General features: G+C 40.4%; 15 protein-coding genes and 1 pseudogene across 29 annotated transcripts; 6 read left to right on the top strand and 10 right to left on the bottom strand.

The window, feature by feature from the left end:
- Positions 1 to 17,805: 17,805 nt before the first annotated feature.
- Positions 17,806 to 19,552, bottom strand: LOC102789495 (beta-1,3-galactosyl-O-glycosyl-glycoprotein beta-1,6-N-acetylglucosaminyltransferase-like). Its single transcript, XM_087848724.1, has 4 exons — positions 19,299 to 19,552; positions 19,099 to 19,192; positions 18,416 to 18,820; positions 17,806 to 18,291 (listed from the first exon to the last, which is right to left on the bottom strand). The coding sequence occupies exons 1-4, from the start codon at positions 19,535 to 19,537 to the stop codon at positions 17,806 to 17,808; spliced, it is 1,224 nt and encodes a 407-aa protein (XP_087704850.1). The 5' UTR covers positions 19,538 to 19,552.
- Positions 19,553 to 34,133: 14,581 nt separating this feature from the next.
- Positions 34,134 to 39,272, bottom strand: LOC102795264 (beta-1,3-galactosyl-O-glycosyl-glycoprotein beta-1,6-N-acetylglucosaminyltransferase-like). Its single transcript, XM_035907371.2, has 4 exons — positions 38,533 to 39,272; positions 38,331 to 38,424; positions 35,888 to 36,292; positions 34,134 to 35,768 (listed from the first exon to the last, which is right to left on the bottom strand). The coding sequence occupies exons 1-4, from the start codon at positions 38,838 to 38,840 to the stop codon at positions 35,283 to 35,285; spliced, it is 1,293 nt and encodes a 430-aa protein (XP_035763264.2). The 5' UTR covers positions 38,841 to 39,272; the 3' UTR covers positions 34,134 to 35,282.
- A 5,886-nt stretch (positions 39,273 to 45,158) lies between these two features.
- LOC102794983 (beta-1,3-galactosyl-O-glycosyl-glycoprotein beta-1,6-N-acetylglucosaminyltransferase-like) lies at positions 45,159 to 66,236 on the bottom strand. Its single transcript, XM_006789717.3, has 4 exons — positions 65,929 to 66,236; positions 65,739 to 65,832; positions 45,763 to 46,167; positions 45,159 to 45,644 (listed from the first exon to the last, which is right to left on the bottom strand). The coding sequence occupies exons 1-4, from the start codon at positions 66,234 to 66,236 to the stop codon at positions 45,159 to 45,161; spliced, it is 1,293 nt and encodes a 430-aa protein (XP_006789780.3).
- A 6,975-nt stretch (positions 66,237 to 73,211) lies between these two features.
- On the top strand, positions 73,212 to 79,849 carry rfk (riboflavin kinase). Of its 2 annotated transcripts, XM_006789716.3 has the most exons (5): positions 73,212 to 73,366; positions 73,664 to 73,754; positions 74,673 to 74,824; positions 77,845 to 77,947; positions 78,120 to 79,849. In XM_006789716.3, exons 2-5 carry the CDS (start codon positions 73,673 to 73,675, stop codon positions 78,293 to 78,295), a joined length of 513 nt encoding a protein of 170 aa, XP_006789779.1. In that variant the 5' UTR covers positions 73,212 to 73,366; positions 73,664 to 73,672; the 3' UTR covers positions 78,296 to 79,849. The 2 variants fall into 2 exon arrangements, with proteins under 2 accessions (XP_006789779.1, XP_035763181.1); XM_035907288.2 differs by having other exon boundaries at positions 73,212 to 73,754.
- A 1,557-nt stretch (positions 79,850 to 81,406) lies between these two features.
- Positions 81,407 to 84,590, bottom strand: LOC148100236 (proprotein convertase subtilisin/kexin type 5-like). The gene is made up of 7 exons (XM_087849162.1): positions 84,299 to 84,590; positions 83,943 to 84,176; positions 83,670 to 83,850; positions 83,346 to 83,563; positions 82,770 to 82,870; positions 82,409 to 82,619; positions 81,407 to 82,131 (listed from the first exon to the last, which is right to left on the bottom strand). Exons 1-7 carry the CDS (start codon positions 84,468 to 84,470, stop codon positions 81,725 to 81,727), a joined length of 1,524 nt encoding a protein of 507 aa, XP_087705288.1. The 5' UTR covers positions 84,471 to 84,590; the 3' UTR covers positions 81,407 to 81,724.
- Positions 84,591 to 86,108: 1,518 nt separating this feature from the next.
- Positions 86,109 to 94,279, bottom strand: LOC148100235 (proprotein convertase subtilisin/kexin type 5-like; the record flags this gene model as incomplete). Its single annotated transcript, XM_087848827.1, has 9 exons — positions 94,155 to 94,279; positions 93,845 to 93,897; positions 93,658 to 93,763; positions 93,246 to 93,382; positions 91,250 to 91,459; positions 90,181 to 90,249; positions 87,049 to 87,109; positions 86,812 to 86,957; positions 86,109 to 86,257 (listed from the first exon to the last, which is right to left on the bottom strand). Coding segments are annotated over exons 1-9 (1,056 nt in total), but the record flags the coding sequence as incomplete, so codon positions are not given.
- A 2,940-nt stretch (positions 94,280 to 97,219) lies between these two features.
- pcsk5b (proprotein convertase subtilisin/kexin type 5b) lies at positions 97,220 to 160,087 on the bottom strand. Of its 2 annotated transcripts, none has more exons than XM_035907285.2 (21): positions 159,443 to 160,087; positions 155,677 to 155,781; positions 145,319 to 145,471; positions 142,502 to 142,645; positions 140,559 to 140,635; positions 135,104 to 135,192; positions 133,505 to 133,677; positions 130,217 to 130,429; positions 128,563 to 128,663; positions 122,235 to 122,338; positions 120,145 to 120,262; positions 116,708 to 116,896; positions 112,763 to 112,899; positions 112,178 to 112,294; positions 111,854 to 111,956; positions 108,835 to 109,028; positions 106,426 to 106,510; positions 103,237 to 103,340; positions 102,977 to 103,115; positions 101,694 to 101,809; positions 97,220 to 99,963 (listed from the first exon to the last, which is right to left on the bottom strand). In XM_035907285.2, the coding sequence occupies exons 1-21, from the start codon at positions 159,620 to 159,622 to the stop codon at positions 99,857 to 99,859; spliced, it is 2,748 nt and encodes a 915-aa protein (XP_035763178.1). In that variant the 5' UTR covers positions 159,623 to 160,087; the 3' UTR covers positions 97,220 to 99,856. The 2 variants fall into 2 exon arrangements, with proteins under 2 accessions (XP_035763178.1, XP_006789778.1); XM_006789715.3 differs by having other exon boundaries at positions 97,221 to 99,972.
- Positions 160,088 to 165,504: 5,417 nt separating this feature from the next.
- Positions 165,505 to 182,160, bottom strand: LOC102793264 (ubiquitin-associated protein 2-like). Of its 6 annotated transcripts, none has more exons than XM_087849158.1 (30): positions 182,080 to 182,160; positions 180,096 to 180,233; positions 179,795 to 179,872; positions 179,556 to 179,666; positions 179,248 to 179,404; positions 179,024 to 179,101; positions 177,916 to 177,979; positions 177,598 to 177,686; positions 177,387 to 177,439; positions 177,147 to 177,211; positions 176,739 to 176,970; positions 176,391 to 176,646; positions 176,098 to 176,235; positions 175,769 to 175,905; positions 174,850 to 175,082; positions 174,153 to 174,390; positions 173,993 to 174,032; positions 173,591 to 173,717; positions 173,322 to 173,394; positions 172,993 to 173,212; positions 172,685 to 172,776; positions 172,306 to 172,356; positions 172,038 to 172,116; positions 171,428 to 171,628; positions 171,160 to 171,330; positions 170,483 to 170,587; positions 170,348 to 170,380; positions 169,929 to 170,002; positions 168,776 to 168,967; positions 165,505 to 166,361 (listed from the first exon to the last, which is right to left on the bottom strand). In XM_087849158.1, the coding sequence occupies exons 2-30, from the start codon at positions 180,189 to 180,191 to the stop codon at positions 166,266 to 166,268; spliced, it is 3,579 nt and encodes a 1,192-aa protein (XP_087705284.1). In that variant the 5' UTR covers positions 180,192 to 180,233; positions 182,080 to 182,160; the 3' UTR covers positions 165,505 to 166,265. The 6 variants fall into 6 exon arrangements, with proteins under 6 accessions (XP_087705284.1, XP_006789773.2, XP_087705286.1 ...); XM_006789710.2 differs by having other exon boundaries at positions 173,337 to 173,394; XM_087849160.1 differs by having other exon boundaries at positions 174,153 to 174,288.
- Positions 182,161 to 183,763: 1,603 nt separating this feature from the next.
- Positions 183,764 to 193,720, bottom strand: LOC102792965 (uncharacterized). 3 transcript variants are annotated; one of them, XM_035907265.2, is made up of 16 exons: positions 193,425 to 193,720; positions 192,041 to 192,126; positions 191,222 to 191,331; positions 190,460 to 191,143; positions 190,092 to 190,260; positions 189,879 to 189,976; positions 189,310 to 189,519; positions 188,975 to 189,062; positions 187,690 to 187,811; positions 187,438 to 187,543; positions 187,273 to 187,347; positions 187,064 to 187,173; positions 184,856 to 186,876; positions 184,326 to 184,746; positions 184,068 to 184,161; positions 183,764 to 184,000 (listed from the first exon to the last, which is right to left on the bottom strand). In XM_035907265.2, exons 3-16 carry the CDS (start codon positions 191,278 to 191,280, stop codon positions 183,851 to 183,853), a joined length of 4,407 nt encoding a protein of 1,468 aa, XP_035763158.2. In that variant the 5' UTR covers positions 191,281 to 191,331; positions 192,041 to 192,126; positions 193,425 to 193,720; the 3' UTR covers positions 183,764 to 183,850. The 3 variants fall into 3 exon arrangements, with proteins under 3 accessions (XP_035763158.2, XP_006789772.2, XP_087705281.1); XM_006789709.3 differs by having other exon boundaries at positions 187,276 to 187,347; XM_087849155.1 differs by lacking the exons at positions 191,222 to 191,331; positions 192,041 to 192,126; positions 193,425 to 193,720 and having other exon boundaries at positions 190,092 to 190,258; positions 190,460 to 190,532.
- A 1,445-nt stretch (positions 193,721 to 195,165) lies between these two features.
- LOC148100234 (Rieske domain-containing protein) lies at positions 195,166 to 201,015 on the top strand. 2 transcript variants are annotated; one of them, XM_087849157.1, is made up of 5 exons: positions 195,166 to 195,278; positions 196,799 to 196,923; positions 198,444 to 198,665; positions 200,024 to 200,058; positions 200,209 to 201,015. In XM_087849157.1, exons 3-5 carry the CDS (start codon positions 198,470 to 198,472, stop codon positions 200,497 to 200,499), a joined length of 522 nt encoding a protein of 173 aa, XP_087705283.1. In that variant the 5' UTR covers positions 195,166 to 195,278; positions 196,799 to 196,923; positions 198,444 to 198,469; the 3' UTR covers positions 200,500 to 201,015. The 2 variants fall into 2 exon arrangements, with proteins under 2 accessions (XP_087705283.1, XP_087705282.1); XM_087849156.1 differs by lacking the exon at positions 195,166 to 195,278 and having other exon boundaries at positions 196,737 to 196,923.
- Positions 201,016 to 201,503: 488 nt separating this feature from the next.
- Positions 201,504 to 208,098, top strand: gtf2h3 (general transcription factor IIH, polypeptide 3). Of its 2 annotated transcripts, none has more exons than XM_006789708.3 (13): positions 201,504 to 201,739; positions 201,831 to 201,910; positions 202,009 to 202,115; positions 202,478 to 202,620; positions 202,711 to 202,773; positions 203,225 to 203,254; positions 203,358 to 203,386; positions 203,480 to 203,554; positions 204,223 to 204,276; positions 204,463 to 204,531; positions 204,625 to 204,760; positions 204,844 to 204,880; positions 207,758 to 208,098. In XM_006789708.3, the coding sequence occupies exons 1-13, from the start codon at positions 201,730 to 201,732 to the stop codon at positions 207,825 to 207,827; spliced, it is 903 nt and encodes a 300-aa protein (XP_006789771.1). In that variant the 5' UTR covers positions 201,504 to 201,729; the 3' UTR covers positions 207,828 to 208,098. The 2 variants fall into 2 exon arrangements, with proteins under 2 accessions (XP_006789771.1, XP_035763257.1); XM_035907364.2 differs by having other exon boundaries at positions 201,512 to 201,566; positions 201,793 to 201,910.
- Positions 208,099 to 208,195: 97 nt separating this feature from the next.
- On the bottom strand, positions 208,196 to 211,488 carry psmd9 (proteasome 26S subunit, non-ATPase 9). The gene is made up of 6 exons (XM_006789707.3): positions 211,330 to 211,488; positions 211,138 to 211,237; positions 209,715 to 209,908; positions 209,497 to 209,598; positions 209,184 to 209,272; positions 208,196 to 208,555 (listed from the first exon to the last, which is right to left on the bottom strand). The coding sequence occupies exons 1-6, from the start codon at positions 211,453 to 211,455 to the stop codon at positions 208,528 to 208,530; spliced, it is 639 nt and encodes a 212-aa protein (XP_006789770.1). The 5' UTR covers positions 211,456 to 211,488; the 3' UTR covers positions 208,196 to 208,527.
- Positions 211,489 to 212,790: 1,302 nt separating this feature from the next.
- LOC102791877 (rab5 GDP/GTP exchange factor-like) lies at positions 212,791 to 217,901 on the bottom strand. 2 transcript variants are annotated; one of them, XM_006789706.3, is made up of 9 exons: positions 217,633 to 217,901; positions 216,240 to 216,416; positions 215,913 to 216,040; positions 215,071 to 215,222; positions 214,920 to 214,989; positions 214,702 to 214,837; positions 214,476 to 214,570; positions 213,940 to 214,196; positions 212,791 to 213,844 (listed from the first exon to the last, which is right to left on the bottom strand). In XM_006789706.3, the coding sequence occupies exons 2-9, from the start codon at positions 216,395 to 216,397 to the stop codon at positions 213,458 to 213,460; spliced, it is 1,383 nt and encodes a 460-aa protein (XP_006789769.2). In that variant the 5' UTR covers positions 216,398 to 216,416; positions 217,633 to 217,901; the 3' UTR covers positions 212,791 to 213,457. The 2 variants fall into 2 exon arrangements, with proteins under 2 accessions (XP_006789769.2, XP_006789768.2); XM_006789705.3 differs by having other exon boundaries at positions 216,240 to 216,413.
- An 863-nt stretch (positions 217,902 to 218,764) lies between these two features.
- On the top strand, positions 218,765 to 230,707 carry cfap251 (cilia and flagella associated protein 251). Its single transcript, XM_006789704.2, has 20 exons — positions 218,765 to 219,153; positions 219,259 to 219,399; positions 219,573 to 219,682; positions 219,770 to 219,878; positions 221,826 to 221,906; positions 222,000 to 222,077; positions 222,165 to 222,206; positions 222,307 to 222,527; positions 222,622 to 222,795; positions 223,625 to 223,875; positions 223,974 to 224,125; positions 224,257 to 224,433; positions 224,552 to 224,736; positions 224,824 to 224,938; positions 225,121 to 225,284; positions 225,387 to 225,477; positions 229,534 to 229,677; positions 229,751 to 229,979; positions 230,099 to 230,203; positions 230,297 to 230,707. The coding sequence occupies exons 1-20, from the start codon at positions 218,959 to 218,961 to the stop codon at positions 230,449 to 230,451; spliced, it is 2,919 nt and encodes a 972-aa protein (XP_006789767.2). The 5' UTR covers positions 218,765 to 218,958; the 3' UTR covers positions 230,452 to 230,707.
- Positions 230,708 to 231,120: 413 nt separating this feature from the next.
- On the top strand, positions 231,121 to 265,804 carry mlxip (MLX interacting protein). 3 transcript variants are annotated; one of them, XM_006789703.3, is made up of 17 exons: positions 231,121 to 231,693; positions 233,390 to 233,496; positions 236,270 to 236,352; positions 236,552 to 236,641; positions 236,767 to 236,808; positions 241,806 to 241,980; positions 242,091 to 242,180; positions 242,358 to 242,452; positions 244,145 to 244,718; positions 246,480 to 246,586; positions 248,081 to 248,189; positions 248,276 to 248,409; positions 248,632 to 248,739; positions 248,845 to 248,972; positions 260,952 to 261,075; positions 262,871 to 263,000; positions 264,953 to 265,804. In XM_006789703.3, the coding sequence occupies exons 1-17, from the start codon at positions 231,371 to 231,373 to the stop codon at positions 265,057 to 265,059; spliced, it is 2,526 nt and encodes an 841-aa protein (XP_006789766.2). In that variant the 5' UTR covers positions 231,121 to 231,370; the 3' UTR covers positions 265,060 to 265,804. The 3 variants fall into 3 exon arrangements, with proteins under 3 accessions (XP_006789766.2, XP_035763205.2, XP_006789765.2); XM_035907312.2 differs by having other exon boundaries at positions 241,737 to 241,980; positions 244,292 to 244,718; XM_006789702.3 differs by having other exon boundaries at positions 241,737 to 241,980.
- A 7,217-nt stretch (positions 265,805 to 273,021) lies between these two features.
- Positions 273,022 to 273,703, top strand: LOC148100233 (uncharacterized; annotated as a pseudogene).
- The last annotated feature ends 1,305 nt before the right edge of the window (positions 273,704 to 275,008 follow it).

Raw genomic sequence — 275,008 nt, 5'->3', positions numbered from 1 at the left:
TTGTGAAAATGAAGCAAAGGTTCTTTTTTTTAAAGTAAAAATATTCTATGAGGTAACTGAACTACACTACAAACAGGTATAAATCATGAAATGATGTTTGAACTTACCTGGGGTTTTGGCACAATAAATATATTTTTCTATTGGTCAGTTTCTTTCCTTGTGTGCTTTGGCATTCCTTTAAGCTTTCTGACAAATGTAACCTGCAGGGCATGTTTTCATCAGTTTAGTAGGTGAGGGCATTAACAAACTGAAAACATCCTGTCAGTATTTTTCAGAGTAAAAACATCTTTTCAACTGACACATTTATTTCACACTTGATGATTTGTAGCCCTTACAAGAGTTTGTTAAATAAATATATACCAAACAGATCTTGGTAAGAGGAAATAGAAATATATTTAGGATAGAACAGGCAAGTATAGTGTTATTTCCCTGTAGACCTGACCTTGGGAGTGAAACCCATCTAGCCAGCAGGATAATACTTCTAATAGAAATGAAATGCTTTTATTCTGAAAGATAAGTTGATCTTCCAGATAGTTCTCCTCTCCGCACATAATGCCACTGTTTCCACAGAGCAAACGGACCTGAAAACAGTGTAAAAGAATCACATGCCAGCCAGAAAGACATGTATACAAACAAACAGTACCCAGGACACAGAACAGAAACATACACAATTTATTTTCTTACATGTTTACATTAAGGACAATGGTTACTCTAAACAGAGTACTGTACCATTATTAAATTAAATTAAATTAACTACAGATAAGAGGCAAATCCAGGTTGTAGTGCGAATTACACTTGATTAAATTAATTTGAAAAAAATAAAAGCAAATCTGTTAGTCAGCTGGAACATCCTTAAGTTGAAGTTTAGAGAAGTTTTTCAGAAAGAGACCCCAAATTTTATCAAATGTGCCCTGTGGACTACTTTGAATTGTAATAGGTAATGACGGGCGCAGAGTGATGCAGAATCTACAAGAGAAAGAACTGAGTCCCAGACGTCATCTGACATAGATATACCCAACTCGTTCTCCCATGTGGACTTGAGGCCTAAAACGGGAGCTGGGGTTACACTGCAGTTTATTATAGATGCGAGATATTACACCTTTTCCTGATAGTTGCAAATTAAGGAGCTCGTCCAGTAAGTTAGCAGCTGGAGCTTCTGGAAAATTGGAGAGGTGGGATTGTAATAAAAATGTTGTAAATTTGCAAATATCTAAAAAAGTGAGTTTTGGGAAGACTGTATTATTCTGACAGCTGATTAAATGATGCTAGTTTGTGTATGAAGAGATATTTAAAGTAAATAATACCTATGCTGTCCTCGCCCCGCCACCAACTAGACAGCAAGATAACGATGCTCCAATAACCAGACTTATTTTCCCTTTTGCGCTGATTTATTGAAGAATGGCCTCTGACCATTGCCTTCTCTTTGACCATCGTAAAACTGAAAGTACAAAATACTGTATTAGCTAACTAACATTGTAAACTAGCTTGTTACACTCTTACTGCAAGCTAACAAGATAAAACTTTTAAATGTACAAATTATCGTACCATTTTTACACAAAACAAAAAAAAAATTATTATTTTATCGTCACTCATACTTACAGACATATCTTGTCCAAGGCAACAACATTTTAAGGTCCGTATTAGCTTAGAACGATAACATTTCGGCATCACTTCTCGCCATCTTAGATTTCTTCTTCACGTCCTCATTTTTTCCCTTCCCAAAGTGACCAAACCCATATTACAAAGCAGCCACTAGAGGGAGCTCTAGGACCGTTTACAACTATAATATCCAGTTTAAGTTATAAAAGGCAGAACAATACCTGCTCTAAACCAGACATGGAACAAGTTGTCCAAAGTTAGGGGGAGGAATAGGTGGTTTGAAATGATGGGGCTTTGAAGTGAAAATTTATTAAGATTGAAATGAACCTGAACTGCGCCCACACCCTGAGGGAGTGCTGAATTATTGGATTAGATGTAAAGTTGTCAACGGATAAAGGAAGAGAAGAACCCAGAAAGGAGGCAAGAGAAATACCCTGAATTGAGTCTAATTCCATTGCCAGCCACCTGGTGGGGCCCACACCCTCCCCAGACTTTAACCCATAGGTCAGGGACCGAATATTGGCAGCCCAATAGTAAAAGCAGAAGTTGGGGAGTGCCAGACCACCTTCAATCTTAGGTTTCTGTAAATGTGCCTTAGCTACTCGAGGTCGCTTACCCTTCCAAATATAAGAGGAGATTTTAGAATATAGAGTTGTAAAGAAAGACTTGGGGATGAAGACTGGTAAAGATTGAAATAAGTGTAAAAAATTTAGGAAGGATATTTATTTTAATTGAATTAATTCATCAGACCAAAGTTGTGTTCAGGGGTGACCACTGTAGAAGGCTTTCTTTTACATTCTTCAATCGTGTAAAAAAAATTGGCTTTGAGAGTTGTTTATACTTTCTTGTAATTGTAATACATTAGGTGAAGGTGAACTGCTCTTTGACCACTTTAAAGGGGAAACGTGACAAATCTATTTGAAATGCTTTGTTGTGGAATCAATCAATGTAGAGCAGTGACACAAACCATGGAGGCCCAGAAGAGTGCAGTCAAACGATGAGTTTATTAACGCACAGGAGAGAAAACATCACCATATGTCTTCTGCCCAAAAATACACAGAGAATGGTTTATATATCATCAGGGTTTGACGCCCCCTCTTGCGTTCTATAACATATTTTTGTATTTCTAAGAACATCATTTGCATTTTGCACAGACAATGAGACAATTTTAGAGCTAGAGTCAGACACAGAAGTTCCTCTTTCTAACATCTTTCCCAAATAAGGCAATGATTTCAGGCCATGGAGGTACCCGTGGACTTGTCCTCCTGTTGACCCATCTTCTGTCACCTGTTACTAAGTAAACTCAAATGCCACAGGTTGCAACAAGAAGCTGAATACATTCAGGCCTTCGCTCAAGCCTGTTCCTAGATTATATGTACTATATGTATTATAAGCGTGTAGTGGCTTTCTATGTTCTAAGTCTTTCACACAATAGATTGTGAAGTCATAGCACTTCACAAAGCTTGAAACCTTCAATAAACTGAGACTGAACATCAACTATGAATGAGCACAATCATGCAATGTGTATGAAATACTTCTGGCTGTACCTGTGATAAAAGGTTAACATGGTGGAATTAGCTTTGATAAACATCTTTAATACAATATCAAATGCTATAAGAAATATATGATAAAACTGCAGATTATATGTTAGCAATAAAATTTCTGTACTTCCACAGCTTCTTCATTTAAAGTTCGCTCTTGGACAGATTTAATTTATAACCAGAGACTTGACCGAATCGTGTGAGTTGTGACAATATAGATGTGGCCCGGTCATGGAGAGTGAGACAGGACACAGGAAATACTCTTTCGTGGGCTTTTTTATTCTCCGACTGTACTCAGAGGAGCAAAGTTTTAATTCTATAGTTCTGAGTGAAAACGGTAAAATGTAACTATTCCACTGGCTCAGCCTAAAACTGTCTTTCAGGGTCTGAGACAACAGTAACTATCATATGTACACATTAAATTCAAACAGTATAGACCACAGTAGTGACCTGTCAAGAAACTGTTGCGTTTGTTCAGAATCTGAGAGAGCAATCAGACAAAGAGTCCGTTTTGCAGATTTTATTTCAGTACGCGTGGGAAGCACTCTGTACCAAATACAGCAGTCAACTTCAACAAAATACAGTCGGTGCACAGTTTATGTAGTCAGGGCTATCGCCCCTTCTTGCATAAAGGCAGTTTATTCAACATGCACTTACTGGAAAAATATCAGATAATTTCTCAGAACTTATATTCACATTCCACCACGTACGTTACTTGATGTTCTTTTCGGCCTTCCAGGCGCTATCTGTCTCAAGGTCTAACCGCTCCCTATGTACCCGAGCATGTTTCTCACGCTGTGCGTGTGAGTGTCATTCCTCTCTTAGTTTCTTTGTTATTGTGCAGGCTCTTTTGCAGTTGTCAGCAAACTCTATTCTAACTCAACTTCTACTTCTAGTTTATCTTATCTTATTCTGTGTCTAAAGAAAATGTGTAGAAAACTTGTATGTGTCAGCGTGTAGTCAATCTCTTATTCTGTCCCTTTTCTCCAATCGATCACCTGGACAGTCGCGCCAGCTGAAGCTTGTGACTTTCCCACCCTGGACTAGAATACATTCTTTAATTTGCAGCCTTATGTGTACAATAAATCAGAGTAAAAACCTGTGAAGGAAATCATGTATTATGTGTACAATAAAACAAGAGTAAAAACCTGTGAAGGAAATCATGTTATTCTTCCACAAAACAAATACAAAAAAAGAGAATACAAAACAAATAAACACATTGTTTACATCCCACAATTTCACAGTTCAACTAGCAATAAACTCTCTTTTGTGAACTGATACATTTTTAGGGGAAAACATCATGAACTCACTTTGGTTTCTCTACACAGCCACTGAAACATACAAAGTTATGCAAAGTGAATAACAGTATAAACTTTGAAATCTGTTAGGACACTGTCATTACTCACGCCAACCCTCTCTTCAGTCCTCACAGCACGTGACCATTAAACATACACCGGTCACACGATCAGAACTCTACAGAAATGGTCACAAACATGGAGTCATCGCTAAAGAAACTTAGCTTCCTAAGCTAATTACAGTCTCCTACAACTTGGGCGACAATATTTTGCAGTATACACTTTTTTAGCACATTTACCTCATGTGTAGCTAGCCACAGAAACTTTTGCAGCCTCTAACGCTCCAGTGCTCCCGCTCACAGCGCTGACACAAACTTAAGTGCATGCATGCTCTGGCTTACGGGGCTCTTAAAGGGACAGTACACCCCCAAAACGCCAGGTCTAATCATCACCATGACAACCCTACAACAGACCTCTGGTACACAGGCAACCAGTCAAAAACACAATCCCCTCTTTTTAAACCCTTTCCAGGGTTAGTATTAGTTCACTTGGCTAAACAGACGGTAGGGAAGTATGTGGATTTGAAATAAAAAGCAATAAATCATCAGCATAGAGAGAGACTTTGTGTTCAGTTTGACCTCTTTGTATACCCTGAACAAGTTTGATTTTGAAAAAGGGGTAGCGTCCATTAACAAAGCCAGACTGATCTTCAGATATGACTGCTGATAGGAGCCTTTCCAACCTATGGGCCAGCGCTTTAGCTAGGATCTTAAAGTTAACATTCAAAAGCGAAATTAGCCTGTATGATGCACATTCAGTTGGATCTTTCCCCATTTTCACAATTAAAGGTATGGAAACATCATACCAGGAAGTTGGCAGTTTGCCCTGTGTGAATGATTCAGATAGAACCAAGTAGAGTAGAGGTACGAGCTTTGGGGCAAATGGTTTGAAAAATTAAACCAAAAAACCGTCTGGGCCAAGGAACTTCCCTGACTGTAAGGAGAAAATTGCAGTGGTATCCCTTCTTTGAAAAATGGTGCATCCAACATCTCTCTGTGGGTGTCTGCCAGCCCAGGAAAATCCAAGCTTTTAAGAAAATTTGTGATAAGTGAGTGGTCAGTGTGTGATTCAGAGGAATAAAGCTTCAGATAATATTCCCTGAACGCATCATTGGTTTTGGCATGATCAGTAACGAGCCCGTCATCTGAGTTAATGGCGGTTATACACTGACGTGGATTTAGACCCCTTATTTGGTTAGCTAGGAGTTTGGCCGATTTCCCCCCATGCACAAAAAATGTACTCCTACTCTTTAAGAGTTGCCTCTCCATAGCATGAGTTGAAGGAAGTTCAAATTTGGTTTGGAGTTCAAAACATTTCTTGTAAACCTCAGAGTCCTTATTGTGTGCATAGTGATGGTCCAAGTCTTTTATTTTATTGGCTAATTCTTGCCTTTCTTTTAAGGTTACCCTCTTCATATTAGCTGTATATGAAATGATCTGTCCTCAGAGATAGGCCTTCATTGAGTCCCAAACTAAAAGGCTAGAAATATTTGGGGAAAGGTTGGTGTCAAAAAAAAGTTTAATTTGGTTATTTATAAATTCCAGAAAGGTATTATCAGATAGTAGTGTGGGGTTAAAACGCCAACTCCTGTCTGTTCTAGGTAAGTCGGGCATAGACAAAGTCACCATTAAAGGGGGAATGGTCTGATATAACTATGGCACGGTATTCACAGTATATCATTGCAAAAGATTTCACATAGGGCAGCGCCAAAAAAGTCAGTTGGGCGGACGCTTTTTGTGGATTCTGCTAAGCCAAGTATTCGTAAATTTTTCCAACGGCTGCTGCCTTCTAGGTCGATGACTTTGGTGGCCAGTTTGGAGTTAGACCCTGGAAGGTTACCATATGCTTCTTCGAGCTCTTTGATCCGCTGACCCGCATCTTCCGTTGCCAGCTTGAGCGAAGACAAACGCTGGCCATGTTCATCCACAGCTAGGCAAACTTGATCGAACTTTGCCTCCAGCCAGGTGAAGGAAGACTTAAATTCAACCTTGAGTTCTGCTGCTAGCTCCTCTTTTTGTTGGAATAACAGCCCAGCAATGGCGTCCACCATTAGGTCAGGAGATGAGTCGTCTGTTTTACCTGCCTTATTCTTTGAAGTCGATTTTGAAGCCATAAGAGTAGGGGGATACAGGTATGTGCCTAACTGGTGGTTTAAGAAAGGTTAGGAAAGTAAAGTTTAAAAAAGGAATTGAGCGGAGCCAAGCAACTATGTCACATGCATAGTTATACAAAGATAAGATAAGACAAGATAAGATAAGATAACCTTTATTAGTCCCACACGTGGGAAATTTGTTGTTAAGGCTGCCAACCTTTGCCAGCGCCATCTTACCCTTCCGACCATACATACATTACACAAACATCACATGGGGAAGACAGGTCAGAGGTGTATAACAATGGAAAATGCACAACATGAGGAAAGACAAGGAGAAAAAATAACTCCCCCAGACTGAGCTCCAACAGGGAGATCAGTTTGAGAACAGAAAAAAAACAGCACATGAATCAGCACATCTCACAACATAGAAGATATAAGCGTCGAAGGCGTTTGGAGGGGATGGGGGGGTGAGTGTAGGTCTGTGTCAGTGTACATGCATATGTGTGCGTGTGAGTGTGTGTGTGTTCCGTGTTCCACCGAGAGAAAGTGTCCCTTCACCCAATTAGGCAAAAGTCAACAGTCTTTGGTCGACGCGGGTGGCCTTGAATGAGGAGAGAGAAAGTCACAACACAGTCAGTCACAGTCTTAAGGGAGAATTGTTATTCCCGTCAGCTTTTGCCTTGAGCATCCAGCTGGCACCAGGGGGGCCACAAGAAATGAAGATGGTAGCTGTTTTGGTTAGTGCGAACAAACTGCTTCCAATTTTACAGTTGTCTAATGTCCATCACTGGTCACAAGTCTCTCATTGGAGAGCTGTGAGCCTCTCCACGATGTTATCCATCCATGCCAAGATGTTATCCAGTTTGCTCATAGGGCATGAGTGTTCATGACAGCCGTGAGCCTCTCTGAGATGTTTTCAGATGTTGTCAATTGGTCACAGTACTCACAGCAGCCGCAAGCTTCTCCAAGATGTCATCTGTACTGCACCTGATGAGCCCATTCTGAGAAGTCACAGCTCACTCCATCTTTCCAATCAACATAGCGGGAGGCCTTGTGAGGATTTGAACACCCGTTTCCGCTTTCTTTATCCTTTGATAAGCCAGGGCCAAGCCAGCGCCGATCAGCAAGAACCCTGTTATCATGGTTCCGAAAAGGTGCTCCCAAACCAAGGCTTCTCGTCGAGAGGAGGGTGTCAATAGCATTCAGGGACCAATTGATCAAATCCATAATTCTTTAGGTTTTTAGAGAACAAGTCTGGGAGACTCTCTTAGGGTTAGAGAATAAGCGAGACTATACAAAAGACATGAGAAGCCAAGCAGGAAAGATAAGGGAGAGGGAGAAGGAGAAAGGGCGACTGCCTCCGTCAAGAGCCAAGAAAGAAAAAGTACAACATGCAGTGAAATGTGTGCCGATACGCTCCTCGACTGTACAAAAATGACTGTTGGGACTGTTGGGATGATCTCCTCCACCAGCATGCTAACAAAACTTACTGCTATATCCGTAAACTCGTTGATGTCGACTCTCCTGTAGTGTTCCTGTAGTAATCTTCTGATTGGGCAGACCAGTGTTTCACCTCCCTCTTGGTTAATTCATCCCTCTGTATGTTTTGTTTAACTTAAATACAACTGGGCTTGTCAGGCACTCTTTTTGGCTGCTGTGGTTATTATTATATTTGAATGCTTTCATCCCTCATTTCTAGTCGGTGACAACTCGTACTTTTCTACTCTCTTTTTTCTAACTCCCTCACGCTCACAGTCACATAACGGGTATAGCAGTCCATTCTCTCTGCAGCACGGACTACGCTGCCCACAAGGCTACATTCTTTAGGGCTATGCCTGTAACGCTTTGCCTATTGCCCTCATATTAAATAATTATTTGAATAATAATTTTTAAAGATATTTCTTCCTGTCATTATGCACAAGTAGGGGTGACATGGGCTGCGAGATTGAGACCCAGGCATTATTTAGGCTTTTTTTTTTTTTAAGTAACTGTATTCAGAATATCACCTTTTTAAACTGTAACTGTAACGAAATACAGTTACTCATATTTTAAATACGTAATGCCGGTACATGTATTTCCAAACACTGTTGTGTTTTGAATAAGGCAAGGCGGGAACACAGGTTGTTAATTCATTCCACGGCTGCAGCTCTCTGCTGGCAGCCGCACATGAATCACACCACAATCATCCACCAGCCCCTGAGTCCCCGTGTTTTAACAGGCAGGCGTGATTGCGGATGCCGTGCAGTCATCGGGGACCTCCGTCTCCCCACACGGTTTCTCCACCGCTCCAGGCTGGAGCAGACAGTTGTACACCTCCTCCATCTCCGACTGGAGCGGCTTCTCCACCTCCAGCGGGCACGGACCCTCTGGCACCTTGTCCACCACTAGCTGGAGCGGCTCCTCCAATGCTCTATACTGGAGCAGCCCTTCGCGCAGCGGCCCCTCTTCCTCCAGCCGGCGCAGACCCTCGCGTGCCTCATCCGGCACCTCCGGTTGGAGAGGCTCCCCCACTGCTCCCGGCAGGAGCAGCCCTTCATCCGGCTGTTCCCCCTCCTCCGACAGGTGCGGACCACCACGCGCCTCGTCCATCACCTCTAGCTGCCGAGGTGCCCCCCACCGCCAGGATACACCGGCATGGGTGGTGGCAATAATGCTGACCAGGCTTGGAGCAGCATTGCCAGGAACGCCATTCTCTCCAGGTGAGTTCATTTTTAGAGGGAAATCCTGACCACAGAGGTTGATAAAGTATTTCCATGTTGTACTGGTGTTATAGAGATCAGCCATGCAGTTAAGATCAGCCTGAACAGTGTCCATCCAGTGTAGACAACATTCACAACCTTGCTGACAATGAACACATTTGGGAAACAGGAAGTAATGGCATTGATTGCAATAAAGACTTTTTGAATTTTTTGTCTACATGGACACAATAAATATTTTGAGGTGGGTTGACAGTTCGCAGTAGTCCTTCAAAGTTCTGCACCTATGGATACAAACAATCTAATTTGCTTCCTAAATGTCTTGATGCATGCTCAGTCATCCAGGTAAGTAAATCTCCAAAAGTGGATTCTGGGCATAGCGTTTTGTGGGAGAAACGTTTCGTCACTCATCCAAGTGACTTCTTCAGTCTCAGCTGACTGCAGGTTTCCCCAACCTTATAAACAGTACATTTGCATAATGACTGAAACCAGCCCACTGAAGGAACAATGGGCTGGGAGGACAGTTCCTTACTCTTAATAATGCAAATTCTCATGACCATCATTATGCAAATGTATTGTTTATAAGACTGGGGAAACCTGCAGTCAGCTGAGATCGAAGAAGTCACTTAGATGAGTGATGAAACGTTTCTCCCACAAAACGTTACATCCAGATGAACAGAATCAACTTTTGGAGACTGCTTCCTAAATGTTTTTGCTGAAATTGTTTAAATGAACACTTTCATGGTTATTTAACAAATGATCAAAACTAAAGTACCAATGTGAGATATAGATCATTCTTATAACACCAATTTTCTGGTAATTTTTTTTTTTCGAAATATTTAGCTCACACCATGCTCCCTGTATGATACATTATAAATTTAATCAATTTGAACTTTACGTATTTAGATCTACGGCTAAGCGTTGCAGTAAATTATAGGATATACATACTGCTGAAGACAGTGTTGCTGTTAAAGTATGTTTGGAGGCATTGCACCCCGGAACCTTAAGAGGTTTTTCAGGGTTTTCCCTGTCAGAATGTTATGTGAGAAACAATTTCCTGTATGTGTTGCGACTAGCTGCACTGTACATTTAATCAATTAGAACTTTACATATTTAGACCTACTGATAAACGTTGCAGTAAATTATATAACATGCATAACTTGTGATGTACATAGAGTAAGCCAGAGGAAACTCCTCTTCTTCCTTGCTTAATGGGAATGTTATGCATTTCCTGGTTATTTTGAATTTCCTGTAAATTTGCAGTTTTGAAGACGCAATGTTGGTTTTAAAGTCCATATCTGTAAATCGTGATTAAGAGTTGAGTAATTACTAAAACCTGTGATTTAAAACTAAAAACCTGCAGTCTTGGGTCGCATTGATATAATACTCATCAGGGATCTGAATACTCTTCTGGAAGTATATGCTGATGATCAGTAATTTGGCTTTCTGCAATTCTTCCTTCTCTCCCTGCAGGATTGCTGAGCATTTGCAAACTTTCTCTGGGCTCTCATCATCATCTGTATACTCTAGCCATTGATACCTGAGGACGTAGGCAGCACTTCTGCCTGTTTTCAGTTGACTAAATTGTGAAAGCATCCATAGCAGTCCCAGTACAGCAATGAACTGCAATAACCATAGCTGCCAGCCTTGTTTTGGAAACTGCATTTTTACAGTAATGGGAGAATCTCAAGTACAATAATATTAAAGTGTGTGAGAGCTCCTAAAAAGTTCTATATTTAATCTGTTACTCCACCATTAACCAAGAGATGATATGAGAATAGCAGGGAAACACGCATACATATGTATGGAATATTTAAAAAAGAAATTTAAGTATAGGCCTGTGAAACTTCTTAAACCTATTTTTTAAAGTACTTTCACATGTAAATATGTGTACTAATCTGTGAAGAAAAAGAACCATCATAAAACTTTAAATTCAATAGTTTTAGGCAACATACAAAATAGGACCACAGCAATTCATGTTACCTAAAAATAAAACAAACACCTGTTTTTAAATGAAACATTCTATTAGGTTAAAATAATCTAATTTAGTTATTCTACAGGCATAAATTGCGTAATGACTGCTTTACCACTGTGTTTTGTAGTATATATGATAATAAGCTTCTTGATGTGCACATGCATAAAACTAAGTGAGAAAGTGATATTACTATTACTATTTACATGGGTAAAATATGTGATTAATACATGAGAAAAGAAATCTGCCACCACAGAAAGTACCTAAAGGTCATCGAAATGGAAAGATCTGGGAAATCAACATCAGATAACCTGCTAGAATAATAGACCACTGACATCAAGACAAGGAAGCTCCTAACCATGCAAATCCAGCACCCTGAGGAACAAGCTCTTAGTACAAGATCCATAGAGGCAGGGGTCTGCCACACCAGGCAATACCCTAGGTGCAAGCTGTGTAAAGATGCCCCTGAGATAATCAGTGATGGGAGTAACAGCGTTACTTGTAACGGCGTTACTTTTTTCAGTAATGAGTAATCTAACTAATTACTATTCCTATCGTTACAACACCGTTACAGTTACTAACAAGAAAACGCGGTCCGTTACTATTTTTCAACAAACAGATGGTTGGAGCTGTGTTCAGCTTACCGCATCTTATGTCAGTTGCACGGAAGCATAGCTGGACTGGCCATTTGCCCGGTGGGCCGATGGTGATTTTTCGTTTTTATGGGCCGATGGGGTTTTTTTTTTTCGTTTTTTTCCGTAACGGTATAAACACTGAAAGGTGGTGGATTGGCCAGATGCTGGGAGATGTGTAAAAATAACTCAATTGTTTGGTGGTGGCTATAGAGATTGACAGACCACGTGACTTTCGCGCATTGCATGCCGGTAACTCGTGGCAAAACAATCCAAGTACCGCATCAAACGCAAGCATGTGCAGCACCGCAAAACGTTCATTCTCCGGTTCCAATACCTTCTTGTTTTTTCTTTGCCCCCCAAAAAAGTTATGTACAAAACGAAGGAGAATAATGCCGGACCGTACAAAGACAGACTTGATGAAAAGTCAAAGAAAAGATACGAGGAAAAAATCAAAGGAGTGAAAGGGTTAGACCCTTACGAGCACACAGAGTGGACAAAATACGTTAGCGTGCTGCCCAACTTCTACCACGCTCATATTTATAATTATACGCTTCTTGGAGTGAGTGCATACACTCATGAAGTTTAGTAACTTCAGGTCACTGCAACAAGCCCAGGTACAGTTTACCGACGGATGGGTACAGGACCATGACATGCACAGTGTAGAACGAAAGACCATCGTACATATTATAAGTTTACCAGTCTCACAAATCGTCTTCATAAATACACATTCGTTAACCGTTTATTAATAGGACCTTTGAGCTCAACGGTAATTAATTAGTAGTGGAAATAATTTCTGGTTGGCATTACAGAAATGTAGCAGTGACAATAATATTGTATGCTGTAATCATACTGGGCAATTAGTGATACAAAAAAACTGTTTTACCCTGTGAATAAAAGTATACGTTTTTGTCAATGTACCATGGTAATAAATGAAGCGAAACGCAATATTGTGTCAGGACAATTCACTATTTATGCACAATAAACAAAGGAGCATAGCGCGACCATTTCTGTTCAGACTTGCTTGTAACCTATATCACCAATTATGTTATATAAAATGACGTATTAACTACTACAAAACACTGACCTTTGTGGAAATGCTTGGAGCAGACTAACATGAGAGCTGGAGTGTTCTGGGACGTTATATTTGGTCTTTGAATGGCTGCAATTCAGGCCATCCGTCGGCTCTTTGTTACTTCGGAAACATGGCTCGAACAATTTCTCTTCAACGACGTAATCTGACAAAAAAACGATTTCTTTACCCGTCGGCTTCCCGTGCCTGTCATGCGACCGGCTATTGCAGTTAATAATACAACCGCTTCTTGACAGTTTTTTGTGTTTCTTTTTATCGCTGTGTAACTGATTTCAGTTGAAAGCCTGCGTGCGCTAGTTCCTCTTGCCACGAGTTCCCAGAATTCTTTGCGGTTTTACCCTTGAATGACGTCACATTTTCAATCTCTATTGCGGAGCTTCCACAGATTCAGTAACATTAGCAAGTGGTGGAGGCCAGCAGATGCAACACGCTGGCAGGTGGATGACGGAAAGGCAGGAGGAGCAGAGACCCAAGGTGGTGAACTGAACTTCAGGTAAGAAGTTATAACCTGCAGTCCATCTGGGTCAGATATAAACCAAGTTTAGGTGGAGTTTATTTTTGTTATGCTGACTTTTTACAGTCAGTTACAATAATTGGTACTGTGTGCTAGCTAGCATGACAGAGTTTATATACCGCTGGGCGGGTGCTATGATGTTACTGATGTTGAACTTGTTTTATCTTATTTTATTTATAAGGTTAGTTATTAGAGTTTCCAACCCTCCCGTAAAAAACAGAATCATCTCGTATTCAGAGAAAACATTACGCGTTTCGTATTGAGGTGAAAAGGAACACAGTTTGTCCCGGACTTCAGCTACAATGGAAAAGACACAAAGCTGGAGTTATTCTGTGTCTTTGCTGCACAGCTGCCTCTTCTTCTCTCATTCTCTCCCCCTCCCTCTCCCGTTTCTACTTCAATCATGAAACTGATCAATGATCAGCTGATCGGCTTTTCTCTCTTGTTTATTTATCGCCCACTTTGCGCCAGAAAGAGAAAACCAGCGGATGTCGCGCTAAACAACAGCAGCACGTTTAAGCTTGATCAGCTGTTGTTAGAATTTATTTAATATTAATTTCTAGTATCAGCTGATTTTTGCTGGAGCCACAGCTGTAAAGCTGCTGGTCATGATATCGGTTTGGATATGTGGTGAGAGGGAAACATGAAGATGAAACCAGGAGATGTCCTTACTGAATCATCAGAGCTGAACAGGTGATGGAGAAACAGGTTTACCTTTTAGGTGACATGAATCAGTTGAAGGGAAGTTATGAACTGTTTCTGAGAGACAAATAACACCAGGATCCTTTTTTATGTAGCTGACAGCTGGTAACTGTGCAGGGGCGGGTCTAGCAAAGTTTTGCCAGGGGGGCAGGTAGGGCATTAACAGGGAAAGGGGGGCACAAAGAAATACTTTTCTTTCTTTTTCTCATTTAAAATGTCTCGCTTTTAACAAATAATTATCTGAATCTTACAACAAAGTAAATTTCTATACATTTTCTATGTAAAATGTATAGAAATCCATTATTGTACATAGTAATTTTAGGGTCCCATCATAATTTCTTCAGAAGTAGCTAAGTACTGTATATGATGCCATTATTTTCCCACATTTTCTAGATACTGTACCAGTACTGTGTGTAAAATGCCATCAAAAAGTCAATTAAGTTTTATTCTTTCTCACCTGTCTTTTGATGTCCTTTCACTCTTTAAAGGTTAGAAAAAATATTTTTCCCTGCCATGCTGTTTATTGATGTGGAAAATGAATGGTTTATGAAAATATATCTAAATCTGTCATCAGTAATCAGTAATGATCATGTCTCACCTCTAGTCTTCTCTGTCTTAATTTCAGGTTTTCACCATGTGTTCTAGATAGTTCAGGAGGTTAACTCGACCAAGCAGTCTACTTTCAGGTACTGTTTAGAATACCAGAATAGGGAGGATGGTGTAGGTTTAAGTTTATTAGACTGATGCATATATACCAACAAGACAGTGTACATCACTGTGACAACAGCATTTGTTTTCATTCAAAGGCTTTATGGTTTTTCCTATAATACCTGGTGAGCCGGTCTCTAGTCAAAATGCCCGGGATGATTTTTTTGTCCCAGTCCAGCCCTGCACGGAAGTAGCTGACTACGTAAGTAATCTGGACGCTACAGCTTTAAGCAGCTGCTCGCGCTCCCGCGGACGGTAATCACGATCACTGTCTAGCAAAACACCTGGAGCTAAGGGGGGCAAAACAATGGCATGAGCTGCTGTTTGACTGAGGAAGAATAAAGTAGTCGTGGTAAGCCAATCACATGACCACTTAAAGACAAAGCAACAAGGTGACATATACCAGTTTTTAAATTGTGTTGATAGGCCACGTAAAACCAGAGTCATGATAAACAATAAATGCGCTGCGTTTTTTCCCTCAATAGTTTCGTCACGTTTACTGTCTAAGGACAGCGCAGCAAGCAGTCTCTGCTTATGAGCAAAAAAAAGCAGGGGGAGTTTTAGGAGTGACAGAGAGAGAGAGCAGAAAAAGAGAGAGAGAGAGTTTTGAGATGAGAGAGATTTGTGACGTTTGGAGTGTGTAGTTAATGTGTTGTCTTGTGTAGTTAGTGTGTAGTGTTGTGGATAGTTTTCTGTTGTGTGTCAGAACAATGAGGCGACTGCTGTCTCCAGGTAGAAAAAGGAGTGATACACCTGCTGCTGTCAGACCTGAGTGGCACAAATAATTTGTGTGGCATCTTATTGAATGCAGAACAGCTGATTGTTCTGTAAATAGTTTGAAATGGTTATTTAAAAAATCAAGGTAAAAGGTAAATGTATGCAAATAAATCTGTTGTTTGTAAAACTTGTGCATAGGATTTTAAAATTGACAATTTATATTTACATTTAAAGTTATGAAATATGATTCATTAAACATGTTTGTGCTTGTTACAGTAAAAAATATAACTTCTACTCTGATTTTATGTTTTCTGTCTGATATTAGGTCAATTGTGTTAATACAGAATGTCAAAATGAAAACATAACTGTAAATTCAGAGACGTGAGGTTGTGCTGAAAAGAATGATACCAAACAAGGCAAATAAACTGTTTTTAAAGGTGAAATGTGGAGGGAAAATCAAAAGTAGTTATGTAATAGTATGTTCCCTCTAAGCTGCGCGCGTGTGCAATTGCGCACTGCTGGCACAGTCTCTGCGCAGAAAAAAATCTGCGTTGCGCAGACAAAAAAAATTCTAACCTGAATTGAAATGAAAGTAAATACGTTAACAATTCTGTTTTCCAGTGTTAGTCAGTAAGTGACTGGCTGCTCCTGTATGGGATTAGAACGATGCCCCTTTATCCCATAGTCCAGCCAATCACGCGATTCACATTCGTATATACGCAGCTAATCAAAGTCGTTGACAGGCTATGACAGCGCTCTTATGTGCCGCCACCGGTGTTTTAGCTAGCAAAGCGGCGTGGCTAATGTGGAGTGAAGCCACGTTAATGACAACGTGTACAACCATTAGAGATGTGAGTAGGACAGACGGAACAATTGACGGAAAAAGTGTGGACTTTATACCAGTTTTTAAATTGTGTTGACAGGCCACGTAAAACCAGAATTGTAATTTAAAAAAATGCAATATTTTAGGTACCGAGATGAGCTCCTCAGACCCCTTATGAGACCATATGCTGGTGCAGTTGGCCCTGGGTTCCTCCTAATGCAAGACAGTGCTAGACCTCATGTGGTTGGAGTGTGTCAGCAGTTCCTGCAAGACGAAGGCATTGATGCTATGGATTGGCCCGCCCGTTCCCCAGACCTGAGTCCAATTCAGCACAACTGGGACTTCATGTCTTGCTCCATCCACCAACACCACATTGCATGACAGACTGTCCAGGAGTTGGTGGATGTTTTAGCCCAGGTTTGGGAGGAGATCCCTCAGGAGACCATCCGCCACCTCATCAAGAGCATGCCCAGGTGTTGTAGGGTGATCATATAGGCACGTGGAGGCCACACACACTACTGAGCCTGATTTTGACTTGTTTTAAGGACATTACATCAAAGTTGGATCAGCCTGTAGTGTGTTTTTCCACCTTAATTTTGAGTGTGACTCCAAATCCAGACCTACATGGGTTGTTCGGGGCCATTTTGTTGGACATTGAATCATTCTCCCAGACTGTTGTTTCCACAATCAATTTACCTGTAGGTTCTCTATCTATTTTCTATAGTACACAGCCAAACACTAAAGTTTTACATTTTCTACCCTTGGGTTATGAAATTATCACATGCCATGCTAGATTAGCAATGATAGTCTATGTAAATATTAATGTACTTAATGTAATTTTAAACAGCCATTTAATTACAAGCTTAAATTGCCAAAAAAACTGATAGAATAAAATAGAATGAAAAAGAAGAAGAACTTTAAAAAAGAATAACCCCTACAGGCTTGGTGTGACCCATCTCCTAGATGTTATTTTACACTGTTTGACACAACTGCAATTTGATAAACGCTTAAGAAATACAAATGATAACATGTGACATAATAATAATCATCATCATCATTGTCACAAATGAAACTGAAAAAAAGCTAACTAAATTTTTAATCTGGGATCACATAATGTCCATGGTTTCCCAGTTACAGGTGGGAGTTCAATTGACTAAGCAAAGCACTATCACAAAACTTAAATCAAAAGGCGTGACAACACTGCTACATTTAGTAACTGTCGTACAAATTCAGACTCTCCGCAACTTTTATAACACATCTAGGTCCACATGACAGTTATGATTCAACACTATCCAAGAATGTGTTTATACTTTTGGTTATCTATTTGAATTGTCTTTCATAGTGGATGATTAACTCTCCAACTAATCCAACTCAGTCAGTGCCTTGTGTCTCAGATATTTCTCCAAGCAGTAGACAGCAATGGGATCTCTGTCTGCATCAAACTTATTGGCAAAAAGGTGATGCTGTTCAATCAACCACTGCAGGTCTCCTGCACCATACACACATATTGATCTGACATGGTGGCCTTTACATTCTGGGTATACTGCTTGCAGAGAACCCTCTGACCCCTCATGCCCCTGCCACTTCACCATCCGTGCAATTGCATTCATGTCTGTCATGTCAAATTTACGGTTGGGCCATGTTGAGCCTGGAACACCAGGTATTCGTTGTATTGTTGCCCACAGAAACTCATCAGGACTGTAGGTGTCCTTGGCCCACTCAATGAGGGCCTGTATTCGCTTGTCTTCCAACACACTGTGAATGTAACCTCGGTTGACCACAATGTAGGCATTTCCTGATAGTATGGGCAGATTAAAGGGAGCTGGATCCTTTGTTTTTCCTGTTTGCTGGGACAATTAAAAAGTTAGTATGATCGTAAGTAAGTCTGAAGTAATGTTTTTTTATAATACCAAAGTAAATTGATCAATGGCAACATGATACATTATTAAAAAAAATATCCAAAAGAAGTACCTGCATTTTTCCATCAATTACTTGGTAAACATTCATCACCCTCTTCTTCTTTCCTTGAGGCATTTCTTCCGACTCCAAACTGTTACCTCCTTTTAGTGAACGCAAAGCTTGCACAATTTCCAAGTTAGTTTTTAGAGGGAAATCCTGACCACAGAGGTTGATAAAGTATTTCCATGTTGTACTGGTGTTATAGAGGTCAGCCATACAGTTAAGATCAGCCTGTACACGTGTCCATCCAGCGTAGACCACATTCACAGGCTTGCTGACCATAAACACATTTTGGAAACAGGAAGTAATGGCATTGATGGCAATAAAGACTGAGGCCGGTGCTTTTTTGTCCACATGGACGCAATAAATATTTTGAGGTGTGTAGATAGCTCGCAGTAGTCGCTCAAAGTTTTGCACCTAAAGATAAGAACAATTTAATTGGCTCCCTAAATGTTTTTGGTAAAAATGTTCAAATGAGCACCTTCATGGTTATTTAACAAACGGTCAAAACTAAAGTACCAATGTGAGATATCCATCATACCTATAACAGTAATTTTGTGATAAGAAATTTCAAAAGATCAAGCTCACACCATGCTCCCTGTACTGTACACCATGCACTGTACATTTAATCAATTAGAACTTTACATATTTAGACCTACTGATAAACGTTGCAGTAAATTATATAACATGCTTACCTTGTGATGTACAACCATAGAGTAAGCCAGAGGAAACTCCTCTTCTTCCTTGCTTAATGGGAATGTTATGTATTTCCTGGTTATTTTGAATTTCCTGTAAATTCAGTTTTGAAGACGCAATGTTGGTTTTAAAGTCCATATCTGTAAATCGTGATTAAGAGTTGAGTAATTACTAAAACCTGTGATTTCAAACTACAAACCTGCAGTCTTGGGTTGCATTGATATAATACTCATCAGGGATCTGAATAATCTTCTGGAAGTCTTTGGTGATGGTCAGTAATTTGGCTTTCTGAAATTCTTCCTTCTCTCCCTGCAGGATTGCTGAGCATTTGCAAACTTTCTCTGGGCTCTCATCATCATTGGCATACTGTAGCCATTGATACCTGAGTATGTAGACAGCACTTTTGCCTGTTTTCAGTTGACTAAGTTGTGAAAGCATCCATAGTAATCCCAGTACAGCAATGAAATGCAATAACCATAGCTGCCAGCCTCGTTTTGGAAACATTTTTTTACAGTAATGGGAGAATCTCAAGTACAATAATATTAAAGTGTGTGAGAGCTGCTAAAAATGTTCTATATTCATTTTATGGTAACCTCTGGCACTATAAAATAGTAATGATTAATGTTTTATGATATGTAGACAATTTCCTTTCATGGAGTTATGCTGATCAGTACATCTGTTACTGAACCTGGAACCAAGAGATGACATGAGGATAGTAGTGAAAAAACATGATATATGGAATATTTCAAAAAGAAATTTAAGTATAGGCCTGTGAAACTTCTTAAGTCTGAAGTTCAGAACAATAACCAACATAAAACTTTAAATTGAATAGTTTTAGGCAAAATAAAGCAAAAGCCGTTGTTTTTAAATGAAACATTCTGTTAGGTAAAAATCATGTAACTTCATTATACTACAGGCATACATTGCGTAATAACTGCTTTGCACAACCACTGTGTTTTGTAGTTTGTTTTGTACCTTTCCTAACTTAATCAAGAGAAAAAGAGATTATTTCCTACCTGGGATCTTTCATTGGCAGAGCAAATCCTTTTTTCTATTCTCGTAGTTATCTATGGCATTCCTTTTAAGGTTTCTGATACATCAAATCTTCAGGGCACGTTTTATTCCTTGAGCTAAACTGGTTACGGAAGACAGCCTCCAAATACCTGCAGAGGGTGAGGCAAGTTTCTAGTCAGCTAGATGGAAAGAAGAAGAATCAGGAAATCAACATCAGATAACCCATTAGATAACAGATCATTGACATCAAGATAAGGAATCTCCTGACCATGCAAATCCAGCACCCTGAAACTGTATGCTAAGCGAAAAGGAAGGAGGCCAAGGATTAGTGAGAGTCAGAATCACTGTCCAGGATGAGACAACGAACATCCATGAGTGCATCAGGAAGTTGGACACAATCGACCACGTGCTTAGTGAATACATCTGGGAAAGCACTGAGGATTTATTGTTATTTTCCATTTCACTGTAAATAATCGCACTGTTGGTATTCAGAGCTCCCCACCTGGGTCCTCCTTCCTCACATCCCCATGGTTGGCTGTCAACTGTGACAGAATGATTCAGCCAAACATGGGCCCAGCAGACTCTGAGGAGAGGCTCAGGAGGGAGGTAATGAACAAAGTTTACAGACTATGTGATTTGTGGTGGGAGAAGCCCGGGGAAGTGTTGCATCCCGTCTCGCCGTGGAGAGGCAGCTGCAGGAGACGTTTTTTTTTTAATTTCTCTGGCTGGTTGACTGTCTCAACCCATGGTTGGGACTTCATGGACTTCCTGCTCTCAACCCTCCACTCTCCGAATTAGACTGCTCACCGGCCCAGACAGCCGGTAGAATCACAGCCTGACACGCCGGCCCAGTCGTCTACATGGAAACGACGTTCACGCCGCCAGCGCCTCTCACCGCAGTCGGATCCCTGGACAGCTCTACTGCCGGCTGTGGTGAGTAATCGGGACACTTTTTCATTTCTCACACCATCTGTTTCTTTGTTTACAGTGGACGGTGATGCCGCAGACGCTTCTGTAAACCAGCCATTAGTGCAGCTGGCATCGCCTTAGTCAGGAGGAGCTCAGCAAGCCGGAGGAGCTCGCGCTGCCCGAGCAGGACCTCAGCGAGCCGGAGGAGCCCGCCCCGCCCTTAGGCAAACTTGTGGCCCACCTTTAAGCACCTGTAGTACAGTTTGTTGTCCTTCACAAATGTTCATTTGTGGTCTAGTGACTTTTCTGAGAAGCTTGGGAGCTTTGACAACTTGTGCCTTTCATCTTTGCAGAACATGTAGGCAACCTTTAACCTTGTGTCACCTTGGCTCTCAGAACTGAAGAACCTTCTTGGATGAGAGGTCTTCATAAAACATAAAGAAGTCCAGAAACTTTTCCTTCCAAGCTCTTTAGGTTACCTGTTAAGAGGTGGTCAGACTGAATCCAGAGGCACACACTCAGAGGTTCAGCTCTCTATTTCACTGCAAGGTCCCTTCATTCTTTACATATCCATGTCGAGCAGAGTGTAAATCCTGAGGCTGAATGGTGTTGTGGAAGTTTTCCACTTAAATAAAGCCTGCAGACGAGCGGTGAGCGGTAGCTAACATTCTTTTAATTCATGCACACAAAAGAACAGACAAACAAGCTTGTGGAGCCCTCATGGCCGCGGGACCGACAGTCAGCAGAGTCTCACTGAGCCAAAGTCAACCTCTCAGTTAAATACCTTCTCCAGGAACAAAAGGCAGTACACAGCTGTTTCACACCTTAAGGTTCACACGCCCTTGCTACTTCCCAGAGTCCTCAAGAGACAAAAGACTGGTCCTCTGGAGTTCCTGTTTTCCCCCCAACATCCTGACTACACCCCCTACCATTTGTCTTAAGTATGAGTGTCAGACATGTTAATACAATAACATAATGCGATTAAATACCTAGGTAAAAGAAATTCCTCTACAATCCCACCCTTTTATTCTAAAATCAAGAATCACATTAAAACCAGAATTTCTTTCCTGACATTCTGTATATCACATCAACATTATTGTACACTTAAAGGAGTTTCACACTGTGTATCCTCACTTCACTGTTCTCCCACCACCCTTTGTTCATCTTTAATCTTCCCCACAATCTAAGCTCTCACATGCAAATGGAAACAACAATGATACAGAGGAAAGGTCTTCTCCAGAGTGTCAAAGTACTTTGCATGGCAAAGTGAAACAGCATTAGGTGGTCATTCTCTGTCACAGTCATGGCTCCTGGTGTCTGTGCCATTTACAGAGTCATAACTCCAACGCTGATCTTCCTTGCGTTGTCACTTTTGGAGCTTGGCACGCTCTCTCCATCCCTCGATTTCTGTTCCAACGCAGCTGGAGATTTAAGGCAGAGCACGTCGTACACCTTAGTTGTCTTCCTCAGCGTCAACGACGAAACTCTTTCATTTTATTTTTAAGATTTTGCTGTTCAAAATCTCCTCATGACAATCCTTTGGAAGCCCAGTGGTGCAGCCCACTGTCGTTTGTCAGTTGTCCTGGAGATGGTCCCTACTTCTCACTGGTCCACTTGAAGCGTTGTCTCCCAGTCATAGTTTGCATCTGCGCCTCAGTCAATCCTTCCATATCCCTCATGTCACGGTTCCTGCAATTTAAAAATGAAAACTTCCCCAGAAAAACCCTCTTTTGCCCTATGTTAGCTTATCACCATTAGACATGCACAATAAAGTTGTGCATTGTCTCTTAAAAATTCTCAGGGCTTCTCCCCTGAAGTAGCTTTACTCCAGGCCCTGTCGTAAGAAAAAAAAAACATTAGCCAGTGGTGTGTCCTGCTGTAAATCATGTGATTAGATCATATGATTAGCCCTCTGCTGTGGAAAAAGTGATGTAGATGTTAGCGCAGCGCGTCTGTATGCACACTTTCTCACAGTGACCTCTGCACTGTAAACAATACAAGGTCATGAATAACACACCCCTGGTAAATTCACAAAGACACAGAAAGTGGCAATTAAAAGGTTAAGTCAGCACGGCTCAAAAGCCCATGCAACCCAGGATGTTGCTGTCACCTTTCTGCTCCTGTAAAAAGAAACATATATACATCCATCCACCCTTTTGTCTCTCTGGGTGGAGGTGCAATCTTGCATATTGGTGTCAAGTCAGTCAGGTTTTTGTCAGTCCAGTCAATCCCCGTGTTTATTGCTGATAGCAGAACCTCTTGTGTCGCAATAAGTTTCTACTGCCAGCAATGACGTCATTTCAAAAAGGAAAAAAAAAGAATTTAGACTGGATTACCTCGCTGAATCCTTTTTGCCAGGGACTTGTTTTCTGATTGTCCCAAATAAGTGGCTTTCTCCTGAGCCCATTTTAATTTTGGAGAAGCTCACTTGCGATTGTTCAACATGTTGTATAGCGCTTTCGATTCCGATCTTGCAGGCCTGCTTGAAAAAGAGGAAATTGCCAAACAAAAATTTCAGTGCACTGTTAAAAATCAAAAAATATGAAGGCCTAGTTTAGAAGTTGTCTAAGCGTACTCCCTTAGAATGATAGATCAAAACAAAACTAATTGGCAGGTTCAAGGTGGTACCAAAAGAAAAAGCATCAGTAAATCTCCAAAACTTTCATCCACCAGTCACACACACCTCACACAACAGCAATATTCTATTAGAAAATGAGTTTTTGTTTTCCCCATGTACCCAGATGTGTGTTATGATAAGACCTCCCTCACACATCAGAAACCAGAAACTCAATAATCTATTAGTCCCCACTCATCTGACCCTCCCGCAGCATTCTGTTCACCGCTGATTCAATCATCCTTCCCCAAAAATAACACTAGTTCACTCGTCTATGTATCACTTCTTAACCTACTAAGCTAACTGGACAAGATGATGGTAACAGAAATGCTTAAAATGCTATTTGGTCTTCATGAGCTTCATTGCATGTGTGTTTGTGTTAGTAGGATTAATGCATTTTTCTGTTTGTGTAATTTTGTGTACCTCTCCTCTTTGCAGTGCTCCAGACACTTTTCAATTCTCCACGCAAGGCAGTCGTTTTTCTTCCCAGTTTCCTAAACCAAATTTCATTCCCACACTACAACAGCCTTCCTCCATGTTGTCCCCTTCTCCTTTGACTGTGGTCTCATCTGCCCCCCTTGCAGCAGTCCAGTGAGAGTCAGTTGTCTTTCAGCTTTGTCCTGTGTCTTTAACACTCTCATTTTGCGCCAAAAGTGGCAAATGTCCAACTCAAGCAGTCTTTTCAAAAGTCCATTCACACACAGTGAAGGTGCAGCTCGTTGGAAATGCACATCCATCCATCCAGTCATGATGATGCCATTTTTCTCCTTGCTGTCGCTGTCTTGCACAGCTGTTGCTGCTGGACCTTTTCTTCACTGATCAGAATGCTGCTGTGAGCTCTCGAGATCCATCTCGTTGTTCTGGAACTGCATTTCTAGTCTTCGGGGAGAGATTTGTAGCTTGTGTTCTCAGGGTGACAAACACATGGAAGTTAAGCTGTAAAACAATTCAGCCAAAACTTGGCTTGAGTGTTTCTAATCATGTTAACCTATAATTTTTCTTCCGACTGCTGCACGTGGAAAATTGATCCAGGTCTGCTCTTCACCTGCAAGTGACACACTGAGACATTTTGATCATTAAACACAAAACCCTTGCCCTAATTTTATTGCTCATTTTCATCAACAATTCTGCTAATTTTGTGTGTCCACCCTAGGGGAGCTGGTGGCCTGCAGTACCACCCTCTCCCTCTAGTTGGAAACAACTGTTACACACATTTCTACACTCCTCTCTTTTTTTTTTTCTTGTTTTTGTTCCCCATTTCAACATTTTGTAACCCAATTTTTACTGTTTTTACACACATCAACGTTTCCCACACAACCATTCTCTGCAACCTTACACACCACACATTTACTCAATTCTTACCATACAGTCATGTATTGAGTTTAGTCTCTGGCCGCCTGGTGGAACGTCTGCCGATCTACTGGATCTAGATCCCATTTTACTACACGGGGCGTCCCCCGTGAGGCCCTTGCCTTCTACGGACCAAGGAACGAACACCGCCACTCCGTGCACCATAGTACACAGAAATGGATTCCGACAGTGTACCCGGACCGCCGTTCCTGTGACGTACTTGGACTGAACACAGGTCTGGGCCGGCTTCTCCCCAACAACGTGCGCGAGCCACTGTCCTTGTGATGAGCCGTACCCAACACAAGCCTGGGGCCTCAAACCACCAGGTTTTCCTCCCGGAGACTCGAACTCCGGGGTCGGCCAGCGTTCCCCCCCTCGGCCAGACAAAAAACTCCCCATGACTGTATACAAAGTTAGCTACAACTCACCCATCTGCAGAAGTCCCCTCAAAATCGATGATCTCGGTGGTGACTGAAACACACGGCTCCGTGACTCCTCCATTTCCTTTGCTTCAACAGCTGGTAGGACAAAGGTACCTTTTCCCTCAGGGGTGATCAGCCCATCCACGGAACCGTTGTTCAGCGACCACACGGACCACCCTGCTCGCAGCGCCATTTTGTTGTGGAAGTTTTCCACTTAAATAAAGCCTGCAGACGAGCGGTGAGCGGTAGCTAACATTCTTTTAATTCATGCACACAAAAGAACAGACAAACAAGCTTGTGGAGCCCTCATGGCCGCGGGACCGACGGTCAGCAGAGTCTCACTGAGCCAAAGTCAACCTCTCAGTTAAATACCTTCTCCAGGAACAAAAGGCAGTACACAGCTGTTTCACACCTTAAGGTTCACACGCCCTTGCTACTTCCCAGAGTCCTCAAGAGACAAAAGACTGGTCCTCTGGAGTTCCTGTTTTCCCCCCAACATCCTGACTACACCCCCTACCATTTGTCTTAAGTATGAGTGTCAGACATGTTAATACAATAACATAATGCGATTAAATACCTAGGTAAAAGAAATTCCTCTACAATGGCCTTTGGGCAAGCACACACACTTCTTAGCAGTGCAAAGCTATGAGCAAAAACAGCAATATATGAAAATCCAGGCAGCCAGCCTTTGTCTGCCCAACCAATCCTTAAATTGCACGGCATGGATAATTTGCATTGCTTTGGGATTTTGGAAATGAGATAGCTAATCCAATAGTTAATGCGTTAGCTATCCCAGTTAATCCAAAAAACGAATCAATTTGTTAATATAATAGCTAATCCGTGAGCTAACAGGAAAGGAGTGGAATTGCCATTTTCACAGCCTCCCCTTTGCTGTGTTGATTTTTTTCTTAAGGAAGTACAGGAGAACGTCTGTTGTTTAAAAGATTTAATTTGCTTCAGCAGTTGAAATTACAAGTTAAAGCGCTGGACCTCGATGTGAAATCAGCAATCTGCTTCGCAAAAAAGATGCCTCTCAGAGTGGGTGATACATACTACGACAAAAACAAGTATTATTATGACTATCTTTCTTCTGAGAAGCGATGTGACGGTCCTGGCATCTCCCTCTAGATCGTCTCCTCCAGGAAAAAACACCTCCCTCACCTAGCCTTGATTATTAATATTATCTAGCAATTCTAAGCCTGTTATTTTCTACTTATATTCCAAGTTCGGGACATTCTGTTTGGACTCCCTTGGCCCAGAAAATATCATCCTGATTTTAACCAGTTATGATATGTTAGCATGTTTACAAAACCTTCTGCACTTCTACATGTCAATCACGATAATTCAATTCAGTCATAGTGCTAAATCAAAGTTTTTAACCCCTATTGCATGGAGCGCCAACTCTTTCATGAGCACATAGCAATGTGTATGCAAAAAATCATTTAAAAAACAGCTTTGTTTAATCATTTTATTCCTAACAATGTCAAAAATAAATCTGTGATTTTTGAATCTATTTACTTATTTCTCTTTTTTTGTATTTTAAAAAAGATTTATAGAATCAGTTTTTTAGTTTGGAATTCAAAAATGTTTGTGAAATTTTTATTGACAGTTTCATTCTTTTTTTTTTCAAATTCAGTTTTAAATTCATTTTTGATTGTTTATTAATGGATTAATAATTCATTTTGAAATATTGATTTTAAAGTAGTGTTTTTATTTAAATTAAATTATCAAATAATAATTTACTTTGAATAAATAAATGAATTCATAAATGAAATTAAATTGCGCATTTTATCTTTCAATTCATTATTTAAGCACACAATTCTGTATTTTGATGCGTGTGACTCTTGTGGTCCTCCATATCCAAGTGCTTGGTGCTATATACAGTAAATACATAAATAACATTTAACTGAGTAGAACAGAATATCTTTAAACTGTACACATTTCCGGTTTTTATTTATGCAAGCCACATGAGCAAAGAGTTCAAACAACATTTGGTCAAGTTAATGCAATAAGGTAGGTTACGCTTTATGTTTGTAGCCATAGAGTTGCTGGAAATTGAATAATTTCCCCTGCCTGCTGTTTCCACAATCAATTTCTCTGTAAAACTAAACTTTTGCATTTTTTACCTTTAGGTTATTAAATAATCACCATGTTAAGCTGGATTAGCAATGGTAGTCTGCTTATATATTAATGTAGTTCATTTAATTTAAAATAACCATTTAAATACAAGCTAAAAAGCAAGAAAACTACTAGTTAACGATCAAATGAAACAAAAGAGAAGAAGAACTTTAAAACAATCTCAAAGGTTTGGTTTGACCTTGGTCCTAGATATTATTTAACATTGTTTGTCATAAGTTGATAAACACTTAATAAATATAAATTATAGCATGAGACATAATAATAATGATCATGATAATATTAATCACCATCATCATCACAAATGAAAGTAAAAAAGGCTAACTAAATTTTTAATTTGGGATCACAAAATGTCAATGGTTTCCCAGTTACAGGTAGGTCAGTCAACTACATCTCACCAAAGAACCAGCATAACACTTAAAAGCAGTTGTGAAAATATTAAAATCTGGAATCTAAAACAGGAACCACCTTTTACTGGCTTTGAAATTGAAAGAAAAAGTGATTATCTCCTGTCTGGGATGTTTTGCGCTCTGGCATTTCTTTTAAGTTATCTGATGCATCAAACCTGCAGGACAACTTTTTAGTCCTTCAGTTAAACTGGTAAGCGATGGCATCTCTTTTAACAGACATATTTGTTTCATACTTTAGGATTTGTAGTCATCACAAGAATGTGTTAAACAAATATATACCACAGAGATCTTATAGCAAACAGAAATGCATTTAACGTACATTTACAGTGTTATTTCCCCACAGCCTTAACACCAAGAGTAAAACTTATCTAGCCGACATAGCAGGAATAAGTACACTGCACCTGACAGAAATAACATGCTCTTACTTTAAAAGATACGTTGCTCAATCACATGGTTCTCTTCTCCATGCCACTTCCTTCACACACACACACACACACGTAATCCACAGACTGGTGCAAGAAACACCAGTAACGATTTCTCGTATGAATGCACAGAAAACCAGTTAACGACGACTCAACAGTGACAGCGATGAAAATTATCCGTGTGTGTGTGTGTGTGTGTGTGTGTGTGTGTGTGTGTGTGTGCAAAGTACATCAAAATGCAATGTAAATATAATGTAACAATAGACTAGTTGGACTAGTTTAGATCTTTTGTGTGAATGCACAGAAAACCAGTTAACAATGATTCAATGGTGACACATAATTTGCTCCAGTTTCTCTAGCTGAACCTTAAAAAAAATCCCAACAATCCCACCATTTCACAGGCATATCTTGGCATGATGAGTCTTTAAAAAAGGTATAAAAATGTCTACAGATGAATAGTATCTGAAAATTGTACACTCATTCTCCTTAGATATTGAAAATACTCTTTGGTTTTGTCTAAATCTCTCTGAAAAGCCTTCATTAATTTTCTTATGCTTTTTAACCTTTCACTGACATTTGACTGTCTTACCATTGACCTTAAAGTAAAGCGATCTCTTTCCTTTCTTCTCAGACAGCGCTATCATAAATCTTTTACCGTCAATTAACATGTGGATCCATCCTTTACATTGCTGCTATGTGGTCGTAGTTGGATGTCGCTGAAAACTGAGCTTATTTGTTTTGAGGGTGTGTCCATCTCCCTTTTAAGCAGCTTTTCTCTGGTGGTTTTCGCATATGCATTGTGGGTAAACCGCAGGTCTGACGGTAGAGTGGAGGACAGTAGAGCTTTGCGATATATGGTCAAAAACTGTCCCATCTTATCACTCCTGAGCACCACTGAACCTGGATTGAATGGGTGTGGAGACATCTGCAAGTGGTAGTAGTCAAGCTTGTGCTGACAAGTTGCAATTGTATTGTAAAACAAAAACAAAAAAAACAACAGGGCTTTAACACCAAGTAAATTAAGGGCAGTATGTACTGATACTTTTAACCTATAATGGATCTTATTTTGGGCAGAGCAATGTGATTTGTGAGCTGAATATAAGAACTATATAAGAATATATAATATATAAGAACCTTCCATTTACCATTTTAAAGTGTTATAGGTTATAATGAATCAACATGACAGTCAACAGAAAAAGGTTCAGAAAATTTTCAATGTGCAATTTTGAGGAGTATTTTTTAAATAAAAATTATAATAAAATGTATTTAATACAGTTCAATTGGATACATACTAGAATTTGAGAACAGAAACAAAGTATCAATACAATTGCGTTAGTGTCAGTTAGATACTGATAATAGTGTTGGTATCGATGCTATCGATATTTGGCCAATATCATGCAAAGAAGATGTAGCTTGAAAAAGTTGTCAATAACTTCTTTAGTTATCAACACGACAAACATTGACTATGATAGAAAGAGGACGTCAGCTGTGAATATGCCCGGTCTAATAAAACAGGCAAGTTGAAGAGGTGCAGGCTCAGGAGCACTTTAGGATTAACATCTAAGAGGATATCTGAACGTAAGAAGTTAAATTAATTGTTTTGCCAAACTCCACATTTGTTCTTGTTTATATTTTTTATAACATGTCACCGTGAGGGACCAAGCAGCCAAGGCATAGAAGGTACAGAAAAAAATATCTTCAAAATTGGTTTTCTTTATTTTAACCCTTAAAAAAGTTCAAAAGGCAAAATTCAAAAACATAATTTGCGGGCCCATAAAAGAGGTCAACTAAATATAACTCTACAAAAAGTAACTTCCAGAAACTTAAACAAACAAAGTGGACACAACTTAACTCACAAACTAAACTAATTACAAAGACACAGGAGGGTAGGTTTATAGTGGTTTGGCCAAACCATTTACACACAAAAGGGGGAAACAAAAACACACACACTAATACTAACTAAGCACAGAACAACATAAGTAAACCTAAAAAAAAAACCCTGTTTCTGATAGAACATGGTCGGTCCTGCTGAGCAGGCGTTTTGTTATCATCCTCAGCCACGCCTTTTGCCCTAGACAGGAAACAGCCACCGCCCCAAACTCAGAGAAAGAGAAACATAATTAATATAACAGAAAACATTTTTAGAAAAACCACACAATGCTATTATGTGTGCGCCTCATAATATCAATGTTAGGTTTAAATAAAATGATTAATGAATTATATTAATGAAATAACTGCAAACCAAACTAATAAAGTGAACAAATGGACTTGATGATTTAGCTGATTTAAAAAAGGTTTCATATATTTTAATGTTCTTTGAAAATCAAGATGTAGGCCTGTGTTTCTGAGCTAATGAACAACAATTTTTCAATAGATATATGGTCCTCACAGGACAGCCACTAAATTTTATGTGCAATTAAATTGAAAATTTTATGTGTGGTGAGGTGTAGTAATATTATTGTAGCATTCTTCATGCAGGAAGGAGTGCAGAAAAGTAAAGACGTCCATGTAGAGTACAGACAGACAGCAAAAATGGCTTGTTTTAAAAATGTTATCTTGTTAAACAGGGAAATGGAGGATGAAGGAGTTTTTGTTAGTGTGCATATTGTCGTCTCTGCTTGCCTTTGCACTGCAGTACCTTGCTTTGATCTTGAATTCTCACCTTGTTTTTCTTTTTGTCAATTAATCCTCATTTTTTTCCACATCTTCTGACAGTATAGTGCCTCACTTACTTTTGCTCTCCGCCTTCCAACGTAAAGCTAAACCAGACTGGACACAGAATTGCAGGAAAGAACACCAAAGTAAGTGATATGTAAGTATTCCACTGCTCCCATTTAATAGAGTAAAGCTGCTCCCATTTCAAACCAGGAAATGTTTGTCCACATTAGAAGAAGAAGAAGAAGAAGAAGAAGGAAAAAGAAAATGTGTTTGTTCCAGTCAAACAGGATGCCAACATGAGAAGTAGTTCATCTGTAATGATGATGATGATGATGATGTAATAGTAGAACCCAAGATAGATGTTAAACAGCTTTACATAACCTTGCCAGACTATACAACATCCAAACACAACAGATTAGCCTTCTGTATTTTGATTAAATGTCATGTTTACTACTGACCTGCTATATAAAACATACTTTTTTCAAAGTTTTGAATTTGATATCTCATTCACCAAATATTTCTTTGACATGGTGAAAATCAGTTTAAGTCAAACAGTCTGTAAATAAGTTACACCCATGCAACAATGTTTTACTGCAATGTGAATAAGTCTCACTCATTTCTTTTCCTTCTTATTTTCCCTCTCACAAGGGGACCTCAGCTGTGTTGTAAGTTATTTGGCTGCTGCCCTTTTTCTTTTCTCCCTGAAGAGAAAAAAATAGAAAAATCCAATTCAGATCTGAGTGTGTTGAATATACAGTAATACTATGGTTGTGGTGCAGAGACTGTGGTGTGCTGAAGGAAAACGCTTTATACTGTAATACAGTACTCTCAGCACTTGATTATGTTCCACGTTTGTTTTCTTTTACTTCATCTTTTATTTCAACCATGCAGCTCAGATTGTCTTGTTTTTTTGCCTGTCCCATTTGGTTCTTTAGCCGTCAGAATTGTTGTCTGAAGACCAACAAGGATACCCAATGGATTTATTTTACCAAATGGATCATCATGGCATTGCCGTATTGGTCCATTTGATCGACCTTTGTTTTTATTATTTATTTTATTTTATTTTCAGTTGTTACAGATGGGACAGACATGAGTGAGGGATAGGAAAGGGAGAAAGAAAGAGGAAGGAAAAGAAAAGCAGAAGGGGAGAGGGACAGTGAGAAAGGGGGAAAAAATATCTCCTGGATCACCTGTTGAGAGAAAAAGAATAGAAAACAAGCAAAAAAAAACAAAGCAACATACTAAATACAACACCATCGCATTAATCTAGCTAAGTGTAAACAGCAGTAAATACTAAATATTGAATGTTGTTGTGCAGCACGCAGGACAGACAGCGCACAATGTGCTTTGAAGTAGCAGCCAAGAAAGGTGTGATTTAAGTCTACGAACAGTGAACACCCATGTGCACACCTGTGTGGATCGGCGCGCTTGTATTCAAATGGTTTCCCCATGTAATGGTCTGCAAGAGGGTGTAGAGAGCCATAGCTCTGTCCCCCAGGGCATGAAGCAGGCATGGAGGAGATCCAGGCCCCAGACATCCAGAGGCCCCAGAGTGCAAGAGCCCAAGGAGGACCACCGGAGGGGCATCCGTGCCACCCTCATGGGAAGGGCTGAGGATCCCCAGACGAGCGGTCACCCAGTAGCCACCGGGCAGAAGCTAGAGGGGGCTGCACCGGCGTGCCCGCCGGCTCTGCTGGCAGCCAGCTGTGCCAGAGTGAACCGAGCCGCAGGCCCAGAGGCAACAGGCGCCAGGCCCCGCCAAGTAGCCACCGGGAGTGAGCTGGTACATACCTGAGTGCCCAGCCCCAGACACCAAGAACCATCAATGCACCGACCCCTGAGGGCATCAGTCACCGGCAGGGAGTGTGGTGAGGGGAGATAGGCCTCCACACTTTGGAGGGCCTGGGAGTTCCCAGAGAGGTGGAGTCTAAGACCCGACCTGACATATAGACACAGACAAACAGGCACACACAGACACAGACATGCATTCCCACCCTCATGCACACATATACAAACACTCAGCACTCACCCAACGTAGGGATAGACATAAATGGACATGTACACACAATCACACTCCCCAAACATACTCTATACCCCGGGTCCAGGTACCCTCGCCCCCAGAGGGGGAAACGGCACCCAGACCCAAGAGATGTTACCCTTCCCTCCGGGGTGGAGGCAAGCAGACCGTCCCATGCTCCGCAGCAGCAGGGAGGCCAATCGGACAGCCAACATCTCCTCCCAGCCCCCCCGCCCCGATGGCTAGTAGAGAACGGGGGGGTGTTAAGACCCCATACCTCCCTCCTCCCGCTCATGTGTAGTGTTGCTGCGTGTTGCTCTAAAGTGCATTTAAAACAAGGGAGAGCATGGTGCTGCTGCCAGAGAGCAGCAGGTGTTAGCACGGCCCCTCCCGAGAACCCTCAATGTCTACATGGATTTAAAATTGAGAGGTGGGCACCGGCGCCAGAGGTAGGTTTGAATACACAGACCGTCTACTGGACGCCGTTAACGTGCCCACCCCCAAGGCCCTATATATATATGTGTGTGTGTGTTATGAGAGTGTAAGTAATGTGGATCTCTAAGTTGTGAGATAAAATTGAGGCACAGGTGGCCAGAAGAGGACGGGGGGGGGGGGTAATGTCTCCTCTGCACCCTGGTGACACACCCGCACCCCAAGGCCCTACCTGTGTGGGTGGGTGTAGTGGAGCGGGAAGAGGGAGGTAGCCGGGGATGGGGAGGAAAAGAAGGGAGGGGAGGATGCCCCTCCCTAGGGCCAGCTCCCCCGCTGACCCCAGTAGGCACCCCCGTCCTCTGGTACCCACCAAGGCAAGGGAGCCCAGGCCCATCCAGACCGGGGCCTACGGCAGCAGCACCGCCAAGCCCCACAGGACCCGGGGCAGCCCACCCTACCCCACCGCAGAGGAAACTGTACCAAACATGTGTTAACAACAAATATGTATTGATAATAGCGCATTTTCAAAAGCCACAGTTACGGTCTTGAGTAATACCACCATCCCATCTAAAAAACAACAAAAATGAGCAGAAGGCACAGTAAGCTTACAGGAGATGTAATTTAGTTTAAAGAAATTTATTGAAGAATTTTTAAATTAAATTATGTCAGCGATCTGCCTGATGCCACTTACTAATTAAAATTCAATATAGATGAAGTATTTGTCTTTATACATGTAATACAGAAATTAAAAAACAAAATAAATTCAGTATGTTATTTGGTGATGTTTTTTGTTATATTAATTCTTGTGTGCTGTCTTACATTTGTGTTTGAACATCCAAATACTTTGACGACACCAGCTGAAATTATGAAGGTGTGGGTCACTCATATACAGCAATGTTTCACATTATGTTGCACTCCCTAAGCCTCAGTCAATGTTTATATTAAGTGTTTACAGTGTTGTCACCCCTTATGTCACTGTGAGAATAAAGTAGCAGAGTTGTATTGTTCTGTAACAGAAGTTGTTTGTAATGCTTTTAGTTTGAAATTACTCTGACACACACACCCAAACTCAGGGAAGTGAACATTTGTGTGTGTGTGTGTGTGTGTGTGTGTGTGTGTGTGTGTGTGTGTGTGTGTGTGTGTGTGTGTATGAATGCAAGACAGTTATTCTTACTGTGTCTATTATTTAGAGAGTTAGGTTAGATCATATCACTTTTATTTATTTGTACATCTTTCTTTATGGCTTGCATGGTATTCATTCTTTATCTCTATCTCTGTCTCCTTCCTTTCACACCCTAACTAGACGTAGCTGTTGGCCACCCCTTCCTAAGGCTGTTTCTTCCTGTTAAAAATGTTGCCATGTGCTCACTCTTAGGCTGTCATCTGATTGTTGGGGTTGTTTCTATAATATTGGCAACCGTTACTGTGATTTAAGGTCATGTAAATAAAATTGAATTTACAGAATATTTCGAAACTAATAATATTTCGTATTTGTATCTATGCAAGCCACAAGGAGTTTTTCCATTGGGTTATGAAACTTTCACACGCCATGCTAGATTAGTAACATTTGTCTGCTGAAATATAAATACAGGTAGTAGTAATTAAATTTTAATAAACATTAAAAGATGTGCTGAGTTTTGAAAAAAACCTACAATGAAATTAATATTTTACGTACATCCTCAACTTTCATAACACATCTATCTCCACATGACAATTATGATCCAATGCTATCCAAGAATGTGTTTATAGTTTTATTATCTAATAGAATTGTCATTTATAATAGATAATTAACTCTCCACCTAAACTAACTCAGTCAGTGCCTTGTGTCTCAGATATTTCTCCAAGCAGTAGATAGCAATGGGATCTCTGTCTGCATCAAACTTATTGGCAAAAAGGTGATGCTGTTCAATCAACCACTGCAGGTCTCCAGCACCATACACACATATTGATCTGACATGGTGGCCTTTACATTCTGGGTATACTGCTTGCAAGGAACCCTCTGACCCCTCGTGCCACTGCCACTTCACGATCCGTGCAATTGCATTAATGTCTGTGATGTCAAATTTACGGTTGGGCCATGTTGAACCAGAAACACCAGGCATTCGTTGTATTGTTGCCCATAGAAACTCATCAGGACTGTAGGTGTCTTTGGCCCACTCAATGAGGGCCTGTATTCGCTCGTCTTCCAACACACTGCGAATGTAACCTCGGTTGACCACAATGTAGGCATTTCCTGATAGTATGGGCAGATTAAAGGGAGCTGGATCCTTTGTTTTTCCTATTGGCTGGGACAATTGTAAAGTTAACATGATGGGGAGTCAGTCTGAGTTGAAGGTTTTTAGAATAGCAAAGAGAATTGATAATAGCTACATCATACATTATAAAAAATATCCAAAAGAAGTACCTGGACTTTTCCATCAACTACTTGGTAAGCATTCATCACCCTCTTCTTCTTTCCTTGAGGCATTTCTTCCGACTCCAAACTGTTACCTCCTTTTAGTGAACGCAAAGCTTGCACAATTTCCAAGTTAGTTTTTAGAGGGAAATCCTGACCACAGAGGTTGATGAAGTATTTCCATGTTGTACTGGTGTTATGGAGATCAGCCATACAGTTAAGATCAGCCTGTACACGTGTCCATCCAGCGTAGACCACATCCACAGTCTTGCTGACCATGAACACATTTGGGAAACAGGAAGTAATGGCCTTGATGGCAGCAAAGACTGAGGCCTGTGCTTTTTTGTCCACGTGGACACAATAAATATTTTGAGGTGCGTAGATAGCTCGCAGTAGTCGCTCAAAGTTCTGCACCTAAAGATAAAACACTTTAGTTCTCTTTGAGAAATGTTTTTGCCTGGTTGGTTTATTGAACACTTTAATAGTTATTTAATGAATGATCAAAACTAAAGCAGAAATGTGACACATCCATTATAATATGAAATTATAAAACACCAAGATCACCAGTGTGACAAATGTAGCAAGTAAACAGTTTAATCCGATTGGGTGAATCTGTTATTCAAGTTGCATATATATACAGTGGGGCAAAAAAGTATTTAGTCAGCCACCGATTGTGCAAGTTCCCCCACTTAAAATGATGACAGAGGTCAGTAATTTGCACCAGAGGTACACTTCAACTGTGAGAGACAGAATGTGAAAAAAAAAATCCATGAATTCACATGGTAGGATTTGTAAAGAATTTATTCGTAAATCAGGGTGGAAAATAAGTATTTGGTCACCTCAAACAAGGAAAATCCCTGGCTCTCACAGACCTGTAACGTCTTCTGTAAGAAGCTTTTCTGTCCCCCACTCGTTACCTGTATGAATGGCACCTGTTTGACCTCATCATCTGTATAAAAGACACCTGTCCACAGCCTCAACCAGTCAGACTCCAAACTCCGCCATGGCCAAGACCAAAGAGCTTTCGAAGGACACCAGGAAAAGAATTGTAGACCTGCACCAGACTGGGAAGAGTGAATCTACAATAGGCAAGCAGCTTGGTGTGAAAAAATCAACTGTGGGAGCAATCATCAGAAAATGGAAGACATACAAGACCACTGATAATCTCCCTCGATCTGGGGCTCCACGCAAGATCTCATCCCGTGGGGTCAAAATGATCATGAGAACGGTGAGCAAAGATCCCAGAACCACACGGGGGGACCTGGTGAATGACCTGCAGAGAGCTGGGACCAAAGTAACAAAGGTCACCATCAGTAACACACTACAACGGCAGGGAATCAAATCCCGCAGTGCCAGACGTGTTCCGCTGCTGAAGCCAGTGCATGTCCAGGCCCGTCTGAAGTTTGCCAGAGAGCACATGGATGATACAGCAGAGGATTGGGAGAATGTCATGTGGTCAGATGAAACCAAAGTAGAACTTTTTGGTATAAACTCAACTCGTCGTGTTTGGAGGAAGAAGAATACTGAGTTGCATCCCAAGAACACCATACCTACTGTGAAGCATGGGGGTGGAAACATCATGCTATGGGGCTGTTTTTCTGCCAAGGGGACAGGACGACTGATCCATGTTAAGGACAGAATGAATGGGGCCAAGTATCGTGAGATTTTGAGCCAAAACCTCCTTCCATCAGTGAGAACTTTGAAGATGAAACGAGGCTGGGTCTTCCAACATGACAATGATCCAAAACACACCGCCCGGGCAACAAAGGAGTGGCTCCGTAAGAAGCATTTGAAAGTCCTGGAGTGGCCTAGCCAGTCTCCAGACCTCAACCCCATAGAAAATCTGTGGCGGGAGTTGAAAGTCTGTGTTGCTTGGCGACAGCCCCAAAACATCACTGCTCTTGAGAAGATCTGCATGGAGGAATGGGCCAAAATACCAGCTACTGTGTGTGCAAACCTGGTAAAGACCTATAGTAAACGTTTGACCTCTGTTATTGCCAACAAAGGTTATGTTACAAAGTATTGAGTTGTATTTTTGTTATTGACCAAATACTTATTTTCCACCCTGATTTACGAATAAATTCTTTACAAATCCTACCATGTGAATTCATGGATTTTTTTTTTCACATTCTGTCTCTCACAGTTGAAGTGTACCTCTGGTGCAAATTACTGACCTCTGTCATCATTTTAAGTGGGGGAACTTGCACAATCGGTGGCTGACTAAATACTTTTTTGCCCCACTGTATGTATGTATGTATATATATATATATATATATATATATATATATGTGTGTGTGTGTGTGTGTATTTATGTACACACACACATATATGTGTGTGTACATATATGTGTGTGTGTATTTATGTATGTATATGTAATCTAATAAAGATGTTAAGCATTATGAATTTTATCAATTCCCAATTTGACCACTGCAAAATTAGAGAAAAAACATACCTTGTGATGTACAACCATTGAGTAAGCCAGCGGAAACTCCTCTTCTTCCTTGCTTAATGGGAATGTTATGTATTTCCTGCTTGTTTGGAATTTCCTGTAAATTCACAGTTTTGAAGAAGTAATGTTGTTTTGGAAGGCCATGTATTTAAATCATGACTAAGAGTTAAAGAGTTACTGAAAGCTCCCATTTAGAGCAACAAACCTGCAGTTTTGGGTTGCATTAATATAATACTCATCAGGGATCTGAATAATCTTCTGGAAGTCTTTGGTGATAGTCAGTAATTTTGCTTTCAGCAATGCCTCCTTCTCTCCCTGCAGGATCGCTGAGCAGTTGCAAACTTTCTCTGGGCTCTCATCAATATTGGTGTACTCTAGCCATTGATACCTGAGGATGTAGGCAGGACGTCTACCTGTTTTCAGTGGAATAAGTAGGGAAAGCATCCATAGTGATCCCAGTACAGCGATGAACTGTAATAATTGTAGCCACCAGCCTCGTTTTAGAAACCACATTATTTACAATAAGAGGAGAATCTGAAATACAACAATATTAAAGCGAGTGAGAGCTGCTAAAAATGTCAGACAGACATCTATGAAATCATAAAATAAATATAATGATTAATGTTTGCTAATATGTTGATAAGTTCCTTTCATGAATTTATGATAAGGGGCAGATCAGTCCATCCATCATGACAACCTGGAACAAAGAGATGAAATTAAGATAGATAGAATCCAAATGAAATACACTTCAACTTACAACAATAAAAAAAAATTATTTTAGCTTTTTAAAAGTTGTTTGTGTTTTGTGTGGGAGCAAAATATGAGCTCTAAGATGTTTTTCCTACAGAAAGTCAGTGAGCAGCTTTCTTTCCTTTTTTCGAGTATTTGTGAAGTATTAAATAGAACTGTATGTTTTATTTTCACCTAACATATCCTTTTTGAATTTCGTAACACAAAATAGCAAAAATGCTAAACTTTGTTGTGCAACTACATTCTCAAGGGCATAGATTTGGCATGGACGGAAGGGACATGTCCCCACCAATATCCAGCGATTATTGAATTGTCCCCACCAATAATTTTTGGTGGGGACAAAAAAAAAAAAAAAAAAAAAAACCGATAGGAAAAAAAAGCGATCTGTCAACGTCTCGTTCACCCAGCGGTGCAGAAAGAGTTAAATTACGTTCTCTACTGGGGTCCTATATCATGTGACAAATATGGCCAATGTGATTGGCTGTGCCTTTCAGGGAGCTCTGTTTAGTTTTAGCAGCGGCAATCCTGCGCTGCGAGGACCTGCAAGGAGGAAGATGGCAGCAAAAATAACCTGGATATAAGAAAGTATTTTTCAAAGAAACCTGTAAGTCACTTAAAGTCAAGTTCACTCATAAAATCTGTCCATCATAATAACGTTACAGGCTATGCAAGGCAATACATTCCCCTCTTGTTACTCTTTCTGGGTTGCAAAATAAACTTTTAAAAAAATTTCAGGCGAGAATGTAGCTGTGCAAACTTCCAATATCTGAACCGGGGAGAACAGCAAACCCCCGGCACATCGTTTTAGGCTTTGGCCCACATCAGTCTAAAATTGTATGTAACCATGAATAACGTGTTACCATGGCCACCAGGAGAGACTGGACAGTATAGATGTAAAACAAATATGCCAGCAGTTTATCTCAGTTAATAAGAGGAGAGGGCATGTGTTTGGCTCCTTCACATAGTGGACATTGAGTTGTTGTGTGGGACACCAGTAGTCCATGTCTGTTGCTGTAACAGTAGTTCATTTTTAGAGTAAAACATCCCAGCTCACTGACTTGATAGGGGCAATAGTGCCTAAAATGTTGCATAATTTTGCTAAGAGATCTGTTACTTTGTGGTAATCTTAGATGAGTAGTTTTATGGACAAAAACCACCAGGTCATTCAGTGTTCCCTTAGTGCTAATGTGTCAGAGATGTTGGTGTAGTATAACTGAAGTAATGTTGTTAAGTCCTTAAAGTCATATTCTTTTGTTGTCATGACTGTATTTGAAGCTATTTTTACTTTTGTATGATATCTGATTTATATGGAATATGGTTGAAGTAAACTAAAGTATAAAATACTTAGTCATTTGTTTAATAGTAACTTAACATTATATAATTCACATATAAAACTATGAATTGTAATTTTAAATGGTTTAAAAGCATGTAGAATAGCATATGTAGGCAAGTATATTTCTCCTTTTTTTATCAAGAAGCAAAGACGAAAAGGAAAAAAAAAGAAACAGGGCAGGGTGGTTGAATCATCCGCCCCCACCAATGCCACAACCAAATCTACGCCCTTGTACATTCTATTCACTATTTTACTAACATTGCTGCACCCAGAAATGACTCCTCCAAAAAGATATGCCACGTAATCTATTTCAGATAAACATTTTGGTTTTTTAAATATTTTCTACTATTTGTAGATAAAAGTGTTCATCATTTCTTCTTTCTTTTCTCTTCTTTCTTCTTCTAGTATAGGCCTGCTTATATGCTTCCCTCGGGGTCCGTTTCTGAAAGGCATAATATCTGCTTTCATTGCTGTGCAGATGACTACTGATATATTTACCTATGCAAACCAACACCTATGCTTCTATTCAGGCACTGGTAAACTTTTTTAGAGATATACAATCATAATTAGAGGTAAACTGGCTAAATCTGAACTAATCAGCCATCAGCAGCAGCTCTCCTCTTGACAGGAAAGAAATGGTGTGATTACATTAGAAAATGTTTTTACTTGTTTTAAAGAGTATCAAAAACTCTGTACTCCTGTCAGAGCACTTAGGTTTGCAAAGCAGAAGATTTAGTTAATGTTATGTATAGTTTATTTTTGTACATCCTGTACAGCACTTCGTTTAACTAAGGCTGTTTAAAGTTGTTTAAAAATTCCTATAAGTTAACCTTGACTTGACTTAAATCTAAATTCTTCTTTTAGTTTATTTTCAAAACTAAATCTGTGAACTGATATTCAACATTTCCATTTTAAAAGTTTGATAAAAGTGTATTTAATTTAATCTGGAGCAATACTGAAAAATATTGGATTTAGAACAACAACAACTAACATTAAACTTTAAATTCAATAGTTTTAGGCAACATACAAAAGGAAAAGGAAAATGGGGAATACTTCCTACCTGGGATTTTTCTTGTCACAGACAATCCTTTTTATGTTATATTTATAGTTTGCTCTAGCACTCCTAAGTTTTCCCATGTGTCAAGCGTGCCTGGCACCTTTTTGTTCTTCAGCCCTAAAAGGAACCTACAGGTGAGACACCTGCCAACTGAAAACTTCCTGTCAGCCTTTTTCAGAGTAAAAATGTTTTAAACAGACAAATCTTTTCCACACTTCAGGATCTGTAGCCATCAAAAAAGTGTGTTAAATAACCACATACTGAGGAGGTCTTATAGCAAGGGTTAGTGTTAGATGTTTGCTTATAGCATACATAAATATTTTTTCTATAGAATGGGCAACTGCAGTATTATTGCCATGCAGACTTGACTCCAAGAGTGAAACTTATCTAGCATGCAGGAATAAGTATACAACTATTAATTGAAATGACATGCTTTTATTCTGAAAAGATACGCTTTAGCGCCAGAGGGTTCCTCTCTCCACCATAAAGAAATGCCACTGTCATCGCACAGTAAATACATCTGAAAACAGGACAAAAAATTGTATGACTCTAACCTGTTTCTATTATAAACTTAAATATTTTATACCTTTATTTTTGATCCATCCACCAATCCATCCACTCCAATTTTAACTGCTTATTCAACTTGGAGTCACAACAGGGCGGGAGCTTATCTGTTATATAGAGAAGGAGGTAGATGAGTCCATCAAAGAGCCTGTTATCTTCCTGTTATTAAAAATAGTATTCATTTGAATTTATGTAATGTACATGTAAAGCAGCGCTATACAGTAGATAAGGGGAATCTCTTAACAATGCAAAACTGGCTGAACTGGTTTTTTGTATCAGTGCATACAAAATCAGTTAACAACAGCCAAACATTGTGTTATGTTACCAAGTTTTCCACTTTATGTCAGCAAAGTTTACAGAGTACTACTAATATTATCATTGCTATTGCTGGGGGGAGGGTTGTGAAATTGTAGATCCTTAATATATGATTTTTCTATGATCGATACATTGTGTGTATTTTGCAATTTGAATGTATTTTCATATTAAAATGTTGAATCTAAATTTTAAAAAAAAATTACTTTGTAATAAATACCAGACATCATACTGTTTACATTTTAAATTGCAGATTACAAAACTGTTCTACAAGGGCCCTGGTTTGTTAAAGGATAGGTCCTGAGTCACCCTCATGTAGTTTGTTTCATTCAGCAAAGGATGGTGACAAAACTCCCAGACCTCTAAAGTGATTGGTTTGAATTAACAACTAAACTTGTTGTTTTTAATATCTATAGTGTATTTTTAATGTGTGTTTTAGATCTGGGGGTAGAATTGCTTATGGACTGTTTATTTAGGAACAGCCAGAACATCTTCTCTTTCTTGCTGGCTCCATGTCTTCCATTATGTTGAACACTGGTTCCCCATAAATTACCATAAATCCCACCTATCATTCACTTCCCTTTAAACCACTGAATCAGCGACATACCGAATGAAGCTTCGGTGGTCACTGATCACGCGACTCTTCAGCTTCAAATGGACCATCATCATCAGTTGGTTTCTGGAGTCAATTTTCTTGCTATGGTTAGTTTATTAGTTTCAGCGTTTGTTTGTTTTTTTTATTATTGTATGAAGGGAACATGTCAGAGGCAAGACTTTAGAAATCAGCACAGGTAATGTTTAGAAGTGGGCAACAAAATGGCCTCAGTACAAGTAATAAATGAGTCCTAATAGTTACCAGTAGAAAACCACCACACTCAGTGAAAGTAGGATACACAGGATTTATTTTTCTTTTGAAGCAGACTGGTGGGCTGAAGTCGTAGTTCTGGCCTGCAATCCAGGGCCCAAGGCCACCACAGTCAGATTTATTAGCCTTGTTACAAACAAGAAAAGGCAGTCACTCAGAAGAACATGCAGTCAATCACATATCAGTCTTGCATCTTCCAAAGAAAGGCTTTGCACCCACCTTGATACACCTTGTGTTATTAGGAAGTGAGTTTTCACTCCAAATCCTGGGAATACAAGTCTCAAGCTCTTCATGTCCAGGTCTTGAGTAATTTCTTCCATGTGGTCATCTCCTAATTACAGAGCAGGCTTTTCCTGCTTAAACTAGTGCACAGGTCCAGCAAACCATCGGTTTCCAGTCCAGTCTTTTGTAACCATAAATCCACATAAATCCTATTTAAATCCTTCCGCTAAAATTGAATTAAATGTCATTTAACTTTAATAACCTTGCTGAGAGGACAGTGGACTTAAACCAGAATATCAGAAGATGCCTGAGAAATAGAGAGAAAGTATGCTGGCAGTGATTTTCAAGAACCAGGATCATCTGAACAGCTGTAGTAAATACAGTGGGATAAAGTTGTTGTGGTGAAGTACATAGAAGGTCGGAAGGAATGGCAATGTCTGTGTTGATCGAAAGAAAGCATATGGTGCCAAGAGAGGAACTGTGGTACTGCAAGAGGAACTCAGGAGTGGCAGAGATATAAATGAGGATGGCAAAGGACACTTTGAGTTGATCCTTCCCAATACAGTATTACACATAATACCCACAAGACAGGTGGGTTTTGTTTTGTTTTTTTCATGTGGTTTTTTTTCATTGCATGGTGAAGTGTTTGTTGTGTGTCAAATAAATGGGTACAACAACACCTGATCCATGGGTATCATTTAAGCATAGGTGCATATGATGACTAGGCTCAAAATGATTAAACTAAAATACATCATTAAGTAATTAGTTAGATGTGACGCGAATTTATTAGAATTGGAAATAAATTTATAAATAAATAATTTAATAAATGTTTCAAATTTATTGAATTTATTATTATTGAACTTGAATTCATTGAATTAAAAGAAGAATTAAAAGTCACCATCAGCCCAGTGTTCATAAGCTGCTGTTCTAAAAGATCAGAAATGTAGGCAGGAGCATCACAATTCAGAGCTTTAAAGGTCAGTACAAAGATTTTAAAATGAATTCTAAAATGTTTCATGCCTTTACTTTGAAATTACTGTGACACACACACGCACAAACAAAAGAATGTGCTAACAGAACACAGAAGATGGCTGGGCCTCCCTGAGCCTGTTTCTATTTCTTCCTGTTAAAAAGGAGTTTTTCCTTCCTGGTGTTGCCAGTGCTTGCTCATAGGGGGTTGTCTTTCTAATATTGCAACTGTTGCGGTAATGCTATGTAAATAAAACTGAATGTAATTGAACAGAATATCTCGATACTGTACATATTTCCTGTTTGTACCTATGTAAGCTACAGAGGCACATACTTCAGAGTATTTTTCGTCACATGTACTGAGGTGAGTTTGGCTTATGTTTAGGGCTGTAGTTTTTCTGGACATTAAATAATTCACCCAGCCTTTTTTTCTACATAGACTGCAATCAAATTTCTTGCAAGTTTTCCTTGTGTTTTTTCCTTAACTATAATCACAGCCAAAACCAAAATAATTTTGAATAGCACTAATAAACTAAATGGATTAAAATATTTTCTCAGGTGGAATGCTTAAATTAGTTTTTTGGGATTTCGGTTATGAACCTCTCACATGCCATGGTAAAATGGCAATGATAGTCTGCTTATATATAAATATACATAATGGCATGTTAATTTAAAATGAACATTGAAAGAATCTGTTTATAGTTAAGTTAGGTTTATAGTTTTTTAATATTAATTTATAATAGATAATAAACACTTCACCTAAACTAACTCAGTCAGTGCCTTGTGTCTCAGATATTTCTCCAAGCAGTAGATAGCAATGGGATCTCTGTCTGCATCAAACTTATTGGCAAAAAGGTGATGCTGTTCAATCAACCACTGCAGGTCTCCAGCACCATACACACACATTGATCTAATGTGGTGGCCTTTACACTCTGGGTATACTGCTTGCAAGGAACCCTCTGACCCCTCGTGCCACTGCCACTTCACGAGCCGTGCAATTGCATGCATGTCAGTAATATCGAATTTACTGTTGGGCCACGATGAGCCAGGAACACCAGGTATTCGTTGTATTGTTGCCCACAGAAACTCATCAGGACTGTAGGTGTCTTTGGCCCACTCAATGAGGGCCTGTATTCGCTCGTCTTCCAACACACTGCGAATGTAACCTCGGTTGACCACAATGTAGGCATTTCCTGATAGTATGGGCAGATTAAAGGGAGCTGGATCCTTTGTTTTTCCTATTGGCTGGGGCAATTGAAAAGTTAATATGATGGTAAGTCAATCTGAATTGAAGATTTTTACAAACGCAAAGAGAATTGATAATAGCTACATGATACATTACAAGAAATATCCAAAGAAGTACCTGGATTTGTCCATTAACTACTTGGTAAGCATTCATCACCCTCTTCTTCTTTCCTTGAGGCATTTCTTCCGACTCCAAACTGTTACCTCCTTTCAGTGAACGCAAAGCTTGCACAATTTCCAAATTAGTTTTTAGAGGGAAATCCTGACCACAGAGGTTGATGAAGTATTTCCATGTTGTACTGGTGTTATAGAGATCAGCCATACAGTTAAGATCAGCCTGTACACGTGTCCATCCAGCGTAGACCACATCCACAGCCTCACTGACCATGAACACATTTGGGAAACAGGAAGTAATGGCATTGATGGCAATAAAGACTGAAGCCTGTGCTTTTTTGTCCACATGAACACAATAAATATTTTGAGGTGCGTAGATAGCTCGCAGTAGTCGCTCAAAGTTCTGCACCTAAAGATAAAAAGGATTTAATTCACTTTGTAAAATGTTTTTGCTGATACTCTTCAAAAGTAGTACTTTAGATAATAACATTATCAAATTAAATGACATATTTAGAACACCCCAATTTTTCCATTTTTTTATTGTAAATTGTGCTCACAAAGGTGTGATACCACAGTATGCTCAACCACTGCTTTTATGCAAACAGAGTGGGGGCAGTTCACCACTAACCTTTTTTCAAGTTATTCATTGGACTTGAATGATTTGAATTTTAATAAATAATTGGAAAAATTGGGGTGCATATGTGTGTGTGTATACATATACATACCTATATATATATATATAGATATATATCTATATATATATATAGGTATATATAGATATATATATATATGTTAGGTCCAAACTCACAGACCTCGCTGTCTCAGAAATCTGTCACTGCGAACAAAGCAGACACTCAAAGCTCTTTCGGTTTACTTGTCGGCAAGGGAAGGGTCGAGGTGAGTAGTGTTGCCACTCACCCATCCAAGCAACAACTTGCCTCTTTTTATTGACAGCTGTTACACACAGTTCAATCAACCACGTGACAGTTTTAAGGCAAGCATGTGTAAGCTTGTCTGTGTGCGTATATGCATGTGTGTGGGTGTGTCTTTTAGACACTACCTGACACCATATGGTGTGACCCTTCAACATCTCAGTTCACTACATTTAGGCAATGATAATATTATCATTATTAATTATATATCTATATATATCTGTATCTATCTATCTATCTATATATATATATATATATATATATATATATATATATATATATATATATATATATTAGGGGTGCAACGATACTATATATATATAATATCAAACCGTGACACCAAAGTATCGAACCGAACCGTGAATTTTGTGTATCGTTATATATCTATTGCTAGTTTACACCTAAACATTTCATACCATGTTCTGACAGAGATTTTTGAAACTAATTAAAACGTACAGCTCTGCTACCACTTCCAACATAAATGAAGACAGAAAACTAAACAGCAGTGCCGTTTGTAGGGTTACTACGGTGGCCCTGAGAGGCCAAACGGACTGCAACTTCAGAAAACACTTGCAAAAAGAAAAATGCTGCAAAAAGAAAAAAGCTGCAAAAGCACACAAAGCACAACGGAAATAGGAAAAAAGACAACGGAAATGTTTTTGGGGAAACAATAACCGGACGGACCAGTTGCACGAACCAAAACATGTATGGCTGTGTCCCAATTCAGGGTATGCACACTTGAAGTACGCATTTCAAGTGCGATCACGTCACCGCCACGCGACGCTGTCCCAATTCGAAGTGTACTCCAAATGCATATTCCGAATGCGCCGTCGATTTCCCCAAATATCAAGCGTGGTCCGGTGCACGCTTCGTGGTCCCATATATCCCACAATTCATAGCGCGGTGGTGGGTGTGGATAATTTTGCCGCAAAATACGGCAGGAGGGAGCGGCCGAAGAGTGAACTGTCAAAAGTAAGTACTAAATATGACGTCACTTATTTATGTGCGAATGTTTAATAACGAAGAACATTAAAACATTGCTGTTGGCCACATGTCGGCAAAGTTATGTGACATTAGCGATGTTTGTACTTTCAGCATTAACTTGGTTTTAAAGCCTTTACTTTAAAATATACGTCGTTCAATAGTTGACCTCAATTCTACAGATAATCTGATGATTTTATGGATAATTAAAGTCAGTCATATATCCACAAACACAACAAGCTGAAAGTCAGTGATGCTGCTTGGTTTGCAGTCCTGAATATCATGGCACAAGCAGGATTCACTGCACTGTTAATGTTAGCTAAGTTATATTGCTGCTTCTGTTCAGTGGTGTCAAACGGACTTTAACGTGCGTTTGAACGAGCTGACGGTTCACTCGTTAAGCTGAAAGAAAGATGCTTTAATCACAGGAGTCACACATGTGTCCACTGTACCATCTGGGAACTCTTCTTGTTTAGCACTCGTAATAACACAAACACTAAATCCTCCTTCTCTTGTGCTGTTTTGTAGCAGTGTATACACCTGAGACTGCCACCTGTCTGTCTGTCCTGCACTCTCTCTCTGTTTCTTTCTCTCTGATTGTGGAATAAAAGTATGAACATGTATTTATAAGTTACACTTGTGTTTGAATCCTGCAGCTTATCACACATTTGATTTCCATGTGTCACAACTGCAAGTGTCCAGAGTGAGGACAGACTGAGGGACCCACTGCTGCACATCATCTTTGAGGCTTTGCACCCCTGATCCACCAGGACAAACTCAGCAGTGTGTGAGGAAGAGGAGGAGGAAGAGCCAGCAGCAGCTGACAGATGGAGAGAATAGACAGACTGTTCCCTGTTTGTGAAGGACTGCTAGGAAAGTTTAAAATCACTAATTGTCTGTCCTGAATCAGTCTTATTAGGTAATGTTCAAATCATTTGATCATTCCAGTGTTGTCAGTGTGGGAGAAAGTACTCAGGGCCTTCAAGTTACACACTATGAAAGGCAGCAACAAGTTTAATGTTCAGAAACCTAAAGTGTGTTTCAGCAGCAGAATGGAGCTAAAAATAAATGTTTGTTTCAGTTCTATGAAGCTTTGAGTATTTTGGATTAGTAGTACTGCTGTGTTTGTTGCATCATATTGCTGTAATTGTTTATATGCTTTATATATTCTGAGGTAAGTTGATCTATAGTGTTACATCATATTCTATAATGATGTTATGTGTTTGGATACTTTCTGCCCAGTTTGACCCATTGAGCAGAAGTCAGCCTGTTTAAGGCTCTGATATCTATTCTGTATGACTTAAAGCAGTTATGACATGGTCTGATTTTCTCACCCAATAAAGGAATATTTAATATATCAGTTGTTACGGATTCAAATATTGGGAATGGATACAAGAGGAAAACCAAAATAACAACACTGGTCCGGCCGGGTCAAGTCAAACGATGATTTAATGAACACACGCGTGGGAGATGGACACCATACACAGACAGCATCAGATCTCAAAATGGTGGAGCCTTGATCAAACTCTTATAGCCTCTAGTGGCCCCCACCTAATCATCAGAGCCTAAACATTCTTTCTCACACAGCGCCTAAGCTACGACCTTGGCTCCCTGTTTATCTGCTCCTGATGAAATGGGGCAGTATGCTCTGTTCTCTTCTAATCAGACAAATGAGACGATGACTTTCTGTGAACAGTATTTCTTATAACTCAGCAGTATAATGCATCATAAAACAATATCATTCATTCACAATAAATCAACAGTCTAATGTAATGCAAATCAGTTTACCAAATGTAATAATTATCACCTTCTTCTAGTTCAGGAGCATAATGCAAACTGAAAACTACATAATAATTCACAATCTTTAATTAGGGGTCTAACATGGCATAAAATAATATCATAATCCCACAATTCCCCCTGATGAGCTCTTTAGACATAAAGAGCTCACTTACACCCTGCAATCCAGTGTTGCCGGGTTCATTTCTCCTTACTCCTGAGGCCTTTTGTCCCCCTGTTGGGTGAACCATATGTGAGATGACCTCTGTGTTTACGCAGTTCAGATGCAAGAAAAACTTTTATTACAACAACAACAGTAGGTACAGATGATACTCCCATCACTCCCCAGTTCTCCCACAGCTTTATTTCAGTGCTACCTTATACCCTCCAAACGTACTCGGACTAGAACCTCTGTCCGAGGAGCTTTTAACCTTTATTTTATTGCTGTAGGCACCAGTGTCTTCCAGTCGGTTATTCTCTGCTCTTGTGTCCTTCAACCTCAGGGGTTAGACAACCCTTCAGTCGTTGCACAGATCAGGGGATTATTCTGCCCCGATTTCAAACAATGATCTGTGTATTCTGGGATCACAGCTGTGTTCCCCAGGAAAAGGAACAGAAAGGTGTTCTCCTTATGACCAACAGCCTCTCGAACGTCGTTGGTGTGGTGTTCCTGGATTTCCGTCAACCCCTTCGTGGTTATCACTGTGTTTATTTGATCCATCCTTTTTAGGTGACTAACTGGAGCCCAAAATGCCATGACACTTGAACCCAGTTGATGTTTCCGCAGTCACCGTAACTGTCTCTGCTGCCAAGGATCCTCGTATATCTGTGACCTCGTCTGGTGTCTGTTCCTTTCTCTGTAAGAGACAGAAAACCAAAACACCTCTCTTCCTAGCTCTAACAATCTAATGTTGCTATCTACTGATCTTTTGGTGATTCAGAATTTGTTTAAAATATTCAGAATGTCTCAAGGACTTATCGTAATTTAGTGTATGTGTGTGTAAGCGTGTTTGCATGTAACCCGCTGCACTCAAGGAATTTCTTACACTTTATCAGTCCGGACTATCGCCGAACGAAGCTTATGACCTTCAAAAGACCGAGTGCCAACTCATTATAAGCACATTTGCAAGATATATATAAAAATGATTAAAACCACTCATTCTAATAAAAGACATAAAAAACAAATTAGCCATTTCTAATTCTAACATGTGTCCATTCAATTAAGCTAGAAAATTAAAAAACAAGGTTAGTGAGCTCATATCTTAGAAAGTATCAGACTTTCTCCTATCCAGTGTCGTTGGTCCAATCTTGTTATTCTGTGTTAGGGAATGAAATCAATTTAATTGTCATGTTAGATCTGTTCAACACCTGGCTCCGCCCAGAGCCTGCGTCTTCACAATCGTCTACAAACAAAACCTGTATTATTATGAACTTCACTTCAACATGAACTTGTTGACTACTTTTGACACCTGTAGATAGAAGATTAACATGGGGTTATAACAATCACTGTAATACAAATGTTAATATGTCAATAGCTTCAATAAATGTTCAATGCAATGCTTGTTATATGATTCTGATGCAGCAATAATGCTGATGCTAAAATAACAGTAAAACACACCCTTTTTATCCCTTACTGACCACAGCAGGGGCCTCTATGTTTTGATTCAGCCATGAAGCTCACCTGATTCATCACTGAGCCCCACCGGCACTGGCATTTGACAGGGTGGCGCTGCATGTTCTTCCTTTAATGTCACTATTTTCAATCTGTTAATTAGAGTGCTTAAACATGAAGTAGACTACATCCACTACAAGTCAATACAACTGTGAATGTGGCCAATTATCAATCTATTACCAATCAATAACAAAAAATAGCTTTTATTTTATGCATGCTTTTAGTCAACCACTCACCCACAGGATCTCCAATCCCAGAAAATTCCTTCTCCTCATTTAATGAGTCTGTCCTCCTTCCATGCCCTGGTAACTGGTCCATCCAGAGCTATATCATTATCAAATATACATACAACAAGCCAAACCACACTTTGGTCACACCAACCCTTTTCCGCCCTGAAGATGTCCAACGCCATCTTAGTCTGGACTGTCAAAGGTGATTTTAACGCTGATTGTTCCGACAATCCATTTATAACATTTCCTGGTCAGATTAGCCAATCCCTGCACACTAGAATAAACATAATCAACATGATCAACATTTTTCCTGCGTGTTTTTTCACCATCTTATTAATTCCAATGCTCCATCCTTATGTGGTTTGTTGCATTATGTTTATCTAGAACTCCACAATTTTTCATGTTTGGGGTCAAGTTTTAAGAATTTGACCATACGTGAAATTAATGGTGTTATTGTAACATGGTAGACTAGTGTGCCCGTGTTAATTCAGCTCCATATTATTGTGTGAAGTTGCACTGGGTTGGGAGTGGTTTTTTGTGCGTGTGTCACATTTTTGGTTAGCCAATGGCTGGAATGGGGTTGGACTAATTAGAGTCACGTGTACTTGATTGCACTGATACACTGGTCTACTTATAGCCCACACTACAAACACTGCTGTGTCATTTTGTCTCTCTGTGCATGTATGTAATGTGATAATCTGATATGTTTGGGATGGATGGGTTTTGTGCTATGAATTTTATACTGAAGGTGTCATTTTGTCTCTCTGTGCAGGCCAGGGCCTATTATATGCCACAGCCTAAAGGCAGCATAGTTGCACAGGTTGGAGTGATCACTGGCTATATGCTTGCAGGGTAGTGGGTCTCCAAGGACAACTTCTACCCCTGTTAAAGGCAACATGTGGAGTGCAACTGGCCGTGTGGCATAGCTGGCTCTGGCCTTGGGACTGTGTGTTTTTATTTGATTCATGAATGGGACACTGGACTGTTTATCTTTTCTCTTGATATTTTTTGTCACTAAATTATCTTTTAGAATTTTATTGACTGTCATCGTTTTGCCCACGACTGAGACGGTTGGTCAGACCTAAAATCTTTCTTTGGGTGTGTTACATTATCACCCCCATCGGGGCTTACCTTTCCCACTTCTGATGATATTCCTCCCTATTCTTTGCAAGTACCCGCTTTTGGTGGCGAGAAACTGTTGGTGTGGTCAAGTGGGTGCTGTAAAAACAAAAGCTCAGGACAGAACAGTTATCAGTCATGTACTTCATACAAACTTAGCATATATTGAATTTCATATTGATCCTCTGAGTGTAATGGTACATTTTAATTTTAATTTATCAAAGCTAAACACAATAATTTTTCTTTATTTTGCTCTTGTGCAGCACCACATACCCCTGTCGGTTCTATCTTACTTTTCTAAATTATTGACTATTTCAATGGAGAACCTAAATGACTTTGACCAACGTTTGTCATTACATATCTCTATTTTGAAAGTGACAGTCTATCATTCCCCTGTTATTCATACACAGCAAATTCAAAAGTGTTAAATGTTTTGGTATTAGTAGTCTTAGAGTTAATTTTACTCTAAGTAGAGTCACATTCTTTTAATGTAACTCTGAGGTGTAAAATGATAGTAGTTAAAATCGAGTGTTAAAAATGAGTGTTTCTATTTCAAATCTGGAGGTGTTACAATGGAAACATTAACGCTTGACCTCTTAACTCTGAACTCCTACAGGGGCTATGACACCAATAGAGTAAATTCACAGACTCCGCCCCCAGCACGGCTCCAATCGAAGCTGAAGTGAAGCCGTTTCAAAACATTTTGCTCTACATATTTGAGTTGTTTGCCATGCTTGGTAAGTCATGTTTTCAAAGATTGTTTCAATTATTGTTATTAGCTTTTACTTCTGTGGCTCTTTGGAGTTGAGACAAAGCTGTGTGAAAGGCATTAGCCATGTTGCTCGGTGATAGCATAATATTCTGTTTTAGCTAGCTGAAAGGTATTGTTTGCGGGCAAATACCACAGCCTTGAAAAAAAAGCTTGCATGTGAATTTTCAGTCAAACCTTTGGTCAAATACTCCTAAAACAATGTCTAGAATGTGAAATGTTGGTATAATGGTGCTACTTGAAGCCTGAAAACGATCTCCCATAAAAAACGAGCAAACAGCAGTAGCAGATGTCCCAAGTCCCGACTGAGTTCTACGTTAGCACTTAGATTCCTCCAGAGTTTTGTGCACACGGTTTTAGGTAAAAATGAAAAAGGTTGAGGTTTTACATTTAGTTCAGTATTACCTGTTGTCTGTGTTCTTGTCTTTTGGGAAAATACTTTACACAAGTAATGTCTCAAAAAGGATTCCTTTTTTTTTTCTTTTTTTTTTTTTTACTGTGCTGCAATTGATTTGTGCCATTAATTAGTGTCAACTAATTTTTATTCAATCTCCACATAGGATATGCTTGTGAAGATGGAATATGGGGGAGAGCAGAAGTGCGTTGCAGTTCCACAAAGTGATGAATGAAGGACATGCATATTGTATTTTGTATTTATTGAAATAAGTAATGAGAATGCTGTTATTTGCATTTACCAGCTCACCTATGTCAGACCTTTTGATAAACGAAATTCTAATGAAAGTGAGAACATGTACACTGTTACATCTTTCAGAAAATGTTTTGAAATTGTGGTGCACAGTTCAGAATAAATGTTTTTCAAAAACCATTGCGTCTTTTTAGTAAATGTTTATTTCCAAAAGAAATTTCTAGAAGTTCAGAACAGTAAAATTCCCGCTTTTTAGAATTAATTAGAAGATAACTCCTACGTAGCTAAACTAAAATACTCTTTGAGAGTTAATATATAAACTCTTAACACCAAGTGCTAAATTATCAACTCCAGAGAGATTTGGTGTCTAACACTAAATCAGAGTTAACGTACCAACTCTCCAAAAAGAGTCAAATTAACACTCTCTGGTGTCCACCCATATAGACACTTTAAAAGTGTTGAAATCAAATCTGACAGTGTTAATTTAGACATGCTGGATTTGCTGTGTAGGTATCAATAGAGTTTTTTCTTGCTTTTTCTATCAAAATTGATTGACTTTTTACAGTGGCCCGCTATGGTTAATAATAACATGTTCAGTCATGAGTGAAATCAAAGCTTCTCTTCACTTTAGCATTTAACATTCCCAACAATATAAAGTGATACATTAATCGAAACACAGCTAATAAAACACAATTTTCTTGATGGAAACATCAGTAGCTCAAAATTAGCAACCAAAGGGTTAAGTCTGCAGTTCACACTCATGTGAAGCTACAGCCTCCCCCCCTAGTCTCTGTCCTCCTACTCCTGCAAAAACAAAACAAAGCGAGACAAAACATCCACCCTTCTTTTACAAGCTGGGTGAATTGTTTGTAGACATGTACTAATCCTAAAGTCGGTATCGTTTTTGTCTCAGTGTCAAGTCAGTTTAAACATTTAGTCGTCAGTCCATCACAGTCCAGTCACATGCATACATTCACACACATTCATACCAGATATTGCTGATAATGGAGTCTCACGCGCAACCTAATCAAGCCTCCATCACCAGCAAGATGACGTCATCATTTTAAAGGAAAACAGTTCCTTGTTTTTTGACTGGATTGACTCGCTGCAATCCTTTTAGGCTCAGGACTTCTCATGTGATCAATGTCCCATATAAGTGAATTTCTCCAGAGCCCATTATAATTATGGAGAAAAATACTTTGCAACTGTTTCTAGTAATCATGTTTTATAGCGCTTTAAAGTTCAATCTCTCAGGCCTGGATTAAAGAGCTGATTTGTTAAATCAGGAACTCACAAAATACCAAAATATCACCACCGGTGGATCACTCCTCTCAGATGTTCTTATTTCAGTGCACTGTAACAAAAGCAAAGACAAACGTAACCAATAAAATACTCATATAATAACAAATACTGGGGCCCGTTAGAAACATGTCCAAGCATAAAACCATCTTTCTCTCTCTTAGAGAAAGAAAACAATCCAAACCTCACTGATAAAATCAACCTAGTGTTAAGCAAAACCCAAAATCAACCAAAACTTCACCAGAAAGTTTTTCTCCGTCCCGGGACAATATTGTGTAAGCATACAGGTACCGTAACTTCTTTTTGCACTGACAAAAACATGTTGGACTTACTTCAGTCAATAGTGAACACTAGTTGCACACAAATGTTTTGCTTTGGTAGAAACTTAAACAACTGAGTTAAATCAACACAACCTTTTCATATTCAGTAAACCTGTGCATTTTGAGTTCATATTACATGATTAAGACATGTTCAGATGGAGTAAGTTAAGCTCCTGGAATATTTTAATCCTTCACAATTCTGTCATTTTTTCAACACTATTCACTAACTTTTATCCAAATTCTACTTGGTCCCTTAAATACTACATGTTGTCTTCATATTGCCTACGGTTCAACAAAGTCTAAATTCTGATTACCATAAAAATTGAATGGGTCTACACCAACTACCATCCTCCTATCTTTATCCTAATTGCACGAGGGCTGGGAAATAACTCTAAAGTGATAGGTTACGAGGCAGGGTGCACCCCGAACCGGTCACCAGTCTATCACCTAGAAACAAACAACCATTTACACTTACATTCACGGATAATTTAGAATCATCAATTAACCTAGCTCTAACAGCTGCATGACTTTTCACTGTGGCAGGAAACCAGAATACCCAGAGAGAGACCACTGCAAACTAGCCAGACTGTGGACTTGCACCCAGGACCTTCTTACTGTGGAGCAACAGCACTCACCAGCATGCCAACAATGTAGGAAATACAGGGAAGCTATGATTTCCTGTTGAATTTTGTACAGATCTTTAAAGCCTGAGGCAATTGTGTTAAATACATGTAGGATGCTTACGTAAATCCGAGGGCTGGCCCCCTTTTCTTCTTTTTCTTTTATTTATTATTATTTTTTTTTCTTCAGTGTGTTCCTCCTTCAATTAAATCTCAATCACAAACATGTAACTCTCCGAAATAAGGCTCACACCGTTAATTCATCATTTTCACTCTGTACCACTGCTCCTTATCAGGCTGTGTGAAGCACAGTAAACAATTCGGTCGAGGCCTTGAGCCATAAACAGACATCACTCACAGACATTGTTTTCATAACCAAACTGCTCTAGACCCTGTCCCCTAAATCTGCACAAATGCCCTCTGGGTGACATGAAATGCATTTAACCAGTTAACAATCAATGGCTTCTTGTTGCTGTAACAAATTCTGTATTTGGACGTTTGTGTGCAGCATTTTGCGTATCAGCATAGCATTTGTTAGTAAAGCATTCTTCATTGCAGCAGCGTGTGTGTATCACTCTTCATTGCACAAACATGTGTATGTGTATGTGTGTATGTGAGTGTGTGTGTGGATCACTTCTCAGTGAATTGAATCAGCATTTTGATTTGTGTGCATGTGTGTGTGTCATTTCTCAGTCAATCAACAAGTGCATATGTGTTCATATGTGTGTTTCTCTTGATTCTGAGTCAGTGTATGTAGAGGTGTGTGTTTGTGTGTGTGTTTGTGTTCATCACTTTCCTGTTCTGGTGTTCTGGGTAAACCATGGCCTGAAGCGTGCTCTGGGGTCCTGCTCTCCTCCTTTTCAGTCCGTTTGGGTCCATTGGTGCTGCTGCCCAAAGTTCTCTCCATACTGGTTCTGGCCCCAATTGAGGCAGTCCTTTTCTCCAGTGTCCTGCATCTTCTCCTTATCCAGCTCCTCCTTAACTTGACCCTTTTTGCTTCTGTAGGTCCTTCAGGGTTTGCTCCTGTGTTGGAGCTTCTTGTCAGGTTTGGCAACCTCCTGCTCCAGCAAGCTCCGGGCTGATTTCAAGTCCTGTATCTGGGACTCTAAGCCTGACTGATGGGTTCGATTAGCAGCCAGCTCCTCCTGAGCCATGCTCAGTTTCTGCTCTGATGTCTTGAGCTCTCACTGAGGGCAGAAACCTCACGAGTCTTTTCCGTACACGTCAGATTGAAGTTTTTGATGTTTTCCTTGCTTTGCTCCACGGCCTTCTGCAGCTCTGCTGTTCGGCTCTTCTCAGAGGTCAGCTCCTGACCGAGCCCCGACACCTGTGCCTTCAGCTTATGTTCTTCTGCTGCTTTTGTCCAATCTGAGGTGCCTCCTGACCTCAGTTACTCCTCGTGTCTCTGGCACGCCCTTTTTGCTGCCCGATCCTCCGTGTTGGTCCATCACTGTCCTGCACAGTTTTAATGCAGTGTTGTTAAGGTCAGCATTCTTTTGCTCGGCCTCACTTTTCATCCGGGCTTAATAGGCGTCTCGTCACAGCTCTGTCAGCTGAAGCTGTCTGGAAATCTCCCCCGTGTAGTGAAACGGGCCTTGGATTTAACGTTCTCCGTCTCCGCTGCATGAGATCTCTTTCCTGCAGCACTGTTGACATTCTCAGGCTGTTGTTGTGAGTCCAGCTGCTGTAGCATTTGGTCAGGGTCACATCAAAGATGGTAGAAGGGAGAGCAAAGATGGTAGAGGGGAGAGCAGGAGTCCAGGTCAGCCTCGGCTTTCCGGGCCGACAAAGCAGCCTGTAATTAAGCATAAAGAGAAAAAACAAAAACAAAACAAAAACAGACGAACAGGAAAATGATGTTGTTTGAAAATGATGTTGTTTTGGCTATGTTATTCAGAGAGGGGCCAGGCCCTGTGTCAGCCTTCTCCCCCCCTTTTTTTTGTTTTTTCTCACTATATAATCAACTCATAACCCACCAAGTTGACAGGACAACACAGGTACACGTTAAAATTCTTAAGATCATGTTTAATAATTCAAAAAAGGAATTTTATTTCATTCAGTAATCTCTTGTATTATTCAATCAGAAAAAAAAAACATGTCACAATTCGACTCTTTTAACCACTAAATTTATTATTTCATCACTGGTTTGTGATTTACCAGTGTCTGTCATTTTGAAGTCAAGTTGTTGTCCTGCAACCCAGAGAGTTTAATTGTTAGTAGTGGATAGACTTTATCATTTAACATCAGGTGTATGTTAAGTTTCGCTGCTTTAAACTTGCTGGAAAATTTTCACGTGTTCATGAATGTAAGCTGTTTCTTCATTGCGTGTATGTGCGTTTGTGGGTGGGTTATTTTAACTTTTTTTTCAACAAGGCATTTCTCTAATTGTGTGTGTTTTTAATTTTGTTTCCCAAATTTTGATCTCCCACCTTAAATAACAGCATTCCATGTCTTCAGCCAGGAATTAGAGCTTGCTTGTGAGATTCAGGGACACATGGTGCCAAAAACAATTCAGTGAAAAACTTGCCTGAAAATTTCCAGTGATGGTAACCGATAACTGGAGGAGAAGATGTCCTTTAAGCTTCTTTTTCGGGTGGGGACAAAGTGAGAGGTCAACCTGTAAAATTTTGAGCCAGAGCTTGGCATGTGTGTCGTCCCAATTTTATTAATCTATCCTTTTGCTGCTGTACTCAGGTCTCCTGGTTGAGAGAAATCCACCTGTATTAAGAGACTAAAACATTCATTTACTATTTTTCTTACAACATCCATTTAATTCATCCACCTAGATTTTACTCTCTCTCGGTGCATAGTTCACACAGTCAGGCAGTTGCCTTTTATGGGCATGCAAGTTTCCGGTCACTTACCCCCAGCAGCTGCGAAGCCGTCTCTCCCATATCAAAACTCAGCCAAACATTAAACATTCACCGTAGTCATTCAAAACTTTATTTGTAATATTATAATCAGCAAAATCAGCGTTTTAATTACAGGCATGTATCATTATTTGCAAATTATACTTATAAAACTCAATAACACGCTAAACAGGAAGTCCTCTGTGGGCTTCACAGCAGCCACCTCATTTGCATGTTCACACACTATCTAAAAAATAGCTCGCAGCGCACTGTCGTCACACACAGCCTCGTTTCACACTCAACTTTCTATTATATTACAAAGACGTCTTATATTTACAATCACTCTCAGGCCTGAAAGTTTTAGCGCCTACACAATTTTGACAAATTTAAGTTAACGGGTCCAACCGAAGAAAGTCCAACTTTTTTGTAATCAATTAACCAGTATCAGACTCTAACTGTATCTGGCCTAATCTCTAAAATCCCTAAGTCAATTTACAGTGCCCAAAAAAGCGCAGATACCGTTCCAAACGGTAAGGAGACTCTAACTCCTAGTTATTCTGGAGTGCCCCAAGCTCCACAGTGACCAACTGACTATCCCTCAAAGAGGACAAGGCCTAGGCGTCCCTGGCCTTGGCAAGCGTTACCTCTGAGCACTGCGCCTCCTAGTGGACTCTAACCACCGTTCTAACAAAATTTATAATACTTTTAAACAACAGACAACACCCAAAGACAAGAGTATGACTGAGGCAGATGCAACGTTATGGACAATGGAGACTCTAACTCGCAACATGACCAACACAGATGCAATCTTTAGACCAATGGAGACTCTAACTCCCAAACTGACCAATTCCCTATCCATCTACCTGAGACTCTAACTCAGTATTATTACCTTTACCTGAGACTCTAACTCAGTATTTTTACCTTTACCTGAGACTCTAACTCAGTATTTTTACCTTTACCTGAGACTCTAACTCAGTATTTTTACCTTTAAGCTTATTTCAAGGTTCAAAACTCATGAGATTTTCATCACAATCAAAACAGACACTCACCGGCAACTTTTACTGAATAGACATTTAATTTCATCGTCCAATTCAGCACACTTCGGATCAAATCAACAGGCCTGTGCCTACCTCTTTTTTAAAGGCGCCTGTCCACTCAGTTCGATTGCCGGATAATGTCTGCCCGTCTGACCACCTCGGACCGTCCAAGCCTCCAAAACTTCCATCCCAATACCACAGGACGAGCCCCCAAAACTGTTACGGATTCAAATATTGGGAATGGATACAAGAGGAAAACCAAAATAACAACACTGGTCCGGCCGGGTCAAGTCAAACGATGATTTAATGAACACACGCGTGGGAGATGGACACCATACACAGACAGCATCAGATCTCAAAATGGTGGAGCCTTGATCAAACTCTTATAGCCTCTAGTGGCCCCCACCTAATCATCAGAGCCTAAACATTCTTTCTCACACAGCGCCTAAGCTACGACCTTGGCTCCCTGTTTATCTGCTCCTGATGAAATGGGGCAGTATGCTCTGTTCTCTTCTAATCAGACAAATGAGACGATGACTTTCTGTGAACAGTATTTCTTATAACTCAGCAGTATAATGCATCATAAAACAATATCATTCATTCACAATAAATCAACAGTCTAATGTAATGCAAATCAGTTTACCAAATGTAATAATTATCACCTTCTTCTAGTTCAGGAGCATAATGCAAACTGAAAACTACATAATAATTCACAATCTTTAATTAGGGGTCTAACATGGCATAAAATAATATCATAATCCCACACAGTCTACTCTTCATTCTATCAGAAACAGTTATCACAGCTCGTACATTTCTTCCACACATATATAAGCATTGAGCCAAATTTAGTAATGCCAACATATTAAAAGAACAATATTTGTCTCTTACATATAATACACTATATATACACTGTCACAGATACTTGTCTTTAAGTGAAGATTTAATGTGATAGGAAATATAAATAAATGCAACTTGAATCTTTACTGAAGCTCAGTGTTTGGCACAGAGTTCATGTTCACTGCTGTAATAACTAATAATGATTAATATAATATTGGCCATATTATATTTACATTAACAAAGTGAAATGACTTTAGTCTCATGAACAACATTAGCTAATTGTTATTTACTAGCTAATCTTAAATGACTGTTCAGTACAGAAATGAAGCCCAACAATCATGTTTTACAGTCCTGTGGTCTCAGCCTCAGATACTTATCAAATCACACAAAGCTCATGTAGAAACAAATGTACAAAATATGTTCTCCTTCATTTATGTCAAACAAAGCTGTATGAAACGTTTCCAGCTGTTAGTATCATGGTTGCTAGGCAACCTGGGCAGCGCTACGGAGGCTAGACCGTCCCATTTCACAAGCCTACAAGCCTCGCACTTCCGGCCTCAGCGGTCTTTGAGTACGCGGCCCTTGAGGACCGTTAAGGCTGCGTACTTTAAGGCTGCAGACCCTGAATTGGGATACAGCCATACATAGGCTGTATCCCAATTCAGGGTCTGCAGCCTTAAAGGCCGCATTTTAAGGCCGATTACGTCACAGCGACGCGACGAAGGCTGACCCAATTCGAAGGCTGCTCGAAATGCGGCCCTCAATGCGTCCTTCATTTCCCTGAATTTTAAGGACGTGGCGGTGTAGACTTCGCGGCCCAACATATCCCAGAATGCATAGCGCGGCGTGGGTGTGGATAATTTTGCCGAAAAAAACGGCGGATGAGGGGCGCAAGAAGAGTAACTTAGTAAACTAAGTACTGAATATTATGTCACTTATTTATGTGCAAATGTTTAATAACGAAGAACATTAAAACATTACTGTTGGCCACATGTCGGCAAAGTTATGTGACATTAGTGACGTTTGTACTAACTTGGTTTTAAAGCCTTTACTTTAAAATATACGCCGTTCAATAGCTGACCTTAATCAGAGAATGATCAAAGCGCATGTAGAAACAAACAAACAAATGAACAAAAGATTTTCTCCTTCATTTCTGTCAAACAAAGCTGTATGAAACGTTTCCAGCTGTTAGTATCATGGTTGCTAGGCAACCCGGGCAGCACAACAGAGGCTAGACCGTCCCATTTCACAAGCCTAGCACTTCTGGCCTTAGCGGTCTTTAAGTACGGCCCTTGAGGATCGTTGAGGCTGCGTACTTTAAGGCTGCAGACCCTGAATTGGGATACAGCCATACATGTTTTGGTTCGTGCAACTGGTCCGTCCGGTTATTGTCTCCCCAGAAACATTTCCGTTGTCTTTTTTCCTATTTCCGTTGTGCTTTGTGTGCTTTTGCAGCGTTTTTCTTTTTGCAGCATTTTTCTTTTTGCAAGTGTTTTTCTTTTTGCAAGTGTTTTCTGAAGTTGCAGTCCGTTTGGCCTCTCAGGGCCACCATAGGTTACTGAAGTTGGACTACCTGGTATATAATGTTGTGCTACGTGATTGCTAGCGACACAGCTATGTTAGCATAACATTAGCACAGTGAAGCTGGAGGATGAACGCCAACTTTTTTTCCACTCGATAAAAGTTAACGTGAGGGATTGTGGTGGTCAGGGACAAATGCAATCGCATAGCAGGATGCTATACACGGGCCAAACTTCAGTCAGGAGAACAACTGAGATTATTCATCCACAATAGGAGGTTAGTTATTAATATACTGCAACAACATGGGAATAGAACAGCTGCGAGAGAATTCAACATTAACGAATCAATGTTACGTAAGTGGAGGAAGCGCAGTTTTTGGCTTTCCCCATATTTCATACTTCATGTCTTTGCTATGACTGTCGCCCGGCATAATTTGCAGATGATAATGGTTTTAGCTGCTGCGATGCTTTCGACCAAAACAGGTGCAGCTTGATGACATCATCAACATGCGCTATCGCGATAGAGCATAGTCAAAATCTCTATCGTTGGCCAAATTTATATCGTTTCTATCCTATATCATTTATATCGCCCACCCCTAGCCGATAGGATCAGCTGTTCGTCAACGCGAACTATCACATGTCCACAATTACCTGCCCAAAACCGGAAGTGAAGTCATTTTCTCGGGAAATGTAGGGGTTTTTTTCACCTTCAGGCCCTTACAAGCCTATCCTGGTGTTTTTAAAAGTCCTGTTTGACTTTATGCTTTTCTGTATCGTTACTGGGATGCTTAGAACTCAAATTACTCTGCTGGAAATAGTTTATTTTGATGCACATGCTGGGTTTTTTTGCAAATTTGCATTATAACATTTATTCATTTTTTGTTTTCCTGCAGTATATACAAATTGGTGTATCTCAAAAATAAAACTATGATGACACTCAAAATAAATTTCCTGTGGGAAACTATTAACTTAACTATAACTTTTATGTATTTACACTTTTGAGGGATAAACCTCTTAAATTTCACAAATTTCAATTTTGTGTAGTTTATTGCACTTTTTTGCAATTTATGCAGTTACTATGGGCTTAATGCATAAATATTATTAATATTTGGGATATAACGGTTGTATTGATGTATAGCAACTTGAAATGCTCCCAAAAATGGCACTACAGCATGTAAAACATAAAGATAAGCTCTGGTGGACTTGGATCTATGGTAGGTCTTAAAAGGATATATAAAAGCATATTTTTATATAAACATATATAAATAAAAACACTTTTTTTACATTAGTAATTCCTTTTGTGCATACTTTTATATTGTTGTTGATAATGGAACTGAAAGACTGCTTCCAAACTACAGACTGGGAGGTGCTATCCAGCCCACATGGGGAGGATATCGACACACTAACCACCTGTATAACAGACTATATCAACTTCTGTATGGATAACACTGTACGGACCAGGAAAGTACGGTGTTACTCCAACAACAAGCCATGGCTGACTCCAGATCTGAGGACCCTGCTGGAGCAGAAAAGGAGGGCTTTCCGATATGGAAACAGAGAGGAAATGAGGAGAGTCCAGAAGGAGCTAAGGAGAGAGATAAGGAGAAGAAAGGACAGCTACAGGAGGAAGCTGGAGGAGCAGCTCCAGCAGAGCAACACCAGAGGTGTATGGAGATGACTGAACACCATCACTGGACGGAGCACTATGAGCAGATGGGGTCCAGAGTCTGGAGGCCAGGTTTGGGCTAACAGATTGAACCAGTTTTTTAACAGGTTTGATTCAGTAGCCCTTCCCTCCCCCATCGACCAGGGCTCTTCAAGCCTCCTTCACACCTCTCTGGGACCCCCCATAACACCGGTGACATCAAATGCACCTCACCTGCCCCCCCTTTACCTTTTCCTTCAACAACTCTGCCTCCTCCCCCCACGCCAGTCATCAAGAGCCACCCACCCACACCCTACACTGCAGCCTCTCCATCACGACTGACCAGGTGCAAAGTCAGCCGAGGAATATGAAAACCAGGAAGGCCACGGGTCGGGATGGAATCCGCTCTAGACTTTTGAGGGACTGTGCAGATCAACTCTGTGAGGTTATCACATACATCTTTAACCTTAGTCTCAGTCTGGAGAGGGTCCCCATTCTATGGAAGACCTCCTGCTTGGTGCCAGTCCCTAAAAGAACGCATCCGTTGCCCTGACTTCACACATGATGACATCTGTGCTGAGTATGGCCTGGAAGTCCCAAGGTCAAAAAGGGAAATGCCCCCTGGGGTGATCGAGAATGACAGAGTGTGTGTGTGTGTATCCTGAGAGACAGTGTCCTTTCACCTGGTTAAGCACAAATCAACAGTCCTCCAACTGACGCAGGTGACCTTAAAGAATAGGAGTACATAGTCAAAACTCATCAAGGAGAATATCAAGGAGAATTGTTGTTCCAGCCAGCCTTTGGTAGCCTTTGGTAGCTGCATGAAGGAGACGGTTGTTTGGGTTCGAATGAACAATTGCATTCCAATTTCGCAGTTGATCTAATGTCTGTTACTGGTCATCAGGTCTCTCAATTCCCATTCCAGAGCCGTGAGCTTCTCCAAGATCTTATCCATATTCCGTTCAATAAACACAGCCTGAGTACTAACGGCTTGCTCATCATCAGTCATGTCGGCCAGCCTTGTGGGGTTTTGAACAGCTTTCTTTGTTCTTCGATAAGCCAGGTCCCAACCAGCTCTGATCAGCCTGAACTCTGTTATCATTGTCATCTCGTTCAATGCCCTCCATCAAGAGTGTGTTGCCAGGCACATGATGCAACCGACCATCGCGTATCCAGCAGCAAATGTCTCTGCAGGACAATCAGGCTCTCCCGAGCCCAGGCTTCTTGTCGAGGATAGGGTACCAATTTTGTTAAGGGAAGAGTTCATCAAATCCATAATTCTTTAGGTTTCAGAGAACAAGACTGAGAGACTATCTGAAGGTTAGAGTTAGACGAGACCAGACAAGGACATAAAAGCCAAGCAGGAAAGATAAGGGAGGAAGAGGGAAAAAGATGCAGCCGCCTCCGCTGAGAGCCCATTCATAATAAACAACTTAATTTAGAAACTGAAGCTGTTTCATTTTGTGTTAACTTGAGTTATTTTTGACCAATATTTAAATTTGTTTGATGATCTGGTCTCTTGCACTATGGTAGCAGAGATTGGCTTCAGCAGGATGAGCAGAAGAGAATGGATGGATGAATCTCAAACATTTAAGTGTGAAAGGAAAGGAAATCTTTTACACACAACTATGTAGAGACAGATTTTTTTTTTAATCAATCTGAAGTTTAAGCATTCTTTAAACCCATTGACATAATTGTCAGTAAATTCTGATAATAGAAAATACATACCTTGTGATGGACAACCATAGAGTAAGCCAGGGAAAAGTCCTCTTCTTCCTTGCTTAACGGGAATGTTATGTATTTCCTGGTTATTTTGAATTTCCTGTAAATTCAGTTTTGAGGAAATAATATTATTTTTAAAAGCCATATATTTAAATCATGTTAGATTCTGTTGAAACCTGCTATTTAAAGTACAAACCTGCAGTCTTGGGTTGCATTAATATAATACTCATCAGGAATCTGAATACTCTTCTGAAATTCTTTGCTGATGGTAAATAATTTGGCTTGCTGCAATGCCTCCTTCTCTCCCTGCAGGATTGCTGAGCAGTTGCAAACTTTCTCTGGGCTCTCATCATCATTGGTATACTCTAGCCATTGATACCTGAGGATGTAGGCAGCACTTCTGCCTATTTTCAGTTGACTAAGTAGGGAAAGCATCCATAGCAATCCCAGTACAGCAATGAACTGCAAAGATCGTAGCTTCCATGCACATTTTAAATATCGCATTATGTACAGTAAGAGGAGAATATGAATTCAATAATATTAAAGAGCTGCTAAAAATGTCTGACACCTCTCACACCATAAAATAAAAATAATGATTAATGCTTGCTGATATGCAGATAACATCTTTTCATGAAGGTATGCAAATCGGTCCATCCATTACTGCACCTGGAACCAAGAGATGATATAAGGGTAGTAGGAAAAAAACATACACAGACCCTTTAAAGTTAAAGTTGCTTGTGTTGTTGATTAGGATCAAAGATGGTTAAGAGTTTCTCTAATATCACATATTAAAACCAACTTTCTTCAATGTCAGATTTTTCTTTTTTGTTTTTGCCAAATTTCACCTGAAAGTGTATTTTTTTTAACTTTAGAAGAAAATAATCACATGCTGGACTGAAATGCCAAGCAACTCTGTATGTTTGGGAATCGCGATAGTTTTGACATCGTAAAAGTGAATGGATTAATTTCAATTCAAGATACAAGATTCAAGATTCTTTATTTTTCACATGCATAGTTATACGAGTACAACCCGCAGTGAACTGGGTATTCATTTTTCTTCTTCCATGTTTTTTTTTCTTTTAGTATAAGCCTGTGAAACCTTTTAAACCAAAGAGTTTCCCCTGCAGCAAAATATAAAAATCTGAAGTTTAGAACAATAACCAACATAAAACTTTGAAATTCAAAAGTTTTAGGCAACAATAACATAACAGGAATTTGCATTACAGGAAAATAAAACAAAAGCCTCTGTTTATAAATAAAACATTCTGTGAGGAAAAAGAATTGTTATACTCCAAACAGGTGTAAATTATGACATGATTGCTCAGCATAACCACTGTGTATTTCACAGTATATATAATCATAAACGTCTTGTTCTTGATCTTGACGATACTCATTTTGAATTTTCCCTCACTTAAGCAAAAGAAAAAGTCAATTCTTCCTACCTGGGATCTTCATCGTCACAGAAAAACCTTATTTTGTTATGATAGTTTGCTCTGGTATTCTTTGTAAGTTTTCTGGTGCATCAAACCTGTACGGAACCTTTTAGTCCTTCAGTTAAACCGGTGAGGCAAATGACATCTGAAAACATCCTCTCAGCATTTTTCAGATTAATACATTTTTAACAAACAACTTTATTTCACACTTTCGGATCTGTAGCCATTAAAAGAGTGTGTTTAAATAAACAGATACCAAAGAGGTCTTATAGCAAACAGAACTATACACTATAGAACTTTAACATAGAATTGGCAAGTGCAGTGTTTTTTTTCTGCAGACTTGACGCCAAGAGTGACACGCTCTTATTTTGAAAGCTTGGTCAGCCATCTGTTTTTCCTCTTGATTCATAACATTGTGTGAAGATCTATTTATCAGTCTCATCAAAACCTACATTTATGTAAAATAAATGCAAAGCAACACTAGACTGGTTGGGCTGGTCGGATGTTTCCAACCAATCCAGAAAACCAGCCAACATGATGCCTTTGCTTTTATTTATCTTACAGCACTTAATTTATTTATTTGTTGTTTGTTTTTTGAAAAGAAACCAAATTAAATTGAAAGTGAATTTATAAGTACCCTGTTTTTGTCATATAGCACTCGCTTACTTCACTGCCATGAGACATTCTCACAAGAAAATCATGGTTTTAGTAACGCAGTAACGCAGCGTGCTTACGGGAAAGTAACGGTAATCTAATTACCGTTTTTGCAATAGTAATCCCTTACTTTACTCGTTACTTGAAAAAAGTAATCGGATTACAGTAATGCGTTACTGCCAATCTCTGCTCATGACCCTTCCAGATGGGAATGGTCATTGACCTCCAGTCAGGGATCTTGTCCTGTGTGAGAAAACTCCTCCCTACTATAGCTGTTAATGGAGATGGTAATAGGGATGTGATCACCTGTGATAAACCTCAAACACTGAATTCAGATCTGTTTGACACCTTAATGCCGTCGTGAAACAAACAAAGAAGAAAAAACAACAAAAAACAAAACCAGGAATTATGTTCATACTCACACAAAGTTTGTCACAACGTTTAACTGGTCATTGAGCCTACAACCTTAGGTGGGTGACAGGTGGGTGATCCATCCTCGTCAGACCCCAAGCAGTCACATCACACAACTGACAAAGTTTGATGATTTATTTACAATGAGTTGATTTGTAGGGTTATTTGACACAAAAGAAGGAGCGGATTATAACTTCGGGGTGGACCTAACAGCAAAACAACAAACAAAAGGGGAGCCTATCTCGAGGATTTAACAAACTTACCTACTTAAAAGAATTAAACCAAATGACAGCAACTTGCCTCTCTAAATAAGAAAAACATGAGAAAATGATAATCAAACAAAAAGGCAGTCACCCCTAAATAATCCTATATAAGGCAAACAGCACTGAACAAGTAAGAAAAGATCTGCTGGTTGGGATGAGCCGAGGATGAATGACTGGCCCTCCATGGCATTGTCATTATATAAGTCTTCTCCAGTTGGTTAGACAATTCGTATAGTCCATCCCCTGGATCCACCAATCACGGAGAGGCACCCGCACACTTAGATTTGCATATGAGACAACATTATGACAGCAGTCATAACAAAGGAAAAAAGGAATGTTCTATATAAAGTCAAATCTAGTTGCACCAAATTACTGATAACACAGAGGCATTTGGCTGTACTAAAACTGTCTTTACTGGTAAAAGGGCAATATTAATGAAGAAAAATATAAGTAAAGGAACAGACAATAAATGATGTCCAATAATATCTCTGCACTGCAATATAAAACTATTACCTGTGGACTTCTGGTGGCACAGTAACACAGTATGGCCGCACAAAAAGTGATCTCACCGACCATGTATTTCCCCGGACTCAAGTTGTATTAGGGTTAAACTGCTATACTAAATAATGAGTGGGGATAAATCTAAGAAAGGAGGATATGGACTACAAAATATCCCTGATTGTGATATGGAGAAAGAAGCCACGGTTAATGACGCAAGCCTCGCATCGTGACAAGATGGCAACCGATGCACAGGCCTGGACTGGCTTCAGGATGCTGTGAGTAGTGTTTTGATGGCTGAAAATGGCTACACTGCGAGCCGAACTGAAAGGTGACTTCAAAGAATTCTGTACAGAATTTCGTGAGGATATTAAGAAGCAACTGGACCAACTCTCTAAAGAAATTAACCAAAGACTACGTGAGGCTGTGGATCAGGTAGAGGAGGTGGCTGGTTGGTTAAAGCAAGTTGAAGACAACATGGCCGACTCAGAACGCTGGGAGATTGGAGTTAAGGGCACACTTATGCAGCTGTTGGAAAATCAACGGGCACTTCAGGAAAAGGTGACAGATATGGAGGGCCGCGCTAAGCGCAAAAACATCCGGATGTACGGTGTACTGGAAAACTCGGAGGGCTGGTCTGTGACTGCTTTCGTTGAAAATCTGATCAAGGACCAGCTGGGCGAAGACTTTGGCCCAGACGGTGCACTCGGCATCGAGCGTGCCCACCGCACACTAGGACCAAAACCACCTCCAAACGCCCCACCATGCTCAATCATAGTTCGCTTCCTCCAGTTCACTGTTAAAGAAGAGATTCTCTGTGTCGCATGAATCAAGGGGGTACACATCCAAAACAAACCGTTGTATTTTGACCATGACTACTCCCTGGAAATACAGAAAAGGAGACGGGACTATATCCCCGTTAAGAAGGCTCTGAAAGACATACGCTTTCAGACACCACTTAACAAGGGTATTTTATGCATCAGGCAGTGTCCTATACAACACCACAACCCAAGCTGCTGAGGATCTAAGAAAGCGGGGAATAGCCGTGGGTAAGATCAAAGCATGGCTTGAGAAAGCCTCCTGTCTCTAAAAAGAACTAAGCAGCACAGCTTAGATTTGAACATTTGAACAGCTGAAAAAGTCATGGCAGACAAAGTGGGTTTGGCCACAAACCCACAAATTCAATTCAAGTTCACGTTTGGTCTAATAGCCACAGGACCTGGGTATCTAACTGAAGAAAAAATTCTCCACCGCGATGGGAGAGACTGATCAAAATCATACATGGGAGACCTTTTTCTCACCTTCACTGTACATGTCTAAAAACCTTAGTACAGGGGTCGGCAACCTGCGGCTCCAGAGCCGCATGCGGCTCTTTAGTCCTCATACTGCGGCTCCGCGTGGTTTGGGAAAATAAATTAGTATTTAGCTGAAGTGTATTTTATTTGTGTTTAGTTCTTTTTTTTAACTTGTAGTTCTAAATTGGAAGATTATTGTGATATTGAAATATAAAAATAAAATTATATTCTATTATTTTTTCATCGCTCAAAATAAGAGTCACACTCGCGGAAGCCGGTGTATCCGCCGAAACGCCGTGCATTTATCGAGACTTTCAACCCCAGGTAGGCCAATTATGGATCTTCGGATCCACATTATGTCAGCAGCTATTCTCCACCATTAACTATGTTAAAGACAAACACCGCTCACGCCTCACAGATGACAGCTTACAGTCCTGCGTAAACTGACTTCGTACAGCCCCGATTAGCAGAAGCTGTGCGCAGAGGTTCGGGACCATAAGTCTTATTGTAAACATATCACGGCAGACCGACGATGTTTGCATGAACACGCTTTTCAGCATCTCTTTATTGACCACTTTTCACACACGGTTGCTGTACGCATACAGCCGGCTATAGCTTTTCACCTCACAGCCCGACATACACCACCAACAACACAACAGCACAGATAGCGCAGACGTAAAGGCAGCGAGGCATGATTGCGGGTGTGGCTCAGGTGCGTCCGCCTCCCCTGCAGCAGCGCTGCAGACCACGCCCCACCGCACGCATTAACCTGGTAAAATACATATTTAGGCAGAATTTTGCAAATATCTATTTTTAATTTTTCAGCAGCATAGTGCTTTTTTACTAATTATTTTTTAAAAGTCAGGTCAAGGCTCCAACTGCCCAAAGGCGATATAAGGGTGGTGGCTGAGAACAGTTTTTGTTTGCTACATGGATCATTTTAGTTCAGGTTGGTGTCTTTCCTTTTGTTATATTTCTTTAAGAGTTCAAAATGTGTTGATTACATAAATAAAATTTAATTTTCTCTGTAGCACTTCATGGATTTCATAAGCAACACACCTTAGTTGTTCACACAAAGCATAAAGGTAAAAAACAATATATACAGTGTTATCTTCATTTTAGATGTCAAAAAGTATTTGCGGCTCCCAGTGTTTTCTTTTGTGTGGAAACGGAGTCCAAATGGCTCTTTGGGTGTAAAAGGTTGCAGACCCCTGCCTTAGTAGGTTACCACAGAAGTTTCCAGTCTGTCATCACCTCATTAATGGCAGAATTACACAGTCTTCCCATTTGCCAGAATCCATTTTAGGATTTCATTGATTACTTTGCAATTATTTCATGGCATGGCTCCGCTCTAAAAACTGTTGGGGTTTTAAATGTTTTATATCATCTTCCCAAAATTTTACTCTTTCCTTATTTGTCGTGTATTTGCATTTGTTTTGCTTAAAGACACACACAGGTCTGTATTGGTTATAGGATCTGTCCATTGCTTAGATTTTGGAATTTAAATGTATTTCATATTGAAATATTTAATCAGATTTTTCAAAATTAATTACCCAATAGCATACTGCTAGATTTTAAATTTCAGATTACAAAAGTGTTAGGTCTACACAGGCCCTAGTTTGGTAAGGGAATGGCCTTGAGCTGCCCTCTTGTGGTCTGTTTCATTCAGCAAAGGATGGTGACAAAACTCAGACCTTAAAGACAATTGGTTTAAAATATAAAAGAACTAACCTAACCCTTTTTATTTTTAGTTCAGTTAAATAAAATGTTTTTCCACACCTATTTCGGGTTTTAGTTTAGTTATATATATATATATATATATATATATATATATATATATATATATATATATATATATATATATATTAACTCTAATAACCTTGGAGAGAAGGTAGCGGACTTTTTATCCAGACTATCAGAAGATGCCTGAGGAGTGGAGAAAATGCTTGCTGGTACAGATTTTTCAAGAACTCAGATCATCTGCAGTGCTGTAATAACTACAGAGGAATAAAGTTCCTAAGCCATACCATCAAGCTGTGGGAAAGAGTTCCTGAAGCTAGGCTAAGACGAGAGGTGATGATCAGTGAGCAACAGTATGGCTTCATGCAGAGAAAGAGCTCTACAGATGTGATATTTGCTTTTAGAGTGTTGATGGAGAAGTGCAGAGAAGGTTAGAAGAAACTGGAACTTTGTCATTGTCGATCGACAGAAAGCATATGGTAGGGTGCCAAGTGAAGAATTGTGATACTGCAGGAGGAAGTCAGGAGTGACAGAAACGTACATGAGGGTGGAGCAGGACATATGGCAACACTTTCAACACTTTGAGCTGATCTTTCCCAATGAAACATTACAAGAAATATGCCTGTAAATAATGAAATATGTCACTTGTATAATATTCACAAATCAGGTGGGAGTTTGTTTTTTTTTTTGTTTTGGATAAGTGTTAATACCTGGGGTCAACCATCCAAAGCAACAGACAGTACACGAGCTTAAGAAGGCAGACTGAAGTGCTTAGAGATAAGTGGCGGGGGCAATGGCTGTATAAAATATAGTATATTTCTAAAGTCACTGGTCAGGAGGGACTTGTGACAGAAAAATAGCAGCAGTGGATATATTCAAGTTTATTTTGATACTAATACTAACAGGAGTATAAAAAATGGATATGGAAAACCATAGTACAGCTTTTATGCATAAACATGTGGTTCCTCGTTACCTGGCATCCCAAACCAGCAAACTCAAATTCATGTCGTTTTGACAAGTGGCATTAGTATAAAAGAAAAGACTGCCAAGTCAACCCTCCTGATTAAAAACTAATCGAGCTGTCCGTACATCTCCTCAACTCCTTTGCCAGAGTATCTGTAATCGCTATATTTCCTACAGCACCTGAAGGCAGCACATGGCTACTCGTCCGTCTTTGGTCACGCGGTCAGTGACATCAGACGAAGCGTTGGTGACGCAGATATGTGATGGTGCAACACATGTAATATAACCGGCTACCTGTGAGGATCTGGACTTCGTTTTCTCAGTCATACGGAGAGTGGATCTGTCTGAAGCGGAGACTTCTGTCTGTCAGATCTGGTGTAAGCAGCACTTTTGGAGAAAACCGCTTTAGGAATTATTCGTTTCCAGTAAGGCTAACAGTTATTAGCGCTGATAGCATAGTAAGTGAACTTTCACGGTTCAACCTTAACCTACTCGAGGAGGACAGCATAATAGCTAAAGACTAATGTGAACTTTGAACTCCACAGGGGCAAAATTTCGGCAAAAAGAGTACGTTAGATAACCGTGTAGTCCTGTCTGTTTAGCTAGCCGGACTTCCGTGTGTCGTTCGAGGTCATTCTGTAGCGCTCATTCAAGAGACACAGCTTCTATCCCAGACTCTAGTCATGAAGAGCCTGCCGTACTTCTGTCGGGGAGAGGTCGTTCGAGGATTTGGAAGGGGAAGCAAAGAACTCGGTATTCCCACAGGTGAGCTGACTATTTTACCATTTGTTTGCAGGGCTTTTAATTAAGCTTACCTAAACACCGATTTACGCAAATAACGTAGTTGGAAACAACCGTAGACAAAGTTAACATTAGTGGTCTGATTTTATATAATACGTGTACGTTATAGCACGTGTGATCAGTTACTCTGTTAGTCCAACTGTTCTTTGTACTGCCCCTTTTCACACGACTGAACTGCTCTGCACCTTTTACGTAAATATCGCTCCGTTTTTTACCGCAATGTCACGATGATTCACAGCTTTTAATTACTTCATTTATCCTCACGTGTACTTTTCGAAACAAGCTCAGTTTTTGTTTTACACCACCTATGAGTTTAGGGTTTAAGATCTTTACACTTAACCAGTATCAGTCTAATAGCTTTGAAAACAACTAAAGAGGACTGCATTTTAAACATCTGTTGACCAGGCAGCGTTCAGCATTTTTTTGCTGTAAGAAATGGCCAAATTAATGAACTGTGGGCTTTACTCTAAGAGATCAGAATGGAGCTCTGGGCAGCATGCAGTCACGGACAAAACCAAAACACATGAGTTTATATGGCCTTGAGCATTTTGCAAGATTTTTGGCTTAAAATCAAACTTGCATAGGATATTGGATGCGGTTTGTTTGTAATAAATGTCTTTCATGTATTTTTTTTGTCCTCCACAGAAGTTTCTCAAGCAGTTTGTCTAGTTTCACAGTACCAGTTTTGAATACACTGAAGTTAACAGATTAATCAAATGCTTTCTGCAAACATTTCTGGCCTTCATTATCATAAAAAGCACTTGAACGCTTCAGTTAAATAAAAAGTCTTCTTCTAGTTTGAAGTAATTTTGAGAAAATCGCTAACTTCTTCCACAGCATCCTTTTTATTCCCATCATCTGATGTTTCTCTCTGACCTACAGCAAACTTCCCAGACTCCGTGGTGGACAATCTTCCAGCAGATATCAGCACAGGGATCTACTACGGCTGGGCTTGTGTGGGTAATGGTGATGTCTACAAAATGGTGATGAGCATCGGCTGGAACCCTTACTACAAAAATACCAAGAAATCCATGGTAAGCACTTAAATGCCATAAAAGATGTCTTTGATAGTAAAGGGCTAAGCTAATTATGATCTAGTTATAAGTGTCCATCAATTGTACAGCTTTGGCAGGAAAATTAGATTTCACACAAACATATTTAAGCTGAATATGTGAACTTCTTTAAAAAGTCATGGGTGAATATAGATTTTTTTTTTTTTTTTACCCGGTCTGTGTATATGTAGCGAGAGAGAGTTTTCCAGCCATCACCATGTGTAATAATCTGGAAATCTCCTTTCCACAAAACACATAATGTTGCGCTCAACACCAAATCTTTGTAAATATGCAATGTGCCTGGTTTTAAAGAACACTGGTCTATTCCATCTAGCGACATACTTATTTTTGCTAATGACCATGTCAACAATTTGAGACACATGTTAGTCAGGGTGGATTTTCACAAATCTCCTCAGCAATTCATTTATTTATTTAATTTTTGTCTAGTTTACCAGATGGGAATTTCCCCTGTCTCAATCGTGCCCATTGTATATCAAAAAAGGATACTTTTTTGCATCCTCACAGTGGGAAGAAGTTTAAATTAAAAAACAGAATCTCCTGTAGAAAAGAAAACTGTATTCTACTTGTTAAAATGGCCATGTGGCTAGCATATTCAGGTAAAACTAAGCAGATTTAAAATAAGGATTTCTGAAGATAACAGGAGCGCAAGAATTGGACATGAGAGCTCCAGTGTTTAGACATTTTAATGCAGCTGTCTGTCTTGTGCGTCCCCTTCCCTTTCAATGTGTAGAAATGTTACCTCCTCTCAAAAGTGCAGATTCAGACCGATTATTGTTACAGAGAGACAGATATAGCTTATGTGCACTACAGACTGAAAGCCCTAAAGGCTTGAGCTGTTAAAATGCTTTTTGTGTTTCGAGTCTAGAAAGTGCCATGCATTCTAGTTTCTTTGTGAACTCGCCTATTAGTTTAAACTGTGTTTTGTTGTTTTTGTTTGTTTGTTTTTCAGATGGCTTGTAGACATTCTTATTACTGTTTGTCCATTTTTTATTTTTTTTCACCAATATTTACTTTTTCTACCAAAGGTCCTTTTCACATTGACACTGTCCACTACTGTTTGTATGTGTTTTACATTGAGTTTTCAGTACTGTGCAAAAGTCTTTTGCCATCATTTGTCACTTGCTTTCAAGGACTCTGACTTTCTTATAATCTTCTAAATGTTCTGTTAAGTTTTCTGCAGGTCTTTCAAACGTTGCCTGCTTTTTCACTCATTGTCAGGCCCTCGCCACTTTCAGAGGAAGGTTTTTGTTTAAAGCACTTACAACTGACTTATGAGTCATCCAAGCATTAAAAACACAACTGAAGAAATCAACCAGCATGATGTGTAAACGCAACACACAGTTTAGCAAAGAATCTGTTTTAAATTGTATCTTCTGACACTTTGTTAATATTTGTTCCCATTTCTTTGTAAAATCTATAAAGTAATTCCAACAAAAACAGATTAACTAACAAAGTAGTATTTTTGTATCTTTGTACAAGTGGAGAACAAACAGAATAGCAGATGGTCAAAGGAGCTTGCAAAGAAAAGCGTCTGGACTTCTTTAAGTTACTTGAAGACGTTTCACCTCTCATCCGAGAGGCTTCTTCAGTTCTAAGGTCAAATGGTGGAGAGTCCCAGATATAACCCTAGTGGGAGTGTCCCCCCACAGAGGGACAAAAGGACCCCCTGATGATCCTCTAATCGCCTGAGCCAAGGTGTGGAACTGGGTGTGGGTCCCAATCAGCCAGAGTTTCGGGTGGGTTCATTGTGAAACCTGGCCCCACCTTATCATGCGAATTCCTGAGGTCAGATGGCCCAGGGTGTGAGTGGGCGTTAAGGCGTCTGGGAAGGGATCTCAAAACTGGATTATAGATGGCAGAGAGTTGGTGTCGTAAACCACCGCCTCTGTTCAAAGATGGTCGCTCACAGTGGACATAGATGGCTTCTTTCACTCCTCTTTCAAACCATCTGTCCTCTCTGTCCAAAATGTGAACATTGGCATCCTCGAAAGAGTGTCCTTTATCCTTAAGATGCAGATGGACAGCTGAATCTTGTCCTGTGGAGGTCGCTCTTCTGTGTTGTGCCATGCGCTTGTGAAGTGGCTGTTTGGTCTCTCCAATGTAGAGGTCTGGGCATTCCTCGCTGCACTGTACGGCATACACCACATTGTTAAGTCTGTGTTTTGGCGTTTTTGGCATCTATAATCCAGTTTTGAGATCCCTTCCCAGACGCCTTAACGCCCACTCACACCCTGGGCCATCTGACCTCAGGAATTCACATGATAAGGTGGGGCCAGGTTTCACAATGAACCCACCCGAAACTCTGGCTGATTGGGACCCACACCCAGTTCCACACCTTGGCTCAGGCGATTAGAGGATCATCAGGGGGTCCTTTTGTCCCTCTGTGGGGGGATACTCCCACTAGGGTTATATCTGGGACTCTCCACCATTTGACCTTAGAACTGAAGAAGCCTCTCGGATGAGAGGTGAAACGTCTTCAAGTAACTTAAAGAAGTCCAGACGCTTTTCTTTGCAAGCTCCTTTGACTACGATGACCTGGATGACTGAGAACCTTCACAGACAGAATAGCAGATGAACCGTATTTAAAATAGGCTGACGCAGAACCTTGAGTTTGGGCCTTTAGCTGATGCATCAACTGTTCACTGAAGCCTCAACAGAAATGGGCTCAGTGGAAGGGTGGCTGGGAAACTGTGAGAGAACCCTGATGTATGCCAAAAAACCCAACATCTGGACTAAAAACTGATTTCTGTCAGCACTAATTTAAAAACTTCAAATTCTTCAAATCATTTTGTCCAACAAAGCAGTCTGGATATGGCGTGTCCTCCACATGCTGGCATTGATTGGCTTTTTATTTTGCAAGTCACTTTTTCCCCCCCAGATGCAGGATAGGCGCGAATGCAACATTGTAACATTTTTCTAATACAAAAAAGCAATTCAGTCAATTATGGTTCTAATCTAACTTTATGCATTCTTGGTTATAGGAGACTCATGTGATACACAAATTCAAAGAAGACTTTTATGGAGAAGTTCTCAGTGTGGTCCTTGTGGGCTACATCCGCCCAGAAAGAAGCTTTAACTCACTCGGTATGCCTTTTAGTTACACTCATCTCAACACAGAAGTGATGTAGTGTGATGCCAGTAATGCCCTTTTAAAGTTTTGCTCAGTATTAATGAATACATTTCCATCATCCCTTTTTTCTCTACTCTCATAACACTTTTCTCACCTTTTTGCACACCTTTGCCTCTGTCCTGACAGAAGCCCTCATTGCGGCAATCAACAGTGATATCGAGGAGGCCAAGATGAAGCTGGAGCTGCCAGAGCATCACAAGCTGAAAGATGACAACTTCTTCACCAGCACGGCCAACTCCTCTTCAGTCCTGCCCGCCGCGCCCAGCCCGTCCACATCACAGACTATTATGAACGGTCACTGACAGCTGGCTAGGACAGCAGGGCTGTGGATACACTCACACAGACCAGAATTAGACAAAGGTTCATGTAAATGCACAGCCTCGCTGTCACAATGCATGCACATGGACCTAATCATAAGCAATCCTTTTTTTTCTTTTTTTTTAATTATGTTTTTCCTTTATGTTGTTGGTGTCTCTTTGTAAAGAGCTGTTAAGCTTCCTGCCTGGTTTTGTCAGACTGATTATGTCTGCCTCTCAGCGGTCCTGCTGTATATTTGGAATCGTTTACTAGAGAAGGCACTAAAAACAGACCTTGGGATTAAGGTAATTGCAACCACTGCAGAGGCAGTTGTAAAATATTGTGTGTAAAAGGTACAAATAGACTATTAAGTGTCTGATCACTATTTATTTTGGTTGGAAATACATGACTTATCTTTTTTTCTGATTCAGCATCGGGTAAAGAGAAGGTCTGGGCATTATTATCTGCAACAAAAACACACATTGTGCAATCTGAGGCTTTTTGAAAGTCTTCAGTTTTCTTGTTTTCTCCTTACATGTCCCTCTTCAGAAAAGGAGAAAGTAAAAGGACACTGCCCTAAAACTTATACACTTGGCCAGAAATTCAGTTTTGTTTTGACGCAGGAAGAAAATGGTTAAGATGGTTATTTATTGAAAGATATGTTTTAAGCAAAGGCTTTTATTCATCTTTATTTTTATTTTATCTTGATTTAGGTATCACTTAACTGTCTTGTCAGTGACCGGTCCTTTTAATCAGCAGTGAGTTATAGATTAACACTAAGGCTGAAAAGGGCTTTAAGCACGTTGGGAATTTGTTATTCCCTTTAGCCTTTTCATTTCAGTGTCGATGGCTTTGTTACAGATAGAAAAACACTGGCAGGTGGAGATGCTAAAAGATCTTTTTAGTACAAGTGGAAGTGTATGACACCAATTTATGAGAATTTGAACAGATCAAACTAAAACAAGCACACTATTCTTAGTATCTGCATCGGTCAGCGTTTAATATATTTACATTCAGAAACCGTTGTCAAAGCCCGTGTGTGTGTGTGTGTGTGTGTGTGTGTGTGTGTGTGTGTGTGTGTGTGTGTGTGTGTGTGTGTGTGTGTTTTACAATGAAGTGTTTACTTTCATTCGAAGCTCTGATGATTAGTTGAGGAAATGTGGAAGCCTGCTGATGGGATTTCAGCTCTTATAAACTCTTGTGTTACATGAGACATTAAAATGTTATTTAGAGTTAAAACAAAAGACATTTGTCGTACACTCAGCTGTTTTTGCTGGTGAGATGCCTTTTAGTTGTTCCATTTCTAATGCGTGCAAAGGACTGAACTAATTAATTGTGCTGCTTTATCAAGCCTATCAAAGATATAGTGATATCGATAGATACATTTTTTTTTTTCCCCAGTCTAATTACTGCAGGGCGGTCTGGTGTTTTAGTCTCACATGTTGCAGTTATTTAGTCTAGTTTACACAGGGACCACAGATACTTGATGTAGAGTTCATTAAAGCGTATCCACCTTTATTTTCATCCATGTTTCATTAAATCAAATCATTTTAATTCAATTGTATCAAAGTTTTCTTTTCTTCTTTCCTTTTTAAGGCTTTATATACATTCGACGTATTTTCAAAAATGATGAAAACAAGAAACCCACATTAAACAATATGTAGCTGTCTGACCTGTTAATACTTTTTGCCACATTACATCTTTGGCTGATACAACCTGAATTTTGTTACTGAACTCGTATTAGCTTTTACAAATATGCACAGATATACATGTTTGTTCAGATTAAATCAGTTCTTAAACATATTTTCAGTATTAAAAGGCTTAAAGTGGCTGGTGAGTGTATGCAATCTTGACATCCTTCATTGTGGCCATTCTTTAACCACATGAACCCTGAACTCTCAAATAATTGCAAGGAAACTCAAGTTTTATTTTAATCCAGCTTTATTACTTTTCACTTCACATTCAGTGACTGAACAAGATTTATTATCTCAGCGAGACCAAACAAGCTGCTACGTTAAAGTCACAATAAAGTCAGACTGTAAGAAAAATATTTTAAGGAAAAGTGTGGGAAGATCACTTATGAATCTTTCTGCTCTGTTGTGTGGAGGTCTGAACACCTGCACAGACATGGTAGATTTTAATGTAGCCTAAACAAGGAAACAACAACTGTAAATCGTTCTGAAAAGATCCAAAGTGACCCACACAGGGTCACAAAACACACTAGTCTGCTAAGAATTCCTCTAACTTGATTCACACAATAAAATGGTGATATTTCAGCACTAATTAAAGACTGCTTGAAATCCCATGTTGCCAAAGCAGAGACGCATATTACATGTATGTGCTATTAAATATAGTATTGTGTGTGAAATGCAAAGATGTTTAGTTTTTGATTTTGCTGACAAAGATGAATCCTGCAAACATTAACAATTTAATTATCGTTCTATTTCTGTTTTCCAATTAAAATAATATTAAATTAACACTTAAAATTTAATATAGGTGACTTGTATTAAATAGTACTGACAAGACAACACCAACCTCCCCCAAAGAAATCCAGCTAAATTTGTCTTGCATCACATTTATAGTGACTTAAGAAGCAAACCTAATTTAGATGACCCATGCAGGTTTGCAGAGCATCTTTATTATAGCAGAGCCAACTTATCAGCTATTATTAGCCATTTGCCGATAGCTCAGTGTCGGCATTTATAATGGTTGATAAATTAAAATTTAAAAAATGAAGAAGAGATGGGAGAAACGCCAGTGTTAGTAGTTCAATGCATGGTTTGTACAGGGCACGCTGCAACTCCCCTGTTGGCCAAAGGCATTTTAAATTCAACAACCAGCCGATCTGAGCAGAGTCGGGTAGAGGGTAAAGTAGATTGTTTTTAAACTGTGCATGTTATCTTAGCTAGGGAAGTCTTGTTTTTGTTTCATGTATCTGAAAGGAAAAAAAATATTGGCTGACATGTGATTTTTAAATCACCAAATAAAAGGTGTCTGTCTTAAAAATCCTATACTGATCGGTTTCTAAATGTTTATTATATTTTTTACATGTATGCAACAGGCCATTTCTCAGCATAAAAAGATAAATAACATTTTGTTTCACCACAACATTATCAAACTTGAAAGAACCAAATAATTTTCACCAAAATATTAAACGACTGTGTAGATATGAAAACAGGAAACAATGATGGTTCAAATTTTCAATATGTAGCAAAAAATGTTGATTATACCCATAATTCCATTCCCACACATAGCTTTGCCCCACCAGCTAATTAACTGTTAGAAATTAAATATTTTCTAAAGGAATACAAATTGTTTTTTAAAAAAGGATTAAATTAACATGACTGATCGGTTTCTTTTTTTACAAAAAAAGGCATTGCACAACAAAGTTGCAAAATAAACATCAAACGGAGAACCATCCCTGTCCACTCTCTTCATCTATACGAGTAGCTCTCATCATCATACTCTAGTTCAATCTCATCTTCATCCAAGAGCCCATACTTGAACTTCTTATACACCGTTCCATCTTGTGACATGTACACAATATCATCATCTTCCTCTTCTTCGTCATCGTCACCGTCAATAATTCTGTCGTTGTACTCCCCAAATGAAGAGCTGGCAGGTTGTGGTGCAGTGTTTTCCTTGGTGCTCAGTTTCTGGTACCCTCCAGCTCTGGTTTTGGGTGTCGCGGCACGGGATTTAGACCGAGCATTGAAGATGAGAAAGAGCACTCCGCCCACAGAGAGGATGATGAGAACACAAACGAAGGCAAAGACTTTAGCTCCACTGCTCTGAGCTTCCCCCTGCAGCACCACAAAGTTGACATCCAAGATGCACTCGACTAAGAAAAAGGAGAGAGCAGACCATGAGGTTAAAGTGCACAAATCTAAAGTGTGTGTTTGGTTTAACAACTGAAAACTGTTAAATCAGGAGTGTTAAACCGGCCCGCTGGATGGCTTTGGAAAATAAATAATAATAAATAAATAAAGAGAATAAATTTTGGACGAGAGTATGTGTTCAAAAAGCTAAGAGAGGGATTTTCACTGAAAAGATCACACATGCTGATCGTAGAGGTGTGTTTCCTGGAAGTTTGTGTCTCAGTGTGACTCCTCATTTACATTGTGATGACTTGCAGTTGCAGCACTCCCTGGGGATTTGTTGTTCTTTGTGGCGTATCTCATTTCCACAACAGGTCAAGCAGCGGCCATCATCAGAGAGGAGTTGGCCCGCGTGGCACATGGTGCAGTTCCATATGCCGGGACCTCGGCAGCCCAAACAAGACGGGTGGCACGCTCTGCACTTGAGTTTCTCGCTCTTTGACTTTGAGTCCTGAAGAAGAAAACATAGACTGAATCTGTGGGTTCACACATTTGGTCAGCTCTGGCAATTTGCTGCGTATGATAAGTGTAAGATTAATGAGTGATTTGAACATAAACAAAAACACTTGCTAAATAAAAAAAAACACAAGAGATCTGTCACCTCTGATGCATCGTAGTAGCCTATTGAACACTTGGCGGTACACATGGTAGCCATCAACGTGTAGCCAAAATAACAGGACTTACAGGCTAAAGCGCTGTTGTCTGAGAGGAGAGAGGCGACAGATAAGAGCAGTTACAATAGGCATTCATCTTTGCTACAGTTTAAGATTAGATTTAAAATCCATTTATTCCATGTTCCAGAAAAATTCTTCTCTATTTAATTTAGTATATATATATTTTTTATCTCAGCTACCCCTCAGCCTCCTAATAGAAACACATATGGTTTAAATTTTAAAATCATAGGTCACATCTTTTTCAAGTTCTGGTTTTTATAAGAGTTTCAGAAAACTTGACCTTTGATGTCATCAAGGTCATCAAGATTCTAACTTAAGATTTTTAGCAGATGTAGAATTTTCACCAATTTGAAAATCTTACGTGTAGTTCTCGACTTATCGAGTTCACAAAGTTCGGTGTCCACACGGCTCAATGGGGCTCAATTTCCCATCAGCCTTGAGGGGTAAAAATGAGCTACAATGCAGATAAGAATAAATAAATAGACATAACAGGCTCCCCGTACCGTTGCAGGTCTTGCAGGTAGGGTGACACTTGTGACAGCTCATGGAATGACTGACTTGGTAGTATCCTGGAGGGCAGCTCTGCAGGCACTGCCCCCACTGCTTCATGTAGACATAGCCCTTTCTGCAGCTCAGACAGTTTCCGCTACCACCACCCTGACACTGGCTACAGGACGGGTCACAGCGCTCACACACCATGGTGGCTGTGTTGCCAAAGTGACTGAGAAAGAGAAAGAGGATATCTGCTTACTTCATGGTGTTTTTTTATTAAAGGATGTGAGACTACTCCTGAGATTTGCGAGCACGTCTTTGTTTTTTTGCCTGACCCCTCTGAGCAGGTTTCGACGCAGGTCTCTCCCTGCTTGAAGAATCCAGGTTTACAGGTGACACACTCCACACTGTGGTGGCCAGTACACGTCTTACAGCTGAAGTGGCAGCGCCCACACAAGCGCTCATCCTGGTCCTTAACGTAGTAACCCTCAGGACACTGCGGCACGCATGTGTTGTCTGATTGACACAGGCACAGAGTCAGCATTTCAAAAGGAAAAGGACAAGCATACATTAAATAATATGAGCTACCGTACATCTTTTTTTCCTACCTAGTAAGAAGTGTGGGCTGTTGCAGCTTAAGCAGTGGTCTTTGCCTGGCCCATTACAACCATGGCAGTGTTTATGGCACTGTTGACACTTCCCATTCTGGTCCTTGTATGAGCTCGGGGAGCATTCACTGTACCACACACAATGTCCAGTGGCATCCTTTTGCCTGCCTTCAGCACAGGTGAGGCAGGATGTAGGCTCAGAGCCTGAGCAGGTCAGACATGAACTGGGACAATCTGGGGAAATATGAAGCCATTAGACAAAGCCAACTAGAATCTGAGTATAAATGTCCTGTAACAACTCCACTGATTCATTTTCATTCTCATTGTGTGGTCATGTTAAGTTTCCACCTTCCTACCTTTGCATTCTTTGCTGGTCTCATCATAATACGTTTGGCTGGGACACTCAGAAAGACATTCTCCACTGTAACGTACATTTTTGTCACTTTGACATAGAGTGCAGTCATCTATGTCGGGTCCATCACACAAAGCACAATCATCATGACAACGCACACACTCCTGCTGGCTCATACTGGCAAAGTAGCCATCAGGACAATCACCCACACACTGATCATCATGGAGAAAGTAGTAAGGTGCACAGTCTGGGAAGAAGAAAGAGATGGAAAAATCATTTTTTTGTGATTTCCAAAGTCTAAGTATTTATAACTAAAAGCAAAGGATTCAGCTTTTTGTTGTTATTTCATTTCCTCACTTCCTGACCCTCTGCAGCTATTGAATTTAGGTTTCAGGCCTGAATTATTAGCAGTCAAGGCAGCAGCGACAGAGCTCTCTGCATTTCCTGTCTATCCCTCTTCTGCACCCCTTCCTCATCTCCCTTATCTGTTCAGCTAGTATCGCCTTTCAAAACAGCTCTTTTCCACATCTTCATCTTCCATTCCTCTCCGCTTCACTGTTCCACCGATCATACTTACTCTTGCACAGGCCATACTGATTGCACTCAGTGCAGTGAGCTGGACAGTGATAGCATTCTGTATCATTGGCATAATAACCCTCAGGACATTGGAGCACGCAGGAGTTGTTGAGCAGCAAGTACGGCCTCTCACAGCTCAGACAGTGAAAGATACTTTTCACACAGGATCCACACCCTGTGCTACATGGCAGGCATTTGAGATCTTTAGGAATCCCTCTGAGAAGCAAGCCAGAGAGATAAGAACAAGATGTTACGGACGTTTTACATTTGTGTGAGTTCAGCAGGGAAAGAAGATGAAACTGAATGAGCACCTCTGACACTCCACCACACACTTCCTGTTTTCCATATAAAGTCCACTGTGACACTGCTGGCACAAATTGGCAGTCTGGCACATGACACAGCCTTCTGAGCACTCCTCACACTGGCCAGACTCCACGTTGGCAAACATGCCAGAAGGACAGTGAGCCACGCAAGTGTGTCGAGCAGTCAAAAAATGGTCTAAAAGAAAAACAACACAAACCACATCACTCATTTAAATTTAAATGATATTGTCAGTGATTAACATCTTTTGGCATTTGCTGTATTTGATATTGTTCCATAGGATATATGAAAAACATCATGGTTGATGAAATGATTTATCACCTGTTGATGGAAAAGCATGGGTTCTGATAGAAATCAAGCTAAAGTGTGTTCTAGTTTCACAGGCAGGCGAACACAGCATACACCTGCTTACCTGGGTGGCAGGTGGTGCAGTTCTCCTTCCCTCCACCAAGGCAAGTCTTACAGGAGAAGTGGCACGTCTCACGTTTGTACTGAGCTGTCGAAGAAAAGAAAATGGGAAGTGTTTTTTTGTTTTTTTTTAAAAAAGGAATGACATACAAGTGACAGAAAAAAATAAAAGGCCTTTTAAATATGTAAATGCCCCAAAAAATGAAGGCTCTGCTACTGAGTACAATAGAAACATGACTTTCAGTTTCTCCAGCTTCATTTAAGTTTGATGTTTTAGTATAAGAACACTACAGAAGTAAACTCAGAATTTAGTACAATTAAACAAATATGTGAAACTCCTAATTTTACACAGAACATGTAAAACAATACGAGTCTATCACCAATCCACAGGATGCTAGATGGATCGTGCTGATGGCAGTTAGAACTGAGGTCAAATGATCATTTACTGTACTTTTTTTGAAGTGTTTCTCAAGGGAAGAAGCACGCTGGCTTCCCTCTAAACACTCTCCGTTCCTCAGCATAAACCCGTCCTCGCAGGAGTCACAGCCATTGTATCGTGGCCCTCTGCAGCTACGACAGCTGCGGTGACAAGGCTCGCACTGCCGGCTTTTTTCATTCACAAAGGAACCTTCTTCACAACGATCCACACACTCGCCATCTAAACACACAAAGAAAATGTGTAATGCATATAATGAAAAATGTCACATGTGCAGATGCGTCTAGGTTTTTGATGCTTTTGGTATTTTATTGTTGTTGGGTTTTTTTGCCTGGTATTTGGTACATAAATAAAACTGAAGTAAAAAAAAAATTGAATTGGATTTGTTTTGTGCATTCGTGTGAGTTTTCCTTGTAAATCTTGACTGCTTTGTCATGCTGGCTTGTCAGGAGACAAATGTTTAGTGCCTGCTTTCCTTGTCGGTGCATGAAAATCTCAGTCGAACTTGGTCAGAATTTAGCCATTAAAAATTATGACTCTGTGCCATTAAGAATTAAGGCAGTTCTGAAAGAAAAAGGAGGATCCAACCACTACTAGCATGCTATATCTAATAAAGTGGCCAGTGAGTGTATATTCTTAAAACACAAACATAAAGCACCATTTCTGTTTTTCAGTTCCTCACTTTGTCTACCAAATGTAGTTACATATTATTCCATCGGCAGTTTATTATCTGATATTTTTGCTACACACCAAATAAGAAATGTTTCAAATGTTACCGGAGACATAAAATCCGTCTTCACACCAGTAGCACTGGGACTGGTCACAGATTACACATTGCTTATCTTCACACGGAGCGCACGCCATGGCATCTTCCACACTGTAGGTCCGATAAGGACATGACCGATGGCACTCGCTTCCTAATCTGGCAGACAAAAAGAGTCATTATAAGATGAGGACACACTGTGTGACCGTGGAGGAGGATCTTAATGACTTACTCAACTGAGGAGACTTACTGGTAGTAACCTTCTTCACATTTAAGGCAAACAGTTTCCTGCTCCTGATCTCCCAAATCATCTGTGGTGAAAAGCAGAAATTGAACCACACAAGAAAAAAGGATAAAAAAAAAAAAAAAAAAACTGCCTTAGTATGCATTTCTGAAATTCTTGTTTAAATCTAATTTAAATATGATGATTTTTAAACAAGTGAGGTGAGGAACCAGTGAAGCAGGTAGTAACTGTTCGAATGCAGTTTCTTTAGACAGCAGCAGGAGGCACTCTGACAACACATATGAAATGTGTTCAGCTCAGCAGAGAAATGAATGGCATGCTCAGATCGATCATAAGCCGAGTGTGATCAATTTTAAAGCAAGAAAGAGACCTAATCCACAAAGCAAATGTAAAAGTCAGCGAGTCTCCGTGCTCACTTTGGTTCCAATCTTTAGGATCAGTGCATTTCTCTCATCCCCAATAATTGCAAGTGTGTGATTTTGATTTTCTGTTTGTCAAGCTTGCACTGCAGGTGTACTTCTGCTTAAAACACACACACACACACACACAAAATGCATAATGTGAGTGACGGGTTATGAATTTTTTTTCCCTGTTTTCGTTAGACCAGGAAACATATGGAGGGGATATTAATAAGTAATTCAGGTGAGCGTGTGACTGTTTTTCTACACGCAGCAAAGAAAGAAACTTGTTTTCTTGCAAACTAATTAATTTGTGCTGCCACTCAAAACCATCCAACTGGTAAGTGGGAAAGAGTCACGCTGTCATCCCTTAGTCCAACAATGTCAAAACATCTCAAAGGACAGAGAGAGCATGGGGGCGGGCTTTTAAAACCCTGCATCTGCAGACTTTCCCTTGGGACCTTCATCCTCTCCAGAAAAAGCCTCTGCCGACCCCCTCTACACCCCCTTTCCTCTCCCTGCTTCTCTCCAGCACCCGCAACTTAGCACTGCACTGGTTTGCACTTCAATGCAGTCGACAAGCCACTACCTGTGAAAGCAATTACTCATACAGAGAGAGACTGAGAGAAAGGAAAGGTGGGAGGGACGGAGGTATATAGAAGAGGAGACAGCAAGCGAGGAGCCGGAAATCATGCCTCCAGGCTGTGTCTGTGTGTGAGAGAGGGAGAGAGAGAGAATAGCGCCCGCATAAATATTAACTGTGCACGCCAGGGGAGGGGGGATTTCAACAGAATTTAAAACCTGTACGCACATCCTGAACTATTCACTTGTGGAATGTGGACGCACTCACACATATTACGCAAGCAACAATCACACTTTAAAGCAAAAGATTAGGTCAAAGTTATACATGCTCAGGAGGGGGAATGGCTGAACTCGTTTTTAACGTCAACAAACACAAATCATCAATTCAGCAAGAGAAACTGAGAAAGTGTGTTTATGAAAAACTCCTTGATATTCCTGATACAAAGAGACAAGCATAGAAATGAGATGCACTGCATTAAAAGGGCTGAACTCTGGGGGTGAAACCGAGCTTTGGCATGCAAACAGCCTCTGAGCAAGAGGTTTAACTCTTTATTACTCCTTTTTGTAATGGACGGGAAGAGGTCAACGGTAGCTGCGATTCCTGAAAAATTAGTAAACAAATGGAAATTCATTAATTATTTAAGCCATCCTCACTTGTATCAAATGGAGTGTGACACGAACAGCCATGTAGAGATGTTATGAGGAATGAAAATAAGGATGGGACCCAGACAGACAGAAAAGCCTTTTTTTTTATTTAATGTTGGAAAAAATACTGCAGTACACGCCCTATGTGATAAAATAAGCAAGATGAAGGTCTCGAGTCCCAGGTAAAGGACAAAATACGGCGATTTCATCAGATCACACCCAGGTGCACAAGAAGCACGCATCAGTGCCATTACCCAGAACCAAAAGCTTGACTAATCCAATTGTAAAATATTTTCAAACCTCTCGCCACTGATTACAAATCGTAGTAATCTAAGAGGATTACAGGACATAAAGCTGATGTCGAGTCAAAAAAGACGCGTTGAATTTATAAGATGGTGAAGCTAGGACTGAGAAACAGCTGCTGCACCTTATCACACACTGTCAGGCATGAATTCATTGACTGATCTCATCCAATGTTACAAACCTCGAGCCTACAGTTTCTTAATCTCTCAGGCAAATGAAAACAAAATCCAATGCCAAGCGGTTAGGAATTTGGTTTCTTATAAAACACAATAGTGCATGATTTAATCCCCTCGTATATCTATTCCTAATTATGATTTAAGGCTTAATATCATACACCCAAACCTGACAGCCAAAAGTCCTCCACAAGCAGTATTCAGATTAAGCTGCATTCCCCACGCTGACACACAGAGGATGACCTCTGGCACGAGTATGAGCACACACACACACACACACACGTCAGATGACAGAAAACGACACGGTTTCGTCTTTACTCTGGCCTGTGGCATCACATCACACAGCCAATCATCTCAAATCTCTAATGCACTGACTGACTTGTTTGGCTTGCAGAATTGCGATTGTTACGACTGGGTGGGTGGCAAGAGCGAAACTGAAGAAACGTATTCCACCCAGAGTGCATAATGACATAATAACAGTGAGCCTCCACCTCAGACTAGTTCAGCTCCACAATAACAATTTTCCACGGTATGTTGATAATTACCCCTCAGCCCTTTCGCCTTAACGTGACTTGTACCGAAAGTGCTCCACAAATCTCATCCACACTAAGTCTATATGGTTTTCCCAGTAAGGGAAAGTGCTCAGAGATTTAAGAGCGCCTGACTTTTTCATAAATTGACTCAGTTGTTGGGGGCTCCTCTAAGTAAATTGATGTACCTGCAGTAATGGATAGCCTACAGCAGAGCGTGAGGTGCAACTAAAATCAATGGCAACGTCATTAAATGCAGCGGCGATGCCTCGCAACTATCCTTTCAAACACGTTTAGAGAGTATCCCTCTTTAGTAGGTGTCATGTTTGCGCTTTCACAAATGTATCTCACCGATGAGCAGGTTGGCTCATGATTATTAATTCATGATTTTGTGCAGCGCCCTGTGACTGCCTCTGCCTCTTATTTTCTAGGGCCTGGTTTTGTTTATGCAGGTCGGTTGATGGAGAAGGTTGGATCAGCCAGACGATGGAAAGAAAAAATGCTTACTGTGTTTACACTGTGCGCAGCCGTCATCACAGAGAAGACACTTTTCATCCTCTGCATCCGAGGCTTCACCTGATGAACACAAGGGGACACAAATTAATAAGATTATTAATTATAAGGACAAAAAGGCAGAGATATCACATACAGAACAGCTAACGAACCCCGGCAAGGTCCTCAGCCTGTCTGTGCAGGTCTGTGTTCCACATAAGATCAGCATCTTGCCTTATTCTCCAACTCATAAACTTTATCTCCTCACTTACACACTGCCATCATTCCTCCGTCTCAGATTCACTGTTGTGAAATTTTAAGTACCGAACTCCACCACTCCTCCTTATCTCAAACGCAGTATCTCAAAAAATATAACATCTCACTCAAAAATTTCAGCTCTTACTCAATACTCGATTTGCTGGCATCCGCATTTGATCTCCCACGATGAGATAAAGTGCAACGGGTTCGTCCTTCTCAATATTTTCAACTTTAAGAAAACATTTGGCAAGTGTTTATTGTGCTGAACAGATCGGGAACAGAAAGTAGACGTAAGAACACATCAGCTCACATCAGCTCTGTGCCGATGAACGAAGTTAAGACAAGTCTGATTGTATTACTCTAGGGGGGATCAGTTTTTATAGAGCTTTTTGCTACAAAAATAACTGCTTCACTGAATAAACTGACGGAAGTATTACTATACTTCAGTCGGGACCAACATTTGTTCTAATTTATATTTGGCAGTGCAGCTTTGTTCCAGAGACTAAGGCTCATTTATGAACAGAGAAGGCTTCAATTACAACAGATATGAGACAGATACAGTCAAACACAGCATGAAAAGGAGGAAGGGGGTTGCAAAGCTGCTTGCAAATGTAAAATCCTCGCTTTAAAACCTGCTCAGCTGAGTTGTAGCTTGTTGAAGTTGTCTTTTGGAGACCATTTTCCTTTTTATGTATTCTTTAAAATACGGCTACACGTGTTCTCACAGATTTGTATATATTGTTTTATTACAAATTATATTATTAATGCACTTTTTCTTTATAGAAGGTGACCTACTACCTGCACATTCTGTACCGGCGTATCTCACCTGTGCTGCAATGCAGTGGGATGCAGTGGCCATTTCTGAGCTTGTGTCCTGGGCTGCATTGGAGGCAGCGATCTGTTTCAGTGCAGATGATGCAGTGTGCCGGACACATGTCACAGCGTCTCCCTTCTGAGCCTTCAAACTGGAACAACCCCTCTGGGCAGACATCCAGGCACTGACCCTGAAAGAGGTACCTGGCCACGCCAAATATATCTGAGGAAGAGCAAAAACAGCAAAGGTTTTAGGAAAAGAAATCTGAAGAAGAAGGAGTGCTGAAAACAGCTTTGAGGACATACTCAGACACAGAGTCATACACAGGTTAGGACAAAGCAGTTTTACTGCAGGCGTTTAAAGGAAGGGTACATGGATGTTTTGGTATACCGCAAGGACATTTGGCACAGCCAAATGGGAGCTTCTCCTGTAAAATGTATGGAAGCCAGGAAAGATGATAAAATAACCCAAATTCATAGGCGGCCCAATTATTTATTCACACAGGTTTAGAGACCAGTCAACAACCCCTTTGCAAATCTACATTTTTTGTTGGCATAAATATTTATGTAAACAATAATAATAAGCTTTTTACAACATTTAACACATTTTGTTTGATCCTTAAAAAGTGTTTTAAACCTGCTGGACATTCAAATGAAACAATGTATTAGCTTTAAATCAGGACACGATCTTTTCAAAGTCAAATATTTTTTTAAACTATAAATGCAATGATATTTAAATGTCAACATTAACCCAGTTTTTCACAGTTAGTCAGCTAAACACCCTCAGCCTGCCACTCTGTATTTGCTTTCACTGTAATTACTTTTTTTTTTTTAAAAAATCTGTGTCTGGCTGTAATTTCATACATGTCCGGGCTTGTCCGCGTGCGTGTCAACATTTTTAAACTGACACTTTAGTATTTTGCTTGTTTCATCCATCTGTATCTTCGCTACTCGTAGTAGTGACGAGCAGGGGCGTCGAACATGACTTTCAAAGACCTGTCCTCTCAGTACGGAGCTGTATGCATGTGAGTGTGACTGGCCAAGATAACAGAGGTTGTTTTGAGAGAGGAATGACAAGGGCAGAGGCAGATAGAGGGTCTGTTCAAACTATTATTGTTATGTCTCACTGAGCCTCAGACAGACCGGCAATTAAATGGAACCACATTTGCAAACAGTCTGACAAGCTTGCCGGCTAATTGAGAGTGTATGCACATGTGAAGGTGACAGAGAGTGAGAGTGAGAGTGTGTGTGTGTGTGTGTGAGAGAAAGAGAGAAAGAAAAATCTGGTGTTAATCTTCTTTTGGCTGTCTGGTATCTCAAAGTGAGTGCGTGAGTGGGGGCTAGGTGTGTGAGTAACACAATCTCCCCAGTGTAAATACATTCATTCAAACAGCCATAATACCTCCTGAAATAGTGTGATAAACACAGTTATTACTACCATCCTCAGGTTGATATTTCTTCAGCTGTGGTTGCCTAATGACGTCCGGATTTTATAACTGCTGTTATGAGGGGAGGAAAAAGGCTTTTTGATAGACTGATTGGCTGCACAAGATCAGAAAACATGCAGTTTTAGAGGAAGTAAAAGTAGTCATTAAATACAGACCTTTTTTTTTTTTGACTGATCTGAAAAACTGACCAAAGTGCAGTGACCTCTAAAGCACGCAAATGACTAAGATATGTTTTATCCACATCTATCAGCAGACCTTGGGTGACCTGCTGCATTAATTAGGTTCACTCACTTTTGGAGGATTTATTGATGGAGTCTGGCACAAATGAGTCTTTGTGTGAACCAAAGGATACTATGAAGAGGCCCGATTGGATGGATGGATGGATGGGCCTGATGGATAGATTTGCAGCTAAACCTTTGCAAAAACCTGCGTCAGTTCAAAGAGTCGAGCTTTTATGTGGCAGCGAAGAAATAAAGGACGTTTTTATCTGCACTAACTGGTGCTGCATTTCCCTGAAAGCTAACTCAATGCACTTGTGATTGATGTATATTTTAAATATACCTGTGTCACAGGTGGTGCAGCTATGAGCTCCCTCATCGGTACACTCCTGACAGGTGTGGTGACAAAGGCGGCATTGTCTTCCCACGGCATAACGGCCCTTCTGACAGCGGGTGTCACAGCGTCCTTCATCAAAGAACCTGCAGGTGGAACAAAATTAGGCCCAGCTACTGTATATAATATCCATATTTATAGTGTAACAAGTTGCTGCACTTGCATGACAAGTTGACAAGTTTAAGATGAAGATTTCACAAATTAAAACAGGTTAATCCAAACCCACTGGAACTTTTTTTTTTAGGTTTGTGTAATTATTTTAGCTCCTTCCTTTGGTGGGTTGGCTCAATTGTCTTCTTTTCAGTCAACTGTAAATCTTTTCAGTATACACTACAGATGTTTGTGTGTCAGTGGCTGTCACCGTGTTGCAGGGCAGCTGGTGCAGTCATCTCTCTCTGGACCCTTGCACCGCAGACAGGAAGGATCACACGGGTGGCACTTGTTGTGTTTACTCAAGTACTCTCCTGCTGATAGAGAGCCACAGAAAACAGCATCACCGCACGTTCTGCCTCACTTATCTGCCTCTATTTGACTCGCTTCATACTTACCTTGCTTCCTTGTCGTATCACTTGAGCGATTTGACTTGATGCTTTGATGTATCCTAGTTGCACCAATTAACAGCCAATTGCTTTTGTTTTCATTTCATTACATTTTTCTCTGACTTCTCCTGCACAGAAACAGCTGTATATCTGCTTTTCTTTATCTTGCAAATATATTTCACACATCTTTTTCTGCTAAAAAACTAAGGTGTTAAAATGTCATTTACCAAGTACTGATCTGATCATTTCTCATCTATTTAAAGAGAAGCTGTTGTCTTATGGGAAAGGACAACAGTGGTGCAGTAGTTAGCACTTTCACCTCATAAAGACTCTTGGTTTGAACCTCCTTGAGGCCTTTCTGTGTGGAGCTTGCGTGATCTCCCAGTACACGCGTGGGTTTTCTCTGGGCGCTCCAGTTTCTTTCCACAGTCCAAAGACTTGCATGTTAGGTTCATTAACGATTCTAAATTGGCCGTCGTGTCGATGTGAGCGCTTCAGTGCGTTGAATAAGGGGCTGCCTGAATGTGGATTGTATTGTAAAGCCTCGTGTGTGCTCAGGATGAGTAGAGAAAGAGCAATATAAATGCCACTCAGCTTCCATTTCAGTCGTGACTACAAATTTTAAGCACTTCTAGTTCGCTGCACAGCGTTTCTGCACAAGTTCCCCACTTTGTGTGTTGACTTTGCACGTTTCCTCGCTCACATTTGGGTTTGTTCATTATCCAAAAGAGTCACAGTTTAAGTCAGCAGCCGTACCCAGTGTAGCGTTTGTCTAATTAAAGTAGTCTCTGAGGGGAAACGACGACTTTTCACGCCATGAACAGGAAGAGCCAAGATAATATACAAAGTCTTAAAGGAAGACATCATCTCTAATCACCAGCATCTGTAGCCAGGTAACGGCAATATTTACAACCTCTTGCCATAGAAGTGAGCTTGCTTATTAGAGTGGAAATGCGACAGAGGCATCTGCTATATCATAAGGAAACATCCTTCCCGCAGCCCATTAACCACATCTTCCACTGATGAACGTGTTGAAAATGTGCGTAGGTTCTTGAAGGCCGGAAAGTTTTTCTTACAAAACAGATTACTGACTGGAAATTCAGCTTCAGGCGCCAGAAACCTCAACACCTGGCAAAGCAATCGTTGAGTCACTGGATCCCACTCCAGGTAGTTCTTATTGTAAATGTAAAATTAATAAGTGGTGCTTTTCTTTCTCAGGAATGAATACCTAAGCTTTGCCCACAGATGAAATGTTTGTAAGCGTTTGTGCCCAAGATTAAGAGGAGAACAAAACTTTACCAAAAAAAAATAAAAAAATCAACCTTGAAAACAATATTGTCTCCTCTTCTACTTTTGTATTACACAAAGGTGACAGACACTGGTTCAGGCGTAAAGATGGATGCTGTGTGTGTTTGTGTGTGAGCAGCCTTCAAGGCATCGGTGGGGTTTGTCTGTGCTCTCTGGCTTTCTGTGAAAAGCTCAATTGTTCCTTTCAAAACAAAAGAGCCTCTTTGTGTACAAACACAACAGGCGGTGGCTTCCCATTCAGTAGAGCTCTGCTGAAACGATTCAAGCAGCCCCCGAATACACGCCGTCACTCTTACTCACACACACAAATTGTCTCCCTGTCTTTATGTTTGTCTCCCCTTCACTCACAAACAAACAGAGCCAAGTTCTCAAGGGACAGAAAGCTGCACAACTCCACTCAGCAAAAGCAAACTTTGGACTCCCACCGCCAGACAGGAGAAAAATGGCGGAGAAGAAGAAAGGGAGCCTGTCACTCAGGGGAGTAAAACTTTTCCTCTGTTCTGGACTCGGCTGACCTTGTGAGGACAGTGACACTCTACTTTGTAAGGAGAGACAGAGAGCGTGCGCTCTGTTGGCAGGTGTCACACCGACGTCTAACACACCTGATCGTGAATCCCGATTCCTTTCCCCTCTTTCACCTGCTGGTCCCTGCGCCCACTCACTCTAAGAAGGTTTCAAGATATATTTATTCTTTTCAATCCACCCAAGTGGTTATTGAATACATTAGGTGTTTATTAGCCACAGTGGTTATTTAATATTGTGTACTTATCACCACAAGGTACCCTTCTTAGTGTTTCATACCCCAAGTGACGTATTTGGGATGCTGAACTCACAAAAACCAGAGGAAAAAGAAAAACAATAAAAACAATAACATAATAAAATAATAATGTAAGACATCATTTGAGGGTATATCTCAGACTCCTGAAGACTCTTGTTTATATCAGCTACTATGAAGTTATCATGTTGCTTGGCACCCACCTACTAACAGGCTAAAAAGACCCCTTTTAGCATTTATGCAGATATACCTTTATACCATCATTTCATTTTCACAGTATTTTTCTTTAAATAAATTCTTATTCATTTACATAAACAACACCTATCACTGCTTTTTCTCAATGTGATTATATTTTATTTACCATCACGAGCAGGCCGAACAGTCCTGCATCATGCCTATGTGCTAGTTTATATAAAGGATGCTGACGCTCTTCTTTACTATTATGAAAAAAATGTTTGATTGCTGGAAACTAAAGAGTTTCCCGAACTGTCCTATCAGTCAGACACCTAAAATTATTTTATGCACAGCACGAGCAAAACCAAATCTAGTTGCAGTGGGGTGCAACTAAAAAAAAAACAACCTAATTTTGATAATGAATATACAACAGCCACACAAGTGTCAGAAGACTGCATCCTGGCACTGAAATGTTTCCTGAAAGGCTGATATTAAACAGTGATTAGTATTTAATGGGACATTTAACCTGAAAATATTATTATTTTATTGTTCTGTTTATTTTTATCCTGCCGCTAAACTAATTTCCCCTTGTGGGACAATAAAGAAATTGAATTGAATTGAACATTATTGTAGTACTACATATCCCTGCAGAATGTGTTGAGGTGTCCAGTTTTGTAGATGTAGATACATCTAAACGGCACTCATTTACTACTTTGTGATTAAGTTTCATTTAAAGTCTCTAAAACTCCTCATTTCAAACTGTTCGATGCAAGAACGATGCTAAATAAGGTTTGTAGATTTCTTCATTCTCTGAGTGACAATTACTAGAAAGAGGCACTGTAGCTGCTTTGGTCCTCACAAGCCCACAAACGTCATTTATTCATGTATCCAAACTACTACTTTTTTTCTTCACCACTTATCCACTTGGGGGTTGTGACAGAGCTTGGAGACTATCTTGGTTGTAAACCTTGGACAGGTTTAACACAGAGACAGACATGTATTCATTCGTACTCCTAGATTTAGACTCAACTAACGTGCTAATGGAGAAACCCCACATGTCTGCAGGATCCAGCCGGCCAGTGGATTCAAACCCCAGACCCTCTTACTGTGAGGTATCAGTCCAAACCACCACATATCTGCATCGTCCCATACAGCTTCATATTTTTGCTATTATTGGCTGCTTTGTGACAAACATTCTACATTCATAAATTTAATGTAATACATGTAAAAGTTAAATCCAAAGATGTTAAATGAACCTTGCACCCAAAAACACACACTGTTGACCAGTTTCAGCTTCCACCTAATTGTAATTAAGCGCACATATCTCCCTTTAAGAGCTGCGCCTGTGGCATGTGCAACATTCACTTAATCAATGCGATTGAGTGCCGAAAAACGAAATCAAGGATCTGAATTTCAATGATGTTTTTGCCTTTCATGAATTTGTAAAACATAACTCAATAGAGTGAAAACAGGGAAACTTAATGACTTGGAAAGTGAGCAAACAAAAATGCTAATGAATGAAATAATACTGATTAATACACCCTCAAAATAATTAATGGAACTGAAAGGAAAAAAAAAACATGAACAGATTAAACATTTTAATAAGAACACTTAAGTAAAAAAAAAGAAAAAAAAAAGATTTTCAAAACTAGGACTTTGAGTAACATTAATAATGCATTGTCACAGATATGTCACAGGTACACAATAAAAACAGCTTTTATATGAGGGCTGGGTATGTGTGTGCGTTTTCTACCACACACACGTGCACACGAACACGCACACGTACACATGTGTCATCTTAAACAATGACCAAGATTAAGTTTTTGTTAAACAAAACAGGGGATTCATCAATCTTTATTACAAATCATCAAGAACCATAACCAGATAACGGTACAACAATTTATCTAATACTGTAAATGCTCAAGCTGCGGGTGCGAGAACCCACACAAAATAACAATCTTAAACATTTTTTTTAATATTTTTTACTTTTTATTGTTTCGCTGTTCTTTATTAGAAACCAGCACCTCCAGGACAACCCTTTGAGTTCGATCAGGTAAAGTTCAGGGACAGGAGGAGAAACCGGGCACCTGACGTTTGTCGGCCTTGTCGCACGCGCGATGCAATTTGAATTTCTAACACAATGGATTCTGTCTAAACAGAAAGTAATAATAATAATTTGATTGCATTATGTTTGTTTTAGGCTTTTCCCCCCCTTGGATTAACTGGCCAAAAGTTCTGCTGCCAAAAAATAAAATAAAGACTTTGAACATGAATTTTCAGAGTAAAACCCATCCCAGCACCCCGCCGTTTCGCTCAGCTGTCGCAGAGCTTTACCTGCCGATGAAACGTGATAACAGCATTTTTCTGCTTCAATCGCTGACCCCACCGTGGTCAGAGTTTAGAGCAGTATTTCAGCTTGATATGCTTTGCCATAATAATGGGATGACGAAAAGTTTGGACTTCTAAAACTCTATGTTATTTGATAACAGTAACATGTAGGGGATGCACCGATACACATACCCTTTTGTTTGTGTGGAAAATATAACCAACATGTAGTAGAATTTCAGTTCCCTTTAATGAATAAACTTCAATTACTTTAATCCAGTGACAACAAAAATGACGGAGGCTTAAATCGTTTAATCACAGAGACGGATGGAATCGATACTCGGTTTGGGGGGGAAACAAAAAAAGTTTAGTATCTATAATCATCATTTTGTGTGAAAAATTTGCATCGGTACATCCCTAGTACCACAAAATTACTATAACTCACTGCAGAAGCTCTGGAAGGAATGACTATTGACTCGTCCTGTAGTACCTCTTGATGGATCAATGCTGTCTGGGCTTACATCAAGAATTAATGGCATTCTCCGAGACCCAGTAAAGACAAACGCACACGCTCTTCAATGGGTAACTTTACGTTTTAAGTAAATGAAATGGGGTGATTCTGGTCAGCGACATGCATCCGCCTTGTATACAGTGAATTCAAGTGGTGCACAGATTAAGTGTCTGCATAGTGTGTGTGTGTGTGTGTGTGTGAGGGGGTATGGACGCATTTGTGTGCCGTGTGTGTGTGTGTATATTAAAATGTGTGTAAATTTGTCTTCTCGCACAGCCAAAGTCAGCCCAGACACACATTATTTTCACATTACTGCGTGAGCTTGGTTTTTACTTTTTTCTTTTTGTCGTCCCCCCTCTTTGACGTATATTTACAGGCATAAAACCACGACTTTTCCTACTGTATGTTCGCTTTCCATCTGTTTATCATTAACACTGGAAAGAGAGGAGGAAGAGGAGCCAGAATAAAAATGCACACAGACGTATTTGAAGATTCACAGGCTGAGCGGCTCCTGCATTTTAGCTATAATTCCTATACTGGCAACAAAAAAAACAAAAAAAAGAAGAAAGGAAAAAAAAAGGAGGTTCAATTATTTTGGCATCAATGCTTTGGTCACAAAATACCGACACTTATTCTTTTGTTTGTTTTCGCTTATGTTTTCATTTGCTCATTTGTTCTTGAAGTAAGTCCCAGTCGTATTACGCCCTGACCTCGTGTGTGTCCCAGTACAGAAAAAAAGGTAGGTTTGTTGTAGTCCTGTCATCGCACCTCCGATGCAGTCCCTTTAAAAGAGGCACAGATTCTCTTATAAATTATGTGACTGTGAATGAGTGGGCAGGGGGTCTGAAGAGGAGTGGGGTGCCCCCTGTGCCCCCCTCCCCCCGCATCCCCCCCTGCACTCCCTTTAACACCCAGCAACTACGTCCCATCACCCCTTTTGTGAGCATGTTCTGCAGCACAGTTGTTGCAGCACTTTCCTCTGGCAGAGATTGTTCTTTTTAACGAGCACGCAGAAGCTGCCTTCCGCCCAAGATTCTTCATTTGCTTTCCACAGAGCAGGAAGAGGAGATAAAGAGGTGGGGGGGGGGGGGGGGGGGGGGGGGGGGAGGGTAGTGGGGATGGAGAGGGGAGGAAGGAGACACACACACAGATACACAAGAAGGGCAGAACCATTTGTGATGGTTTAGAGCCGTGTGATTGGTCAGGAGACAGGGTTCAGGTGACAGGAAGAGGTTTTTGTTTGTTTGTTTGTTTGTTTTATCCAATCACAGGTGATGTTCATCGAGGAGGAAAATTATTGCAGTCCGGTGGAGTGATTTCAGTCCATGTCAGGAGAAGGGAATCAGATTCAGGAAGGAAAAAAAGAGAGAAAAGAGAGACAGAGAAAGAGAAAACAAAACAAACGTCACACAATTAGAAAATTGAAGATTTTTGAAATTCACACCGTGGTTTCATTTTGCACAACAACAAAAAAAAGGGGGACAACAAGTGGACCGCCAGTCTGTAAATCCTGTGAGCCAATTCTTTCACAACTCAACAGCAGTTCACATCTGAGCTGCAAATCAAAACATCACCAGTAAGAAGCTGGAGCGGAGGGTGGGGGTTTAGGAAGACAGGAAACAGACTGAGTGTGCACTTAAAGTCCTCATCATTAACAGAAAGGTCACGCTGTAAAGATATTTTATCCTCGGAGCTTTATCTCATCACAAGCCGAGACTTCGTGGCCAAGGGTTCATTTTAAATAGAAGGTCACGGCTAGAGCAGAAAATCACAGGATTTATTCAAAGCCTCATAATCAGACCATCATATCAGAGGGGTTAGTGGGGGGAAAGAAAAAAATAATAACGAAAGAAAGGGAATGTTTGCATTTAGAAGAGCCATCAGCAAAGCATGCTCAATTTGGGAAGGAGAAGCCACAAGCCGTGGAAGACAGAAAATGGAGAACACAACGTAGGGCAGGAGAAGATTGAGCAGAATATTTAAATAAATATAAAAATATATGAATGAAGACTTGGAAGGGATTTAATAATGTTTAGAAACTGAACAGTTATGGTCACAATCCACCCTCTTTGAGTTATGGCATTAAACAATGGTAACGTGGGCCAATATTTTTCATATTTCCACACATTTCCAAATATTTCCACTTCAGCATTTTATCTTGTTGGACAGTTTTCTAAACTTAAGCCATAATAAACACATGATTTCTCGAGTTATTACCAAAATGTATTTGTGAGGTCACAGCAAACTAGTGCAAGACAAGATTTAGATATTGGAGGCCGAAGTGAACATTTGTGCCAAATCTCAGGAAATCTCTCAAACAGGTTTGCGTGTTGCTGAGAATGAATGACCCCAACATGGAGCACAAGAAATACAAAGGAAAACATAAAAGAGGTCGCACATAAGTAGATACTCAACAATCTTTTCTGCCCATGCGGTCTAACAAAGTTCAGGAACCCAGGAAAGCACTGTGTTAATGTCATATGATAGAAAGGTGTGAGCACGTAGTCCCAGAGAGGTTTTATATTAGTGACATGCAGGACATGGATGTAGAGCACAGAAGCCAAAAGCACAGCTTTGTTGGTTAGGAGCTACAACAGTGAGCGGTTTCATTTAACGTGTTAGTTCAGAGTTCAAATTTCTTAAAAATGGCCGCAAGTGAATCATTTTCTTTGTCAAACTACTTCACCTGTGGGCCAAATAAAAACCATTCCAAATAATAAACAACTATCCAGATCATGGTATTGATAAGAAAGCTGACAACTCACCATCTTTGCAGATGGTGCTCACCACGCAGGCTCCTGCCTCCAGATTGTAACCACTGTTGCAGCTGCTGCAGTTTCTTTCCCCGGGCCCCAAGCACTCATAGCAGCTACTGTCACACCTGCCGAAGGGTGCGTGAGGAATTAGATGCTAGTTAAGGCAGCACAAACTTTATTCCTGCACGCCAAAATCTGAAGTAAATCGATCGCTATAAAGGCAATGACGAATGATACCTGTTAGAGCTCACATTTCAACTTTGTCAGTCTACAAACTCCTGAACTATTAAAGGTATGACTATATTAATAGCAGAAAACAACCCTGACAAATATATTATACTGCAGTATTAGACATTTACAAAGAGATGAAGATGAGAAAAGGCTGTAATTTATGTAGACTCTCCTATTTATTCTCTTACTTTTCTTATATGTAATATTATTGGCCTATTCGGTTTCTGCTGGTGAGCGGTGTCTGCAAATGTGCCAGATTTCTGAACACAGAAAATCTGGAGGAGAAGATACCTGAAGCAATCCTTTAGGAGCAAGTGTTAGACACAGTTATCACATTTATCATCCCGCTAGTGTGAAAACATCACTTTCTGAGACAAATCTGAAGCTGAGCATGAAGGAATCCAGTACGGTAAAAGGGTCAAGTGGGCAATAAATAATTCAAGACGGGAAGGGAACATAGCAGGGAGGTAAGGCCATAAGAGGAACAGACAAGATGTCTGACGCTGTGGATGAGTTTCAACTAGCAAAGTAGTCATCAAACCATTGTCAATCATGGGGATATGATTATGTTTACGTGTTCTTTCCGTCCTCATTCAGGTTAACATTAGCGAAGGGTGACTCAACAGAGCCGTCTGTGGGAAAAGCTCACACAGCTTAAAGACAACAAAACAATGACGGCACCAAATGTCAGCGCTGACTGGCTCTGTGACTGCGGTTTACTGGGAAGTCCTTCATTGCAGGCTTTCTGTTCTCATTTACCTTTACTGTCATCAGTGACTGATTGCAATTTTGCTGAATTACCCCATTTGAATTTTTAAATACAGGTGTAGTGCAGCCGAGTTTTGAGAATCATCTTCAGCCTGCTATCTCAGAAACCAGAAATGCACAGAGCAGGGAGAAAATAAGAAAAACAGCGGAAGCTAAAGTTAGGTTTAAGTTGGAAATTTGCACTTGCACTAGCAAAGGAAACTTCCTTGTTTATCTCTACAGACTGGAAAGTCGTCCCCCACACCACCCCTTTTCACCGTGGCGTAGAGGTGTTGGCAGGTGTGCTGACTCACTTCTTACAGGACCTCTGCACCTGCCCGTTGTCTGAGGTCTGCTCTGACAGGTAGTAGCTAGGACTGCATGTTAAAACACACCGCCAATCCTCAAGTAAGTAGCCGTCCGCACACTTTGTGCACGCCTCGACTCCTGTGCCTGCAAGACACAAATGCATTTTTGAGCGTTACACTGGCGAATAGAAAATGTTGATCGTGTCTTTAAAACGCACAGATTTACTGCACATTACAAATGAAATCCTGCAAGCATTGCTTCCTACCTGCGCAGGTGGCACAGGCCCGATGACATGGTTCGCAGGTCCTTCTATGGCCGTTGTAGTAAGTCCCGGGGTCACAGGTCATCTGACACTTGTTTGCCTGAAGGCTGGAAAGTGAAGCGAAACAAGGCACTCGTAACTTTAAAGTAAAACCAGAAAATCCTGCAGTAAAATCACTGGACATTAAAAAACCTCATGTTTTCCTTTGTGTGCATGCAGTGTGCATCAAAACAACATGCTTCTGATTTTTGCATTGATTTTAGAGGTGGCAGATGGTGGAGAAGAGGTCAGATATGCAGCAGGTTTGGAGGTTACAAAGTCGGCTCTGTGGAGTCACAGTGAGGACAGGTTGGTGAGCTTTGCTAAACTGAAAAACAGCTGGTCCGCGTTAGCTTAGGTTTCCCAGAAACAATTTCGTCTGGTCCCGTCTTCCTCTCCGACTCCTAACTGAGCATTAATGGTGGACTAAGTGGAAGAGGAGAGACTGTGTGTGTCTGCGTGTGTGTGTGTGTGTTACTGTGGTCTCTGAGGCGTTCAGAGGAAATTATGGCCTACAAGTGTCCCTCCCCACCTCCACCTCTGGCAACACTATGCACTTAAAAGTTGGGTTCAAGACCACAGTATGTTTAAACACTTCACAAGTGTTTCTTTCCTGACCTAGCTGGAATTCCAGCACTTTAGAAACTATCCTCAGTCAGGTCAAATGCAGCTGGGTCATTTTGAAGAGGCTCCTGTGGAAGTGGCCAAATGATGAACTGAGCCATGTCTCAATGGCTGGCTTAACGGTTCAGATCATAGCCTCTTCAAAGTAAGGATTACAACGCAAAACAGATCCTCTTCCTTTGGGTCTCCACATTACACAAGCATATGTGGGCTTTAATAAGCCACTGACCCCACTGGATAACTATCGGTTTACTCAATATGGATCCCAAGTGGATAAAAGTTGGGAAACCCTCGTTTCACCGGTTCACTGTACAAACCACAAAGTATACAATGTTCTGGAATAAAATGGCAGCACTTCTGCAGCATTACAGTCAATGAACACAAAAGGTTTTTATCCTGGAACCACAACAGTGATATTTGGGGGGAAATCTATGTCAAATTTTATATTCAAGGCTTATCAAAGCACAAAGCCCTTCATAGCGGTCCATGTATAAAGAACCACAACCCACTTGCGGTTCAGGGGTTAAAGCGAGTTGTCCAATAATCACAGCAGTTCAGTGGCTGTTCCTGTTGAAGCATCACTGAGCAAGAGTGTAAGAACGGGTGAAAAAGCTTTAACTGAGCCGTGTGTTTGAGACCAGCTAGTTTGTTCGATTTTCTGACCACATTTAAATGTGAATGTTATATAAACAGATGGTGAAAAAAAACATCCAACTGTTTGCAATGAGGGGCAAAATTTGGAAGTTTTCACACCAATCTTTTCCTGTTGCAGTTCCTTATACATTAAAACCTGGTTAGTCAGATGATAATTTAAAAACACTTAAGACAGAAGTTGAGTCCTGTTTACTTTCTGACCGTCATGCAACTGACCATTTTCTAAAAGAAGTTGATGTTCACATCTAATAAAGGTATATCAAATCAAATCTGATTGTCAGAGATTCTCACAAAATATCACAACACTCTCCTACTGCCCAACATCTTACAGCCAAAACACAACTGTCACGAAAAATGCAAGGCAGGATTTCTTGTAATTTAAGTCGTTTTTAGGAATAGTTCACCTGGTTTCTTGAAGGACATTTAAAGCTCTTCTTTGGATGTTGGCTGGCATTTGTTCTATTCTCTGTCGAGATGATCCCATACTGTTTCATTACTTTGTTTTTCTCTACACAGCTAACCTTTTACTGCACTGGCAGTGTGTTTGGGATCATTGTCATGCTGAAAAATAAATTTGCTGCCAATCAGATGCTTTACACTTCGTATTGCATTGTGAGTCAAAATCTGATGCTAGGTCACTTTAAGAGGGATGGACTTGACCTCCTGACTATGAATGATGTAGATGATAAGGTGCTGACTCTATGAATCCACAATCTCAACAGGGTTGTCCAATAAGAACAGATGGCGTATCCACAAAATCCACTGCCACTCAGGTATCTGTCGTTCACTCATTTATTTAACAAGAATCCAAAGCACACATCCATAATGTGAGTGGGGGGATTTAACAGGCTGTAAAATGCTATATGCCGTGTGGTGAGTGATGGTGTGGTTTAGTCTCATGGACGCACACCGCTAACAGCATTAGAACGAACGAAAATCCACACGGTGAGTAAAACTCTGCTGACTCTTCCCACCTGCAGCTCCGACCGAAGTCTCTGCGTCGACGTGTGCGTAATGATGAGGTAGAATTGTGTCTTCTGATTGGTGAAGAGAATGGGTTGCCTCACCGCTCATTGGCTAAATGGCAGCAGTATGCTGATATCTTACTCAGCAGATGTGGCTCCGTTCGTGAGTTCTGCCGACTGGCTGGCCTTTTGTACACTAGTCCATGTTTGAAATTAAATCAGTTTTGATAAGATCTCCAGCAATGAAAATGCATCAATGTCACCATGTTTTATAGATGGCTGTAGACATTTGTGTCCTACCTCTCTCTAGGCATCCTCCATACATATTGGCAACAATCCGAACCAAAAAGTTAATTGGATTCATCACCCCATAAACCACTGATTTCAAACCCAGTTCTTGTATAATATGTCATACCTGGCTGGTTAAAAAACTTGGCTTCTTGACAGCCACCCTTCCACTCAGACCAATTCCAATGAGGCTACAGTAAACAGTAGACGAATCGACTTGTAACGCCGTTACTTGTAACGCCGTTATTCCCATCACTGCTTATAGGTCAATAATAGGTGGCTTTAAACAACAACAACAACAATCATTCTTCTGAAAATGGTCAAGTACAAGGCCTGGACTGATAATGAGTGAGAAAGCAGCCATTATCCAAAGAAAAACTGAAACACCTTCAGAGAGCCTGGAGAACTGAAAAAAGACAGTAGGACTCCTGTGAAGCAGGACGTAAAGGACTGGTGGGTGGTCTAACACTAACACATTTTGCACAGTGCTACTGTTCATATGCACCTCTTTCAAGTGATGACTAAAAAAGTTCAAGGCTGTGCTGTTTGTGAAGATTATTAATACTTTAAACTATAATCAGTGACTCTAGTCAGGAATTGCTCAATGTGGCACCCATCTTACCTCATCCCAGGTTTACATTCTGTGCAGATATTGGAGGCTGTACACTTCTTACAGTTCTCCTGACATCGCCTAAAAATGTTGGAATCTGGAAGACACACAGTGTGCGAGTCATACACAGCACATAATAGGAACCAGAAGTCTGGTTGCATTAAAAAAAAAACAGCAGGGGAATAGAGGCGAAAGAGTGATGAAGAGTATCAGATGGAGTCGAATGTGTGAGGAAGACCAGCGAGTAAAGTTATGAGAGAAAAAGGAGAAGAAGAGGCAAAAAGGACAAAAAAAAGAGGAGGAAATGGAGATAGCAAGATGAGGGGTGAAAGGTTCTGTGGGGCTGAAAGAAGATTATAGTGTTGAGGAAGGATGGGAGTCTAGATGAATATTTCAAAAGGCAGACTAAAGTCAATGACACGCTTTGACACAAAGCACATGGACTCCTCTGTAGCAATGGTGATTGCCAAAAAGTTATGCTAATAACATGTTTTATCATTCCCTGAAAGGACGAGGAGACTGTAAGTAAGAATGCTGGTTGGATTTTTTGGATTTTTTTTCCTTACAGGATGAAATGAAGGACATGGGCAGGCTACGGACTGGTTTCCAAGTTGGACGATATGTTGTTTTGGCATTTTGGCTCAGAGCTGTAGGAGAACATTAGAGTGTAATTTGGCTCATCAATCAATATAAATTCTTTAGAAATTTTAAGGTTTTTAAAATGGGTATAAAAACAATCTGCTGCTGATTTCTACTCTTCTCCATGTTATATCAGGGTTTCTTGAATATTTTTTGCATTTTAACAAATTCACAAAATGATTAATGATTAGAAAAGATTTCGTGAAACCACAGTAAATAGTACAATCCTGGTCAAACGTTTTGTCATTTAGTATGACGATGATATGCACTAATTTTACCATCAATAGCACAGCGAGCCTAGCTTACATTGGTTTATCCGTGATATGGTAACAAAATCATGTCAACGTTGCTGTCAGAATGTTAAAAAGAATATAAACTCCAGTTTTCTTATTTAAAAAAAAAACAACAACTAAAAAACCCTCGGCTATGCTGCCATTCCAAAAGGGAAAATGTACCCACTACATCTTGGCCTGTTAAAATGTTATGATTAAACTTGCATCAGAATATCTCAGATCTGCTGCCAGAGACTCTCAGAGCTGCCAGGGCTTACACACTATCCTGGCAAATACAAAGACATAATTATAATATATACATAGTGTCAGTCTCTCATTTCTGGTTTGTTTTTATTAAAAAAAAAAAAAAAAAAAAAACACTGGCAAAAATTCTGAACCCGTAAAGCACATACTTTCTGTGAATACTACTGCACTACTGAATACTTTACATGCCAGAATTTAACACAGGAAGAAAAAAAAAGAAAAGAAAAATTATCGTAAACCTAATCCAAGCATAATCTTCCTGCAGATCTGCTTTATTTCATGTTTTATTCCACTTTAATTTGACGTAGCCAAACGGTTCCCTACCACAAACTTTTCAGTTCAGCTTGAATCAGCAAGTGCATTACAATAAACAAGTGGCTAGACATTACCTCAAGGGTACAATGGCATCATTCTGGTGTGGTGAATGAAAGCAGACTGGTGATAGTTACTGCTAAGGGTGGAGGTTTTTAGAAACCTCCTCCACCATTTACAAATGGCAGTGTATTTCTCTACAGTCTTAATCTAAGGAACTTTAGGCACAGATGATTATGCAGTGGACACGGAGAATAACAGTGAGAATTTGGCATTTTAAGAAAACAGGTGCACAACAGAAACACAACTGAAGTCCCAAGAAACTTATAACAAAACTGTGTGACAGCTTGTAAATAAGAAATGCACAGCCACCGTGATGTGACTAATTGGTTTCAAAAAACCTGACGTTTTGAAACCGAGTGAAGCATAGATCTGAGTGAGAAACAGTAATATACTATAACACATTCCCTGCTTCTTGTTTATGTTACTCTAATGTTTATTCAGGGCAATCGTGGCTCAAAGAGTTGGCAGTTTGTCTTGTAACCGGAAGGTTGCCTCGCTTCTGTCAGTCTGCCCCAGGGCAGCTGTGGCTATAACTGTAGCTTGCCTCCACCAGTGTGTGAATGTGAGAGTGAATGAATAGTGGAATTGTAAAGCGCTTTGAGGGCCCCGAAAAGCGCTATATAAATGCAATCCATCATTATTATTATTATTATTATTATTATTATTCTACGAAACAAACATTGCGTTTTCTTAAATAAAACCTAAAACTAGCGACTAAGACCATAAACCCATCGGGATTTTTTTTACTTAGGGAGTCGCCCCCTGTTGGCCGTCAAAAAATATGCAGGATATGGCACTTCTGCAATAGCTTTACTTTTCAGACCCGGAGGTTAGCCATGACAAACCCGGTGTGACCTGCAGGGAAACCTACCGCTATCGAGGTAGAAGCCGTCAGGACAGTTGGCGACGCACGTGTGGGAGCCCTCGATGAGGTTAAAACCACTCCTGCATGTGGTGCACTGGTCACTACGACTACCAACACAGGTCTCACAAGAGGAGGAGCACTTCTTGCAACGTTTCCTATCATCACGGAAAAATCCACTGGGGCACTCCGATACACACATCCTAGAAAGGGAAGTCATTGAAGACAGAAAAAAAGTATTCACATTTAGTGCATTAGGATAACCTCCTTGAGATGTAATTTTGGAGGTTTTGAAGACAAATATAAAGACAACAAAAAAAAGGTGAGGGAAAAAAATAAAAATTACAACCTTATACAAAGCGACTCTAGCAATTCAGATTGATTAGTCAACGCTGCGCAAAATAAGTGAACAGTTAGGCTCGGAAACATGTTTATGCAAGTTTATCACTCAGGTGGAGCTCAAAACATCAAAGCTTTTTTTAAAAAAAACTTAGTATAAAAAAAATGAAGAATGAAAAAAAGTGTCATGAAAGCATGTAAAAAAATCTATAGCACATTTTTCTTAAAGATTTATTGAGGCTGTAGTTTCCTCTGAAGGGCAGCGTTCTTCAACAGCAGACCAGTGAAGACCAAATCAAAACCAAGGACCGAAATGTAAAAAATAAATAAATACATAATCTCTGCAGCAAATATGATCTAAAATGAAATAAAATATCTGGGAACTAATATAAAAATAAATGTGTGCGTGCAGGTTTTACACAACGAACAGGCCAACATCTACTGAATAACTTCACAGCTCCTTAGCACCCCATCATTTTAACCCGAGCTCACACCCTGAAGTAATGACTTCCATAGAGCTAAAGAGCAAAAAAACACACACAAGCGTGCACCTTCTGCCAAAAAAAAACACACTGCACGTGTGTAAGTACAAAAGACATGCTTTTATCCTCCAACTTAAATACATCCCTGGTTTGCTGAAATGGTTATATAAAAAGAAAAAAATATCTTTTGTAACGACAGCATGTACTGTAGTGTAACCTCTAAACCCAGGACACCAATTAAAAATGTTTTTAAAATGTAATCAATTACTATTTACAAGCTGATAGTTTACCCTGAGAATCAAACTCAAAAATACATAAAAAGAAATTCCAAAGACCCCCACATCCTTTGGTGTATGTGAAGCATCAAACACGCATGTAGGGATGTAATTATCTGATGACTAGATGCTGCTGCCACCCCTCCTCCTTCCTCCAATCTTCATTCATCAATTGCTCCCTGTGGTGGCAGAAAAGGGCAGCACACCTCTAAAGTGAGCTAATGATAAGGCAGCACCTAAGCTTGCACATTCTCATGCACCTGCATCGGCCTGTCTTTTATTAGACCAGAGACAGGCCGACACAAAGGCAATTACTACAGACTTTGATCCCGGGGGCAAGCACAAAATGTAGACACATGCACAAATTTACAGTCACACACGGGCTTGTATACACACAATTAAGAAGGGGAAAGGACAAACAGGACACACCGTGACTGACAGCGTTTCTCTTATCAGACTGACGTGGTGTAATTAATCAGGCCACCATCAGGAGAGTTTCCAAGCTCACCATGTAACAGTCTCCTTATATAAAGCACAGTGCGGTGCAAAGCTTCCAAAAACTCAGTAGCCAGTTTCTCAGTTCTTGTTTTTCTCTCTCAGATTTACTTGTCAAAATGTAGAAACATTCTTTTTCTGGATTCACATGAAAAGAAATAAAATAAAATGCACTAAAAATAAACGCAGGTGTTAAATTTCTGTAGGTTTCCTAATGATCAAACCCAATCACACAAAACAGGCTGGCGAACAGATGTTTCTCTGAGGTATGTAAACAACTGAAATGCTGCCTTTGGCTGGTTAAAGCTACAGATCGAGGGATTTGTATGCACCAATGTTCACTTTACCTTTGGAAAACTATCTGATTGAAAGCCCCTCAGCTAATATTGATCCGTCTGCTCATTGGACCTCTTACTCCTAAAAACGATCAAAGGATGAAGCAACTGCTGGGCCAGACATGGGTTTTCCATGTGTTGCCTTTAAATTAACAGAGGAGAGAGAAAAATGGCTCTGTTGGAGTTCATTAAACAAGATTTTTTTTTGGTATTGTGGGTCATAGGGTTTGAGCTGATCTAAGTAGTTCTCACTCCTAATTCTACAACGAAGAACATAAAGGAATAAAAGTTTTGCCAGGACAATCATTCAATCATTTGTTTTTTAGTCTGTGATTTTTTTTTGTTTATTCATGTGTTGAAATCTTTTATCTTCTTTGTTAAAATTCGATACGTCTGATTTAGCACAGATTTTATAGTGGCTGCCCACCCTTGATACTCTCATTTAACTGCGCTTGGGTCTGGCACTGGGAGCATACAAGCCCGTGAAGTCACTGAGGCTGGGTTTTTGTCTCCTCCCGGTCTCCAACCAGGGTTCTTTCATGTTTAAGGAGAATGTATAACCAGACTATAACTAGATGGCAACCACTTGGGTCGAATCCATGAGTGCAAAGAGACACGTGTGGACATGTTGCACTCATCGGTGGAGACTTACTGCAACATGTAGCAAAGTATTTGCAAACCTTCACCAATTTCTCTGAGAGTGACTGCAGTCGAATAAGGCTGACTGTGCAATCATCCATTTTTTTCCAAATTGCAAGGACTCTACTGTCCTAACAGACAGACAACCATTTACACCCAGATTGACACCTCAGCTAATTTAGAAATGTCACGTGATGCATGCGTTTGCACTGTGGGAGAAAGCTGGAGTACCCAGAGAAAACCTACATGTGGAGGGGGAGAGCAAAAGAGTCAACACAAAAACCTTCTTGCTCTGATGAGCCAGTGCTACACAAGGCTAAAGCACACCATGTAAAGCTTTTCTGGCAGAAAGTCAAGTGGCGTAAAACAAAGAGTGATACAATTCGATTCTGAAGGTTTGATTTTGAGTAGATGTATACAATCAAGGAGCAATATAACTTCTGACAATCTAAAGCAGTCTGACCTGGTGTTGTTCTTGAACTTGAGGAAGTAATGAAGGCAGTTAATGCAGTGGTGGGGTCCAGGACCCCAACAGCCATTCTCACTGCATTCAGAGTCACAGGGGCCTGGATTCAAATACAGAAAGAAAAAGGGGTTTCAAGTCTTATGGCCTCTTAAAATGATCTATTTTAATTGATTGCACTTCAAAAGTACCCTTAAATCACAAACTACAATACTAATATTTTAACACAACAGCAGGGAAGTAAAAAAGGCAATGACAAACATGTTACTAAAGGCTGCTATTGTCACCAACCCTTCTGTGGGCGGCAATGGATTTATCACTTACCAGGGTACTCCTCTGGGAATTCCTCATCATCTGGAAACTGAGGCTTATCTATGTGCCCAGTTGAGTACGGGTGCACAGAGGTGCCATACAGCACCAGTGACCACTCCTTTAGCTTGCCTGAAAAGACAAGATGAGACTTATAAAAGTTATCCTAAATAGAGGTATTTCGGTCTCTCCTTGCGGTGGGTAAATGGGGGTGTTCTCATATTTATATTGTAGAGTTACTGGTATAATCAGGTCACACTATAAACCCGACTACACTTTTACGCCCTGCATTTTCAGAAACCACCACGAAACGTTTTAATGATACCCAAGGAAAGCTAGGTAGTTTATATGGCATTACAGTGACTGATGTAACAGCTTTTAAGAACCTACTACTCTTCATCTGAGACAGTAAATTAGTGGGTAATTTCAGTTACAAAATTCACGGCTTCCCGAGCAACATGCATGGCCCTGTTGGCACTTTACCTATTCCAGAGAAAGTTAATGGCTCTTCTGCTTCTTCTGTTGCCATAACATAAAAATCTATGTAAAAAAAATGAATACAACATGATTCAGTTAAAGAAACTATTCACACTGTCATACCAGGCACTTTCTGGCTGCGAAGTTGTGAAGGTGAGTCATAGATCTCTAGGACCCAGTCGCCAGCTGCCTTCTCTCCCCAGCAGTGGGTGGTCATAAACTCCCAGTTCTTAAAACCCTCCATGGAGTGATCAAACAACCTGTGCATCAGAAGTACACACAGTTACAAACACACAGACACTTATCGGATGAGGAAGTGTTTCAAACCCTGCAAATACAAGAGCAAACATTCAGAGCCTTTAATGAGCTATGCGCAGTGTACAGTACTGAGATTTACTAGAGGTTAAGTAAACCTGTGAAAACTCTGAATTCTGATTGGTTGGAAGATGCTGATTCACTTTTTATGAGCAAAAACTGTTGATAAAGTGTTGTAAACATAAACTCAGTGGCCACTTTATTTGTTACACCTTGCTAGTACTGGATTGGACCTTCTTTTGCCATCATGGCACAGATTCAACAAGCTGTTGGAAACATTCCTTAGAGATATTGGTCCATACTGACTTGATAGCATCACACAGATGCTGCTGATTGGTTGACTGATGTGAATCTCTTGTTCTACCACATGCCAAAGGTGTCCTGTTAGATTGAGGACCATTGAGGGCATTTGAGTGCAGTTAATACACTGTCACGTAGAAGAAACTGGTTCAAGATGATTTATGCTTTGTGACATTATTCTGTTGTAAGCTGGATAGATGGTACGCTGTGGTCATAAACCAATAGGCATGTGGTGTTTAAATGATGCTCAGTTGGTACCCAGGGGTCCAAAGTATGCTAAGAACCTGAGGTTGAACCATTATCACAAAGTAGAACGATCCATTTTCATTCCAAATTCTGACCCTACTCTAAGTCAAAGAGAAATTGAGACTCAACAGATCAGGCAACATTTTTCCAAATGTTGCCGACCAATCTACTGTTTTCCTATTTTGATCCAGCTTCAATTTCCCATTTTTATCTGACAATAGTGGCGCACAGTGTGGTCTTCTGCTGCTGCAGCCCATATGCATCAAGGTTCAATATGCTGTACATTCACAGATGCCCTTCTGCATACCATGGTTGTATCCAGCGGGTATTCGAGTAGCTGCTACCTTCCTATGACCTTAGGAAGGCAGTTCTCTCATAGAGCTCCCACTCACTGGATATTTTCTCGTTTTCAGACCATTCACTGTAAGCCCTAGAGATGGTTGCATGGGAAAAATTCCAGATGATCAGATCAGTTTCTGAAATACTCAGACTGCCACAAACAACCATGCTACGGTCAAAGGCAACTTTATTCCCCATTCTGATGTTCAATTTGAACTTCAGCAGGTCATCTTGCTCTTGCATACATGCCTAAATGCACCCAGTTGTCGCCATTTGATTGGCTGATATTCGATATTTGTCTTAACAAGCGGCTGAGCGGATGTTCCTATTGAAGTGATATATTTGCCACTGTTCAACTGTAGGTAAACTGTAGATGGTAAACACCAAGCTTCAGCTTGAGGTCTTAGAGCCAACAATAACAACCAAAGATGGGATCAATCCATGAATATATTACAGTTAAGTGATGAGGACTGTATGATGGGCTGAGGGCTGCTTTGCTTTTTGAAGGGAGAGCAGCTGTTTTTCACATAAACCACATGAATTTTTTTTATTATCTTAACACATTCCCATCTGTTGTCAGTTGATCATATTTTTCCTAAATTAACCAGACAAACTGTGGGGAGTACTCCACAGCAGACCAATGAAAAAGAGGTCTTAGCTGACCTAAAGTCCGGCAATGGTATTAATTTAATAGAAAATAAACAGATGAGAGAATTAATAACTGAAGATCAGAAACAGTGTACTTCAGCCCATAGAAGTTGCAGATACTGCTGTTAGATAAGGAGTTTAATTTGATTTTCATTCATATTCAAATTAATTTTCTTTTTAATAGAAATACTCTGGCACTGGCAGCCCTCTAAATGCATCATCATCACACAAGCTTCAAGCTGTTCCTGTCTGTTGTGGCACTCAACTGCATGCTCTTTGGTTGTAGTAAGTGGACTTTGGACATATTCAGATAAACACGCAATTATATGAAAGGACGTGGCAGGCATGAGTCAGAAAAACTGGTGGATTGAGCAAGTTTTTTTCTGAAGAGTTTAAATTATACAACTGAGTCCTATAAGATCAACGTAGCTTCAAGCTATGTTGATCTTATAGGACTCAGATGTATAAGCTATAGAAGCTAATAGTTTCTATAGCTTACACACAAAATTGTTTACTCTGTGTTTTATGCTAAAGTAAAATGAATAAGTGGAATAAAGCCATTTTGAGCCTGTGCAAAGGAAGCTGTCTTACCTATGCATTCATTCATCGGTTATTTTAAGCTCCCGAACTTGTTCAGAACACTATTTCAGTGCATGATCCGCAAGGTTATATTCCTACTTAGGAGCTGACTGATTGATTCTTGACTGATAGATATCAACTACCTTCTATAAAGGTTTAACAGCTTTTTGGCAGTGGCGGTATTTTTTACAATGTTCTGTGAAATAACACAGCACTGTTCTGCGTTTTCTATAAAACGACAGCACGTAAATTACTCATTTTGATGGAAAGTGGCTATAGAAGCATCCAGCCCAACTTCTGGAGCTCAAATATAAAAAAATAACAATAATTTAAGAGAGTGATGCAATCACACTTAGCTTGTTCTAAACTTCAGAGGGCCTCCTTTCTTGTTTGAAGTTCTTTCTTGAAGTGCTACTAACTTTTCCTTTGAAGAAAAAGTATCTCCACCAGTGTGTCATTTATCTGATTTACTCCACACAGCTAAAGCTAAAGGATATACAGCCAAAGACCCTGGGCACTGCAGTGTCTCGTTTTAGGTTCCTTATGGCTGAAGTTTTGGGGCCTCCTTTGTTGTGATGTCACACAAAGTAAAGAAGGTTTTTAGCCTGTTAAAGATGACGGGGTCACAGTTGGCATTGTTGTAGACTCAGCAACTTACGGCTGCTCCCTTATTCACAAGATATCACCACACAAGGTATCTCCACATGTTCTATTTGGGGGATTTTTATAGAGGATGCCCTTCCTGACATAACCCCTTAAAAAAATTCCCTCCCAAGATTGGACCAGGGATCTTTCGTTAGGCATGTGTGTAAGTTGCTATAGTTTATACTTCTACAATAAATTCATGTAATATCTCAGAGGGCCCGGTGGCGCCAGTGTCCGGCAGCCTCGCCTCTGTCAGTGCGCCCCAGGGTGGCTGTGGCTACAATGTAGCTTACCGCCACCAGTGTGTGAATGTGTGTGTGAATGTGTGGATGACTGGATGTGTAAAGCGCTTTGGGGTCCTTTGGGACTAGTAAAGCGCTATACAAATACAAACCATTTACCATCTAAGTGCCCGATGCCCTTGCCAGGATTTGTATTTGCACATGACGAGCAAGTATAGCCACCAAAACACAAGTTTGTGGTGCAGTTTCTCTCTTTAAGCTGGTTTGAAAAATCACACCAGAAGAAGCAGCAGCAGCTGGAAATGTTTAGGAGGAACCTACAGTACTGAATGGGCCAATCACAGATCCTATGGACTGTGTAATTACATTTCTAAAGAGGTGGACATTACGTTCAGCATATGGTTTCAGAAGGAATTGCAATTATTAGGTACCCATGTAGATTTATCGCTAACATATAAACCCCTGTTAGACTCCTCTGTCATGACAATATGCTTATTATATAAATCTCTAACCCAAATATTAAACAGATTAAGGTCAGCTATTCTTCATTAAATGGAACGGCACAAACCCGCTGGGCTACCAAAAATTATTCTCAAAGGCGTTGGTTTAGCAATGTATAATATACACATGCATGCATTTTAAAAAAAAACTAAATTAAAAAAAATGCATAAAAAGAAAGTGGAAAAAGTGATCTTTTATTTCAAGTTCATGAAGCTGAACCTTTGCAAAAGATCATTCACAGTAGGTTCTGTACCTGTTGGCAAGCAGCTGAGACTTTGTCCCTGAGGGTGAAGTCAGGTTGATTGACAGGTCCCCACGGCGAGGGTGTGTAATCGTTATGCGTACGACCACATGCTCCAGGTAGATCACGTGATGGTTGGGGTTGTCAGTGCATCCTGTCGCCTTGTACACGGACCGAACCACGTGCTCTGGACGGATGGTTCTGGAGGAAAACAGAGTTTAACCACTTTAAGTTTTTCAGAATCAGAAAACTTTGTTATTCCCAGAGGAAATGATGTGGTCACAGATGCTACAAAACAGCAAGGACAGCAGTGAACAAGTACCACTATCACAAAAAAGCTCCAATAAAAAATATACACAATATATAAAAAAATAATATAAACTTGCAGCTGTGGTGTCTCTCTTACCATACTGACAGTTATTTTCTCTGCAAGGGATGTGCAGGATTTATCTGCCCAATATCACTCTACATGAACTGAGGCATTTTAAACCTTAGACTGTGGCCGTCTCCATAGTGATATGGCTCTAATTGCCATGACACAATTAATGTAATTATAAAGTTTCACTTCACTTCTTTTGATTTAACCTCTGAAAACCAAAGGGCATGCAAAAAAAAGAGAGAGAAAAAAGTCCATATTAATATTTCTCATTTCTTGAACCTCACTCTGCCAAAGAAACCAAGAACCTGAACACGATAAGAAAGACAAAGAACATTATTTGTTCAGTCTGCTATGCACGGCTCAGCAGCAGAAAGCTCACCGAGCAGCCAACATAAACATCTAATGGCCCCTTGAATAACATCTGTGCTATGATTTAATAGAGCAGCGATACAGCACCAAAACCTGGACGAGTCCACAAGAGGGGACAATGAAAACCATCTTGCCAGCGCAACACTTTGGAGAAAAGGAGTCACACATGGAGCAGCTGAGCCAACTTAACACATCAGCTCACTGCTGCCAATGGATTACATGCAGCGTTTACTCACTGGAAACTAAAACATTACACTTTCTTCAAAACATTACAAAAATGAGTTACTAAAATAATTTCTTGCAGGCTGGAGGGGGTTGAGAGAACAGCCAATGAGTTCTGTTGTTTGATTATATATTGGAAACTTTTTTGAAAGATTCCGTTTTAAGCGTTGCAATCACGACCACGACATTTTCTAGTTATGAAGCCATGCGGTACAGATGTTCATCTTTGCCTGTAAAATTGCCCCGAGGCAATTACAAACTAGCCCGTGATATCAAAAGCGATTCCAGGAGCGACACTTCCTCGCATTTGGCTCGAGAATTGATTGAGAACAACAGTAACAAAGTGGCTTATTTCATTAATAAAAATATTCAGCTTTGGCTGTTCAGACCATGTAATTAATGCTGGTCTTCTGATTATTAATTACTGCTAAAAAACATCAATTTGTTGTGACTGATGTGTTTGCAAAAGGCCAACACTGGCCACCAAGATGAAAGTAACGATTTCCGCTAAGAAATGCTGCTTAAATTACCCGAGCTGGTACGTTAAATTAATCTGTCTCACATCGGTTAGAGCGGTGAAGAAAGGAACGACGGCGATTTATAATTAAAAGCAGCACATGAGCAGCACACGTTTTCCTGAATGCAGAGAGGAAAATAATCTACGATAATCTTTCCATTTGTCCCTCATCTCTATCTGAGCGTTTCCATAATGGAAGTCTGAGCAGCTAATTGACGCAACTATTTTTACATAAAGTACAAAACAGAAACAACTGTTGGTGGTGAAGCAGATTAGATGGAGCGAATAACAGTGAACACACTGAATGTCCGTTTTGATGTTTGGAAAGCGGTCAGCGGTAACGTCTGGGGAGTCTGGAGCCGACAGAGCAGCTCTGCTCTATGACACCGCACAGATAGCTGAACCGTGCGTGCTGGGACCGAGCAGATGCACGGCTGATTACCACCAGTCTGATTGCACTCGGATTATGCAGTTTTCCTGCTGCATACTCCAAGTGGTGCTGAGATCAGCTGCAGACAGACATTACCAAACGTGGTCAGAGGGGCCAGCCAGAGGGTGTGTGGGAGCACAGCAGTGAGGTGATGACTGCACTTATGTCGCAAGTTGCACTAGAAGCACAGAATACACGCCCAGAGAGATGTGGCAGCGAACTAACTGCACATGTGTGCCTGCTGTCGTCTTTTCTTTATTTTTAAACAAACTCTTTGGTTTATGGAGGAGGTCGTTTCGCTCCTTTTGGGACGAATCCAGATTTGAAAATGTGTCACAGATAAAACTTTTATGATTGTTTTGCCTTCACTTCAGAAGCAAAAAAAAAAAACAATACAACGCCTTTTATTTCTGTTGATTGCTTACTTTCTTCTTATTGTGGCTTAATGGAAGTATTACTTCTGTTCAAAAACAATGCTTTAATCCCATTCACAGCACATATATTTCTCCATTACCCACCAGTAAGGATTGCTTAACACAACAGCCTCCGACAGGAGTTAGACTTTACATAAGCCTCGTATGGGCTGGCTTGTGCACTGGTGCAGAACAGACAGAATGACAGTGATAATGGTGCAGTCGCTGGCCACTGAGCCTTCGACTGAAAGCAAACCAGTTCGGAGCCCAAGTTCAGCCAGCCTGCCTAACACAGAACAGAGCTCAGGCTTCCAGCTGCATCAAGAATAACAAGTTGTGAAGCCCTGGCTCTCTCTATGCAAGTGTGTGCGCATATGCGTGTGTGTGTGCGTGTGTGTGCGTGTGTGTACACACATAGTAAAGGTCTTATGTGAGAACCACCCTGCCAGAACTAATGCTTGGCCCCTATCAAGGTACAGCTTGCACAACTGCACTCTGAAACACATGCCAGTGCAAAACACCAGAGAGAGAAAGAAATAAGAAAGAAAAAAGAAAGACAGTACAACTGAGAGGGGGGAACAGATTGAAACAAAGAGTGGGGGCGGCAGGGGCTCTCACAACAGCTTACAAAATCTGATTTAGCCAGAATGGAAGCATATTTAATGAGACTTGTTGGTATATGAGGACACTAGATGGGATCAGATTCCTTTGTGTCATAGAAACTGTACATATACATATACTCTTTTAACATAAAATTAAAATCACCCTAGCAGTAGACATCCATGATTATTTAATGCAGGAACACCAAGCTTTTAATTTAATTGGCGAAATTTTAAAGCTCTTTTAAAACTGTTGCTACAAAGCTGGAGTGATCCAGCTTTGTAGCAACAGTTGGGAGAGGCTGTTTCCCGTATCCCGTGCTTCCTTTGGGATCATTTTGGAATACCAACTACGAACATCGCTCATCAGCTTACAGCAGAGTTTAAGGATGCTTTTGTGACTGAACGGAGTAAAATTCCTGCAGCCAGGTTCCCAAAGTCTGATCTCAAATCTGCTTCAAGTGTTTTGTCCACATACTTATGACTTATAAGAGATTATGCAACCTGTCTTATGTTTTACCTGATTTGTCGGTCTGCACTCTCCACACAAACATGTTGAGTGGGAACTTGCTTCCATCGCTCCGCCTCCTTCACCATCGCCTCGGCATCCATCAGGCCGAAACCATACAGGTGGCTGACTGCAGGAAACAGCAGAAAGTCACAGTTAGGCTGATTTATTCGATTGTTTTTGGCTACGAACAGTTTGTCAAAAGCGGGTTACATCTTAAAGCTCCTTAAGAAGATTTTGCGTTTTTAAGCAGCCACAGTACAACATCGGCATCAACATCCTTTAACAGAATCTGGCCTCACCGGGTAGCACCAGGTTGGACAAAAGAGGGGTTTATTTGAGTCACTGTTGCCTTCCTATCAGGTCAAAGCAGTCTGACCAGTCCTCTCTGACATCAACAAGGTATTTTTACCCAGACAACTACCACTCCCTGGATATTTTCTCTTTTTTGAAGCACTACACCACATTCAAAGTCACCTAGCTCCTGTTTTTTGTTTTTAAACCATCGGTCAATCTCATAACCAGTCTTCAAATGACCATAATAAAAGGCAAGCGGTTTCAGAAAGAAGAGAAGATGACTTTTGAGGTTATGTCTGATGTGTCACAGTAGCACAAAGCTTTCACCAAGTACGGGTGTCTGAAGACAAACAACAAAAAGAAAAAAGAAAAGAAAAAAAAAGCTCCATCTAAATTTTAAGTGCTTCACATAACCATAGCTCCTCAACAATTTTGGTCTAGAGGGAAAAATCAGATGCTTCCTGACAGATGAGAATTAGTCCAGATGCCCTCTATAGCACTTGGGTGATAAAGGGTTAAATCACCTTGTTCCTCATTGTGATGCTCATTGTGAACTTCAGCAGGTCATCTTAACCACACCTACACCTCAAAACTGAGCATGTGATTGCCTGATTAAATATGTTAATGTGTTCATGAAGAGGTGTGCCTAATATAGCGGCCGATGAGTGTAGTTGTTTTTAAGAGTCCTACAATTGTTGCCCGAGAAGAATCAGAACGTGTCAACCAAAGTGAAACTCTATCACCTACGTTTTAAATGCCCCTCTTAGTCAGAAAAGAGTTAGAAAAAAAATAAGACTGCTTATATGTACAGCTAATCAAATATGAATTCCTTTCATACTTCCTCACCCCTCCTCCTCTCCTCTGTCACTTGGAAAATCTCCAGGCACACTGGGCCTGCAGCCTGGCTGACCCTTAGTTCTCCCTCTCTTGGTTTCTCTCCAACACACACACACACACACACACACACACAATAACACACACACACACACACACACACACACACACACACACACACACACACAGGTACGCACTCAAAGTTACAAAATAGCACCCACCACATGGACCCTGACAGATGGCAGCTGGCAGCGCCGTACTTAAGCAAGCAAGAACAAGACATTTTTGGAAACTTCTCATCAGCCGCCTTCAGAATAATCTAATGAAAATATACATTTTCACAATGCAATAATTGGTTAGTTAAGATAAGATCTGCTGAAAAATAAATTCCTTACATCATCCTCCTGTGTTCAAACTGATCTGATTTTTCTAACACAGAGCTGTTACGTTTCCTTTTTACCTTTACCGTCAGCTCCACCTGTTACTGGCTCTGTTCTGTGTAACGTTTATTTGTTTGTTTGATATTCTGGCGGTATGAAACGAAGAAGCGCAGATTTCTAGCAGTAAATCAAAAGCCTCAAACAAATATCAAACACTTCTAGGGGGGCAAAAAGTCAGCTTTATAAAGACAAATTCCAATTAAGTTAAATCAACTTTATTTCAAAGATGTTTTTTAATGATTATCACCCATCCAGACTTCAAACACCGAACTTCTTGAAAATTAATTAAAATCAGTCACATGGGACTTGTAACCGATTATTTTTATTGTGTAGAGGCACTGATAAGATATTGAAATTCAATGTGGTTCATGGTTGAGAAAACACTGTGGTAGATGGTCTGAATTCATAAGCAGATATATTTTGATGCTCTCTTTTTGAGCAAGAAGTAAACAGGTTTGGATGCAACAGAGATTCAAGAATTTTACTGCTTTCATTTACTGAAGGTTTACGTCTGAGTGAGTGAGTGTTTACCATTGTAACCAGCAGCATTCGTCTTCCAGTCAGGAGCGCTGAGGTGTCCGGCTCTAGAGGTTTTCACAATGATATGCTGAACGTCTCTCCATGATAGCAGAGGACTAGCAGAGGAAAACACAAATAAAAAGAAATCCATCGATTTATTAACGAAAAAAGAAGAAGAAACTTTGCTTAGCTGTCCTACACTACTGCTAAATATTTGAACTGCCTTCACAAAAGCAGGAAGTTATCCAGGAATGATAACGATTAGACATTAAAAAGGCAGAATGGAGATAAACAGACAGATCTTTGTTGTGAGAGTTAACAATCAGACATCATCGTGGCGGGAAGGGGAGGAAGAGGCGGCCGTTTGCTAGATGAAAGGAACGTTGGGAAAAACAAATCCAGTACAAAAGGTGAAGCGGGTTAAAAAAAAAAAACAAAGCAGAAAGACGAAAGGTAGGTAAAGAAAAATGAATATACAGTAGGTGGAAAATTACTGAGAGAGAAAATTACAGAGGGCGTAGATGGAGGGCATAGATGCTTGTTCCGTCTCTAGTTTCTTAGATCTCACGTGAGATCCATTACAGGATGGCAGCCATGTGTCTCAACTCCTTTGATGTCCAAATGTTACATTAAAGGAAAAAAACCAGGAAGAAGTGGGTCACCAAGTTTCCTGGGATTCCCTTCCATCTCATATGCTGGCCAGATGCTCTGTTCTCTCCCCTCATGTCACTCCCTCACCATCTGAGACCTCCAGAATTTGCAATTCTCCAAAGCTTTTGACCTAAAACTATGATTTTAGGCTTTCAACCTCACATTTTAGTGTTAGAGCCTAACAAAATAGACAGATATCTGCCCCAATTTCGGGCAGCTATAGACAGAAACGAGGCTTGTTGAGTTGCTAACATTAGAGGAGCTACCTGCGGTCTGTGAAACCTGCTGTACAGAGTTTTGTTTCACCGCCAACTGGCTATGCCTGTGATATATGCCTCCAACGAGGAAAGCAACACCGATGGCAACCTGTGTTTGTCGCTAATGGCTTACTTATTTGAATGAATGCAAGATAGATTAACTCTTCCTAACGGTTACCTCGTATACTTATTCATCCTGATAGTGCACCAATCAAGTCTGGCAAACAAAACATTGTGTAACAAACCAGCATAGCACCATAGACACTATTTTACGGCCAAGAAGACATGGAAAATTCAAACAAGAAGACTCAAGCACGGCTTACTTTCATAACGACCTTCATTTGAAGTTTTATCTATAGCTGTGCAATAATGCCACATGGCGAAGATGAGAAAGAAAATGCTCCAATGATGATTTACTACCTAAAAAAGGAGCTACTTCAACAGCCTCCAACAAAGCACGGTACTTAGCAAAATGCGCAAGAAAAAAAATTCTTGCTAAATGTGGAAACATTAAATCAGGCAGAAAAATAAATAAATAAATAAATATAGATAAAATTTAAAAAAACAAAAAACAAAAAAACAACCAAGTACAACAAGCCACAGAGGAGGTGCTAGCGGCTGGTGCTGTGCGACTCAAATGTAAACAAATGACCCCACTGTAGCACTTGCTAGCTGTGCTCCACATGACAGAAAGAGCAAACAGTGACTTTACTGACGCTTGCTTGGTAAAGCAGGACTATAAGCAGTTCATTAAAAAGCTCCAACATCCCAGGGTGGGTTTTATTGTGTGACAATTTTGTTAGAAGTTTGAGCTACTTTAGTTATTGGTAATCATAAGCGTCATGCAGCTGTTTTATACTTAAAATTTCCAGGTAAAAACACTACAATAGACTGCTGCAGGCAGCTTGTTTCAATAGATTCACACTTTAAATGTTGAAGTGTGTCAATGGTAGCAGTAGCTCATTGATAAAGAAAGACAGGAAATGTCTTTTAATTACTCACATTTATAAAGTTACGGCCTACAAGCTAAAAGCATTGATAAAACATTCACTACATTTTTAAATATTCATTCAGAAATATTGTTACTGCTAATTTTCTTAAAATGTGATATAATTTGGGGGCCATATTGTCTACCCCCCTACCCCTATTGGAACTCCAAAAAACACAACAACCAGCTGATCCAAGCAGGGCAGAGCATAACCAAGAAAATAAAAAAACTTTAAAAATAAAATACATGTGATGAATGTTTATGTTTCATGTGTCTCATCAGTCTTAAAAATTCCATACTCGTCAGGTTCCAACTTGGACCCAAGCAAACCCTAGAATACTTACTTAAAAATAAATTAATTAAAAAATTCTTTTAAGAGCTTAGGAAAAAAATCTGTCCAGCATTTCTTTCTTTCAAAACACTGATTTAGTATAAAAGATGGACACAGTTTCTGGGTCTGATGAGTAAAACCAATGCAGAAACAAGAAGGAAGTCTGAAGGTACGGCTTAGAAACGCCTCCAGAGACTTAGATGAGAAATAATTTGAAGCATCTTGTTTTTTTATCAATTTCAACAATCGCCAAAAATGTATCTTTGTTTCTCCTCTGATACGTCGACTTCTACCTCCATCTTTGCTGCTGATGAATCCTCCCATAGATTTTAATTTCAGATTCTTTGACTTTGAACGCCCCTCTAATAATGTCTCTAGTAGAAGCGCCTTAAACCTGCATTATTTATGATTGCCAGCAGAGGTTGAACCCCCTGATTGGTTAGTATCTTAGAAAACCTCCTCTCTGCCCCCTGTCATAAGAGCCCAATAAATAATCTCCTGATGGGTTAATGGGTCTTTATCATCATTTTTGTGTCTTATTTAATTCCAGTGTGATGTTTAGTTCGTGAATTATGGCCCAAATTGGAGTGAAGTAGGTGATAAATTATGTTATGGTTTAGGGCAAGGCTCCCTTGTGATTGGCAAGTCTCTACTACATGAGCAGGAAGTGTCAATGAGCATCTCAGTCAGATCCACCCTTTAGAAAGCACGTTAGGCACAAAGCATCAAGATGGTGTTCAAATTCCTCAGCTCGAGGTCTTAAGACAGGACTTCACTAACCTACAGCTGACACCACGGGAAATATAATCAAATTCACTTAGTTATAAGAGTTTATAGTTTAAGCACTTTTTGCTGGACATGAGGACGATTAGACAAAAAAAAGGAGATTTTACAACACATTTTCTCTTTTTTCCCCCTTTTTAAATTTCTAATAAAATCCAGAGAAAAGAAATTCCCACAATGCCAAGAATGCAACAAGACATTTACAAGCTGTTACACATGCCCAAAACTCACTAATGCTCTCGATGAGACCAGACTTGTAATTTTAGAACAGACCTAATGTCTTAAAATAAAGTCAAGTAAGAAATAAATAAGGGATGGCAGCACAAATAAGTCCAATGAAAAGTCAGAATAATTAATGGTCAGATCAATATTAATAGGCTTAGCTGCCAGTGTGTAATTATGGGTCCATAAATGTTTTATGGTCATTAATTAAAAGTGACTTTGGCATCGTTATCTAGGCCATGACTGCCTTCCCATAAACAAGCCAATACTAATTAATGGAACAGCTCACATGCTGGGGGAAACCAGCAGCAAATCAGACATCTAATATAGGTTTCTTGGTGCTTCTCTCAAGCGTAATTATGGATGAAAACACACAATCTGAAGGGAGACAGCTAAGAGCACAGTGACAGAAGAACGAGAGGTGGGTGAAGCAAAACACTAACACTCCATCTATTTTCTACTCTTACTTCAGTCCAGTGATACAGTTTTTCATGGCACTCTTTAATTTTAAATCTGAAAATGCAGGGGGGGAAAAAACTGAAATCCATCTGTCCCTGTTTTGGTTTCTTAAAATCTCCCTGTAGATGAGGTTCATATGTCAGGCAGCTCATTCTCATTTCTTGTTCTTTCGTCAGTGAAGCCTTTCGTCTCCACGTTCACTCTCTCTAACGTTTCTCCATTTTAAGGACACAAAGACGGGTAAACGAATGAACATGTGAAGGGCTTTAAAAAGCTTGCCCTGCTAAATCTAGCACTCACTGAAACATCTTAAACTTGGCAAAATCACAGAGAACATCACATCACATGGGGCAGTTTTCTGAAGTTTCCCATTCCAATCTTTGCTCATACCAACAAAGATTGCCTCAAAACTGAGATTGTAGTGAAGTCTAGCATAATGGCATCTTGATGTGTTTATCACAGAGTTTGCTTGCCCTCATTCACCAGATAAGAGATGATATGATCAGTACGAGACGGACTTTTTCTAAACCTTTTACCCTTTTCGTCTTTCATCCCATCCTCTTTGAATAAATAGGCATGGAGGGGAAAAAAAGATTTTGGAGGAGTAAGAACACAGAGCATTGTGACTATAGTAAAGGCAGAGAAAGTACCACAGAGACGACGTGAATGCCAGCAAAAGAAGAAAGCAGGCAGACAAGAAACAGTGTGTGATAATCTTGTTGAGGAAACAGGCTTATGTGTCCAGCACTGCCTGGAAACGGAGAATATTTTCTACAGGGAGGATTTGGATTGGATTATCCAGGTTAAACGAAGTGACCTCAGCTAACTGAGCCGCTCAACATGTGATGATGGGCCTAATTCAGAGTCTCTGCACCTGCACTGTTTCCAATTCATGAATGTATCACAGACTGAGCCCCTCAACAGGTTTAAAGTGAGAACAGGCCAGCACAGAGCACCCAGGGCTTTGAGAAGACATGAACGCTTAACTGAAACCAACTGGGGGGGGGGGGGGGGGGGGGACGACAAAAAAAAACCCTGTTTGTTCTTAATATCTGTCTCCTATTTTTCTCATCTCGCTTCTTCACATTGGCACTCTAGTCAAATCTAAAAAGTAAATAAAAAGTCCCCGGGAAAAAGACGCCCAAAATGTCCTATCTGCTTGTTACAAATAGCTTAAAAATCCAGTAAACCTTTAGTGTTGACCTTATTCTGCCAAATTAATTTAGCTGGCACAGTTTGGGTCCACTTGACCTGTTATGGCTCGGTCACACTAGTAGAATAAGATTGGATGTAAGTGTGTGGTTGCAATCACTCTCACACAGGTCGACAAAGGTTTACTAATAACTATTGTCCAATTTATTTTTTAACAAAAGAGTGCTAACATGCTAACATGTTGAGTGTGTTGTCTGCTTCTAATTGTGGACTCAATTCAACTGGTTGCCAACTGCTTGTATTCTTTATATACTTGGATATAAAAAGCTGAAGGTTGCTGAGCACCTGTGTCATTATGCAGTTAAACCACCATTCTGCAGCAGCTGCGTCACTATTTGTGGAGGAATTTCTAAATTTTTGCTTCACATCTGTGCGCTTTGAACTGGGCTCTGAATGTAAGTAGTTTATGTGAATGCAGACACAAAGAGATGTTTACCTTATCATGGTTAAATCTCTATATTATTGCAAAAAGAAAAAAAATGCAGATAACGTGACACAAACTGACAGCAGACTGATTGTCCTATTGCCGTTTGGTCACCTTCACTATCACACACCGGCGTAGTCACAGACCTGGTCCCCATCTTCAAAGCAACTGTTTCAAAAGCAGCGAGATCCAAGTTTGCTGCACACTGTTGCAAAAATTTTGGTTGTGCTGCCATCTCACTGTTAATGTAGCATTAGGGAGAGGTCATTACAGGGTCATTACAAATACAAAGTTGTTTACAGTGATAATGCCTCCATCAACAGGGCACGAGGGGGTGACCGAACACACCAGCTCTCCAGATTTAAACCTGAAGGGGAGATTTTAAACCAATGTGTTTGGCAGCACTCTTCTAATGAGGGAATGTGCTCATCCATCCAGCAGAATCAATGCCAAGGTCTACTGGATTTTCTTTTAATTTGTCACATATCTGTGGATGTTCAACGCAAATTTCTGACAGTCAAACAGGCTTTACAGCAGCTAACAAGCATCCTGTATTCATGCATTTTTTTCACCACAACGCACACTCACAAATATGCTGAGCTTAAAGTGCAGCAAAGCAGTGAATGCATCACTGAACGGATGAAAGTTTATTGCACATTCAAAAACAGGCACGCGTTTTTTTCTGGCCCACCGTCCAACAGTAAGTTTACACTTCACTAGATGTGCCGCTTAAACTGAAAACAAGCAGATGATCTGTTATGCAGTATCACCTCATCTTGTAAAAGTCTTTACAGCTTCACAAATGTGGACTGATAAAAAGAAAGACAGCATTTCCGTGTAATTAAATGCATCTGTCCTGCTGACTCTGACAAAAAAGCAGAAAGAAAAAAAGAAGAGAGCAATTTCACGTGGTCCCTTTTACACACCAAAACAGGCCAGAGGACAAGAAGGCATTAGAAGGTGAGCACAGGGCAAAGGGATGAAGTGAAAGGATGAGGTTAAGTGGATCTTACTTTGCCTCCAGGGCCAAAGCAATTATCGCGGCAGCCATGGGAGCCGAGGCTGACGTCCCTGTGTGACTGTCTGTACACCGATGCCTCAGGTCTGTTGTGATCTGTGGAAAGAGAAGTGAAGAGAGTCAGAGGCAACAAAGAGACAGGCGCAGGATGATGAATCAACGTCAAAGATGATAAAAGAGAGGATGAGGAATCAGAAAGCCGTAAGCAAACAATGAAGGAAACCATGAGAAGGGCATTACGGAGGTGGAGGAAAGGAATCAACAATGACAGTACCGGGAAGACCAGAGGGAGAAAAAGATGGGAAGAGATTGAAGTCATGAGGATCAGCAGGATTTAGACACACCTGAAACTCTTTAAACTACCATTCCAGCTTTGATACGCTGCCTTTCTATAGATAATGTGCACACACACACACACACACACACACACACACACACACACACACAACACGCAAGCACACAAAATCACCAGATTCACAGGGAATAAGTTTAGTGTTAAAGAAGAAAGGAAAAACACTGTGTAAGAAGTATAAAGTAGCATAAAAACGTGTTATTAAAAAGCTGCATGTTCCCTTTGATTGTATGGACTTTAAGCAGCGAACTAGTCAGACAGCTTGACAGTCAGTTAGCCAAGGAAAGCCTGGCTAACTTCCAGTCTTAGCCCTCATCAAAGGACCTTTTCTGGACTGAAAAGTTTGGGGGATTATCTGAAGAGACACACACACATATACACGAGAACAGAATGTGGTTCAATAGTATTAAAGTCGACAGTACCCAAGTAGATATGCTGACACTCATATATCAAATATATGAAGTTCTACTGTGAACAAAGAGTACACAGCCAGCAATAAATCATACACAGCATGCGTGTTCAGGGGTGTGTGTGTGTGTGTATAGTAGCATCAGTATGAGGAATGCAACAAGACGCTGCCAGACAAGCCAACAGGCACTGCTCATCCCAGCAGGTCAGCAGGACTGATGTGGTTGATCTGAGTTAAACAAGGCTACAAAACTGGACCTACAAGCACACACGAGGCCAGGTTCATGTTGGTTTTTATCATGCTGCACCATACCTCCATCCATCTATCATTTAACTCTGTTAAAGGGGCAGCATTAAAGGCAGAGAAGCCTAAACCTCTCTTTCCCCATCCACCTCCTTCAGCTCTTTTGGGAGAAACAGACGTGTTCCCAAACTAGCTGAGAGAAATAATATCTGCAGCATGTCCTGGGCCCACCCTGGAGTCTCCTACCAGCAGGTCATGCCTGGAAATACTTCACCTGGGAGGTGCACAGGAGCCATGCTGTATGCTTATTTGAAATTATACTATACTGGGTTTTCCTCCATCTATCCAGCCATCCATCACCACCCATCCATGGCAGCAGACTGAGCAAAAGAAAAGGGGAAGACCAAAGCATTCCCAGGCCAGTCAAGATACATAATCCCTCCAGCGTGTCCTGGGTCTACCCCAGTGCATCCTCTTGGTAGGACATACCCAGAACACATCACCCAGGAGGCATCCTAGGCAGACGCTTAAATCACCTAAACCGGATCATTTGGATGTGGACAAATAAATGTGTGGTGTTTGGTGCTTAACTAAAATTATCAGTCATCACCCATTGGTGCTTATTTTCCTTCACTCAACACTTACAATCTTTCGGTCGTAGTTCTCCCCGCTGCTATAAGTGGTGGTCAGTGTAGACGAGCACTCCTCCAGGTACCAGGGCTTGCGTCCGCTCTCAGCCGTGCTGGAGATGGAGATGGTGTAGATGGAATTGGTGTAGCCGTCGCAGGAGCAGTGGTCTCTGCTGCGCCCGCCGTTTCCTGAAGCCCATACAAAGATGGAGCCGCGGCCCTTTCTCCCCTGACAGGAGAAGAAACGAGAAGGTTTTTATTAAAAGACTTCACATTGTCTTAGTACTTGGAGGCAGTTGCTGCCCGCTAGACCTTTGGCTTTATTTTAAAATGATCTTTTAATGTCTTTTAAAAATGAAAGCAATAGATTCTGGGCTTTATGTGCAGAAATTATTGCTTGAAGAAAAAAGAAAAAAGAAATCTTTACCAGCAACAGCAAAAGAGCAGAAACAGATCAGAGAGAAGCCAGACAGTTAAAGTCCTCAACGATCTTATGGGTGTCTGGCAACAGAACTGATGTTATCTGATCCAAGTTTAGTAATCATAATGTTTTAACTGGCCAAATACTGTGGATGTGTGTGTCTGCCTCCCCCTAAAAAAGGAAAAAAGATGTTGGCAATGCTTGGAGCCATGCTGTGTAAGTGAGGGTTTTTAGGATCTTGGACTGAGCGAGGTTCACTTCTGTCTTGTCACGTCACTGCAGCAGAGCATGCAGCATCGTTTACTGACTGACAGACGTTACTGGAAACTATTACGTTCGTTTTAAATTGCAATAATTGAGCTACAGGAAATTACATTAAAAAGATGCACGCTTTCCTGAACTGTACATTGCATTGTATCACGTCTGAAGTCTGACTACACTTCATTAGTAAAAACTATAAACTTAAATTTGTCAAATACTTTGTATGTTTAAAAGCAATTGCATATCAACAGTAACTCAGGCTCTTCAATTCCCTTAATTCCACATTTTCTACCCTTCAACCCCAATTTTGTTGCTTCTTGTTACTTTTGTACGCACCGTCTTTCCCCTCTACTCAACATTTCCATTTTGTTACATCCTAGAGAAAGATACTGTGTTTTGCTTAGTATTCTGTGGCTTTTCTTTGAAATCGCCATGTAAACATCAAAGCAGTCACATTATAATGTGACTGCTTTGAAAGCACTGAACAAATACAGACAACAGATCACTGGCATTGCTTGGCAGAAAGGAAGTTTTCACGACTTCAAGACGGGAAGTTTTTTACGTGCATGTTTTCCAGATTTTAGGCCCTGGTTACATGGGCGTAGAGAGACCGCCTCAACCATCTGAAAACAACCGGTTATAAGTAAACTGCATTCTTCGACTGACTGGTCAGTGGGTGCTGGAGGTTGCTGCCAGTGGCTGTGAAATCAGCTCCCGAAGCCCGAGCCATGCAAGTCAGAGACCTGTCAGTTCCTCCCTCCCTGCCAACCACTGATCGCTAAAGCAAAGTATGTATCCACTGCAGCACCGTATACCTCTTTGTGACGAATTTTACTCAGCAACTGCTAGCAGCCATTCATCAGCCAGTAAGGAATACTTTTTTTCCCCTATGTGACCAGAGTTTGCCACAGGACATAAACATAACACAAACCGAAAATACAAATCTTGGTGTTCAGAACATTTAAAAAAAAAACAAACAAACAAAAAAAATCCCAATCGTATTCAGAAAATCTTCCTAACGGAGAGCCCATGTTAAGAGTGAGCCTCACACTCACATTAATACAATTTTGCCTCAGTTTTTTCTTTTACCTTTTCAGTTAGAAAGTATACTTCCACATTTGTTCAAACTAATTTTGATCTACACCGCGAACCCAGCGGAGACACGCTGAGGATGTCACAGTCAAAGTTCACCCAGGAGTCAGCAGAAGAGATCTCTGACAAACACACAGGTGCTAAAATTCACAACGTTTGTCAAGACACACTCGCACAATAAGCGCACTCACACACACAGACACACACAGACATAGAGCCGGGAATAAAAGGTAGAATGGAGTTCTTCAAAAGGGGGCTTCTGTCAGGCAGCGATAAGCGAGCGAAGCCCCTCTGTGAAGGGAGGGTATCAGACAGGAGCAAATGCTGACAGATGAGAGGGACGGAGAGCGCTTTGAAGAGAAAGAAAGAAGGGGACAAAGAATAAGAGAGGACGATGAAGGAGAGGAGAGAGGTGATACACGGGATAAACAGCATTCATAAGCAGCTGAGAAAAATAAAAAAGCAATACCTCCACAAATAACCTTGATTAAAAGTTCTATTCATTAAAAAAATAAGTGATCGAGTCAAATTAAAACAGCACTTCAGAAAACTATTGAAAAAAAAAAAATCTGCAAATGTGTTAATGGGGTTTCCCTCTTACAAAATATACACAGGCAGTCTAATTAACACCTAAAACAACAATTCCCATTCAAACAATCGCATTTAAACTGGGACAAGCCAGGGTATCTCCCCACAGCTGTCAGTGTTATTTCTAACACCTTGGCTCTCTGTGATAAACTGCCACTTCAAGATATGCACAAGTACTTGTTACACTCACAAACATGCCATTTCCACTCAGGCTCAAACGGTTGGTGGGCATGCAAGGACACACGTGCCCTACCCATACCAGTGGGACAGATATCCCCCTCCCTTCACCTCATGTTAAAGGCCAGCCTGTCATCAACAGGCTGGCCTGTTCTTCTAACACTCACAGCCTGTTCCATCACTCTTTTCCTTCTCTCGCTTCCTTCCTGTTTTGCGACAGGAGCCTTTCGTTCTCATCTTCTAGAGTCAAGTCTGAAAAAGGTCCATATAACCGCTGACCAGCCCCACCGATTCCCCTCCCTCCCTGGATCACCCCTCAAAAGGTCAACATCTGCTTGCCCAGAATGGAAACAGCCACCTAAAGTAAACTTTTAATGTTAATGAGCACATTTGTGAGACATAACCAGTAAATGACTTCACCCCACTTAACCTCTGATATTGCTTTTTCACTCCACTCAGCCGACATCACAACACCAGCTTGCAGTTATGCAAAGCAGGCTATGAATATGTAAATGAATATATGCTAATAGAGCAGAGCTGCTCTCTAATGTCCGGAGGAGCTTCACAGGTAGAGATAGCCTTGGAGCAGCATGGACTACAATTATATTAGCGTGAAATGCACATCTGCTTTGAGTGTGTCTTTGTGTGTGTGTTTACATCTTTTCTTGCCACATGAATACTAATGCCAAAGTCCTGTTTAAACAATGAATCACATGTTTACTTGTTTCTACATGTATACGAGAGTCCATGTGTACGTGTACCCACCGTGCGGATGCCATTGTCAAAGGCCTGCCTGGCCAGAGTTGCTGGTCCATCCACGGTCTTTCCGTCATCATCGGGTCCCCAGCTGGCACTATAGATGTCGATGTGCTGTGGGTTCAAGCTAAGAGATCTGGCCTCCACCATGTCCGTTACATCTCCATCCAGCATTCGCACACCTGATGCATAAACACAGAAATAAAGCATGCATTTGATAAAGTTAGATCAATATCTCAAGAATCTACAGAATAAGCTATAATAATAATAAGAAGAAGAAGAAAAAATAAAAAGTAAAAAGTTTGTAAAACCTCTATAATTTCAAGCATCTATGGAATTACTGCTCATAACACGTAGCCTGATTCTGTTTCAACAAACAACTGGTGAAAAAACAAAACTAATCACAGAAAAATAGCTGAATCTTCATTCAATACACCGATTACCGTAGTTTTCGGGTCATAAGCCGCTACTGTGAACACTGCGGCTTATACTGACGTGCGGCTAATGCATTTTTTTTTTTCATGCGGCCAAAAACATTTTGCCTGGTAACAGTAGACCAATAAAATTGATAAGTAGTATATATACGGTATATGTTTTTATGGGTTGTTAAGAGACGTTGTAATGTTGTGTGTGCACTGTTCCATAAAAAAACCATAAGCAACGTAATTTGTGTGTTACTGATACGTACGTATACTTAAAGGTAGCCGTGTTACATGCGCTGTTCGAGGAAAAAAAAGCATTTGCAGTATGTATTTTGTATGTTACCATAACGTTTATGTTACCTTACGGATTAAATTAAACGTTAAAAATCCTCACGTATAATATTTCTGTGTAAATATATCATATTACAAGTGAAACGCATACGGCTTAAAATCCAGTGCGACCTGTACAAGTACAAAATTGATTTTCTTTCTAAAATTAGAGCATGCGGCTTTTAATCAGGTGCGCTCTGTCGAGTTATATCCTCTTTCAGCAACATCCGCCATGAAATAATTATTGGGGCTGATTCAGTGTTTTTGTTTTTATTTTTAAGAGCAGCTGACTCGAAATGGCTTATATGGTATTAGCATAGAGGTGTTAAATAAGGCATGTTGAGCACAACGGTTCATGTGTCACTAGTTGGTCATACTGTGTTCATCTATAATTGCAACTTGAAGGAAGATGTTTTTTTTAATGCAACATTAACAAAAATATTTGAAAATGACATTAATAACATTTTTAAAGAATTAGGAGAAACACATATGTACAGCAAGCACATTTGTGCTACGATGTCCTTTGATGTCTAATGACATTTCAGTTGTCGGGTTTATAATGAATATAAACAGAAGCAGGTAACCTGTCGGTGAGATTATGATGTGCATGAGATATTAAAAAAAACCCTAACATTTAGGGTGAGCCAGTAACTGCATAGGTTAATGACATTCACAAAGGCAGTGAAACCAGAAGAGACAAAGTTCAGCAGTGGCAGTTCTCTTCAGCATCCTTTGAAATGCATTAGAGGTTCTTAACTCTTAATCATACTAATAAATCCTTATGACGTAGGTCTCTGCTGAAAGAGATGTCATGTCAAACATTGTTGATAAAGTGCAAATATAACACATCGCTCACCTCCTATTCTGGCATTGTAGGCAATTCCCACAATGCAGTGGGAGTTGTTTGCAGCTGCAGCAACTTCACCCGCACACCGTGTGCCGTGTCTGGGGAAAGAGTGGGAATGAAGAAGCTTATTACAAAAATCTAAACACACATACACACACACACACACACACACACACACACTCTCACACATCATGTAACTGAGCTGGAGAATGTCCCAGATGAGTAAATATATACACAAGCAGGATCACACACGCAAACCACCACATAAACATGCTGCATCTGAAGGGAAATCGACACACATGTAACCGCGCTTTTTCATGGACAAATATGTACATTTCTGCTGAAGTCATCATAAACTATACGCTTGAAGTGTACAAATGTAAGAAACGCTACAAATATTTCTGCAATTCTTGTTTTGTTTTGTTTTTCTGACAGAGGATGAAAGAGTACTTCATCATTTGTAATACTATCAGGACAAATGTTTGGAGTAGTCAATGCTCCCCAAATGCATGCACGCACACACAGGTCCTTTTGTGATATTTTCTGAGCACAGCATGCAAGTAATGTGCTCCCTACGAGCACACAGGAAATAAATGGAAAAAAAAAAATCTAGTATGTTAGACTGCTCACACTTCCTTTTACAGTTAAAAATACACACATGTACACACAAAAAACACACAGAGACACACACCAGGGTAACATTCCACCAGCAACTGCAGTGGTGACAATCGGCCCAGGCCAGGGACCAGCGTAAACAAACATGGCATGTTTGCGTCCGCCGCCTGCTCAAAAACACCACTTTCTGGATCGACACAAACACACTCACACACGCATTCACCTCCTGCAGAGAACATCTGCATCATCCCGCCTCCCCCTTGTCCCGGAAACAGCTCTGACCGTTGCCACGGAAACCCAGCATCTAGCTATCATGAACACCCCCCGACCCCAGGGGAGTCAGAGTAAAGTTTGCTCCACAGTTACATGATAGACTCAAATTATCTGTAATCACTGTCCTCACTTAACTAAGGTGCTGTGTTTCTGCTACTATTAATCTAAATAAATAAAAAAAAGAAATACTTATAAGCAGAAAATCTATATTGCTTCAACATCAAAGATTTCCAAACTTTTGGGGTCACAGTTTTCTCCCCACTGAGGGGCCACTTTCCCAATTTACAACCTCATAAACCTAACACTGGTAGGGCGAATGCCTATTTTCACATTAGAAGCGACTGGAGCCATTTCGATTTTAAATGTTTTCAGACTAAACACTTCAGATGTATGTGCTGTGATGTGTTACAATGATGTCAGAGTTTCTGCTCGTACAAAGACAACATGGGTGAGAGTAAAGAACACATTATGCTGGCTTTGTTGCTGTAAATGGTTCCAATTTGCAGATTTGCACTTGAAAACAGAGCGCAATCCTTTACAGCAAATTAGTTTGGGGACCCCTTTGCCAATAGTCATAGTAATGCTCAAATTTTAAGCATTATGTTTTACATGATAGGCTGTTTATCAAACCATTACCACTTGACAAAGCAACTTTAACATGACCTTTGTGTCATGCATTGGATCTTTTGATTTAGGCTCAATTTAATCCAGCCTAGATATTAAACTCATATGCCATTTGTAAAGGTCTGGTAACCTTCAGATACTGTGTCATGGATACAGAAAAGTTAACACAAATGCAGCTGTGAGGGTTAAAGTATAACACGTCAAATAGCTGCACATCAGTGATAGGCCCCTTTATCAAAGTTAATGAGCCAAGCTGCTGGCTCCTTCTTTCAAAATGCTTCAACAGTCCCAGCCCACTCAGTTCACTTCACTCCAGTAATCCATAAAATCGTCTGTGTGGCCGTCTCTCCAGTCTTTGTTTGCCTGTATTTTCCATTTTTTGCACATCTGTGTCACAGCCACTCGGGGTCTCTTAGTTCACCCAGAACTATGCATTTGTGCAATGAATGACACTAAATGGGGCTGTTTCAAAAGAAGACAGAGTTTTAACTTTTTAACTTTGTAAAAATTTTTAAAAAGGGTAAAGCCATCAGATTTAGTTTTTGTTGCTTTTGGCCCCAGTGCAAAGTATTCTTGTTGGTTCTTTATGAATTAGGCTCGATATAATCTCTAATTTTTTGTTTTTTTATTTTTCTTGGGATTGTTTAACCCCAATCCATCTGAATATTATTACTAAATCTTACATTTTCAAGTCACTTTATCAAACAGAGTCGTACTGTTGTATAAATAGTGGTAACATCAAACCCAGCAAATGTGGATCCTAAAAACCTATGATCCTAATTGTAGGTTAATGAATAGGTTAAACAATAGAAAAATATTGTACTATAAAATTTTACCTCCTTAACCTAATCCACAGTGTGTAAAACCACTCGATGTCAATACACTCATAGACCGTAATCAACTTAGAACTGTTTTCTTACCCCTCCCAATTCCAGTAATCCTACCTATGGTGGGACCACAGTAGGAAAAACAACTCCGGCCACCATCTGTAGCCAGTGTAAGCTGTCAGTCTGCTTTTTACCGCAGCCATCAATATGTGCTCATGTTCAATTACTCAAAAAGCCTGCAAAATTAATTTGTGAAATTAGTCTGAAACAACTCGATAAGTCCATGAATCTCTCTTCCGTCTGATGACAGCAATGCCAAGGTGAGTTGTTGTCGATTTCAAACTTTTTTGTCGGTACATGCAGCTGTTTTTGCTGCCGTTAGCCGCTGTTAGCTGTTAACCCAACATTGCTAGACTCACAGACACTTAGCTGGAGTTACGTTGGCTTATAACCAGCTGTTGTTATTGATTAGTGGCTTTTGTGAGCCATCTTGAGATTGTGAGGGACGCATGTCTAATGTACTGACAACAAATAATTGCAACAATATCTGGAAAAAAATGAGCATTTTTAATGCAGGTTTTTGTGCATCATAGAGCTCCGACTTTAGTACAATAGGTGGGGCTTGAAGATAATGGAGAGGATAAAATTTTATTATTGGATTGTCTCTTTGCGCTTTTGCTTTTTTGGTGAGGTGCACCCTTTCTCAGATGATAAAACATGTGTATGACCCTTTATATCTCGAGTCTGAAGGTCAGACACTAATTAAGTTTTGCCGGGAAGCCCCACGTGCACCTACAGTTCCTCTTCTCCTCCCAATTTGGCATTCTCAGCCACTGTATTCAAGATGAAGGGGCAACATGGTGACTTCCACAAACCGACGCCCATTCCTATGTATTTTTCATGGATTAATTCTAAGTTTATGAGAATGCATCAGTTTGTAATTTCCCACTAACTAATCAAAAAATTACAGACTGTACCTTTAAGAACATCTTGGCTGACGCGATTTTGATATTTTTTCCCCCATTTTTGTCAAATTATATTTCAATAAACTGTGGGTAATATGCATGTTCACTGTTAAATAAATAAATGATCCAAAGACATTACTTCAGAGAGCTGTAAAGGAGACTAATATAGTGATAATGCAGTTGTTTATCCCCTCCTGCTTGCTGCTTATACACATAGACATCATAAATCCACAAGCATTATGTAACTGCTGACAATAATCTGCATTTTGATTCCAGATGTAGTTAAATTTAGCTTATCCCTTTACATAGCTAGCAGATTACGTGCCTCGTGTATTCAGATAAAATTATCTGCAGAAAATCATCATATAGAGAATGATAAACTCAAAAAACAAAAATAAACCAGATTTCTCTTCCACATGCATCACAGTCAAATATAAATTCAAACCGAAACAGAAACCAGCTCGTTAAGCTGCATCGTGGCCCTCGTGTCTCTTTAAGACAACGTATTACCAGCAGGGACTGAGCTATTGCCACGGCACTTGAGCTGCTGTGCCAAATACACACACACACACACACACCCAAAAATCACTCACTGAGCCAAACTGGCACAAGACAAGTGCACAGGCAAGCGAGTTCCAAATTACTTCTTCATTCTCAGCTGACTGCAGGTTTCCCCGACCTTATAGACAGTACATTTGCATAATGACTGAAACTAGCACCACTGAATGAACAATGGGCTCTGAGGCAAGTTTCTGAATCATTAACATGTAAACTGTCATGACCATTGACCAACAACCACTGATCAAAGCTCAATGATCATTGATCAGTGACCATGAGTACCGTTCACAGAGAGTTGGGGAATGGCTGCAATCACAGCATTGTAATAGGGCGAAAGATGTACCCTTAGGCCCCCTCCTCGATTCAGAGATGGTCTTTCCCTCTTCCTTGTAAATGGCCTCTTTGACTCCCCGCTCAAACCACCATTCCTCCCTGTTCAGGATGTGTACATCCTTATCATTGAAAGAGTGTCCACTGGCCTGTAGGTGTTAATAGACTGCCGAGTCCTGGCCTGACGAGTTAGCTATTCTGCGTTGAGCCATCTGCTTCATCAGAGGTTGTTTGGTTTCCACAATACACCACACTACTCTGTTTGTGTCGGGGGACCAGATCCAGATTGATGCGGACAAATTTTTAAAACAGCGTGTTTTGGTGTTTGAAAGCCACAGATATGCGGTGTTTAGAGAAAATGTTTCTCGACAGTCCCGATACTCCTGACACATATGGGATCACCAAGGGTTTTTGTCCTTCTTCTCTCCTGGATCGGCTGGAGAGAAGAAAGAAAGCTTTCTTTAGGTGCCTTCCCAGCTTTGACAAATGTCCAGCTGAGATAACAACATTTACTCAGGGCCTTCTTGATGTGATGTTCTTCTGCTTCGCTGGCCGCTGTATCTGTAGGGCTGGTGTTCGCTCCGTATTGTAGCGTCCTGAAGACACCCAGTTTGTGCTCCAGTGATGAGAGTCGAACCTTAAATACTGATCCATATGCGTAGGTTTACGGTACACAGCAACATTTAAATGTCCCCCATTACTGATGGAAATCTCACAGCTAAGAAGGCTAAACTGTCATAAATCACATCCTCCCTGGTGAACTTAATGCGATCAGTGGTTGTTGATTATCGGTCATGACAACTTGCATATTAATGACGCAGAAACTGACCTCACAGCCCATTGTTCGTCAGTGGTGCTAGTTTTAGTCATTATGCTAATGTACCTTTTATAAGACTAAGAGGAAACTGCAATCAGCTGAGACTGAAGAAGTCACTTGGATGAGTGACGTTTCTCCCACTGAAAAAGCGACGTCCAGATGAACAGAATCAACTTTTCAGGATTTCCTTACCTGACTGATTGAGCATGCATCAAGACAAATATGCTAATATAACTCACTGCACCAAAACAGAGTCAGGACTCAGCAAATACAAACATATTGAAGCACAGAGCTTGTTGTAGAAATCAATGAAGGGAAAAAAATTATCCTGAAGAGCTTTTGGCAAAAACAAAACAGTGAAGCCACATGCTTATTTTCTAAAACCCTGTTACAGTTAAAATTTAATTTCTTGCTCTCTCTGCTATGGGGTAGATTTCCTTATTTATTTTCCTTACTTGTTCTCGTTGGTCGCATCATATCGAGGCATGGGATCCACATCGTTGCTGTTGACATCATAGCTTGCCTGAGGGTCCTGGAGGAGACATGGAGGTCAACACAAGTATAACAAAACATCATAACGATGGCTGTAACACACACACACACACACACACACACACACACACACAAACACACAAACACACACACACACACACACACACACACAAAATGGGGAAATATCAAGCAAACAAGTGAATTCATTAGTAGAGTAGGTCCAACACTCTCTGTGAGTGTGTGTGTATAACTGGCTTGTAGATCGCCAAAAAGCTTCTCTAACCCAATCAAAGAGTTCACATCAACACGACTCACAACAGTTTTGTAAATCGAATGCAATCAGAGCTAACTCAATCTGCGGCACCACTCGCCCTTCGGCATAAACAAATCTAAGCATTAAGAGTAGCTAATAACAGCAGCGCAAAGAGGGTGTGAATCATTTCATCTGTGCAGCTGATTGATGGCTTTACCTGCTGCCTCAAGCCAACAAGTTAGTTCAACTATCAGTTCTCGGTCGTAGGTAGACATACCTCAGCACGCACAAACACTAAAGTATGAGCCCACAGAGAGATAAACATGTACACACAGCATAACTGCACACCTGCAAGTTTAAGGAAGTTTTTCTCTGGAATTTAATTGCAGACACATGATGGGCTGATGATCCAAATGGCAGCAAATATCACTACCTAGTTCATCACATGACTGCTGTCTTCTGGAACACGACTTGGTTACATGGTAAAGAGAAACAGTGTGATTACAAAGCAGAATTTGTATTATTAAAATCACAATTATAATCGTTTTTTTCTTCCTCCACATTTACATTACTAGAAAAAGTTGCATTTCCTGAAAATGCAGTGTGAATGCTGTGTAGTGGAATCTAAAAACAGCAGAAGGAGGAGAACTATCTGCTGAAAACACTGTGTAGAAGCTCAACTCTTTGCTGTCAATAAAGCGTACATGCAAGCGGGGAAGATGTGCGGCAACCGCCACAGGTAGGATTCGAACCTTTGCCACCGGATCACACGGCAGCTGCTCATCCCACTGAGCCAAGCCAGTTCTGGTCACACAGAAAGATATGATGAGAGACAAAATGTGCACTGTGCAGAAGAAGCTGAATTATGCTGAAAAGAGTGGAAAATCTAAACTTTCTGCTGAAAAAAGCTGAAAAGAGGTGAAGAAACTGAAAAGAGGTAAAGAAGCTGTAGTTTCTTCTGAAAACAGCTGAAGAATCTGGAATTTGTGCTGAAAAGAGATGAAAAATCTGAAAGCTCTGCTGAAAAGAGGTGAAGAAGCTGAAATTTGTGTTGAAAAGAGTTAAAAAGGTTGAACTTTTAACTGAAAAATTATTGCCATAAGCGGGATTCGAACCCAGACCTCCCGCTCTGAGAATGGCTGCTCATCTCACTGAGCCAAAACACAGGTGACCCCAGCAAGCAATATCAGAGACCACACTTGTCATGTGGTCCCAGTCATCTCAATGGGACAAAATATGGCATAAAAAGCTTAATATTTCAAAAAGTATAAAAGTTATGAGCACAAAAAGATATAGCAGTCATTAGCAGAAAGAGCAGAACAGGTTAAAATTTGAATGGTGAAAATCGGATGAAAACTGAGGGAGTAGCTAAGCAGAAACGGAGCAACTAGAATAATAAAGGATAAAGAATAAAGAGAAACAGGATCACAATAGTGTGGCACTGCATTGCTATGTATTAATCAGTGCACTGTGTTGTATATGTGACTTGTTAATCCTGAATGAGGCAGACTCATAGCCATTCATGCAAACACATGCAGGGGCACTTACATTTGAACTCATACACTTCCTCACTTGTCACACACCGACTCAAAGCCAATATGCGCACACACTGCCACTCGTAGCCGCCCTACACGCGCATACATACACACTCACGTAGTTCTGATAGAGGTCTGGGTGGTTCCTCTCGATCCCGTCATCTAATATGGTCACCACCACGTCTTTACCCGTGTAGCCCCTCTTCCACGCTCCCATGATGTTCATATCCGACTGGCAATTATGGACGTCATCGTTGCAGTGCTGCAGAGATGGAAGCAGATGGTGAGAAGAGAGCAGGTGGGGATAAACATATGAGGTGGGAGTTTAGGAACTCCATCATGTTCTTGCAGATGTTCAGCTAGGAGTTACAAGTTATGAGCGTACTCATGTCACTTTCTTTCAACTTGGAGCAAGCGGTAGAGTTCTGGTTTTACTTAGAAGGGAACGATTTAACTTCAACAACTCCAATCGAGTTAAAGCCCAGCGTTTTTGAAAAATACCTCACACCGTGTGTTTCAACCATTTGAAACAGACTCAAACTGCAACTACACACTGATCACCAACCAGTCATTACTTGCTGCCATTCAAGACCTGCATGATGTCATTGGGAATAGGGTGCCAAGAATAGGGATGGGAATCCAGAACCAGTTCCAACTGAGAACCTTTTCCAAATTGTCCAAATCACCGGAATCATCTGCCTCCAGGCTTACTAATTCCCTTTGTCAATGCTGGCATGCTCTCTGACAGTGGAAAAGAAAAAAAAACAATGACATCAACCTCATGACAGAGAGGAGCTTCTGCACACCTGAAAGTTGAGTCTTTTTTTGTTCCGTTTCAAAACTGTGTTTGAACTCAAAGATAAACAGTTTTGCTCATGGCGAATACCTGTGTGGGCCTATTTTTTCCCCACCTGGAGAAAACCGGTCAAAGGTAAGACGTTAGTCCTTTTGTTAGCTATGATCTCAACTGCATCCTTGCTCTTTAAGCAAGCCCACTAAGGAGGTAATATCCCAAAACCTGGCATTACTTCTCTGCACAAAACTAGAGCAAAAACATAATTCAAACATTCTCTCTATCAAGAGAGATCTATCTATCTATCTATATTGAGAGAGAGAGATAAAACGTGTCAGTTTTTCCCCACAATAACACAGTTATTGTCCTACATTAAGTCTCTAATTTAACAAAGACACTTTACACTTTAAATCTTGAGGGACTTCGATCGCCAATCCTAAACTATTATCCTGAAACGATGTGTGACTGGCAGATAATTTGGAATTCCAGCAACCAAAGACATCTATCCAGCCAATTTCTTAAACCTTTATCCAGTTTAAGGCTGCAGGCACGACACGGGGCTAAACGGGAGCACAGGTCCCCAGCCCATTATAGGGCTAACACAGAGAGACAGACAATAACTCACATCCACACCTGCAGCCAATTTAAAATCACCAATTAAGCTAACATGCATCATCTGTGGATTGTAGAACGCAATCAGAGCTACACCACCGAAAGCTGCGTGCCGTCTGCAAATAAAGACAACACCACCTAGTTCACAAATATTCACCGATCTCTCCCAAACTGACAGCGGCAGATCGATAACATGAGCAGATGTGCCTCTGCTTTCTCGCACTCTGCTTCCACTGGAGCGCGACAAATCAGGAGGCAGGCGTCAGATATTGTTTCATCTAGCACAGACGGGATTTTTTTTTAGTCCCGTCTCCCGCACCGTCTTCATTGAAAACAGCTACATGGTCACTGTTGCCGAGTGTAACCCTGGCATTTCAATATTGTTCACAGCAAATCTTATTCAGAGGCGTGTGTCACGAGCTATAATTTATTTTCTAAAGGTTAAAGTGACATTTAGATGTGTAATGTTTAACCCCAAATTGCTCCTTCACACACTTTATTCATCGATTAGAAGCACTTTGCTATGCCTCTCACACAGCTCAATAAAATTCTAGTTATTTCAAACAATTAATGGTGTAATATTGCACTGCACTTAGATTAAATACAAACTATACAACTGGACAGAACTATCAGTCTGTGTAAGGTCACTTTGATAGGAATGACCAGAGGAAGCTTGTTTTCCATTCCAGGTTCAAAACACACATGAAGTTCTGAAATATATAGAACCTCGGGTCAAAGTATCGGCAGTTATCTACACTGAGTTAACAATTGACTGAGCTGGGAACACTCGACCGCACACACAAACATATAACTAAGGAGCAATGATCTCAAGGTGTATGCAAACAGGAGTGATAAGCCAGCAAAAAAAAGTATCCCCCCCCCCCACCACCACCACCACAGAGACACGTACACGCCTCTGTGTGGGCATTCCTGTGACAAATGCTTACAAATAAACAAAGAATCTTGACCCTCAATTTCCTTGTTCCAATTAGAGTTCAGATAAAAGCTAAATTTCATCATTAATGCCGGGATTTTCAAGGTACAGGTTGGAATGGTGAAGCAGAAGCAGAATGGTGTACAATGTTTATTTGAGAGCAATCGTTCCCTAATAGTTGTCATCAAAGCCCCATTATATTTTTGCAAAAGCAATCCTTTTTTAAAAAAATTTAAAAAAAAATACCCATTATAACTCTGCTCATTTTTCTGAAACATCTTTGTGGGGATGCATAAGCATTTCTCTATAGGGGAAAAAATCCTATATCAACTCTTCATTCTTATTAGACACAAACAAAGACACACACACACACGCACACACACAAATCCCTCAGCTCAACTGCAGTAATCAGGACAATGCCGTGACCTAACCTGACCTTTGACCCACAAACTGGATAAATGTGGGCAAAGAACAGCATGCAATCCTCCGAACAGACTAGATGTGTGCTGCATACACCGAGTTCATGGGCCCTTGTTATATTCTTCTGTCTGGTGTAAACAGAGAGGAAGCCTGGAATAAGTATACACTGGACTTACAATATACCACATACTGTTCCACTTGGCGTCATTATAGAATATGTTGTTTTGGGCTGGGCTGCTGTGGGCGGGGCTTGACAGCGAAAGGAGCGGGGCCTGTTTGAAATCCCTCTTGATCCTCCTTTTCACCACCTGCTGCTGTATCCACTCCACCTGAAACACACAAACAGAGACAGGCGATAGAAGAAACTGAGGAGGCTTACAATAATAACAGGGGAGCAGAATCACTTCGGAGATGACACAACCAGTATACAGGTGAAGTTTCAATGAACTGAATACTGAAGGTGAGACAACATTTTAGGAGGATTTTAAAAAGAAAAAGTGCAAATACATTGTCTATGTTTGCTCTTATTTGCCTTATGTGATGAACACGCAGAAGGAAAACAAAGAAACCACCTACAGAGACTAAACTACATTATACTGTTGTACGCAACCGAGCAAGACAGAAACGAATCCACTGAGTCTTAAGGGGGTGTTTTTCTTTTGGTGCTCAGCCTTAAAGTTGTTTTTATCCCAATGGACTGCCTATAAATAAGCGTAATAAGGTTTTATGTGCTGTCTCCTCTTTTAAAATTGGTAAAAGGTGAACAAATGAAGACTGCTGAAGTAAAACAAGCCACTACAAGCCCAAAAAAAAAAAAGGGAAAAAAAGCAAACTATAGATGTGGAGGCCTCGCAAAGTCATGATTTATTTTTAAAGAGAGATTTTAACCATGTCAGTGTTACTGTAGGCTCATCAGTTCACTTCTCCTTTACGGAAAATAAAAGAAATGTTAGGACATTTGATGCACACAGATGCACTAAAGGCTGTAAGGCCTCACAGGTAACATCAATCTCTCAAATGTTATGGGCTCGCTTCGAGGCGCAGAGGCATTCCTTGGCAGGAGCCTCGTTCAGACTTTGAGGCGGAATTTTCCAATTTCAAAATCTGTGCTGCCTGGATCCGAACAAGACGGCTGGACCCACTCGCGCCGCCCCGGTCAGCTCCTCTTAAAAACCCGCAAACCTTGTGTTTAGTCTAGAAGACTTCATCTGTCTGAGAAGGCCCGATCAGAAGTTTACGCAGCGATGTTAACACAGAATCTGAAATATTAGCAGGTATGCAACTGGCACAACACAGAGCAGTTCTTTCTGAGACATAAACATTTGTGTGATAAATGATCCAGGGATTCTCCAGCACCGAGTTTGCACCCAAACACGATTGTGGAACAGTTTATGGGGACGGGGGAACGGTGCACATTGGCACGAAATGTCAAGGTAGTTCTTCTTTATACAGCGTTTACAAAAGTGTGTCAGCTTCCATTTCTAGCTGTATAGACGATGTATAGACAGAATAATTTTCACACCGCAAGTGCTTTTGTTTTGCCGCTCAGCCCCGACAGTCCCAGAAATCTGAGGTTTTATTGAGCTATGTCCGACTGTAAAAGACAAAGCATTTCTCCACATCAATAGAGCTCCAGCAGACAGGAGGAGGAGGAAGAGGAGGAGTAGAGAGAGAGAGAAGAAGAGAATAGCTGACATAATGACTGCAGAGTGATTATCTGGTCTCATGCACTGAAACAATCTGCCAGGCTCTCTCCGGAGAGTTTGAGAGCGAGGCAACAAGACAAGATAAGACGAGAGGAGAGGCGATAAAGAGCTGAAGAGAACGAGTCCCGGGAGAGTCAATAATATAAAAAAAGAAAGAAGAGAGAGAGCTGGAAGGGAAGGGAAAACAAATAGCAAGAGAGACCAAAAGACAGCAAGTGAAGGAAGGATAATTGAGTTTATAAATAACTGATTTAATAACTCGAGTATGTACCTCTTTAGAAATTGTGAAGGAGGGAAAGGAATAAAGTGCAAATGATGTAATTCAATAAATGACCTCCCTATAAGGAAGAAAAAAAGATGGGAAAGGAAGAGGAAATGGCAAACCAGCGCAGAGAGAAAGATAAAGTGTAGAAACGAAACTATTTTTTAAAAAACCCAGTGAGATATTTTACTTTAGCATGATGCTTCTCCCGTCTGCCAAGGTCTCAGCTCATTTCACTCCAACTTCTATCAGGACCATCAGCTTCAAAGCAACCGTTTACACAGCCCATTAGCCTCAAAACAACTCTGTCATCAAGAATTGTGCGTGAGTGTGTCTGCGCAAAACCACTGGTGTATCATTACAATTTGCATACATTAGCATACCATCAACCACAATCTTTGATCAGCAGTGTAACTCTTAACTGCTCTTGTTCGCAACTTGGCAAATTGCGAGGATATCTGCCCCGTGTATACCCGTAAATCCTCCTTCACCGCCATCAGGGGCGACGCAAACGCTTCAAGAAACGACAACAAAAAACAAAAACAATAAATTCATTTTTTGCTGAAGTTTGTCTCAGATGTCGCGGGGCAAGAAACACACGTTCAGAGGAATTTAAAAGAGTTTAAAGTGGCTTTAATGAACAAGGTCAACAACCACAGAGCTGGAATTTTAAAATGCTTCTGCATGCCAGCAAGTGTACACCCTACTGAAGCGCCTTTGAGCAAGACACTGAACCTGCCACCTCCTGCGATTTAGTATTGTTTGCTACCTAAAAGCTTAGTGTGGTGAATGAGCACAAACCATACTACTTCTTTGGAGATTGCTCTAGATGAGGCATTTTTGCAGACTGGTGTTTGCTAATTTCACATATTCTATTGACAAAGGGGCTCTTTTTTCCTCTTTATGAAGGCTACGATGATTCAAAAATATTTCTGAAAGCAAAAAATTATTTAAGCCAACTTTGACCAACAACGTCAACACAACTGCAACCTTGTAGATCCCTTGATCATGAGTAGATTGTGAAAAGAGGTAAACTCTGTTATCCCAGTGCATCCCAGTTTTAAAAAGTTACCTGAGGTGAGCTTTAAATATTACAGCTTTCATCAAACAGCACAAACATCATGAGCACATCCTTACACCATCTTCCATTTACACTCTGCTGCTCACGCCAACACAAAAACTTGCCCTTAATTTAAAAACTGGTTACGAAAAAAGCTGCTCAGATGAACCGTGTATTTCACCACAGCTTTGCTAACATAGTAGCGTCCTTGCAGCATTACACTGCAGGGTCTGTAACATAAATCATATGCCTTACTTTCAGTATCTGTGTGTCATATCTATGCCTGCATTATTAACACAATAAGAGCTCAGTGGGTGGCAGCGTGCTGGCTGTGGGGGTGCTATATGTCAACATGAGATCGCAGACATTTGTATACAAATTCTTTACATCCCAAGGAAGAAGGCTCAGCTTAAAGGTCTAGATGTGGAAATGCCAACACTGGCATCATAATTTCAAGACTGATGGCACCCATCCATCCATAGTCATTTATATCATTTACTTCTATTCTTAAGGAGCAACAAAAAAAAAGCCTGGTCTTCAAGAAAAACATGAATCTGTTATGAAAAATTAATCATTTGTTTGTGTACACGGATAAGAACTGACATTTTTTTTGAACAGTCAGTGCAAATTTGTGAGTAATGCATTTCAACAGGGAGTGTATTTTGTGTCTCCGGCACGAATCTAGCCCAGACAAAACGGAGATGCGTCACCATTGCAATTTAAAAGAATAATAATAATAATAAAAGGTGATGGCACTTTAATTCCTAACCAAAATCAAATTGTTCTTAAACAGCTAAACTTAACCAAGTAAATAATATGAAAGTATAGTATATAAGTAAGCATAGACCCTACAATGTTTAAAAATCTGTGAGGTGTTACAGCTTTAACTTGGGTCTTGTGAGCGGTAAAATGACCAAGTGCACCATGAACGCCTCCAGCCGCCTTTTAAAAATGGAAAATATTCATTTCATGTACATGGACACAAAGATTTATGATCTTTCAGATGAAAAATGGGGCTCAGAGACAAAAGATTTGGGTTTTCATGTTTTCCTGTCCAGAAACAAGACTTGACAGAGTAGGTCGAGACCATTTCACAAACTGCACTGTATATTGTGCGTGTTTAACTCTGCCACAACCTATTTTATGAAAATTTTTTAAACTTTCCACTGCTGGTGCTACAGTTGATGTTGGATATCTTTACTGGGATTTGATTTTTTATTTTTTTTATAAAAAATACATGTTTATTCTCTCTTTTCCTGGATTACCAGAGGCAGATAACGGCCTATGTAACACTTTTTCTGAAGCTGGTGAGAATAATGCCATCCTTTATTGTGTCTGCTAAAAATCACTCACTGATAACAGCCTGCAGTTATCCGCATCAATTGTGCCATGAATGCGAGGCCCTATCCAAACAAAGCCAATATCGCCCTGTATTATTGCCTCTAAAACTTCCCCATGTATCACAACCATTGTGTCAGTGCCAACTCACTGGCTGGCTCTGGGGCATAACGACCTCCTCCATTCATTTAACTGCAGTCTGGTGTAGCAGAGGAATGATCTGGTAGCACCTGTACCTCTGTCACCCTGCCTTTACTCCCAGTCTGACTCCCGCTCCTATCTCGCTTCCTTTTTTTTCCCCTTTTTAAATCCCTTTCCTCGTCAGCTCCCCCCCCTCCCCCCCTCCCCCCCCCCTCTCCTTCGCTGCATTTTTCAGTCTTCTTCTCTGCAGGTGCCCATTTCTCTCTCAGATGGCCTGTCTCTGTCTCTCTCTCTCTCTTTCCCACTCCAACCCCCTTCCAACCTCCCTCCCTCCCTCGCTCTCACTCTCATTCACTCTGTATAAGGGTTTGCAGGTGGCTCTAGCTGGCTGGGTCAGTAACCAGGGGAAACTGGGGAAGAGTTCACTTCAATAGAACAAATGGGAACAAATTGATCCACTTTTACTGCTGTTTGTGTGACGATGTTAGAGCTCCAGGCAAAAAAGCTAATGGATAGTGAGCAGAACACCCAGTGAAACCCTTGCAGCAACATGAGAAACCAGTTCTTGTCCTCTCTCTCGGGTATTTCAGAGACTCGGCCCAAACTCGGCCATCACAAACAGCATGGGCCGTTACGGCCAGCTGTGGGGGCTCGTCTCAAAGCTTAGACTATTTAATGGTTCATTTGTTAAACAAATTCAAACTAAAAATTCAGGATTAAAATAAAATCTAAGGGTATGCACATTATCCCTGAGGTCAAGACACTAGCTATGTCGTCTCCGTAATGCAATGAGCGTCCTCGTCTTCTGCATATCTATGAATACAGCAAGGCATCTGTGCGGTGAACAAAAAAATTCTGTGAGCCAAAAGGGAAAAAACACTGAGCATATTTTAATTGTTTAACTGTGTAATAAGTAGATATGAGCTCATTTTGGTAGTTTTACTATGTGGTAAACCGTTGTCCTGATGTGGCAGAGCAATAAAACATTCAAATTTCATTTTGTTGTCACGGCCATTTTGCATTTTAGTCTATCCCAGTGAGGATTCAGCTGCAAACCACACCTGGCTCTCAGTGTTCATGCACATGTCTGAATAGATGACTTCAAGTAAACAAGAGCCTTTCTAAGTGAAACCGGCTGGAAGCACCGTGCTCCTTCAGCTAGAAGGCGTTCGGCAGTTGTTTCTCCCTACTAATCTCTGCGCACACATCAAAAGGACACTACAAAAGGAGAAAAAAAACCACTGCCGTGCTGTAATTGTTGTTTACAGTAAACTTGAAATGTCTGGAAATAGATTTCAGGCAAAGCAGACTAAGTGTACTTGAACAAAAAAAGAGAAAAGACTGCGGCTGTCCAAACTCTCTTGGAACTCCCAGCATGAATGACTCACGAGCATGCGTCAGCAGAACTGAGCAAGGTGCATGCCGAATACGGCTTAATACAAAAAGACAAGTTTGTATAGATAGCCACTTAATTAGGTACACTTGTTAAGCTGCTCATGGCATGGCACCTCAGTGCATTTAGGGATATAGACATGGTCAAGACCACCTGCTGAAGGTCAAACCAAGAAGAAAGGTGGCTTACAGCAGCAGAAGACACTGGGTGCCACTCCTGTCAGGTCAGAACAGCTAAAAAGAGGATATCGGATTCCACAACAGAAGATTTAAAAAATGTTGTCTGATCTGACGAGTCTCCAGTTCTGCTGTGATATTCAGATGTTAAGGGACAGAATTTGGCATAAACAACATGAAAGCATGTATCCATGCTGCTTGGCATCAACAGTTCAAGTTGTTGTTGGTGATGTTGGGATATTTTCTTTTCCAAAGTTTAAGTTATTTTTACTTTTGTTCCCAACTTTGCTCATTTGAATTGAAGTACAGGGATTGGAGAAGAGGCCACTGAGAGGCAAAAGGTAGAGAAGGGTAAATATCTACTCAGAAAGAGGGTGTACTGACCTGTACTAAACTTCAGATGCTCCACAACCAACTGTGGAAGAAAACTTCTGCTGCAGAGAGCCTGTTAAGGACAGGCTTGAAAAATAGATATGTCCACACACGACTAACAGATTCCAGCTGTGCAACTACAACAATTACACTTGTGGCTCGTGTCAACATTTTTTTTCCTAGTTGATATTTAGGGGCATGAAACAGAATAAAGATTATGAACTCTCTATGCGGTAAGACAAAGAACTTACGGCATGCATCGCATCTGCCACCAGCACCAAAACAGCATATGATCAAAAGTTTTCTTTGACCTACTTTGATGTAAAATTACAATGACAGCTTAGAAGGAGCAAAAAAAAAGAAAAGGTTAATAAATAAGCCAAAAGTAACGTTCAAAAACAACAATGCAGTCATGCATATTTTCACAGATACAGCACGGCGCAGGCTCTCCCCTGTGACAGCACTGACAGCCGTCTACGTCATCATGCATGTAAACTGTGTCGCACTCCAGACAGAAATCAGAGGATGCAAAACCTTTAACAAATCATGTTTGATCAAGAAGCTTTTAAAGTGTTTCCAAATGGCTTGTCCTGAAATACTTTCTGCAGGTTTTCCCAGATTTCTACATCCTGGGAGTCCAAAGTGACTACAGCAGCCACAGCCACAACAGCCATGTTTATAGGAAATGTGCCAAGCTGAACTAAACTCAATCTAGGATCCCATCGGCAACCCTCTGATGCTTTAGCCTCTGTAGACAGAGCCAATATTTCAGGGCTTCCTTTGTAGCCAGCAGATATCTGGGACAATACTTCCTCTTAAGTCCACTTGTCATTGTTTACGACTGTCAATCGATTTTAAAAAGCTACGTGGCATCAGGGGCCAACAGCTTCAAGATTGCATTTCAGTGTTCCCTTTTTTTCTTGTTCACCTCCATGCAGTCAAAAGCTGTTCAAATGTGATTCATCAATACTACACGGACTACAAAGGAAAGTCAGCTAGCGGTGCCGCAAATACTTTGTCTGTGTAGAATCTGTTTCATGAACCCCGTTTGTCCTTGTTTAAGGGTCAAGGTGACGCTATGTGCCCTCTCACAGCCTGGAAAAATAAGCGGTCTTTGACCTGAGAGGCAAGTGACACTGCAGTTAGGCGGGTGCCATAAAGTGGTAATCTGTGCTGTGCCTCATCTCCATGGTAACATGCATGCCAGAGTCTACTGTGGATGGTAGGGTGCGCCTTTCACGGCATCGCTACACCCCTCTGACTCACTCACACACAAAACACACACGGCTGTCATTATTACAAAACCTGATTGCAAAACATCATTAGCAGAATGCCAGACATCGCTGCTGCCAAACTGGCTGTCATGTTGATCCCAAAACCTCATAGACAGGTCCGCAAAAAGGACAGCCAGTCAGCAAGTGAAACACCGACAGCTCTATTTCGCTCCACCTTTCATTTATTCTGTGTCTCCGATGCATCTTTTTCCTTCTTCCATGCGTTCTAATAGGAAATCTACTGTTTTCTGTCATTTAACCTCTTCTCTCTAATCTAGTCTTTTTTTTCTTTTTTTTCTTAAATCTCTCAGTCTCCCGGCCAGCTGGCATCCGGACACAGACCTTCCTCCAGCGTGGCACAGTATCAGGCCCAAGAGGGCAAGAGAACCAAAGACAGAGGGAGGGGGACGAGTGCACAGAAAGCAACAGTGAGAAAAGAGGGAAGAGGGAGCTCTTGACAGGTGATGACAGCAGGTGAACAAAAAAAACAAAAAACAGCTGAGTGGCCCAAAAATACAGAGAAAGGAAACTGAAGAGAAACAATGAAACAGGATAACAGATAAGCGGGTAAAGAAGGTGACAGACGGCTCCTTTTCTTTCTTTGCTCCTCTTCCCGTTTCATCCCGTCTTCCAGTAATCACACTGATCCATCACCATCATTCTTCAGCAGTCGCCGTACACTTATGAGTCCGACACAGATTTATTCGCCGTTCAGAATCTGCACGCAATATCACTGCTGCTGTATGTAAACGCTGTAAGAGGGCATCGCTGCCCTGTTTCCTCAGGATCAAGTCTCAGCCTGTTCAAGAAAGTGACTCGCTTCATCAAACAGGCAGACATCAACAACTCTGAGTCAGACAAAAATATGCAAAATGTGAGATAAGGAGGTTTCACATGTCTTGGACGAGTCAAGCGGTCTTTTACTTCAAAGGCTTTTTAAATCTACTGTAAACATAAACAAGACATCAGAGGAGCAGACAATTGTACAATCGTGTGAACAATCAACAGGTTTATTTAGTGATTTGTCCCCCGTGTTTTGATAAAGCTCAGTGTTGTGATGTGGAGGCCTCGTGTGTAATTCGGTCCAGGTTTGTCGACCTGATGAAGTGACGAGAAGAGCACTGACAGACGGTTTAGATCAAACTCTTGTTCAAACAGAAAGTTTTTTTCTCAGCTGACGACAACAACAACAACAACAAAAGCATGTTATTTACTTTACTAAGGCTGTATTTTAGAGTTACAAAAGAAATCCTGCCCACAGTGATGCGAAACCAAAAAACAAACCTCATAATAAAGATCAAATATTCTGATTTATGATTATGTCACATTGTGTTATGGTGATCCACAACCATCATGGAAAAATGTTGTTTCTGATTCTGTAGGAGAGTTGTGCCATCTGATCTGCCACAACCAGGTTCCTCTGGCTGAGATCAAGATAAACTATCGGTTTATCATCAGGAAAACACAGAGCAGCTGTGGCTTCACTGGGATCTCAACGCTTGGACGGAAAAGTTTAGAATTTCTCTGAATTTGGATTTACTAGGGCTCCACTCTGACCCCTGGTCTCTGACAAGTGATAACGTAGGTGTCTATATGTACACACACACTCACTGGACACTTTATTAGATACACCTTAACTCACAACTCACTGCATCCAGACACAGTTTAGGTAACCTGCTGAATATCTTGAGGCATGCTCAATAATCCAGGTTAGGAAATCCCAGAAAGTTGCTTTTATTCATCTGGAAGCCGAGTTTTCAGTGGAAGAAATGTTTCATCGCTTATTCAAGTAACTTCTTCAGCTCACTGCAGGCTTCCCCCAACACGACTGCCTAACAGTGAGATGTGAGCTCAGTTTTATAATCGTTGATATTCAAAGGCTATGAGCACTATTCACAGAGAAGTACAATCACGCCATCGTAAAATGGTGAAAGATGTACTCTTACAGCTCCTTCCTCGGTTCAACTATGGTTGTTCCACATAAGTACTCCACATCCTACCATTCTTGCTCACCATGTCACAAATCTCTGATCATCTCAAACTACTTTCTTGAGTAATCTACCGGATCTCAGTTCAGTAGAGAACCTTTGGGATGTGGGGGAACAGGAGATTCACATCATGGATGTGCAGTAAATCGATCTACACCAACCGTGCTATCATGTTCACATGGACCGGAATCTGTGAAGAATGGTTCCAGCACCTCATTGAAACTGTGCCATGAACAATTAAGGTAATTCTGAAGGAAACGGGGGTCCAGCCCAGTACTGGAGTACGGTGAATCAACCATTGTCAACACTGTTGACAAGTTTATTTCAAGGAAAATGATATTTTTTATCTTCTTTTATCTCCTTTAACCTCATCAAATTCAAACTAAAAGCAGTAGTAGGCAGATTTCATCATTATTCACTTGGCTGTTCGCAGGATGAACCACTGCAGAGTAAGATGACAGCCCTTGTAAGAGGTGTATGAAAAATCTACTGAAAACATGTTCAATTCTGGCAAAAGGTCCTCAGTGTATGCTAAAAGTTAATATTTAACTTATCAGTTAAAACCATCTTAACTCAAGGTCCACTTGCTTTTTCCAGAACTGCAAACAGAACCTCATGATCTTCATCAGCGGATGGAGTTTGTTCAGTTGAGTCACCTGATGATAATCAGTCATCTCCATCACAAGTGAGTGAACTTTGTACAGATTTGAACACCACAAGTTATCCAGGAAAAGGAACTTGAATTAAGATCATATAAAACTACCTACAGTATCATTTCAGCACAAAAGAAACACTGATGCTCAATCTTTCATAAACAGACTTACCTTAGGCTCCATGGAAATGAAACTATGGCGACCACGGCTGGACAAAGTCGACCTCTTAATAGTCCGACTATGGAAGAAGTGATAGTGGTCTCTAAGATCCCCAATCTGCAAAACACACAAACAGACTATTCATCACCACTATGCCTTTCTCTGCTATAGTCTCCTAAAAAGTGAGCTTCATTTTTAATGCTGCTCACAGTTTTCTAAAGTCAAGGCGCAGGTCTCGCCATCTTCTCACTGCTGATTTATTCCCTGCTAAGAGCAAGACTATATTGTCAGAGAACCAGCACACAATGGTTGGTTTGGACGTTAGCAGCGGTGGAAGTAACAGAAGTTGGGAGTTATGTCTACAAGAGGAAAACCAAGTTGGATAGTATCTGCAAGTCATCTGTGAACTTCTTGTCGTAGCTGTTCTTATAGCTACTGACATGAGAGGTTCAAGCTCTGGACCCAGCGCTTTGCGGCACCGCTAACAGTTAGTTTCGTTTTTGTTTGTTTTCTAAAACAAGTGGAACTTGTGGAAAGGATATATACGTGAGCCACTGTCATTATTTCAGGGCTCTTAATCATTATTGTTTAAAATAGATCTTTATAACTCTTTATGGCTGCACGATTGTTGCAGCGCTGCAGAAAGAATATGGGCCTGTCATCAAAAGGCTGAGAACCACCATAGCTTTAAGTATTTCAAAACATTTTTCTAACAAAGGTCATTTTTTTGCATTATAATGACATTTTTCTATCTTAATATTTGTTTTTCCCCAGATATTATACAGAAACCACATTTAGGCTCTTAAATCAATCAGATAAAGGACAAAAGGCTGTGAACTTTAAAAAGAAAAAAGAGGGACAGCGAGGGGCAGACAAGTAAAGCAAAAACAGACAAACACAGAGAGGCCAGACAAATGTACAGATAGACACACACACATAAAAATTTTGCGTGACAGAGGATCCACAGACAGACAATGTTAGACGGAGAGCTGCTGGTCGGTGATTAGTTTTAATAATTGATAAAGACCAAACAGTCCCTCAGATGATCAAACTGTCATGGCTACCAAGGGTCCTGTGGTATGTCACTGATCCTTCCACTGCCACAGAGCCCATCAGATCAGCTTTCGGCTCATGTACCGACACACACTCCAAATTAGAGGTGGATAAAATGAGAGCCAAGAAAGTGCCAATAAATCCATGACTTTCAGTATAACATCTACCCTTCAGCGTGCGTTTTCAATCTTAACTTGAAAAACAGCTAAGCCTACAAATATGGCTTCCCTTGTTGCTCTAGATATGACTGTGTGATCATATGGGCAGGCACATTACGGTAGACTGAAATTTTATTGGAATAATTCAAGAGTGAATCACAACTTCTACTTAACTGTTGGGAATTACACATCTCAGTCCTGCAGAAAAAACACTTCATCAGTGATTCATGATGTCTTACTTCTCCAGACCTTTTTCACTAGAAGCAATAAATCTCCATATCATCTATATTTCATGAACAATAGTACCAAGAAATGCCAAAAGGTGATGCGCGTTTTCCCTTTGGACCTTAATGTTTCATACCTGTAAGACTAATGTCTCATAACAGGACAAAGACTTCAGGACAAAACACACAGGCTGAGACACTGCGGTACTTTGACACCTTCTTGCTTCACGGTGCAAACACTGCAGCTTTATCACGGCCTCTCAAACAAATCGAGGACAATGCTCAATAATCAAATCAATCATTTTTTCAATGGAAAACTGATCGTTTCATGTGTTTGGATTATTAGCGTCGTCAAAGACAAAGGTGTTACTCTAGACACTGCACTTGTTTAGTTACCTCTAGAGTAACAATGCTCATTGGCCTGATGACTCTAGGTGTTAACAAATACTACAAACTGCACAAAATATGTAACATGTTGTTGATACACACACTTCCTGCACATGTGTGTCTCTAGATTACGACCAGTGGCTTTCACGGGCTCTCTCATCTCCTCAAAAAAAACACCAATTTTAACAGAGATCCACGTCTGAGGCCTTGTCAGCTGATTTAGACTCAATTTGGGCCAGTGTCTTAGTCTGGGAAGGGGGCTCCATAGTTAAGAGGATTACCCAGAATTCCCCAACGAGGTGCTCCCTCTCTCCATGCCAACTCTTTTCATCCATCCGTCCATCTATCGTCCCTTCTTTCACTCCCTCCTTCTCCCATCTCCCAGTGTGTGGTTATCTTTGTCTGTGCTCCTCTTTCCAACCCTGTGAAGAAGACCATATTGTCCGCCACACTGTTTTCTATCCATTCATCCCCCCCCCCCTCACAAATTTAAACTCCATCTCATTTAGCGGCTATTCCCAGAATTATTTCATTACTAGCCCCATCAAGTTTTTTTTAGATTTACAAACGCTTGGCAGCTTGAGTTCTTCGTGCACATACATGAGTGCTGCACTGATATCAGGAGGACTGGGGGGGTGTTAGAGTTCACATTAGGCAACCAAAAGTGTGTTGCTATCGCTCCCATGGGAGCGGCTTTCGGCTGACCCCCAAACCAGGAAGTGAAGTAAAAACTTGTCTATGAGGTGTCAAAGTCCAGTGAGCCTTCCTGTATTGAGATGGAAATTAGGGCGAATGGTGGGGGTTGGAAGCAACACTCCACCACTCCACAGGAAAATTCCTATGGGGGTGGTATAGAAAGAGGGGGGTCCACACATTAGTTCCCGTCAAAGAGAGGGGATAAACGAGGCCATTAAGGCCTACTCTCTAGGGTATATAGTGGGTGGGCAGGCTGGATAAGGTGGAGGGGTGGAGGTTCAATAGCTGTTGACTGGACTACCCCACAACAACCTGTCAGAATGCCCCCTCTGTTCCATGCTGTCTTCATGTCGACCGCTGACAAGTGCAGGCTTGAACTGCCCACGTAGTTCAGTCGTATGTGTGAGGTCCACATTTGTGTGCCTTCTCTCTTTTGTTAAAACAAAACAAAACAAGTACTATGCTAAAAAAAAATTTTTTTTAAACATTTCCTAAAACCACATTTGGACAAAGCTAACAGATAAATTCCTCATCTGGTGTTTACCAATAAAATGACAGAACATAAAAAGAAAGAGGCACATCTGAAGCCAGTGTCTGTGCGTGTATGTTCTTCACCAGATGGATCCAGGAGTTAGTTTACACCATGTTAAGCAATGGCACCTGCATTTAGCCTGATGCGGCTGATCTAATCGATACTGGAGGGCCTTGAACAGTGGAATTATGTACAGTATGGGGAATTAAAGAGAAAAAGACAAAACAAAAACAGCTTGAGCAGCCCCGTTTAATAGGAGCAGACTGGAAAGAACATGTTACTATATAAAATGGTGTTTGGCTCACACACCAGGGACTTTTGAGTGAAATCTTACAGAGAGAGAGAGAGAGAGAGAGAGAGAGAGAGAGAGAGAGAGAGAGAGTCACTTCCAAGCTCATAAACCAAACAGCACCGCTAGCCGTCACTGGGGTGCCAAAACGACCAAGCACATGAGACTTCAGTGGAAACACCGTGAAGAGGCACCTGTTGTGCCATCCTGCAACTGGTCTACTTTCTTTGTTCCTTAAAGCTTCTCCTTCCCTGGTCTGTTGCAGAGTTAAAAGAACCCGAGTTGCCTCAGGTTTGGACTTCAGACTTTGAGGTTTAATCGCGCAACTTTGCCGCCTTGGAAGAGGCATATTAAGCCCAATTTTAAGACTTGACGAACACACACAGAGACACAAATTAGAGGCAACTTTGACCGGATCAATAAGCAGTAAGACACATACCTGTCCCATGTTTCTATAGCCGTATTTTTCCGCTATCCGGTCAGCCAACTCGGGTCCCCCGGCTATCCTGACTGCCCAATGGTTGGTGTAAATCCGAGCTTTGCACGGCGGGGACGCAAAGCCGAGGTAGAGCGCCAGGACGCATAGCAAGCCTCTTCTCCAAGCGGCGTTGTGGACCATCTTTTAAACAGACTCTTCTCCTCCTCCTCCTCCTCAGCCGACCAGGCAAACAACCAAACTTCTCTTCTCGCCGAAAGAGGCTCTCATAGAAACACAAATATCCCGGCAAAAGAACTGAGAGAGAGAGAAAGAGAGAGAGAGAGGAAAGGGGAAGGAAAGGAGGTCCGAGGGGGAAAAATACACCTTATCTTCAAACCTCTCTTTTTCACATGGGAGAGTTGGAAGTTTCGTGCGTCTTCTCTCTATTCCCCCTCTCTCTCTCTTTCTCTCTCTCTCTTTTTCCACGGTGGATAGAGAGGAAGTGTGTGTGTGTGTGTGAGCGCTGTGCGTCTTCTGCGCGCAAAGTTCGCGTACGTGTGTGCGCGCAGAGCTCCTCAAAGCTGATTTCTGCTTCTCCACGAACAACTCGGATGTTGCTCGTTCAGCTCATCGGGCTTTCATGTGGCGAAATGGCTACAGCGCCTCCCCACAAATAACTAGCTGACACTCTGGAGAGTAGAAACAACTCAAGCCGCGGGGTTTCCCTGCCGAGCTCCGCTGGGTCTTAAAGACACTCTCCTTGGATCCGCCGCGGCTGCCCGCCTGTCTGCCAGACGCAGATCAGCCGCAGGGAGGGGTCAAACGGGGGGCTCCAAGGGATTCCTCCATGAGCCCCCTCACCCTTACTCAATACCCTCTCAAAATTAAGAATTAATTATCTCAAAGTCGAGTGGAAATGATAGAAATCGAACTTTATTTTTAATTACTTTTCATTTTGTCATCAATTGACTGACAAAAGACACTGTGACTGCAAAGAGTGAACATATCCGCTGATGTGTACCTTAGGGTAATTTTCCTAACTGGTGGAGCAAGTACCCCGGGGGGTATTACTGCAGTAGCCTGGGGGTTAAGTAGACAAATAGGTCAATTAGCCTGAGCAGCTTTGAGCAGAAAAGGTAACAGTTATCTAAAACGAATGTTTTAGGGGCAGAAAGACAAAAAATGTATAAATGTATATGGATACATTATTTAAAATATTATTAATTGTTAAATATTTTATCAAAAAACAAGTATCTTAAAAAATCTTTTTGATGTATATATTGTTAATATAATATATAAATATAGAACTATATGGATATATTTTTAAGTAATTAGGAAGTGTGCTGCTTAAAGTAGGCATAGGTTTAAATGTATTTGCTAAAGAACAGTTTAAATAGGCAGCCAACATAACTGGATCCAATATTTTAAAATATCAATATTGGAGATATGGGAAATGGCTAAAGTTGCTCACTTGAAGTATGAATAATATACACTTTTTGCAAGTATGCAAGTATAGGAATTTAAAGCTAATAGTTTGAATATATATGTGTACAGTACTGTGGAAATGTCTTGAGCCGCACCTCATTTCTTGAGGTGCGGCTCAAGACATTGAGCCGCACCATTGAGACATTGAGTCGGTGTTTCCACTCAAGACGGCTCAATCTATATATTTATTTATATTTTATAAGAGTAGTAGATGAATGGCTATGACTGACTGTTTGCAAGCAGGTCAGATCCTCTTTTAAATCTGTTCAAATAAATACATTTGAACTTGAAACATCTGAGTTTCTGGAGTCCCTGTGACAGTGCATGGGGATGATAATGATACAGAACTGATCCCAAAAGTGATTAGTATTATCAGCAGATTACCTTTTATGTCTGTTTTCTTGATTTTGGGATTCATGTGGTTGTTAATCCCCCAAAAAAACACAGACAAACTTTTAAAGGTAGAAAGAAACATGTTGAGATTCTTCACTGGACCTGATATGACAATCTACACTTTTGATATTCTGCGAATTAATTTATAAAAAACACACAGGAGTGTGCGCTTTACATCTGCTGACTCTGATGGGAGTGCTGTTTTCTAACGATCGACCGTTTCGCAAGCTTTCCCTGACTGACAGATTTTTACATGTTTGCCCGTGTATCACATTTCAAAAGCTGTGGTGTTTTTCCCTTACTTTTCACCCTGAAAAGTTCACCAGCTAACAAGATGGCTCATTATACTTTGGATGCAGCTCGTTTTTCCCGCACCTTGAAATCTGCTTTTGAATGCATGCTTTGTCAGTCTCTCTGGCCAATATTGACACAGACATGCCAACGTAAAGTTGAGCAAACTATGACCTTCACCTCAGCCATCATCCAATGAGAAACAACCACAGATGTGTAAATATTATTTATCCAGAAAGAAAATATTCTTCTTATTTACAGAAGACACCTAATCCCTCTTTTAGTTTTGTCAGTTTGATGATTCTTTACGTCACGATTAATGATTTGCCGTGCGGATTGTTTCAAAAATATCTTAGGTTAGTTCGATTGAGTTGGGTTTGCCTTCAGCTACATCTTTGGATGCTCGACTGCCGCTTTGCTGTATGTCAGGGTTATGTGCCTTCCTCCAATACTGGTTTAATGCACATTTCCTTCTATATCAGTGAAGCTCTAGATGTCATGGCCCCCCAGATCACAGCCCAGGTCAAAGCCGAGTGAACGCTGTCATTGTGGAATGTGTTCAGAATTGAGCCTTTCATTCAAGGTCCTTGTTGATTGATGGGTTTTTGTTTTGCAGCAGTTTCCTGGCGACGTCTCTGTTCGCACTGAAAACTCTGTTCTGCGTGGTACACAAGTAAAAATCAGCATAATTGCACTAATTACAGCCAATTTTATTGCTGAATGGACCCCGCTGCCACGTCTCACAACAAGCGGGAGGACAAGACCATCTCACGGCACGCTCAGATAGAGACGAAAGCGAGTTAAAAAGGCAGATCCACTGATCGCACTCCATTCAGCAGGGTGAGAAAAGAAGAGGAGACAAGATACAGCAGAAATTGATCTGGGCATCAAAATTGAGCACCCAGGTCACGAGACAGCCTTGAGCAATGGGGCCCCCTGGTTTCCATTCAGGTCTTAGCTGTCGCGATATCCTGCGTGACAGCTTCACAGCTCCCAGAGTCTTCTCCAGGGAGAGAACCGAGTGAATCCCAACAAAACGTCTTTGTCGACATCTGAGAGCGGAGCGGTCACACGAGTGTCAACAAACACTCCGAGGGGCATTCCTGTGTGCATTCCTGTGCCTCTTCAGTGGAATAACAGGGTGAATCGCGTGTTTGAAGCCAAACACAACTTCGGAGGGGGGGAGGGGGGGGGGAATCCACGATACAGTACAATAGAAGGCCTCAACAGGAAACCGCAGCCAACAAGCTTCATTCAACAAGGACACAGCTAATTTGTTCATTCAGCAATGAGCCCATCACTTCTACAGGGGAACGTCCCACATGATTTTTCTTCCATCAGCACAGGCATGTTATCAGATGTGAGCTAGTCATGTAAATGCATCCAAATTGCTTTCTAATGTCTCCACATTCTGTCATTGGTTTGTTTTTCTTTTCTCTCCAAATGTTCTGTTTTTTGCTCTTTACTTTCCTTCACGTACCTTTATGTCCCTTTGGTTATTTCCCATGGCTCCTTGGCCTATTACGTATTGGTATCTCTCTGGGCGGACGTCCAGGGAGCTGAGGCTAGCCATGCAACTTCACTTTGACCTTTGACCTTGTCGTTTTAGGCTCCTGCATTTAGGCCACAATAGCACCTGCCATTCACCAACTTTCTCTCCTCGCTGTCCTGAATTTTATCCTCCCATATAACCATCATTCTCCTCATCTCTTCACCCTTTCCTTTGTCCAACACATTCCAGGGTTATATAGGCTCCTCTGGGTGTTCACACACACTCTCTACATTCACTTGAGACAATGAATGTAGGGTGGAGACAGACAGCAGTATAGCTAAAACTTTGAAGGTCCGAATCTGTGAATGTTGTCACCACCAGTTTTCTGTGTACTTATCAGGCAAAAATGACTCAAATAATCTGCAAAAACAAAAAAGTGTTTGTTTTTTTAGGTTTGATCACCTCACATTTAGACACACTCGTGTAGCATCACACATATGAACTGTGTACACTGATCTGCCTCAGTATTAAAACCAGCTTCACGAAGGCCCAACTCTCTGTGCTGCTCAAACAGGCATGAACCAGCTGTGTATGGATGTAGGACCTCTGGAAGCAGGAAGCTGGCAGAAGAGCTTCCGTGAATTAGGCTTGTTCCAGTATATCCCACAGACTGGGATCAGGGACATTTAGGGGCCCTTTCATCACCTTGATACTTTGTCACGTTACACGAGTTGAGCTGTTTTTTCAGTGTCACGGGGCACTTTGAACTTTTGAGGAACAGCATGCCGCTGCCATGTGAAGCATGTCAGGTTGATATACTGATAAAGACAGAGTGTCTACCAGTAAAATAATGCATTGTAACAAAACGGTCAATGTTACCCTTGTCAGTGGTTTTCACCAGCACACTCAGTCTGAATATTTTGATTTTCATAAGAGGATTTATTTGATATGTTCCTGTAACAGTGATCCACCCAGTCTGGGCTCCTGGGTCAAACATCTGTGTATGGCATGGAATTAATACCCACATAGGGCAGTTATATACTGCCACCAGGTGGTGACTGATAAGTTACACACAATTGCAGTTGAACTCATCACCATTTCTAACCATGCCTTGGCCTCTACACAAACAGAATTAAACTTCCTCACTTTGATTTTTTCATATGCTATACCATTCAAACATCACTCAAAAAAAAGGTTCAGAACCATTGGTGGGACTAACCTTGACTTATCAGTTTGAAAATGTAATGTCTCATAAAACTATGAGGGCCTCAAGTGACATCATAGCTCACCTTTAAAAATATCTCGTCTTTACGTGATGGTACTGGGCTGAACGTGCACAAGACGAACAAAGTCACCGTGCATCAATGCACCGTGCCGCACAAATTCAGCCACTTAAAATAAAAGGCTCTGTCATAGAACAAGGATGAGATTAATACACTTTTAAACGTGCATAAGTTTAGCTTTCATTAACATCACAAACTTGGTATTTTATGGGAAAAGGAAAAAGAGTGCTATGATGGATTCACTGTAATCAGAGCCACCTGTGTCTTGCTCAAGCTGGGCCACCATATGGCCAACTGGCTTAAAAGACTATTGCAGAGAACAGTTATACTGACCAGATTACAGAAAATGCTAAACTTGCGTGTCAGGGACCTACTCTGCTCTGAATCTCATGCGAGTTTAGAAATGGAAAGAAAATATTTTTTTATACTTGAACTGAGGATGATTTTATCATTTAACATTGTAGCATACAGGTATAAATTAGATCAAAATAGGACAGCGGTAGTTCTGGTACTTAGAACTGAACCACAGCAGATGGCTCTGGAGGTTCAATTTGGCCCAGATTTTACACCTCATGCCTTCTTAATGGAATCTAATTTATCTGAGCTTGGGACAGCCTGAGAGAGTTTGTGTCTTAGTCTTGAATCAGAGTCTAACTACTACACCATGGAGCCATCTTCATTAACAGTCATTCACTGTCAGTGGGCGGCACAAAGAACAAGAGCAGATTATTTAACAATAGTGATCAAATATGCCCAGCTGGGGAAAATATGCAATCTCCACATAGAAAGCCTCCAGTCTGCAGAGGGATTGACACCCTTGAGCCTCTCACTGTGAGGCAACAGTGCACACCACTGTGCTGCCAAAAAATGACCAGTTTATCACTGGAAACCTTTGTGTTTTAAGGACTTTTTGTACTCTTATGTTAAAAAATATTTAGCCGTTTGCCTACACATTTGTTCATGATTTATGTAGTGCAATAGACATTCATCCAAAACAAATTTGGGCAAGCCTAAATAAATCCCAGTAAATACAAGTAAATATGTTAAGACACTGAAAATGAGTGAAGACATGGGTCAGTCAAGGAAAACCCACTTGATTAACTTGTGTAAATGTACATACATATAAAACAAGGAGTCAGTTACCAACTGCTCAGAACTTTATTTCGAGAAAATGAGGGTTAAAATTAAATAAAAATATAAAATTTAGATAGGCAGGTCTTTCTTTAAAGAAAGTGACCCCGGGAGAGTAGGCGGCTCTCCAGAGGAGAGGGAGAGAAGAAAGAGGGAAAAGACAGGAAGCTACAAAATGAAGCTCAGAGGGACGAGCCCAGCCATTCAGGAAGTCATGTATAAAAAGAAAAAAAAAAGAGGAGACAGATGCAGTTAGTTATTATAAACCCCACCCCCATCTGAAGTGTCCTCAAATGCAATCAGTGCTATAGCTCTCTCCTTTTCCTTTTTCTGGTTTCTTCCAGGAAGTTTTGGGTCGTTTTTCTTCTTCACTCACTCTCTCACTAACATCTCATTTTGTCTCAATGTAACATCTTTTCCTGCAGTTTTGAAAAAAGTAAACAAAAAGTCCTTCAAAAATAAAATGCAGCAACCACATTTCATGTTCTACTATTACATATACAGTATATATATATATATTTATATATAAATACATAAATATCTTACATGTACAACCAATTTTGAAAAGGGGGGGGAAGAGAGAACCCAAAAGACTTAAGAGGACTTGGAGGTGGGGGGAGCAGGGCAACGAAGCCCATGGTTGCTCATTGTGAGGGTAGTGTGTTTGTTTTTCTGTTTTAGCTTTACACACGCAGCCTTTCAGGGAGACAAGGAGAAAAAAAAAACCAATAAACAAACAAAAAAAAAAAAAAACATATGGAAGCATTCCTCAGTTTGTCCAGTATGCAGAGCTGCTATAGCTGGACTTGCTGCCTTGGGTTTTCTGCTGCATGCTGCTGGACTGACTGCGCTGACCAGGACCGCCCTATGAAGAAAAAGAAGTCCATTCAGTGGATGTGTTTAATTTGTGTCATTTCAAAGTGCTTATATTATTCATTTTAGTCAGCCCTATTCTATTGAACTTATCACACAAGAGGGTGTAGATTCTAAATATACAACAACAGTGGAGAAAACCAGGAATTATCAAGGAGAACTTTTCAGTGATGATCGATAGTGACAGGCCAAATAAAATCCTTAAAACTGCAGTAACGATTCTGTCTCTCGATGCACACAAAACATTCGACAGGGTTTCCTGGCAGTACTTGGCCCATACACTTGAAAGGTTCAAATTTGGGCCAAACTTAATTAAGTGGATACAGATTCTTTACTCCAACCCAATGGCGGCTGTACGGGTAAATGGAACAATATCAGCCAGATTTCCACTGGAACGTGGGTGTAGACAGGGTTGCCCACTGTCGCCCCTGCTGTCCGATATAAGTATTGAGCCTCTGGCGCAGCTGATTAGAGATGAACATGAAATTCAGGGCCTTACAATTAATGGAGAACAGCATAAATTGTCCATCTATGCAGACGATGTACTTTTATACATTTCAAATCCTGCAGTCAGTGTACCTCATTTAAAAGAAATTATTAGTACATACGGTTACCTCTCTGGTTACAAAGTTAATATTGACAAAACATTGGCAATGGATATAGGAGGAAACATTTCATCTGGCTTTAAATGGCCAAAGGAAGGTATCAAGTATTTAGGAATTCAAATTCCTCACTTATTATCAGACTTGTTTAAAGTAAATTATGAAGTTATAGTGGCAAAAATAAAAAAAGACTTAGAGAGATAGACAGTCCTGCCTCTGTCTTTCTTGGGTCGGATTGAGAGTATACGTACGAATGTATTGCCAAGACTTCTATACCTTTTTTAAATGCTGCCTATAAACATTCCCAACTCTACATTTGATAATTTAGATAAACGTTTTTCCAAATTTATATGGCAAGGCAAACGCCCAAGGATCAAGTTCCAAACATTAAAACTGTCAAAACTGCCAAAACTGCAGGGGGGATTGGCTGTTCCAAATCTGAAATATTATTTCTGGGCAGCTCAGATGAGACCCCCGACTGTATGGGTGCGGGATCTGTCTGAAACTCAGTGGCTAAACATTGAGAAGACAATGTGCGAAAGATCATTGGAATCCCTGTTTTTTTTCTAACATTTCAATTAAAAATGTGCATATGGGGAAATGGACGAGGGTCACACTAAAGATTTGGCGAAGACTCAAACAATCATTTGGTCTTCCAAAAGAAATTTCCATTTTATGCAGGGTTTTTCTCCTATTGTGGAAGACTCTGGCTTCGGAGCATGGTCACATAACGGGCTTCATAAACTTTGTCATGTTGTGAGGAATGGGGACCTGAGCTCATTTGAACAGTTGAGAGGTCAGTTTCAGCTCCCTTCTTCTGACTTTTTCAGATTTCTGCAGCTAAGAAGTTTTTTGACAAAACATAAAGAATGGAGGCAAGTTTTGGAGCCCTTACCCATTGAGGAAATATTTCTAAAAATATTTCAAAGTAATTCCTCCCCAAAATTAATCAGCAATTTCTATAACGCATTTATGAGTTTCAGTACAAGTGCAACTTTGGATATTAAGGCAAGGTGGGAAGCTGAGACTGGCACTCAAATCTCAGAGGACGCCTGGGAAGAGGTGTTTGGTGAAGCCCATCTCGTGACTAACTCTGGGCTGTGGAGAATTCAAATGGAAGGTGGTCATGAGATATTTTAGAACCCAGAGATAATGGCCAAAATGAAGCCTACAAATCCTGATACCTGCTGGCGAAATTGTGGTACTCATTTAGGAACCCACTCACATATATTCTGGTCATGCCCAAAAATCTGCTCATTTTGGAATGACATATTTAGAGTTCTCAATACAGTTTTCCAACAACCACTAACAAAAGACCAACACTTAGCCATTTTAGGAGTATTACCAAATGGTTTTGCAGGAAACAATAAAAAGTATATCTTAAGAATCTTGCTTACAGCAGCACTAAAGTGTATTACTATTAAATGGCTGAATCTTGACCCACCTTCATATAATATGTGGATTGATAAAGTAAGAGAAATTTACCAGATGGAGGAAATAACATATGCTCTGCGGATTCAGAGAGAATTGTTGACTGAGCGTTGGCGACCCATACATGCTTTACTGTTTCAATAACTTAGCATAGGTCTGTTTCGTTCATTTATGGCTATTAAGATTGTCACATGTCTTTTAATATTACGTAGAGTTGTAATCTGTATTTCTGCACTGCGGTTCCTGTGAACATTGCAATGTTGTAAATTATAATAAAAGCTGAGTTTGACAAAACAAACTGCAGTAACACAGGTGCAGAATTTAATCAGATTTTAATTTTAATCAATTTTTTTCACTGGTTGCGGAGGGTTACCTGTCCGTCCTGTGTGAGGTGATGGTGCAGCAGCTGGGAGTGGGGCTGTTGGTGAGGAGGCAGAATGTGCAGGAAAGGTGCAGGGGCGTAGCCAGGCGCACCACCAGGGTTCAGTGGCCCGGTTCCTCCTAGTGCTGAAGGCAGGCTGAAGGGAGGTGGTGTCCCTGTGTGGAAGCCCTGCTTGTCAAATGACTGCACAAAAAAAAAAAAAAACCGAGGACAAAAGATTCATTTATGTCTGGCAAAAACAATCTAATCCATAATCTTTCCATTTAATATTCTTCTGAAATCAAACAGTTCTTCATCCAAGCTTTATTTAAAAAAATTTGACATTCAAACTGAAATGCTCACATTTCTACATTTTCATTTTACAAGCAGAATCATTTAAAGAGGACCTAACTGAGCTTGATTATGGTAATATATGTAGCCAATGTTTGTACTAACCAGATGAGTATATGGACTAAGGCATCAACTAAGTCAAAAGTTGAGACTTCAAGCTGCTCTGTATGTAAAGTCGCATGCAAACTCACAAATATAAGCTATGAGCAGTCACACGTTGTTAGCATGTGGCTGTTAGTGAGTTCTTCAATGAGTGAGGGAGCTAAAGAACACTACAGGGGAACCGTATCAAAGAGTTCAAGACAACAAACCTAACGAGACATTTTAATCAATTTCACCAAGCCAACGGTTTAAAGAAGCTAACAAAGTGAAAGCTATGCAGAACTCTGAGCCAACCACAAGCCAGCAGCCTCGGTATGAGCAAAGGATAAAAACAGTCATGTAGTGGGCTTTAAAATAGGGTGGAGACTGGATGAACTGAGGAAATGAACTTAAGACAGTGTGATATACATGAACAGTCTGGAAATGTGAATCAGACAGCTCTTCCAATTCAAGAAAGAGAATTGTCAGAAAAACATTACCGAGCTCTTACTGGGTATAATCCATTACCTTTACAGCTTTACAGTATTTTTCCTGTCATTAAATAGAAATGCTGGCATCCATCAATGAGGTTTTAAATAACGTATTTTTACCAGTTAACTTTGCACCACACATTTAAATGATTAAACCGCTCTTAAAAAACGTCATACAAAACACATTGTTTTAGATATATACAAACAGATCATACTTAGACATGTGGACCACACACACACACCTGTGTTTTGCTGTAGATTGAACCTCCCATGTCAGGTACTCCACCACTAGTACCTGAACCTGACAATCCTGGTGCTGGAAAGAAATGAAAGAGGGGGAGAAGGAAAAAGAGGAAAAGACAATGTTGGGATTTCAGAGGGAAAGGAGGACAAAAACAGAAAAAGCAACAACAAATCAGTGGGAATGCATAAAAACAAAACAAACAAAAAAAAAACAGCAGCTGTGTCACTTCAATGCTGATAAGCTTATCTTCTAAACTAAATGCCAGTTTCCACTGTTAGTAGGACACAGGCCAGCCAGGAGGAAGAAGCATAGTAAGTGAGGAGGAGCAGAGGCATGTTTCTCACTTCCGCGCCACCCTTTAGCATGTACCCAGCCATTTGCACATGAAAGTACAATCACATGCTTGCATATACACACCTTTCTCCAGGACGCTCTCGACTGTAGAATCATCTGCAATTGTGAGTACACCCGTTTTTCCTCACTGGAAAACGCCCACTAACTGTGTGTGTGTTTGTGTGTTGTTAGAGTGTGCACCATGTGTCGTGCATGTACCTTTCCCTGGACCGCTGCCTGCTGACTTGGCCTGTGACTGGGCAGTGCTTCCATACCCTGCCTTACTGTATTCCCCACCGTGGGCTTGAGACAGGTCATCAAAGGCTGAAGGGGGAGGAGGAAGAGTATAGAAGAACAGAGGAGGCAGAGCAAAGCAGAGGGGGGAGGGAGAGAGGATGAGGAGCAGATTTTGTGAAGGAGGAGGATGGGAAGGAAAAAGAGGGGAGAGGGGGCAGGAGAGAGAGAGAGGCAGTAAGGTAACCTGACTGAAATGGCAGCTGTCTATACTGAGCTGTGTCCAACTTTAGCAGGGGGTTTGAGCTATGCATGCAGCACAAGCAGAAAAAACAAACAAAAACAAAACAGGCCCAACTCTACACGCACATGCAGCATATGGTGTACACGTGTAAAGGTTTGGAAATTCAGTTCACTTTCCCCTCCCACTAGAGACACCTTGATAAAGTCTGACGTCTATTTTTACACTTGAGTCTCACAATACACAAAAATAACTTTCCAGAAAGCCCACAATAATGCCAGCTTCTAAGCTAATTAAGCTTCATGACTACATTTTGTGTTGCTGAGATATCAGTTTAGTTTACTAATATATTACAACTACTATTACAATAATAATATAATTCTAACAAACCAGACAAAACCCTGTTTAGTCCAGGTCTTACCTGTGCCATATGCGTGCTGTCCATAACTTGGCTGATGCTGTTGGTGGTATTGATTGGAGGGGTTGGCCAGGCCCATTGCTGGCTGCTTGGCTGAGGCAGGAGGCACAAAGACAGTGGGGGCATACTGGAAAGCTGAGGGAACTCCAGGCATACCAGCATAATATGGCAGACCTGTGAAATGATGGAGGATGTGCAAATGGTTAATAGTGTAACAACCTTAAAATGACTGACATCGATGTGATTAAACATGATTTTGTTTTTCCCTTACCAGTGTATCCATAGCCAGGAGGGAGCGGGGGGTTGAGGAAGGCCTGGTTCTGTGTCTGCTGACCCTGGCTCTGCCCCTGCCCCTGTCCTTGTGTGCCTGTCTGCTGTGTCTGCTGGGGCTGTGACTGCACCCCAGCTGTAGACAGGGTGGTTGGAGGAGCTGGAGATGAAGAGTCATTCCTGCCAAACTTTGTTGCTTCACCTGAGCAGAATGAGGAGAGACAGAAGAAAAGGTAAGACAAAAGTGGAAATGAACCCTAAAGCCTCATTTCTACTCTTATAACAGGTACTCCAGCTTTCCACCGTACACAATTCCCCATCAGTAAAAACAGAGCTCTTAGATGACCACCCTTTAGGCAACAAATACACCAGGCTTTCAGGATATTGTTGTGCTGGTGTCCTTCAGTTGCTTCAAGCCATAGCAAAGATTAAAAACACAGCTTAGAGAAAAAAAAACTAAGATGCCAAAAAAATAAAAAAAGAAAAAAAAAAGAAAATCACCTACAGGTAACAGAAAATTTCAGTTTAACATAATCTATAAAAAAAAAGTGCTTAACCAAAGACATCAAGTCAAAATGATCAAGTGCAAAGGAGAATAAAATTTGATCTACCTGAATATGGGTTATTAGCAAGTCCATCTCTACCAGGCATAGCAGTTGTAGCACCAGGGAATGTTACACCATAGTAGTCCTGTCCAGAAAGAGGAAAATAATTAATAATTAAAAAGACAAACAGCATTAACCTCCTAGGACCTGGCGTCCACATATGTGGACATCACATTTTGGGTTGTCTAGACCAAAATACTCATAGATATTTCTCATGTTAAAAAGCAACTAACATTAAGGCATTATTAAAGGTTAAGTTAAGCAACAGACTCACCAAAGGAAGACGCGACTGCAGCATTTGCAAGTCCTCATATCCATATATCTGCTGTTGAAATTAGGACAATGGTTATTTAGCAGATGTCGGAGTCTCTAATAAACATTGCTTATGCCTACAAAGCCTTTTATCTTTACTAGCTGCTAATGAGTGTATTCAGTACATGATCAAAATCTTCCCAAATGACTAAAAACCTCTATAGAATAAAGAGAAAATTCAATCCCTCTGTTCAGTTTCTGCACTTCTAGAAAAACCTGCATTTATTTATTTTAAAGAGGACACCCAATTAATCTATCTTTAAGTCTTCCCTTTCCCTTAAAAATTCATGCGATCACGACTAATACAAACAAGTAATTATATGATACAGTTAAATAGCTACCGGATATGCAGGGAGCAATCCACCAGGGCCCATGATGTACTGGTTGGCCAGTAGAGGTGGCACTCCTTGGGCCAAGTTGGGAGGAGCTTTACCTGGAGCAGACACCACAAAGGACATGTTATGCACTGAATGAACATAACCATTTATAGATAAGTACAGTCTCAGTTAAGTGTCCAAAACAGCCAGATTAAAATCATAATTCATAGTAAAAAAAAAAAAAAGAAAGGAAGAATTGAGTAGGATATTTCAAAATATTTTAAAATAATGTTTTAACGTCCATCGTGGTGTTTTGGTAGTAAAGATCATACCGGAGGTGGTGGTGAGCAGGGGTGCTGTGCGGCTGCCGGCAGCTGAGAGTGTGGCGTTTGTGCCATTTGGAATTAGTCCAGGTGCTCCAGATGGATGCAGACCATTGGTGGCAGAACTACTGACAACGGGGGGAGCTGAAGGATTGGGATTAACAACCTGGCTGGACGATGGCGAAGTAAAGGCATGGATATTTCCGCTGCTACTCTCCTCGTTACTCGTCTGAAAGAATAAAAGCAGAGAACGCATTTTCTTTTTGTTTGTTTGTTTGTAAGCTCTGGAGCTTAGTTAAAATTTTGGATTAAAATAAAATTATAAAATCCAAACATACTAAGCATCTGTTTACCGTAAGGGAGGAAGTCGTAGAGAGGGTTGACCCAGATGAGTGCGTACTGCTTGTGTGACTACAAAGAGAATAAAGCGAGTCTGTCAGCCTGCTGAAATCTGATAAATCTGCAGAAGCACTTCAAATTGGATGTGTGATCAGGAAGCAGGGAGATTCAGTGAAAAATATGTCCACATTAAATGATTTAGATATGTGCTTGTAAGCATCATCATCTCCAGGCAAAAACATCAAAGTGCAGTCGAGCCGCTCCTTACCTGCTGAGCGATGAGATGGATGTTGAGTGGGAAGCTGTAACTGCAGGAGAAGGGATGTGGTGGCCAGGGCTGCTGTCACTTGTCATAATGGGAGACTCAGTTTTCACTGTCCTAGATGATGCTGTGCCTGGTTTAAAATTAGAAAGATTAATCTGGGGCAAAATTTGGTCTATTTATCCTTTTTTTTTTTAAGTTACTGTATGAGAAGGAAAAGAATTGAACAGAATCAGGGTGAAAAAGAAAATGAGATGGGGTAGCTATAAAAACGGCATTTATCAAACAACAACTTTCGCTAAGATGCATCTTTCCATTTCCTCCTCAGCATTAAGCAATCAATGTTCATTATACCAGACTTTATTGGCCATGTGAGTGAATTTTTACATTAGTGACAATAGTACTTACCGTCTTGTGTGCTCTGTGTCTTCATAACAGTGTAGCCGTTCTAAGAGAGAAAACGTTTAAAGACTTGGTTTCATCATTCAGCTTTCAGGCAAATAACATTTAAGTAGTTTCCAAAATCTTTATTCTGTTTGAGACCTGAGAAAAAAAAGTTAATACTCACTGTCAGAGGCCCACCAGGAGCCGATGGGATATCTTTGCTCTGTGAGAACCCAAGATGAGGGGGTAGGGACCTCGGGACACTGCTCTCCACCCGGCTGACTGTGGTTGGGGCTGAAGAGGAGGGTGGCACAGCAGCACTGGGGAGACCAAGGGAGGGTGTGGGTGTGGCACTAGGTAAGCCCAAAGAGGGTGAAGGGAAGTTGGGGTCCGTTACAGAAGATAAGCTGCTCATGTGTTCACTGTTTAAAGGACAAATAGAGATTTGGTGTTGGGGAGACATAAAGTAGTATAGGGTCTCCAAAAATAAATAAATAACATTAAATAAATGTAAGCAAAGTTGCAAAGGGTTCCTGATGGAGTCACGAAAAGGCTAAATTTAATTTAATTAAAAAAAATAAATAAATAACTTGTTCAATTCAACATCAAGAACCTTCTTTGGACAACAAGACTTTTCTGAATCTGAGGTTTAACATTTTTTTAAAAACCAAGTTTCCTGAATGCTTTTAGGGCTCTGGGCTACACTGCAAAACAAAAAGAGTTGTGGTGATTTTAGTCCCTGGAATTTAAAGTGTTGCAAATCACCCGGTTTGCCAGTATTATATCCACAAAATGGGGAATTAAAAAAACAAAATAAAAAACCCCCCCACACATAACAAATACCTCACATAAACCAACGTGCTTGCATGACAAACACATACCTCACAGCTCCTGGCTTAGAGAACAGGCTATTCTGAGGCGGCTGTGTGGGAATAGCAGTAGGAACTGGCATGGCTGGTGGGGCCTGAACAGGCGTGTGTTCCCTGGCCAACTCAGTTGGTACCATATCTGATGTTTCACTGCTAGCCTCAGACCCAAAGTCTAGAGCTCCAAACTGAACATTAAGACCAGACACATCTGCCGATCCCGGCATCTCCACTGCTGACGATGGAATCTAAAGACGACAGAAGGGCGAGTAATCAGAACTGATCTAATTTTTGGATTTGGGGTAGGTTTCTGTTCTTTATTAAAAAAATATTGATTGTGAAAACATTTATTTTACCAACATTTTGTCAGTGTTCAATCTGAGTTAAAACAGTCCCATTAATAAAAAAAAAAAAAAGTAACTGAAGGTCAGGACACAATGTGATGCTGATTTGAGCATAAGCACCAGCTGCTGCTGCTCACTCAAGAGCAGATGTAGTAAAAGGTGAGCACGACCTCATGCTTGCAGCTTAGCAGTGGCTACTGTCCAAACAGTAACCAGAGACACCGAGTTGAAAACAAAGCCAACAAAAGAACACATAAATAGCTGAATATCCTGGTCTACTGCTACTTCAAGACTAGCAGATAAACAAGCACCGGGAGGAGTCAAGTATAAACAGTCTATTCTTTAAAAAAAAGTTTGCATACCTGTGTGTGTGTAGTAAGGGGAGCATAAGGCTGTGGAAACTACCTCATTAAGTCTGCTCATATAACTGGTTAACTAGGAGACCTGCCTTGTAAACCCCTTAAGAGGAGATAAATTACTGACTTTCGGTTTCTATCTCCTCTTAGAATGAATAAAGCTCTTTTGTCATTTCTCGTTTACATTTTCTGCCACATAAAAAGGTTCCAAGTCTAAATATCAAAGAGGCTTACTTTTGAGGGAGGAGGCGCTCTGCGTCTCTGGGTCTTTATTTGGCGCTGAGGAGGCTCTGTGGTCAAAGGCTCCATGCCTGGCAGCTTCACTCCTGGAGAAGCGCTGTCTCTTACAGGAGGGACAGAGGACTCATGACCTGAATGAGAATAAAAGCACCACGACCATTCACCATGTCATTATAGTCACAACAACAATAGCAGGGTATAGCAATAAAGCAACTGACTAACTCAACTTCCTGTTATGTATCTTTTTTGTAGGGGCACTACATATTTCACTGTCTCTCTACTCTATAGGTGGCAACAGCCTATAGCCTATTTTGCAGGCCTACCTGGCGGTGTGGGGGCCTGTGGAGCATGTGCCTGGACAGGGCCCAAAGGCTCTGTGGTGGGAAGGATTGTGGACTGCTGTTGCCGTTGAGCCAGCTGGCTGAGCACCACTGATGGCTCTGGCTGAAGCTTCATCTCCGCTGAAGACAAAGGGAGACAAATATACATTCATTACCATGACTACAATACTGAAATTCACCATACCTCTGGGTTTTACTCCCTTCTTTAACAAATGCTTCCAAACCTGATAACATCTTTCTGTTTTGGATTCCTAACTACTCTGAGATAAACTTACAGTGTTGGGAAGTAACAGAGCCATTCTCCAGTCTTTGAGCCTTGTTGTCTGCAGAGGGAGAGGGGGCAGGAGCAGGAGCTTGCATTGGAGACTGCCCTTGGTCTTTGGAAATGCTGCTATTGCTGGTGGTGGCCAACATCTGACTGGTTCTTTGACCAAGCCGAGGCCCATTCAGCTGCTCTGATGTCCGGATGTCAGGGGCAGGTGCCTGCTTGGGTGCATTCAGTGACCCAAAACCAGAACCTAGGACTGAGGACTGACAGGGAGACAGAAGAAAAGGCGATGAGGATATATCTAAATGTATATTGTATTAAGGTCTATAAATCTATAGAGTATAGTTATGAATACCAGTGCAGCATGTGCGTAGGTGGTACTGCCAGAAGCTGCATGGGCATAGCTGTTGGCTGTGGCATGTGCGTAGCTGTGTGTTGCAGTGCGTCCATTGTGATGTGAATTGGTAAACACCAGGCTTTGGCCTAAATCCTCAGCTGAGGGGCCATCGACTATCGCCCCCAAATCGGAGTCCACAGAACTCCCTACACCCACTCCAGCCTTAGGAAGTATGCCAGCCAGGTCCACACTGGGAACAAGCAGGAAACAGGAGAGCACACAGAAAGTGGAGTGAAGAGTGAAAGTAGAAAGGTTTGGAAGGAGGAAAGAAGGAATAACAGTGTTGATTAAATAAAATGCCATTCTCCAAAATTAAACAATTTCTATGTGTTCTTTCAAGGTGCCAATGACTTATGAAGGGCTTACTTGTTTCCAGGTGTGATGTGATTTGTTGGGGCAGAAGAGGCAGTGAATACTTTGGTCTCAGATAACTGTAAGATGAAGACATTAGTACAGCATTCAAAAGCCTCCCAGAGCCACATCAAGTCACCCTTTAATAACAGGACTTAGTTAACTAACATCATTAGACAGCAACACTAGACTTTAAGCACAAACGTGCACATTTAAAGCACTGTAATACACTTTCAATGAAAAGCAGTGCCTTACATCTTCATTCCAGTCTTCTGAACTCCAGTCTTCTGGGTTGCCTCCCCATGTCCCTATTTAAAACAGAAGCATAGCCAAATTAGTGTTTTTGTAATTTCTTGTGGCAATTCTGAAATAGTTGAAAACTAGACATTTGCTCAAATGTAGAAAGTGGACACTAAAAAGTATATATTGCAAGAAAAATCAGTGTATGCCTGACTATTTTCTTTACCAGCTTCCTCAGCAGCTTCTTTGCCATCTCCTTCCCATGCCTCCTGGCGAGCTCCGGCATTAGCAGAGTAGTCAGCAGGATTGAAGGTTCTGGAGTAAAAAAAAAAAAAAGCAGCAGTGTGAAAAAGCAAAACAAACAAAAAAAAAACTGAGCGAATTGAAAGACATCTGTTTTTACTGATAACGGGAGGCAGAACAAATTTTCAATCAAGGAGATTCAGAAACATATTTTTCCACACACACTTGTTTTTAAGATATGTGCTTGTAATCAACATCATCACCTCCTTTTGTAAAACTTTTACATGATGCATATTCTTACCCCATTCCCTGCGAAGAGAACCTGTTACCAACAGCTGCTCTTCCTCTGCCACGAACCCCTGCAACTGAAAATGCAGCAAAACAACCATATGAACAACGCAAACCAAGTCACTTGAGTCTAAATTCCTCATTAAGCATTTTTAAGAATATCAAGCCTTGGGACAAACAATTGTCAGTGACTTCTCAGCTAAGTTTCCCATTAGTGCATTGGAAAAAAAATATGATTAGCAATAGATTCACTAGATTTTCATGTCAGGGCATGTGCACACCTCTGCAATCTAAAAACAGTTTGCTTGGGGAGTGGTTACAGTGATCCATCATCAACTCAAAACAGGTTGGGATGTTTCTGTCTATTGACTTCATTTTAAAATTGTAGCTTCATTAAAATTTGTATCTGAATTTAAGAAGACAGGAGTAAGAGTTGTCAGCCATTTTATACACTTTTTAAAAAGATATTGAATTGCAGACATGGACAGCTGAAGACAAGTGGTTCTTTTAAATCAACTGCCTAGTGGGCATGCATAGTTGCACTGTAAAGTAAATTCTCCTCAGATGAGTCTGTGCGGTCACAACAAACATGCAGACCCTCACACTTACTGATTATGAAATTTACATCACTCGACTCTGAACAAACCCTGGTGGAGTTGCAGATACAGAAAGTATCATCAAGGCTGTAGCAGAACTACTAAAAAGCATGAGGAAATGTTTTGACTTAATGCTCTTAAATCAGCTCATAACCATCCACTTACAGTCACCATTTCCTGTAGGCTAAATCATTTATGGCACGTAAATGAGGCTCTGTTGCTGGTGTAGTACTTTCTCTTTCGCTTTATTGTTGCTGGAGGAGGAATTAAACTCCTCGCTGTGCATCTTTGGCCCTGTTCCATTTTTGCATTTTAGTGACTGTATGCATCAAACGCCCATTCAAGCAAGCACATGGAATTGGTGGACTTAAATTTTGAAGCACAACAGACAAATACGATGCCGGTCACATCAGGGAACATGAACCTGGTAACTACAGTTAGCATTCTTTTCACGTCACCTTATAATCCAACTCTGCATTTGGATATGTTTAATAAATCTGACATGCGTTACTCTCCAATGCTTACCTCTACCGCGTCCCCTGCGTCCACGGTCTCCTCCTCTCTCACCAGGAGCCACATCAAATCCATTCTCCTCTGACCGACCTGAAATTCAACAACAACAAAAAAAATGACGAGGAAAATATGATGATGGAAAAGTCATAATTAACACTGAGCCAAAATAATGACATTATCCTCGATGTGAAAGATTACGTTTTTAATCAAAGGCACACAACGTGTCTTTTTCTTACCCTCACGTCCTCGGCTGATGCCTCTGCCCCTTCTGGTGGACCCTCCACGCCCACGACTGGCCTCCCTCTCTCCCTTCTTCTCCCTGCTCTCCTTTATCTCTGAAGGTCCTCCTTCTTTCCCAAGGCTGCGCTTCTTTCCTACAGTCTCCCAAGAGGTCTGAGAGTTGAACAGAACATCATGATGGTGCTACAAAATGCATTTGTACTTCTACTTTGTCATCATGATTTAGTCTGTCCCAAAACAGCAATAATCAATTCATATGTAAAAAGCAAGCACAACACATGTTTTGGGGATGGAACATACTTACTGTGTCAGAGGTGCTCTCCAGCAGGAAATTGATGGCTCTGTTTACATCTTCATTGCAGTCATGGAGGGCTACCATACACTCATCTTGAGTCTTTCCAGTGACCTCAATCAGCTGTGAAAGTCACAGCATAGGAAAAAAAAGAAAAGGAAACAAACACAGTTAAGTTTTAAATCCAGGAAAATATATCCTAGTGACCCAGAAGATAATTTCTCTATGCACAAAATATGAACAAACATTACCTGTTTGACTTTGTCTTCAAAATCAGCATCGTTTTTGTCATAAATCACTTGGGCTAAACGAATCTGTTCTGCTGTGGCCTGGCAAACAAACAGAGCTGAATGAGAATCAAGAACTATCACCATCTGAATAGTACATTGAAATGTTTTTTAAAACATGGATCGTTTACATATTTTAATGAAAAGTGGGTTAAAATCATTTGAAAGTGAAAAATTACATTTAAGACTAAGAGATGCAATATTTTATTGACGTTAAAAGACTATTTTGCTTAATAACTCTGTATTTACAATGACAATCACCCACCTGTATCTGTTTCTGTTGCTGTGTTGTTTGTGTGGTGGTGGGCAGCGTTTTGTCCCGAGTACCCCGGGCTTGATTGCTGACCAGTGAAGTCATCATATACAGTATATACAAAACAATGTATGTACAAAATAGAAAAATCTGAAAGACAAAGGACACAGAAGCAAAGGTGAAACAAAAGCCAGATGGTACGGCATCATTACCCCTTAGTAAGAAAACAATAATAAATAAATGTGCAGTATATATAATTTGAAACTCAAAGTCAATGATGCACATGAATATTTGGTTCTTGCACTATTGGATGTCTCCGCAACACAGCTGATTATGGTATCCTGAATGAGAGTTTAGAACTTGGGTGGGCATCTCTTTCTTGCTCTGGACCTTTTCAGATGCTTTTGCTAATTTTCGGTCCTTTTCTGCTCCTTTATCTTGTGGCATACCACCAGGTTCCATCCTAGGGCCCAACTTGTTTCCCTTGTATATGCTGTCACTTGGACAGATCCTAGTTTAACTTGGACTACATCCATATTATGAAGAACAGGATGGCAGCCAATTATCAGTCTATTAATACACAAAAAACTGAAGTTCTTATTCGTGCCCCTTTGGTCCTAAGGTAAGTGAAACTCTTGGACATCTTCAGTTCTCCCAGATTTCAAATACCTGGGTGTTACTTTTGTTTTACTTGCTTTTGCTTTAACTGCTGTATTTTATAATATAAAGCACGTTGTCACTTTTTGCTCTTGAAAATCGCAATGTAAGTACACTTTCCTTACTTACAGTGCTGATACTGTACACTTAATATAAACAGACGGACTCACTAGTATACCATGTAAGACTATAACCCCCATCTGTCGCTCCCTACATCCCCGTTTAAATTTAGCCAGCCCAGAGGGGCCTGTTGGGTGTCAGCTTACAGCCCTGCCTTATTCTCCCACACAAAAACACTCAGTGCACAGCTATATTTTAATACTGGTATTAACATCTTTTATATATATCAAAAATGTGCATAAAAGATAGGCAACAACAACAGAAATACAGGCTTTTTAAAAAGGCGAAAAACAAAAGCACAAACACAGCCTGAGTAGTATCGAACAAAGCAACTGGCTGTAGCTAATAATACAACCAAGTGACAATTTGTCAGGCAGCGTGGGTTCTTAAATAAAATACACAGGAAAGCGTTATCTGGCAAAGCATTTGCGTGCGTCGTACATATACAGATAGCAGTGTTTATTTTTGCCTTAATTATACGTATTAAATATCAGAGTCACTCTTATTTGTGTGATAAACTCGACAGAAGCATGAACCACAGAGGCTAACGTTTATGTTAGGTCAAACTAGCTCACGATAGCAGCAGCCCGGCTAACTGCTAGTCTTTGTTCCGTGTGCGAGTAACACGCAAATTTATTCGTTAAACTACCACAAGCCGTGTGTAGAGTATCAGTATCCTAACATGTCTGCCAATATGTCTATTCTATGTATAGTCCGTCTGGGGTAGCAACCAAAAAATAAACAAACGTGACAAGCGCTGCCATGCTCCCCTTTGTGTAGCCCAACGAGCTAACGTTAGTCACTTCATGGGAGATGTGGCTAACGTTAGCAACAAGCTAACAACTGAAACTAAAACGAGCTGCGTGGTTCGTTGACATTTCTAACTGTCCGTGTCCCTTAATATATTTATAGGCACATAATTCGGGGAGAAATGTTATTAAGATTTGTTTGGGCAGTAATCAGGAGCCAGACACAGGCGGCATGCCGACTGCCCGGCGTGCGAACGGCCCGTCCGCATACAAAGCAGCACCGCTCAGCACGAATACAACGCAGTTAGTTAGACGACTAATAACCGAATAAGACGAATAATGTTTTTGAACAGGCCCATCGAGTTCGTTAAAATAAACAAAAAATACACAATAAAATACCTGAACTCTCAAAACGACTTAATAAAAAAAAAAAAAAATTCAAACATAACAAATCTGAAGCTTTCGTTTACCTGCTAACACGCTTCGCTCAGCCAGCAGCAGCAGATGCTGTCACGTGACCTACCCCGCCGACACTCGGCGTTGTGAAACCGGCACAGCCAATCAAAACCCGCCAAGCCGGTCAGATGGCCAAGCACCACGCCCTTACGTACTCGTTCCTGTGTGTGAGCGCGCTTCAGCTTTACAACAGGTGGTAGTTCCATCGACTCAATTTTAATGTTTTTTTGTTTGTTTGTTTGTTTTACCATTTCTATGTGGAAACGGATCGTCTACCTCCATCTCACCCTATCCCTAGTATCCTTCCCTGTCACACTACCTTCTCCATGTCTTTATTACGTTCATGAATTTTCTCTGTGGTCTTGTTTTCCTTCTGGCTGGCAGCTCCATATTCAATATCCTCCATACATCCTCTGCACATGTCCAAAACATCTCTACCTGAGCTGTCCCTTTATAATCTTCTCCATCTTGGTGATGAAAATCTTAACAATTTCCTTTCTGCCCTGTCTTTTTGTCAGTGCCACCATCTCCAAACTGTATATCCTATTACTACCACCTTCTCTTTTACTCTTGCTTCTATCCTTCTGTCACAAACCACCTCTGACACTCATCTCCACCTCCTCCACACTACCTGCACTCTGTTCTTCACCTCTCTTGTGCATCTATTGGTTTTGATGTCTGATCCCAGGTATTAAAACTCACTACTACTACTATCTTCACTACCTCAACTCCTTGCATCGCCACTGTTAACCCGTCTGCCTATCTTTTATGTACATTCTCTGTCTTTCTTTTATTGATTTTCATTCCTCTTTTCTGCAGAGCGTACCTCCACCTCTCATCTTCCTTCCAGCTGCTCCCTACTCTCACTACAGTTCATAACGTCATCTGCAAACATCATAGTCCACAGAAACCCGTGCCTGACATCATTTGCCAGCCTGCCCATCACATTGCAAACAACAACAAGCCAATCCCTGATGTAATCCCACTTCCACCTTGTCACTTCCACCACTTTTTTGTTCTCCTCATGCATGCTGCTTTCATATTATTTATCAGAAGACTCAGCACAAAACTCAATGTCAAATTGATCTTAGATAAAATGTAGAAGGATGTGCTATAATTTTAATACAAAGAAGATTTTTTTTAGTCCTTGTTTTATTCATTTTCAGTTGCACTCTGTGGAAAAATGTGCACACATTACCCAAAGTTAAACAATGACATTTAAAGAGGAAGATTTAAAATTTAGAGATCACAACATAACAGATATCAGCAATCTTGAAATCTTAAAAATTTAACACTAGAAAACAGTCTGCTAAGCAAGCATTTCTATTACAATCTGAGATCAAGCTCAAACAAATGCGTGGTTCTATGAGTTGTCGTCCCAGAGACACAGATTTAGCTTTGTCCAGATAGTGGTGCTGTGAATAAAACATGCATTAAGATTAAAACCAAATATTTTCTTTAATGAAAAAATTACAAAATCAGTAGTTTTCATGGACAGAGGCTGAGGGAAAAAAAAGAATATGAAACTATAAGTAAAATAAGAAAAAATAGATAGAAAAAACTATCTGTAGTGGCAGAATCAGAATTCCATATATATTACTGTCACCATGAAAGAAAAACATATGATTGCACGTTTCACCAGTAAAACCCTGAGTGCATCATGCATTTTGACATCAAACACATCAAGTGACAGCTGTCCAAGAACTCATCAAGCTCAATTTACTTAAATATAACAAAGCATATATGATGACCTTGCACAAAAACACAAGTATTATTAACTCAAATTCAACTAGTTGATCTGTGATCGTCTGCTCCCTGTGGGTGGATTGAGGTGATGGGCTTCAGATATGGCTGCAGCTGAGCTCTCATGCTGTGTACACACCGAGCCTTTTTCTCCATGATTTCCTCCAGCTGCTGGACATATTCTCCAAATGCCTAACGGAAAAAGAGTATGTACATTAAAAAAAATGTAAAGAATTGCTTTTGTTGCTTTATTTCTCACCATATCAGGCTGCTGGCACAGAAGCTTCCCCTCTTTACGACATAAAGCTTCCATCTCTTTTAGCTGCTCCCAGTGGGCCTTGAATATACACCACCTAAAGTTAGAATGGGTACAAAAAAATATGCATTAATGTTTTATTAAACTAACCCCTTTTTGTGCATCATTCTAATATTATTAAATACACAAAAATATGTTTGTGTTATTTTAATATTTTTTGGATGATTACACTAACAAAAATTGTGAGAATTTTGGACCTACTTTGCGTGGTCTAAGTCGTCCAGGTTAAACAGCTGGATCGTGGGTCTAACGTGGTGATTAGTGGTGCTTTCTTCATCATTAAACTGTCCAAGATTGTTTGGTTGGAGTGAAGTGGTTGAGTTGGAGGAATGCTTTGAATATACTGTGTGACACTGGCTTGCTGGTGTGTAACCTGAGACACTTTCTAATTGTGGTGTTAAAATGGAAGCTAATGGAAGTTTTTCATGGTTATCATGTGCATATTCTGGTGGAACTTGTGCATCATTTGTCATTAAATCCTGTAAACTGCGTAACCCTTGCACAGAAGTGCATGTAGATTTTTTAAGTGGTGATGTAGGAGGTTTGTTGAATGTAGCCGGTGGTGTTTGCTTCTGATTGCTATCTTGATCCTGTGAGGAGCCCAAAATATCTTCAGGAATACCTGCAGAGGAAAACAAAACAAGGTTGTGGACAGACCTGTTTAAACACACACACACACACACACACACACACACACACACACACACGACCATCAGAATTTATACTTATACCTGTGTAACAATTACTGAGATGTACGTCTTGTTTTCCCTCTGTGTGATTCGTAGCTGTCGTAGTGTCAGATAAGGGAGGGTAGTGCGTCTTTGCCTGTGGCAGTTCCACGAAAGACAGTTGCAAACTCGTATTCTCGTCCTCTACAACTTCCTCTATCTCTTCCCACTTGTTGTATTCTCTATTCTCATTAAGAGGACTGAGCAAGGTGTTTTTGTTGTCCCCTCGCAGGAAAGAGATTGTAGCAGCCTGTTGATCCACTTGAAGCTGGGAGATGCTGAGGGGCTCCATGATGGAGCTAAAAGAATCCACCTGAGTCTCATTTTGAGGTAAAACCAACTTTTTGACTTCTGAATGGTTATGTAGCTGAGTGTGAGCTGGATTTTCTGGTGGTTTGTTAAGGGGCTCAGTAGGTGTGATGGAAGTAGTGGAAGGTAATGTAGCTGGCAATTTACCGGGATTAGCAACAAACCATAATTCTTTCTCTCTCTCTGTGTTTGATGGTACTGCCTCTGGGATGACTCTCGTACACTGTGATTCAAAAGAGGCAGCACTAAGCATATCTGGGGTCAGGAGTGTGCTGGTATGTTCACAGTCTGGGGAGAGGGGCTGCTCTGCAGGGGGGTAGCTAATGAGGCTGTTGCCCTCATTGTTCACATGAGCAGACAATAAACACCCTTTTTGAGCTGCTCCCCCCTTCCCAGCACTCCACACTCCATCAGCTGGGTCATCTGAGGCATTCAGTCCTGCCACACCCACTTCCAGTCTGTCTTGTGATTCAGAGCTGTGACACAATTGTGTCTCACTTGTGTCAAAGCAGACAGCACCTGCTGTCCCATTTGACATCCACACCCACCTCCCTTCTCCCCTCTCCACCTCAGCTGGCCTCCTCTCTTTCCTTCTTTGTCTTTCTTCAGTTGCTGCCTCAAGTGACCTCCTCTTCTCGTTATTACCCCTTTCTTGTTCAAATCCTGTCCATGTTCCTTCCAAAGATGCCCTCGAGTTTTCCCCAACACCACCACTGTCTCCATTAGCATCCTCTTCACTAATGTTATTAGAGATCGAAGAGGTTTCAGTTTGTAACAGAATCTCAGCGCTGGGAGAAAGCACCCATCCTCTGTTACCATTAACTCTATCTTCAGATCTGGTTGTGTATCCATCTAAAACCAGTTCCGAACCATGATTCGCATGGGAAGAAATGGAGAGGTGAGAGACAGAAGGCTGAGTAGAGGAAGAGGGAGATGGATATATAGAGGGTGAGGAGAGTTGGCTGGATAAAGAAGCAGAAGAGGGCATAAACTGCTGCAGCTGCTTGTGATACCATCTCAGATGCCTCTCTCTTTCCTTATCCCTTTCATTGGCCTTTGGTAACTCCCTTTGTCTTATCCCTTCCCCTTTACTATTTGCATCTCCATTCTCTCCACCTTTTTTTATTCCACCTTTCATAGCATGTTGCTCATGTTCTTCTTCTCTGAAACAGGAGTCAGATTTACTTTCAGTAAAAAATGAATCAGTCTCATGAGCTTCTCCCTCCTTTTGCACCTTCCATACACGCTTGTCTTTTGGTTGTCCCGACACCAGCACTGCCCTGGGGCTTTGCTGACTAACAGACTGTCTCTCCATAGTTTTTAAACTGTCATTTCCTGTTCTCCCCCCTTCTAATTCATCTGCTCCATTTCTCCGATGCCTTTTGTCACCTATTCTCAGCCAACCTCTAACTGGAGAAATATGTTCAAGTCTGATCTCTCCCCTCCGTCTCGCATTTGCTTCCTCTCCACATTTGGTGTTCTTGGGTGTGGAGCAGAGAAATGCACTCCTCACGGGTGACCTTGTGGTAGGAGTTGTGGGACCGAAAGAATCGCTTTGTCTTGTTAACTTTGGCTTCTTTGGAGGACTTTTCCCTCTACTGCTAACAGTGCTACCAGTGGTGCTGCTGAACAGGTTTTGTTTGGGTGAGGCTGCTGTCTTGCCTCTGTTTCTTCTTCTTCCTCTCAGCCCTCCTTGTCTTTTCAACTCTTTTACCCTGAAAATATTAAAGAAACCTTGATTGTAAAGACTGAATTTAATAGAATTTTCCCTTTCATACAATATAAAATCAGAGGACTGAAACCCGGCATGGCTTTACACAATAAAGATATCAATAAATATTTTAAGAAACTAATACAGTATATTAAATTCCCCTCATTATACCTGGACATGTGCACACTTACCGGTCTGCATATCTCAGTGTATTAAGTGTGTGCTCCGTTGCTGTGTGACCAGGTGAAATGTTGGCAATCATGCATGTCATTGAGTCACCGACAAATGAATCTTTCAAAACCTAGGAAAAGAATTCAGTATCAAAACACAGGATCAGTGGAGAAACCAGAAAATCGGCCATATGATGCATACTCGTGTCACTATTTCCATCAGCTTTTACCACCTGAGTCAGTTTGCTCTGCCTAAAAGGTGTGTGCGATTGTTCCTGATCAAGTGACCGGATACATTCTTTAAGCTGAGGGAAATAAAAATCAACAATGTCAATGAACATCCTTGAATTTATGTTGGGCCTCTTAGTGTGTGAGCACGTATCTTTATAGCTTACAGCCAACAGACTCTGGTTGATCTCAGCTCCCTCCATGCGGCTCTGCCTGTCAGGTTCTTTGGCATCGGATGCTCTTTCGCTTCCTGCCAGATCCACAAACCACATTCTACGCAGACACACACACACGCTAGGTCAGTCATTTTACACCGACACTGTTGCCTTGTTTGATGTACTAATCAATAATCAATAATTCAAGTATGGTTTCAGAGAAAGAAAAAAGTAACATCATGAAGTGCGTTACCTGTCACTCACCTGCCAGCTATCTGCTGGTTTGAATCTCTAAGCTGAATCTGAAGCAAGGCGTGGGATCGAGAAGAGAGTGGATTCACGCCACTCATCCCCTGTGTCCGCTCGGCTGTACCCTGAGAAATCACCTGAGTAAGAGGGGAGAGATGGAAACTACTCTTACTAGGTTGAGGAGATTGCAGAATTCATACTTACTGTTAGGTAAGATTTCACGTATTTAAGGTTATTAAAGACAGAGGTGGGGATCACAGAAAAAAAATGCCCATGAAACAGCAACACTATCAAAATGACTCTGGTAAGTCAAACTGCTGGGGGAATCTGTTTAGAGTGCTTGCATATTTTAATAAAAAATTTCAGTATCAAATCATATTGATATTGTGACTCACCCCAACTTAAGATAACACTGGTACACCTGTGAGACCATAATATAAAAGTGAAGTGCAAGAACAACTGCTACACTCAGTTCAGTTATAGCTGGGGACCTGTTTCTTATTATTTCCAGGGAGAAAAGATCTTGGAATCTTTCTGTGCATTAGCTCATCTGTTCCCAAGAAGCAATGAGGTCACGGCATTGTCTGTCTGTCCAGAATTCACAGGAATTGCATCGCCTCCCACAGTATTGGTCAGATTGAGTCAAACTTACAAAAAATAATGACCTAACAGATCTTCACCCAAATTGTATTCAAAGTTGAGGTCATATTCTGCATTTTAAGGACTTTTTTCCATTTTCAAAGCATAATCATCATACACACTGCATACAATTTCACCAAATTATCATTCCTGATGGACTGAACAATATTAACTTCAAAGCATTTAACAGAGTCATTACTGTGAGAATATCTATGTTGATTTGCATGCACAAAGTGATGAAGAAAGAATTTTATTATATGATGATCATGGAGGGAGAGGTCCTCTCACATTACTATGGTTGGGGCCTTCACATTAGCATTACATACTATTTTCAGTAATCTGGTCAATGCTATAATTTGTTGATACACTCACATATATTTATGCTTTACTACTGACCTGAGTCATAACGCTCCATACCTCAAACACTTTATTTAGTGTTGAAGTAGATTAATTTGTCCTGCGACCCTGCTTGACCTAACAGTAAATTTTATTTCTCATTTCTTTTTGAAATACAGCCACACACATGAAAATTAACCACTTTTCTTTCTGTAGTTCACACACTAAAGTAACCAGTGAATTGTGATGCATCATAAGCCAGAAACACTAATATGTCACTGATTTTTTTAATAATATAACTTATTGTAAAGAAAATCAGGCAAACCTCCAGCAGAGAGCTGACTGAGTCCACTCTGACATCTCGCAGCCCTGAAATGTGAATGACTTTCTGTCCATCCTCCCTAGCAAATAACCTGCAGAAGAAAGAAAGAGAAAGATTAAGAGATACAAATACAGAAGAAAGACTCTGAGGCTTTGAGCAAAATACTAAATAAAGAAGTGAGGACATCCTAGATCCAGGCATCTCAATTTTATGATAATGTTACCAAAACCTAAATGACCCCAGTGAGATAGACATTATATGAATTCCCCCAGTGCAGCGTCCAGCTCAAAAATCTGCATGCACTTTTAACACAACCCCCCCAAAACTTAAACACAGACCTTTTTCTGTGGTCCAGGAGGTCATACAGCTGACCACAGTAGATCTCGAAGAAGCTGACAAACACCAGCTGGTTTGAGTGTGTGGCTGACAGGTGAGCAAAGATGTCCCGAACTGCCAGAGCATACAGTCCTGGAATGGCAGGTGAACCCAGCATGGTGTGAGTCTTCCCTGCACCTGTTTGGCCGTATGCAAAGCAGGTGACTTTGCCTCTGTGCTCACACACACAAAGAAGTATAGACGATTAGGATACACTGATACAAACAATGTCCTTAATGTGGTGTAAATTAATACCTTTAACCTAATTCACTTTTTTAAATTGGGCATTTTTGTACTTTCTGCCCATACTGAGATGTACTGTTGTGCATGTTTATTTCATTTAACAACCTGTACTGGATTTTTTATTATTTAGTTTATTATACTTTAAAATGTATTTGTTAAATTAAAGTTGCACAAAGTCCATTTAACTAAAGCATCGGCACTGCTTTTTTTGGTGTAATGATATGCTGTTTACTGCACACTCAATCAAGTTAGTACAACTCTAGCAAGATTTCCATGAATGCAACTCTACCCTTTGAGCATGTGCTGCACCAGAGGATATGCTGTTTGGTGATAAACCTCTTCGTTGGAGCTTTTCTCCCCAAAAACCTGGTCAAAGTAGAACTTGTGCTGTGTGGACCAAAAAAAAAAAAAAGCAACAGGAAAGGTTTGAAAAAGCCTTAAAGTAGTAATTCAAATACCGTGACATTGGTTAGAGTACACTGTCTCATCTCTGCACATTCACCTGCATTATGTATTGTGAGAGATCCACGGCTTCCTTGACTTCATGGACAATCACACACTCTCCACCTGGAGTTGTCACAACATCTGCCTCTCTTTGTCGGCTCTCGGTGCATGTCAGTGGTCTTTTCCTCACACACACCTTAATCCGCTGCTCTTCTGCTTGCCTGGCTCTCAAATTAGAGTTAGAATTTCAATCACAGTAGAAAAACTCAATATTATAAAGAGACACTGTTATAAAGACAATGACAGTCATCAAAAATGTTGTCTCATCAGTGTGTTTACATTTGCTTTTTTCTAACTGTCATTTATGTATACTGCTGTCATCAATGACATTCAGTTTAAGTAGAGGACAGTATAGACCACACTCACTGTTTGCACTGAGCAGGAGGAGTACACATTGGTAGTCCATAGTTATATCCAGTTGTTCTCTTTGCTTCATAAACAGGTGTTGGCTTACACATGCATCCATCCGTGTCCATTTCTGTATAAAGAGTTTTCTTCCTTGTGGTTCTTTTTCTGTCTTTGTGACCCAAAGGTTTGTGATTAAATGTGTTTGATGTCACATTTGCAGGCTTGGATTTTGGCCTATATTGATGTTGCACAGAGGTAGCAAATCCTTTTTTCCGAATGGACTCCTCATATCTGGCATAACTCATGTTAACGTGAACAACAGGATGAGACAACCGCTGATGATGATCACTGGTCTCATTACTGAAATCAAGTCGCCTGCGAACATGTGATGGTCTGGCAAAAGTGCTGGCAATTATATTATTGACAGCAGCTCCATTACCATCTTCATCATCAAAAATGCTGTCACTATCATGACAAAAGCTGCTATCCACTATAGTGCTGCCTTCGACGCGTCCACCATGGCTATAGTGATAATCATCATCATCATCATATCCAAGGCCCTCCAGATCAAGAGTTTTGACAAATTGGACAAGTTGAAATAACCGAGTCCTGTCCTCCATTGTGTGTATCCCCAGCAGGGGGTAGTCCTCCATGGTGAGCACTGAGATGTGGGCTGTACGACAAACACCCACTGAGGTAAACCTGAAGCACAGGAAAGGAGGAGGCAAATTGTTTTATAGCAGAATAGTGCCAATTTGAATGGCTTGTGGTTGCTCTTACCTGGCATAGTGATGCTGTAGCCCGACCGCTCTCAGACACTCATACAGACAAAGTGTCATTTCCTTCTCTTCCTCTTCTTTCCCTTTTTCCTTTACTTCACTCCAGCTGCCCTGTAAGTGGCAGAGACATCCCTCAGTATTTTCGTCTTACAGCCAATGGCCGGTCATTGTGTCATTACTACCACACTGCTCTGTTGTTGGTAAGCAAAGCAGAAGATACTGGTAGCAGGTCGAAATCTGACACTAGGCCAGCAAGGAGAAAGGGGAGTGCGCTGCAGTCGTCACACATTTCTGTACAGTAGCAAATATGATAAATATAGCAAACACATGCAAACAGCTGCTGGCTTCTACACAGGACTGACCAGTTGCTGCAAAAGTTGCAGCTGCAGTAAGGCATGAGAGGCAGCCTCTTCTCCTTCATACATAAGCCACAGTCACTTTGGTGAGTCCATACTGGGATTTCATGCCCTGCCTTAGTAACTGCAAAACTTCAAATTGTGCTATATAACTTACTGAATGGGGTTTAATGTATATTCATGTCTGCAGAGCATAAAGTAAATGCTGAGGAAATCCCAATTCCTATCACTTGAAATGTGACTGATCTGCCATTGGGCCATAGGTTGAGGTGGGCATGTACCACTCCCTAGCAGAGCCACCTGGTTTCCTGCTCTTCAGCCAGTGCACTAATTTCTAATCTAATCATTACTTATCAGCACTTAAGAACTAACTCGAGCTACTGTTCTCTGCCAGATTGTTATCTATGGTTGTGGTAATAAGGCTTTTTGATGTTTTCTGAGTATGTTGCCTGCGCTACAGTCACCTGTTTCTCTAAGTAGATCCGTTTGTCAGCTGAAGAGCTCTCTCCCCGTGGATAGCAGTTACCTGATATTCTGAGCTGGTCTGTTCCTGCAGAAAAGAAACTGTGGACTTACTCACCGAAATACTAAACTGCCTGCCTGTTTGCCTGGATTCAAGTAAGAATCCAGTTAAGGTCAAATATCAAACACCTGAATCTTTATCAACAAAATGAATGAACCTCCTAATCAGAGGCTTTCCCATTGCAAGTCTTAATGTTTATTTTTAAATTCCTGTTCAATAAATCTTTGAAGCTTGCACGCAGTGTCTGTTTTGGGTCACAGCTGGTCATGACAGCATGGATGGGACCAGTGCTGGAAAGTAAGTAGAGTTACTCAAGTTCTAGACGTAAGCACTTATGCTATGTTGCTTTCTATTACCACTGTATTGGAGGCACTTATTGTTCTTTGTACTGCTTCAGCTTCAGCTAGTATTTATTTTGCAGTCATAGGTTATTATTATAATAAAAATTTAAACCTAAAAATAAATCGGTATACCATTATACATTACACTAAATAGAAATTACTTAAACAAATCAGAGACAGAAGATTTGTTCATATTCATCATCCGTCCTCTGAAACACTGCGAGCAAGTCAGGAACCTTGGAATCATTTTGGACAGTAATCTTACTTTTGGTAATCATATTAATAATGTCACTAAACAGCTTTGTACCTATTAAAATTTTTTGTAATTTAAACATTTTCTAATTTTTAATATATTTAATTTGAAACTGAATCTGAGAAAAATGTGTCATGCATTAATATAAACCAGGTTATTCTATGGTAATGTTCTATTTGAAGGATTATTCCAATCACTAGTCGGATGACTTCAACTAATTCAGAATGCAGAAGCGAGAGTCCTTACGTATAACATATGTAAGGACAGTTTAACACAGAATTGCCTTTAAAATATATTTACTAGTCAAGCTCTCAGTGGTTCGGGTCTATTATCCAGAACTGAATCTAAATCTGTTGAGGAAACTTTTAATTCTCTGGAACAAGCTGCTGACCTGAGGTCAATTACAACTGTGTATAGATTCAGAAACAAACTTGAAAGATTTTAAATCCCATGGTTCTCTACATAACAAAACAGACATTGGCATTACATATTAATTATGTAATTATGATTCCAGTTATAGCTGGCAGATATAATCTTTTAGAATTTTCCTGGACTCCCCTGTCTGGTTGTTACTGTCGTCATGTGCCACCACGGTTTAAAAATCCTGGATTCGCCCCTGAATGGATCCCACTTACATGCTTGTGCTTGGTTTAGTTTAAGAAGTGATTACGCTAATTTTGACACAAATAAGTTTTCTTTTTCTAAAATGCGAAAATCACTACAAAGCTTACCAGATCAAGTCCAGACCACGCAAAGAGCAACAGATAGCCGCAAACGCAGAGCCAACTGAATAGATAATTTGATTTTTCACAAAGTTGCTAGCTTCAGCAGGACCACTATTTCCGTACACGGAGAGGGTCTCCATGACGACGGAAACGGTTGAGGAAGAAGAGCGCTTTGTTTTCCCGCTGCTCGTCCTCACGGAAAAGAGGAAATGTTCATGTTATTTCCGAAGGACAGCCGGTCGGTTCAGCATGACAGAGGGATGATAATCCTTCGGACGGCTTAATGCCCACCAACAAACCCACTAAGACAGAAAGCCTTCTTACAGGTATTACAGCATACTGAGAGATGGCAGTACTACGAGCTACAGTGTATGTTCTGCGTTTATATAATATAGAATTTTAAAACTGTGTTTTTTTGTTTTTTTGTTTGTTTGTTTGTTTGTTTTTTTGTTTTTTTTGGGGGGGTGGGGGAGTGCTTGTTTTACTCAGTCTAGATAAATCTTGTATACATATATCCTCAAAGACAATGACACAAATATATCTGTCGCACAGTTCCGGGGGATGCAGTCCCGGGACCAGAGCATCCAATTCAGCCCACTGGATAGCTGTTCGAGGACAATGACTGTATAAATTATTTATTATATGCTCATTGGTCAGATTACAGCGAGGTCATTAAGTAATAAAAATGTTCGGCTAATGCAGGCCAGTGTTGCTGCAGAAAAGTAAAAATGAATGGAAAATAAACATTTTAAAGCATAAATGCATAAAATCTTGTTGCACTTACAGTGAGTCAGGATACAAGTTTTTATCCTTTTCTTCATCCAATATGATCTGTCATGTGTCATCGATGCATTTAATGACAATGAATGTAAAGACTTACATGTATTAAAATTGGATTTATTTTGCATGGTTCTCTCAGGGTTATTATTCTTTGCTAGTTTATACATTATAGTTTTTCTAGCACAGTCCAGTTTAGATCAAAATGGGATATATGTGGCCCATTAACTTAAATGAGTTTGACACCCGTATAGGCAGACAAAATGTTTACACTCTGATACACTCCAATACGATTGTAAGCTTCTTCATGGTTGCTTTTAGAGATAATTGTAAGTAGAAAGCCAGTGGTTTAAAGTTGCACTGTCTATATATTAAATATACAGGTCAGTGCAAAACCCGTGATGCAATCCTCATTTCGTTATATTTAGCAAAGAATATGTAAAAAAAAAAGAAAAAAGCTCTTTGGGAATCACCTTGTTGGTATCTTACCTTTGGCATTTATTTTTATTTATTTATTTTGTATATTAAACTAAAGAAATGGGAAAGTTCATATGCTTTCCAACAAGCTGCTAGTAACAAAGTGCCTAAACATACAGTTTAACATAGGTTCATTGTTAAGTTGTCTGTGTAGAGAAAACACTTTCATTAGATGCATTTATGAGTGATTTATAAGTCAGTGTTAAGTAGATTAACAAACAAAAAGAAATTCCTCCGAAAACAGTCCAGTGCAAAGACTGGACTGGAAATGAGTAAAAAAGGAGCAAATTTCCTTTAAAAAAAAGAAAAGAAAAAAGAATCTCCTAAAGACCGGCCGAACGACTGCCTAAGAGCACTTAAAAATCACAATAAAGTCTGGCTCCTTGGAATCAAAATATAAAGAAATGCTCAAGACATACACAAATGGGTGATAATAGACTTCTTCATCTTGGTACTTGCTTTTTATTGTATTTGTCCTTATTAACATAATTATTGCTTCTTTTTGTGTGAAGCTTTTTTTTCTCAATTCAATATGCACTTGTTGAGCAACGAAAGAGACCGAGCATGACAGCCGCTCATTGACTTCACGGTGAAATTACAGAAAAGGTAATTAAACGCAGTGTGTGCAGACTGCACTGCTGTATCATTTTCCACAAATTTTTAATTTTCTGTTATTCCCCTCTTTTGTTTTGTCTACCTCGCATGAATAAAAAAATATCTCAACACGCAAATATACACACTAATTACACAACAGTGAACTACAGATTTGCCACGAAGTGAAATGTTCTCTGAAAGTTTTTTTTCCTTTTGTTGCATTCTGTATAGTTTCACCGGGGACTAGTGATGGGATTTCCGGCTCTTTTTAGAGATCCGAATCTTTCGGCTCGGCTCACTAAAAAGAGCCGGCTCTTTCGGCTCCGAACCGGCTCTCCAGGTTGTTTTGTTGCTTTAATTATTTAATCATTAACAATAATATAAAATTATGCAGAAAAGGAATTACTAATGTAAAAAAAAGTGGTTTTATTTATATATGTTTATATATGGCCCCTAGAGACAAAGCACGTACAAACTCTAAAGCATATACAAACTCCAAAAAGCACGTACAAACTCCAAAACACATTTCTAGCATTAACTGAACTTCCAAAACAGAGCTACCCAGATCACTTAAATTACACAATTGAAAGCATGTGTGTATTGTTTGTGTATTTATAGACAAGCACTCATATTTATTCAAATAATTAAAAAAAAAAAAAATTTACCTGTTACTACCACACACCAAATCCGGTTGTTGATACTTCCTGGCTTGTGTAGCCACTAGGTAACAAAAGCTCAACACTGCGCCCTAGCATCCTGGAGCACTTCTGTTGTCTTTTGTACGTGCTTCTTAGTTTTTACGTGTTTTGTAGTTTGTACGTGCTTCTGAGTTTTTATGTGTTTTGGAGTTTGTACGTGCTTTTTCTCTAAAGGCCACCATAAATATACTTTATTTATTCACTCCACATAAAATGTAATAAATAAATCATATAATGCAAAGAACAACTATTTACATTTTAGACTTTTAACTATTTAAATTTTCAGCTTTTTCCTTTTAAACAAATTTAACGTGAAACAACACAAAACACTGCAAACCACAACACAATTAAATATGAATTAAAATATTAAAACAAAAAGAAGATGCACATTCTCTGTCATATGGGCCTGCATGATTTCTGAATCCTTTATCATCTGCAACTGAAAATAGTGGATGATTACTATACCTTTCTAATGTGAAGTTGTTGTCCCTCACTCTCTTTTTCTCTGGCTCTGTTCCTGTGCTACTGCAAGTGTAACTAACGCCCCTCCCCCCTCTGCCCAGCGCAAAGTACAGGCCGCGCGTGCGGAGTTTAGCGGAAAAAAGGGCGAGAGAGAGGGTGAGAGAAAGAAAAAATAAGGATCAATAAGGAGCCGGCTCGCGTCGTTCACTTCAAAGAGTCGGCTCTAAGAGCCATTTCGTTCGCGAACGACCCATCACTACCGGGGACGTATTTCGATGTAACACACAACATTGGCGCTTCCTGTTCAAACACTCGTAGATTTCTTGAAACTTCGACGTTTAGTTTACGTTTTATAATTTCACACATGTCCAGTTTTCTCAGGAGGCCTGTTTTAGAAAGATAACGTGCTGACACGTGATCGAAGCGCTCTTCAGCAGCAACGAAAGAGACCGAGCATGACAGCCGCTCATTGACTTCACGGTGAAATTACAGAAAAGGTAATTAAACGCTTTATGGAGTTGGCGTTTTAGAGAAATAGAGCTGAATAGAATAGAATAGAATAGAATAGAATAGAACGCGTTACTCGTTATGTGTTTCTTATGTGTAAATGTGAACCTTATTAGCTAGCATATTTCTGTGTGTTTTAGTCACTCAACGCTGGTTTCCTCCGTCAGGTTTGATAGATGAAACAGGTGACAGGAGAGTATCCCTGGACAAAATACAGACTTCTTACATAATCTGTACAAAGCCAGTCAAAGTGACAGATTATCGCTTCCGAAAGGATTTACAATGTTTGTTTGTTTTTTAAGTCAGTATATGAACTTTGGAAAGGAAAACAGTTTCTTATTCTTCTTCTTCTTCTTCTTCTTCTTATTATTATTATTCTTATTATTATTATTATTATTATTATTATTATTATCATCATCATCATCTAGGTATATATAAAAAATATTTTTCAGTAAATGTGCAGGTTGGTGAAAAGAAGATGTCTAACTATAACTGTACAAAAAGAACATTAGGTTGTTTACAGTGTTCATCCATGTGACTTCAGCAATGACATCAGTCTATATCTCAAATATACCAGAATAACCGAAAACTCTTCATGGCAGTTATATTGAAATTGTCTGTGGGCAACATGAAACCGGGATTTACACTTATTATTTTGATTTGGGAGGAGGTGCTGGCCGTCGGATTGGGGTCTGGGATGCGGGGCCTCCCTGCTACTGCAGATAAGGAGGCGGTCTGCTTTCCTCCACCCCTGAGAGAAGGGTTCCATCTCCTGGGTCTGTGTATGGTTTGCCCCTCTGGGGCAGGGGTACCCAGACCTGAGATATAGAGTATGTTTGGGGAGTGTGAATGTGTGTACAGTGTCTATTTGTGTCTGTCTCCACGTCAGGTGAGTGCTGAGTATTTGTTTGTGTATATGGGGGTGGGAATGCACGGTTGTGTCTGTTCGTCTGTGTCTATATGTCAGCTTGGGTCTTAGACTCCACCTCTCTGGGAACATCTCAGGCTCTCCGAGGTATGGAGACCTATCTCCCCTCACCACACTCCCTGCCAGTGGCTGATGCCCTCAGACGTTGGTGTATTGGTGGTTCTTGGTGTCTGGGGCTGGGCGCTCATGTATGTACCGGCTCACTCCTGGTGGCCGATTGGCGGGGCCTGGCGCCTGTGGCCCAGCTGTGCCCCTTTCGGGGGTGGGGTGCCCTCAGGCCTCTGGCCTCTGGGCCTGAGGCCCGGTGGCCAGAGGACTTTTAACTGTATTTTCATAGGTTTTACAGCTTTTCCTTTGGATAATTCATACTATTCTGGAGAAAGTAGTAGGTAGACAATTAAGTGACTTTACTTGTATGAAGACATCCGAGGGGTTCTATGTGTAGTTATAAAAAGAGACAGACAAACACTATGTTTTCTGTGTGTTTTGTAACTGGAGTGTAATAAGCAGTCCACATAAAATAAGAAATTAAAGTGATCTTTTTGTTCTTTTCATAAGCGTAATCTTTTTCATTTTATTCAGAATATCAGCTATAAGAAGAGATCAACATGTCCTCTGAGGAGGAGATGTCTCAGACTTCTTCTGCCTCTTCCTCCTCCTCAAACTTGTCTACCTCCCACTTAATTGGAAAGAAGGAGGACATTGTCAAAGCTGGCCGTGTGACAAAGCTGGTGAACGGATGCAGAGATGTGCTGGTCGTGCACCACCAGGGGCAGCTTTATGCAATGGACGTGCACTGCTACCGTAAGTACTGCTTCTGCTGAGATAATCCATAGTACAGGGTGGGCCATTTATATGGATACACCGTAATAACATGGGAATGGTTGGTGATATTAAAGTCCTGTTTGTGGCACATTAGTATATGTGAGGGGGCAAACTCCTCAAGATGGGCGGTGGCCATGGTGGCCATTTAGAAGTCGGCCATCTTGAATACAACTTTTGTTTTTTCAATAGGAAGAGGGCCAAGTGACACATCAAACTTATTGGTTTGTTTTCACAAGAAAAACAATGGTGTGCTTGGTTTCAACGTAACTTTATTCTTTCATGAGTTATTTACAAGTTTCTCTTTGTTCACAGCCATTGACATGTCGAAGAGGTTAACACGTGAACACGTTGTACCCCATATACCACACCAAACCATCACTTTTGTTGTTTCAACAGTCTTGGAGGGATCCAACCAATGTGGGTTAGTGTCAGACCAATAGCGGTGGTTTTGTTTGTTAACTTCACCATTCACATAAAAGTTTGCCTGATCACTGAACAAAATCTTCTACGTGAACTGAGCGTCCTGTTCCAATTTTTGTTTTGCTCATTCTGCAAATTCTGTGCGCCGATCTGGGTCATCCTCGTTGAGATGCTGCAGTAGCTGGAGTTTGTAAGGGTGCCATTTGTGAGTAGCTAATATCCGCCGAAGGGATGTTCGACTAATGCCACTCTCCAGTGACATGCGGGGAGTGCTACGCTGTGGGCTATTGCTGAATGAAGCAAGGACAGCCACTGATGTTTCTTCATTAGTGACAGTTTTCTTGCGTCCAGATTTCGGCAAATCCAACACTGAACCAGTTTCATGAAACTTAGCAAGCAGTTTGCTAACTGTAGCATGGGAGATGGGTGGTCTCGTACGGTGTCTTGCATTGAAATCTGCTGCAATGACCCGGTTACTGCGTTCACCAGATATCAACACAATTTCGATCCGCTCCTCACGTGTTAACCTCTTCGACATGTTAATGGCTGTGAACAAAGAGAAACTTGTAAATAACTCATGAAAGAATAAAGTTACGTTGAAACTAAGCACACCATTGTTTTTCTTGTGACATTACCAATAAGTTTGATGTGTCACATGGCCCTCTTCCTATTGAAAAAACAAAAGTTGTATCCAAGATGGCCGACTTCTAAAGGGCCACCATGGTCACCACCCATCTTGAGGAGTTTGCCCCCTCACATATACTAATGTGCCACAAACAGGACTTTAATATCACCAACCATTCCCATGTTATTACGGAGTATCCATATAAATAGCCCACCCTGTACATTGCAAAGTATATGTTCTTCTACGGCTCGTCGTTGATGTCCATAATGCCACGTTTTTTTTTCATGGACAGATTCAGGTGGTGCTTTACAGTATGGAGACATTGAGGTGAGTTTTCTGCTGTTTATTCTGATTACTGGTGTATATTAAGAAAATCAGTCACCTTTTGACTCGTTTACTGTAAACAGCTGTGCATAAGTCTGACACTCAACCTTTTCTGTAATATCTAAAAAATCTTTTGACCTGTGTTACCTTTAGGAGTTCAATGGACGACTGTGCATCGTGTGTCCTTGGCACAAGTACAAGATCACCCTCGCAGAGGGGGAATCGCTTTACCAAGCTGTGGATGACCCTACAGCCAAACCGCTGAGGACTTACTGGCGCTCCAAGGGTGTCAAACAGCGAGTTCATAAGGTCACTGAGGTCAACGGGGATGTATACGTGACGCTCAATGACTCCAGCGAAGCCATCGAGTCAGACGTCTACCAGACTGAGAAATACAGGCGCGCTTCACTCAAAGCCAAGCCGAAAGCCAAACCCAAGACATAACCTTTAATGCTTCAGGGACAATTTAAGGAGCTTTGCTCGTCTTCCACTGACTCTCTGATCTTGTAATAATATAGAAAACATGGTGTTCTGCAGACGTGCATAAAATCAGTAAATATCTGGCATGGTAACTTCCTCAGGAACTCTTTATTTTGAAGCTGATACAAACAGCTGACCAATACACAGTTTGTTTTTAGTTATATTTTCTAAATTATTGTTATTTTTAAACAAAATAATCATTGTGTTTCATTATAACTTTATATGTGAATTTTTATAATTGTTGTTATTATTATCATTATGTTTTTATTATATTTATTTTTTTCTTGTTATTAAACTACCTTAATGGGGATCAATTTTTCCAGAAAAAATGGGACTGTGTGCAAAAAAAGCAGAATGTAATGATTTTAAAAATCATTGAAACATTAACTATTTAACTCAAAGTATGATGAAAAATAAAACATGCATCATCTAATCTTATCTGTTATGCAATAAAAAACACAATTTTAAAAAGATTCAAAACTGTAACTGCTTAAATTGTGAAATCTACAGCAGCACTTCAGCACTTGCACAGCTTCTCAGGTGATCAGTTAGTTAAATTAAACTGATAACCCCCTGTCGTGATACTGCTGAATTTTATATATCTAATATATAATTTTCTATAAAAGATTAAAAAACTTACTGTGTTGTTTTTTTCTAGCACATGAACAGGATGATGATCTGAAGCTTGTAAATAAATATTAGAATTAATTTATAGATGGAATTTCCATCCATAAATGTATTTTACAGACCGCCCTGCCTCCCGCCCTATGGCAGCTGGGAAGGGTTCAAGCGGGCCTCTAAATTGGATGAGCAGAAGATAAGGGATAGATGGAGAGATTTAAGAACGAAAAAAGGGTTGGTTTATATGACCATGAATGTAGAGAATGTATAGACCTAAGAATTTGCGCTACAGCAAATGGGCGCTAGGTGGCAGCAGTGTGCCGGACGTCTGTAGTCTGCTATGAAAAGCCACAGAAGAAGAAAGAAATCGTTTCCTGGAGACGCCAGCGGTGTGAGTGATGAGAAATAATGTGCGTATCCCTGCATATAATTGCTTTTCCTAAACTATCTGGACTTTAATACGCTCCTAGCTGTCTGCAGATTGTTTGAAGTTTACGATAAAGTATGAGCACTAAGAAAAGATAGAGCAGCAGAATAGAAGCCATCTCTTTTTCAAGACAATAATCCGCCGTGATGGCATCAGGTATGTAGCCTGGCTCATAATGAGTCTTTGCATCGTTTATTTTGTACACTCAGGTGCTTTTTGATGAATCTCTTTCAAAAATGTTGCCTAGAGGACGAAATCAACCTCCTGGTGATCGTCGTGGATGTAAACCCCATATGGTGGGGGCAGCAGGCTCAGCGGGATCCACAGGTATTAGCTGTGATGTCTGTGGTTACTCTGACTCATTAAAGTTTTTCTGAATGTCTCTGATGCTAAACAACGCTCCGTGTACCCCTGTGTCCGCCCAGTTCACCCTGTCCAAGTGTATGGATGCAGTCATGGTGATGGGCAACGCTCACATGGCCATGGCTAGGACAAACAAGCTGGCTGTCATTGCTAGCCACTGCCAGGGCAGGTAATTTCATACGATAGTTTCACTGGGTTTCACTGCACAGAGGAATTTCTGAGGTCCACACACAGGCTTGTAAACCATATTAAGAAGAGAATCACCATCATGTGGAAAATATTATATAAATATTAGGACATAAAAAATAGCAGTCGTCTTAAAATCAAGGAAATACAATATCAGACGAACAAAAACTATTAATCTGTTTGCAGTGCAAACTGTTCATCAGTTTAGCTGGTGGGTGTAGAATCCAATATGCTGGTCTGAGTATTTCTTCCACTAGTTTTAGTTTCCAGGAATAAAGTACTGTCTGTTTAATGTTTTGCTGCTGTCGCTGCTCATACGCGCTTTTCTCCCACTCACTTTTTCAGTCACTTCCTGTATCCCAGTAAGAGCTGGAGTGGAGAAGACGGTGGTGGCAATGATGTATCCTCAAGCGGAGATGGAAAATATGAACTCCTGTCTGCTGCCAATAGCCTTATTGCTGAAGAGATTAGGAACATAATGTCAAAAAGTAAGCGTGTATTTACGAGAATAAACTCTGAGGTATTTAAAGATGTTGTACAGTGCTCCCTAAAATTCAGTGTATCTCACATGATTTCAGTTGAAGTGACAGGAAATTCAACAGATACTTTGTTGGCCGGATCCCTCGCCAAAGCTCTCTGCTGTATCCTTTTCATGCAGACTGTTTTATCATTTATGACATGCTGTGCAATAATAAACAGTCCATTCAGTGCACTACTCCACAGAATCAGCCAGGAAGTGTAAGACAGAGGCTGGAAACTGTAAGCAGATATTTATATTTATAGCTTTTTACAAAATTACTGTAATTAATGTCAAATGGACCTACATATATGTAGGTAGTGCAGGAAAAATATTGTTAATCTTGACTTTAGAGGACATTTAGAGTCTATTTTGAAGAGAAATAGAATGGTATCACTTATTTAATCTTTCTTTTTTGCAATTTCAATTTATATGCCATTGTCGCCCAGAGAATGTTAGACATTTGTTTGTGTTGCAGAACGTATGTGATGTTTTGCTCTAAAGTTAAATATCTATAGATTATTTGTTTTCCACCAATATTATTTACTTTTTCACCTTAATCCTTTAATATATAGATATTCACCGGCTCACGAAAGAGCTGGAAGGTGATTTAATCTTTATACATGCTTAATTATGCCAGTTATTGAATGAAGTTTTCCATTTACCCTGCTTTAATGTATATATTTTCTCTCTCTCTCTTTTTTTTAGTTGGACAAGAGATTAAATCAAGAATACTGGTAATGCCCAAATGTTCAAATATTATGAATGCTTTTGTTTAGTTTTTTCCCCCACCTGACTTTGACCCCTCTTTGACGCTTTGCACTGTATAGGTGGTAAAAGCGGCTGAGGACTGCGCTCTCCAGTACATGAACTTCATGAATGTGATTTTTGCTGCTCAGAAGCAGGTAGAATATTAATAGATCATTGTCCTGTATTAACACTTAATTACCATTTACTTACTACAGCCACTGCTGACCTAAAGATGCTTATAATGAAATGCTGTGTTGAAATAAAATAGTTTAAAACTCCCAGAAATAAGTAAAGCTGTTGACACTATATATAAAAACATCTGCTATCACTTAACATCCAAGTCATTTTTGTGCTGTTTTTAAAGAAATATCAACCACTAATCCTTCTTTACTACACATAGAAGCCAAAATTTACAAAATAGACTTATTGTTTTATTCATTATGACCCAAAATAACCAGCTGAGTCCATAAATTCAACAAGACCGTCTTTACAGAGGTAAAGCTTGAGGAGCCGTTTCCCCATTGACTTCTATAAGAATGGAAGTGTTTTTGCAGACAGAGCAGTCGCCACCTGGTGGCCATAAGAAAGAATCCAGGTTTAAGGCACTTGACTTTTCAAACCTGGAAGCCTTCTCCACCTATTGTACTATTTATGATAACAACTGAAGTTAAACTAAGCCCAGGTTGTACTTGTCCTGTAATACCAGTTTGCAATACAAGATGGTTCAGTGAGTCAGTGTAACCTTTATTTAGCCAGACAAAGGTAGAAATAGAAAGGTAAAAATGAAACGCTAAATTTAAAAACGTTTTTGTGTTTTAAACAGAACATCCTGATAGATGCCTGTGTGTTGGATTCAGACTCTGGTCTCCTTCAGCAGGTAAATTCTTATAGCTCTGTAAGGACAATCACTACTTTGCAGTTTTCCAAGTATTTAAGAAAAGTACTTTGTCTTAACACACAATATTTTTCAGTGTATTAATATCTTTAGTGCGAGGTAGTGTGGTGATTATCATGTGATGTGATGTGTGCCCTCTACCATGCTGTCGTAACCGTGTCATTTCAGGCTTGTGATATAACTGGAGGATTGTACATGAAGATACCACAGAAAGTCGCCCTTGCACAGTATCTGTTGGTGAGAGTGCAGTACAGTTTCACACGCATTAAGAAGAATGGGGCTGGTTTCATTTGCATCTAACGACGGCTGTTTTTGTTGTCTTCTGAGCAGTGGGTGTTCCTGCCTGACTCTGAGCAGCGGTCACAGCTGGTGCTGCCGCCGCCTGCACACGTGGACTACCGAGCTGCGTGTTTCTGCCACCGTAACCTCATTGAAATTGGTTATGTGTGCTCAGTTTGTCTGTCCAGTGAGTTTGAATTGCTTAAGTCTTTATTACTGGAAAGAGCTGCAGTATGTTTTTTTTAATCAGTCTGTTTCTTTTGTTTTTAGTATTCTGCAACTTCAGCCCCATTTGTACGACATGCGAGTAAGTGTCAGTGTTTTGTGGAGTAGTGCTAATACATCTACATGTGTACATTCTGTACACTTATTTCCATATTAGGGCTGCCACAAACGATTATTTTGATAGTTGACTAGTCACCGATTATTTTTGCGATTAGTTGACTAATCAGATCATGCATCCATTGAACGTACAACGTACAGCTTATTGCACTAGCATGCATCTGCTCTTATATAACTATCATAAAGACAAGATGATAGTTTTTTAAATTTTAATGAAATTTGCAGATTGTTTCGGTGGAGTTTAATAAACGCAGCCGTCTGCTCCTTGCTATCTAAAATATAACAGGACACTGTAGTATTTCCAGTGTTGGGAAGGTTACTTTTAAAATGTATTCCATTACAGATTACAGAATACATGTCCCAAAATGTATTCTGTAACGTATTCCGTTACGTTACTCAATGAGAGTAACGTATTCTGAATACTTTGGATTACTTAATATATTATCATGCTGTTTACAACTACATGAATGTACTATTGCTGTGATTTATTACTGTTACTGAAGGACCGCGGCTCCGAACCGTAGTAAAGGAACCTCTGACTAATACGGTGGGTTCCGTGTCGGGCTCGTAGCCGAAAACTAGCTTTACTTTGTTGTCTGGGTCAACTTTGCTAGCGAGAGACAGAGAGAGGCGTTGAAAGGCTGCTCCAACGGAACTTATTGTTTTTGGAGGAAAACACGAACACAGTGTACAGTCGAGTCTTAATAGCTTACTTACAACTGGGCTCGTCAGGCACTCTTCTTGGCTGCAGTGATTATTATTATATTTACATGCTTCCAGCTCCCGTTTTTGCTCGATGACAGCTCGTACTTTCCCTTTTTCTCCCTCCCTCGCTCACAGACACATAACGGGTATGACAGTCCATTCTCCCTGCAGCACGGACTACACTGCCTATGATGCTACATTCTTTAGAGCTATACCGGTAGCATTCTGCCTATTAGCTTAGCACAACAACAACAAAAAGGCCTCTCTCACCCAGGAAACACGCAGAGAGAGAGCGTCACCCTGTAACCATGGCAACCGTAACGCTGCCGCCTGGAACTACAGAACGTAGCTGTCAAACAAAACCCAAACAGTCCTGACCCGCCACAATATGAAACAGGAAAGTACCACCGTGTAATCCATTTATTTCAACAAAGTAACTGTATTCTAAATACCACCTTTTTAAGCGGTAACTGTAACGGAATACAGTTACTCATATTTTGTATTTTAAATACGTAACGGCGGTACATGTATTCCGTTACTCCCCAACACTGAGTATTTCTCAAGCATCTCACTCTTCTGATAATCAGTTGTCTGCTTGACGTTTATTCAGCTGTGTAAAAACTATAACTTTAATCTCAGCCAAACCGATTTACTCAGAAACAAATAAAATACTGAAAAAGGCCAAACAATAACATTTTTAAGTTATCTAAGTGACTTATATATCATGTTTAGCCTTAGTAGCGAAAGACGGCGGGGGGTTGAAAACGATTTGCCGGCAGTCCGGTGTTCTCACGGGCTCTAGTGAGCCTTTCCCCCGGCTAGCTATCGAGCTGGTGGGTAACAGACGTCTCCGAAAACGTCGGAGCGCTTTTGAAAATATGTGGTGTCTTGATAAACTGAGCAGATATTTGAGGTTTACACAGCTACATTCTCGCCTGAAAATATGTTAAACGTTTATTTTGTGACCCAGAAAGAGTAATTAGAGTAATATTAAAACTAACTAGCGGCCGCCATTGTTGGAAACTGAGCAGGGCCACGCTATGAATTCTGGGACACTTCTTCTTCTTCTTCGGGGTTTAACGGAAGCTGGCATCCTTGTACATGCAGTGCTGCCATCTTCTGCTTCAGTCCGTTATTACACTCTTAAATCCTACTACTTATTCCTGCTTCTTTTGGGATCTTACAAAGCTTCAAACAACACGTCGACTATTAAATTGGTCGTCGACGATTTTGATAGTCGACTAATCGTGGCAACCCTATTCCATATGTCTTTGAACATTGGCTTTTTCAAAAATATTTTTTGCCTCTGTACAACAGCACAGTGGATTTGTATCAGGTCTGAAGTGCACTGTTTTAATTCAAGGGGTCCAAAAAAATATTACATTAACTGTTCAGCAAATACAGCCCTGTTTATATACAGTCCACCATTATGACAAGGTGATGCCTGTTTCCCTGTTATTTCTTGACAAATTAAGGAGAACTTTCTTTGGATAGATGAAACCACGGTTAACTTGTCCAAGAATTATGGGAAGTGAAAAGTATGGAGGAGGAGTGACACAGATCATGATCTAGAGCATACCATTTATCTGTTAAAAATATTGGAGGCAGTGTTATGGCATGGACATGTATGGCTCCCAGTGGAGGCAAGCCAATAGTGTTGATGCTGTGAATGCTGATAACCGTAGAAGGGTGAACTGTGAAGCGTGCAGGTCTATACTCTCTGCTCAGCCAAATGCTGAGTTTCACAATGCAAATGGATAATGACCCAAGGCATACTGCAAAAGCAACTAAATAGGATATTCTTAAATGGCTGAATCACCTCAACTTAATACAATATGCTTTTAGCTACTAAAACCAGACACCCACAAACAAGCCTGGGTGAAGGCCTAGCAGAGCATCTAACAGGAGCGAAAGGAGCATTTGATCCACTGACTGCAAAGGACCTTCCTCTAACTATTGAAACTAACCTTATGTGATGTTGTTAGTTTGATCAGTTCATTTTAGGCACCTGAAAGTGAAGGGCTGTGTATAAAGAAGTCTATAATTCTTAAACAGTGCAAAATTTTATTTAAACACCTTAAAGCTTAAAGTCTGAACTTCAACTTCCATTTAAATCATGTATTTTTTTTCTTTTTAGGACTGCCTTCAAAATCCAGCTACCACAGATAGTCAAGCCCAAAAAGAAGAAACTGAAACAACCAATGTGATGGGGGGTTTTTTGTGTTTGTTTTTTCACACTAATACAGTGAATTTAAAGATGCTTGTGAGGCAGTATAGCCTTATGGACATGTGGCGTAACACTGATTGTCTCCATGTTCACGGAGGCTGGTACTCATGTTTGTAAAAACATAATTCAGACATGACTGAAAATAAGTCTGATTTTCTTCGTCTTGGGTAAAAATCATTCTCCCAAAATTAAAACAGACACCTTTTTGTGGTGATTTAATTATTTTTACATTAAAAAGACACCATAATAAACGTATGTTTTTGTTTCATTTTTTACAATAATCGTAATAGTGCTGTCTCCATCATCATAATCTCAGAAAGGTTTTGGTGTTTTTTTTTCTCCACACAGTTCAAAATAAGCCTTTATTAACAGAGTACTGCAAATCAGACATGTTCTCACAGTCAGCTCATCATCACTTCGGATAAATAAGTGTCCAGCTGTGCTCCCAACAGGAAATCAAACCCTCAACACTGAACACCATAAAGCTGCTTTTTAAACACACAGAAATCTAATCAAGGTTCAGCTCCACACTCAGTAAACTCAGCATGACTTCTTGAACAGAGGTGCTTTATTTTCATACATCCTGTTCTGAAAACTGGAATAAGGGATATTGTTCCAAGTTCCCATAAAGTAGTGAAAAGGCCAGAGAGAGAGTTTTCAAACTTTAAGTGTTATGGTGATCATCGCTGAACTGGAACGATGTTACATCTGAAAAATACAAAAATCAAGAATAACTTTTTACTTCTTATGGACGTGATATAATGAATTTTAAGTATGTGTACTAAAAAGTGTTTTACTTGTGTCACTACATGGCAAATTGTAGAAATAATATGCCAAGAAACAGTTTTTCAGCATTTTCTTGTCATTGAGGGCATCACTTGTTTTTGTTTCCAAATATCTATTAATCTCCAAACTCGTACAACTCCGGAGCTGCATCCTCTCAAGGTGTGTACTCCATAGGACACAAAGCCCACACTGAGCTGCAACTGTGACAGCAGCAGAGGAAGAGTAGTATATTTTTGAGGGATATGAGGGTGAGAGAATAAACCACAGTATTTCAGATGGTGCAAGAAAATTTATTATTCATTCATTCATTTTTAAATTTGAAAACTTCTCACAGCCCCGAGCAGGTGTTGGATTTTATATCCAGTAAAAATTTAGAATGGCGTTTTCCCAGATGATGTGATAGGACACAAACTTAGTTGGCAGCATAGAAATGGGAGAGACTTTGCTACAGTGCTGCAACACTGTCAGCCTTTAAAGGATGCATCCCCTGAGCTGGGGGAGAGCTTTAGTCTATGTCAAACATGTCATTTTGCCACAGTCGTGCACTCACCCCAGCAAACCTCTGCCTGACCACCGCTGTGGAGTCAGGCTCATCTGAACTTTCTGGCCAGCCCGGATCACCGAGACGTGCAATGGTTTCTGCAGAGGAATGTCAAATTACAGTTTGCAGACTCAAATAACAACAAGGGAGATGCTTTTAAGAAACAAAAACAAAAAATACAAAGTTAAATACAAATGAAATTATATGCAAAGTATGACTTCTTATGCATCACAAGCTTCATGCATCAACAAAAATAAACTGTAATGGAATATTAAGAAATGAAGTTTGATTAATTGCCCGCTGAGTTTTCTGTGGTTCTTACCCCTTCACTGTGTTGCACCACAGAAGCAATATTCTGGAGGTTCTGAAAGTTCCCTGAGTTCACAGAACCAAACTCGATCAATTCATCACCGACTCGGAGCCCCTTTTAAAAGAAACAATCACTAAAATTATAGGAGAACCACCCCCCCCCCCCACCCCCCAATGTTTTGCAGTACAAACTGAAAACAGCTGCTAGCTACAAAAGTTTACATCACTCACAGCTCCACAGGCAGGTGATCCCTCTGTCACAGCATCAACCTGTGCAAAAGGTGGAGGCAGCGTAACCTGATGTTCCATCGCCTCCTCCTGGGCTTCTGCCTCATCCTGTTCCCGCTTGGCTTTCTCTCGAGCATGTAACTTGTGTAGGGCTTCTTCTATCTCCGCCATGATGGCCTTGTGATCGTTCTGTAGGCCTGAGTATAGAATAAATATCTTAATAGGGTTAAAACCAATCTGAAATCAAAGAAATATAATAAATAATAAGTATACATTAAAACATTAAATAACATATTAAGTAAACAAAAATATATAATATACACCCAATAGCCACTTTGTTGAAGACATCTGTTCAACTGCTTGTAAATGCAAATACCTAATCAGCCAATAACATGGCAGCAGCTACAGTGAATGTAGCAGGGAGGCTGGTCTGAGTCTTTTAGAATCTGCTGAGATTTTCTCAACCAACCATCTCTAGGGTTTACAGAGACTGGTCAGAAAAACAGAAAATGTCCAGTAAGTGGCAGTTCTCTGGATGAAAATACTTTGCTGATGTCAGAGGTCAGATAAGAATGGCTTCGAGCCGATAGGAAGACAACAGTAACTCAAAAAACCACTCATTTAAGCTATGCTGGAGTATCTTTGAACTCACAACATCTGGAACATTGAAACATATGAGCTACAGCAACAGAAGACCACACAAGGCGCTACACCTGTCAACTAAGAACAAGAAACTACAGCTACAATTGGGAGGGGCTCATCAAAATCAAACAACAGAAGATTGGAAAAATGTTTCCTGGTTTGATGAGTTTTCATTTCTGCTGCAACAAAAGCACAAATCCACTGCATCAGCAGTTCAAGTAGATTATGGTGGTGTAATGGTGTTGGGGATATTTTCTTGGTCCACCCTGGGTCCTTAGTACTGAGTGAGCATCATTTAAACTTCCCACCCTACCAGAGTATTGTTGTTGAACATGTTTATCCCATTTTTAGCACCTTGTTGAATCTATGCATTGAAGCATTAATGCAGCTCTGAAGTCAAAGGTGGGTGCAGTCTGGTGTACACTCTGGCAAGTGTATTACATTGTAGAAAAATAAACGGCATTTAAAATGCTTACTACATATTAAAACCAAATAGAATTATCTGTTGGTGTCATCTTTAAAATCTTTTAGTGACCATTAACATGTACTTTTGTTTCATCATGCCTTGGGAACGTAGATAAGTTATCTGAAATACTACTTTTAAAAATGCACCGCACACGTGGTGTGTGCGTAAATTATGAGATGTCAGTTTGTGCTTTGATAGCATACATCAGTTTTTCTACCACACAACATAAAGAGACCATTATCTGCCACACAGTCAAACACGACATGTGTGTCTCCAGCTGTCAGGGAAACCACTGAAAGCAAACAAACTGCTGCTCACATGAAATGTTGTGCCTTGCCGTCCTGATCTGGTACAGATTAACATCTGCTCGTGGGTAACCCTCCGCATCCACCAAAGAGTCTTCAACTCCGACCCCCTGCTGTAAATAAAAGTAAACAAAGGCGATTAAAAAAACCTTACTGTGACTTAGCTTTGTGCTACGTTTTGCTAATAATATGGTCGCCGACTTACGTCTTGTAGGACATCGTAATACGCCTTTATCTGCTCTTCAATTTCATCTTTCTTCTTGATGAGGTTTTTAACATCATCCATTGTTATTTCGGAGTTTCCAGAAATGTTTTCATCTGTCATCTTCATGGCTACTCCAACTAGTGCTTCCGGTGTAACGCCTGTTTCTTCTTCTCTTGTCTTTATTTGGCAGTAAAGCGCTCCGCTGTCCCTCAACGATTTGCTCGTTGTACGAAAACATTTTAGACGATCTTTAAACTGGTATTACTGCCACCAGCACAAATAATAATGAAATTAGTAGTAATTATTGTTGTTCATTGTTATGTTGTCCAAAACAACTACAGCCGAAAAGCGCAGAATTAGAATGAAATAACTAATAATTTAAATGACACATATAGAATTTCTAAAAAATACCTAAACTGGAACATTTAAACTTTGGCTTATATTTTTTATACTCCAGTGGAAAACACGTTCACTACTGGGTTCCATCAGTACAAAGAAGAAAAAAAAAAACTTCCGACAACTCATACACAACAGTGATCAATGATTCTTCCTTTTGTGCATTTCTCAGCTCAGATTTTTTTTTGTCCTCTACCTGCTTCCATCTGAGAAGCAGAGCTGTAAGCTCTCGGGGCCCTCTTCTGTGGAACAAGCTCGTTTGGTTTGGGAGAGAAACACCCTCTCTATTTTTAAGATTAGGTTTAAAACTTTCCTTTTTGATATAGCTCATTGTTAGGAGTGGATCAGTTGACCTTGACCCTAACCCTTCCTTAGTTACACTATATGAGCCTTGCCTGCTGGGGGCTTCCCATGATGCATTGAGCATTTGGTCTTCACTCACTATGTGTTTATATGCGACTTTACTCTTAGTTATTATGCCCAGGCTCTCTTTCACTTGACTGAAGATCTAGATTAGGCAACAATATTCACCAAAAAAATTAGGTCACCTTATTGCCTGTATATCCTGAATGACTAGGACCCCCCCTCCCGATAATGCAGTAATGCTGGTTGTAAATAACAGTTTTGAAGTTGCATGAGATTATCACTATTTTGCTCTCACCAAAACATTAGTGTGAAGCTTTTTTGAGTACTTTATTTTTCCAGTATACTAATATTTATTTTTTCAAAAGAGCTACTATCAGTTTATTTTATCATATAAGATGCAGACAGTTATTACTACTAGAATCTCAGCATGAATTTAAAACCTTTTAGTTTTCCATTTATATGATAAAGTTTTGTTTTTTTAAAACTTTTTTTTATTTAAAAAAAAAGAAGCTTTTAATGGAAATTAGTAAAGGAGGAACAGGTTTGGACTATCAGTTAGTCATTGGACTGAGTCATTTCAACATCTGACACCTGTCTGACTTTCCAAAAAGCCATGTTTCTAAAACTTCTCGATATGGCAAATAATCATCTGCTTTAGTGAAGGAAAACACCCAAACACATTACATTCAATCATGTGTCACCTTTAATATATTAGATACATACAATCACAGATCTTTAGATGAAGCCCTTGGATTTTTTTCAGAAATCTTTCTAGAGCTGTAAACAACGTGCAGCTTGTGCATGCTAAACATTTTTTGCACCCACGTGCTGAGAACAAATACACAGCTTTCACAAATACACCCCTGACTTTTAGTCAAGAACAGTCACACCAACTTGTCCTGTAGCCTACTTTGGAATTTCAGAGCAGCATACATAAAGGCACAATGGTATAAAACTATTCAAAATTATCATAGTGAATAAGTATCGGAAAAGTGTTTGTTCTACATCTGTAAGTGCTGTGTACCCTGAGTGCTTAAATGGTACATATGAGATCTCTTATTGGAAAATGGAATGTAATTTATTGGCTCAATGCTTAAATTGGACAGACGGGCAAATAATTTGGACTAAAGTCATTAAAACCTCTGTGAAGGTTGTGTTACTGCATGCATAAAGTTTCCTTCATCTTCAGCTGGCTTACAAATGCCCTACTCCTGCATTGGGAGCATGTGCAAATGTGGCACTGGAAAGTACGCTTTATTTGTCCTGCAGCCTACAAATGTTAGTGCTGACAATTAAATAAAGTCAAGTGCCAGATTAATATTATTATTAATAATAATAATTATTATTATTCTATTAATAGAAATGTCTAACAGCCTGTTTCCCTCAAACCTCCGTCTTGATCCTCAAGCACCAGCACTGACTCCTCCTTATTATCCTGAGTGGACAACAAAACCTCCTTCTGAGCCGTTATCTCCTTCTGAGCCAGGACAAATTGGCTTCTGGTCTCATCCAGCTGTGAATGAACTTCTTGCACCCACTTTTGTAGCTGCGCATTGAGAGCATCCATACCTTGGTCCAGCTTCTCCTGCCTGCCTTTGAGGTCTTCTAGCAGGTTCTGTGTGTCACTGATCACCTGCTGCCTCCTGTTTAATGCACAGGGAGTACGCTGACCCAGCATGTAGCCTTCAAACTCTTCTGGACTGAGGCTGAGTGCCGGCCCATCCAGCTTTTCAATGAAGGCCACAGCACAGGACTAAATAAAGACAAATGGACACCAGTATGAGTTATTAACAGGTCTAACAACACCCTGTGGTGTATGATGGGTGAGGAACTTTTCAGCCAACTCACCAAATTTGTGAAATAGTAGCCGCTCTCTCCCGCCATCAGACTGTGAGGGAGCCCAAAACGAATCACGTATTGCATGTTGGAGTGGAGGCGAGGCGGATTGGCCTTCAGCACCACGTAAACCAGGCTTGACAAGAAGTCATCAGCATTAGCAGGCTCACTGTTTGAGCGGGAAAGGGCTTCAAAGACATGCTGGCTGCATTTGGAAACGCATGCGAGTTTGTCTTGAGGTGCTCGTTTGGCATCCATTTCGATTATGGCTGTGGGAAAAATAAAGTCTGGAACTCATTTCAAATGTTATGACATTGACAAAATATGCCTCCCTTTATCATTACAGTCACAGTTTTTCATTTTGGGAAATGCATTTTTACTTTCTTATGTCAGGGAGTTAAATACGAGGCTGCAGTTGGCAAGCCTGTTACCAGTATCAAAGTTGCTCATGACATGAATCTTTTGATGCAATTTTTAAATAAGAAAGCAAACAAATGCATTTCCCACCATGTCAAACTGCTCATTTAAGTATTGAGATTTTAAATCACCAGTTATAGCAGGCAGAAAGGGGTCGCCTGTGACAGAGACCTTTTCATCAGGAAAAGGTACGCCTAGCATCTGCGGCGTAACCCAGTTCAAAGAACTGCAAATAAGAGACATTAGTTATAAAAAACAAAAACACAAAACTTCTAATCCTGACTTTTAACTCAGGATAAGAAGTTTGAGGTTATTTTCCATGATGGGTAAAACCAAAACAAAACACAGCTGATGTACCGGATCCTTCTCTGGAGAGCCAGGTCCTTCTGTTCATCATCACAGCTGTCATGGCAGAAAACCCATTTGTGCAGCCGTGTCATTATTAACTTCTCTACATGCTCCATTATCTGAGTGACCTGAGCTTCAGGAAAACCTGAAAACATAAACAGCGATTTAAAAGCCACTTTAAATACAAATATTGTATCATACACAGTTTGGAACAGATCTGTACTCACTGCTAAAATATTCAGCAAAAGACTGATAAAAATCCTGCACGAGGTCTGACTGCTTCTGCACCGGCAGATCCTGCAAAGATGACGTGAATCGATGATCAGGATGCCTCTAACTCGTGACATAATTGTCGTGTTAGATGCTTAAACTGCTTACATGGTATGCCTCCATTGTGTTGAGAAAAGCTGTACAGCGGGACTGCAAGCGCTGGGAAGGAGGACTCCGAAGTATCTTTAGGAAACCAGTGAAGTCTCCAGGCTCAAGGTTTTCGTAGGCTTTTAACACATTTGCACGGCTTTCAGAAGACTCTGGAGGGACAAATAGTCAAAAGGTGAAGAGGCAGCAAAATCCAAACAGATAGCCAGATAATCTAATCCAGGGGTGAGGGAACTCTAGGCCTCAAGCGCCAGTGTCCTGCAGGTTTTAGATGTGTCCTTGATCCAACACAGCTATATAATATGGGTAAATTACATCCTTAACATGTCTTGAGGTTCTCCAGAGGCCTGGTAATAGTATATATAGTATATAGGTATGTATAATTTGGATGTGTACAAAAGACCAAAACAGTATATATAGTGCGTTCTGGTTCAGCAGAAGGTATGGTGGATGTTTATGTACAGTGATTATTAGTAAAGTCTGTTGCCTTATTCTCTGCATTTTGCTGGGGTTTTTTCTTACAGACAGCAAAAATACTGAGGGAAGGTTAAAACTTTTACCTTCATGGACTTAATGACAATGTTTAGAGGAAGAATTCTGGCTTTCTATTCAGAGCAGCTGGGTAGTATTAAGTTATTCTTCTTTTTGAGTATTTCAGAGAGACAGGATTGCAGAAAAAAAAGTAAAAAGGGCCACCTTGGTTGGTGTGACAGAGGAGGATGCTTGGACAAGGTGAAATGGAGGCAGCTGATCTGCTGTGGCAACCTCAAATGGGGCTAGCTGCTGTAACTGGCTGTTGACCTAATAATGACTTTAAGAAAACCACAAAACTAAAGATTTACCTTGAGGTTTTGGAGGTGATGGGCTGCCCCAGAACAGTCTTCTCACTGTGTTAATTCGACGACCTTTCTCAATGTTTTTCTTCTCCTCAAATTTGGAGAATGTAGGGAGCGTTCCATCACTGCGCGGTCTACGAGGAATGAAAGGATTAGACATCTCTGTCCCGAGCTGAGAGACAGAAAACAAATGGAAGGTCTCTCTATCTGTATTTAGACTGATGCGTTATACCCTCACATATCCAGATGTCATATTAAAGGACAATATTCTCACATACATTTTCAATATACTTTAACATAATGTGCAAACGTAACAGCGTGAATAAAGTTTACCTAATTTCTTCTCTTGGGGTTCCAGCGGCCCGTGCCCTCTCTCTCCAGCACTTGGAGCACAAACCCTGCCATGCTGGGTTTCCATAGTAACCACAGGCGTTCTTACAGAGCAGCTCCTCCTGAGAAACTCTGATTCCTCTCTGTTTATCCATCCACATGTCTTTTATGTGCTACCTGCTGGACGTACAATTCAGCTTTAGAGCACAAAAAAAGTAAAATTCCACTATACTTATCATCATTATTATTATACTTAACTACTCAATATTTGTTTATAAAAAAGGTCAGTATTTTTAAAGAAAGCTCAGTTGTGTGTTTGAAACTATAGCCTGGTTATGCGTACCATAGCCCATCACCCTGTGAAAATTTATAGAAGAAAAAAAAAAACTCAACCAAGTCTCATTTTATGATTCTGGATGACCACATAATGTCAGAATTGCAGTGACGCAAAGAACATTAAACTGAACAACTAAAACTGATAAATATAAGATTGGAAAAATGTCCAAATTCCATTTTGGCACAGGGTCAGAAAACATTAATGCATGGATCCATCTTGGCTTGTATCAATTGTTCAGGCTGGTGGTGCTGTGCAAACTTTGAACCTTAGTGCCAACTAAGCATTGCTTAAACACCACAGCATAACTGAGTATTGTCGCTCACCACTTCCATCCCTCTATGACCACAGTGTTCCTATCTTCTGATGGGACAGACAACACACCATTTCACAAAGCTCAAATCATCACTAACTGGTTTACTGAACACGACAACGCGTTCACTGTACTTGAGTGGGCTCCACAGTCACCAGATCTCAATCTAATAAAGCACCTTTGGGATGTGATGGAACGGGAGATTCACATCATAGATGTGCAGCTGACAAATCTGCAGCAACAGTGTGATGCTGTCATGTCAATATGAACAAAAATCTCTGCGTAATGCTTCCGGTTCAATGCTGAATCTATAGCGTGAAGCATTAAGGCCAATCTGATTGCAAAAGGGGATCCAACCCGACACTAGCAAGGTCTACTTAAAGTGTCCAGTGAGTGAAAAATATCCTAAAATATCCTAGTATCCTAAGACGTCTTATACATTTCTATGGCGCTGAGAGTTAACTAATTTTTTCGGCAGTATCGAGTACTATTGCAAAAAAAGCTATAGCCTCGTGGTAACATTTTATTCAAAACTTTTCAATGAAGGCATAATGTCTAATACCCGAGTGTATAAGACTTGGGTGTTAGCCGTTAGCATCTCAAGCTGGAGCGGCTGACTGTCAGCTGAGGGGGATTGGCGTCAAGAACCGCTGGCTAATGCTAATGCTAGTACCAACTAAAAGCGAGTGACCAGTCAATCATTAAATCAGTCACCAAAACCTCGTTTTAAACACAACCGTCAGTCTCACCTGTCAGCTGATAAAACCATTACCAGCCTCAGCTGTTATCTTATCAAAGCGCTCCTTTACTTTCTGGAGTCGTCACAGTCATAAACGCTTCATAATGACAACGAGAACCTTTCAGACCTCGGTTGAAGACATTTAGTAAGAAAAAACGAAAGGCTAAGAACAGGTAGCAAACATTAATAACGCCCAGTGGCACGAAACAGAACCAGAAAGTCCGCCGCTTCTAAAGCCGTGCAACCGGAAAAACCATCCAGAAGGAAACCGTGAAAGTACAGGTATTTGGACACCGTGTCGACCCTTCAAAGTAAAAGCTTTATATATACAGAGCATCTGTAGATTTCAAAATAAAACATCCTTTTGGTTTATGCGATCTCGAATTATTATAATTAATAACCACATAATCTTGTCTATCGTGGCTTTTATCTTTTAAAAAACACATAATCAAATAATGGAAAAATTGTCAACTAATTAAAATAAAAAATATTTAAATACATAATTATTTTATTTAAAAACATATTTAATCATGTCACTATTTGATTAAATATGATACAGTGTATCGTAAGTTTATTTTATCTGTCAACCTCACAGATCATAAATGTCAGGGGGCAGGGCTAAGTGAACTGGTTTGTGTTTGTATAAAACAAGCAGCGGTTAGTAGATCACCCACAGAGCTTTCCAAACCAAATCTATAAGGGCATATATGACAGCTTTGACCACTCATTATGCTTTTATTGGGTTTCTTGCATGGAGCACTGTTCAAAACCTGTGATACATCAATTAGAACTGGAGCAACTATAATAATTTTTATTTCATAATTTTTTAAAGGCAATTGAATTTTTTTGTTGACAATTGTTTTCCTTGGAATGTCTATGCTAAACTTATTTAGGACATTCCTGGCTTACTATGAGCACCAAAGAAAGTACAATGTTTATTCTTTTGACAGTAATTATCCTATAATGTAATGTAACAATTACAATAAATAAACATATTAAATGACCAGAAAGATCCTCCTGTGTTTTCATATCGAAAGGAAAGCATTTGCCCCCACCTTTAATGCTTTCGAGTGCTTTTGTGACTATCGTGCTTTTAATTTGAAAAGGCTCATCCGTTGATCTTCTGTAACTAGGCAACGAAACGCTTTCCTCCAAGTAGCAGCCAGACAGAACAGACGAAAACTTTAAATTTTGGTAGGAATAAAATTAAAAAGAGCAAATATTGAATATAGCTTAAATGTGTTGTGTTTCTGTTACTATTTGGCCTACAGTTAATTTAGGGCAAGGATAATAAGGAGAAGGCTTATATAAGTACCAAAAGGTAAGGTTAATCATAATGGAGCCACCCACAAGCTATGAAGCTGAAAAGCACCCAGTAGTGGGACAAGAACAAGACAGGGAAGAAGCAGGTAAGGATAAAGAAAAGGAAAACTCTGACATACCGAGGAGGACTGGGCAGTCTCAAGTCTACACTGCAACTAGAGACACACTTTTCTCAAAGAAGACAACTGATGCTGAAGCACATGTACTGGTAAGTATGTCCCAATCAGTGTTTATATTTGAGTGTAATTTGAAAGTATTTGTCTGTTTTACTTCACATATTCTTGGCAATACCCTAAACCTGTCCTTCATCCAGTCACTAGATTTCATCTGTGGCATGAACCCTGCTCTTCCCGTTTTCACTCTGCAAGACCAGGATGAGCTGGTTTTGCTCTATGCTGCGGCTCATGTTGGGATTATTTACAATCACACCTCAAAGTCCCGGCACATGCTTAAGGTAAAAATCACTTCAGCTTTTTGAACAATGTAAGAGTAAGTCATTGCTTTAAGTTGCAATAAACAGTCTGAGAAATCAGATCATGTTAGCCTGGTTTTTCATGTTAAATGTTCACAGTATATATCTTTTCATAACAGGTGTGCAGATTTATATATTCTCCTTAATGTCTTCAGGGGCACTCCCACTCCATTTCTTCTATGTGTGTGAGTGAAGACAGACGCTGGATTGCAACAGCAGACCGGGGACCAAATGGCATGGTGATCATATGGGACTCCTACTCTGGGTATCTCTTCATTCTTCACACATTGAGGCATTTTCACTGCATTAACCTTGCTCTCAATGGTAACCACTTATTTGATAAATGTTACAGTATTCCTGTGAACACGTTGTTTGACTGTCACCCTGACGCCGGTGTCATAGCAATAGCGTTTTCAAGCGACACAAAACATCTGGTAACACTTGGGACAGAAGAATTTCAAGTAAGTATGGCAGCTCAGGGCTGTCACAATATAAAATTTCCACCGAGCTATTGTGCTGGCAAAAAATACAAATAAAAAATAAATCACTGTAATCATAATATGTGTATGGAAAAAAAAAATGATAGCAGCATCAGTAAAATGTATCTAAATTAATCGCTCTTTTTTAAATTTGTTTTTCTAATATTTCAATGAAACAGCATTTTAGTCATTTTAGGTCATTTTTATAAGAGTCATATCACCATTTGGGATTGGCGGTCATATGGAAAAGAAGGTTTCGCAGGACGGTTTCTGTGAAAAAATAAGTACACCCCATGAATCGGTGGCTTTTAGAACCACCTTTAGTAGCAATAACCATTTTCTGTATGACTTTATCAGTCTCTTGCATTATTGTGGAAAACTTTTGACAATGAGGTTTGTGGGTATTCATTTATTCACAACTCTCTTAAGGTCCCAGCACAGCATTATCAGGTTATCATTATTTTAATCAGGTTGAGGTCTGGACTCTGACTAAAATCTTTGACCAAATTTTGACATTATGACCTAAAATCTCCACTTAGGTCTCATCTGTCCAAAGAACATTGTTACATAAGTCTTGTGATTTGTTCGGATGCAACTTTGCAAAACTAACCTGTTTTGCCATGTTCTTGTTAGAAGAGAAGAGGCTTTATCATGACAGCCCTTCTAGACCAGCCATACTTGATCAGTCTTTTTCTAATTTTCTAAATATAGCATTTATCATGCAAACCGAGGACCTTAGAGTCTCCGATGTAGCTCTTGGGGTTTTTTGCAGTTTCTCTGAGCAGGGGTGGATTTGCTGATACATCCATTCCTGGGAAGACTGTGAGACTGTATTAATACAAACCTAACCTGAAAGTTCCACACCAGCAAACTGCCAAAACTTCTCCTGTTATAGAGGTGCTCACACTTGATGAGGATCAGTTAATCAAAAGCATTTGATAAGCATATAGTGTACAGCAAAGATTATTAGATTAGATTTACATTTCATATTATATCTATATTTCTACATTTATCTGTCTATATTTATATAATATCTCTATCATCACCTGGCTGCTAAAGCAGTAAGTGTGCGCTTTCTTTTTCACATGACTGCAGCTGGTCAAAACAAGTTATAGCGCATGCAAGGTCTCCCTTTTAGTTAAATTTTAATACCAGACTAATCTTCTAGCCCTGTTACTTCCTGGTCAAAAGAAACGTGTAATATAGTCAAATTTCAACATTTGTAAGTATAGACTGTGAAATGTTGACAGTTTGGCCATATCGCAATGATGAAACAATTTTAGTGAAAAAGTGAACCAAATAGTGCAATTTTTGACCCACTCCTATGCAATCATAAGGCGTGTAGCTCAGAGAATGCTGCTGATGTAGAAGGTAACATTTTGTATGGCTTATTTAAATATACTGCAGCTATTACACAAAAAAAGCTGATTCTGAGGATGTTTTGTGAGAGGGAGCAATTGATAACTTTGCACATTGTATGCTGTCCTTTTCACACAAAATGGTGTAAGTCAGTTATTTAACCAGAACTGTCCAAACGTATGCAAAATTACAATTACATAGTTATTTATACTATTATCACATTTTATTTTACATATAACAGTTACACTGACACCCACAGTTTAGATACACCTAAAAAGAAAAGAGGTTACTGCTGAGATTATGAAACATGCTCTTCACGAAATTTTATATTAAGCAACACTTCCTGGTCTTAGAAACACTTACATACAAACACAACAGGATTCTCTTTCAAATATGTATATATGTATAAATATATATATATTTGTGTGTGGCCAATCTGAGCTGTTTTCCAAGCTTAAAAACAGCTAAGATCATTATATTTTTGAATTTGGTAGGACAAACAGTGCCTGTATGGTAAAAGCAAACTTCATGAACTGACAATCTGCTTAAATTATATGGCGATCTTTTCAGCGTGTGTGCATTTGGGACTGGACCAATGAATCAGAAAAGCCTTTGTGGTTTACCGAGCTCAATCCTAAATATGGTTTTCAGGTAAATATGCTTTCTCAGTATGTGAATAGAACCATTGCTTTATGGAAACGGCACTGTGGTGAACAGATGTTGAAGTGTTAAGCTGTTTTTCAGGATTACATCATGTTTAGGCTGAAGAATAGCTCTCAGCTGCTCAGCAGCAGTGAAAGTCATGTGTTATTCTACAGCAGCGTGAGTTCAGCTGTTCAGTATTTTTTTTAAAGCATATTACAACTGTTATGTATTTATTGTGATAGTGATAGACTCATCCTTTTTCAGGCAAGTGGAAGTCTGCAGTACACTGACCTGAAGTTCAAGAAGGTGAAGATAATCTTCTAAATTTGAAGTTGTTATTAAACTGTCTGTCTCATTATGTAACTGAATATATTGATTTGTGTTCTGGTGTGTTTTGCCATTACAGTTCAATAAGGAGACCAGCGGTGCTGCTGAATTTACTTCGGACCACTCTGAAAATTTTGGTGTGGCAAATATGTCTCTCAGTCGGTCTGTGTTTCACTGGGAAGAGCCTAAGATCTTAATAGCCTCTGGAGGGGGTGTTGTTGAGTGGCTTGTGAAAGAAGACACGGCCAATCGAATCAACCTCCAGCAACAGCAAATCACTGTTCTGGCCGTCACCGACAGGTGGGCACAGCAAGAAATATTGTCTGTTGTTGCATGTGAGTTGTGACCTGCATTTACCGGTTCCTAATCTATCTTTGTCTGTATGCTTGCACAGCTGCATCGTAACTTGCAATACTGAGAGCCACATCTGCTTTTACAATGGCAAATTCACCCTGCTCGCTTGGTACACTGAATTAAATCTGGATGCCATTGTTTCTATTTCATTTTCCAAAGAGTGGAAGAAGAGGCAGCGGGAGTACAGACTGGATTCCAAACCCTTAATTACCAGGTATACAAATTTACTCTACTACAGTGTTCGGCCTAAAGAGCCACTGAACCAGTACATCAGACTTTTACTGGCCATAAAAGAGACACCAGTCCAATTACTTTCTATACTCAAGTACATAGCAAATATTATTGGTAGATTTATATTTTATATTATAAATCTAAAGCTTGATGCACTGTAGTAACCACTGCTTCCCTTTTTAAATTCAGCCCTGTACGTTGCAGGTACCATTGCTAGAGAGAGATGGATTTATTTCTGTCAGCACTCAGCAAAAATACAAGATAGACAGACAGCTTCTATTTTACCTACTTCTCCTTATATGCGTTTGTGGTACTGCTATGTTTAACAAACTTGTGGTGGACAGGAGCAGACAAAACTGTGGCTTATTTTAAAAAACAGCTGAAAAATTCATCTGTTTAGACAGGCGTTTGGGTAATCTTCTTGTGTAATATGTTTTTTTTTTGTCTGCTGTATTTTTACATTCCCTGTAAAGTACTTTGTAACAGATTCCTGGCTTTAAAAGTGCTATGTAAATAAATTTTACTTACTTATTTTACTTACAAAAAGTTCACTTTTCTTCTTTTAATTTATGTGCAGAGGTAGTTTAAAGAGATTAAAAGAAAATAATAGTGAGCATCTATTTGTGTTCACAGAGGAATTGATCTGTGCTGGCCAATCAACATAGGCCACACACTTTTTTACTGGCTCAAAGCCATCAGGACACTTGTTATGTTGAACCCGATACTATATCTTCACGCTGAACTGTTTTACACAGCATAATGAAAATACAGATTATACATTTTTAGGCAAGCTGACCTGTCTTTTTCTGCAGGAACTTCACTGTGACCACTGTCAGTCACAGAGTTGTGCATGTGAATGCAGAGAGCCTCATCACTCGAATTGTGCTGGACGAGGATTATGAGCCTATACATGCACTGACATGCCACCCCAGTCAGTCAGCTGTGGTCACTGGCAACCACGGAGGCATTTTAGAAATGTGGGACTATAGCAGCAAAGTACGCAGTGGAAGAAAGGTCTTTAACACAGAGAAGCAGATTCAGTGTGTCACATTTGACCCTAAAGGTAAGGTCAGACTATGTTTAAAAAGAAAAGTGCTTCCATATCCTCAGTGTGTAAAAGCTGCTGTTAGATTTTGTTTGTCACATTTCATTTCTAAACAGGATTATATCTGGCTGTTGGTTTTGCAAGTGGAGCTGTTCACATACTGAATGCCAGAACCTTAGAGAGTGAACAAGAGGAAGCTTTACATTACACCAAAGACAGCATCCAACTCATCACCTTCTCCTCAGACTCAAAATATCTCGCCACTGCGGTGAGTGAGAGAACTGTGTGGATTGGAATTTGTTATAATGTATTGAGTTTTGTTAGAGCTGTCATTGTTACAGAAACATTTGTTGTTGTTGTTGTTGTTGTGAGATGATTTATGATTTGCGCGTCTGTCAGGATGCTGGAAAAGCAGTGTCAGTGTTTCACTTGATCACCAAAGAAGGCTCTTTACCTCAGTGGATGCATTTGGGTAGGATCCACTCTCACTACAAGCCCATCAAAGATCTTCTTTTTGGGGTTCACCTGGACAGCACCCAACCCAGACTACTCTCTCTGGGAATGGACTGCCAACTGGTTAGTCTACCTGGTCTAAGTTGCAGCACTCTTGTCTACTTTAGTGTTTTCTGCGGCTGTTTTTGACACTGATAATGGTACATGCAAATCTCTGTGCTTGTGTGGAACTGAATAAAAGGTGGAGTACGACCTGGAGAACAGCAGCGTGGACCGGCTTGTCATCTTAAGCTCGGAGCGCATTGAGCAAAGCGGCGTGCCAATGTGCATGACTTGGTATCCTCCCCTAACGGCAGAGCAGTTTCTCCTCATCATCACAGATCAATATAAGATGAGGCTTTTCAACAGCACAACAAAGATGTGCAGGTCTGCAAAATACTGTAACAAGATCAGTCAGATGTTGTGTCACAGCAAAATACTCACGCATCTCTATTACACGTTTTACAAAAACAGAAAGACCCTTCAAGGCCCAACATATGGCTCTCCAATTAAAAAGATAGTTGTTCTTCCCAAGTCTGAAAAAGCTGATACAAACTCATATTACCTGGTGTTCATCACAATGGAAAAGGTCAGTGTTTGCAGTATTTTACTGACAAATGTTTGACTTTCACTTCCACCAAATGGTGGGTCTTGTTTAAATTCCTGCAGTCGACTGAATACAGAAGTCTTTTGTGTCTTTCTTTTCTCTGATCAAATTGTCATCACATTGACAGTGATACTGTCATGAAGAGTATTTTGTATTTTCTTTAGTTGGGTCTCCAGATTCTGCCACTGGATGGGAACCCCTACAAGTCGAATGCTTTGATCTGCCATTCAGCAGGAGTGTCTGCGTTTGCCTGCTCCTATGATGGCAGATTCATTTTCACAGCAGGAGGAGCAGACTGCACAGTCCTTTCATGGGAAATAAACTTGAAGTATGTTTTTTTTTCTAAATAGCAACCTTGTAATCAGTCGAAATGAAAGAGCAGTATAATGATGTTTCCTGAAATCTGTCTCCTTTCCTGTGATGAATGTAGTGTGCTTGAGGCAGCAGCCGCTTTCGGCGGAAAGGACATGGTACCTTTTTACAATCTCTTAGAGGGAGGACGAGATGGCAAGTTCTACAGAGTGAGTAAAATTTTTCCTTTTTCTGCTGAGCTTTAAGTAAACAAGCATAGCATTATTCAGATTTTTTTAGACTGAAACATGTTAGAGGCACACTTACTCAAGTGTTTGTTAATGCAAATATATCAGCTTGGATATGGCAGCAGTGTATGTAGACATGGTCAAGATGATGATCAAGGCACCCTGCTGAAGGCCAAACTGAGCATCAGAATGGGGAAAAAAGGTGATTTAAGTAACTTTGAATGTGGCATGGTTGTTAGTGCCAGATGGGCTCATCTGAGTTTTTCAAAAACTGCTGCTCTGCGAGTATTTTCCCACACAACCAATTCTACGTTTCACAGAGTCTAAATACCCAGTGAGCGGCAGTTCTCTGGGGAAAAAATGTGTTGCTGATTTCCCGAGTCAGAGGAGAATATCAATACTGCTTTGACCTGACAGAAAGGCAACAGTAACTTAAATGACCACTTCTTGCAACGAACGTATGCAGAAGATTAACTCTTTGAAGCAGATGGGCTACAGCAGGACATCCCAATCATCTCCCAGTGTCACAGTGGATCAGGTCAGGAGGCAACTGAGGAAGCTTCGCCCCAGGAAGGCAGCAGGCCCAGACAAGGTGTGTCCGAGGACGCTAAAGGCGTGTGCTGCTGAACTTGGGGAGCCGGTACAACGAGTCTTCAATCTCAGTCTGCGACTGGGGAGAGTGCCCGCCCTATGGAAGACATCCTGCATCATCCCAGTCCCCAAAAGGAACCGGCCCAATGAGCTGAATGACTTCTGACCGGTGGCACTGACGTCACGTTATGAAGACTCTAGAGCGGCTCTTCCTCAACCTCCTCCGACCACAGGTACAACATGCCCAGGACCCACTACAGTTTGCATACAAGGCAGATGTCGGAGTGGAGGATGCCATCCTGTACCTCCTACACAGAGCCCACTCACACCTGGATAAGGGAAAAGGCACGGTCAGGATCCTGTTTCTTGACTTTTCCAGTGCCTTTAATACCATCCAGCCCTGCCTGCTTCAGGAAAAACTAAACAGGATGCAGGTGGACCCCTGCCTGGTCACTTGGATCTCCGACTACCTCACTGACAGACCACAGTACCTCAGGCTGAAGGACATCATGTCTGACACTGTGGTCAGCAGCACAGGAGCACCACAGGAAACTGTGCTGTCCCCTCTTCTCTTCACCCTGTACACCTCTGACTTCTGCTACAACTCTGAATTATGCCATATTCAGAAGTTTGCAGACGACACAGCCATCGTGGGGTGTATCTGGGATAATCAGGAAGAGGAGTACAGACGTCTGGTGAGGAACTTCGTCACATGGAGTCACACAAACCACCTGCAACTCAACACCTCAAAGACCAAGAAACTGGTTGTGGACTTTGGGAGGTCCAGAGCAGGTCCACTGCCGGTTAAGATAGAGGGAGAGGAGGTGGAGGTGGTCAACAAGTACAAGTACCTCGGGCTGTGGGTGGACAGCAAACTGGACTGGTCATGCAACACAGAGCACCTGTGTAAAAAAGCCCAAAGCCGACTGTACTTCCTCAGGAGGCTGAGGTCTTTTAACATCTGCAGGAAGCTCCTCAGGATGTTGCTTGAGTACTTTTCTATGCTGTGGTGTGCTGGGGGAGCAGCACAGCAAAGAAGGACTCATCCAGGCTGGAAAAACTGATCAGGAAGGCTGGCTCTGTGGTCGGCATGAAGCTGGACAGTCTGGTGACAGTGGCAGAGAAAAGGACACTAAAAAAACTGCTGGACATTATGGACAATGCTGGGCATCCTCTGCACACGGCCATAAACAACCAGAGGAGTCTGTTCAGTGACAAGTTGCTTCTCCCAAAGACAAGAACCAACAGACTTAAAAACTCCTTTGTCCCACACGCCATCAAACTGTTTAACTCCTCTCTGGAGGGGAGAGGGAGGGGAAACAGGAGGACAAAGGAGGGGGGAACAATTAAGCTGTAGTGCCTCTTCACTGTGCAATTCTTTTTGTTAATAACCAACGGTGCAATAGACTTCAATACTTGAAATGTGCAATTCCCTTGTATTCTTATTCCTATTTATTCTATTTATCCCTTTTGTATACTCTTTATTTATATATGTCTCTGTATTTATATATGTGTATATATGGTATTCTGCTCACATTCTGTAATTTCTGTCGGTGCTGTGCTATTTGGAAACCGAATTTCCCAGAGGAACCCACCTGAGGGATTAATAAAGTTTTATTTTATCTTATCTCTCTTATCTAATCTTACAGCAGCTAAAAACCACACCGGGTGCCTCTTCTGTCTGCTAAGAACAGGAAATTGAAGCCACAATTCACACAAGCTCACCAAAATTGGACAGGGAAGATTGGAAAAAACATCAGATGTCTAATGAGTCTCAATTTCTATTGTAACAATCATATCGTAAACATCAAAGCATGGTTATCCTGTCTTGTATCGGTGGTTCAGTTTGGTGGTGATGGTTTAATGCTCAGCTGAGCACCAACCGACTCCACTCTGCCATCTATTCAGCAGTATGTGGACTATAAAACATGGGATAATAAAACTCTTGACAGACATGTGCAGACAGCAGGAATGCATACAAAGCCCCCGCCCTGCCCCCAGTAGGTATTTCAGACAACAACCTGGTCCTGTTAAGATCTCAATATGTCCCTGTTCTTCAAAGACTCCATGTTGCCATGAAGTCTGTGATGAGGTGGATTCAGGAAGCTTGCGAAGTTCTGCTCCATACTGCCCTTCGACAATGCAGAGTCGGACAAGCCACATGGGGATGACATCATCAGAATCGTGGGTTGTATCACAAGTTATATAAATTTCTGCAAGGATACCATTGTCCTAAACAGCATGCCCGATGTTTACCTAAGAACAAACCCTGGATCACCATTGACCTGAAAGCCCTAATGAATGAAAAAAAGAGGGTTTTCAGTTCAGGAAACAAGAACGAGTAAAAAAGGATACAGTACCGGACCCCCTCCCCACACAGCACCAATCTTAACACCTCATCAGTAATCAAACGTTCTTCCATTTTGTGTTCCTCTGTCATGTCAGTGAGAGACAGGAAGTCACTAAACAAACTGCTCTCAATCATCCGCTCCACACTACAGAGGGACCAGAGCTCATTCTCCCTCAGATTTAGTGCTACCATAAAGAATGCTACAGAAAATAATTCCCACAGTCCTTTATATAACTCTACCATAATTCTTCTTTTTGTGACAGGTGAACACACCTGTCAGGATATAAAAAAAATTCCAAACACATTTACACACTTTTTGCACTACCTCAGATTACAATAACTTCACTATGACCCTATGGTACTTTTAGTTTTAACTTTCAGCAGTTCTGAAAGCAAAGTGGTCCAACATGGACAATCGTCATGTAACTAATAAAGTGCCCAGGGAATGTCCACTGGCATTAATGGCATTATATAATATGGTATTTTGTGCACCCAAAACTACAATACATGTATGTATTTGTTTGATTTCTGGTTATTAAGCACCTTAATATAAATGTCTTTTTTTAATTTACAGAGCTCTGTTGTTAAAATTTTATGTATTAATTCTCCTCCTTTTACTTACAATTTTTTTCTTTTTAAATTGTGTTTATTTCATTGAGCTGTTCTTTTTTCTTTTTTTTAAAATTTAAACCTACATGACCTACACGATAATTTCCCAACTTTCCCCAAAAAAGTTTATTTAATCTAATGGACTTAGATTTATGAATTTCATTGTGCTTTTAATTCTGTTGGTTTTCAGAGAGAAAGGCATATGTGCATGAATTTCGCTTATTTAATTGAACTTTTCTTTAAAAAATATGAGCCTACACTTTTTTATGCATGGCTATACAAAATTAATTTACAGAGAAATATATATAAAAAAAAAATATGGCAACTATTTTGGACACTCGCAACTGAAGACCAATGCACATGGCCACGCATAAAATGTATTTCTAAATAGTACAAGAAAATAAGATAAGTCCTCGCCCTAGTACAAGTTTTTAAACTGTTGTTTACTGTGACATTTTAATCAGTAATGGGAGTTCTTCTGTCTTTAGGAGATGGAGGATTTTTTTTATTACTGCCAAGTCCATCATCAAGGCGTGGACTCGATGGAGAAACGACAAGTGTCTTGCAAAATCCCCTTGTCAGAGGTTTCCTCTCTCATGAGAGCTTTGGGGTACTATCCTACTGAACAAGAGGTAAATTCAGTGAAACTAAAACTGGCACTTAATCTCAACCTTTAATAACAGTTAAACATATTTTCTTCACCAGATAGAAGACATGCAAAATGAAGTTAAGTTCAGTAAGTATGCTGAAACAGGAAAATATGTAAATGACATTGACCTGGAGGAATTTATCAAGCTGTATGTCAACCACCGGCCGGCCTTCAGCATCTCTAGCAGTGATCTAGTTAGAGCTTTTTGGGCCCTTGGGAATGTTGACAGCACAGGACAGCCCGTCCTACAGAGACAAGAGCTGATAGAACTTCTACAGGTTCGAGGTAACGAGAATGATTGGTCAGCATCTTACTGGTTATAAATCTTAATCCTATGGTCCATGTTTTATTGTCAGTTTTTATTGGCTCATCCAACACGTTTGTTATTTTGATATTAAACCCAGGAGAACACATGACAGAGGAAGAGGTGGTGGAGTGTTTCACTGCTCTTTTAGGCCTCGATGATGTGGAGGAGGAGGAAGAAGGAGCGGGACTGTCTGAACCTAAAAGTGTGTAATACAACAACACATACTTCCAAGTCATTACCAAAAAATTCACATAAATGCTGAGAATAAAATCTGTTTTTCTGTGCATGTACTCAGGTGGACATTCAGAGTATACACTGGACTCTGTGATCCCAAGTGAGATATCTGTGGAGACATTCACAGGTCAGATCCTGGGCTTCACGTCCTCAGCAGAACAGAGCAGAGCAGGAAGTCTTCCCCTCCAGAGTGATGAACCAAAAACGTCTGCCTGAGAATCTGTGTTTATGACGAGGTTTTAGCTCTGCTGGTCTGTTTAAAGACCAGCAGTATTACTGTGTGTGTTATTAACATAAGGTAGAGTGTAATCTGTGTTTAGCTTAAAATATAAAACATTATATCTTATACTAATACAAAAAGTCAGTTAAGCAGTAGAGTTTTTTTCTGTTGATATTTGAGTGTTTCTGATGACAATCGCTTCTACATGTTAAATGTAGAAAATGCATTCTAATAAAGGAAGATTTAAAACAAGTCTTGTTCTCTTTTATCAGCCGCTCCCTTTAGGGGTCGCCACAGCGGATCATTTGGCTTCACAGGATCTTCTGTCAAATCATCCTGCTGCATGTCCTCCTTCACCACACCCACGGATCTTCTCTGAGGTCTTCCTCTTTTCTTTCTACCTTGCAGCTCAATATTCTAAAGCCCTTTTTCTGATTATATCACCTATCCTCACCAAACCATCTCAGACTTGTTTCTCTAACCTTGTCTCCAAACCACTAAACCCGATCCTTAAAGATACTTTCACAAATCACAAGCGTGATCCCTCGTCTTTCCTCGCTGCAGAAACGTGCCTGTGGCTGCAGGGTCTCACTAGTGGGCGGGGCTCTGAGGCGGCCCAATCAGAGGCGCGTTTCGACAGGAACTTCCTGCTCTGGGCAAAGGGTTCAGTGAGCAGCTTCTTGTCAGCTGGTCGTTGAGACTCGTAGCTACGTCAACTCAAGACAACAAGTTAAGTTGGGAGTTTAATGACCGACAGCGAGCTTAGCGATGAGTGAACCGAGGGCCTCGACTCCGCGGCGTGAAGCTGGTGAAGTTTAACGGTCGGCGTGTTCTCCGGAGAGACTCATGAAAGGGAGAGTTTTATTGTTCTAGCTTGCTGGCTAACTTTAGCCATTTGTCTGGTGAGTTATCGACATGGCTATGAGCGAAGTGTCCCTGCGGCACAAATACCGTTGCCCTTCCGCGAGCATAAAGCAGGAGCAGGATGACGACTCGGACGCGGAGGAGACTCACCTAGGGCTGAGGAAGGCAGAAGGACTGGAGTCTCAGATCATCCATAGCGGACACTTCATGGTGTCCTCGCCCCACACCGAGCATCCGCCGAAGAAAGGCTACGACTTCGACACTGTCAACAAACAAACGTGTCAGACCTATCATTTTGGAAAAGCAAGCTCGTCGCACTTCTCCATAGACGCCTCACTGACAAAGCTCTTTGAGTGCATGACTCTGGCGTATAGGTAAGTTATGGCGAACTATGTAAACACATGGGGAATATTCATTTTCACTTTAGCTCCTCCTCACCCACTCCTCCACGCTGAGCTTTCCTCTATGTGCAGAGTCAGGCATGGGGCGACTGCATGCGGTCACGAGTCTTCCTTAACTTCCTGCTCAATGATCATGATTTTGTAGGGAGTGTGGTCCTGGAGATAGATGTAGAAGCCTTACTGAGATCAAGGAACTAGACACAGAGAAAAGACTGTTTAAAGTCATGCTTTAAATTATGTAGGGATTTAGGTTGAATTGTGTAAATTACCTGCTAAAAATATCCCCTGTAACTCATATCACAACAACATCATCAGGTTGTGAATTTGCAGTATTTTTTTATTTTGTAGAAATGTTGGCCACCTTTCCAGTAAGACTACTTTCTTTTGATTGGGTGCTTCTTTAAAAAAGTTAGTTAGCACTAACTACTACAACTCGCATTCACTCAACCACACACACATACACTGACTTTCCTGAGACAGTTGGGAGTTTAATGACCGACAGCGAGCTTAGCGATGAGTGAACCGAGGGCCTCGACTCCGCGGCCCTCGGTTCACTCTGTATGTATGTGTGTGTGTGTGTGTGTGTGTGTGAAAATGGCCAAGCCACATTGTCCAAAAGACTCACACAGTGTGCAGTACAGTAAATAATACTCAGTACAGTAAATACATGCAAAAATGATGCAACGGAAAAGAATTGGACAAGAGGGACAGGCTGTAAAATTTGACAGGAAGAATGGAAAGACGGGAAACTGTGAGCCAACCCCTTTGGATCGTAATAAACATGTTCCCGTTAAGGCACTTTGGAATTTTTTTTTTTTTTTTTTAATTTAATGGTCAGTCTTTTTACAATTCAGCACTCAGATATCAGAATGGTACACCTGCATCCCTGAAGTCCACAAAGCGTCAGTGATTTTTATCATTGAATGTTTGACTCTCCCATCTTGTTGTTATCTGACACTGAACAGACAGAACTGCTACTGTGATGTAATCATTAAGCGCACATGCTGTAAACATACCTGCACATACAGATGAGTTCCTCCAGTGCTCACTTGTCTCAACATTACCGACGTGTGTGTCTGTGTATTAGTGATGTTACTGTTTGCGTAAGCAGCAGGAGCAGCCGCCATCATCTTGTTGTATAACTTGTAACTCAAGCATGACTTTAAACAGGGTTCCTTTTTCTTGTCTGCCTTTGCTTTCCCACTCTTGTGGTTAGACATAAGTCACGGGTTGAGCAGGCGAACCGCACATGTGGTTTATTTTCACACCTTTTTTTAATGTGATTATACATTTTTATTTATTTACATTTTGTCCTGCGGCCCACCTCTGTTCAAATATAATTAGCCAAATTTAGGCCGCGCAGTTGGTGAAACTCTTTCGACAGACACATAACTCCTGTCAGAGGATGGTGCTCCCTTATTTTTTTACTAATTGATAGGTGTTGGATCAGTATAGCCGCTAAGTATCACTATTAGGCTTTAAAAAAACCTGTGATCATTTCACCTGAAAAAGATACATTTTTAATTGATACGCGATTAACGTGTGCATGATCAATTAATCAAAGAAAAAAACTGTTTGTGATTTGCTAATGCAGGTTATTCTTACAGTATCTTAAAGGTTTTGGTTTGGTCTTACAGTTATTTCACTGATGTCTTTCTTTCCTTTTCAGTGGTAAGTTGGTGTCTCCAAAGTGGAAGAACTTCAAAGGGCTAAAACTGCTTTGGAGAGACAAGATTCGCCTGAACAACGCCATATGGCGAGCCTGGTACATCCAATGTAAGAGTTCCACCGTGCTTTTCATTTCATACACAAAATGTGAAAGTGACTGTTTTTGGTTAATATTTAATTAAACATTGCCTTCAGTGTAACACAATTTGAATCAATCATAGAATCCAGTTATTTTTTGAAGTGATTACTGTTTTGTGGTTTCTTTTGATGTGCTGCTCTTGGTTTCTCTATCTGCATAGCTATTTTCTTCCCAAATGTATTTTGCACCAGGTATGTTTAGTTTCATTCCTATTTAATTAGTTTTCAGCTAATTAAAGTGGAAATAAATGTATGTTTAAAAGAAAAAGAATTCAACACAAAATGATTGACTATGTTTAAGGTTTTTGTCATAATTTATCAGCCCTATATTCTACTAAGAAGCCTAATACAGTACTGTGGAAGTCTCGAGGCACTCCTCATTTCTTTAAGTTTTGCTTCCGGACCTTTGTGTAATTTTTTTTAAAGTGGTCTTGAGCAGTAGTTCTCCAGGCTTAAAAGTCTTTCAAAGTTTTTCTGTGGACAGCAGCTGCTTTTTTTCAGTCCGTTAATTCTACCTCACCCTTTTCAAAGAGATAATTTTATTAAGCGACTTAATGCTGCTATATATGACACTAAAGCATATAAAAGGCATATAACTCCAGGGATTAAGCAGTGTTGTGTCTACTCATAACACTGAACTTATCAACTTATTTGTTTCTGTCAGGTTTTACATGTGACTTTATCTGTCTCTCACATTATTGTGAAGAAATTTGGCCCGCTCTTTTTTTTTTTTTTTTTTTTTTTTTTACAACGTTGTTTCAGGTCAGTTTTGCAGGCGTTCATTTATGCACAGTTCTCTTAAGGTCCTGGCACATCATTTCAGTCAGGTTGATGCCTGGAATTTGACTGGGCCATTGGAAAACCTCAATTCCAAGTTTGAGCCGAGCTTTAGCTATTGAACAGATGGCTTCACATTTGTATCAAGAATGCACTCTGACAGTTAGTGTCTGTGTGTCTGTGTTTGGTTTATTTTGCAAACTTTGCAAGCTGTGCTGACATGTTCCTTTAGAGAGCAGAGGAGTTCTCCTGGCAACTGTTCCAAACAAGCTGTGCTTGTTCAGTGTTTTTGAAGTGATCTAAATGTAACATTTAACATGCTAACTGAAGCCTGAAGAGTCTGAGATGTAGGCTTGAGGGGTTTTTTGTGTGTTTTAAAAAATATATATATTTATTTTTTTATTTTTATTGTTTGACTTTTTTCTGGGACATCTCCCCTTTGGATTATGTTAATATACACCTGAATGCTCCAGGTGAGCTTTGCGGATGATCAGTTAATTAATCAAGTGCATTTGATTTCCAGTGCCTTCCTTTCTTAAAGCTATCTAAACAGTAAGGGTATAGTTATTCACAGGACTGCATAGAGCCTGTGAAAACTTTGTTTTTCATGTGACTTTAGATCCTGGGGGGAAATCAGGTCAGAGCACAGGAAGTGTGGAATCCGCAGTATAAGTGTTTGATGGGCTTCATAAAAATCTCTTGCTATACCAGATAAATTAGAAGCCATTTACAAATAACAAAGAAATACTGGATAGGATGAGATATGCACTTAATAATGATACTAAAGGGAATGGAGAGGATGTCATGCTGGTCTTACTTCCACCATAATAGATCTTAGAGACAGTTTCTGATCTTCTGTTTCCAGTATCCTTTCATACACAGGCTTGATCCAGCAGTGTGAGAGCAGAGTGAAGGGGTTTGGAGAAACCTGTAATCAAGCTCTCTTATTATCACTGTTGAAATCTTTTACACATTTTGTGGGACATGTACTGACCTGAATACTGCTCTTAAAAACGCTTTGTTGGAATGGACTATTAGTATCATGGTTAGGACATGTCAGCATGCTTTTGTCACTGAAATTATAGTTCAAGCTTCTATTTGTGTTTATAGATAGCTACTTGTGGTCCTTCTGATATAATACTTTATCGCATGTGAACATGTTTCTTGGAAGTCGTTACTACAGCAGAGGCTTAGCCACTTTTCCAGACATGCAGTAAACCTAATTCTAGAAAAAAATGAAAAGTAAACAAAGAAGCACACGGACTACACTTATAATCCATGTTTTACAAGCTGAGCCACTATGTTTTGGCTAATATATTTCAAAGTTATACCAGCCTGACGATAGATGACTTAAAACGGAAAGCTGCATGTCTTAAATACACTTTGATGTGAATCCAAGGTCACCACAGGTGACGCCTGATTTGTGGAAGTGACTAATAGTAACTTTCATTTGCATCACTAAGTAAACTAAATCTGGGTCAAGTGTTTTCTGAGCTGGGTGAGTTATAACTAAACAAATAGAGCTATTTATTTTAACAATGAAGCTTTAATTTGCAGTTGTAGTCAAAACGTTACATCCACTCATCGTGGGTATAAATGTTGTAGCAATTTTGGGCCTTTGGTCAATTTGTTGAACTCTTCTTTTTCTACGGTGGAAAAAGAAAAGGGTAAATATATAGACGCAGTCATTTAGAAATGAGCGTATTCTAGTTTGTTTTGTTTTTTGTTTTTTAAATCACCAGAGATGTATGCAGTACAATCATTCCACCCTGGAAAAATAGCAGTTTGAAGAAGTCATTAGGGGACCAAAATAACCTTGACATTCGTATGCATGATGAATGTATGGAAACCTTAACTGTACATACCTGTTATGTTGCTTGTTTTTTTCATATTCTGCAAATATCTTTTTCTAAGATGGAAAAATCCAACTCTCTATTTTAAACTTGAGTTATTTTTCAAACCCCAGATGTGGAGAAAAGATCGAATCCTGTTTGTCACTTTGTGACACCACTTGATGGAAGTATGGACCTGGACGTCCATCGTCCTGAGGTAAAGATGAAGAAGTGGTGATCATTGTGAGATGCACAGAGACTTGTTTTTTCTTTTCACTGAAATCATCCAGTTGTCCAGACACTCAAACCACTTTCTTGAAATTGACGTTTGTTTTCCTTTCCTGCTTCCTTTCTTTGTACCATATGCTTCTCATAGGCTTCGTTTTAGTTCCTATCTCTTGCCTTCTCTTTTTCAGGCCATTGCTGCAGAGGGGAAATGCTGGAAAAGAAGAATTGAAATTGTCATAAGAGAATACCACAAATGGAGAACATACTTTAAGAAAAGGGTGCAGTATAGTTTTACTGAAACATTGTTTCTGTTACAAAGATGCTGAGAAATTTTAGTAGACATGTTGTTTGGCCATAAAGCATAAATATTTATTTAATGTTGAACTTGTGAACTCTTTTATAGCTACAGAAACACAAGGATGACGACCTCTCGAGCTTACTTAAGGTATGCAGCATTGCAACATGCTTAGGTCACTAACAAGACGTTAATATTAACATAATCATTAGTGTCAACATCTGTTCAGCCAGATATTGATACTGATGAAATGAAACCACACTAACCCAGTCAACTTGAAATTATTTGTACTTAGAAGATCATCTGTGACTATGCATACAAGGCACTTTTGATTGTGTGCATCTAATTTAGCTTGTAAAACTATGTACTCACTCACTCACCCACTCACTCATTCAGGGCCCCATTATACCCGGCATGTGGAATATTGTCACTTCTCCCATCATTTCCATGATGGGAGAAGCACTTCTCGTGCACTTCTCGATGTGTGTCGCTGTGGCGCGACACCTTCACACATACCCCCAGTCATCACAGCCATCCCTCAGTTTGATATCCGCTCTTCAACGAGCCAAGCTGCGTGGCGGTACCTTGTTCCTCTCCTTCAGGGAACAGAAGTTATAGATATAACCGTTCATTCCCTTTCATTTGATTCACTCGGTACAGCACACACATATGGAACATTTATACACGCCCCACAGAGCAGCCACCAAACTAGAATCAGACCGCCAGCGCTTTAGCGTGTGGTAGACCCAGCAGAAAGGACATCATGAGCCACCAAAGAGGCTGTGACATCCAAATGATAGAACTGAATAAAAGTAATGCCCAACTAGCTGCAGCACAAATATCATGGCCCTTTTAAAAAGAGCCCATAAGGTTTCCATTCCCATGGTGGAATGAACTCTCACACCCTGGGGCAAAGCAAGACTCTTGGTGCTGTACACCAGTGAGATGGCTTCTATAATCCAGTGGGAAAGCCACTGTTTAGGCAGAGCAGGACCTCTGGCTGGATTAGCAAAGCAGACAAACAACTGGTCACATAAACTCACATTCTGAGTAAAACCAGAATCAAACGTTATGCCAAGGTTCCTAACAGAGAATTTTGCCAAATAACCAAGAGGTCCAGGTGTCTCATTTATCCCAGACATGCATTATTCTTGTGCAAAGATAATTATTTTAGTTTTGTCTTAATTTAACTGAAGAAAACTGTCAACCATCCACCTGCCAGCCACTGTTTAACAGTGTCAGGGCACTTTAACAAACTGTGGAGTTTAGACATGAGCGCTGATGTTGAGGTGTGAGTGTCAAACCTATGGTTCAGGAGAATACTGGAGCAGCTACCTGTGCTGTAATGCTGAATATAAATGGATGTGGTTGTGTGATGATTTTACAGACAGCATGCGAAAGGACCAACATGCCGGGTATGGTGGTATCCTCACCCATTCAGCACTGTGCAAAAGTTTGAGGTGTTAAATTTAAAGCGGAGCTTTAAAGAAAATGAACCTGTTTATTAGTTTTACTCAAACTTCAGCCCAAAATAAAATCTGTATTTGGTGTTAGTGATCATTCACTTTAAAACAGCAACTGTTTTTCTGGGGGTTTATGTCATCTTCTGTTCCTTTATGCAATCCCAGACGCAGTTCATGAGGATAAAATTTGAGCTCTTTGTGGAGCCTAAAACATTTTATGCAGGACTTGTTTTTCTTGTTGCTGAAAATCATTGTTTTGATGTGAGTGAATATGGATATAAAACCCCACTCATCTGTCCTCAGTACTTCCTCCGTGAAGACGTACGGTGTCCAGTCAAAAGTCATACAAACTGATATTTTATTTGACTACCTGTAGCTTTAATGATGGCACACATTTGCCATGGTGACATTTTAATAAGCCGTTTTCTCATTTTTCATTTATTCATTTTTTAATTTATTTCCATCAACAGTTGCATGAATTTTTCACCAACAAAGGTTTTGTGTTGATGCGATTCGAGTGGCAGCTTATAGTGCTGTGAATGTCTGCTCATATGTGTAAGTGGACTCGTATTTGTATAGCACATTCCTAATGACGCAGAGTGCTCAACTCACACACACATTCATACAGCAATAAGTTTTACTACCCTGAGCTTAAAGGTGGTATGACTTACAGCCGTATCACTCTCTGGTTCAGTGAGCATGGCATTTCAGTATATTCAGGTAGTCAGCTGACCTAAAACATTGCTTAAATAGGCCTGAACAACCGGAGCAACCCCAGATCACAATACCACCTCCACTAGGGATCATGGATTCATTACTTCAGCCATTTCTCTTCTTACCCTGTTTCACCTATTATTGGTATGAGTCCGATGTTTGTGCTCCATAGCGAAATGAAGTCTTTTTTCCCAGTTAGTCTCACTGATTAGTGGTTTTCTCAAAGCTGCACAGCTGTTTAATTTCAGTCCCTTTAGTTCTCTTCTCATCATGTGTGGAAATGCTGTTACTTTTACTGTTATCAACATATCAATGACTTCTACTGTTTGTTTATTTACTTTTTTAAGATTTAATTTCACCAGACATGATTGTTCAGGATTTCTTTTGATTTAATAGTATATTAGACAGTATTTAACTCAGTATTACCCTTTTCAGTTTTTTTCTTAGCTTCATCTAGGACAATAATTTGACTGAAATGGAGTAACACAATTTCCATGAGTATGGGATAGATTTTTTTAACGTGGCTGTTTAAGAAATGAGAAGCTAATCGCTGCATCAATTACAGTCAAATGACATGTTGCAAACTGAAACATAGTAATCACTGCAGTAATTATCCAATTATTGGAAGACTCTTGGCTTTTTGCGTAGTTACATCCAGGCGGTGACTTATTTTGGGGGCTGACCATTGCATGTCTGTTGCTGAAGAAAGAAGGAATGGCATGGGAATGTATTTTCCATTTCAAAGATGAAACCAAAATAATGCAGGCTATATCAGCGGGGGAACAATGTTCACAGAGGACAGACCCCGCCCAAATTATACCAGCTATTATTAAACAGAACTTAATTGATTATAGTTGAACAACCGAAGATATGATTAATGATTTGCAACTGATTTGAGTTGAGATTGTTGAGAAGAGATTCTGGCAAACTGTCAGGCGACTCAGGAGGGGTCTACCTGCACTGTGTATAGTGCGGGGGGACTGCTGCTGACTTTGACTGAGAAAATTGTCAGGTGGTGGAAGCAGAGTCTGGGGACGAAGGGGATGACCCGCCAATTTCCGGGGGCGAGGTCACTGAGGCAGTTAAACAACTCCTTGGTGGCAGAGCCCCTGGGGTGGACGAGGTCCGCCCCAAGTTCCTGAAGGCTCTGGATGTTGTAGGGCTGTCTTGGTTGACACGCCTCTACAATGTTGCGTGGAGATCAGGGACAGTATTCCTGGACTGGCAAACCAGGGCGGTGGTCCCAGTCTTTAAGAAGGGGGACCAGAGAGTGTGTTCCACCTACAGGGGAATCACACTCCTCAGCCTCCCTTGGAAAGTCTATGTCAGGGTGCTGGAGAGGAGAGTTCGTCCGTTAATCGAACCTCGGATGCAGGAGGAACACTGGATCAGCTCTTTATCTTCTCAATGATACTTGTGGGTGCATGGGAGTTTGCCCAACCAGTCTACATGTGTTTTGTGGACTTGGAGAAGGCATTCGACCGTGTACCTTGGGGATTCCTGTGGGGGTTGCTCCGGGAGTATGGGGTGTCTGGCCCATTGCTACGGGCCATTCAGTCCTTATACAACCGTTGCAAGAGCTTGGTCCGCATAGCCGGCAATAAGTCAGACTCGTTCCTGGTGGGTGATGGGCTCCGCCAGGGCTGCCTTTTGTCACCAATTCTATTCATAATTTTTATGGACAGAATTTATAGGCGCACCCAAGTGGCCCGAAGACTTTCACTTGGGTGGTCTCAGGATCTCATCTCTGCTTTTTGCAGATGATGTGATTCTGTTGGTTTCTTCAGGTGAAGGCCTCCAGCTCTCCTTGGAATGGTTCGCAGCAGAGTGTGAAGCGGTGGGAATGAGAATCAGCACCTCCAAGTCTGAGGCCACAGTCCTCAGCCGGAAAAGGGTGGAGTGCCCACTCTGGGTCGAGGACGAGTTCCTCCTCCAAGTGGAGGAGTTTAAGTACCTCAGGGTCTTGTTCACGAGTGACAGGAGAAGGGAGCGAGAGCTCGACAGACGGTCTGTTGTGGTGAAGAGAGAGCTGAGAGTAAAAGCGAAGCTCTCAATTTTCCGGTCAATCTACATCCCTACCCTCACCTGTGGTCACCTGAGAGATTATCTCTCGGCTGGCCTGGGAATGCCTTGGTGTTTCCCCCGGACAAGCTGGAGGAGGTGGGTGGGGAAAGGGAGGTCTGGGCTTCTCTGCTTGGGCTGCTGCCCCCGCGACCTGGCCCCGGATAAGCAGAAGAAAATGGACGGATGGATGTTTTGAGCTGCTTTTTATGTGTTGAAAAAGTTTAAAATTCAGTATGGAGAGATCATTCAGACAAGTTCAAATGATTTACTGAGATACAGAATCTGAATAAAAGCTATTTAGTGATTAGGCTGTGGAACAGCGGAGCAGTAACCCAGCAGTGACAGGAGTTTGGACTGTATCCTCTAGGATCTAGACACTGATGGTGGTGAAGAGGGAAATGGAAGCTTTGATGAGGCTCTGAGACACCGGGGGGAGGTGGAAATGCATGAATGCGAGTCTGACATTACAATGACAGAAGAGCACTAACATCTGAAGCATGCAGGAAGCAAGCTGATTGGGTCATAGAAGAAAATGATTGGACTAGAGTAATGATGTCAGTCTTGAGTTTGGCAGCATGGAAAAGTAAATGTAAACAATAAATAAATAAATTAGCAGCCTGCTTGAATGTAGATTGAGATTAATCTTTTAGGCTTTGTTTAAAAGACTGAATTGTAGCTTGTATCATTTAAAAAAACCAAACATCTAAAATACATAAAATGAAATTTCCCATCAAACTTTTGCACAGTTCATGTAAATGAGGAGTTCACAATACTACGTGATGCTGCATGCTTGTGTGTTGCTAACTTGTGTGGTTACTGCATTTTGAATGCTCAAAGGGGCCGGAGGAGCAGTTATCCCTGTTTGGGGAAGTCTCTCCAGACATGCTCCGTGTCTCCTTTTATCAGGATGAAGAGGCCGCTGCACGCCGTGTGACTCGTCGTATGATTAATGAAGTGCCTGCCCCCATGGAGATGGACAACCTTTTCGACATGGACGTTTTGATGTCTGAGTTTACAGACACATTGTTCTCTACGCTAGCCTCACACCAGCCCATACCCTTCCCTAATCCGAGGGAGATTGGTAAGAAAATCAAGAAAAGATATGCTTGTGGAACTGGATCTCTTATATTTGCATAAACACAGCCATGCCGTGGCCCTTACTCCCCATAACTCTGCCTCTCCTGTCCAAAGCTCATGCAGGGAATGCTGACATGATCCAACCAGGACTCATCCCGTTACAGCCTAACTTGGACTTCATGGACTCGTTTGATCCACTGCAAGGTAACAGTAAAGCACCACCCACAGCTGCATTAGCACTTGACACAGACTAATAGTGCACACTGTACAGAAATCAAGCACACATATTCTAGTAACTCTGCTACAGCAATTGACCTAGCCTAACGCAAAAAGTAGTGTGGTTTTACTAACCTCTAGCTAACATAGAGACTCTTGTTCCAGACTTATTTCACAGCCTCCGTCAGCCCGCCTTCCCCTCTGTTTCCCCCACTGCATCATCTGTCACCCCTCTACCCAGCAGCAGCTCTCAGTCACAGGTAAACACAGATCCAAGGCTCAGTCCCTAACACACACCACCATGAAAACAGTCTGTTCAAGGAGAGTTTTTTTATTATCTTAGATTTAAAATTTCTTTGTATTTCTGCCATGTCTGCCACCAACTTTCTGCCTTACTGTAGTTAGACAAAAACAATGAAGTAACATAATAATATTACTAAACTGTTTACACAGCACTTTCATACATGACTTGCTCAAACCGATTAACATTTAATTCATAAAATTTTCAATAAAATTGTGTACTCTAAATAGCTCTGAATATTTGGCTTTTCTTTCATACCTTCCTCCTTGAAGTTTCTCATAGGTTTTTTTAATCAGCCATGACTTGGCTTTAGTGAAAAAAATGTGTATCTTTTGGGTCCACTGTTAATTGTTTCTGGGTCCCTGTATGAATTTTAGCAACTCAGACAGTACAAAGGCTCATTATAGCCATGAAAAAGATATGCAGCGTTCGTGAAACCTGAACCTGGTTGAACCAGCAGACACTTTCAAAAGTGACATGAAGGTGTCACAGAGTTGCTGCACATCCATAATGTGAAGCTCCTGTTGAACCACAGGTGCTATGGAGATCTGGTGGCTGTGATATTTAAACAGTGCTCAGTCGGTACAAAGTGTACACCACCACCACCACCACCAGCCTGAACCACTGATAGACAATAGATCATTGCTTTTATGTTACTTACCTCAAATCTGGACCCAACCACTCGAATGTTGCAGCAGAAATCAAAGCTTAGGCAACATTTCTCCATGTTTTTTTTCTGTTGTCTCATATTGGTGAGTCTATATGATGGTCTTCTGCTGCAGACCAGCTGCTCTAAGAAATGCTCTTTTGCATACCTTGGTTTGCACCAATGGGTATTTGCGTCACTGTTGCTTTTCTGTCAGCTCAAAGCAATCTGGCCATTCTTCTCTGACGTCAATCAAGATATTTTCACCCAGAGGAACTCCTGCTAACTGGATATTCTACCTTTTTAATCATTCTCTGTAAACCCTACAGATGTTTTTGTGGGAAAATCCAAGCAGGTCAGCAGTTTTTAAAAAAACTCAGAGCAATCAACATTGATGCCACGTTCAAAATTACTTAAATCACTTTTCTTCCTCATTCTGAAATAGTTGTACCCAATAAAGTGTCCAGTGAACTTGTTTAAAAAACAAGAAGTTTGTTTGACAATTATATATGCACACTGTCATAGTCCTGTCACTGTACTTCACTGTAATTGACTTTAGAAAACCAGTATTTGAAGACAGGACACATACTACACTTTAAATACTCCATAAATAATCCTTTGGTACAGCACTTAATAATTCTGTTAAAACTATGACCTATGAAATGAATAAAATAGTGTGGCTCAAAAATAAACTTCAGTATGAAGCAAATCAAAAATCTTAATAAGGTAAAAATATTTTTAAAATAAAAATTTCAATAAAGTAGAAACTTCAAATGAAAATTAAGGTACAGGATGAGTTAGCAGTGAGGTCAGTTATTAATTATTCAGAATATTTAGTATTATAAATCATGGATCCACTCCTGAAACTTTTACTACCGTTAGTTAAAGAGCGGGTATAACAGATGTGCCATCAGACAGTCTGTTTACTGTCATAAACCACAGAAGTGTGTCTGCTCTGTATCATATTTTACTAAGTGTGCTTGTTTCCTTTTCATCCCTTGCCAGGCCCAGTTAATGTCCTCCATGCAGCTGACAACCAACCCCATCTCCCCTTCTAGCCCCATGTCTGTCCCCTCTCCCATGGCCAGTCAGTCAGGCGGTAGTAGCGATGTTGTCTATGCGCACAACTACATGTCCTTGTTCCCTGGGCAGGTGGCGCCCAGTGGTCAGGTTCCCTCTGTCGCTCAGCCGTTATCACATGATCCTCTGGTACAGTGCCTTCCAGGTCAGGACATGGCCTCAGCAGCACCCATGGTTACCTCACCCTTGAACAACACCTCAGTCTTGGATGAGACTGTAGCGGCATCTGTGATTACGCACACAGCCTCCTCTACTGTCACGCCGAGTGACTCTGCCACCACCTTCAGCCACAGCTCGGATTATAGCACCTTATCTGCACAAGCGCCAGGTCACCCATCCCATCTCCAAACCCTGGCTCCTCTGGCTGCCACTTCTGTACAGCAACCTCAGACTTTTGCTCTGCCTCGACCGTTACAGCCACCCAGTGCCAACAAAAGTCGGCCCATGCCAAGGATTGCTCCTGCTAACACCCTTCCCTCGTCTCAGATCATCCTCACAGGTCTGTGGTTTCTAAAATCAAGATCAGTATTTTATATCTGTAAAAAAGAAATGTAAAATTTTCACCACAAGGTAGTGCTACAGTATGTCTAATGTAATGACTTAATGTTGTAACACACACATATTTGAGTTACTGTAGCTTCACTTGTGTTAGAGTTTTAAGGAAAAACGTACACTGAGGTAGTTATTTCAAGTATAGATGTTTTCCTTTTCAGCTTTCATTTTAAATATGACAATCTTTGTAAGATCAGTATCAGGAAAAGCTGCTGAAAAGGAGGTTATACTCATCGATGACATTAAAAGACAGATGTAGTGTGCTGGTCTGAAATGCCAGCGTGGAAGTAGCCTTAGCCAGGAGGAGGCGAATCACCCTTTTGTAGAAAACCAAGACTTATTTGATCTTTGAGCTCAGCAAAATGTTTCTGATGAGCTCATCATATCAGTCGCTTCATTTTGTAAACTACAGAGTTACAGTTTCATTGTACTGTGGTCGCAGATTTTGAAGCCATCCTGATAACCTTCTCCCACCAACGATGTGGAGATCACTCAAACGCTCAAAAAGATGCTCTGGAAAAGAGTAGAATTCATGGAACAGAGTTTAATACACTGAACCATATGAACAGCAGGAAAAATACATATAGAAATCTAGCAAGAGAATTACATAGCAGAAAGCAAGCAAAGCAAAACCCCGGGGTGTACAGCCTTGAGCACAGACGGTAGAGCAACTCGGAGACGGACAAGGAGAAACAGCAGAGGGGGAAAAAGTACTGGGGGTGTCCTCTGGTCCCCTAATATATAGGGACCTGTATCCCCGCCCCTTGCTGCTGGGTAACTTTCCCACCCGCCTTCCAGCCAAACACAGCTGCAGGGGTCAGGTAGCGGCCAAGGTCTAGGCCAAAGGCCTGTCAGGACTCTGACTACCCTTTGGCTTTGGCTTATCACAATAGGTCATGACACGGTCAAACATCACACATTAACCCTAATTATCAAATCTTCACAATCTTATCTTATAATTACATAGGTTCTTAAAACGTGTGTGTGTGTGTGTGTGTGTGTGTGTGTGTGTGTGTGTGTGTGTGTGTGTGTGTGTGTGTGTGTGTGTGTGTGTGTGTGTGTGTGTGTGTGTGTGTGTGTGTGTGTGTGTGTGTGTGTGTGTGTGTATTTTATCGTGATGTGTTCAGGATCTCTGTTACTGTTTTGGTTGTGCTGCATGAAAGATGTTGAGTCTGTATTAGGGAAGGTTAGTTACCGGAGAGTAAATTATTCAGGAGAACTCTCCCCTTACATTAACTGCCCTGTTACTGTACCACCTTAATATACCATGGTGAAGCAAAATGTCTTGTGCTTAAGACTCTACATGAAAGTTAAAATATATATGTTATCATATAAAAATCCACCACAGTACTATTGTACAAAGTACAACTGTGCAACGACGATAAAAAGTTTAACTACACTAAACTTGGGTCTCCGTTAGAGTCAAAAAGAGTAAAAATCTGGGTTTAGGCAGTAGAGTGAGGTTGTCTTTTGATTGAAAAGAAGATAATAGATAAGCAAAAACTGTACCCTAGTTTCTAGGTCACATCCAGTTTGTCACTGTTTGTCACATTTGGTTTCAAAAAGCCTCAAGAGCTCCTGTCCACAAACCAATGAGCGAGGTTAATGTGGCTACAACCATATTTTATATACATTCTATGGTTAGATTTCCCACAGAGCTTTCAGATCACTCTGTAACGTTTGTGTATGTGTGTGTAAATCCTTTCAGGCCCTTTCCCAGGTCATGCCAATGCTGTGATTGTTACACCGACACCACTGAAAGCAGATTTGGTCCCTAACACAGGTGTGGTCATCGCTTCTCCTGCTCTTGGACCGGTATGTTTGCAGCTCATTGTTTGAATTTATTTCCTACAGTTTTGTTAAATGAATAAATAAATAAATGTGCCCCTTATAAATTGTAAAGTTTTATATCATATTATAACAAAACAAATCTAATTTTTACCATGTCTTAAAAATTAGGTAAGTACAACCTCAGATGAACAACAAGACATGAGAAATCATATTGTTTGATAATTTATTTTGGAAAAATGTAACCAAAATGCAGAAGCAGTGTGAGAAATGTGATTCTATAGCTTGCAGAATCACCTTTAGCAGCAATAACCTAATGATGATGATGAGTAATTCAGTGAGGTTGAGGTCTGGACTTGTGATCAATGTCCCCCATTGTCGCTGTTGCATGACCCAATTTGGGCCAAGGTTTAGCTGTTGGACGAGTGTCCCCACATCTGGCTCTAGAATACTTTGTTATATTGAGGAGTTCAGAGTCGACTCAGTTACCCAGGTGCCCAGGTCTTGTGGCTGTAAAACCAGGCCAAATGGCCTCTCCTCCACCACTGTGTTGACAGGTGTTATGAGGCGTTTGTCCTGATATTCTGTGGTTGGTATATGACAAACATGGTTCTGTGCATTCTGATCAAATTTTCCACTTTGGTATCATCAGTCTAAAATGGGTTTTTTTGGAGGTTTTTGTAATTTGTTAAGATGCAGACAGACTTTCTCATGGAAACCCTTCCATGCAAACCATGGCTGTTCAGAATTTTCTACTGTACTGTCATTAACTTTAACGTTTAACATGCTAACTGGGGCCTATACAGTATGAGATGTAGCTAATTGGGTTTTCTGCCGATCTCTGAGCACTGCACAGTCTGACGTCTGGGTGAATTTGCTGAGGCATCCTCTCATGGGGGATTTGCATCTGTTTTAAATGGTTTCTGCTTGTGAATAATCACCCTCACTGCAGAATGATTGACATCAGATTGTTTGGATTTCTGGGCAGTCACAGATGCTTCTCATTGCTGATGTTGTGCTCCTTGGTATTATGTTAAAAACCACCTGAATGCTCCAGACCAACCAAATTCCAGAACATTTGTTTATATACAAGTGCTCACATCTGCTGATGATCAATTAATCAAGTGCATTTGATTAACAGCACCTGGCCTTCTTCATTTCCGTGGAAGCAGTGACTTAATTTTTCACAGCAGAGCTTCTTTGTTTTGGCTTCATTTCTGTACATCACAACACCTGTAATATGTTGTTTTGCAGTTCATCTGAGGCTACATTTACTTAATTTTAAGATGTACAAAGGAACAAATTATTTTGTTTCTCCTGATATGCAAAACCTTACAAATTAAAGAGAGGAAACTTTATTTTTGTTGTGACGATATGAGTGTCACATAAAAATAAGTGAAATTTGTTCGAAGGCAGTCTTTTTTATTTTTATTTTTTCTTTAAGTAAAGGGAATTGATATTTATTGCAAAGTTTCTTTCATCTTTTTATATTTATTTTTTGGATATTTTCATGTATCTCAGGCATCTGGATTTCACGTCGTGCCTCAGCCTCAGAAGTCTCAGACGATTGTTCCCAAAGAAAAATCATTTTCCTCCAGCCGCAAAAATCAGAAGGGTTCCTGCAGTGTTGGTGAGAATTCATTCTGAAAGTTACTTTAAACTTCACCTCCACAACGTGTTAAAACCTGTTTTGTTTTTTGTTCCTTTTCTTTTCAGTTCCTAATCAGCCACAATCTGGACAAAGGTCACCCTGCGGGTTAGATCAGGTTCCTAGCCCACAGTCGTTACCCAGCCCACAGTCATTAATCAGCAGTACCAGTCCAGTTTTGGTGAAGAACGAGCAACCTCAGGTTTGTATTCATGTGTTTTCAAACATAAAACTCAAACTTAAAAAAGTTTGATCATGTTTGTGAATTGGACTGAAATCCTACTTTACATGTAAAACATCTTAATTAACTGAGATTGACCTTAATGCACGGATTAGTGTCATGGGGCATTTCCGATGTTTCTTTTTAATATTGCATACAATCTCCATAATACTGTCTAATCCTTTGTGTGCTGTTGTATGACAGATCCGGAGGACCACACACATATCTGCTGAGCAAAAGAGGCGATCAAACATAAATATTGGCTTTAAGACACTCTGCAACCTGGTTCCTGCTCTAAAGTCCCAATCAAATGTAAGCATGTGTACCTGTATGTTATCATGAAATGTCCAGAACCATGTTTGCCTCTAATGCCTGATTTGTTAATTTAAAACATATTTATTAACTTTGTGCTTTTAGATCAGTAATGCAGTGACATTACAGAAGACAGTGGAGCACATTATGAAGCTCCAGCAGGAAAGGCAACAAATGCAGGACGAAGTTAAGAGACTACGAGAGGAGATTGAGGAGCTCAACACCTCCATTAGGTATGTTTAAACATTTTGTATCATGTCTTAAACATTGAGCACTGTGCAAAAGTCTTTTATATTTCAATTTTTCTTCTAAGGAGCCAGAGTTTTTACAGTGGTCTTGAGTAATAGTTCTCCTGGATTTTTGATGTTTTTTTCAAAGTTTATCTTTGGACATTGGCTGCTTTTTCACATTTTTTTCAGTCCAGTTCTTGTACATGACCATTTTCAGAGCCATGTTTTATTTGTTTAAGCTACTTAACGTTAAAAAGAACCAGTTTTAAATTGTGTCTTTAGGCACTTTGTCACTAAAAATAAATTGTTCCCTTTTTTTTGTTTGTTATGACTTAGATAATACAGTTTAACCAAGTCATATCATTAAAAAAATGAAAAAGTTGTTTAGCAACTCTCTCTTCCCCCCCCCCCCCCAATAATAAACATCTTCATTTAGAAAATGCATTTTGGGTTTACTTATGTAGTTTTTGTCTAAAATTTACATTTGAAACCTTTAAGTGTGGCAAACACAAAAAAGAGGAAATCAGGAAGGGGGTAAACACTTTTTTACACCACTGTATCTAATTAGCAGTGTTGGGACTAACGCGTTATTAAGTAACGCGTTACAGTAACTACGTTACTATTGTGGTAACGAGCACGGTAACTAGTTATTATGCCAAAACCAGGAACGCGTTAGTCGTTACTGGGATTTAGATAGGGTCGTTACTCGTTACTTCGTGTGGTGGCTATCGCGGAGCTTCCACAGATTCCGTAACATTAGCAAGTGGTGGAGGCAGCAGGTGGATGAGGGAAAGGGGACGTAGAAGGAAAAGAGACCCGAGGCGGCCGCCGGTCCAAGTGTCAGGTGAACTGAACTTCAGGTAAGAAGTTATGACCTGCAGTCTATCTGACCGCGGTAAAGTGAGCCGTCATTTGTGAGCCGCGGTCAAGCCAGCCGCCTCTTATCCGCCGCATAAATTTCCTTGCGCTTTTACACCAGTCTTTACGGTAGCGCCTTTTCGCTTTATATCCCGATTGAGAGCCTAGACCCACGCGCACGCGCGCGCACACATTACGATGGAACAGCCCAATACAGTCAATGCAATTATGTCTATTACAAAAATTCATTAAAAATCATCCTTAGTAGTTGAGGTCCAACTTTCAACACATCCCTCCTCTGGGACACCTACTGTGCCTGTGTGCCAAGTTTCATCCAGATTTACTGTAGAATTCCTCAGAAATTAAAGGAAACTTATATTCAATTCAAAACAGCCAATACACTACAATTGTGTAAATTTCAAAAATTCATTAAAAATCATCCTTAGTAGTTGAGGTCCAACTTTCAACACATCCCTCCTCTGGGACACCTACTGTACCTGTGTGCCAAGTTTCATCCAGATTTACTGTAGAATTCCTCAGAAATTAAAGGAAACTTATATTCAATGCAATACAGTCAATACACTACAATTATGTCAAATTTCAAAAATTCATTAAAAATCATCCTTAGTAGTTGAGGTCCAACTTTCAACACATTCCTCTTCTGGGACACCTACTGTGCCTGTGTGCCAAGTTTCATCCAGATTTACTGTAAGATTCCTCAGAAATTAAAGGAAACTTATATTCAATTCAATACAGTCAATACACTACAATTATGTCAAATTTCAAAAATTCATTAAAAATCATCCTTAGTAGTTGAGGTCCAACTTTCAACAGATTCCTTCTCTGGGACAACTACTGTACCTGTGTGCCAAGTTTCATCCATATTTACTGTAGAATTCCTCAGAAATTAAAGGACATGTATATTCAATGCAATACAGTCAATACACTACAATTATGTCAAATTTCAAAAATTCATTAAAAATCATCCTTAGTAGTTGAGGTCCAACTTTCAACACATTCCTTTTCTGGGACACCTACTCTACCTGTGTGCCAAGTTTCATCCAGATTTACTGTAGAATTCCTCAGAAATTAAAGGAAACTTATATTCAATTCAATACAGTCAATACACTACAATTATGTACATTTCAAAAATTCATTAAAAATCATCCTTAGTAGTTGAGGTCCAACTTTCAACAGATTCCTTCTCTGGGACACCTACTGTACCTGTGTGCCAAGTTTCATCCAGATTTACTGTAGAATTCCTCAGAAATTAAAGGAAACTTATATTCAATTCAATACAGCCAATACACTACAATTATGTCAAATTTCAAAAATTCATTAAAAATCATCCTTAGTAGTTGAGGTCCAACTTTCAACACATCCCTCCTCTGGGACACCTACTGTACCTGTGTGCCAAGTTTCATCCAGATTTACTGTAAGATTCCTCAGAAATTAAAGGAAACTTATATTCAATGCAATACAGTCAATACACTACAATTATGTAAATTTCAAAAATTCATTAAAAATCATCCTTAGTAGTTGAGGTCCAACTTTCAACACATTCCTTCTCTGGGACACCTACTGTACCTGTGTGCCAAGTTTCATCCAGATTTACTGTAGAATTCCTCAGAAATTAAAGGAAACTTATATTCAATGCAATACAGTCAATACACTACAATTATGTAAATTTCAAAAATTCATTAAAAATCATCCTTAGTAGTTGAGGTCCAACTTTCAACAGATTCCTTCTCTGGGACACCTACTGTACCTGTGTGCCAAGTTTCATCCAGATTTACTGTAGAATTCCTCAGAAATTAAAGGAAACTTATATTCAATTCAATACAGCCAATACACTACAATTATGTCAAATTTCAAAAATTCATTAAAAATCATCCTTAGTAGTTGAGGTCCAACTTTCAACACATCCCTCCTCTGGGACACCTACTGTACCTGTGTGCCAAGTTTCATCCAGATTTACTGTAAAATTCCTCAGAAATTAAAGGACATGTATATTGAATTCAATACACTTACTTAAATATTGCATCATATTCAAAAATTCATTAAAAATCATCCATAATAGTTGATGTCCAACTTTCAACACCGTCTTACTCTGGGCGACCTACGGTATCTCTGGGCCAAGTTACATCTCAATTCACTGTAATCTTTATCAAAAATTGAAAGAACAATTATATGTCAATGCTGGCTGTGTGCCTTTCAAAGTGACACTAAATAACAGAACTCAGGCACATCAGGGAATAATCCAAAAGGCGGATTTATTAAACAAAAACAACATACAAAATATCCCTAACCCATACTACATAACCTAAAAAGAAACAAAGGGACACTTAGAAGCACAAGAAAACAATACTATACTGAAAGGGCAAGAGACACAGCCCAAACATAATCCACAACTAAAACGCCAAAAGAACAAGTCATCCCACATAGCAGACGGGTGTTGCCTGGATCTGGTGTGAAGCCGGCACTGCTGGCTGACTTCTGGCATGGTAAGATGGCACTGTTTATGTGATGGCATGCTACATCTGGCCTGATTGGGTGAATGTGACATGTTGTATAGAGCACTTTGAGTAATATGGGTGAGTAAAAAGGCGCTATATAAGAATCAGTCCATTCACTGTCTGAACAGAGTTTTGTCATGACAGCATATTTGATTGTCTTCACTGACTCGCTATCCGCCTTAATGCAGCTGCCGTACCATCCTGGGATGCAGTAAGTTAGTAGGCTCTCAATGGGCGAGTGGTGGAAGGTCAGCAGAGGATGTCTGGGACGATTGCATTAAAGGCTGAGCTGTAGTCCACAAAGAGCATTCTGGCGTAGCTCTGCCGCTTTTCTGGCGTAGCTCTGCCGCTGTTCACCCTCCACTCAGCACCGAGTGGAGGGTGATGGCATCTTCTGTGAATCTGTTTGTGCGGTATGCAAACTGGTGGGGGTCGAATTCTGGGGGGAGGTAATCCTTGGTGTGCTGAAGGACTAGTCTCTCAAAGCATTTCATGATTACAAGTGTGAGGGCCACAGGGCAATAATAGTTCAGGCTGGTGATGGGAGACTTCTTTGGCACTGGGATGATTGTGGCTGATTTTAGACAGGATGGGATGGCTGCTTCATCCAGTGAGAGGTTGAAGATTCTGGTGAAGATGAGGGTGAGCTGGTGGGCACATGGTCTTAGCACTTTACCATGTATTCCGTCTGGACCGGCCGCCTTCCTGGGGTTCACTGCTTGGAACACACATCTGACATCGTGCTCCGTTACAATGAATGGAGCGGTGCAGGAACCAGGTGAGGATGAGGATGGGAGCAGGGCTGAGGCAGATGAATGCTGCTGTTGTGGTGTTTCAAAGCGGGCGAAGAAGCCGTTTATTTCCTCTGCTAGCTGCACACTCAGGTTTTCTGTTTTCACAGTTCTGCCTCTGTGGTTTATGATGTCTATTATTCCCTGCCACACCTCTCGTGTGTTGTTGCTGGACAAGTGGGTCCCCTGTTCAGGTCAGCTCGAGCAGACCTGTACAGAGCTCTGTCAACAGACCTGAAGTCGGCATTGTGGGCTTTGAGCAGACCTCACTGGTCATCCAGGGTTTTTGGTTTGGGAAAACCCGAATGCTTTTGTCCACAGTCACATTTGTGGTGTAATCTGTTTGAGTATAACCTGTTTTATTGTGAAAGGGGGTCCTGAAACAGGAAGTAGATAATAAAGGTCGGAGTTTGAGTGCTCTACAAGGTGTCGCCTAAATTCTTGCCTAAAACCACGACAACATTTGCAATACAGAACTTGATATAGTCCAGTACTGATCCTGTGAAAGTTTCTAATGCAATATATTATACTTTACCAATGTAACTGCATGCCAAATCACTTTTGAAAATATCTGTGAATTTTGTATTGAAAAATGCAGGTATCTTTCAGATTTATTTTTATGTTATCAAAAATGTATTAAAAGTACAAGCATGAAAAATTACAAGAATGCAAAAAATATAACCAAACAAGCTTAATTTACAGTTTGAAATACAGAACATAATAAAAATATATAAATAACTACCTATTAATCCCCATATCCAAGTATCAAGACGTGTAAAAACAAATTACATTCTTTCCTCAGTTTCTATTAATAAGACTTAAATTTACATGAAATTATTCAAAATTATATACATTATTCATAAGGTGACAAAGAATTCAGAAACAACACGGAGAATGTCATCCAGGTAATTAAATCTCTAAAGGTTGATTCTGTTCATCTGGACGTAGCGTTTTCAATGGGAGAAAAGTTTCGTCACTCATCCAAGTGACTTCTGCAGTCTCAGTTGACTGCAGGTTTCCCTAATCTTATAATAATAATAATAATAATAATAATAATAATAATAATAATAATAATAATAATGGATTCCATTTATATAGCGCTTTTTGGGACCCCTCAAAGCGCTTTACAATTCCACTATTCATTCACTCTCACATTCACATACTGGTGAAGGCAAACTACAGTTGTAGCCACAGCTGCCCTGGGGCAGACTGACAGAAGCAAGGCTGCCATATCGCGCCATCTGCCCCTGTGGCCAACACCAGTAGGCGGTAGGTGAAGTGTCTTGCCCAAGGACACAACGACCGAGACTGTGGGAGCTGGGGCTCGAACCAGCAACCTTCCGGTTACAAGACAAACTGCCAACTCTCATTATGCAATGTACTGTTTAAAAGAAAAATCTTTTTTTTTTGCCTTGACATCATACATTCATCTTCATTTCAAATAAGTAGTTATTTTTCACACAGAGAGCAATACCATTCTCCAGCCTCTGCTGTCCAAAACTACTCTGTATTCATCTGGAGGCACTGTGTGTGAAACCACTTTAAATAGCTCTCATGCAGGAACAAAGCAATTGTATAAAATGAAGTGAGGGAATGGAGCTATAAATAGATTAATATAGAGATATGAAAATAAACTTATATATAGACATAGGAACACAAGTTTTAACATTAATGTTTCTGGGATATAATAAACAATATAAGCATACAGGTGTCTAAGCAAACATTGTGGCATACAAAGTGAGAGAGTGCAGTGAGTCATGTTTATTTCTGTTCAATATGTGTCTGACACAAGTGGATGAATTAAAAAGTCTGACAGCAGCAGCAACAACAGGCAATGCCTTCCTGATGACTTTCTATCTGGTTACATCTTTGTCTTTGATGCCTGTATCCCAGCTTGAAGAGTCCTGGACCTTTTTTCTAGTCAGTGGGTGTGTAGGCAAACAACTCTGGCTTGTCACCCAGTTGGATTTCCTGGTAATTGTCAGGTGGCACTATCTACAAATCAGGACACATTAACTATGATATTAAAAAATTGACATGATGACATAGTCCTTGGTCAGTTTACCAAGCATTTCTCAGTTTTGTTCTTTATAGTTCTGTTCATCATATCATTGTTTGTGAGTCCTGGATTATTTGATGATATGTTTACATTATGTATTCTTTTGTTTTCAGTTCCATATTGCTTTTAAGTGTAGTTCTTTTTAAGCATTCCACAAGTGGATGGAACATTCTAGTGTTAAAGCCAGTCTTGTATTCATGTCTGTTTACGGTTTTGTCTGTGTCAAGCTCGTGTGTCTTAGTCTGTGTTTTAGTTTGGTGGCCTCTTGTCTCTTTCTTGTGTTGAGTCTTACTTCCATTGTCTTCTTATTCCCAGTGTATCCCTGCTGTGTTATACAGCTGTCTCCAATTCCCCTAATCACCATCCTATTTATACATTTTGCCAATCTCCCGGTCTAAAGTACATTATTCTATTCGATTCTATTATATTATATTTATACAGCACCAAACCACAACAACAGTCACCTATTCTGATTCTTATATAGCGCGTTTTTACTCACCCATATTACTCAAAGTGCTCTATACAACATATCACATTCACCCAATCAGGCCTTTTTAGGTTATGTAGTATGGGTTAGGGATATTTTGTATGTTGTTTTTGTTTAATAAATCCGCCTTTTGGATTATTCCCTGATGTGCCTGAGTTCTGTTATTTAGTGTCACTTTGAAAGGCACACAGCCAGCATTGACATATAATTGTTCTTTCAATTTTTGATAAAGATTACAGTGAATTGAGATGTAACTTGGCCCAGAGATACCGTAGGTCGCCCAGAGTAAGACGGTGTTGAAAGTTGGACATCAACTATTATGGATGATTTTTAATGAATTTTTGAATATGATGCAATATTTAAGTAAGTGTATTGCATTGAATATACATGTCCTTTAATTTCTGAGGAATTCTACAGTAAATCTGGATGAAACTTGGCACACAGGTACAGTAGGTGTCCCAGAGAAGGAATCTGTTGAAAGTTGGACCTCAACTACTAAGGATGATTTTTAATGAATTTTTGAAATTTACATAATTGTAGTGTATTGACTGTATTGCATTGAATATAAGTTTCCTTTAATTTCTGAGGAATTCTACAGTAAATCTGGATGAAACTTGGCACACAGGTACAGTAGGTGTCCCAGAGAAGGAATCTGTTGAAAGTTGGACCTCAACTACTAAGGATGATTTTTAATGAATTTATGAAATTTACATAATTGTAGTGTATTGACTGTATTGCATTGAATATAAGTTTCCTTTAATTTCTGAGGAATTCTACAGTAAATCTGGATGAAACTTGGCACACAGGTACAGTAGGTGTCCCAGAGGAGGGATGTGTTGAAAGTTGGACCTCAACTACTAAGGATGATTTTTAATGAATTTTTGAAATTTACATAATTGTAGTGTATTGACTGTATTGCATTGAATATAAGTTTCCTTTAATTTCTGAGGAATCTTACAGTAAATCTGGATGAAACTTGGCACACAGGCACAGTAGGTGTCCCAGAGGAGGGATGTGTTGAAAGTTGGACCTCAACTACTAAGGATGATTTTTAATGAATTTTTGAAATTTGACATAATTGTAGTGTATTGGCTGTATTGAATTGAATATAAGTTTCCTTTAATTTCTGAGGAATTCTACAGTAAATCTGGATGAAACTTGGCACACAGGTACAGTAGGTGTCCCAGAGAAGGAATCTGTTGAAAGTTGGACCTCAACTACTAAGGATGATTTTTAATGAATTTTTGAAATTTACATAATTGTAGTGTATTGACTGTATTGCATTGAATATAAGTTTCCTTTAATTTCTGAGGAATTCTACAGTAAATCTGGATGAAACTTGGCACACAGGCACAGTAGGTGTCCCAGAGAAGGAATCTGTTGAAAGTTGGACCTCAACTACTAAGGATGATTTTTAATGAATTTTTGTAATTGACATAATTGCATTGACTGTATTGGGCTGTTCCATCGTAATGTGTGCGCACGCGTGCGCGTGCGCGGGTCTAGGCTTTCAATCGGGATATAAAGCGAAAAGGCGCTACCGTAAAGACTGGTGTAAAAGCGCAAGGAAATTTATGCGGCGGATAAGAGGCGGCTGGCTTGACCGCGGCTCACAAATGACGGCTCACTTTACCGCGGTTCTATCTGGGTCAGATATAAACCAAGTTTAGGTGGAGTTTATTTTCGTTGTGCTGACTTTTTCCGTACTGCGTACTAGCTAGCATGACGGAGTTTCTATACAGCTGGGTGGGTGCTATGATGTTAAAGATGTTGAACTTTATTTTGTTCATAAGTTATTAGAGTTGCCAACCGTCCCGTCTGGTATCCAGAGAAAATATTACGCGTTTCTTATTGAGGTGAAAAGGAACAGTTTGTCCCGTAATTCAGCTACAATGAAAAAGACACAAAGCTGGAGTTATTCTGTGTCTTTGCTGCACAGCTGCCTCTTCTTCTTTCATTCTCCCCCCTCCCTCTCCCGTTTCTACTTCAATCATGAAAACTGATCAATGATCAGCTGATCGGCTCTCTTGTTTGTTTATCGCCCACTTTGCGCCAGAAAGAGGAAACCAGCGGATGTCACGCTAAACAACAGCAGCACGTTTAAGCTTGATCAGCTGTAGTTAGAATTTATTTAATATTAATTTCTAGTATCAGCTGATGTTTGCTGGAGCCACAGCTGCAAAAAAGCTGCTGGTCATGATGTTGGTTTGGTTATCTGGTGAGAGGGAAACATGAAGATGAAACCAGGAGATGTCCTTACTGAATCATCAGAGCTGAACAGGTGATGGAGAAACAGGTTTACCTTTTAGGTGACATGAATGAGTTGAAGGGAAGTTATGAACTGTTTCTGAGAGACAGATAACCCCAGGATCCTTTTTTAGGTAGCTGACAGCTGGTAATTGTGCAGGTGCGGATCTAGCAAAGTTTTGCCAGGGGGGCCAGGTAGGGCATTAACAGGGAAAGGTGGGCACAAAGAAATACTTTTCTTTCTTATTCTAATTTAAAATGTCTAGCTTTTAAAAAATAATTATCTGAATCTTGCGAACAAACGATTCATAGATTGATGCAAATATACCATCAAAACAGTGTACATCACTGTCACAACAGTGTTTGTTTTCATTCAAAGGCTTTATGATTTTTCCTATAATGGTGGGCCAGTCTCTAGTCAAAATGCCCGAGCCGATTTTTTGTCCCAGTCCAGCCCTGTATGCAGCTCATCTGCAGTCTGGTGTTGCCTACATCTTGCTATTCAGAAGGCAGAATTTCCAAGTTCTGAGTACAATCAAAAGAAACCACGACTGCAGTTTTTGTGTTGGATGTAAAAGGCGCACATGATGCTGTGACGTAGGCTAGAATCATGGCAGCGGTCAATGATGGTCCGGGTGTGGGATTTCTCTCGTGGAAATATGCACATTATCTTTTCCTTTCTATTGGTAGGTGGCACAGTGCACTTGTGGCAAGTAAGCAAGCTAGAAGACTGGCAAAGTTATGGAAGCAACACATTAACAAGAGAATTCTGAGTAAAACCAAAGTTACTTTCCCTAGTAACTAGTTACTTTGAAAGTAACGAGTAACTTGAAGTAACTGAGTTACTTTTGATAGAAGTAACTAGTAATGTAACTAAGTTACTATTTTAAAGTAACTTACCCAACACTGCTAATTAGCAACAGCTTTTTCATCATAACAGTCATCCCAAACACACTGCCGAATGTGCCGATGCAGCTTAGTGGATTGCCGGAGCATTACGGCTACCGTAGTCAGGAGTCTCGTGGAGTAATCTGGGTCCAAAACTCCATCTGCTTCAGGTCCCAAAGTCAAACGAACACTGTGGCATCACCGTCTAAATGATGTGCTACGTAATCGCTGGCGACACAGCTACGTTAGCATAACATAAACACAGTGAAGCTGGAGGATAAACGCTAACTTTTTTCCACTCTATAAAAGCTAAAGTGAGGGTTCCCGATGGTTAGGGACAAATGCAATCACATGGCAGGATGCTGTAAACGGACCAAACTTCAGTCAGTAGAACAACTGAGATAATTCATCCACAATATGAGATTAGTAGTGATGTGTGATACTACTGTTTTCCTTTCAGATCCGATACCAAGAAAATTTCAGGGTGGTATCCACGATACTGATCTGATACCGATACCTTATACAAAAACTTGATGTTTTATTGTACAGTGGTCCCTCGCTGTACAGTGGTCCCTCGCTATAACGCGGTTCACTTTTCGCGGCCTCACTGTTTTGCAGATTTTTTTTGTTTGTTTTTTTGCTACTTTGCATGTTTTTTTAGGTTTTTTTGTTTTTTTGCTTGTTTTTTTTTTTTTTAAACAGTGAATTGTGTTCTGCGTCCTGATTGGCTGTAGACCATTGTCAATCAATCTCGTGCCGTGTTTCCTGTGCAGTACAGAATGCGTTCAGCTTGTCAAATTTACATAAATCTTCGAACTCTAGCAGGGTGACTGTGAAGCTCTGTACTGTATGTTTGTAAGTTTTCTCCCCAATAAACACAACAATGTTGACAAAACTGTTGCACCGTCAAAGGGAACCACGGGTGCCTATGGTTTCATTCTATAATACTGGACTTTTTTCTTTCTATGAAGTTTTACACTTTGAGAGTGTTTAAACAAGCGAGAAACATTTGAAAATGTTCATGTCTGTGTATAAAGTGTATAAAGTGTGTAGTGAGGGGTTTTACAGCCTTAAAACATCTATAATGATTGTAAAAAAATTAAGTTGGCTACTTTGTGGATTTCACCTATCACGGGTTATTTTTGGAACGCAACTCCTGCGATAAACGAGGGACCACTATATTTTAAATTATGGCTTCATAATGATCACAGGACATCAGACTACTTGTTCTTATTACTTAATAATGCAGAATTATCATACAGACATAAAAAACCTGAGGTTGTGCGCTATTTGAACACGTTGCCTGCCTGCAGCACTATAGGACTCCGCAAGAGATGTCTGTCTCGCCCTAGCAGGACTTGTCCCACTCCTCTCCAGTTCACCTCAACATAGGTTTGTCATATTCTGTAATATGATTTACTCTGAGGTGTTTGACGAGGTTAGTGGTGTTGCCACAACACGTCTTGCCACATGTATTGCAAACCACGTCTTGGCTGTTTGTGAAGGTAAAATACGTCCACACATGACATTGTTTATGCTCAGCCGTTGTTGTGAGTGTGCACGCCAAGGGGCTGCAACACATTTATACAGCCGTATTTCGCATATGACCATGAAAGGCAGAAGAGGAAGTAGTTCCTTCCAAGTTAGACGATCCAAATGATATAGTTTCTTTCCACTGTGTTTCTGTTAATGATAAACTAAAAATTTACCCCAAATTACTATGTTCTATGATTCTATGTTCTAGAATCGATTCTAGAACATAAATAAGTGGTATCGGAGGAATCAATATTTCAATATTGATCCACACACCACTAGAGGTTAGTTATTAATATACTGCAACGACATGGGAATAGAGCAGCTGTGAGAGAATTCAATATTAATTAATTAATGGTACAGAAGTGGAGGAAGCAAGAAGAATGAGTTGAGTAAAATTTGATTTATCTGACTGTTTTGTTTCACTTAATGCACCTTATAATCCGGTGCGCCTTATGGTCCGAAAAATACAGTATGTTTGCACAGGTTTCAGTACATTGCTGCACCGACCAAAATGTAAGGAAGTAAAGAGTGGCTCGAGACTTATGCACAGTACAGTACTAAACGTGCATGTATTAACTCTGAAATCTTTCCTCACTTCAGCTTGTGTCAGGAGCAGCTTCCTGTGACGGGCGTACCGATGAGACGACATCGCCTCGACCACATGCAAGAGAAGTTTAATGAATATGTGAAGAACCGCACACTTCAGAACTGGAAGTTCTGGATTGTATCCTTCTACAAGCTAGCTGCTTGTAAAAACAGTGCATGATGTAACAGTTTTTATTTTTTGAGGGAGGCTTTTGTGTCTCCCACTTGAAACTAGAAAGAGAGGCACCTCACTGAGATCTGAATGATAAGTAGCAGGAAGTACACAGCAGAGGCAGAAGCAGGCTTCCGACAGGAGAAGTTACGCGTAAGTTATTTTCTTAAGAAGGGTTTAGATAAAACTGGTGCCTCATACAGCTTTTAAATTTCAAAGTTTTCAGTCCATAAAATATTAAAAGTATTCATATGAATAACCTAAAATAAATGGGTACTGTTGTATCAGATAGCAGAGGGATTGGTTTGTTTGTTGAGTCCAATTAGCCTCCCCTCACACAAGACCAGAAGAATTTATAGATCTGTATTGACTTTGTATTATGTGAAGGGGAATCTGTATTTATTTATTCAGTTTAATATTCTACAGTTGCACCTCCTCTCCCCTTAAATTATTAAGAAAAGACCCAAAGAAAATAAATTCCTTGCGTTTGTCTGGTTTCTTCTAATTTATCACCAGTGACTTTGAAGCAGGGAGTTTGTTTTTAGGAGCAGTAATCATCCCAGATAAAGTTTCTTGTGTTTTAGCCCTGTTGCTGTAGTGCAGGTTACTAGCATGCGGGCTGCTTTTCAGGCCTTAAAGCAGTCCCATATGGACCTGGACCTATATCCAAAACAGGTTTAAAACCTGATGGGATGCTTCTGTTTTAATTGGTGCAGGTTTTCTGGTCTTTACAGCAGTGGTTCAGTGGCTGAAGAAACACGCAGACCAATTGGATGTGAGTTAGCTATCTCACATGATATCGTTTAGCCAATCAACTCTGTGCATTCTGGGGAATACACACTGGGACTCTGCAGTGCCAACAGCTGAAAAGACAGTAAAAAGAAAGTGACAAATATAGAAAAAAGACAGGGAGTGATACAGACGACTGTGCTGGAGAAGGTCGAGACAAAGAAAACGGAGAGAAAAATAAGTAACAAATGGTGCTGGTGCAAAAAACAAAAAACATTGGACAGTGAAAATAGACTCATACTTGAGACCCTTTCTTGGACGTCTGCCACTGTGATGGTTACTGGACCCTGTTCAGGGAGGTTGCTGTGGTCTTCTCTTAAATTCATTAGCCAATGAGCTTTGCTACCCATATGCTCTTCCAGTATTGTTCCGTCTCCAACCTTGGTGGTGCTGTTCTCATATTGTTCCCTTGCCACTGAAAGTACACCTTGGCTGGTTCTGTGGAGAACAGCTGCTTTATTCCCCTGCCTTCTATCTCTCTGGTGTACCTCTTCAAGCAGCTGGCCAACATTGTGAGTCTTTGCTTGGCAGTTTCCAAGGTGTTAGGTATGGACAGCTTGCTGTACTTCTTAAGTACCTCCCTGCAGTTCTGATAGTTGGCTAACCACTCTCCTTCTCCAATGGAGGGTACTGCTCCTTGTGGATGTTCAACTTTGTAGCCAAGCATCTCATTGATCACTGCTGCTGTAGTGTAGATCAGCTTGTTAGTCTCAGTATATATCCTAACCCTGTATTATGTATATAAGTGTGTGAGAGAGAACCTAGCATCCTAGTAGGGAAACCTTCAGGTATTTATTTACCTTTGCTCTCCAGGTCAATAATGTAGTAGGGTTGATAATAAGACTTCGACTGTATCAAAACCACACACTGCATTTTTTTAATACCTCTTGGCCTTTTACATTTAAAGCCTATTTTGATAAGTCTTAGTTGTGTAATCAGATTTAAAGTTCCTCCTTGACTGTCATACATTCAGTTCAGCATCATTATCAAGCCTCTTTTTGATTCTTTCAATGGGATGGTGTCAACAGCGAGCAGAGCAGAGCTTTGTCAGACCACGCTGCAATGGCTGGATCGTCACTGCTCGCTTCCAGCACTCAGACCCAGTAAGTAAAATAACCGACATGCTCTGACATACAAGTGGGGGGAAGGTCCTTTACGTCTTCATTCCACGTACTCTGTTTGCAAGAGAAGTGGATCAGCACTTTTGGATGATTTTTGGCCCCAAAGGGACTTTCTTCCATCTGCACAGCTTTGACTATGCCCTATCTTTCACGATCTCTGTATATTCCTACCTTTTAATCAGAAATCACACAACCATGACACAACAGGAAATTCAACATTGTAGCACAGTTTTTGAACGATATGATAACTCACTTGAGGGGTAATTACAGTAACTTTGTTGTAATTACAATGAGTGCATCTGATTATTACATAGCATTTTCTTCCACTGAAAATGCTACGTCCAGATGAACAGAGGCAACTTTTTGAGATTTGTGACATGGCGTGTTATGCTGTTGGAAGCAGTCTTAAGAAGATGGGTACACAGAGGTCACAACAGTCTTATGAACAGCATGACAGCATTACAACACACAGAACAGCAAGCGTAGCGCCTTAAGTGCCAACAGCAGACAGACAGATGAAAGTTGAAGACAAACATACCCACACTTGTCAGGGCTGAGGCTCCTTTATATTGAGAGACATCTACGGCTTTTCCTCTTTTTGTTATGTAAGCTCCCAAAATTTGACTTTAAAAGTGTTTAATTTCCACTTTAAGCTTCAATTTTTTCCCAATTTGTGTGAAATCATTCTTTTTAAAAACAGTTACACATTAGATGTATTTATTCATGTCTTACTTTGATCAATGTGTCAGTTTACACAACTTTCCACTTTCCGTCCATCATCTTTATAGCTCATTTTGACAGCTTTATGGCCAAGGTCAGGTTAAAGCGTCAGGATCATGGTTGTTATGCCACCTTTGCAGCAAAATGCAATTAGTCCTACTTGATATTTTTATGGCTTTAAAGGAGTTGTAATGCCAAAGTTATAAATTTCTCTAATTTATGGTAACTTCAGACTTCAGTTTGGGCTGTCAAAGCTATAATCTACCAATATGTCACAAACCTGAACTAAGTATACTGGTCACAAATAATTTGTGTATGTTTCGACTGCTTAACCATGGCCACTCCCTAAAATATAAAGCATTGTAGTACAAGTATATAGTGTATACCAGTATATATCATTTCAGAGTCTACATGCCATGAGAAACATCCCCTACAGGTAGACATGGTCAGCAACGATACTAATGGAGGCTGAGAAGTTTAAATGATGCTCAAATGGTAGTAAGGGGCCCAAAGTGTGCCAAGAAAATATCTACAACATCCCCATCATTAGACCACAACTGATCCATTGGAACAAGGCAGGACATGAAGCTGGTTTTCTTGTTGTTTGTAACAAATTCTGACCCTACTATAAAAAATACTGCAGCAGAAATCAAGATACATCACGCCAGGCAACATTTTTCTCCAGTTTGTCCAGTTTTTGTGAGAGTCTTTGTGAACTGTAGCCTCAGTTTCCTGTTAGCTGACAGAAGTGGCACTACATATGATCTTCTGCTGCTGGAGTTCATCTGCTTCAAAAGTGCTGCATACATCGGCTATAACCAGTGGCTATATGAATTACTTTTGCTTTCCAATCAGCTCACAGCAGACTGGTCATTCTCTTCTGACCTCTGGCATCAACAAGCCGCTCACTCTCTATAGTATTTTATAGTTTTTTTCTCTGTATGAGATGGTTGGTTAGAGGCAAATCCCGTCGTTTTTTGTGATATTAACACCAGTTAGTGTGCCACCAATGACCATGCCACATTCAAAGTGACTTAAAATCCCCTTCTTTATCCTGATGCTTGATTTGAATTTGAGCAGGTCATGCAGTCAACCAAAACTCAGAGTAAATCAGAGCAAATTACATGCGGCTCTAAATGGAAAGCACACGGGCATCTGTTTGTGCAAATATCAATCATTTGTTTTAATGCAATTCATTTGGGCTTGTTTTTCAGTGGTCCTAAGTACTCTTCGCCAGCTGTGCACTACCACGTCCATTCTCAGTGATCCATCCGTGCTCCCTGAAGAAGCCATCCAGGCCGTAACACAAACAAACTCTTAGATTCCTCCTGGAAGTGACCCAGAAGCCACCTGAACTTTTTTTTTAACCATCATAACATATCACTGGTTTGCCTTGTAGCCTTTCAGCAAGCTCACAGTCTTCCACAAATCCCAGAAAAGAGACTATGTTTGACTTTTGGGAACGAGACGCATGGTGCACCAAACAAAATGAGTGCAAAAATGACTTTTTAATCATATTTAAATAGAAGTAACTATGACTACCTTTAACTTTCAGATGATTTTCCTCTTTTAGTGTAGCTTTTAGAAGCTGGCCCGTGTTGTTTTTATGTCTTGAGCAACAACTTGTATTTAAATTTAAGTTACATTTAAAAAATGTTAAGTCGCAAGATTGTGTTTCAAAAAGGGAAATACTGAATGTGAAGTTTATGTTCTCTTATGCAGTATAAAGACATCATTTCTTTCCTTTCACAAGATTATCAGATGTTTTGGGGGGTTTTTGTATTGTTTTTTTTTAATCTAGCTAGAAGTACAATTTATTTGGAGGTTCAAACACCTCCCATTGAGGAGATTGAAATATATTAAAGTTGAATACTTATATGTTGGAAATTGCCAGTCCTGTCCTGTTCTGTTCACCGTCCCTCGTTTACTCAGGTGAATGTTATCTTGTCAGTTCATAGCAGTTTTTTTTCCGTCCCTGCTCTGCCCATTTCTACTGAGCTCACCTGCAAACAACACAAGGATGAACGTTGCAGGCCGCAGCACGATGCCGCAGCACGATGCCGCAGCACGATGCCGCAGCACGATGCCGCAGCACGATGCCGCAGCACGATGCCGCAGCACGATGCCGCAGCACGATGCCGCAGCACGATGCCGCAGCACGATGCCGCAGCACGATGCCGCAGCATTACTGTCAGCGCCCAAAAGACGCGTAACTGAACTAGCAGTACAGATTTTGCATACACTACTGTATATTCCCGCATCTACAGTGTTACAGGATCTTCAGTGTGCAGTAGGGGTCTTTCTGGTTCTTTACTGATCACTCAGGGCTACGCTAATCATCTAAGAACAAGTCGAGCCAGGATCCTTCTCAGTAGGAACACGTACTGTCTGTAAGGGTACAGGTTTCACTTACCTGCTGTTTCTTTCCTTCTCACGGGTACACTTATTCAAAGCAAACACAGATAAAAAAGCAATGCATTGGAGGAAGCGCAAAGAAACACACCCAAAGCCATATCCAAGAGTATTCTCAGTCTGTTGTGTTACTGGCATAATGTTTTTATGGAGTACTCTGCTTTGTGGAGAGCTTGAGGGTTAGACACTGTGTGAGTGCAGCTGGCAGCCTTGAGGTCAAAGTGTGCCTGCATGTGATCTTTGCCAGCGGATTCGTCTCTTTATCTTCTTTTGTGGTTCAGCACTCCTCAGGCAGATGTTGTGAGTTCTTTTCTTTTCTTTTTTCTTTCTTTTATTGTGCAGAACAACTGAGTTTACAGTAGCACAATGCACCATGTTTAATAGACGAATGTGCAGCTTTTTGTGTGTGCAGTTCTTTTCTTTTTTTATTTATGATTGGATTGCACGAGTCTTTTATAGGGGAAGTTGTGCTCTTGTGTTCCTCTGTAAGCTGCTAAGTTCACAAAAAATGGAGAGTGCAGTGATGAACACTTAAATGAACAGTTTGGTGTTGCAAGTCAAATATATAGAGTTCAGATATGATTTACTACTATTTGATGATGAAGATGCACCTCTGAATGCAGCTAGGCTTTCTCTTTAAATAGTTTTGTAGTTGTTTCTCCTCTTTTGAGGATGTTTCTGTGCTGTTTCTATTACACTGTTTTCTTTCCTCTCTCTCTCTAGTGATCTTTACTTTTGTGTTTCTTTGTGTGGATTTGTTTTGGATGATGTACAGGATGACGCAGATTGGATCTGCTTATGTTCGACTCCCCACATTTAGTATTGTATTGTTGGTTTTATGAAGAAAAGATATTTTCTTATGCTGGATACGACTGTTTCTTTGTTCTCTTCCCAAATGTCTACATGCAACATGATGACCTTAAATGATTCAGAATCACAATAAATGCAACAAAACTGAAAACTTTGTCTTCTCATCACTTTAATTTCAATACAAAACATTTGCTCAATAGGATCCATGACCAGGTATCAGATTTAACTAAATATTTTCAATAAAAGAACATTAGTAGCCGACCAATCAGTGAATTCTAAACGTAGCTTTGCCGAGCCATTCGTCCACAAGCTCCAGCAAGCACTTGGCGTACACATAGCTGTCCAAGTCCTGCTTGAAGGAGGGTAGTCTGCATGTGTGGGAGACCGTATTGCCGGTCCAGAGATGCACCACATCACGTATGATCTGGCAGATGTAGTGCAGCTGTGACAACAGCTCCGGGGTGAACTTTGACACCTTTGCCATGTGGCACTTGAAGGAGCATAGCTGGTGAGCGGTAAGGTGCCGCTGCTCCGGCTTGATCAGCTCTGAAATGTTCAGGGTGAAGCAGGTGATATTGGGAAGCAGTCCAAAAGCATCCTGCAGGAGAATCCATGAATATACAACTCAGTAACTACTCATCGCTGTTTGTGTGAAACTGATGATGATGAGAATTTGAAACTGACAGACAGTTCAAATACAGCTCTTAATTCATCACTTTCAGTCCCAGGAAGAGTTTATTATGCCTTTCTCTGTTTTCTAATGTAAAGTTATAATGTTTACATTTTTTTTAAAACCAGCTGCTAAAAATAGAGCAAAAGTCTTGATAATGCCTTTAATGCATCAACATACACTCATGGTCTGTGGCGTCACCAGCTCCTCATGTCCATATAATCAAGGGAGCACAGCCTACAACTGGTATTGCTTGTAACATCCTAATACCAGTGTATGCACCTCAAATAACCTGATATGACTATAAAAGCTTTAATTTACTAAACCAGTGGTGGACTACCTATAACCTCTCTTTAAAACACAGTTTACCAGCTCAGTTTAGTTTCAGCAGAGACAGAATCAAGTTAAAAACATCAGTTTCTTTTATAAAGTCTAAATTATTCCCTCATTATGTAATACTAATGATCTTTGTAAGCATCAGAAGCCTTACCAAGTGCTCCAGCGCGCTACGTATCTTTACCTTAATCATCCGGATGCTGGCATTCAAGGCACGCTCGGCTGCCCTGTTTCCAACAGCCTCACAGTTTTCTTTCACAGCCAGCGGGCAGAAGAAGATAAGGACTGCAGCAGCAGCATGAAAGGGAACACAGTGGAGATTAATTAGATTGATTACACTGAACAAATTTGTCGACCAAAAACTCGAGTCGAGCTGCAGCCTGCTTTCAAATGACACAGCCTCACTGCAGGATGCTTACCAGCACGGAAATTCATGACAGCAGGAGGCTTTGGTTGACCACGGGCTCTGATGAGACACTGTGGTCCATCTTTCAAGGACCACTTTTATTGAGGCTTTTCAGATAAAGATCATTCTTTTCCTTTGGGTGTGGCTTTCAGAGCAAGAATTTTAGGAGTCAGTGTTTTTCTTCTGGGGCTTTCCTTTGTAAAGAAATTCCTTCAAAAGAAAACAAAAAATATAGACACTTCTCGTAACAGGTAGTCAACCAAAACAGATTAAATCTGTAATAACTGGACAAAAAAAGAAAAGTGTACATACATGAATTAAAGGTGGGGTACCTTTGTGCTTTACCCTCATTTGATCTTATTTCCTGTGATCTCTCATGCAAAATCAAATAAGTAACTCTTTAGAAAAATGCCAAAACTGTTTCAGGGTTAGTTAGAATGCAATTTTTTTCTATCTTTGACCTTTACCATTGTCCTTTAAGGCCAGCGTATGATTCTCAGCTGCTACTAAGAGGCCCAAATTGTGGCAAGAACCTATCCCCACATCATCACATCACCAACAGCCAGATACAAAGCAGGATGAATCCACCAAATCCTGACCCTACCATCTGGATCCTGCAACTCAAGACTCACCAGACCAGCGTTTTTTCCAGTCTTCTATTGTCCAGTTTTGGTGAGCCTGTATGAATTGCTGCCTAAGTTTCTTGTTCGCAGCTGACAGGACTGGCACACAGTACAGTCTTCTGCTTATGTAGGCCATCTGCTTCAAAGGGAAGGAGCCTGAGCTAATGTGTGAGGTTGAGCGGTACCGGCTAGATATAGTCGGGCTCACCTCAATACAGGGTTTGGGCTCCGGAACCAGTCTCCTGGAGAGGGGCTGATCTCTGTCTCAGTGTGGGATTTCGGAGGCAGCCGATTTAGGAGGAACAATGCGGTTTTTGTCCTGGTTGTGGAACACTGGATAAACTTTTTAACCTCTTGAGGATACTTAAGGGTGCATGTGAGTTTGCCCAACCAGTCTACATGTGTTTTGTGGACTTGCAGAAGGCATGTATGGGGTCTCTGGCCCTTGCTACGGGCCATTCGATCCCTATACAATTGTTGCAAGAGCTTGGTCTGCATAGCCAGCAATAAGTTGGGTCCCAAGGGTGGCTAGCCCTTCCCTTATAGATATATATAGGGTGAGGAGTCTGGCCATCTGGCAGGAGCTCAGAGTAAAGCCACTACTCCTCTACATCGAAAGGAACCAGTTGAGGTGGTTCAAGCATTTGACATCCCCACGCTCGTGAACAAGACCCTGAGATACTTAAACTCCTCCACTTGGGGCAGTTACTCGTCCCTGACTCGGAGTGGGCAGTCCACCCTTTTCTGGCTGAGGACCGTGGCCTCAGACTTGGAGGTGCTAATTCTCATTCACACCGTTTCTCACTCGGCTGTGAACTGCTCCAGAGCGAGCTGGAGGCCACCACCTGATGAAGCCAACAGAACCATATCAGATATCAAAAGCAGAGATGAGATCCTGACACCATCTAAGTGGTAGCCATGTGTAGTTAGTCCCTGTATTGTTGAGGGGTGAATTAAAAATGTATTTAATTTTTAATCCTTCGTGCTCCAGTCTGTGTCCTTTGGCTAAGTTGCACTGCTCTCTCTTGGCAGAAGAAAAAGAAAAATTACTTTTTTAAAATATCATATTTAGATAGAAGTAACTATCATTACATTGGAAGCTGATCCTTATTTTTTATTTGTCTGGCAGAAGAATATTTAACTTCATTTAATATATTTAACTTCCTGTGCTTTCTAAAAGTATTTATATAAAACTTTGACTTTGGTTGTTTTAGATCTTTTAGTCTTAATATAAAGATTTTTAGTGTGTTGTGTACATTTCTAATGTGCTGCCAGACTTGTTTGCTGGACTAAAAGAGTGGTTAACTGACCAAACTGAGTAATGATGACTGGATAAGTCAGCCTGCAGCTGGAAGCTGGTGGCTTAGGCCCACTTGGTGGCTGTAATTGGAACTACAGGCTGAAGGCTGATTACATCTGCACAATACACTGGGCAAATGCTGGAGTCTTGTGGAGCTGATAGGAAGTGATATCAGATGGGAACTGTGCAGAAGAAGGACAGCTCATTTCCTGTGGGTCTGGCTGCTGTTAGAGAATGAGAAGAGATCAGGAAATAGCCTGCTGGACAGTTACAAGGACTGGACTGCTGTAACTCAGTGGACTGGGCTTTTGTTTTTATTTTGCTGTATTCAGGTACCTGTGTAGTGTATTTTGTCAATGGAATTTCCCCTCAGTTCTTAAGGAGTGTAATAACTATTTTTTATTATTTTTAATCATCCATCAATTCACTTTCTTATCCAGGACCGGGTTACAGAGGCAGCAGCCTAAGCAGAGAAGCCCAGACTTCCCTCTTCCCAGCCTTCTCCTCTAGATTTTCCAAGGAAACGCCAAGATGTTTTCAGGCCAGCAGAGAGATATAATCTCTCCAGGGTGACCTGGGTCTCCCTGGGGCCTCCTGCCGGTGGGACATGCCCTGAATACCTCACCCAGGCAGCATCCTTTTCATATGCCCAAACCTCCTCACCTGGCTCCTTTCATTGTGGAGGAGTAGTGGCTCTGCTCTGAGCCCTTCTTAATGATTATATTCCTCACTCTATCTATAGGGGAGAGGCCATCCACCCTTCAGAGAAAGGTCATTTCTGCCGCTTGTATCAGCGATCTCATTATTTTGATCAGTACCCACAGCTTTTGACCATAGGTGAGGGTGGTGACATAGATCGACTGGTAAATTGAGAGCTTTTTCACGGTCAGCTCTCTCTAGGTACTACGGCAGACTGGTACAGTGTCCACATCACTGCAGCCACAGCACCAATACGTCTACTGTGCTCTTGCTCCCCTCACTCGTGAACAAGACCCTGAGATACTTAAACTCCTCCACTTGGGGCAGTAACTCGTCCCGGAGTGGGCAGTCCACCCTTTTCCTGCTGAGGACCGTGGCCTCAGACTTGGAGGTGCTAATTCTCATGACCACATTTTCACACACGGCCATGAACCGCTTCACTGCAAGCTGTAGGGCACCACCTGATGAAGCCAACAGAACCACATCATCTGCGAAAAGCAGAGACGAGATCCTGACCCCACCTAAGTGGAAGCCTTCTATAGTTTGTTCCTGTAATAAATACATTTTTAATAAACAATTTAAAATGTATTTATTTTTTATTCATTATTGCTCCAGTCTCTGTCCTTTGGCTAACTTGTAGTGCTTGCTCTCTGCCTACCTAAGATTTAGATGCAGAGTTCCTAGCCTCTGTAAAACATGGGTGGCACTGAAAAATAAGCAGAAAGTTTAATCTAGCCTTTTACAGGTTTAAGAGCAGCGATCATTGCCCAGACCTGAGACACAAAATATGATGAGGATATTAGTATATCTTGGTAGACCTTAGATGCCTAATTTAAGGGCCAGGTGGGGATATGGGGGTGAAAGGAACAGATTTAAGGAAGTCTTAAGGATTTTAAGATGGTAAGACTTGTGTGCACTGGGGCCTCTCGGAGACTAAGGTGAAATGTTCTGTTTGGAGGATTCAGGGTTAGAAAGAAAAGAGTGCTGCAAATGTTGCTCACTGGTTCAAGTGGTCACCTTTATTGAGGTTTGAGGTATGCAGGTGATACTATATGAGCTTTAGGCCCAGGACTGTTACTGGAGCAAGGATAGGAGGGAGCTCAAACTTAGCTGAGGCTAAGCTTGGCAGGACTTCATAGCTATGCTAATAACACTGAGATTATTTAGGTGACCTGGATTTGATTGTATATTTGTGAAGATTGAGCTTGCCTTTGCTGATGTGAGTCATGAGCCTGAAGGGTGGGTCAGGGACCACCACCCCAAATTTTTTTTGCTTATGCCTTTGCCAGACACAAGTTGGCAAAAGTTGTTACGTGCACGAAAAAGGTTTGACCTTAATCTTTGACCTTAACGGCTCATGTATCCAAGCTGATGCATGACCTTTTGAGACTTTTACATCATCAGTGTGATTTTTTTTTCCCTGTTAGAAAAAAACAAAACAATTACAAAATATATTTTATGCAATAAACTCAAAAAAGACACATAGCAAAACAAAAAAAACAAATTAAAGCTCATGCATGTAATTTTTTATATATATATATATGGAAAGGGACATGCCGCTCCTCCACAGACTTTGGTGCTCCGCTACACTAAACTTGCAACAACCGCCTGCCCGGCATAGATCAGATGAAGATCAAGATGTCAGGACTACCATCATTAAAGTGCTTTGGGGTGTCACAGGGGACAGTATTTGGATCAATGTGCGTTATAACTTGTATTTAAATTTCAATTGGTTTTAAAAATTTCAAGTCACAAGAATGTGCGTGGGTTTTTTTTAAAGAAATATGAAGCAAAGTTTTTATCCAACATTTGTTTGCTGTTTCTGGTTGATGTAGAGTATTCAGAATCACAATAAATACAACAAAAATGAAAACTTGGAGTTCTTTTCCCTTTATCTTTAATAAAAATAATTTGGTTATTAATAAATAAATACAACCAGGATATCAGATTTCAATAAATATTTTAAATAAATTAGAACATTGGGGATTTCTCATATCTCTCAAGTGTCGAGCGAGACAGCAAACTAAATGGGGCCTAAGAGAACGCCGACCGCTGAGGAAATTGAGGACATCAAAAAGTCACTGGACTTTTTAACTGAAGAAACATCAGCTATCAAGCTACAGCAGAAATATATCCTGGACATTGTCGAGGAGATAAAGTCGCTTCGCAATCAGAATGCAGAGAAGGAGACACGGATTGTCTATCTGGAGAGCAGGGTCGCGGACCTGGAGCAATACACCAGAATGAACGATGTGATCATCACAGGGCTACACATAAAACCCCGGTCATATGCTCGGGCTGTGACTGCTGACAGCAAAGAGGAGCATGGAGAACTGGATGTTAGCTCTGCAGAGCAACAGGTAGCTGGTTTCTTGCAGTCAAAAGGGATCGACCTGGACTGTAATAACATCGAGGCATGCCACCCTTTGCCCAGGAGAAACGCTAGTGATAAACCAGCTGTCATCATAAGATTTGTAAACAGGAAACACAAGAATGCACTGCTGAAGCAGGGGAGAAAACTAAAGGGATTGAACGTCTACATGAATGACCATCTAACTAAATACAACGCTGACATGGCTAAGGAAGCACGACACCTAAAGAAACTGGGTAAAATTCAAAATACATGGACTGCAAACTGTAAAATATTTATTAAACTCAACGGCACACCGGAGGAAGCCAAAACGCATCCAGGATCTGGAAAAATATTAGCATGTCACATAACTACAAATGCAAGGAGCTGAACAAACAATCAACATTCATCAAAGCAGGTAAAATAAGATAACAACGGAAGCTAAAGCACAACATATTAAATCATGGAACAATCAACTAATTTAACATCTGGGAATTATACACTGCTATCACAGAGGATTGCTAATCATGAGAATCTGGAGTTAAATTCGCCACAAAACACGGAATACAATACACACTTCACAGAGCAGGACATTGATCCAGAATTGAACTTTTTTAACATCAGAAACACCTGCTGCTATTATACTGAAGAACAATTCAATAAAACTGTCAAGGCTGACTGCAAAATGTCCATAATCCACTTTAATAGTAGAAGTTTATATGCCAATTTTCACAAAATAAGAGAATATTTAAGCAAATTTGCACATCCATTCAGTGTGATTGCAGTATCTGAGACGTGGATTAATATGGAGAAAGGAGTGGACTTTGAAATAGACGGATATGAATTAAATTTTATGAACAGAAAGAATAAGAATGGTGGGGGTGTGGCTTTGTTTGTGGACAAAAATTTAAAATACAGGGTGGTGGAAAAAATGACGGTGGTGGTGGATAACATATTAGAGTGTGTAACAATAGAAATTAGTATGGAAAAAAAGAAAAATGTCATTGTAAATTGTATATATAGAACACCAGGTTCTAATATTGAAATATTTAAGGAGTGGGTAGATAAAACATTTATTAGGACAAATCAAAAAGTTATGTTCATTTGTGGGGATTTCAACATAGACCTATTAAATCCAAACAAACATAGTATGACAGATGAGTTTATTAATACAATGTATAGCATGGGACTCTGTCCAGTGATTACTAAACCCAGCAGGATTACAGCACAGTCGGCAACCTTAATAGACAATATATTTACTAATGAAATAGAAAACAGATCTATAAGTGGTCTCCTAATTAATGACATCAGTGATCATCTACCTGTTTTTGTAGTGTATAACAGCAATTACAGGAAGGTCAAACAGGAAAATACAACAAAATACAAACGAGTGAGAACAGAGGAGTCCATAAATGCATTTAAAAGTGATTTACTTAAGCAAGAATGGGAGATGCTGTATAAGGAAAAAATATTGATAAAGCTTATGAGATTTTTTTAAGGAAAATTTAAACTGTTATATGATAGCTGTTGCCCAGTAAAGAAATATAGTAAAAAAACAAAAATATGCAGCGTGCCCATGGATCACAAAAGGATTACAAAATGCATGTAAAAAGAAAAATACCTTATATAGAGAATTTATAACAAACAGAAGTACAGAAGCTGAA

This window comes from Neolamprologus brichardi, chromosome 12, assembly GCF_056152115.1.
Source record: "Neolamprologus brichardi isolate AB-2024 chromosome 12, ASM5615211v1, whole genome shotgun sequence".
NCBI classification, from domain to species: Eukaryota; Metazoa; Chordata; class Actinopteri; order Cichliformes; family Cichlidae; genus Neolamprologus; species Neolamprologus brichardi.
The sequence above is the reverse complement of the archived record's forward strand: the minus strand, read 5'-3'. Positions and strand labels throughout refer to the sequence as shown.

Coding starts and splice junctions, on each gene's coding strand:
- LOC148100236 (XM_087849162.1), bottom strand. CDS start 84,470: ATGAGCCAGCAGGAGTGTGTGCGTTGTCATGATGATTGTGCTTTGTGT. Junction 83,851..83,942: donor CAGCCCACACTTCTTACTAG/GTAGGAAAAAAA, acceptor TGTGTCAATCAG/ACAACACATGCGTGCCGCAG. Junction 82,871..83,345: donor TACCTGCAAGACCTGCAACG/GTACGGGGAGCC, acceptor CTCTCCTCTCAG/ACAACAGCGCTTTAGCCTGT.
- LOC102789495 (XM_087848724.1), bottom strand. CDS start 19,537: ATGCTTTCACAACTTAGTCAACTGAAAACAGGCAAAAGTGCTGTCTAC. Junction 19,193..19,298: donor AATGCAACCCAAGACTGCAG/GTTTGTAGTTTG, acceptor CTGAATTTACAG/GAAATTCAAAATAACCAGGA. Junction 18,821..19,098: donor CTATGGTTGTACATCACAAG/GTAAGCATGTTA, acceptor TCTTATCTTTAG/GTGCAAAACTTTGAGCGACT.
- LOC148100234 (XM_087849157.1), top strand. CDS start 198,470: ATGTCCTCTGAGGAGGAGATGTCTCAGACTTCTTCTGCCTCTTCCTCC. Junction 198,666..200,023: donor AATGGACGTGCACTGCTACC/GTAAGTACTGCT, acceptor TTTCATGGACAG/ATTCAGGTGGTGCTTTACAG. Junction 200,059..200,208: donor TACAGTATGGAGACATTGAG/GTGAGTTTTCTG, acceptor TGTTACCTTTAG/GAGTTCAATGGACGACTGTG.
- mlxip (XM_006789702.3), top strand. CDS start 231,371: ATGGCTATGAGCGAAGTGTCCCTGCGGCACAAATACCGTTGCCCTTCC. Junction 236,642..236,766: donor GAACATACTTTAAGAAAAGG/GTGCAGTATAGT, acceptor ACTCTTTTATAG/CTACAGAAACACAAGGATGA. Junction 248,410..248,631: donor TGAAGAACGAGCAACCTCAG/GTTTGTATTCAT, acceptor GTTGTATGACAG/ATCCGGAGGACCACACACAT.
- LOC102795264 (XM_035907371.2), bottom strand. CDS start 38,840: ATGTGGTTTCTAAAACGAGGCTGGTGGCTACAATTATTACAGTTCATC. Junction 36,293..38,330: donor CAATGGTTGTACATCACAAG/GTATGTTTTTTC, acceptor TTTTATCTTTAG/GTGCAGAACTTTGAGCGACT. Junction 35,769..35,887: donor TAGTTGATGGAAAAGTCCAG/GTACTTCTTTTG, acceptor CAATTGTCCCAG/CCAATAGGAAAAACAAAGGA.
- cfap251 (XM_006789704.2), top strand. CDS start 218,959: ATGGAGCCACCCACAAGCTATGAAGCTGAAAAGCACCCAGTAGTGGGA. Junction 219,400..219,572: donor AGTCCCGGCACATGCTTAAG/GTAAAAATCACT, acceptor TAATGTCTTCAG/GGGCACTCCCACTCCATTTC. Junction 224,434..224,551: donor TGGGAATGGACTGCCAACTG/GTTAGTCTACCT, acceptor ACTGAATAAAAG/GTGGAGTACGACCTGGAGAA.
- LOC102791877 (XM_006789706.3), bottom strand. CDS start 216,397: ATGTGGATGGATAAACAGAGAGGAATCAGAGTTTCTCAGGAGGAGCTG. Junction 215,223..215,912: donor ATCACCTCCAAAACCTCAAG/GTAAATCTTTAG, acceptor TTGTCCCTCCAG/AGTCTTCTGAAAGCCGTGCA. Junction 214,571..214,701: donor GCTCTCCAGAGAAGGATCCG/GTACATCAGCTG, acceptor TCTTATTTGCAG/TTCTTTGAACTGGGTTACGC.
- pcsk5b (XM_006789715.3), bottom strand. CDS start 159,622: ATGGTCCACAACGCCGCTTGGAGAAGAGGCTTGCTATGCGTCCTGGCG. Junction 109,029..111,853: donor AAGTTCAAGAACAACACCAG/GTCAGACTGCTT, acceptor TTCCCTTTCTAG/GATGTGTGTATCGGAGTGCC. Junction 101,810..102,976: donor GTGCAGAGGTCCTGTAAGAA/GTGAGTCAGCAC, acceptor ACCCTTCGGCAG/GTGTGACAGTAGCTGCTATG.
- LOC102793264 (XM_087849158.1), bottom strand. CDS start 180,191: ATGATGACTTCACTGGTCAGCAATCAAGCCCGGGGTACTCGGGACAAA. Junction 177,440..177,597: donor AGAAGCTGCTGAGGAAGCTG/GTAAAGAAAATA, acceptor TGTTTTAAATAG/GGACATGGGGAGGCAACCCA. Junction 172,357..172,684: donor GATTGCTCCCTGCATATCCG/GTAGCTATTTAA, acceptor TAATTTCAACAG/CAGATATATGGATATGAGGA.
- LOC102792965 (XM_035907265.2), bottom strand. CDS start 191,280: ATGACACTTTGTCTGTATGAGTGTCTGAGAGCGGTCGGGCTACAGCAT. Junction 186,877..187,063: donor ACACTGAGATATGCAGACCG/GTAAGTGTGCAC, acceptor TAATATTTTCAG/GGTAAAAGAGTTGAAAAGAC. Junction 184,162..184,325: donor GACGACTTAGACCACGCAAA/GTAGGTCCAAAA, acceptor TTCTAACTTTAG/GTGGTGTATATTCAAGGCCC.
- gtf2h3 (XM_035907364.2), top strand. Junction 201,911..202,008: donor AGGCTCAGCGGGATCCACAG/GTATTAGCTGTG, acceptor GTGTCCGCCCAG/TTCACCCTGTCCAAGTGTAT. Junction 203,255..203,357: donor GCTCACGAAAGAGCTGGAAG/GTGATTTAATCT, acceptor TCTTTTTTTTAG/TTGGACAAGAGATTAAATCA.
- psmd9 (XM_006789707.3), bottom strand. CDS start 211,455: ATGAAGATGACAGATGAAAACATTTCTGGAAACTCCGAAATAACAATG. Junction 211,238..211,329: donor ATTACGATGTCCTACAAGAC/GTAAGTCGGCGA, acceptor TTTTATTTACAG/CAGGGGGTCGGAGTTGAAGA. Junction 208,556..209,183: donor TCAGGCAGAGGTTTGCTGGG/GTGAGTGCACGA, acceptor TGTATTTTTCAG/ATGTAACATCGTTCCAGTTC.
- rfk (XM_006789716.3), top strand. CDS start 73,673: ATGAAGAGCCTGCCGTACTTCTGTCGGGGAGAGGTCGTTCGAGGATTT. Junction 73,755..74,672: donor AGAACTCGGTATTCCCACAG/GTGAGCTGACTA, acceptor TCTGACCTACAG/CAAACTTCCCAGACTCCGTG. Junction 74,825..77,844: donor AAAATACCAAGAAATCCATG/GTAAGCACTTAA, acceptor TCTTGGTTATAG/GAGACTCATGTGATACACAA.
- LOC102794983 (XM_006789717.3), bottom strand. CDS start 66,236: ATGCGATATTTAAAATGTGCATGGAAGCTACGATCTTTGCAGTTCATT. Junction 65,833..65,928: donor AATGCAACCCAAGACTGCAG/GTTTGTACTTTA, acceptor CTGAATTTACAG/GAAATTCAAAATAACCAGGA. Junction 45,645..45,762: donor TAGTTAATGGACAAATCCAG/GTACTTCTTTGG, acceptor CAATTGCCCCAG/CCAATAGGAAAAACAAAGGA.